Here is a 261,875-nt window from a genome sequence, read left to right as displayed (position 1 = left end):
TTCACATCGAATCTGCTGTAAGTGGAAGCTTTTAATATGGAATGTATGAATGCGAAAACGGAGCGATGGTCATCTGAACCCAGATGCATCCAATAAATCTATGCGAGTGTTTAAATGTTACGGTTCTATTTACATTCCATGCATTGTTTCTGATCGGTTAAACAACCGAGGTGTCGCCGAGCCTTGACGTGTTTACATACCATGTCACTGTGGATCGGAATATCTGTCTTGATATATGAGCGTGTTTCCGACTGCTCACGAAAAGTGTCGAAGTTCGACGATCGGTATTGTCTACGGAGGTCAATGTGAACACCACATAAAAGGATAGTTTCAATATTTCCTTATATTGTCTTAAAAAACGAAATCGCGGAACTTGAGTCTCGCTGTCAGTCCAATTTCATTATGATGATAATATGTCACTAATGACCCGTAATTAACCCCTGTGGACTGACCTCGCTCTTGATGAACCTTCAGGCTATATGGTGTCAAATTAACTACAAACTATAAGGTTATAAAAGCACTGTAAAGGCTTCAGATTGACAATATATTTACCATCAAACGAGTTCCCGAGTTGAAAGGACGAACGTTGAAAGCCAAAGCCGGAAAAGGTATTACACAAGGAAGTCCGGTTCTAATGTCATGTAACAAGGTGCGGTCATTCTTTGTGTCCTTTCCAGATGAAAATAAAAGTAAATATATCTGAGGGTGAATGCTAAAAAGAGTACTGATTTAAATTTGAACATGAATCAAGTTGTATTTGTACAATTACATGTTCATGTGGAAACAGTACAATTAAATAATAATAGTAAAATAGATGTTATGGTATTTTGAATTTTATATAAAAATATCTAGTGGTGGGCGATGAATGTAATTTAGCTACCTGAAGTTGCTGGTATAAATCTGGGTGAAGATTGATTGTTCCCTTGCATAACACTAGTTTCTTATTATGCTTCTAAGTCGCGCTTTTATCAGGATACATGTAATATGTTGCACGTCATAGAAGTCCATTTGGTTGACTTAAGACTGTTTCCATGAATATGGTCCATTATGTATGACAAAATCGATCATGTCAACCATCAAACAACAGACGCTTTATCGACAAACTAATCTTGTAATACCTCGTTAGGAGAACAGTTTTCTCTTCAGTTTGCGATATGGCGGGAACCCGGCGAATGTCGTAGGCACAGATACCTGTTGGCAAAGAGTTTGAGGTGTTATATGCAATGACATGCTTGTAATTTGTCCATGTAGGTTGTTTGATGTGTCTTAAATTCATTGAGACCAATGTGTTTGTCTCAACTAAGCGTTTTGAAATGCTGAAAGCATATGTACCTTGTGGGTGACCCGTTGTTAGAACGAAGGTCAAGGCCATATATATATCTTGATCATTTACCAGTTTAGTATACGTCTTTGGTGCCTCCAACATAATCAGCCCTGCAAATTAATATACTGTTTAGCATGCGGCAGGCAGAGTATGCCATATCATGTTTCAGATTATATTGCGACATTCATTAGATGTCATTAATGCCAGATTGTAGTTGTGAATGTTGTTATTATTATTCAGTTTTGTTATTGTTATTATGCGTCGTCCGATCAAGGTTTTCGGTCAGTGCCAACTCTGTCTGTAAAGGAGGGTGTTGCAAACATACATTGTAAAGTTATCTTTTTACAAGTTCGTGAAATACTTTATGTAATTAGAAAGATAACAACAAACTCTTGAGTATCAAAGTTTTGAAAAACATTTAAAACAATTTTACTTCACAAAACTTGGTGCACCCCAACCAGATTGATGAGGATGCAAATCACTTGACTGTTTGACATCCTATCAGTAAGTTGAAACCAACACAAACAAGGGGAACATGTGCCACAATTGAGAAATAACCCCTCTACAGTTCGAGTGATATCCACCCGTGAAGATCTGGGTTAGAATTGATTTTCAGTAACCCATGCTTGTCGTAAAAGGCGGCTAATGGGATTGTGGGATCAGGCTCTCTGACCTGGTTGACTCATGTCATGGTATTCCAATTGCGTAGATCCATGTGCGGTTGATCACTGGATTGTCTGGTTCAAGACTCAATTATTTACAGGCAGCTGCCATATAGCTGGAATATTGCTGAATGCGGCGGTAAAACTAAACTCATTTTCTCACTCCCTCGAGAGATAATCAGTTTATAGTCAGCAGTTATACATACATTATGGAATGAAATGGAAACAATTTAATATATCCAACTGTTAATGATCCGCTAGAAATGAAACTTTTTTACTTTGAACAACCACCTCCATGGTTAGAACGGAAGGTCGCGGGTTCGATCCCCGGCCTCGTCATACGAAAAGACGTTTAAAATATGGTACTTGTTGTTCCCTGCCTTGTGCTCGGCATTAATGGGTACAACAAGGACTGGTCGGCTCGAGTCAGTATAATGTGTCTGAGAGGGGTATTCATGCTTAACTGCGGCATGGTATCTCAGTGGGCTAGCACTATACAACCAGCTTCAGTCTTCAGTACTGGGCTAAATACAAGCATGCACGTCATATGAGCGAAATATTCTTAAGTACGGCGTTTGACGCAACAATTTTGTTAATGACTCTCAAAATACTATCATACGAGTCAAGCTTGATGCAAGTTTTATAGATGGCCCTCACAATTCAGTTCAATAAAATCGATTTGATAAGCAAAAAATGATATTGTTTGATGATAGTTTAACTTTTACAGAGCTGTCAGATTGTTCCAGAGAACTCAGAGGAGACAGTAATCCTGGCTGTTTGAATTGAACAATGCTGTAGTTTCATTTGGTGGTGTGACATACACAGTTACATACTGAGAATGATAAACACAAAGAAATATTAAATTTTCATGACTCCCAAATATTGAAAATGACTCTCCAAAATAAATATTGTGAGTCACCATGACTCCCATTTTAAAAGTCTGTGTAAAACCCTGCTGACAGCAGTTATGATGGAAAGAATCTGATGATTCCAGCAGCTCAAGCAGTGCCTGAATCAACCCCTGATTCCGATTATGTTTTGAATAAAACTGAATAATAGTGGGGATAAAAATTTCACGTTTCTTTAAATTTTTATTTTTATACACAGATAAGAGGGTTTTTTTAACAAAACTAAATGCTGTACACCCATTGAAAATTTCAGTCTTGATACAAGTTAGGGCAGGGTAGATATGTCTCTGATAAGGTAATTGCACATGGTTAATTGACTGACTGACTGAGTTTAGTTTTAAGCCGCTTTTAGCAATATTCCAGCAATATCACGGCGGGGGACACCAGAAATGGGCTTAACACATTGTGCCCATGTGGGGAATCGAACCCGGGTCTTCGCGTGACGAGCCAACGCTTTAACCACTAGGCTACCCCACAGCCCCAATTGACCTTACCATTGTCACATTACCGGTGTGATCATGGCAATTGTATTCCAATGCCAGTACATACTGAGTCAAAGTGTTGCTGCAGCATAATTTCCAAAAATAATTATAAATACAATATCACTTACTGTCAGTACTTATTATTAAATAATTTATACAATCTTTCAAAATCTTTCAACTTGAGCAATTGGGATGTGCAATGGCTGTTCCCCTGAACATCCATATCTAAACCAGCATGATAATTTTGTGAGATTGTATGTGTTTCACACACATCATTGAATATATGAAATATATCAGGTTATACAACATAAGATTTTATGATAAGAAAAAAAGACCTGACCTTATGTATTGTCCAAGTGAATTCATTCTTTATTTTATTACAATAAGTTGAGCGCAATATTATCAAATCAATAAGCATTAGTAATTTCTTCCATCAACAATATTTCTGATTTTTAATCTTTTTAGCCAGTCCTAGATCAGGTGCCATCTTGTTTACCATTACATGATTTCGAGCCCCTCCTTTTCAGGCAAGTTAAAATGATGCACTTGATCAGTCACATGACATTACAGACAGGAAATTAACAATCATCAGCCGGTACATCATCACTGCATATGATTATTTGGATGCCAAATTATCCCAGATTATGTTTGACTGAAATGAGTGAAAAGGGAAGTTTTGTGATAAATTGTATTACTAAGTGAGTATACCCGTGAAGATCTGGGTTAGAATTGGTCTTCAGTAACCCATGTTTGTCATAAGAGACGACTAACGGGAACGGTGGTCAGGCTCGCTGACTTGGTTGACACATGTCATCGTATCCCAATTGCTTAGAACGATGCTCTTGATGTTGATCACTAGATGGTCTGGTTCAGACACAATTATTTACAGACCGCCACCATATAGCTGGAATATTGCTGAGTGCGGCGTTAAACAACAAACGAACCAACCAACCAACTTAGTAAATAATTTACAACATAACTGGAGCAGCAAGTGGCGAATACTTGGATGTCTCCTGGGGCTTCAGGGGCTTCTCTTGACGAATCAGAGCAAGGAACTAATGTTGGATGTAACAAATTACAGGTTTCATCATACCCAGATAATTGCTCAATTTCTTCTCTTTTTATTTTGGGGCGGTGGGGTAGCCTAGTGGTTAAAGCGTTGGCTCGTCATGCCGAAGACCCGGGTTCTATTCCCCACATGGGCACAATGTGTAAAGCCCATTTCTGGTGTCCCCCGCCGTGATATTGCTGGAATATTGCTAAAAGCGGCGTAAAACTAAATTCAGTCAGTCAGTCTTTTTTATTTTATTACAATTAGCACCATTATTTGAATTCCCATTTGTGTACAAGCTTTTTGAAGTGAATTTAGTAGGAATACATACTGACATCAAAATGTTATATTTTATGAATAAGAACAGACTTGTCGAAGCTATTATGTTCATTCTGAAAGGAAGAAATTAACATTTTGTTTGCATTTACTGCATAATAAGCACAAATCACCAAACATTTACTAATTTATCAAATTGCAGTCAGATATTTGAATTCATTTGAACATGTCAAAAATTGATACACTGATGTAAGATTGTATGTAACAGTGATATGCGGCTTCATTTGCTGAACCAGTAACAAATACTTGAACCACGACTTGCACTCTGTATGTGATATATGTTCATTCTGTCATCCAGCTTCAACAGCTGGACCACGTAACAGGTTTATACATGTGTCAATACAAAATAAAAACTAGTTACAGTAGTAATACATAACTTACAGGGGCTGTCTCAAAAGTTTTGATGCAATTTTCACTAGACTTGTTTTTAGTTTGGACACTGACCACACCATCAAATGAGGAATCAAAATAAGTAATCAAAAATCATTTCAGTTATGGATTGCACAGTGAGTTTTGAAAATTTACTTAGAATTTTTCAAACAATGTTAAAAGACCTGTAGTTAAAACTGTAGGAATCAGCGAACATATTCAGATTTAATCTATATACGTGTATAATGTTTGAAAAAGGGTATTCAATGAGTGATGTACAAATGAAATGCAAATGAATCTGTGCAACTGTCATGTGCTCAGGCAGAACATTAGGAAACAACAGTGTTCAGAAATTCCATGCATGCTTTTGAGACAGCCCCTGACCTGTGATTATAAGGTGCTGTCAGCTGATGAAGCTCATGTATATTGGATATTCAATATCAACACAGCTTTACTCGTTTTCAGGATCTTCTATTATTTACAGTCAGACATAGAGTGTGATCTGTAGATTTGAAATAGCAGACAAAGTATACCAGGTTTGATGGTTTTACCTTGCATAAGCTGTGACAGTATAGGTGTAATGACTAAATTTGACAATTATTGATACCAATTTGTTGTCTTTGATACTTACATTTAAAGAAAACGGAAATGATAACATAATAGTAGTAAGTACTTTGTCTTTAACAACTCTGTTGTGCACTTTTATGTTTTATCATTTTGTGATGGCGTTGTCAACCTAGAGATTTGCAATCAAGAGATTGTTTGCTTTCTGTGGTATGTTTTAGTGCTAGGTTAAAATTTCTGAACGAAGGCAGTGAAGAAATAAAGCTGGATTGTTTTATATGTGAGTGAGTTTTGTTTTACGTGGTGACCTTATTTTCAAGTCACCACGACTCTTGACCACTTTTCCAACTCTTGTTAACACGATGTCTCATGAACTGTTGTACCCAATGTCTTCAAATTTGGTGACAGCCTACATTGGGGGATTACGCAGACACCGGTTGATTTTGGTGACCTTGACATTATGTTCAAGGTCACCCCACTACTTTGACCACTTTTCAAACTCTTGTTAACGCGATATCTCATGAACTATTTTGGTGGCGACCTTATTTTCAAGGTCACACTTTTCAAACTCTTGACAGCCTACACTGGAGGATTACGTAAAACCAGTCGATTTGGGTGACCTTGACCTTATTTTCAAGGTCACGACACTGACCACTTTTCAAACTCTTGTTAAGGCGATATCTCATAAACTGTTGTACCCAATGTCTTCCGAATTTGGTGACAGCCTACACTGGGGGATTACGGAGACAACTGTCGATATTGGTTACCTTGACATTATCTTCAAGGTCACCATGCCACTTTGACCACTTTTTAAACTCTTGTAAACGCAATATCTCATGAACTGTTGTACCCAATGTTTTCAAATTTGGTGACAGCCTACATTCCGGGATTACACAGACACCAGTCCATTTTAGTGACCTTGACCTCCTTTTCAAGGTCACCACACCACTTCGACCACTTTTCAAACTCTTGTTAACGCAGTGTGTCATAAAACATTGTACCCAATGTCTTCAATTAAGTTGACAGCCTACATTGGGTGATTATACAGACACCAGTCATTTCAGTCATCTTTTATTCACAAAAATATAAAAAGTAGTAAATATGTTATAAATATTTCTACCCGCGAAGGTCCGGGTTAGAATGAACCTTCAGTAAACATGCTTGTCGTAAGAGGGGACTAACGGGATCGGGGTGGTCAGGCTCGATGACTTGGTTGACATGTCATCGGTTCCCAATTGCGCAGATCGATGCTCATGCTGTTGATCACTGGATTGTCTGGTCCAGACTCGATTATCTACAGACCGCCGCCATAAAGCTGGAATATTGCTAAATGCAGCGTAAACTAAACTCACTCACTCACTATAAATATTTCATTCTTCTTTAGCGGCGGGGGACGTTGCCATATGAGTGGCAAACACATGTTACTTTTTACTTTTTTAGTAAGTTCACACATATGCAGATGAATATTGTGAACTGAAGAATTCAGAATCTTGTCGCAGGTTGAGACATTTGATCAGCAATGTCAAGGCCGTTCTGCTAGTAGCCTGAAAGACCATTTGTGTACCCAAGAAACTTTTAGTGTCGATCATTTATAGTTGCTCACTACATCAATCACTGGATTATTTACAAGAGTGCAGCATGCATTGGTAAACAAGCAATCAAATTTAAGGTTGAGGCTGAATAATTCAAAATGACATTGTCCTTATATGGTCGAAATAATACGGACGTAACAGTTAACTCCACAGTTATTGTGACCTGTTTGGGAGTCAAGGTCACTATTAATGACATTTGTAAGGGTATCATGTTTGCTTTTTTCACGAAAATGGCTTTCTCTGAGAATATAAGTATTATTTATGTTGTGGTTACATCAAATGAATATTCATTTATGATCTTATGTAGTAGTTATAGTAACACCTGACTTTCAGACATACCGTATTGGGCTCCTGTTTTCCTCACCACGTGTCATAAACCAGAAGTGCGCAGCAGGAGATGGTGTATCTGGTTTCATGTCCTGGTTTTTCACCTGAGTGAATGTGATGGCATTAGACTGAAAATCCCTGTCTGTATGTGTGTCTCTGTCTGTCTGTCTGTGTGTGTGCGCTGTGCGCGTGCAATCTCTTTTGGATATACACTGGCGAAGATACAGGTTAGAATTGGCCTTCAGCTTGTCATGTTTGTCGTGAGAGGCGACTGACGGGATCAGGTAGTCAGGTTCCCTGACTTGGTTGACACTTATCATCTTATCCCCATTGTGTAGATCGATGATCATTCTGTTGATCACTTCATTGTCTGGACGGCACTCAATTATTTACAAACCGCTGTCATATACCTGGAATACTACTGAGTGCAACATTAAACAACAAACAAAATCATTTGGAAATGGCTAAAACTATGGTCTTGTCAAAGAATTGCGATTGTTTTTGCAGGAATCAAGTTCGTTTTTCTGTGTCGGTGTGCCAACATTTCTCCACAATGCCTGGCAAAGCGAAGTTGGCGTGTCACCATGGTCCCACCAACACATTTACTGTGACCACACCTATTGGCAACATGGAACTGATCAGCTGCCCGAAGGGTTTGCATTTCCTCAATCAAGGGGACAGCATCAATGATGACAACTTTAAGCCAGACTTAAGGTAATTGTCTGTAGCCTGCCTGCTGTATTTTGCAGAGACACAGGAACAGTGCATGGATTTGTAAATTTGTTGAATATGGGAGGCCACTGTTAGGTTAGGATAGGTTTTGTAATGGGAGGCAGTTGGACATTCACTCAGTGTTTAAGTGCAGACATTTTTTAAAACATGTCTGCAAATCCACTGACTCGCACAAATTGAAATTTGAAAATTAGGGGTAATTTATGCCAGAAATGGGTATTTTATTCCAGAAATGAGTACTTTCTGAGAGAACTCATCACTTTCACTATATACTTAGATGAATTTTTAAAAATATTTTATTTAGAAATGTTGAAATTTTACCTGAGAATTCCCTTGGCTGGAAGGTGCAGTGGCCGAATGGGTAAGATCAGACTTTGTGTGCTGGCAATTAGGTGCCTGACTCTGAGACTGTGAGTTGGAATCCCAAATGGGACTCAACCTGATAAAAGCATTAGAACCAGTACTTTACTGAGAAAGTGTAATCCCAAATATAGCATGTTAAATCTGACCCCTTTCTAAAATGGCATTGTGTATTTATGTTGTATGAGATGCACTCCAGGGAGCTATATCAAACACACAGTGCTTTGCACAAGCAGACAGGACTGGCAGGTCACAGTGCTTTGCATGCTGTAACCCTACAATAGGCAGTGGTTATCAGCATGGTGAACCCTAAACTACATGGTGAACTACCTGTTTCTGTTTGAGGAATAAGGATTTATCTAATGTCTTGATCCTTGATACTCTAGTCTGAAGTCAGATTTTTATTGGTACATGTTTGTACATTCGAGGAGTGCGTATCTGTAGAACCTGATGCAGACATTAACCCTTTCAGCAGCACTAACCCGTCTCTTCCTCTGTGTAGTGTGAAGGTGGAGGTGAAATCCCAGCTGTACCAGGACAACGGCTACACCTACAAGCCAGCCCTGGTCTGTGTCGATTGGTTGACAGCTTACTTTAATCAGGCTAACCTGGAGAAAGACCCAGTCATGCCAACAATATGTCCATCAGTTGTCAAAGAGGGTAAGGATTTAGGGGCAGGTGTAAGCTGCTGCTGTTCCCTGTGTGGCTTTGCATCCCTTAGACAGGAACCTAGGATCATCTCCCCTACTTGGTTTGGCAGCACCAGACCAGTGTTATTGTAAATGTCTGAGACCTACATCACTTGGGGCTTTAATCTTGCATTAAGCTGACATGCTGTAATGTAACTGTACAAAGTGCTGTTAAACTGATCTCATAACAGTATTGCTGTCTGATCATCTCGATCAACCCGTGCAGATCCGATTAAAATTGGTCTTCAGCAACCCATGCTTGTCGTAAGAGGCGACTAACAGGATTGGGTGGTCAGGCTTGTCAACTTGGTTGACACACATCATCGTATCCCAATTGTGTAGATAGATGATCATGCTGTTGACTGTCTGGTCCAGACTCCATTATTTACAGACCTCCGCCATATAGCTGGAATATTGCTGAGTGCAGCTTTAAACAACAAGCCAACCAACCAACCAATTATTGAGTGATTTTTAATGGCTTATAGTCAAAGGTTGTATGAAGCAAGTTGACAAGACAACCATGTGCTCAGGAATCTAATTATGCTAAGGCATGTCATCATTATGCCTACCAAGGTAAACTCACAGACTGCAACAAATCATCATACTTATTCAAAGGTGATGGAGGGACATACTGTTCACCATGTGATGGCATACTGAAATGTACTGAAGAGGAACACTTTTTATGGATAGACAACTTCTTTATTGCAAAAGATGTGACGTTTCAGTGTATAGTCTGTTTGGCTCAAAAGCGGACTGATGAATTGCAATCTAACTCGAAAACTTATAAACATAAAATACTCAATGAAACACAGGAGTGCAGAGAAAGGGACATCAACTCTGAGAGGTGTTTGAAAGGATATGTCCTGAAAATAAAGTTGTTAATGAATCAATACTATTTTGTCGAGACACAGGTTAATGAATCAATATCTTTGTCGGCACTTGTGCACGTGCTTCTATAACACCTGGCTGTCCCTTTCTCTGCACTCCTCCCTCGTAACAAATAGTGAACTGTGTCAATATTTTAATGATAGTTTGTTAAACAACTTTTTTAATTTTAGGACATAAATTCTGCAAACAAATCACAGAGTTGGTCTGATGTTTTGATTATGATCAGCGTTTCATTGAGTATTATATGTTTATTAGTTTTTGAGTTAGATTGCAATTCATCGGTCCGCTTTTGAGCCAAACGCACTATAGATGCTAACACCATTAGCAAGCACGTTATTACAGGGATGGCAACAGGAAAATCTATTTTCAGCAAAGAACTTAGTATTGTGCCATCGAATGGGGCTTCAGGGTTTCTCAACGGATTTAGATGATTCACAGAATTGATCAATTTGAAATAAAATCTGCAGATCAGCAGAAAATTGCCATCTCTGTTATTATCACTTGCTTGATAATGGTGTTAGCATCTACACCGAAATGTTGCATCTGTTGCAATAAAGAAGTAGTCTATCCATAAGAAATGTTCCTCTTCATCATGCCAGCTTCTAAATTCCACTTAAAGAAGAACTGAAATGTGTTGTCAAAATTCTTGCAGGGTCATTTACAGCTCGAGTTTGGAAAACTCTGCCGGAGCAAGTTGGATTTGGACAGACCATATCATACGGAGAACTCGCCAAGCTTTGTGAAAGCCCTAGAGCTAGCCGAGCAGTTGGTATGGCAATGGCTACAAATGTCATTCAGCTGATAATGCCATGTCATCGTGTCATCAACAGCAATGGGCAGCTGGGAAATTATGCATGGGGCAAGAAAAACTCAGTGAAAGACTGGCTACTGCGATACGAAGGGGCCATACATTGACAGTATGACCGACATGTTGGCATTTGGTCCAGTGCGTTGTGGCCATAGATGAGTTGCCTGGATATCACATCATATATTGTAACCATTAAGGTGATTCGCTATATTATGTTTTGGCTGCTATTCTGCAAAGTCCCTCATTCCAAGTTATGTTTGTGTGCCAATTAGGTGTAGTGTCTTCGTGGTATTTCTGTAATGATTGTATGAATAGGAGAGATGTGACAGTAAATTGCATAACATTTAGTACAGGATAGTACAATATGATACTATTATGTTGTTCATTTTTGTTTTAGGTGAAAAAAATAAACACAAATGGAAATGTACATTTTTTAAAGCATCTATTTTATTTAAAGTGAGGCCCATAATCCAACTGCAGTATTTGCATTGCAATCTGCAGCACTTTTATTTTTACATACCACATCTGGCAATCAGCTACTTAGATCTTGCCACGGGATATCTTCATGTATGCTCTGTCTAGAAGGAAATGTTAATTCAACAGTTTCAAGTGAATTTACTTTTGAAATGATAGCTTGTCAGGAACAAGTGCTTGGGCAAGCCTTTTCAGGATATTCTGATTAACATGTACAAACTTTCCTAACACCTTAACAGTCAAATTCAATTACAGTGTATTATTAATCTATTTTCTATCATAAATATCCTGGGTTTATTCACCTCTAAGCTTTATAAGTGACATCACCATCTCCAATCTGTTACTGTTAATTTTACACAGAATTGCCTTTTGATTGGACAGCTATTTTTAGCATTGTATGTTGAGCTTGGGGCAGCTGTCCCAGGTATTTACCATAACAGAATGAATGTATAAATCACTGGATAATCAAGTGTGGCTGGAAGATCAGAAGTGCCTGCCTATATTTGAGATAGAATTTTTTCATATTTCCTGCTGTGAGCAGTTGTGTGAAAGCATTACCTTCCTTGTGAACAGATTAAAGTGCTAAAATGTGTTTTTGTCTCTTAAGCTAAAGGGGATGGTATAAGTGCTTGTGATGTAGTCAGGATTTATGACTATTCATCTTATCTTGTATTTTATGTTTAATTAGTATCTTTTGTAAACCAGTGAAGCTGTCCTCCAGTAGTTGGGCAGTATTTCACTTTTGTTACATGTTTACTTATTTTGTCAAGTCTTTTGAATCAAGATACACCTTGTTTGCAACAATTACAATGTGGTGATTCTTGATCACAAGTCCCTAGTATGCCATGCTTGTAGGGGTGGTGGGGTAGCCTAATGGTTAAAGTGTCCGTTCATCACGCTGAAGACGCAGGTTCGATTCCCCCACATGGGTACAATGTGTGAAGCCCATTCTGGTGTCCCCTGCCGTGATATTGCTAAACTATTGCTAAAAGCAGCATAAAACCGTACTGACTGAGTCCATGCTTGGAGTGTGACTTGTGTTACGGTGTCATTGACAATTGATTGTTGTCTGGGTCAGTTTTCAGGTCACAGATGGAATATCACATAGCAACACTCCTCAGATAAAATATGTAATTCACACAGAGTCCTGGTATTATGATTAAGGGGAGACAAGTCATACATACCATGAACAAAACTGCAAGAAAATAAAGAATCAAGATTATAGACATTAAGAAGAATATATGTGATATATATATATAAACATAAGAGGAAACTGAATTCTCTCCATGTTACAAATATTGTATGTCACCCTTACCTGTTTTGATTTCAAAGTTGAATATCAACCGGAGCATTACAGGAGAGGTAAAACCTTTCACTTTATTCTAGACATGTCTGTGAAATAAACAGATCCAACACTCTTCAATTTATAATGTTTTATTTTGCAACAGTAACTGTAAAAGATTTAACAGCTTTAAAACAGCCACATGGTTCTTTCTATAAAGGAGAGATACTTTGTGGTGCTGGTGGTTTTCAACTTCTCAAGGTATGGCATGAAAACCAATCAAAGGAACACTGAAACTACTATGAACATTTTGCCAGTGCTTAACTTTCTCAAGCAAATGTTAATGAATGAATAGCTGGATTGCAAAAGATAATAGAAACAAAGATTTGAAATACACAATGCCATTTTAGAAAGTGGTCAAATGTAACATGTAATATTTGGGATTACGCTTTCTCAGTAAAGTATAGATTCTAGTACTTTTTTGGGTTGAGTCCCATCCGGAATTCGAACCCACACCCTGAGAGTCGGGCACCTAATCGCCAGCACACAAAGTCAGACGCCTAGACCGCTCAGCCACCAGGGCTTCAACAAAAATGGAAATCGGGACAACTGGTAGTCTAGACTGCAGACTTTGTGTACCCTTCTGATAAGCGTTAATTGGCACGGCTCCAACGGCCAAAAAGCTATGAAATACACAATGCCATTTTAGAAAGTGGTCAAATGTAACATATGTTATATTTGGGATTACACTTTCTCAGTACTGTGGGAGCCGTGCCAATCAACCCCCAAAATGTACTAGAATCTATACTTTACTGAGAAAGTGAAATCCCAAATATAACATATGTAACAAAGATTTCATCAGTAATCACATTCTGCACAATATTCTAGTCATAAGCAATGGTGTTTTAACCCCCCAAAAAGTAAAAAGGGAATTTTGAGTACTAGATTCTTTTATACAGTAATGTTTTCTTTCATTTAAAAATGAAACTGTATGCAAACCAACAAGAGGGTACATTCAAAACCTCTAAATTTACAACAGCAGGTTATCTTATAATTATCCAATGTCAAGCAACACTGTACAGAAATGCAGGTAACCAGAGCAAGGAACGTTTGCTCTTTACACTTACCTCATCATACAAAGTTCAATCAAATGGCCTACTGGAATGTACCTGTGTCCACATCTTGACTATTGTGAGCCGTGAGTTTAACGTGATGAAGGATATAACCGACTGGATGCCATTATACCATCACACTAACAGCTAACCTAGCATGAAAGAGATAACAAAATACACTTACCTCGAGAAAATGTCCATACAGAGGCTATATATCTGATCTCTCACAAGACTTCTGTTTTAATTTGCAAGATTAACATGGATGTGGAAGATGCCATAGGGACCAAAAGTTAACTGATCGATGAGCAGAATTTGGAAATCCATATATTCAATCTGCCTGTAATACTGGAATAGCTTACTGGAATACAGATTAGCCAGTATCGCAAAAACAGAAGTACATGAAACAAATAATTCTCCAATTATAGAAAAGTACCCACTGATTATATGTACATCTTGCAATAACCAACAGGTTTTGGTATTCGGGTCCTGATGTTCAACAGATAACAAAAATCAACTTTGGGAATGGTTATAATTTTGCTGATCCACATATCATCATACCCCACCTGCCCTACATGCAGCATTGTTCACGCTCCCCACAAATAATACATGACTGATCCCTAAATCCTAAATAGTGTTCAAACTTTTTACCCTTCTATTTGGAAAACCATATAACAGTAATTCTTATTCAGGCCCCCATAGTTTCAGCAACTGCCCCTCTTTTGCTATCTTTTTCTTTTCCTGCTCAGGGATGGCAATTTTCTGCTGATCCGCAGATTTCCACCAATTATATTTCAAATTGACCAATTCTGTGAATCATCTAAATCTGTTGAGAAACCCTGAACCTCCCCATTCGATGACACAATGTTAAGTTTTCAGTTGAAAGTAGATTTTCCTGTTGCCATCCCTCCCTGCCTGCCCCACCCCCCTTCCATTACCTCATCCTAACAGACACACACAACATACCCAGAGTGCCACCCCATGAAATAAATTACCAGTGCCTCTTGGTTTTGTATACTAAAAAGACAAACCTGGGGCCCAATCCACAAAACCTTTGTAGCACCGTGCCATTCGTAAGCCTATGATAAAGTTTAGAGTTACGATGGGTCGTAACGCCATGAACGCTTTTTGGATCGGGACCCTGATGGTCTGTGATCAATTAAATGGCAATAAATTGATTCAGGTGTGTCTAACTTTGAGCAATCTGCCAATATACCAATGTTGGTACATACCAATTCCATCAACTCACTGTATACACATGCAGATTAATAGTTTTAGTATGAGTCATTGAAGAAACTGCACAGATAGAAAATTTTGACTGAACCAACTAGAGTCTGTAAATGTTATAGTTTAAACATGTTAGTAATTGCATTAATCTAATTTCACGGGGTGAACATCAGTAATAAATGTACATGTGACTAGATGAACTCTCATGGCTAACATAGTCAAAGGGTAAAATAAACTGTCTAAAGCGTTTAAATATGATAAAACATTGAAATTTCAAGTTTAACTTTAAAGAAAACAAAGTATTCTTTGGCTACCAACAGATACTGGTTTTGAAACATTCCATATGGAGTTTGCCACATACACGGTTTGAAAAGGTTAATTAATCTACCAAGTGACACTGCAGCGACTATGCTCGTGACAAGCTTTGTATGCCTGGGACACTGATCAGGAATTCTACCATTTTGTGTGGCCTAGTGCTGAACCATGTGATAAAGGTTTGAGTTTCAATTTCGTAATACCGGTATAGGGAATTTATATGATCTGTCCTAAACAATGGCAAACTATACTACTCAAAGTCTCCCAAGGATCAAGTTTTGGTGATATAAAAAATATCATCCAAAAAAGACCGATTGAAATATTTGGGTAATGGGTAACCCCTTAAGAACCCCAATTTCATGAATAACACAGAGGCATACAGCCATTCGCACAGAATCATTGCACATCAATTTCAGAGAGCACATGTAGTACTGAGGATTGCAACAACTGGATCACCCTCTCATGATGCCCAGTTCTTCTGGCAACTGGGCGGTGGAGGTAGCCTAGTGGTTAAAGCGTTCGCTCATCACACCGAAGACCCAGGTTCGATTCCCCACATGGGTACAATGTGTGAAGCCCATTTCTGGTGTCCCCTGCCATGATATTGATGGAATGTTGCTAAAAGTGGCGTAAAACCATAGTCAGTCAGTCAATCAATCAGCCTTCTGGCAACAGTACAGGAACTCTGCAATGCTCTTACTGAAGAGTGGAACAATGTTCCATTTTACCACAGAAACTCCATGGTACCAAGCTTTCATCCATCACATATGTAGTGCTAAGAGTGTTTTTCTTTTGGCAATGACCTTGTTTTCATGATTTCTTAGTGTTTTAGTTTTGGTCAGATACTTCCATTTTAACGGTTGATCAGAGAGTATTGGCCACATGTTCTTGGTTCGCGTTATGTGCCAAATGACAACCGACTTATGACTTTCTACAATATTGCTCTTTCAACAGCTGCAAACAATTTGACTTATTATCTTTCAAAGTGTCAATCCTTAGCAAACATTGAGTAGTATATGTTGGCGAGACCAATGACAACACTAAAATGTCTGTACACCTCACCAAAATCACAGTTAAGTCATAACTATTTACAAGTACAAAAGGCTGAAATAAACCTCATTCTTCATAAATTGCACCTACTGTACATGTTAACAATTGCACACAGGTAAGACATATAAAATGAAACTTAAGTAAAGTGCCCAAATGACACCACCTTAAAGGGATGTTTCCTACATAATGATAAAACGTGTCATCTAATCTATGCTAAAACTTAAGAAATCTTTAACAGAAAATTCTGTTCTTCGTGAGGATAGCATAAAGAAACGGCAAATTATCTCAACCTTTAGTGACAAGTTCCTTCAGCATGGTAAAATGAATCACAGACTAAGTCTCTTCAAACACCTATTTTCTTTTATACTACAAATAATCCACTGTAACCTCAGTTTTTCACCAAGTTCTGGGTACTCCAGAACTGACCTTGGGATCAGATCAGACTCAGAAGTAAAGATACATCTACTATGGTTGTTTTACCAGCATGGATGTATGAAAAATAACCAGATGGTAAAGACTGATGGATAAATATTACACGAAACTGCTAATTCAAAGCCTGTCTTGCAAAGTGATCATGGTATTGTAACCATTTATTGATTTTTGGACTATCTGGAAGATTTAAATGAGGTATTTAGGTATGTGTAAGCAGCGCTGTAGACAAAATCAGAAATCTGGAACTTGCATCAACAGTAGCATTATAATCATGATTGTTTCAAGTTACCTTTTGAGGTTATGTTAACTGTATGCATAATTCATGCATGTTTGTAATACTATGCAGACACTCAGGTTGAAAAATATTTCCCATTTCATTTTGAAATGCTGCAGCATAATAATATTACTGTAAATATGTGAATAGACACTTTATGTTTTAATAATGCAAATCCATAGTGAAAAGAAAAAAGCAAGACATGCAAATCATGAAAAGATATTTTGGCACATGCATCCACAAATAAATAAATGGTTTCACCCCTTAAATCAGACTTACAATCATAAACAACATGGTTTGAAAAAAGATGGTGTAGGGGGTGTTAGAGAGAAGCTTACAAACATACTCATTATAAAATTAGTAAAATTCCTCAATATTTGATGTTTTAGCACTTGGGTTAGTGCATGAGATTTTGGCAGAAGTAATATACATAAAATGCGTAGTTTTGTATATGCTTTCAGTACATTGTCACAATGTCCACTTCACTAGTTGTTCATCCTGGAGCAGGGAAACGGTTGTCTGGTGGTAGCATCAGATTCGAACAAAATACAACCTTGTTCTTGAGAAGACGCATTTCTGTCCAGAGTGTGGCATTCTGGAAATCAACTTGGACTGGACTCTCCAGGACTGAACTCAGTGCTGTTTGATACTACTGTGCTATTTCTTGCTGTTTTTTGTGTGCACTGCTATCACTTTACCTCGTTCTGGCTGAAAGAGGAAATAGCAAAATATTGCAAAACCAGGATTGATGAGATTCATATGAGAAGGCATAGTATACTCGTGAAGGGTATTAGATTCTTGCTTTAGCAAACCTGATACCTACTGTTGGGGTCCTTGGGGGCAGGTACTATAGGATTGTAACCAAGGTACCTTTGTGAATACAAAAATCCTCCCTAAGGACAATCAGTGTATAGATATGTACCCTGACAAGGAAACATAAAGTGTAGAAGTCAGGACGAGTCTATGTTCATAGTCATAGACTTCTACCCATTATATTGTCTTTGAGGTAACATTTCTATGTGTCTAGAGGTCAGGACAAGTCTATGGTCATAGTCCACTCATGAAGATCCAGGTTAGAATTGGTCTTCAGCAACCCATGCTTGTCGTAAGAGGCAACTAACTGGATTGGGTGGTCAGGCTGCTGACTTGGTTAACAAAAGTCATCGTAACATAACTGCATAGATTGATGCTCATGCAATTGATCACTGGATTGTCTGGTCTAGATTCTATTATTTACAGACTGCTGCCATATAGCTGGAATATTGCTGAATCCAGTGTTAAACAACAACCAAACAATATGTTCATAGTCAAGGCTTCTAGTAAGCCAAACTCTGATACATTCATCACTGTATAAGCAACTTCATGCTCTGGGTTTTACACGATGCACATATGTGCGTCCAGTACACACAAATGAAGAAAATGGAGAATGGATGCAGAAAAAATTTCAATGCGTCCAGAGGGAGTGTACAATATTATTCACCATACCCACAACACATCTGTGATTTTGCAAAGTTTTGGGTTTCTTTCAGAGCAGTTGCATGCATCATTTCATCTATCACTCCACATGTTCAATGATTAATTCCAGGCTCTAAAACAATTATCAAAACATACAGTTCTCTACACCGTTACTTCACAGGACCCTCATATTGCCTGCAAAGACCCTTAAATCTAATAACTAGGGGTCCCAAGGACCCCAATGTTTGTGAGTCAAAGTAAAACCCTGATGCTGCTGGTTATTATCCCTGAATCTTTCTTGATCAGCAAACTTGCAGAGGACAAGAATGGGTAATGTAACATTTTGATCAATTGATAAACCCATATGTCTGCTGCTGCAGTGAAAATACATTGCACAATATGCTTGTATGTATGTACATTTCATAAGACTAAACAGATTTTAAAATGGAATATACATTAGATTTTTCATACACAATTTTGTATTTAAGTGTCAGTAAAGTTGCTGGAAATGTATAATGTATGTACATTGTTTCTTCCAGCCCAAACAATGTCATATTGTCTGTTAACCTGGTACTCACAGGAAGTATTTTGAAAGCACATGTGAGATCTTCTGACACTATCATGACACCAGCTGCATTGTCAAACTCTCCACAGTAGTTGGGAGCACTGAACAGTGTCACAAGCTGCAATACAGTATAGCTTCATGTCAATTTAATGTCTATAAACATTTGAATGTCACTCTCAACAATACTGAAATTAGATCTGATTATCTGTATTTTAATATTCAAGTCTGAGTTCAATAATGGAACTGAGCTAACAAAACTTTTTTCACTATACCCATTCATGTCAAAATTGAAGTAAAGTTAATTCCCTTTGACCATCGTCACCACTAATCACTACTACTCAGTGTTAGAAATTTCATTACCAATATCACAAGTACTCAAATCAAATGAAGCCTTAAACCTGAAAGAGAACAATGACCCATATTTTTCTGGTAACTTACATTTTCTTATCTATATGAATCTAATTTACTTTTACCCCAATTAACCAGAAACAATGTCATAGTTATACACCAAGTTATGAAGGTCTCAACCATGAATACAAAAAGAAGGCAGGCCATTGAGAAATCTTCAAGTTTAAAACATTATGGGATTTATGACAGTACTGTGAACAGTAAAATATATATATGATGTATGCAGAGATGCCAACCCTAATTTAGCCCAATTAGTATTTTGGCCAAAAACTGATGCAAAAATTAGTATTAACTTTTCCAAAGAATTTTCATATTAAATAAAAAATGTAAATATATAGTCCAAGGCCTTGTTAAAACATTGTACTCACCTAAATCAGAAGCAAGTATCCACATATAGCTTGATACTGAATGAAATGTGGTTGAAATTTATTGTGTATGGTACATATGCTATTTGATAATTTAATTAAATGTATTATTTTTAAAAATCGTATATTTTTACTGCCATCGTAGTCGTGTATTTTTTGTTGTTTTTTTGTAACGAATACGATAAAATCGTATGGGTTGGCATCTCTGTATATGTAAAAGTAGTTACACCAGAGACATTCATACTCACCTTTCTCTTTTGGAAGAACTGATACCCATCCTCGACAACCTGAGAAACATAACATGAGAACAAACATTGCAGTGATTAAATACATCGTAAATTTGACAGTTAATCAAATCACTTCTCACCTAGTTGCCTTTACATCGATTTATATGATTTAAAGGATTTTTTCTATCTTGATAATCAAAAGAAATACTTTGTTGTGTAAGCAGCATTCAAGCTGTACAGCACAGGCCAGAGAAACCAGTGATTGATATCATCAGCAACATCAATGTATACTAGTGTAAAAATTATTGAGAGTATTTACACTAGGAGAGCTGCCACGTATCTAATGAATTAGGGGCTGTCTACAAAAAAATGTCTCTAGTCCTTCCTGAATTTCACCAGTCTCTGACTCGTGGACTAATGTAAAGTTTGAACCTTGGGTACAAATCTAACCAGCTGATCTATTGAGTTACCTCTTTATGACAAGCATAGGTTACTTGTGACCAATTCTAACCCAGAATTGTCTAATGGGGAATTTAAATGGCTGGAAAACAATGAATATTGTCAAACTAGCAAACTTACGTTAACTATCAAAACTGAGGGTTTTTATATATGTTTTACAAATATTGTGAATTCACACTAGTGATTTTCACGACAAAATTACTGATAACAGTAACTCTGGTATGAATTACTTCTCCCCAAGTTATAGGGTTCGAGTCAGTTAAGATCAACATAAGTTTATGAGTTTAGATGTAAACAAATAACGTCTGCTAAAGCTGACCTAGAAAAAATGCTTTTCCTTCTGAAAAAGATATTACTGCCAAACATTCTAAACCAATGTCAGAAAACACCTAAACAAGCACATAATACATCAGTAAACCTTTTTAAAGAATATCTGACGGCTCAGGGTACAGAGCAACACTAAAGGTACATCAGACCAGATACCCTCATGATACGGTTCCAACTTATATTATCCTGACTGATGTAAGAATGTCCATCTCTGATTGGTTCACATGACCTTGGACAAATTACCATGTATGCCCTTACACCGCCCATGCAGGGTACACATCTTTGCGAGGGAGAATAAATCATTTATATCCCACCCAAGCATGCATCCACAGCAGTCAGTGAACCGTGAACCAGTGGTTCGGATCGACTAGTCGGTACGATGTTAGTAAAAGATATGATTAAAGTTCAGTTTGTCTTAATGTTATCTTTACATATTGAAAGATTTAAACATTTGGTGAGATAAATTCGTTGTAGCATTATGATTCGGGGTATACAGGGATTTATGCCTGCCTCGTTAGGTTTTATCCACCTAGCCTCTGGCAACTACAACCTGAATAGGAAAATCTAACAAATGATGCTAACCAATTTTTTTCGATGATTGGTTGTTGGTATTGAACCAATCATCAATTGTGAGATTTCAACCAATTCCCAACACTACTTACCTGGTGAGCCCTGACAATGAGACTGCAGTCAAACTTTTTCAGAAAGTCCTTGACAACATCCCCTCCAAATGTGTACGACACACCTCTATCATTCTCTCCCCAGCCAGTGATGTCCTACAACATATATATTGGACTTGTAATGAAACAATGATTAACAAGTCTTCATTTCACCAGTAAAAACAAACCTGGTTATGTGGCAAGGAACATGTCACCTGTAATAAATACTAATAGCATGATGGCTATATATCGTCAATAGGGTAACACAGCATTTCAGTTTACACTGCTATACTTGACAGTGGTTTGGGTGTATTGGGCCATAATGGTATTTTTTTCATTTGATTTTTATTCCATGTATAATTGGTATTTAAAAACTTTTCTTTCAGATCTCTTAGATTTCCCATCCATCTTTTCTTGCCTTAGCAGCTTAATGTCTGAGATTATGTCAATGTCATGTTAGATCATAACTCACTATCCTCCCTTGTTTTGACTATCATCATATCACTTCAAACTTTAGAAAATATGTATGTATAACACTGCTAATATAAACAACAGATAGGTCTTTTAAATGAAATCTTTACTACTCAGGCCTTTGAGAATGTCCTGTTAAAACATTTCTATATTCAACTAAAAATGAAGTCAATATCAAAGCAACACAAATGTTCTTCTGAACTGAACATGTGTATTTATTTTTACATTCCATTTTACTGATGAAAATAACCTAAAAGATGATATTAAATTGTCTCAGTTAAGTTTGGTGGCTACTGAGAGCTATCTAAATGAGTCAAAGTTTTCAAACTTCAGGATGAGTAATACATGTAGATAAGAATAGTCATAATAAACAGACATTTATTTTTTACCTACAGACATAACACATAACCAGGGCTCCAGATAAGGGTCGTATCGACGTATGTACGGATAAAAATATGCACAATATGGTGGGAAATAATTTGGAAAATGTAGCAGATACGCACCACAGCAATGGTGTACGGTCTTAGAATCATTTACAGACGTATTTATCTGAAAAAGTATTGTTTTATTGTTCACTGACCTGTTTACACAAGAGTAGCAATGTTATGGTGCATATATGAAACGAAACACAAGATTACTGATACTCCATTAAATTCCATTCAGTACTTTAAATGTACCCTTAAGGTTTTCCAGTACTCCTACATTAAAAAAATAAGGAGTATGTACTCCTGATGTTGAAAAATTATCTGGAGCCCTGACCTAACAATGTCATCCAACACTATCACTTCACAACTCCCTCACCTCATCAGGGTCTGACCACAGCAGATCACAAACCAGACCATGATCTGGGACATCAATAGGACGCTCAATATCCTTGATCTGAAAGTAACAAAGAAAACTAGAATAGTGTTGATATGAAGGAAATCTATAAATATTGTGCCCAAAGGCCAACATGAATCAATTAAACAGTAAAATAACTCATTGACCATGTAGGGGAATATTCTAGAATCCCCATCCCTAACTTGACTTAAATTCATGCTAGGTGATGCAAACCCCTTCAATCATCCTCTGTATCTGTGTATGGAACTAATTACTAGAACTACTATAGGAGATGTAAGATTGCTGACAGAAGTCGTGCAATCAGGAAGCTGATCTGTGAATGTGATGTGCAGTTGAGGATAGTGTGCTGGTGGCAGTCTTTCTTCAGACTGATAAAATACTAGTATGCAGCTGCTACCAATAGGTTTGATTAGTACCATGACTTATTTGAATTTGATTGACCACGGTTATCAAACTGCAATATTATGTTTCTGAATAAATACAGCATATTTGACAATGTCACATTACAACATCTAAGTGGACTTTGATCTCTCATGCTGCAGTTGACCGGTAAAAGTCAAACATACAAGTGAAAAGCATCAACAATGATGTTATAGCAAAGTCTGTCCCTTGTCTAGCCAGGAATTTTGCAAATGTCATTGAATCCAGGACCTAAAAATACTAATTACACTATATACGCAAGATGACAACTTCATTATTCTATTATGCGACGGTTCCATATAGATCCTTATACCGTATAGATCAATTCTCATCAGATGACAATTCTATACATCATGAAACTCCCAGCTCCGCATTGATCTTGACCTAAGTTGACCATCATGTTCAGTAAATAATCTCTTTCGTGTTCATGGTCCAATGCTGAGTAGCCTGATTTAACATACATAAGTCGTTTCTCACTATGATCAAAGATTGCATAGTTGATATCCAAGATTTGTCTGTTTTAGGGTGAAGGGTGAAGATAGCATGTTATGTTAAGTTATTACATATATATATATATAGCAAAATATATGTTGCAATATCTGCTATTACCATACCTGGACCTAATCTGTTAAAAAACAACTTTGAATCAAGAACAATTCATCCTTCATCATAAGACCAGGACATTTTTGTTGGTCAAGTAAGCTCCCCTAAAAACAAGGTATGAAAAGAGTGAGAAAAATCTGAGGAAAATTATTGTTAGATCTAGGTAGCCAGTAGCACTCCCAAAAGGTTGATGCAGAGACTGTGCATATGTTTCTGAGCTGCCAGTTGTTCCCTGTACAATATCTCCAACCCCCATGACCACTACTGCCCATCAGAAATAGCAAATTCAGTTTATATACATGTACTCAAAACAGATACGACTCCTATATTTCCAGCAAATGGCATATAATACAATTACTACTTCCTTCTTGCAATCCATGCTTTCTGGTATAAGCCTTACACCTGTCCATTTGTTGCCATTCTATTGGTCGTCAGTCAAGGACTTACATTTACAAATATAAATACCCTCAAACCCTCTTAGGCAGTGTTCCATAAGCAAGAAATATTCAACAACAGCACTCAGTTGTTACAAAAACACCATGCTTATAATTATTGAAATTTTGAACACATACAGCTGCAACTAGAACAGCTTCCAATATATAGGAATACATCCATATTTCAAACTGGAGTGTTGTTTCCCTTCAGAGATTTAATGTCAAGATCACACCTGGATGAGATGAAAGAACTAGTGTTTGTCATGGAGGAAACGGCAGAATGGCTGTTACCTATAATTTCTGAGCGCTCATTATGTTCATAACTCCAACCTGCACCTACCTGTTGTAGATCAGAGAGATCAGGAGATAATCCTCCATGCATACAGAATATAGTGCTCTCCACAACAGCAGCTGAAACACAGACAAGTAACCTCAAGATGACACAAGATTAATGATTCCAAAACTAACTTGTCTAAGACATATCATTTTCAGAGATCATGTTTAATCCCAGGGCAATGGGGTAACCTAGTGGTTAGAGCTTTCACACCCAAAACCCAGGTTTCATTCCTCACATGAGTACAGCATGTTCCCTGATGTGATATTGCTGGAATATTGAAAAAACAGTGTAAAACTAAACTCATTCACATATATTATTCTCAGCTTGTTGACACCATGTGTCGGCTTCACCAATCGTAGATGTCTAAGAACTGCATCACCTTGAGCTTTCTTCCTACATTAGGGACCGTTCATAATTCATGGCTATCGGGGGTGAATCCCCCCGTGATGATGATTTTGAGGGGGGTCTCCCATTTGTTCTGGGGAGGTCATCAATTTTGTACACACGCATGGGGGGGTTGTACATTGTACATGCTTGTCCACAAAAAAATCACACCCACCCAACACCCCCCCCCCCCAAATAAATTATGAACAGTCCCTAAGTTCACATTCCATTACATCAAAGAAATGCTTTCCAAAATGGTATAAAACACAACTTACTCACTCAGGGATAGACTATATAGTTGGCTGATCATAACTTCAAGCCTGAAACCCAGACCTAGTCTTAAATAGTGTTTCGGGTTGATGAAGGGGAGGTAATATTTGGGGTATTTTTATTTCATATAATCTGTAGATAATATTTGTTAAAGGCTTAAGTCAGGTAAACTTAAAGTTTGGTACAGAAACAATCTACCCCTGGGATCACAGCCACACATTGAATGGTTGGTCAGTTGGTCAGCTATATGAGGGTCAGTAAATAATCGAATCTGGACCAGACAATTCAGTGATCAACAGATGATCATCAATCTACACAATTACGGTTACAATGACATGTGTCACCCAAGTCAGCGAGTCTGACCACCCGAACAACTTATTGCCTCTCATGACAAGCACTGGTTGCTGAAAACCACGTCGAAACTAGATCTTCATGGGTCCACACAGTGAATGGAACCTTGTCACCCACACTGAATGGAATTATGTCTCCATATTAATGACAGCAGCTGTTAATTGCTATACCAGCGCAGAAAGGTTCAGATACAAACTTGCTAGCACTTCAACCTAGCACTTTCTAACCTCAGATCACTAAAAGTAGAAAATGACTTTGAAGCAATGGGGAAAAAAATGTTGATAGCAATACATATTTACAGGAGGGAAATAAATCCCGCTCACAGTCATTAACAGATATATATCAATACATCAGTTTTAATAATATTTATCATGGGCGTCTGGACTAGCAAAAACTTCAAACAGAGTTTACCTGTAAATATAATGCTTTTATGAACCATTCTGAATCAATGAATTACTGTTTTGTTACTTGCAGAATTTCTGCTTCATTCTGTCATGTCATCATTGCTTTATTCTTTTGAAAAATATTAAATCAGGTATATACTGCTCATCATTATCAAAGACAATTACAGAGATAAGAGTGCATATGTGAGTAACTGTTGTGTAACGCTACAGTCAGCTCAGCAAAGTTCTAGCAATTTAGCATTGCACTGTGAACATTGAGTCTGAACAAGGCAAATCAGTGGTTGAATACACAAGCAGCGACCCAAGCCATTAGTGCATGATCACATGCAATCAGGCAAGTCACAGAGACTGACCACCTGGTCCAACTTGGACCAGTAATAGAGCTATTTTAACCTCACTCTTGAGCGGGGTTATGACAAATAAATTATCATGTTTATGAATCTAGCATTTTGTCAGAAATAGAACTACATGGTATTACTGGTATACTGATATACCACAAAACACTTTTCAAACATTATGTATTGTAACATTTTTTCTTTGAACGGGTATATTAGTTTAAAAAATATATGACGTCTTGTGAAAATATCTGTGGTTTTGACCTTCAAAGGCTTTCATTCACAACTGATGTTTTTCATTGTAATCAACTGACAAAACCGTATACTCTACATACTATACATTGTAAAAAATGAAAACAGAATGTGTAACTATCAAACTTAATTTTGAGATTGCTGTTATCAGAACCATAACATTGTTAGGGCCTTTGTATGTAGAATATAGGCTCTGTATGTAGAATCAGTGTCACTGTCACTTTAGCTCCCAACATATCACAACTGTTATTGCAATACAGGAACCAACATCGCGATTTTCAATATAATTTACTTGTCAATACACAGTCCTAGTCTGAACCAATCTGTTATTGCCCACTTGGACAACATACTCCATGACTAAGACTATTGTTTCTCATTTTCTCTTCTTCATTGTTTCTCTTTTTAACACAGAATATCAATAGGGGCCTAAAAAATATTTGTTGTGGTTTTGATTACCCGACCGACCCTTAAATTCTGGTGCCAACCCTAGTTTTTTTAAGAGGTATGAGTAAAATAAGTTTTCAGATACAAATGTTTTTCCCCGACATCGGTCTTTCTGAAAGAGAAAGTCGACATGATGGCCGCAAGCTTGACTGAATAAACAATTACACATTGAAAAATGTGTTATTAGTTTGTACTATACTTATCAAATAAAATGTAATTTATTTTTTTTAAATTCCTACCTACCTACCCTAAATTTTAAAGAGGTGTTTTATTTGGCCTAGTTGTAGCATGAAGATTAGTTTGTGTAAGCCAACACTAGTAAGACATAGATAGCATGAATTGTATCTTGGTTTAGCATTTAAGTGCAGATGTTAAACATGAAAGTCATGTTGTAAGTACATTTATGAAAGGCAAGCGCCCATTAAATTCATTCAATATATCCATGAACTACCTTGATAATCACAATATTTCTGAGTTGAAACCTTTTGAATTATCAGAAATCAAAAGTGTCAATTTCAAAGCACTATCCTATTTACTGTCTCGAGAAACAATTCTAGAATTATTTTAGTCATTTGTCATAATAAACAATGGTATATAATGCCTAGAAACTTTGGTGTTGCTCACTGCTGTTTCAGATGCATGTAAGTATCTTTCTTTCGAATTGTACATATTCAAATGTATGTTTACCCTAATGACATTTTCTTCTTGTTATTGTAGATACATACCCAGAAACACAACAACTGAGCAATCAATTCTCATCAGGTCTGTACATTTTGAAACTCCCACTTCCACATTGATTTTGCTCTAAGCTGACGATCATGTTTACCAAATCATCTGGTCTGTGTTCATGACATAAGGCTGAGAAGGATGATCAAAGATTTGGAATTTGATATCCAGATGTAGTTTGGTGGAGGATTCCCACACTGTGTCACTCAAGGAATGTTTCTCTGGAGACAGTAATGCATTGTGATCAATGTCCTTGTATGTTGTGCATTGTGTTGTTCCTTTGCTAGACAAATGCAGTTCAATAAACAACAGGTGAGGAAAATACACTTTAATTCTGTGAGTAGATCAAAGTGGTCCTCACCCCCCTCCAACAATGACACTGTTGACAGTCAATATGAATGCAACATGGTTTCAGTAATCTCAAAGTAATGTGAAACCCACTTAAGATTGACAAAACATAAGAAAACTTAGCAGGCTTTACATTTTCTGGCCAGAGATGAAATAAAACTTGTTTTTGGATCACTAGCTACTCAAAAAGGGAAGAACTTTTGTTCCTGAAAGTGTTCAAAAACAGAAGAAGCCTCCTTACACATTATTGTCTACTTGATATTAAGCGCATTTTATGAAAGAATAAAACATATCCCCCTACAGAAAGAAACCATATCAGGAGGGACTACAAGGGGAAGGATTGTCATAGAAAAGAGCAAAGCTACATATTCTATTATATTAGTGATTTCTTAATAACAGCCTCATTTGCAAACCTGTAGTGACTGGGAAGTTCCCAAGGGAGTTATGATACCTTAGCATAATATGTGGCAGTATGCAAATAAAACAGTGTAATGCACATAAATGCCCCTATAGCAGCTCTTGTATCAACATTATCTGTTCCCTTACAAAGGAAGCTTTCAGAACTTCATCCTGTACTCTGCAAGATCAATAGTCTTTACAAGCTCCACATGCAGGAAGCCAATATGTTTTATTCATTCATTATACAACATACTGCCAGAGGAAAAGGGCAGGCTTTTATACAAATTCTCATTTACCAAGCAAATTCTGTACTCTTAGAAATAAAGTATTTCTCAATTAAACAAAGTTACCCATAATAAGATAATGATACTGGTTTAGCAGTCCAAGTCATCCCTTTGTTATAAATCATGTGTTTTTTAATGTTTGATGCTTACAAATCTAGACTACCATATTTGCTTGTGTAGGATAACCATATGTGCTGCAATAAGTGCCTAGGGTGCTGAGAAAATCAACATTAATTTGGCCTGATTTCAGAGTGCTTATAACAACTAATGTTTGTTTCAAGGCACTTGTGTTATTGTAAATAATATTGAGTAGAAGTGATCTGCTTCCCAGTGCTTGTGAAGAAAACTTGCAATTATACTTACAAGTTGGTCAGTGGGAACATTAGCAGGGTGTCATAGTGGTATACATGAAATATATATTATTTTCTTTTTATACTTTCTAATGGGATCGAGTGGTCAGGATCACTGACTTCATCGACACATGTCACAGTATCCCAATTGCATAGATTGATGCTCATGATGTCAGTCTCTGGACTGTCTGGTCCAGACTTGATTATTTACAGACCGCCTCCATATAGCTGGGATATTGCTAAGTGTGGTGTTACACAACAAACAAAACTTTTCTTTTTCAATATTCAAATTTCTTTAAAATAACTTATTTAGAAGAATTGTTTCGACTTCATTCAGTTAAATATTGACTTATTGATTCAATATCTTGCTTCAGGTCTGTAAAGATGGACTTAGATTAGAACTTAATTAGAGACAAGCATTGTCACTAAGGTGACATAATCCCCCGCCGCAAATTATCAAATCAAACTTATAAAGTAATGAAAGTTTAAGATGAAGTTAAATGTCAACAAAAACATTATCTTGCTCTTTAGTTGTTCAAACACACACATATTTTCAAGACTGACTTTGACCTTGACATGAATGTCATAGTGTATGAAATATGCAAAACTAGTACTAAAGAAATTGCTTATGAAAAACATTCAAGGGAGGTCTTGAAAGTCTATGAAGAAAATCCAGTGAACCATTTTTAAAATAAACTAGGCACATATAGAAACTGTGCATACAAAAATTTAAAATCTAAATTTATCAAACCTGTGTAGACACATAAGGATTTAAACTCAGAGATGAGTGACACGTATCCAACATGCCTGCACGTGCCACGTTCCGTGAGGTTAGTGGGTTCGTCCTTGAGACGTGCAATACGTTGTTGCACGTGCATTCCGGGAAAGAGAAACAGAGCAAATGAATGCCACACAATACTGTCACTTTGGAAAGCTCAACCCTTGCCCTTGCGATCGTTAAAAAATTAAATGGCTATTGAAGCGCATAGCATGCCAAGGCTCACGTCTGCACAACGTCACGAGGCCATTGGGATGGTCCGTGGGGGAATGTCTCAACGACAAGTGGCTGCACATTTCCACTGCCACCGGAACACCATTTCTGCACTGGTGAGGGCGCTACCAGAACACAAATGACGCGCTCGATCGGCCCACGTTCTGGGCGTCCACGTGTAACAACGCCAAGACAGGACAGATGGATAACGGTGACCCATCTTCGCCACAGGTTTCAGACTGCAGTGATGACTGCCCGAACCATCCCAGGACTTCGCCGTATCCACCCCAACACAGTTCGACAACGTTTACGTCATCACGGGATCAGACCACGACGTCCTGCCATACAGCCTATCCTGACACAACGTCATCGACAAGCTCGCCAAATGTGGTGCCGAAATCATGTCCGCAGACCCTTGTTTTGGTGGAGAAATGTTGTTTTTACAGATGTGTCCAGGTTTAACATTTCCCATAGTGATGGACGTCAACGTGCCTATAGACGCGTGGGAGAATGTTATGCACAGGCCTGTGTCTTGGAGAGGAATCGCTTTGGTGGTGGGTTCCGTGATGATTTGGGGTGGAATAACAGCACGCCAAAGAACTCCTTTGGTGATTGTTCAGGGCAACTTAACTGGTGTGGGCTACAGGGATCAGATTCTTCGACCTGTGGCAATTCCTTTTCTGCAACGTCATGGCCCTGGGTTAACATTCCAACAGGACGATGCCCGCCCTCATACGGCAAGGGTTGCTATGGATTTCTTGCAACACCACAACGTTGAGTTACTGCCTTGGCCTGCAAATTCACCGGATCTCTCCCCGATAGAGCATGTTTGGGACGAGATGGATCGACGTCTACACCGTCTTCCTCATCCGCCAGATAACGTCCTTGACCTTGCAGCAGAACTTGAGAGAATCTGGCGTGACATCCCACAAGCCTTCCTTGCACGTTTGATAGGCTCTATGCGTCGTCGATGCACTGCTGTTCTCAATGCCGATGGTGGACATACCCGTTATTGAGCTTGTGACATGGTCGTTTGACCCCTGTCCCGTTTGTGGACTCGTGACATCATTGTGATTGACTTTTCAATTGAAATTCTCCCGACTTGTTATGGTCTCATGATCCCTCCATTAAAGTTTATATGTACCTTTGACATTGTTATCTTACTTATCAACTGGGATAATATTTTGACAATGCACAGTTTCTTTATGTGGCTAGTATATCTTGCTGACAATTCAGGTTAACATTCTGAAATCTTCATAGTGTCGTCATGACCCTAAAAATTATGTGAAGGTCACCAAAATTTATTGGGCCCTGGGCCTTCCCTAGATGAAGCTTGGTGTCAAATATGAAGAAAGTCCACAGAATATTTTTTGTGATATCTTGCTGACTATCTTAACAAGCAATTTAACATGCTGAAATCTTCAGTGTCTGTGACCTTGAAAATTAAGTGAAGGTCACCAAAATCAACTGGGCCCTGCGCCTTCCCTGGATGAAGCTTGGTGTCAAATATTAAGAAACTCCAGTGAATGGTTCTTGAGGTATCTCGCTGACAAGCATAACATGTATGTTAATATGCTGAAATCTTCAAAGTGTCTCTGTGACCTTGAAAATTAAGAGAAGGTCACCAAAATTGACTGGGCCCTGGGCTTTCCCTGGATAAAGCTTTGTGTTACATATGAAGAAAATTCAGTGAACGGTTCTTGAGATAGCTTAACATGCAGGTTAACATGCTGAAATCTTCAAAGTGTCGCCATGACCTTGAAAATTATGTGAAGGTCACCAAAATCAACTGGGCCCTGCGCCTTCCCTAAATACAGCTTGGTATTGAATATGAAGAAAATCCAGTTGAGATAGCTTAACATGCAGGTAAAACATGAAAGTCCCCTTGTGACCTTGAAATGAAGGTCAAGGTCACAGGTCAAGGTCCTTTCTTATAGTGTGATGAACCTAGGTACCAAATATGAAAAGAATCTAGTGAACAGTACTTAAGATATTCCAATTCGGACATACGGACGGACGGAGCCTAATACTATATCCCCTGCTTTGCGCTAAACGCGTTTAAGGTAAATGTAGCGCAAAGGATTCCTATTGCCCACAAATGAAGGGACTTGTTTATCTGGATTCAGTGACAGATGCCCCTTACAATCTGACTTCAACTTTGGTTGTTGATTTGACAAGGTAGGTAGCTACTACTCCACAATGCTGTGTATCAAACACTGCATTCATAAGAGAGCAAACATACAATCGTTGTTACATACAAATATAAGTTTATCAAAAACAATTAAAGGATGATAAATCCAATCCCATGAATAAAGCATCTGAAATTTTCACTGATACATATTTTACAGGTTTTCTCCACCTGAAAGAATCATTGATTTCACTGAAAATAGTTTTGAACTTAGGTTGATTTTCCTCCAGAAAAAATAATAAACAAGCCCAAAACGTAAGCAAGGCTCTCTAATGCCCCTGATTGTGACTCCAAACCTCAGCTGAACAACAATTAATAATGATTATTCTTGACAAAAATACAAGATCTGTATCAAACTTTACACTGCATCTTCCCTATAAACAACAAAGCCCTTGCTAAATCTGATAACAATCTGGTAATGAAGTAAATAATCATAAAGTTGGTTGAACAAATTTGATGTGAGACTTAAAAAAGCTATAAAAAAAGCTTACCTATAGGTAAACAGTTGAAGCAATCTGTGAAAGTTTTCCATAATTTAATGTTGTATCTTCTCTTGCATTCATCATAAAAACCATATATTCTGAAATAAATATCATAAATGAGACATACAAAACTGTTGTTCATTGTTCATAAACAGAAATTTGTGGAAATAGCAGATACTTGGTTTTATCATGACCTAACAAAGCTAGGGGTACTGGGAGACCCAATGTCCTAGGAACCCTCAATAATTGATTTCAAAGGTTCTAGCAGGAAATTAAAGTTTCGTGTAATGTAATGAAATGGTGTAGCATACTGTACTGTAAGATTTGATAATTACTTGAACTACACAACCTATTTAATTCCTGTCAAGAATTTGGCACAAGGAATACCATTGTGCAACTCAAAATCATATTTTACCATTGCAAGTTTATTGTTGTTCAAAATTTAGTGAGGTCCCAGGCTCCATGAATTTTGTTCGTAAGTATTTGAATCTAGGGGCCACTAATTCTTGAACTTTAAACATCAAGGTTATGAGAACGAACCCTTGATTGACTGCTTAATTAGAAAAAAATGTTCATAATTATGCTATTTATTATTACAATATAACACTGAAGTTAACAGATTATACAATTCAAGTGCAGGGATAGACTAATCTGACTTGAAGAAATCCAGGGGGACCTGCTGTTTTCTGGCAAACCTATTTATACCACATAAACCTCTAATCCAATATGAGCTGGGTATGAACTATGGTGGCTTCTACCGAAGGACATCTTGCTAAGAAATCTACCTGGAAAATAACTGTTCCCTAGCAACATTACAAAGTATAGTCTGTGCCAGAAAAAAACATGTTACTCTTAAATTGTTCTGTTATTATGTTTACAAGATCATGCTCCACTGTCATGAACACCAAAAGCTTTAATTGGGATAACATGTACAGATAAATGGTCTTGATATTTGAGAATCATGCTTAGCTTTGTTTTCAAACATTTTAAATGACAATTTATCATTTGTACAAAATCTAAATGTCTATATCTCTACTTAAATATATTGTTTTATTCTTAAAAAGTCTCATTAAAAATCACAATTGATGATACTCTTTTCCATGCATTACTGTATGAATAAATCTTTCATCACTTAATAATTCTTTGCAACTGGAAAAAAACAAAGTATTGTATTGATTTTACAAGCAATTATTCCAAGATGCTGTATTCAGTTTCATGATTAGGAATCGTGAAAACATACATGTCTAATGAAGTGGCAGTGTCACTACCACGAAACCAAGCAATAAAATCACCCAAATCACCACAACAGTGATCACATTACCATTAGCACCATTCATCAATACACAAATCAATACCAGCATTAATTGCCAATACACAACCAAACTGGAATAATCTGGCACCCAATAACACCACTTGAGTCAATACATAATCTGATGTGATGAAAGTCATTATAGAATGAGATAATCCTCTAATTCCGGGGTTTATAACCCTGTTATTCTTTGGCCAGACTGATCATTACACAGAGGTTTATGTCTTGTCATATTGAATAATCTTGCATTGAGAGCTAAACCTTGTAATATTGCCTGCTTGATAATTGAATGATTATCAGCAAGTCACACGACCCACCTGTCAAAACCACCTATGGTTTCTGGTATATGAAAGCTGCCAGAGATTAACTACATGTTCTGATATTTGATCATTCTGTGATGGCTATGGTCAATCAATAATCAATAATGGCACACACAGATCTTTCCCTGCAGTTAATAGGCTGAAAATGCCCCATAATTGTAGGTGAATAATTCCCCTCCTGTTTACACTGATATAAGGAACTGAGTTGATGATGCTTCCTAACATGATGTTCAGAACAATATTCATGTGTCTAACACTTATACTTAACATTCAGGGTTTAACAGGACAGATATGCGAGTCCAGTTTGGAAAGGAATATAATTAACAGAGGGGCACAAAAAATAAAACAAACAAGAAAATATAAAATCAATGTTATAAATTTGATCAGCAGTCTGAAAAGTCCCAGAATCATATGAATTCAAAGTTCATTTCATGGTGTACAGTAAACTCCCATCAGCACCCATGAAATTAAATATCTGCCCCCCGTTTAACAAAGTATAGGCATGTACAAACATTCTAGCTCTATAATTATTGCTTCTTAAAAGTGTACACGAATATTCTTTTACATGAAACATCATCATATCTTCAAGAGTGACATTTTTTACAACACTAATTATGCCTGATATGTCATAAGAAGGTTACGGAAGGTAATTAGTTAGATAAGATGCCACTTCAAAAGCAATATCAATATTCAGATAAGACTGCTGTAATTCGTTCATTGAAAAAACACTATTCCTGGGATCATTAACTCCATATGCAACAAAAGAAATAATTGTTTACATCTCATTCACATATTAACAGCTTATGTCAAATCCATTCATGCAGAATTGTCTGTGTGAAGGACAAATATGATCAAACCATTTTAAATATCATGAGCAGCCGTAATATGCCATTGCCTACAGAGAAATTCAGCTTCATAAATGCCATTGATGTACTATCACTAGATATATGTCAAGCATAACACAAGCTTCAGTGAAACACTTAAGGTTAGTTTTTATGACACCTGCACATAATCATAATGAGCAGCTTCAATGTTACACTTTCAGTGTGAGTCCTGAAGAATACATGATGACGTACCGATTGATTGATGCACATTCATGGTTCCCTCGTAGCAAAAAGAAGTTGTTTGGGTATTTGATCTTATATGCTAGTACCAAACATATAGTCTCAAGGGATCTTTTACCTCTGAAAATATAAAGAAAACAGTTTAATTATGCAAGTATTCCAGTTCTCAGCAGCACACATTGTTTATGCATACAAATCTCAAAGAATTGCCAAGACAATTGTATTTTTTAGGTCCATTAATAATGATCAGATTTTCATACTTGGTATTGTGTGTTGAAGCTGCTGCTTTGCTAAATGCAGTTACATGTAGGTACATGTGTTAGATCTACAAATGATTTCTCACAACAGTGCATGAATCATTAAGGACAGTCTACAAGGAGCGATAACACACAAATACGTTGAAGTGCAAGACACAAATGAAATAAACTGAAAAACTAGCATTTCTAAACAGTCTGATTAACACGGACACTTAAAATGCAACTGATGTAATTTACAGATTACAATATTTCAAAATGACAAAAGCTTTGTAACAGTTTTAATCAATAATGCCTTTGTCTTATAAACAATGTTTACTGCATCAACAAATCCTGTTTTATTTTCTGCTTTATCCACAATCTACTTCTGCTGACTCATCTGATGTACTTCAGGAAAACACATTGACCCTCTAAGTCAATGAATCAATCATGACTATTTTCAGACCAGTGCGACACAACCCTGGTTGAAATGATATCCTGGCAACTCCTAACTTCCCAAAGGTTTGATGGGTAATAATTCAAATGTTTCACGAACCTGTCTACATAATCACCAAGGAAAAGATAATTTGCATCTGGGGGAAATCCACATTTGTCAAAGTGTCGCAGCAGGTCCTCATATTGGCCATGTATATCTCCACATATATTGACAGGTGAATCCAGTTCCAGCAGCATGGGCTGTTCCAGGAATATTCCTCGGGACAGTTGGCATAATTGGCGAATTTGGGTTTCAGGAAGTTGAACCTACAATTAAACATTCAACGCTTGAAGCATATTGTTACATGCAGTAGAGTACAGCAAGTGAACAAATCTTTCATATTCAAAAACACATGTTAATTTTGACAGATTAGCAAAATATAAAGCAAAAGTATATAGGTGCTGTGAAATTTGATAACACTCTAGTGAATAATTGTACATGTACTTACAAAGGCAAGCACTACCATAACGCAAAACAGTCATGTGCCATCAAATATATTCACATTTTAAGATGAATGAAAAAGAGAACAAGATAATAAACTATCCAAATGATGAAGACTCAACTACTTTTGAGCAATATTAATAACCCAAGCTACATTTGCATTTCTTGTTCACTTGTTTTGTCTTAATCAGTATCACTGGTGAAAACAAGATGAAGCATATGCTCAACTGAAGCTCCAGTGTTATAAGATTAAACAAGTAGATGTAAAATATTAATCTCAATGTCTACCTGTTTCCCTGGAGAGTCTCTGACAGAGAGCAGCTGTTCAATGATAGAATCCACGTTTAGTTCCCTATTCATGATGGCTGACTTCAAGCTATGCTGTGACCAATCAGCCCGTTTTTAGTAATGTGCATGCCTGTGGGAATGAACAAAAGCAAGCGATCACACACGGGTTACACTAATATAATACCATAAACAACTTTCAATACAAAGCATTATACATTACCATGTAGTATAAGCAATATTATACATGGATAGATTTGCTGTAATACATAACCCCGACACTTACAGATGGTTAGGCTTTGTTAGCTTAACGGGTTACTGGGACATAGTAAGTTACACTAAGTCATACTGAGTGTCGCTACCACTCACCTATATATGCTAACATCCCATTCAGTGTATTCATTACTACTTATTGAATGCTATTTGTTCACAACTATATTTTATGGACTGAATGCGAACTAGAAGTTTTTATGTGGGTTCAATAAACTTCCCTTGGGGCTTTCTGCTTGTTCCTATTCTATTGATGTATGTATCCAATATCTGGTGAATTCAAACACAATTACTACCCTGACCATCCAGGCCTAGTAGGGCCTCCATCGATAACGGGGCAATTTTCAAGAGAGAGGCTAAAAACTGCGTACTGAGTATTGAAAGTGGCAGTAATTCAACTGCAGTGTATGTGTGGACAACAGTGCTGTGACAGGTGGACAAAAGCTGTGTTGACAATGTGCAACTGTGATATTCAGAAACCCAGCAACAACCACCACACTTGTCTCCATTAGTCCAACCATAATCTATACTAACAGGGTGTCAAAGTCTGTGTTGATGTTGGACTTCACATCATATGTTTCAGTCAATTGCAATCATAAATATAAACACCTATCCTATCAGGTCATATGTCTATCATAAACGGGGCAATGGAAAAAACAGTGAAGGTGTAAGTGAAATGTAACCATGACTTGACAACACTGATGATCCTTCAGTCAGTCTGGCTGGTGAAAAATACTTAGGATTAGTAGTTTTCTAAAAATACACATTGATTTTATTCTTACAGAACAACAAATCTTAAACTGATTGTGAAATCCAACTGGGCATAGTTCATGGTGTTGATCACTGAGGCAGGAAATTATGTTCTAAAAATGACATTTTATGTTTTACATTCCAAAATCTACACATATACTCTGTATGAAATTCAATAAGGTCATATTATTAATTAATCCCTGACAAATTATGTTTTATTCATACGTAAATAATATAACATATACATGCATCATTCAAGGTTTGGCCCTCCGTAAAATCACAACATTGAGTATTATAGAGTCAGTCTTTGAAATTATTTGGAGTTTTCATATCCCATTGTTTGTGCCTATGTAATTTGAGCTCCTAGAATTCTACCCTTTAAAATTAACAATGAAAAGGGCCTGTCAACTTCAACACTTAATTTCAAACAGTATAATCCATAAAGTACTATGTGCGTAACCCTTTATAAAAATCAAATGGTTAGGACACAAGGAAGGTTTGCAATGGGACCAATATCCTGACAATCATACTTCTCTTACCATATCCAGGGCTCCAGATAATTTTTCAATATCAGGAGTACGTACTCCTTATATTTTTTCAATATGGGAGTACTGGAAAAACTTAAGAGTGCATTTAGAGTACTGAATGGAAATTAGTAATCAGTATTCTTGTGTTTCATTTTGGTATATGCACCACAACATTGCTACTCTTGTGTAAACAGGTCAATAAACAATAAAACAATACCTTTTCATATACGTCTGTAAATGATTCGTACACCATTGTTGTGGTGCGAATCTGCTACGTTTTCAAAATTATTTCCTATCGTATCGTGCATATTTTTTTATCCGTACATACGTCGATACGGCCCTTATCTGGAGCCCTGCATATCATATCTAGATAACCTTTTACTCATTAGATTACTTTTGCTATTTTGAGTATATTGCAGACTCAATGACATAAATTTGGTCAAAATGGAGGTGGTCTGCAAATAACAATGAAAATTGGCCTGGAACAAATGCAATTATTTTACCATTATCATCCATGAAGACGGGTCTGTGTTGACAGGACAGTGGATATGAGATTCACCATTTACAGAGGGTAAAGCTGGGTTCTTATATTGTCTATGGACAAGCTACTGCTTTCAGTTTTTCATACTTAACATTTGATAATGGTCTTTATTTTCTACATCATAATTCAGTTTTTCTTTTTTTAAAAAGTCATCTGTTATTTTTCCCAATTCTGACTAAACAGCAACTGAGTGAGTGTGAATGAGTTCAGCTTTACGCCGCACTCAGCAATATTCCAGCTATATGGCGGCGGTCTGTAAATAATCAGGTCTGGACCAGACAATTCAGTGATCAACAGCATGAGCATCGATCTGCACAAATGGGAACTGATGACATGTGTCAACCAAGCCAGCGAGCCTGACCACCCGATCCCGTTAGTCGTCTCTTATGACAAGCATCGGTTACTGAAGGTACATTCTAACCCGGACATTCACATGTAAACAGCAACTGTGTTGTATTTTATCTATATATGCTATCCATATGAGGTTGGGTCAAAATTTATATGAACTTATCCCTTCAAACCAATAAAACAAATCTGTACACACACTGTTAGACATGAAAGCCTGCTAATGGTATTTTGTGTGCAAGCTACATAAGCCATTAACAGAACAGTGTTATTCCAAAAAGAGTTTTAACTTTACAGCATACTTCTGCTTCCAGCCTTTATTGCCATCATTATTAACATGATAAGACATAGGTGAGCTTCAAGTACAGGTTCTTTATGTTTTTGGTCTAGGATGTTATTGGTTTAAAGTTCACTTTGCCTTAAACACACCTTCTTTGTATTTTCATATATACAACAAAACACTCAGGAAATTAGTCCATTATCTTATTTGACATATGCCCTTTGGTATTGACCCTACTACAACCTTCAACAAAACTAATTTGATCAATTATGATTTATGCAGTCTGTGCCTAAAACATTTGAGTCTACTATTCCAAACTTGGACCTGAGTATATTTCTTAGAACATCTCAAGTTATAATATGGAGTCTTTTAAGCTGATCTTAACTAGACCGAACAGAATTTAATCAGACTAATGACTTGGGACGACTGATTAAAGTGGTTATGTTGTGGTTATGACAATAGATGTTGATTTCTAATACTGATCACATTTTTGTATAAATTGATATTGTGCGAACTTTGCAGCCAAGTAGTTATTTTTCAGGATTCTTAATCAACACAGGTCACAATAGTCATAACAAAACAATCAATTTACTGACCCAATTTGTGATCAAAAGACATCAAATACCAAACTACACATTCACCAAATTACATTACATATGGAAACAATATGACAGAGTACTGGCCATAAGTAGTAGATTCATGGTTGAAGTGCAAAGGTCAAAGCAGGACCCTAATTTAAAACATTGCAAAAAGCAGGCAATGACATAAGCTACTTGACTTTCAATCAGGTGAGCAAAAATCGGAATATTTCGGGGTTTCCAAATTCAAATAATTTCAAACACTGCCTAGACTAATGCTATATTTCGAACACTGGTTTCTGAGAAAAGTCCTTTTGACTTCTGCTAATGGCTGACATATAGTTGCTGCAGGGTTAAAGAATATTTACACCCATGTTTGTCAGCTTTAACATCACAAATCAAATCAATTAGTATTAGTTACTAAGCTTCAGCTGATCTATGTATGAGCGGATTGACCTGAGACTTTCAATTTATCAGTCCTCAGGTCATTCAGTAATGATAGTTGGGGTTCCATGGAATAAAAGTGTGTGTGTGTGTGCATGCGTGTGTGTGTGTGTGTGTGTGAACACTGCAGCCAATAACACAAGTATTTTTGGTACTGTATGGAGAGTTCCTAATTTGAATCACAACTAGGTAAAGGATCTGAACAGAAATATATGCTTACTGGGTACGGTACAATTTAAATATTTTCAGTCATTCCAATGTGCATGCCCTTTGGCAACCTATGAGACTCACAGTACATACCACTCACACATATACACATAGGCTGCAACATTTTGCATCTAGTATCACCCAGTTACTATAGTTCTGTGGTTATTGATGTGTGCTCCTATAGTATTTGAATCTAGGGAACCACGAATAATTTAACTTTAAACAATGGGATAATGAAAAAGTCTCAAAATGACCTTACCTTTCACACTTAATTAACGAACACTGATAGCCATGACAACATTTAACAAATTATCTGTCTGTGAAGTATTTCCAACTCGCTAATATCAAGGTTGAATGTCAGTAAATGGTGGTTGATGGTATGACTTATAATCCATGATGTTAAGTTGGGCTGGATAAAAAGATTGATAATTGGACATATTGTCAACAGGAGAAATTATTCACAATTATCAATATGAAAATTGAGTCATCAATAATATCATCCCAGGGATTGGGAAAGAGGGGCCATTTTGCACATTAGAATAAACAATGGCCTATTAAAATTTTGAAGTTTACAATTGATACAAGGGCAGTGGCCCATTCTAAATTCAGAAAATGGCTAATAATCCTGAAAATGGCCCATATTAAAGTTCTCTATCCCAATCCCTGCATCCATAAACTACTGTGATGAAATAAAGTTGTAATTTACATAATCAATACCCAAACTTACGTCTTTATTCATGGGTCACTTCCAAATTATATTCAAAATGATGTTTTTATTTGTTATTGATGCATAAATGTGTTACAACACAGCAGTGACGTGAAACATGCTAATTTCATTTGGTTACTTGTTCGATATTTATCGATAATCCATCAATATGATAGTTAATGATTGTTAATCTGTAAGATCTATATCGAAAGCAAGCCCCACTAGGATGCACAGACACATGATGATCTTGGTCAATCATGCATTGTAACCAGCTACTCCCCATTGTTTACAGGTCTTTCACCTGACCAGAGACATTGAGTAGAGTCAATTTACCATTAAATCTAAATGGGATGGCAAAACATTCAGTCAGGGTAATTACCACCTAGCTTAGATTTATTGACAAATGACACTTAAATGTCCATACGTTGTGTCTGTTCAGATGGCACGACAGTGTAAGAAACAGGTATGTTGCCACAAGAGTAACGTAAGGACTAAGGCTGTAACGATTCACTCGCATATTCGGTGAATCGAACCGTAGCCCTTCATGAATTCAATGTTTTACTTGAACCCTTGTGTACTTTTTGAAAGTGAGATATGCAGTAATGGAATACGTACTAGCCTTGCAGTAGCGCAAGTCATGTTAGTTTGCCAAGGCCACACATGGTACTGTCGATTATAACTATTACACACCAAATTTGAGTGTCATGAGATGACTGGTTACTGCTGTGACAAATCAAAACTGTCAACATGGGCGTTCCATATTGTACATCAATCACTTAACTACAATATTGTATTCGTGAATAATTATTCGTATTCGTTACCCAATATTCATGATACGTATCATATTCGCCACATAGTGTATTCGTTGCAGCCCTAGTAAGGACAAAGAGAAATTACATATTATGGATAAATAACATACTTGTGGTTAAGAGTCATATAATCAAAGAGATGTGGGTGGGTGGGTGGGTCTGTAGGAAGGCAGGTAGATTGCTGGGCTAGTATGAGACTCTTGTTTTGTTTCACAACCCCAAGAACTATGCTTGAGGACTACTTGAGGCGTTTGCTGATGCATATCGTTTTGGGCTCTTTTTGTATTTTTATTAAATGGGACATGGCTTGGTAAACTGGAAGTTCCAACAAGTTTGATTGATTCAAACACATCACTGCCTTCAAACTCAAATTATGTTATGTATAATTCTTTTTAATATCAATGCTGATATTGAGTTTTAACCAGGTACACGGAAAAAAATGTCATGACTCAGGATGTATTGGGACATTTGCTGAAATTACACAGAAGATTAGAGCATCAACCATGGCATAGTCTATCATAAGGGTTGGGCAGGTAATCATAATCACTATTATTTTAGGACTAATTTGGGAAGATTTTCAATTAGACGATCATAAGAACAGGAGACTAAATTAGGTGTCTGGGAACTCTTTGTATGATCTAGATTTGCTAATACATTTGAGAAAGATAAAATGAAAATTCAGAATAGCTGCGGCTTGCATCCAAAACTGCAAAAGATCTGACCAAATAAAAGACATTAATAAGCAAGTGAAAAGCTGAAAGTCAATATGCCAAAGATTCCCACTATACAATTATCCTCCTAATCACAGAATGTGTCTGGGAACTCTTTTTGGATGTTGTTAGCACCAGTGCGGTGTCCATGTTGTCGATATAATACTTGGTATTAATTTTGACAAGTCTAATTGATACAAATATTTGGGGGCAATATTACAAACACACACAAATAGACGAAGGAATGCGCTTAAAAATAACTAAAAAAAGAATATTTTTGTCATTTAATTAAATATGCAATATTTGCTTGCTCACTGTGTTCATCGATTTATCATACTGGCGCAAATGCACGTTGGACATCAAAATTCAAGATAAAAATATGCACAAGGTGACATGATAATTATTTTTGTGCTCGGTTTTGAGGGGTTATACGCATTGTCAGGTCAGATTCGCTTTAAAAAACAACATTTACCAAGTTAATATCACGCTAGACATAGAATAATCCAGATATTAACATAAATACTGTTAGTTAGCTGTGTCTCACGTAAAGTATGAAGTGACAACCCGATGACCTGTCAGTGCGAGAGTCAAGAGAAGAGGCGTCTGCTACGACAGTCAACTTGACGAGTTCAATCCACTTGATCTTGTCACATCCTGAGTTATCTAGAGATGGACAGGCATATCGTGGAGCATGTGTATCCCATAATAACATTACCTGCCACACACCAATCACAAAATGAAAGAAATTTCACAAACCATTGGTAAAACATGTCAATCGCACAAGAATCCACTCCTCCGATTCCGCGCCATGATGAGATTCTGACATTAGTCACGTGATGGTTGCCACTAGCAACTCTTTTCGCGTTCACCGCACCGACCTCTTTTCATCATTCCAACTCCCTAAATGACTCTCATTTTCATGTAATCGTGAATGGGACAGAGCCAAATAACGCCATTGATTTATCTAGCCCGTGCCAGTCCTAAGGACTTCCATTAAAAATACATGATCACATTTTCTTTGTATCGGATTAATTAAATACCCGCGCGCGACAGTATTATTCCACCCGCTGTGTGTCTCAAGTTGCAGACAGTTAGGTTTACGTTTCCGGATCAGCCGGTGTGGAACTTACTATTAGCATCAGTGTGTATGTTTGAACATTGGGTTTATGCAGAAGCAATGCTTGACATGTACAGTGACATCGTATTGCACACTGATTTAGTTATTTCAACGAAAGGGTGGTTATTTCATGTTTAGTCATTTAGAGCATGCCTACACAATACACTTGTTTCTGTTAAATACGTGGAATAAGTTCAGTTGAGTTAAACGTCATTTTTTCAGCCTGTCAAATAATAATCGAATGTCATTGATACATCAGACTTTTATTCATTCATTCATTCATTCATTCATTCATTCAAGTTTTATAAAAATGGAACTTATTTCTTACAATTATTCAGTCAGTTTTACGTTCATTCATAGATCTAAGCCAGGTTTTCATTCGTCCATCTAATCAGCTTATTCCTTATTACAATTTTCAGTATATGTTTTTGCCGAATCCGATATATGCTTAGTCAGGTATTCGTTCATTCATGCAGCTGGAGTATTCCTCCGCGCCACCTACACCTTATATATTACCCGTTCAGTCGAATTGTGGGTGTGTGGGGGCGTGCGCGTGTGTGTCCCTTTACACACATTTTATAGGATAATGATATTTGTTCTTTGGCAAACCAATCACAGAATAACGACAACTCGTGCTCAAAGATCAATATCGATTAACACTCCCTCTTTAAGTGCAAACGGTTTCAGGGAATATTGATCCAGGACATGTTTGTTTATTTCATGAGGAACGTTTTCTCAACATAAAATTCGATCATATGCGCGTAGAAACATTCAAAAGTGCACGTCTCTACTTTAATGGACGCACATCACCCACGAGTGTATTTTTTTATACAACTGAAGTATTTCATTAGTATTTTTCGGACCATTTTTTTGGTTTACCATAACATATAACTGAAAGTTTGTATATATTTTAACCAGTGTCGTAATTTGTCTTAACGTTGTAGGAGGCCTATCAATGAAATTCAGCAGATCGCTACCAAACTATGGAATATGTACTCACTTTAAACAAAAATTCCCTCACAAATTCCAAACAAGAAATCATTTCCATCAAGTATGCACGAACACTCGTTTTGTTGCCGTCTGCATGTGTTTGGTTCCACTGAAAATGTGGAATTTCCTTGTGTCTAGGTTTTGTCTACATAAGGGGGGAGGTAACTCTTGCCTCGACTCTCCCGACGCATCCGAAGTTACAAGAAGACCAGTGTGTGATTATCATTACACCATGACTACTAGGCTCAGTTGCAAGTTGTATTACTGCTGCTGAGAGATAAATATCACATAGGCTGATCCAGAGGAGGTGGTGTGTGTCTGTGTGTGTGTGTGTGTGTGTGTGTCCTGAAAGTATATTAAATGACATGTGCATGAGGCGTGCACCCACCCACCCCCACCCCTTTCTCAAAAAGCTGCATCCGCATTACCATCACTGTCTTTATTGGTATAATCTCTGCAGTTGTATTTTATTACCTCCAAATTTGTACTTCCGCCCTATTTTGTTCTGCCATAGTAGTGCCCTTGTGGTGATTTGTTTTGATTTTTTAACTTTAATTTTAGAATACAGTTGTTAAATGTCTTCGTTGTTTGTTGGTTTCACGACTAGTTCCTTTGCGGACTGATTCCCGGTTAACTTCTTAGTTCGAACTTTGGAATCAACAGGTACCAATACCCTTAAAACGAAGCACGGGATATTCGAAAGTAGCATGTGTTAACAGAAAATCAAGGTTCGAAACAGATGGTAAGACAACTGACGATTCCTCCTGGACTACCACTTTTAACACTGAATAGATGATAAGTCTGGGAAAAGTCGGCTTTGTGGACTTATGAAAAAATATATGAATGTCAAACAGTACCGAGTGATGGTAATGAGTGGATACAAAAGAGGAAGGACGAAGTGAAATATGACGGATGTCTTGTAAGGGTGCAAAAAGCCAAGAAAGACGACAGGTGAAGTTAAGTTGGTTGGTTGTTAAACGGCGGTCTGTAAATAATCGAGTCTGGACCAGCCAATCCAGTGATAAACAGCATGAGCATCGACCTACGCAAATGGGATACGATGACATACAGATCATGTGTGAACCACAGGGGCGTGTCACGCTTAGAAACAACGTTAGAAAGACATATAGGTATATAGACCCTACCCTAGTACTATAGAACTGTGAACCAAGTCAGCGAGCCTGACTACCCGATTCCCGTTAGTCGCCTGTTACGACAAGCACCGGTTGCTGGAGAACAATTCACGGGTCTGCGAAGTTAAGAATGAATGTTTGAGATTACATCTACTTTGTCAATAATGAGTCTAGTCCCCAGGCTTGGCCTTGAAAACATAATGAGAAGGAGTCATGTCTACTCTTCTTGCAACCCCTGGTGTGCTCCATAGGGGAAAGGTCATAAAATGGTGGCTGACCAAAGATGTTTTGTAGCTCGAGGTAATAGAATTTACAATACATGTGAGCGGGAGTCACTGTGTTCTAGTCTACGAGTCACGAACGTTGACTTCATGATAGACAAACCGTGGACCAGCGTAGCGGCACAGCTATTCCTGCCAGTATGTTGTCTCGGCAGTGGTAGACAGTGATTCTTCCATGGACAATTGGCAGAGAAGTCCCTGCAGTCATATTGACCCCACCCCGTATCAAAAGTGGCCAAGCCCCAAATCGGCCATGTCTGCCTTAAGTTGATGTCAGCATGGCGTTCGTTAGGACGCCTACAGACGCCTGTCCAGGAAGTCCACAGTCTGAAAACATTACAAGACACTATCAGCTATTCCCAAAGTTTCTACGCTCTAAACACAGTTTGCGTATACTAGAATGTGTACACTTGTTAATGGTAGTACAGCACGTGGTCGCCAAGAATGCAGATTAGATGCCTGTTGACGAATCATTAGAATCTTTTTTTTTGCAGAAACCTATTCCAAATTCTGCAAACTACAGACTGAGATACATTGAAGACATTGGCTGCCCCTCACTGTATTATATACCTGTTCGAAACTTTCCCATAAATAAAACGTTCGCTCGTCACACCGAAGACCCGGTTCGATTCCCCACATGGTTGCAATGTGTGAAGCCCATTGCTGGTTTCCCCTGCCGTGATATTGTTGGAATATTGCTAAAAGCGGTGTAAAAGTAAACTCACTCACCCATAGCCCGCGGGCTATTATATGTGACTGTAGATTCTGAAAGTAACATCAGCAATGATAATAGCTCAGAGTGATTTGGCGACCTTTCATCATTCTATCCCTGGCAGGCGTTTTTTAAGACTGATCTTTCCCCAGACGACCGAAAGTAAAATATATACTTGATGATCCCCTACATATTGTGAGGAGTATATACGGAGATATAAGCTGATAATGTCCACGTCAGTTCGATTAGCACTGATACACTACAATCGCGTCAGCTGTAATTGTTAATTGACGAATTGCAAATGACGTATAATTATCTCACGAAGAGACCTAGATGTATACGTCTATTTTCGATACTGTCCTCTATTATTTTTCCTTTGCTTATAGACCCGTTCCACGAACAGTAATTAATGTGAAATGCCCAATCGTTATTATGTGTTAACAAGACCAAATCAGTTTCCAGTTTTAAGAATCTCACGGCCAGTATTACGAGGAGACTGGGACTGTTTATTCAGAATGCTTTAATGTTAACATCCTGCTGAAACAAATCAACATAATTTAAAATGTATTTGATTCTACTATCCCTTAAGTTTTGAGTATAGACTCAACCGTCAAACAAGAAAATAAAATGTCCCAGCCTTGAGGTACGGATGGCTTCAAACAAAGTTTTTTTCTTGTTGATGTTCACTGTGATCATTACGAACAGTTTTCAAATTTGTTTGTGACCTTGAAATATTGGTAGATGTAATGTAATTCCCACCAATTCTTTGGTCAACATGTTATTGTTTTCAAACGCGAGTTGGACATATGAGTGGCTGTCCATGTTTACCGCTTACAACTGTAGATATCACGAATGTTGCTTACGTCAGCTACAAAATGGCGTCGGCATTTGCGAGAAGCGAAGGAAAACAGATTGTGAAACCATAAGTTGGTAAACTGTATTTTGTCCACGTGAAACGGTCATTAAAGATGGTTGTCTCTTTTACATACCGTTATGACGTTTCTGAGTTATTATTTCAATATTATGTAAACATGTTCGATTTACAGGTGACTTGGTGCAGTTTCATGCAGCCTTTTGCAATACTCCAGCTAGCAATATTACCCTTTGGAAAACCAAAATTGGGCTCCGCACATTATACCCACGTGAAGAATATACAAACCAGTCGTCCTAATGACGAGTGAACGTTATCAACCCGTGTATCCGGGTTAGAATTGGTCTTCAGCAAGCCATTCTTGCTGTAAATGGCAACTAACGGGATCGGGTGGTCGGGCTCTCAGACTTGGATGACACATGTCATCGTATCCCAATTGCGTAGTTCGATACTCAAGCTGTTGATCACTGGATTGTCTGGTCCAGACTCTATTATTTACAGACCGCCCCCATATAGCTGGAATACTGCTGAGTGCGGCGTTAAACAACAAACCAACCAACTTAAATACCATCTGGGTGCATTAATGTTTTGCGCCCCAATTTGTATACTGCTATAACATGACCCATAATCACGATGAATCTGCCCGATACAAACCAGATGATGATAACATGAGCGATATGCCGCAATGAAAGCACATAGCACAAGTGCAGTTATACATAAAAATCGTACATGTTAGTTTTGTACTCTTATTAATTGTACGCACCTGTAGGAAATCCGTGTTAGAATAGCCCAACACACAATGTGCAATGTTCAGTTTGGTTACGACGACGAAGATCGTTGCTCTTAATATCGATCACTAGATTATTAACAGGCGGTCGCTAACATAGTTGTGTGTAATATGTCATACATCAAACAATAACAACAGCATTAATTACAGTGAATGTATGTTATTGTTTATTACAACATAATATCACGACAAGGCTGGAAAAGTTTACTGGCTTGGTTCATTAACAGTATCAGTAGGGGCGGTGTGGTAGCCAAGTGGTTAAGGCGTTGGCTTGTCACGCTGAAGACTCTGGGTTGATTCACCACATGGACACAATGTGTGAAGCTCATTTCTGGTGCCCGCCGGGATATTGCTGAAATATTGGCGTAAAAAAACAACTCACTCACTAATCCACTGTATCAGTATAGGCGATTGTATGTGTTAATTCCTTTATTTATTTATTTATTTATTTATTTATTTATTTGTCCTTTTCGTTGCTAACCTCTATGCAGACCGCTTCGGTCTAGTGGGTAAAGGTCAGAGTTAGATCTGCGTTATAAGACGTTAAATATGGTACTTCTTGTTACCCTGCCTGTGGTGGATAAAAGACTGGTCGGCTTGGAATCAGTATATTGAGTGGGGTATCCATGTAAAACTGCTACACATCATCTCAGCGGCGAGCCGGATAATTACGCACACACCCACGTAGCTATATAGGAGGAAACCCATCTTCACCACTCCTTGAATTGACCTTTGTTAACCAAAGACATCAGCATGTGACGCTACTACACCAACCCAATCTGTTGTATTCTGTGAACGCCAGTAAGTCTGTAGTTTGTGTGATACTTGACTACAATCAATATGCATTTGGTTGATCTGAAACGTTATTGTGTCATGTGGAAGTATAATGAAATTCTATGCATCGGACATGCAAATGGCATCACATTGTTTATAGCCAGGTCATCCCATGCGGTCAATGAGTATTAGAGACCAACCAAATGCAATCCACATATTCATCTAAAATTTATCAGACCGAAAGCTGACGATAGTTACCGGAAATTACCGATCTCAACCTGCAACGTAATCTAGTTTCTTTGCACGGGTTTAAACGTAAGCTGTTTGGTGGTGATGCGGTATTACAAGGTCAAACAGGTTCTGTTACTTCGCATCTTCCATTAACATTGCATCTGGCCCAGAATCCCCTCAGTGACATTATCTTGGGTCGCATATACATTATATAATGTTATGGAAATGTCAGCGATCATGTCATTCATTACTATAATCACGAAGGACCCTGACGTTCAACAGGAGTGTCTATATATTGTTTACAATAGTCTGCCCTTGTGTTTTAGTCCATATAAATATATTGTAAAGCAAAACGGCTGGGGGCACCGTTTCATACTATGACAGGTACTTACCACTTTGCGCAGAGGTATTCCAGATGTATCGATGTGGCCAGTAAATAATTCAGTCGGGGTCAAACAAACCAGAGGGTGATGTTATGAACAACGTCCCACGCCGCTGGGTTACGGTGACATACAGTGAGCCGAGCAAATCACGACACGTCATTTGGAACAGTTCTATATCCCAATGTTGGTAGGTAATGGCTGTATTAAAGGTTAGAAATGATATGCCTTGGTGACTTTTTGTTGTAACGTATACTTTTCAGATCAGTACAATAAATGTGCAAATGTTGTGATTAATACCCTATAAACAAAAGGGTATGTCTATACTGTGTCGTGTCTATACTACATACTGTAAAATAGATGTCTAACATACAGATACATCTATGTCACAGTACAGATATTGTTCAACGTTACAATGCATCATGGCGTATAGAAAACAAGCTATTTTTAGTTAAAACAGCAAGCCTGTAATGTATAGTTTTAGATGTGTATTAAATGTCTTGATCTTTTACATTGATTTTAGTTCTAATGAATTTTTTAAACAGTGAAATGAAATAAAATCTACCTGGTGTCTCGACACACAAAATCTGCGATGTATCCTGACAAACAAAATCTGCCAGGTGTCCCGACACACATAATCTACCATGCAGGTGTCCCGACACACATAATCTACCATGTAGGTGTCCCGACACACATAATCAACCATGCAGGTGTCCCGACACACATAATCTACCATGCAGGTGTCCCGACACATATAATCTACCATGTAAGTGTTCCGACACACATAATCTACCATGCAGGTGTTCCGACACACATAATCTACCATGCAGGTGTCCCGACACACATAATCTACCATGCAGGTGTCCCGACAAACATAATCTACCATGCAGGTGTCCCGACACACATAATCTACCATGTAGGTGTCCCGACACACATAATCTACCATGCAGGTGTATCCGACACACATAATCTACCATGCAGGTGTTCCGACACACATAATCTACCATGCAGGTGTTCCGACACACATAATCTACCATGCAGGTGTCCCGACACACATAATCTACCATGCAGGTGTCCCGACACACATAATCTACCATGCAGGTGTTCCGACACACATAATCTACCATGCAGGTGTTCCGACACACATAATCTACCATGCAGGTGTTCCGACACACATAATCTACCATGTAGGTGTTCCGACACACATAATCTACCATGCAGGTAATAATCTACCATGCAGGTGTCCCGACACACATAATCTACCATGTAGGTGTCCCGACACACATAATCTACCATGCAGGTGTCCCGACACACATAATCTACCATGCAGGTGTCCCGACACACATAATCTACCATGCAGGTGTCCCGACACACATAATCTACCATGCAGGTGTATCCGACACACATAATCTACCATGTAGGTGTCCCGACACACATAATCTACCATGCAGGTGTCCCGACAAACATAATCTACCATGCAGGTGTCCCGACACATATAATCTACCATGTAGGTGTTCCGACACACATAATCAACCATGCAGGTGTTCCGACACACATAATCTACCATGCAGGTGTCCCGACACACATAATCTACCATGCATGTGTCACGACACACATAATCTACCAAGCAGGTGTCCCGACACATATAATCTACCATGCAGGTGTCCTAACACACACAAACTACCTGATGTTCCAAAATACAAAATCTACAAGACGTCGAGTCACACAACGCACAAAATCTACAAGGTGTGACAAAGCACACAATTTACCACGTGTAACAATGTGCAAAATCTGTCAGGTGTTACAACGCAAAAAATCTACCAGGTATCCCAATGTGCAAAGTCTACCAGGTGTCCTGACACACAAACGCCATCATCTGTTCTGACAAATCGATCAACCAGTGTACCATAACGTATTAAATGTACCAAATTGTATGACACACTAAATCAACCAGGTGACCCGACTGACTATACGTCACGGGCGTGGAGACAATTATTCTACCAGATATCATGATACACGTTCATAGTGCCCCTACCTCACAGTCGTTTCTCTCAACAAGGGTTGGGAATATTGGGGGCCTACTTTATCCCGGAATCCCCCAGTAGTGAGTCTTGCCATACCTGAATACCTTGCGGTTGGAGGCTCCGATCATATACCCATGCAAGCTGACTAAGCTGAATCCAAACACGTCATATGGCATCCATATCAACTTGAACTGAATCATCCAGATATATAGAGGGATTAATGTATCAATGGCAGAAATATGTCTCCAGCACCACACTTATCAGTGTTTTACAGTGAAACGTGCTTTAGCTCAGCCATGCAGCTTCCACGCTGTGTTGATAAAAGATTGGTCTCGGTCAATGTTGTATTAAACAGGATGCAGATTTGATATTGTGACACCGTATGTGCATAGTAACAGCTGTAACTTTCCCAGCTGGCGAGGGCGTGGTTCAACATGCAGGGTGAATACAGTTGCTACGGGCAGTATTGTTACTAATTATAATCACGGTGGTTTGCATGGCGACTGAATCTCCCGACTCAGCATAAATTCTTATATGCCGCTTCCTTGGTGTGTATTTTGATCAGGAGCAGACACATCACGGGTTAAACCATTCTTTCCGTTGTCATATGCAAACACTTCTTATAGGTTGTGCATATTTTAGTTGCAGTGAAGTGACTTAAAAGTTGTTGTCGTTGAGTTGCCGCTGTTGTCGTTACACGCTAACCACAGCCAGTGTAATCAATGCTGTTCAATGATCCATTATATATTTTTAACCACTATGTTGCTTTTTACGCCTATGGGAATCTTTTGGCAGATAATCGACTGATTATTATTTGGTTATTCATATTTAATAAATCTCCAAAGCAATAACAGTTTTCTCCAATTTCAATGCAAAATACCTTGTAAACTCATAGATGGAGCTGAGTAGACAAGGTTCACTTGATCAAAGACACGGTATCCAGGGTTAATTTGGCTGCCTGGAAAGGTGTGTTTTAACGAAAAACAAACGCATTTGTTTGGCCTCACATGAAGCGTAAATCACAACAAGAACTACTCTGATGTTCAAATATATGTAACGTTACCAGTCGGGAAAATCAATATTAGCATAACACACAATGTTGCTTTTATTTTTCCACTGAGAACTTATCAGCTGCATACTAGTTACAACAAAGGAAAGATTATCGGCTCTTCTTCATTTAGAGTGCTTTGATTGCTGTTCTTTAATCACTTATATACAATGAGATAATCGAAATCACTCAGTAGGTATGGGAGTTAATTCCATTAGTTTTCAATGATGTTGTGGATTGCCTGCCCATAGTAGTCTCTTTTAACAGGATGATTCCGTGGACTGACATCAATACCAGATGCACCTTCCCGGTATAAGAAGGGTACAGCGGCCATACACGATGAGATGAGGACACGTTAACAATAGTCTGCTATAGTCCCCATTAGTGGGTAGGTTCAATCCCTACATCAGCCAGGGGAGTAGCTACCATTATGAACAAAAGCCCGGGCTTACACATGATTGTTGGTAAAACGGATGGGCAATACTATCTAAATATAAACCTTTGCAACCTATCGGGCTTACACGAAAACATTGGCTTGCTACTCGCCTGTCAGCACAATAAGAGAATGACAAAATGGGAGGAGGGGGTTTCATTGCTTTGCTTTATAACGTCTCTGATTTGTGAGTGAGTGAGTTCATTTTTACGCAGCACTCAGCAATATTCCAGCTATATGGCGGCGGTCTGTAGATAATGGAGTCTGGACCAGACAATCCAGGGATCAACAGCATGAATTGGGATACGGTGACATCTCTGGTTTGTCTTTATGGTTATAACACTGAATAAATGACACGTGTTTACTCAGCTTCGTTTCACTCAGCATTCACCTGATGAAGGAGCAAGCATTAGCTCTGAAAAATAGAAAGACGCTGTTATCCATAAAAACGTGTCATGTATTCATGTTCGTCCACCTTCTAAATGCCTTTGGAATTGGTAATAGAACTGGTAACGTACGGGAACCTAATTCCTTTGTGGCAAAGCAAGGTCATGTGTAGTTACAGCTCTATGAGTGTTGTGCTATAGTGTAGTCATTACTCCATCCATGTCGCCTGACCTTTTATAAGACAAGTTCAGACAATTCAAACCGATGGTCGACAGCATAAACAAAGACTGACGCCATTGGGATACGTTGATACACAAACAGGAAGGTTACACATACCCGATTATCCAGTGTGTAATATCTCTATTCTGACCCAATGGACATATATACACGTGGAATAAAGTATCGCAACATCTAATAAACACCTCTTGAAAATTGCAATATAACAACATGAAAAACAATAACATGCTAGCAGGTAACAAGTGTGGAACATATGAAACACTTACACCCCTCATGTCATGAAAATACAGTTTCAATTATCATTCACTCTTGTTAGAAAACTGAGCTAAAACGCATACTTATCTTATACCACTCTTTGGCACCCCCTCAACTAACGTCAGCCAAAAGATGGCAAGTTATAGGTATGGTTAATGCCGGGTTGTCCATGAGACAAAATGCCAGGCAATTAGGTCACCAACCCTCAACAGTCAGTCGATTAGCGAGGAAATATCACCAAACAAACGATGTAAATGATATGCATCCTTCAGACAGACCACGAATGATACCAGCTGGTTAAGACGAAGTCCTACATAGACTTGTTCGGCTAGTTCCCTTTGCACCCAGTCCAATGTTAAAACGGCAAAGGCTTCCACATCAGCATCTGCGTCATAAAACTGTAAGAAATCGACTGAGAACAACTGGGTCCAGGAGACCTGTCCGTTGACCTTTGTTGACACGTACCCACGTGGATGCAAGATTACGGTGGCGCCGTGACCCGCATCGCATCGGTGGAACCTGGCTTCTTGGAGGAAGAGCCATTTTTCAGACGAGAGCTGGGTTTTGCTGTTTGTTACTGATGGAAAGACGCGTGAATGGCGACAGAGGAACATGACATATGCTCAAAGGAATCTGGAAGAGGTTCCATTCTGCCGAGGATCCTTGATGGTAGGAGGCTGTGTGTGTATGACTGCAAACCTGAGCTTGTCACAGAGAGATGAAATGTGGAAGGACAAAGATGCCAAGAGGAAATCTTGAGGAGGTATGTAGTACCTCATTTTGATAATTATCCCCCATTAACAAGGCCAATCTTTATGGATGAACTCAAGGCCACATCGCGCACGCGCAGTCATTGATTCCCTGCATCAAGACGTTACCACCTTTCCATGTCCAACCAGAAGCAGTGATTTAAACCCTGTCGAGCATGTTTGGGACATTCTGGGGCGTAAGGTTCGTCAGAGAGATCAACCAGTCCAGAATATTGATGAATTAGAGCAAACATTGCACCAAGAATGGATCAGGTTGCCCCAGCATTGGATTCAGCGTCTTGTGCATTCAATGACGACGGGGTTCTAAACATCGCCAGGTGGGCGGAGGTTACACAAGATACTGTTTCTTCTGTTTTTCAATCTAGAGACCGTATTTGTGGATCGGGTGTATGAATTAGGACTATGCATCGTGCTACCCATTTGGGCTGACCATACTTTTATTGACTCATTATGTTATCTTAATTTCAGATTTATTACAAACAGTATTACAGATATTCTTGGCTTTTGTTTTAACGTCTTTTTAGCATGTTGGCTTCAAAACATTTTCCTGTGAATACGCATGACGTATAAACTGTGATCAAATATAGGTCCTGTCATAACCTTAGGAGGTTGCGATACTTTCTTCCATCTGTATATATTCCATTAAGGCACCAAACCAAGGAATCTTAAACTTCTATTGACTTATGTTGATATATTTCATATCGGAAGAAGGCTCATATTCTATTTATCATCCAGAAAAGATCTTTCTTTTGGCTGGTTTAGTTCATAAACAATAATAATGAGCGCCTGAAGTGTAAAAAGTGCAGTTAATCAGCTTCAGTAAGAGATATTACCGATGTCATTTGATTCTGGCACAATGGTAACCAATGATGCCACAATGGTACAGAAAGCACCAGATGCACTTATATGGTTGATATTTCCAGAAGATATCCCTTGTTGTCACCCAACCAATGCTTCCAGCATAAGTCAGTTTTGGATCTATGTATCTATCTCTCTTATAGATGAATTTTGATAAGACTGCTGAGAGCCTCTGTCTTCATCTCTGCAACACTAGAACAGTGTAGGCATTGTAATCAAAAAGCCTAAATAAAGAAATCATGCCCCAGTTAGTGTGTTTTTATGGTTGATACTGAAATACAAAGAACCCTATGCCATACCAGTTACAATGGGTTTACACAGTGAGCACAGTGTATATGCAGAAATAGTCAGTGATCTTGCTAGACTGACTGACTGACTGAGTTTGGTTTTACGCCACTTTTAGCAATATTCCAGCAACATCACGGCGGGGGACACCAGAAATGGGCTTCACACATTGTACCCATGTGGGGATTCTAACCCGGATCTTCGGAGTGACGAGCCAACGCTTTAACCACTAGGCTACCCCACCACCCCTCTTGCTAGACTGATTCTATGGACCACATCTAAGGACTGTTAGCAGCCAATCCTCATTTTGGGTTGGATGAGCATGGGGTTCCGACTATCTATTCCAAACTTCAATTTCCATTAGAATAAACTGTTAGTACTCAACATGATGATGTTGTCATATCCCTAATCTGTATTTAATACATGTCCTTTTAATGCTAGTTGTCAATATTCAAACTTTATCATGATCCCGATCCTGAGGGGTGCAGGGTGTGCAACAACACCCCACCCACCCACCCCTTGAAAGTTTATTAAATGACCATTGACACTCTCGTGAAAGCAGATGAAAATGAACTGTGCACCCCCTCTTTCTCAAAAAGCTGTATCTGCCCTTGATGGCAGTATGTAAATAATCAAGTGAGGCCAAGAGTGAGTGAGTTTAGTTTTACGCCGCACTCAGCAATATCCCCGCTATATGGCGGCGGTCTGTAAATCATCGAGTCTGGACCAGACAATCCAGTGCTCAACAGCATGAGCATCGATCTGCGCAATTGGGAACCGATGACGATGACGTGGCGACCAAGCCAGCGAGCCTGACCACCCGATCCTGTTAGTCAAGAAAAACCAGCGGTTGATATGTGCCATGTTATCAAAGTTCATCAATCCAGTCACTGATAAAATGTGTAGTGACCCAACTCATGGGGTACGAATATACTATGACACAACCTCAACCAAATCACCCAACATGAGTACCACAATCCACATACATGTATCCATCTATCAAAGGGAGACAACTTTTGAATACAACAAATCTGTCTGATGTAGAGCAAAAGAAAATATTTCAAACACTGAATAATCCATGTGATTCGCACATTTATTTGATGTTAGTTGTCAAACTCTATAGTATTACCTCTCTTGACATCACTGTGTAAATATTCAAGTTTGGACCAATCAATCCTGTGACATACAGTCTGGTATGACATTAAGTACCCTCTTCAACCAGCCTGATTGACTGATATTATAAGGAGTGAATGTGAGTGAGTGAGTTTAGTTTAATTTTACGCCACACTCACCAATATTCCAGCTATACGGAGGCTGACTGTAAATAATCAAGTCTGGACCAGACAATCCAGTGATCAACAGCATGAGCATCGATCTATGCAATTGGGATATGATGGCGTGTGTCAACCAGATCCTGTTAGTTGCCTCTTACGACTAGCATGGGTTACTGAAGATCAAATTCTAACCCACATCTTCACGGATAGATATTATAAGGAAGACACCATGCCATCAGGCTGCTATAAAACACATTCAACCAAACCACAGTCTGAGCACCCAATCCTTCAGTCACCTTGTAAGGTAAGCATAGTTTGCTGGAGGCTTATTTGAACCAAGAATGGCTCAAAATATTCTTTAAAAAATCAATGGTGATGAAAGTACCCACTCCTCGCATAGTTTCTAAAGGTTGTAGAGACCATTCATATTTCAGTTTGGAAGTAACAACGAAGCACTGGTCAGATGATAAACAAGGGCAACATCATATTCAGTTTTCAATAACTTTACTAGCAGACATTCTATATACACACAGGCTGACACTGTTGTTGGAGTACCATCTCGGCTGATCACTGCGCACACACCACATAGTTCTAGTTGTATATTTTCTTATTTGGGTCCACATCAGATGTTCGCACAACTGGAAAATAAGGATCAACATAATAAGTGTACCTGTGCAGCCAGTTTTGTTTGGTTAAAAGATTAAGCCTAAAACTGTTGTGTCAAGCTCATAGATGATGCAATTATTGTGTGCAACTGAGACTTTGTTTCTCTGTAATCACCAGCTGCTACAACAATATCACAAACTTCAGCAGAAGTCATGCAGATTAGGAAAGACTTGAATTGAAATTCGGAAATTGAAACAAGGGGTGGACATTATTGGTATATTAGTCTGTGACTGAACTTCAGCATGGACACAATTCTACCTAAAATTAAGTTATGTTACTGGAATGTTCTGGTCACAAAAGAGTTTGGACTGACTAGGCATATCATATGGCTGTCTCTAACCAGGCTGGCCCCTGTTTAAGTCAATATCTCAGCATAATAGTGTTCTTGGGAAGTAACTAAGATGTTTCACCTGACATTAGTTATTATATTTTTGAAATTTGACAGCTCTGGAAAAGGTAACCAAGGGAGACAACTCTACATAGAGTCTAATCCAAGTGAAGCGCTTGAATTTTCACAAATTATTTTAGTGAGATGCTAAAATTTAAATAGCCAATTCATTTATAATATGCTACAGAAACTAATTTGCTCTTAAACACGAACACTGGTTCATTAGTCTGACAGCAGCAAAAAATCAAGAAGGAATGTTTTTTTACTCTGAAATCTAATTGGTTTACAGAAACCTGTGACAAGCTGATTGTGACCATTAGTGGTTCCACTACACTAAATCAGTATCACATGCTCCCTGCGTGTGACCCGTATGTAAACAAGTCAAGAGAGACAGAGACATGTGACAGCTGTGATTGGATGAAATAGTGTAAGATGTTTGTTTTTTAAAAGCACATCCAACCAGTAATTAAAACTGACCACAATTTTAAGTATTTAATGCTGTCATTTTTATCACCATCACTTATGCTTATTGTGTGTACAGATATTTTCCAGTAGGTGACATTTGGTGCGGAACTGGGGTTGATGTGTTCCGCTTCCTGTGCTCGCAAAACGAGCCGGACAAGTTGGCCAGATATTGTGTTTTTATGGTAGTTTAAAGGCCAGAGTGTACCCATGTGTACATGGAATGGCTGTTGATAGCCTGTCTATTTTTTAAAAAATTATAAGGTTACTATAGAAGTCTATGGGAAAACATTAGGTGGTGTGTAACCTAGTGTCCACTCCTTGTAACAAATTGACATGGTTAACATGAACAATTATGACAGTGGCTTAAAAGCTATCAAATCTTGACCACACATTCCATGATATATTATGAGCAATATTCACAACACACACCAATAGCCTGAACACATGTCCATATAGCTGCTTCTCCAGAAATAATGTGAAAACGTTGATGTCACATGGCCTTTAGGTTTCAGCTTTACCTGTATAAGTGTATCTATGTTGATGTGCAGACTCAGTATCTCTTAAATACATGGTGGCTCCAAGTCCAAATGAAGCTAGGCCTGTAAATAATAAGACATTAAAGAGGTAACGCTAGTCAATAAATATGTCCAATCATTAATAGGATACCGTACGTTACTGTAGATAAGCCAAACTTTGAAGACCAAAAGGATAGCAGCCTGTAGAGGGGGGGTCAGCTTATCTACAGGTAACACTTTCGTCAAACTTCCTTTCTGGTGACCAGTAAGATAACGACATCATATCATTTCGTTATGAACAAACAAGAGGTGGTCTGAGTTGGCCGCGATTAGGACCCCATCGTGTGTGTGTGTGTGTGTGTGTTGTGAGTTGTTTTTTATTTCCTATTACCGTATCATATTTTGCTGCACCATACTCCCAACACATGACCAATCACTAAATGATTACATTACATGTATATGTTTATATTAATAAAATTAAAAAAGAATAGAACCATCACTTGTTGATAAATTGTTTGACACCTCTACATGAAAATATAACAAAAAGGACTATTACCAGTCTTACATGTAGAAAGGGTTTCAAAAGGGAGAAATGCAGTATAAGCATTATACGTTACTTTACCGCATCTATGACCTGATATACGTACCAAATGCACACATGGCTATTGAACCAACCACTTCTGGAATTTCATGCCAGCCTCTTTTGATGAGAGATATGCCTAGTCAACAACACAAAAGACATACATGTACAAAATGTTTGACTGAGACTGCAAGTCTGAGACTGCAACTTTGTATGGCTTACACCACTGCACTGAGTCGGCTACCAAACTGGCACAATGACAATGTATCTCAAATAACTTCCATTTTACATTACTATTTATGAGTAATATTTCCATGTTGATGTCCATTTCTTATGTTTATCAAATCCGTTGATAATTTAAGCACAATAGATCAGTGTCACATGAGCCAAGGGTTGGCAAGTTGGCTATGGAAAACCTGACGCCTTGCCAAAATATGTGGATTTACATGGCTTACAAAAAGTAAGTTACCTAATGTTATAATTAAAGTTCAAATATTAATTGTACTCGACTGAAACAACACAGAAACCTATTTAGTTTTATTGTATTGGTTAATGACCAATAGAGTCGAAAATAAGACAACCAGTCAAAATCCTTTGGTAAATGAGCTCAGAGCATAATATTTCAAGGTGAAACTACAACTTTGTGATTGGACCCCTAGCCTAGGCCTTGATCTAAGGCGTTTGCAAAAGTGCCACTTATTATTATGGTGTGCATTTATGACAGTATGCTTGTTTCCATCTCTGTATGTTTGAACAAACTTCTTAAACATGGTTAAATCGTCACGATCGTATTAATAAGTTACCTTTCGTTGCACCCCGAGTGGCCATTTTGATGGTCATGCGCACTTCCACAGGAAATGGATCGTTCGGCTTTTAATCGGCTATTTTCGGCATAGTGACTGATACGGAAACTTTTTTGAGGATGTTCCGAATGCAAAACGGAAGTGTTAACAAAACATGGCGGCGCCCATGCATGATTTTAGTCAGCATGATCAGAAATCTAAGAAACCCTGTAGAACGTGCACAGACTTTACAACATGGATGAAAATACAAGGCAAAACGCCTAAAAAGGTTAGCATAGCGTGTAAAACGATACAATTGAGATGTGACAATGTAGGCTGTAGGCATGACTCGGTCATAAATTTCATCATGCAAATTGCAATTGTGACACCTGATGAAAGAGCAAGAATTACACCTCTGAAAAATAGAAAAGAAGTTATTATCCATAAAAAACGTATCATGTATTAATTGTGATAGCTGCCCTGAATTATTAATCATGATCATTTGTATATTCTTTGTGTATGTATTTTTATAAGACAGGCTCTCGGCAACATGAAACTGTGAACAGTTTATAGATGTAAGCCGTTTCAGCCTTACATTAGAATTGTTTACACTGTACATCACCACAAATCCTTTGGAGAATAGAACATTGGAATGACTTAACTGACATGTTTATATTCATGGAGAGAAGATGATCAACATCGGGCAGTCCCAGATTATAGCAGGAGAGCAACATCACCCATGTACCCGCACGAATACATCCACTGGTCTGTCATGCCACATCTGAATTAGCAGCTATTTGGGGTAGTTTTTGAGAAAGAAATGTATATTACCAGCTCCAGTTAACATGGTTAACAAATCCCAGTAAATTCAATTCAGAAGAATCGGTCACTGTCAGAAATGTGTTAAAGTCTAGTTAAACTTATAGAAACTCATCTTCCTGAGTCAAGTGCATTCACATTACTATATCATGGTCAAGTTCCAGTCTCAACATTGCAGGCCTTCTTTTCTGTGCAATAATGAGAGCACATATTGATAGTCCAATTAGACAATGTTTTAGAAAAAATGTTCTGATAACATGACGGCTGCCAAGGTAACAGTATCCCTGTACTTTCATATTGACTTGTCAGTACACAGAGCTGTGGGCTGTTTTGATTTGTTTTCATAGCACTGTGGAAGAGCAAATAGTTTGGGGTTTAGCGACTTGTCCATAACAAAATTGTTTGTAGGGTGCATCACAAAACTTTCGTTATATCAGTTACAAGTAGGTCTAAGAATGAAGAAATTTATTGATTTAGTGAATGTTAAGTCAACATGAATGTCAATCAGCATCATAAACTGTACTTCTGTCAATTTCATTCAAGTATATTTCAACAATATAAAAGTCTTGATTAACCTCAAGAGAGCATGCTGAAGCGGGGTATACTTGGTCACTAGCTATTTTCATCACATGGTCACAGTACCCCTAAGTCAAGACAACTAAACAGAATAGTATAATTACCCCGCAAATTTCTTCATTAATTAAGGTTATTTAGTGAAAGAACAATTTTTGGCGATCACCACATAATCCAACATATGTTATCAAACAAACATTTAACATGTGTCAAAGTGATGACAACTGAGGCCAGCCCTGATAAGTTGTTCATTGAACTATGCTTATACATGCAATGAAATTTGGAATTCAGCCAACAATTTTGTGCCAAATTTTACTTATCAGAGTGCCCTGTATATCATTTGATGATTCAGTTAGACATGTTTTTGTCTGATGGGAATGACAGAGACTTCATCAACAGCTGGTCCTTTTGTTCACTTTACCAAAGTACTCGATTCTGTAAATATACCCTCCAACAACTAGAATAGTATAATTACCCCAAAAAGGTTATTTAGTGAAAGAACTATTCTAAACATATGTTATAACACATGTTAAAGTGATGTAGACTATTAATTGAACTGCAGCCTTCACTTGTCAGCAGAGTGCCCTCTATCGTGAGTCCATCACAACATCAGCAGATCACAACATCAGCAGAAAGAGATGAAGGACTTCATGCATCTCTTCTCAAAGTACTATCCTTGTGACTACTGTGCAGAAGACCTCAGGCAAAAGTAAAAGACCTACCTAATATACAGAAAATCTCTTAGAATGTCCTTTGATAGGAAATATTTCAATACATGCCCATAAAAGATTTAGACTTTGAAGCTTGAGAAGGAGTTTTTAACTTTTATTGATTGTTGTTAAAAGACATGAAAATGAGATTCTGTGTATTATCCAAAACAGTTCTTTTAAAATAAACTGTTTTCAGTTTGTAATTAGTAATTAGCAGTGTCCTGAGTGTAAAAAGTAAACAGATTCAGTGGTAGAGAGACATGTGTATCAGGTGGTCAGTTCCATGTTTGATAGCATGTCATTTTACCCCAACATCATGGTTTGTTGTTCACATTATCAATCACTAGATCATGTGATCCAGATGCAAGTACACATATACATGTAGTAGTATATGTAGGTCACTATCCTAAAACCTTTATGTTGCAGAGTGCAGCATCAAACATGACAAATTTGTTTTCCTTCTTTTCTCAGCCTGAAGACAAACACTCCTGATACAAGCAACAGACATCAGTTTTCACAGTGGCTGTGTCGTCTTCATAATGATGTAAACCGCAAACTTGGGAAACCAGAATTTGATTGTAGACGTGTCGATGAGCGATGGAAAGATGGATGGAAAGATGGGTCATGTGGTTGACAAAGTACAGATCTAGGTTCTTCTAAAACAGTGTGTTTGAACTGTTGAGCGTGATTGTGGTCTGGGTCATTAATGAACCATCAGCTTAATACCTGTAGCAGGTAAAGTTACTATTGATTAGTAAGATGTGTATTCGGATACCAGCAAGATGTGACTTTGAATCGTAGGCAAGTCTATAATGGAAATAACAACTGTATCAGTTATCCTTATACAATTAGAAGCAGCTCCTTCAGGTTTAAAACGTCTGTTATGCTGAACATCTCTATTCACATCTTCACCGTCATTCATGTTTGGTATATACTTCTCAAAGTAGTAAAAGAACACCCATTGTTCATGTGGTCTTGCAACACAAATACTTCCAGTGTTTTATTAGCTTTCTCTGAGCAGAATAGGTGAAAACTAATGTGTTATTGTTTCAGTTATTACAGAGAACAGAGAACAGATGGTTGTTTTTTAACCTTAAACTTAATTTTTTTTTATGCTTCATTGATATTCTTCCTGTAAAGTTCTATTGATTAACTTCAAATAAGAATAACTTTTAAGTTCATATGTAGTGCCCTTCAATGATATGTTAAGCAGAAGTTTTAGTCGCTGTGATAGTCCCAATGTGATTGGATTACATTATATTCCATTTTTTGTGACAGTCATCTGTGCTGAATATGTTGCAAGGAATTCAAAATGTACTTTGTTTGTCATGTGTTAGCATGTAAATGCCTTTTTATATACACTTGTTACTGAAAACAGTAATAAAAATTGTGTCTATGTTTTTTAATTTGATTCCACAATGTAACATTTACCTGAAGCTAGTGATGGATGACACTGAAAACATAAATCTTTGCTCGTTCTAATAAAAAAGCATCGACCAGACCAGGAGGAAAAAAAATAATATAAAATGACCATGTCAAAGTAATATTCCTTCTAAATGCTAAAAGTATTTTACATTTGGGAATTTATGAAGTGTATATGGGCCAAAAAACAATCTAAAAGAAGTTTTCTTGTAAGTTTACATTTTTGGCCAATAAAAACATTAGGATTTTTCTTTTTGAGCGGAGAAAATTAAGGTTTTTTTCTTATTCTTGAAAATATACGACCGCTGGATCCGTAAAACAAGAAATAAAATTGGTCTGGCCTAGATATTTACCTGAGAAACCAACATGATCATGGCAATCATCTATTCAAAGCCATAGGCTTGGATTTTTGACATGGCCAAGGGACACAACTCTGCACAGTGAACTGCAGCATGGTAGGCTATTGGGTCATCCATGCTCCCTGTGGTCAGCTATTACTTCATTTTGTTTAAACTCTTCTAAAGGATACAGTCAATCTCTAGGTCCAGTGGATAGATGTCAGCCCAGAGAGCGGAAGGTTCACGGTTTGACAGGGTTGCCACAGATGACGAGAGTTCAAATTCCCTGACTTATCTCTGACCAGTTTGATTTTTCACTGATCAAAATTAGAAGAAAACAAATAAAATTTCAGCCTCCAACCACCCATACAGCCGACCTTTCCACCTATTTTACTTAAGACAAAGTAATCATATGTAATCAACCAAATACAGAGATCCATCTAACATCAAGATGACCTCTGGCAAACCCTGACATAAGAGTTTTGAATTATTTTTTTATTTCAATGTTTTTATTGTCAAAAAGTCACTGTTACAAGATTGAGGATCACCTCCTGGCTCCAGGAAAAGGGTGACTCACATTTGTACAGTATGAAATCTTACCGGTAGAAAGTTTGACATTTTCTAAAAAAAAACTCATTCACTCTCACATTCATGCTAATCCTGCTGTGAGTTTAAAATAAGCTGCTAGCTTTTCTCTGTGTCTGCTTTTCACTTATACTTTGGCTGAATTAATTGAAAAGTGGATGATAGAATGCAAACTTTGTGTAAACTTTATTGAGTTTATTTCTGCTTGAGAAACTAATTGTCTCAATAGAATATCTCTGTTCACACACTTTCTCAAAACGATCAATGTGTGGTTTTACCCCTTGACACCAACATTTATACACAAAGAATATAGCCATTGATAGTACGAGGTCAAAAACAGTATCTGTGACAGTATTTGAGTCACACCCAAATATAACAAGTTCAGCAGAGAGCTTCAGATTGAATATTTGGTCACATTTCTGTGTCAACCATCCATGGAACATATTCCAAAATATGTCTACAAATGGAAACTGCCAAAACAAGTAAATTAACGTTCATAATACCAATCTCTGAACAAAAACACATTTAATACAGACAAGGAACTCAAAATCATACAATCGTTGCCTCTGTGAAGTCTGAAAAGAACTAGTTTTCCCTGACCAAAGGCAATTTTCCCTGACTTTTTTCCAAAACTTCAATTTTCACTGTCTGGTAACAAACTTCCCTGATCTTGAAAAAATAATTTCTTCCCTGACCTGTGGCAACCCTGTTTGATCCCCTGGCCATTTCATACCCATAAATGGTACTTGTTACCCTGTCTGCAACTTAACGCCTCACCTTCCCCGGGCCGTGGGGTAGCCGTGTGGTTATGGCTCTCGCTCGTCACACCAAATACCTGGGTTTGATTCTCCACACGGGCACAATGTGTGAAGCCCATTTCTGGTGTCCCCCGCCATGATATTGCTGGAATGTTGTTAAAAGCCACATAAAACTAAACTCATTCACCTCACTCATTAAATAAATAAGTCATGTATGTTTGATGTATTTATTTTAAAAGTATTAAGTTACAAATTGAGCATTTTCAAGACTTAACAAAATAAAATCCATGTTGGAAGTGAACACAATTTGTACAAAATCATACATAGCTTGACCTGTACTTGAGAACCAGTTGTCCTCCATACATGGTTTTCTGACCAGCAAACATGGGGCAGGTTATGGGATGAAGCAGGCCAATGAAAACAGCTGTTACACATCAGCATCTTCACATGGCATTTGCACAGCACCCTTTGAATCATTATGTTTCCGATGACAAGTATGGTAGCCAAATGATTTCAGAAACTTTTGAAAAACAATCTTACTTGATATATGTACAGATGATTCATCACAACTGGTTTTTTAATACAGGGAATATCAACCAAGTCTTGTTAAATCGGTAGTTGCACAGCCTTTGGCGATAAATTACAAAATCCATTATTGGAATCGGTGCAAACCACATTCTAAACATGCTAAAATTCAAAGCAGTCTTAGTGCTAACTCTAACATACATAGACTTAAGATGGTCGTAGTGCTAAGGTTGCTTTGTGCAAGTGGGCCCAGATCTTTTACTCTGATTCCAACCTCTCTGCATATACAATTGTCAAACCCGGCAGGTCAGAACAGGTGTAAACTCTTATTATAATGAACAAATAAATGGCAGCTTTCTTAAAGAACTTTGCTTTATTTCATTATCTAAATTAAAATAGCAAAACCTCAGAACACAAACGTTCCCTTGACTGTAAACTGTTGAGTGAGTGGATTGCGCTCAGAAAAAGCAGTGCACATAAAACATTCACCTGTATAGCCCAGCCTAAAGATCTTCCCATTTGGAACTGTTCATTATATTTTTCAGGTATGTTTTGTATCACGTACATAGAACCTCATTGATTGACTGACTAGAATGTTGACCTGAAGAGACCTGTAGAGGGTTTCAAATCTTGACAGATTAAAGGTGTTGAATCAGAGTAAATGATCTGATTTCAATGAGATTTTAGCAACACTTGAATTCATATTACAACTATACAAAATAATAGGTTAGAAAGGTTATTAAAGAAATGATATAACACATGAGGCAGTTACTATGGATAATTAGTGATCAGTATTTGAGCAAGTTGAGAAATACTGTGCCTTATTTTGAGAAATTTGATTGCATACCTGACATTTATGAAACAAACTGCTTTTCCGTACATGTCCTACATGTACCGTAATGAGTTAGTATACTTATATTTATAAGATATACATGTATTGATCACCTTGTTCAAATCATCTAACTTAAAGGTACATTTGAATATCTTAATTAGGCCAGACCAATTTTATTTCTTGTTTTACGGATTCAGCCTGTCATATTTTTTCAAGAATAAGAAAAAAAAAAAAATTAATTTTCCCCGCTCAAAAAATAAAATCCTGATTGTTTTGTGGGTCAAAAATGTAAACTTACAAGAAAACTTCTTTTAGATTGTTTTTCCCCATATACACTTCATAAATTGCCAAAAGTAAAATACTTCGAGTATTTAGAAGGAATATTACTTTGACTGGTGATTTTATTTTTTTTTATTTTCCCTCCTGCATTTAGGTTTTCTGAGGACAAAAATCCGTAAAACAAGAAATAAAATTGGTCTGGCCTTATAGGTTTGCATGATTCCCACAGGTTTAAAAAAGACATGTAATTCAATTGTTTGCCTTGAAAAATCCTTAAATCTGTTTTGGTTTGAATAGGGCAAAATTGTAAACAATAGGTATATAATTTTCTTGGATTGAATATGACGAATTGTGTTTAAAGTTAAGTTTTTCCTACAGCTCTGTTTATGAATGGTTGAAAGTGATTCTGTTAATGTACTATGGTGAAAAACAGCCTGGAAATGACTTCAATGAGGTGTTGATTGGAACCCTGCATGAGACTGTATTGATGGAGTAGTTAGATACCCTGTGATAACCATGATAACCTGGTACGTTACAATAAACTGCCCTCCTGATAATCTACATCATGACTAGGTCATCGTACTTTGCTACTCGGGGTCGTTCCACAAAGCGATGCCAGGACCACAGTGATCATAACTCCCATGTTTAACATAGACTTCAGACAGCTGTAGCAGTAGGACTGCCTTATGGAACGACACCCAGCTCATCTATGTCTAAAATACTATAGAACATTGTTACTTAGAATGCATGAGACAGGCAGTTGAAATTATGAAATGTAATTAACAAATCTCCATATTTGAAGAAATACATCTTCCTTGTTTACCATGTTATGATATAATAATGATGGTGAAAGATTAATCTGTACAAGTATCACTAAAGTATAAACTGACACAGGACAGTTATTGTTGGATTAAGCTAACTAGGATGGACTGCATGTTGTTTGTAATGGAGTAGGTGAGGATTCAATAGTATTAAGCAGCATGTACTGACATGAATGTTCAAACCATTTAATTACAAGTTAAGTACATCATACCTTACATATATCAGTTTATTTACAGGATGGTCTGGCTTTTTGGTGGAGCTTGCAGATTTAACGTAACATTTTATGGTGGTTATTGTGTGTTTGCTGTTTGTGTAACACCCCAAAGAGCAATATTTGAGCAAATTACAGCGGTCTGTAAATACATGTAATCCAGCCTGGACCTGACTGTCTAGTGATTGACATCATGAGCATCGATCTACACAACTAGGATACTATCACATGTATCAACAAAGTCAGCGAGCTTGACCAGATGCTGCTGTTAGCTGCCTTTTACGACAAGCACGGGTTGCTGAAGACCAGTTCTAACCCAGATCTTCATGGGTGCATTTTACTGCAGGAAATCATTCACCAAGTTGACACTGGTGCAAAGAAGTCTAATAAATAGTACTTTGCTTCTGTAAATATTTTACCATAATGGATTTAACTTTGTATTTAGAAAACATTTCCATATGTTGGTGTGCTAATCTATTCATGAATAGATTAGTGCACTTACATTTTTCACTCATCATATTTAAACTTGAGAGACATTCTATTAATGACATCACACATCGCTATGTTAGCAATGAGATGGCATCACTGGACCATAATCAACACAGACCACATGTACTAAATTGGGCTTGGATTCTCTTCTTGTTTGATACTTAACAACCTGTCTTTGCTATTTTGAGTTTTAGTCTTATAATTCTCTGATTCATCTCTCTATATCCGCAACAGATAGGGTCAAATGCAAGTAAATTGATGGAATTGGGGATTGGGTTGAACTGAGCAATGTTAGCAGTTGTATCAGTTCATTGGTGATGTATGTAATGGTCTACCCTGAAATTGGTTTCTGGAACTGAACTCTTGAGTGTTGAAGGCTGCAGTAAGTTGTAAGTCTATGTGTAACAGTACCAGAAAAAACTGTAAGTGTGTAATGCACTGTAGGAATGTATGGGCCCATTTCCACAAACTTTCTCGGGATCATCTATATCTGAATGTCACCGTGCTGGGGAATGTTGTCAGACAGATGTGTGTTTTGGCATTTCTGGACAACAGAAAGGTGGGAAAGAGTTAGTAGTGGTAATGTGATAGACTTGGGAATTCATATTTAATAACTGGTCCAGATGACTAATGCTAATCTTATTTCAAGGTTCTCCAGAGTTTGTAGCTAGTCCTGTTTGGAAAAGACAAAACTGTTACCCATTTTTACATTGTCTGTCAAATGTACATTGTCAATTACATTCCAGTTGGAAGCATTTGGAACAGGATATGAATTTTTGCCCACAAATACTTGTCATTGAGGACTACCATCACTGGATGTGTCCTTAGTGTTTGTACTTTGGCTAGTGGACTAGCATGAATTTCCAGACTGTTTGCAACAGCTCAACTTGAAGGATATACTCAGTACAGCACACCTACCCATGTTGACATTGCAAAAATAATTTGAACACAGTGGCCACAAAAGTGGCCAAAAAACAACGTCAGACGTATGTCTGTACAGAGAAGGGGGAACTGTATCTTCCAGTATTAAACTGCGTAGTCATCCTCAAAGTTTCAGTGACCCTTGTACAGTCTATGAACTATGTGTACAATGAACCCCCAATGAGGACATATTACTGCCATGAGATCCCTTCTTGCTGTGGGTGTCCCCCCCTCTGCTAGCTGCCCCTCCCAGATCTACATCAGCTGAGTTACAGGCAAACTGTAGCACTACAGTTTGCCTGTGACTGAGTTATTTCCCCAGGTCGACTGTCTCCTGTTCCACATGCTCCACTGCCCCCCGGCGTACAAGTTGCGGACGTAGAGATCCCCGCCTTTGTCTGTCTGATATGTCAGTCTCACTCACATCCTGGATATCCTGAAAGAACCATAAGTGTAAGGAGGAATGTATGGTCTGTTGCCCTTTAGGGGAGAATTGCACACATTTCGAAATGGGTCTTCAATCATGACTGACCAAGACTCACAACAGCTACTTCCATTATTAAACTTAAAAGCGACAGTCACTCTCCTGTACCAAAGTGGCTAGTCTTACTTTGGAGACGAGATGAATGAATAGCCCTGACTCATTGTTGACCATCATTAGGTGATCACAGTAGACACCACTTCAACAAAGCATACTTCTTTGACATTACAGTGGCTATGATAAACAAACTAACAGTCTTCAGTTAACGGATCAGTGCAGATTCCTGGAGCATGTTCCACATCATTCTTAACCCAGAGGTTATTGTGACTCATATTTTAACAGGACAATTGTATAGCTTAGACTCCTTATTGAAACAAGGTCCAGGACTAGGAGCCACTATGATAATTACTCCAGATAGGTATTTTTTCTTGTGGTGGAACATTGAAGAGAATGTGTGTAAATGGAAGGCAATTAGACTTGTCAATCACTGCCATTGTCTAAAATATTTCTGTACAAAGGAGTTACACAGGTGAACCAGTCATGCATGGCACTGCAATTCACTTTACCATTTCATTCCTTGGGATCACCTGAAACCTATCATTGTGGGTTCAATTCCCAGTTATTACATTTTGGGGTTTTCAGCACGATGCCTGTGTGCTGTTGAGTTTCAACCATCTGAGATTTTCATCACTTCAGGTTTTTCACGCTTATTCAGCTGACATGCCATGATTCCACTGGCATACTGCTCAGAGTGGGGCTAGACCAATCACTCACTCAATCACTTCAACACAGAGAAGACTTACCATTTTTTCCACATCACAGAATGGGCTTGGTGGTTCAGTCTCTGGAGTTGGTAGGATTATTTTCTCTACAGGGGAAGATAAAATCAATTTAGTTCATATACCAAACATGTTTAAATACTATTTTTCAGACATTTACTTAATGGTGAGTGGTATTTTAGGTGAGTAAAGTAGGCAGTTGAGTATGCGCTTGTAAACCCATGCTGACAGCCAAGAATGATCCATGGTCAGAGATATGTTGACAGGTGGGTCACGCATTGCCACCATAGATCCTGGTTGAAGTAGGCCATCTGGATAAGTTATCCAGCACGATATAATGCATGTCTGTGTACATCTATGCATTCATTGGTCACCTACAAAGGTAGCTCTCACGATAATGTGGATATTGCAAGCTGTAACTTTAACTGAAACACTGGTGTCAACATATAAAAAGATAACTTTATCCTTAACACGAGCCATCATTCAAGATGTAAAAGGTGACTAACGGGATCGGGTGGCCAGGCTCGTTGACTTAGTTGACACATGTCATCGTATTCCAAATATCATGATGCTGATCACTGGATTGTCAGGTCAAGACTTGATTATTTAAAGGCCACCCCCATATAGCTGAAATATTGCCCAGTGCGGCTTTGAACAACCAACCATCATTCAAGAATTTCGAATGTCTGTGTGAAGCAGCACCCCTCATTATAGCTCGAGTAAGTATAGTATGGCCAGATCTGACTCATTGTCATTGGTTTTGTACATGACATGCAGCCGGGGTCACTTACTTTGTACATAAATCTTGGTGTGTGTGTGCGTGCATGCGTGTGTGCGTTTCATTCACATTGTACATGCTTCTCCATAAAAATCCCCATCACATCCCCTAGCCATAAACGGTTCCTTAATGAAACATGCCTGTATTTTACCAAGGATACAGCTGTACCATTGATAAAAATGGGCATATGGAAGTGCTAATAGGCACATAATATGGACATACATTGTATGAAAGAACTGAATGTAACATGATGTGATCCTGATCATGGTAATTAGCTGGTACAGCTGTATTAAAAAAAATTTTATTACTGTTTCTGCATTGCCTCATAGAAAAGGATATTAGATTCCTTCATTTTGGTAGAATTGACACTGACCTGCTTCATCATCCAACTCGGGACATGTGGTGGACACCTGACCAGTCTCTTGCACCCCTGACCATGGAAGGAAGTCAGAATTAACAGTGGAACATCATGCACATTTATACACAGAACATGCACGCAACGGAATTAAACACCTCCAGTCTGAAAGTTGGCACAAAATATTTCTTTTTAACTGTAAATTAATAATATTTTGACAAAAGAAACATACAGGCAACTGACACTGACAAAATATTTAGCAAACAGAAACAAAGTAAAAACTAACGAAAACACAATATTCCGTGTAATACTACCCACCACCATTTTCTCCTATCATGTGCAGACGCTCATAGCTGTCAATCGTTGCCCGGATGTTGTCGATGACGCTTTCACAGAGCCTCCTAATCTTCTTGGGATCCTCTGGGACCGGCGCCTTGCACGACCTCGTCACCACCGAGCTGTACTCCATCTCGTCCTGCTTGTGGCTGATCTCAAGGTCAATCTTGCTCTTCATCTCCTTGGCATCTCTGAGGACGGGCAGTAGCTTCCCCTTGAGTTCCTCGCCCAGCTGCCAAATGGTAGGAGCTGTCATTCTGCCAGTAAAGGATGTCAATGCACCTTATCGTTAACCTGAAAATGTGATGATTAAAGGTGTTTGTTTGGTTGGACATTCGTATGTTAAGATGTAAAGTCTATGGTGTCTAAGCCCGGAATCGATTTGGACGTTTCAGAATCATTCAACTGACACACGTGAATACCCGGAATATTCATCGTCCTCAAAACATATTTAACTTCTTTGAGTGGCATTTCAGAAGTTGGGAAGTAAAATATAGAACAAACTTTATGGATAACAACTTCTTTTATTCAAGCAGGAATGACAACGGTACATGAATATGTTTCGAAACGTCGCACTCGCGATTCGCGAATAAAAGACGTTGTTATCCATAAAGTTTGTTCTATATAAAACGTAAACATGCCACCCCAAAAGAAACTGAAGAACACTCGATTCATTCATATTGCTAAAGTTCACGTGTTAAGGCGTGAAAAATGACTTATAGTGGTATGAAAGAACCGGATGTTTTGACACACACCAAGAATGGACATATTCAGTCAAGATTTCAATCCCAGTTAAGATGTTCAATGCAAAGTCCACTGTCATGTGTTGGTTGCTGGTCCCGCTGAACAGTCGTAGTCAGTCACAGGCCTGGCGTTTCTTACGATCCACGTGTACGTCGATATAATAGTTGTAGCAGATACAACTGTTATAAAACTTAATAGTGCTGTCTCTTTCAAATGTTCCAACCAAGAACGTTGCATTCCTCATTCCATGAACCGAAACCGTTAGGAGTCCGGTTTCAAGGATTTCCACACTCCTAATGATGCTCGACTTAGGTGGTTATGTTCGATGACCTGGCTGTAATCTTACCATTCGTCACCACTCGTCCATTTCCGTAAATCGGGAGTCCGTAAATCCCAGATGAACACGAGATGGTCTCGTATGTTTGATTGATTGTTTTTTAGTTTAATGCCGCACTCAGTAGTTTTCCAGCTATACGGCGGCGGTCTATAAATAATTGAGTCTTGACCAGACAATCCAGTGATTACCAGCATGAGCATCGATCTACACAATTGGGATACACTGACATGTGTCAACCAAATCAGGTAGCCTGACCACCAAAACCCGTGAGTCGCCTCTTACGACAAACATGGACTGCTGAAGGCGTCGGCCAGCAGATCCCCAATTCCCAGTGTGTAGTGAACAATATTTATGTCCATGAATTTTTAAAAAAATAAATGTCGTAAAAAGCGTTCTTAGCGCTAGGAGATCATAACTCCCATAACACAGACTTGTGACAGTCCCATCGCTAAGGTAGCTTTGTGTACGTGACTTAATATGGTTTTACGCCGCCTTTTCCAGACATGGGCGTCACATAGAACCCATGTGGGAATTGAACCCGGGTCTTCGGCGTGACAAGCCAACGCTTTAACCACTAGGCTACCCCACCACCCCATGCTTTGTGTAAATTCACCCTGGTGCGCTTCTATTCACTAGATACTGTGTGTTTCTACACAGCCAACATACGACACGTGTCCAACGCTGAGCTTCCAGCGGCAGTGATATAATATGGCTATGGAGATCGAAGACGGATATAGGGCAACTACACATGTAAACACTTGAACTACAGCATGTTCCACTATAAAGAGCACTCCTGAATATAACCTACTAACACAGTTAGTTAAACCTTCTTAGTTTTACTACATGCGTTAACAAGATGATACTGATATAGTTCGAAATCCTACCTTCTCCGTAGAATGCCAGCGATATTTTATTCGTAATGCATACAAGACAAAGCTATCGGCCGCCTCAGGCTAGGGGATTCCCCTTTTCGATTTGTTGACGTGCAACTGTTGGCTCGAGTCTGTAAACAGGGTGCGCGTTACCCATAGAGTGTAGGAAAATAAACATGATGTTTGCTAATCCATATGCATACAGTAACTAAACTTTGACCTATGTATCCTGCAACGAAATCGTGATTGGCTAAGAATAGTTTCTTCTGCATATGATACTAAAAATAGATAGCAATGTGTACCAATGTTTTGTTTCTGGTTAAAGTTCAAGTCGATTGACGTCAGAGCTGACGTCAAAGGGTCTATTAATAGCATTCACTTTTCACATATCACAAAAGCTAATCTGAAGGAGATATAGTGCTCCCGGCGTAATCAGTGTGCCGTTGTATATAAATACACACATGAATAAACACGGTTTTGACACGACCCTTGACATGGTTGTATAGTGTTCACAGAAGGCTGCAAGGCTATCTGCTATAAGGGGCTGTTACTCCTCTTTCAATGGCTACTTGTTACAGTCATTCTCGATTATCAAACATATTATATCTGAGTTATGTCATGGTTAACATGCCGGGGGTTATCATACACTGGATAATCCAGTCTTACAGACAACATATTCTGACGTACATGTAGTTTTTGCAGCATGTAATTAACAATAAGTAATAATAATTGTTATCCACTGCGAGGGACAGAGAGGGAACTCTAATAGACACTAACTTGAATATAAATCAGGGTATATATCCTGTACGCGTAAACATCGTAATGGTTAAGAATCCATTTGAAGTACACATATATATTTTCATTCCTGAAGGTAATAACTTCAAGTGTAGGAGTACTTTTGAAACGTGCATTTTAGACATTTTAATTAACTGTCATCCTCGTCGTTAAATTTAGGAATGTGTAGAAATAGCAAATTGAGAGATATTTCGATCAAAGCAAATGTCTCGTCCAGGAAACATCCCATTACTGGTATGTCCCGCTTCACAGAATGCCTATAACTACCTCGAGGGATGAGTGAGTGAGTGAGTGTTGCTTTACGCAGCTTTTATTCCAGCAATATCAGGGCGGGGGACACCAGAAATGGGCTTCACACATTGTACCCATGTGGGGAATCGAACTCGTGTCTTCAGCGTGACAAGCGAACGCTTTAACCATTAGGCTACCCCACCGCCCCTCGTGGGATGTATTCGTACAGGTGGTATCATATACTATAAGTGAATCACTCTCATGGTGTCATTCAATACACAAGGGAATCAGGGATAAATTTACATCTATGTTGAATGAGTGGTTGGTTTTAACGCAGGGTTAAAATATTTGTGTTTTAAATAACGATTCTATATTTTAATGATTATTAACGGTATGTATACACCACTGTGTTTTGTAAACTGCGCACCTGATGAAGGAGTGAGTGAGCGAGTGTCGTTTTACGCCGTTTAGGCAATAATTCCAGCAATATCACGGCGGGGGACACCAGAAAATGGGCTTCACACATTCTACCCATGTCGGGAATCGAACCCGGGTCTTCAGCGTGTCGAGCGAACGCTTTAGCCACTAGGCCGCCCCCTCGCTACTTCCCCCCACCCCCACCCCGACGATGAAGGAGAAAGCATACACTCCGAAACGCCGTGTTATTCATAATAAAGAAGTTGACATCCATGGATCTTGCTTTTCTTATTGTATGCATCGTCGTATTCTATTCTGAATATGTGCTTCGACATTTTACGCCTCACATCATGCTAAAGTCTGTTTGCAGTGAAAACGTACCGATGAATTTCAATTTAAACAAAAATGTAAATCAAATAAAGTGAAATTAAGATTGCGAATCCTCATAAGTTTACCTTTAGGAGATAAAAATCATGTGTTGGCCAGTTTCCGGGTGTTATTGAGTATTTGAAGCACGGGAATTCATTTGGAACCGACGGCGTCAGCCGGAGGTTTCAAATGGAATATTCGAGGTTCCAAATGAATTCCCGTGCTTCTAATACTCAATAACACCCGGAAATTGGCCAACACATGATGTTTATCGACATTGTAAACACAAAAGTAAACCAAAAGGTCCACACACGTTTTTGTGTCTGCACTCATTGACATAGAGTACGGGTACAGCAGTGCAATGTCATCAACCGGCCGTTTCGGCTGTCTCCCAAGGTAGCATCTAGAATAAGCTGGTTCCCGGCTCCCTTTGCGCGCGCTAACGTTCGACAAAGCTAGATATGCGAGACGGGGCCCAGAGCATCTAGAACTGCTCATTTGTGACGTCATTCGGACTTTACGTCACAATATGATTTGAATGACGTCATCTCAGCTGACGACGTAACAATACAATGGTGTGAGCGATGTTTGTATGTATATGATACGCAGCGAATTTCCGGGAATCGAATACCATTTGATCACGTTTTTCAACCAATCAGATTAGAGAACACAGTGACTTTTGGTTTACAATGCCATTTGAACGTTTAAATCTGAGAATTTCATTCAACTTAGGATAAAAGTTGTTTAACAAACGATCATAGTTTCAAATTGTTATTATTGGTTTGTATTACACGGGGGTATGCACATTAAATGAAACACCGAGAACAAGAGAGTTGGTCCAAGTTAACGCTCATCACGTACCGCACGTGCATTTGTTTCACTTTTCCAACTACTGCGCTTACCCCTTTGTAATACAAACCCGTAATAGCGATTTGAAACTATGATCGTTTGTTAAACAACTTTTATCTTAAACTGAAAAAAAATTCTGAATTTTAAATGTTCAAATGGCAAGGTAAAATTATGAGGATTCGCAATTTTAATTTCACTTCTTTTGATTGACATTTTTGTTCAAAGTGAAATTCATCGGTACGTTTTCACTGCAAACAGACTATACCTTGACATGAATACTGTACAAGCGCGTGGAACAGAGATTCATGTGAGACCGGTTCACGGATGTAACTAAACATAAATCTGGTTGCTGGGCTGTTCCTAATTATCGGGACCACTATCGTCATGAAATGTGGACGCCGTCTTCAGTCGTAAAGTCATGCCTTTCTTACATTTGCGTAAATATTAAGATATTCGCAATACCAAGATCAATACATCGTAATAATGCTTACTGTGGTAACTATACCCCATTTTAACCCAACAGATTGGTGGAACACGTACATATGTCGTATATATCCTGAGTGAATACTAACGTTCATGCCGTTTCAACAATGTGGAGAATTTTCAGGTTGAGTGAGTGAGTGAGTTTAGTTTTACGCCACACTCAGCAATATTCCAGCTATATGGCAGCGGTCTGTAAATAATCGAGTCTGGACCAGAAAATCCAGTGATCAACAGCATGAGCATCGATCTGAACAATTGGGAACTGATGACATGTGTCAACCAAGCAAGCGAGCCTGACCACCCGATCTCGTTAGTCGCCTCTTACGACAAGCATAGTCGCCTTCTGTGACAAGCATGGGTTGCTGAAGACCTATTCTACCCCGGATCTTCACGGGTCATTTTCAGGTTGAAACTTGACAGAATAACTACAGTAACATGAAAGAACCCATTGTTCATTCTGAGTAGTAGATATTGTTACAACTGATTCTTACAACCAAGCCTGATATTAAACACAGGAAAAGGGGAACATTGAAGAACGATGCCTGTATAGTCAGATGGAAAGAAGAATTTTTGTTTCCGGTTGTTTTGTTAATAAGCTGAAGTACTAACAGCATTTCTGCTTCGCGGTCGATTATGACCAAGTGACAATATATTTTCTTACTGTACTACAGTATTAAAACGCAATTCCGATAAAACAGTGTATTTCATATAAAGCTCATAATTCGTTTTGATAACGAGCACGTGATAAATCATCAGTATATCAACGGAAAAGATCACATACAAGTTCACAAAGGAAACGAACAGAGTGTCATGGCACTATATGGCAATGGCGGGGGGTCCAATAATATCGGTAGTGAAAGCTGTGCTTCAACTGACGCTGCGGCTATCTGCTCACATTCTGGTATCAGCCCCACATGGCATAGGCGGATCCAGGAATTGTGGGGGGGGGAGGAGACATTAACTTTAATGTGGTCTTTAGTAGTCATTTTCAACAACAAAATGGGGCGAACCCCCGAAACAACACCCGCCCACCCGTCCTAGGGTAAAAATGTGTGAAGCCCATTTCTGGTGTCCCCCGCCATATCATTGCTGGAACATTGCTAAAAACGGCGTAAAAGTAAACTCACTAACTCTGGTATCAGCATTGTTACTTGCAGTCACGAGCTTCGCAAGTGCTGTAAACGGATGTTCCGGGCGTGACTGACGTCATGAATCACGACTTGACATGAGTGAGTTTAGTTTTACTCCGCTTCTAGCAATAACCCAGCAATAGCACGGCGGGGTACACGTGAAATGGGCTTTACACGTTGTACCTATGCAGGAATTATAACCCGGGTCTTCGGCGTGACGAGCGAACGCTTTAACCACTAGGCTACCCCACCGCCCCGTCACATTTCAACCCCAAGCACCCAGGGGATCAATGTTTCTGTCATTTCCTTCCATGACAGGGTTGATCACTGGATTGTTTGGTCCAGACTCGACCATTTACAGACCGCCGCCATATAGCTGGAATATTGCTGAGAACAGAAACCACATACCAACAAACAATCCATGACAAGGCTAGGCTCATCTCATGACAGGGCTAGGTTCATCTCATGACACGGCTAGGTTCATCTCATGACAGGGCTAGGCTCATCTCATGACACGGCTAGGTTCATCTCATGACACGGCTAGGTTCATCTCATGACAGGGCTAGGCTCATCTCATGACAGGGCTAGGTTCATCTCATGACAGGGCTAGGTTCATCTCATGACAGGGCTAGGTTCATCTCATGACACGGCTAGGTTCATCTCATGACATGATATTGCCGTAACAACACGATTCCCTTATAAAGCTGGCTGGTATATGAGGTAGGCGAGACGGATGTAAATTCTCGCTGTCGTTGCATCACATCATATCCTCTTGGGCTACTTTGCATTCCTTTCCCCTTTCTTGTTTTACATTAGTAGCCTACTAGTGCTGCGGCTACTATTGTTGTAAATTCCATATTAATATTACTTCAGCTGTTGTTTCTACTGCTTCTGTCCTGTATTGCCACTACTGCCAGGGGCGTAGCAACCATTATAAAAAAAGCCCGGGCTTACTCAAGATTGTTGCTAAAAGGGTGGGCAAGCCCTCAATACTGTCTAAATATGAAGCTTTCCAACCTGTCGGGCTTACACGAAACATTTGACTTGCTACGCGCCTGACTACTACTACCGATACTGATATATACTATTATTGTGGCTACTATACTACAGTACTTCTTTTATTACCTCTAGAAATGGTACCGATATTTCACACCTTTAATTATATTTAAAACATGCAACAAGCTTAAGAAATAATGCATTGAAAAATATTATATATCCAAATTGATGTAATACTGCATGTAACACCTGACTGTGTGAGTTACTGTATGTATTGTATACTCCGTATGTGGGCCGGAGGCCTAAAATTAAATAAACCTCCTCTACTATACTACTGTTGATGACCGCCTCCGTGGTGTAGTGGTGAGAGCGTCCGCCCGGAGAGCGGAAGCTCGTGGGTTCGATCCCCGACCGCGTCATACCAAAAGACGTTAAAATATGGTACTTGTTGGTCCCTGACTGGCGCTCGGCATTAATGGGTACAAGAAGAACTGGTCGGCTCGGAGTCAGTATAATGTGTCTGAGTGGGGTATTCATGCTTCACTGCGGCATGTTATCTCAGTGGGCTAGCACTATAAAACCAGCTTCAGTCTGGGCTAGTACAAGCAGCCGCACATACACATACACACGCATGCACGTCGTCCTATGAGCGAAATATTCTCAAGTACGACGTAAAACCCAATTTCACCTCACCTCACTACTGTTGATAGCTACTGTCGCCACTAACTACTACTACTACTACTACTGATGATAGCTACTGTCGCCACTAACACAACTACTCGTCTACTGCTACTACCACTCCAGAAAATTAACTTCGTCTACTAACAATGACCTTAAAATGATGAAGGCTGGAAAGATGTTTGAGTTCAATGTCAAAACGCAAACACACACGTCTAGGCCAATTGGAAGACTTGTAATAAGGTTTGCGTATTATTTTGGACATACTTCCGGTAATAAACCAACACACCGTGATATAACTGAAATAAAAAGCGGCACTAACGCCACTCACTCACTCACTTTGGCATGCTTAGATATAATGCACTCATTGGTATTTGACTGTTGACATTATTCACTTCCAAAAACAGGCCTCCCCTAAGTAGATACTCTATCACGAGCCATTCCAACTCCACCACCGACGCCAATCATCATCCATCCCCTAAACTGATACATCCGCTAAACTGTCCATGATATTACAAAGCTCGGTCACATTTGTTTAAAGTTCAAAGGATACTTGCAAAGTTCATACACATTCCATAAAAAGGGTTTGTGAAATTGAAAGCCTACTGCAGTAGAAGCTTCAAACGAGATCATATGTTTCTGTTTTTTTGTGAGTTCTTGAAGACAACTGAATACTGTGAGACTAAAGAAAGTTGTCTCCAGAAATTACATAATTTTATTGTCATTGGTAATCAAACAAAGAAACCTCCAGTTTCTGCATGCAACCTGCCGATGACTTGCCCTAACAAATGTACCTACTAATTTATTGGTACATGATACCGGAAACGATACAAATGTTACTACTACACTACACTGTAGTTCGCGAATATATCTCAGTTTATCTTAAACAACATCAGAACGGGTCTTTTTTAAGTGAATGAGTTGTGTTTTACACCGCCTCCAGCAATGGGGTCTTTGTTTAAAGAACATCGTGAAATAAATCCGGCTACAAAGTACAGTCTAAGTAAACTTAGGCTCAGTATTATTCGTTACACTATACTGTGAGCCTAAGTTTACTTAGACTGCCAAACAGTATCATTTAGTAATCTAAAATTTGGATTATAATCGTAGGCGCAGCGATCAACGTTAACTTTGCTTGTGCACGTGTTCACCTCACAGACAATATACGGACGAAATTCAGCATCCTCATCAACTTCCATATCAGTTCCTTCTTTGAACTACAACATCGTGATGTAACGGAAATACAGAAACAGCTCACTCACTCATAATTCTCACCACAACACTCCATTGTTGGGCAATAGATTGGTGTGCCGCAGGCCCGCACAATGAACCTGAGTAAGGTAGTAATAAATTTCACTGTCACTATCAAGCAACATGACGCCCTGTTGCATGACGGTGTTTCCGAACAATGGAACACTCTGTCCAATAACGATTGGGAGCTTTTAAACGACATTATTAAGGAGTTTAGTGTCACATTCGATATATCCAGCTGACCTAAATATAGTTCTCATGACCCACGTCGCAGATCTGGTTATGTCAGTGCCTGGTCGATTGACGTTTGGTTAATCGATAACGAAAGGAATAAATACAAACACGTTCGATCTCACCCGATACCATCACCACAAGTGACCTAAATATACCTGATATTGGAGTTGCAAAATCAAACGAAGATCCATCGAGTTCAACAGATATGTCTACACGCATCAGCGACTTTCAGGTCTAGTCTGACTTTATAATAGTCTGATCTCTCATTTCACATGGTGAGGTATGTCACGTCATTTGAAAACATGTCATTTATACACATTCTAATTTGACATATCTATTTCACATTTATGATAATGTCACAAATAAACAACTGATGACACTCACTGCTTATGGGCATGCAGGAACACTTGACTATATATTCCAACACTGTACTTCAGCGTAAGCTTGTTTCCGTATGAATCTTCACACGTGAAACCACAAAACTATTCAAGGTCAGAGGTCATGTAGTCACGTGGCTTCTCTCCTGACGCGTTGTGTCGCGAATGGGTGTGGTCACATCGGCTCGCAGGACTGATACACGTAAAATGGCAACGTCCGGACTGCAACGAGTCGATTATAATGACAATACAATCCAAATTTCACTTCATCGTGTATTACAAACTTTCGTCCATTTCGGGAGGATTGCATAAGGGTAGCACTCGCCTACCCAGAATTCCCTGCTGTCAGCAAAATAACATGTTATGATAAGTTATCATTGCCCCGGAGTAGGTTGCAGTAGGTTGGTTTTCAACCAGTCAGGACCGACCCGGAATTTTATGAATGAATGAAACTGTTGAGGCGTTATCACGAATTCATTGAGTGTTCAAAGGAAAGGGGAGTGTTCAAAGGAAAGAGGAAACACCGTACTCATGGCCCAGCACAAGGTTGTATGTTCATTCAGTACGAGAGGGATTTTCCTTATATTAAAGTGCGATGTTTTCATGGTGCATCCTCTGATTAGATTAGATCCCTAGCAACCCATTTCCTGTAACAGTTGTAAGACTGAATTGATCAGGAGGCCAGGCCTGTAATCTGGTTGACAGGAGATTATCCCAGCAAACACATAACATTTCCAAACATTTTCATTAGGTTTCAAAATAATGTTTTTATAAATACTTTCGTCAAAACGTTTCCGTAACGTTATAAATATGTTTCACAAGGATTTAAAATGTTTTTGAAATGTATTTTAAATGTTATTAAAAAACAGCATGCGGTAACATTGGTGAAACTATTTGACAACATATTATTGAAATGTTTTTAAAACGCTGAAGAGATGTTATGCAAGAACATATTTAATGAAATATTGTCATGTTTCAAATGATTGTGGACATACTTGCCAAATCATACAAATAAGGTTCAAATGTCTCAAAGCTACTGAAAATCTTACTGAAATATTTTCCAAATGTTATTAAAAAACATCATGTTGGGTGAAACTATTTCACAACATATTATTGAAATGTTTTCAAAACGCTGCAGAAATGTATGCAGACAGAGGTAATATTAACAAGCACTGGTTTATCAAATTGGATTATTTAAAGACTCCCACATACAGTATCCAATGTATCATGTCGTCATGCTGATAGTGATCTGAGGTAAAATGAAGATTTTATACACGAAGTAACCCACAGCACACATGTCCACATATATTTCATTTACGTCACATAGCTGTACATCTTCAAGAATATATACAAACATAAGACTTAGTACAGGAGGAATATAATACGACTCATATTTAGTTCTAAGAGACGATTATACACATACACTCACACATAAGCAAGAGAGTATATATATGCGCATTATTCTATCCATATATACATATATAATAACACTGAAGTTGAAGCACAACACACACAACGGATCATAGGCTCCATAGCATAGCTCCCACCCGGACATACATATTATGTGTTGTGACAAAATCCCTTCACCTTATTGAACATAGCCAAATGTTCACAAATGTGGACGAGGTATTCAGCGACACAACTGATATTGACTTGAATGAATTATGATTGATGTATATACAAGAATATATCACATTCCGGTAGATATACACAAGACCAACTGTATGTCAAACGAACCCAAATTAATAGTGGTTGTGGTATATTGTGAACCTCAGTAGTCACAGCCTTACCCTCTCGGAGTAAACCTGCTGTCGTCTCCGAGCAACCAAAGCCAAGGTCACTTGAGTCCCGTCATGCATTACGTCATAATTATAAACAGTTTAAAATTAATACTATTGCCAGTGTTCATAATACCTTATTTTGCCATTACGATAATAGAAAAATGTGGCTGGCCACCAGCTAGCTTGTAACACAATTTTAACTTAATCTATGGATAATAATCGACGTTTAACAACATGAAATGGTCAGTCCTCAATTCTCTTGGACACTCTATTCGTCGTGCTCCGTGTGTTCTGTGGGTACACTTTGTCGTGCATGTCCGTCTCGCAGGGTCAGTCTGTTGCTGCGGGCTGCTGCCGACATCCTCTCCACCAGCTGAAAGTCTGGGACTAGGGACATCTGAAACACCACAACGCTTGTTCTTATACCGGAAGTTATACGGCCTCTTTACCCATTCACCACCAATCGGCCCTTTCCGTAACCTCAAAGAAGATCTTCGGCTTGTCCCGGAATAACACGAGTTGGTCACGAATGGAATGCTCTCTACAAACGGTATAGCACAAGTAAGGGTGAGGCCTGACTGGCCTTCGGAAGTTGGGATTCTGTAATCTGCAGCATTTTGTTATTGGGTTTTTCATATATAGGACTAGTTATAGGCCAAGGGTCAACCATTTTAGCCCGAGTCTAGCTGAAAATTTGAGTGACCGAAGACGTATAACTAAAACGATATGCAAAACATCAATTTAAGGAATATTTTCTAAATATATGCCAATGAAAATAAAGACCTGTGTATATACATGTATATACACTACCAAGATTATACGTTCACAAATAGCAACAGTCAGGGATCAAGAAATAGCTAAAAGAGACGGGATCCACGCTCTAAGGATGTCTGATAACATCAGTCTGTCGCGTTGTTGTATACTTAGCCGCTCAAAACCCCAATACGCTCACGGGTGCTACTAAACTGGCGTTGTTATGTAAAATGATCCCCTAAATCCAGATGTGTATATTTTTACGTACGTTTTTATTGGATGATTTGGATGATTTCACAGATATCTCAGGGGACCAAGAACAATACATCGACTAGTCGACTAATACAATGTGTGAAAAACATTTCTGGTGTCCCCGCCGTGCTGGAATATTGCTAAAAGCGTCGTAAACCATGCACGCTCACTCGCCCACGCCGCATTTACGTAGTTCGAGTCAAGCTGGAACTCTACCATAATTATAGACCGCCTCCGTGGTGTAGTGGTTAGAGCGTCCGCCCGGAGAGCGTCCGCGGGTTCGATCCCCGACCGCGTCATACCCAAAAACGTTAAAATATGGTACTTGTTGGTCCCTGACTGGCGCTCGGCATTAATGGGTACAAGGACTGGTCAGCTCGGAGTCAGTACAATGTGTCTGAGTGGGGTATTCAAACTTCACTGCGGCATGGTATCTCAGTGGGCTAGCACTATAAGACCAGCTTCAGTCTGGGCTAGTACAAGCAGTCGTACATACACATACACACGCATGCACGTCGTCATATGAGCGAAATATTCTCAAGCACGACGTTAAACCCACTTTCACAAGCTCGACGTTACACCCACTTTCACCTCACCTCACCTCACCATAATTATAACGTTACGTCAGCAGTTGGAACAGTGCTAGAACTGTGTGAAGCTAAGAAGTTGATTCTCTTACCGGCGGGTTGTGGAGTTCGTGGTCCTGCTTCGGTGTGGTCAGGGCTTCTGCAACAGTATAATGAATGTTGCTACAACAATGAAGTCAGCTATATTTCTTCTCTTAAAGGAATGCGTTTTGCATTAATTTACGTTTAACGTTGTTTCCAGTGTGGGTGATATATTATCCCCGGCAGTCTCTATGTACAGCGCTATTTAGATAAAACATACACACATACATATATGCACGCAAGCACGCAAGCACGCACGCACGCACGCACACACACACACACGCACACACACATACATACATATACATACATACATACACACAGAAAAAAGAGGTTTTGCTCATTTAGCAACCACCGTTAACTGAAGTATTGTTGGAGCAGCTAACCCGCTTGTAGACTCTCGTAGTCTTCACATGACTTCACAACGTCGTCTATGGCGCACTTGAGCTCTTCACCTAACTCCCGTATGCGCATCACTATAGACCTATCTGGATCACGACCTTCACTGCCCACACTGCCGGAGTTGGGGCGTGAGTCAATGCCTTCGTCGACATCAGGTCCAAACCGTTTCCGGGTTTCTCTTTGGTCCTTGCGTAATTTCAGTTTGGAAGCTAGCTCCTTATTTGCGCAGCACTGGTCTAAAAACTTCTCCCAAACCTCTCTGTGTATGTCACCTGCGCCATTGTCGTCACTCGCAGCCATTATGGCCCAGTGCTGTCATCAGATTATCTGGGTTTACACCTGAATTGTAAATACAATGTACTTCCGTTAGAGTTTGTCCACATACCCAAGACAAGGTAATGCAGTGTGGAAATTGCCGAGACAATACTGCCAAAATATATGCTAGATTAATCTACGCACTGACAGAAGCTGGGCCAGGCATTTACTAGTTGCATAAGAGACTTACAATATATACTCATGGAAACGAAAAAGGGAACACATGAAAGTACAAGTGTTCCTTTATTTATTTCCAGAATTTCGCCTACAGTGCAATACAAGGTTTGTGAAGAAACCTGGAAAATAATAAAAGAACATTTGTACTTTCATGTGTTCCTTTATTCGTTTCCATGAGTATATCTTTTTTTATTAGTATTGGAAAAAGTTCTGTGTCTACTCTACAATATGGAATGTTCGGAACATCCAAGAATGACACGAGCTAGGAGCTAGTTTGGTTTCTATACATTTTATGTAGAAGCTTATTTAATTATTCGGGGGCTCAGAAAAGAGTTTGTTCAACACCTTCTACGTAAAAACGTCAGGTTGTACAGTTTCATCCAGTAGGTACTATGTAATCCCAAATTGTAGGGTAGGTAAGTGTCAAGGGTCATTCTTTGGTCCTACCTCTACAGGAAAATGCAGGCAAATGTTTGGGAGAATGTTCAACATTGTGTCGCATGTCCTTGTTTGTATCAAACATCATCATTATTAATATTATATAATTCTGTGAAGATAATGCAAACTTACATAACATTTAGTGACACTAGATATTTATGAGAAAAACATATTTGTTGGTTCTAAAAAGGAAATTCTGAAAACGACACTCATTTTAACCTTCCAATGAATAGTTTTCCAATGTAATTGCAATTGTAAAGGAAGATTTTAACAATATAATGCACCTAATTGCAAGCAAATCCAGCATTCTTTAAAGCTGTTAACAACTGATGTTTCTCACAGCCTGTTATGTCTCTGAAAGTATATTTAATGTGAATAAAACAATGACTGGTCCCTTGACTGGCCCATAACACATGTGATGGAACTCTACAGAGAAAACAAGTGAGTTTCTGTCTGTTTGCTGAGAATACATCCGTATGATTCAAGTATGTTATGTCTAATGGTATCATGGTGCTATCAATAATGTATAACAAAAACGACTGAGAGAGTTATTGAGTAAAATAAACCCCAACGTAGGCCGCCTGCTCTTCAAGGGAGACTACTCTCACTGACCCAATAAAAAGGGAGCATTAACTATTTTTCTGTCACTTGTCGGTTTTTCAAGCTATTTAAACAGTAGTCGTATTGCTAATACATTCTTAATGAGTGAGTGAGTGAGTTTTCTTTTTACGCCGCTTTTAGCAATATTCCATTAAAGGGCTTCACACATTGTGCCCATGTGGGGAATCGAACCGGGGTCTTTAGCGTGACGAGCGAACCCTTTAATCACTAGGCTACCCCACAGCCCCACATAGTTAATGATACTTTTGAAGTCATTTGTTTCAGGGCTGATGTGACCTCAGACAAAATGATCAGCACAGATGTAGAGTTCGTTGAGATTTTGGAACCCCCTGTAAGAGGGATAAAGTTTACTGACGTTTACAAATGCATTATTTGCCAAACATCATCAGAAAATGATTGTGATATACACACTTCAAGGACCTCCTGCATCTCAGAATAACAACTGTCCCCAGTCTACAGTGTTGACAGATCTCACTGATCTCATGGATTTAGTGTGTTGTTCGAACCACCGTTTCTTGATGGTGGGGGATTTCAACATACATGTCCATAAATCCCGTAACAAATTAGCTGAGCATTTTCGCAACATTCTCTCCATGGCAAATCAAGTCAAATCACCGACACACAGGAGTGGTCATACCCTGGACCTGATTATCACCAAAGTTGATGATGCTTCGGTCAAGTCAGTCGATGTTGTTGACCACGGGTTTTCTGACCCCATCAGTGTCTTCCGTTCTCTGATTCTGCGTAAGTCGGGTCCCTTACGGAAGTCGATCACTTACAGAAAGACTCGAGACACTGACGTGGACAAATTTGTGATCGATGTCAGGGAGAGTCTCATGAACAGCCCACTTCTTGAGCCTTAATCCGAGGGAACCACAAAGGACAAGGCCTTGGCCTACAATGAAGCACTCATGAAGTTCTGGACCATAATGCACCTCTAAGAAGATCCAATATCTTCATCAGGCCGAAATCTTTCTGGATGAACAATGACATCTTAAAGGCTAAACACGAACGTCGTCGTGCAGAAAAGACCTGGCGAACTACCAAGCTTGAAGTCCATGGGCAAATTTTCCAGCATAATAAGTTTACATTCTGATTCAAAAATCTTAACTGTCTCACATCAAAACCAGCATCAGCGATAACGAGCGGATCCCCAAGCAACCTTTCGCAATAGTGAAAAAGTTGACTGAGGTGAAGGATGAGGACCGCTATTTAAGTGAGTCTGAATCCCGGGAGCGTGCATTCAAAACCCTTCGTTGATTTCTTCACAGACAAGGTTTTACGGATAACAGCTGATATCACAAAACACAAGTCTTCTCAAGATCCTTTACTTCATGACAAGGTGTTAGAATTGACATCTTGAAAATGCAAACGGTGAGCATGCCGCACAACAGCATGTGCATGCGGTGCCAATGTACGACCTTGTTCTTGTTTCTGCATGGGTAACGATGAATGTCATAAACCACGTACAGTAGAGGGGTGATGGAAAGTCCAGCTACAGATGCTTTACACATAATACCACGTGAAATGGAATCCATGTCAAATACCCGCTAAATTGTTGTTCACTTTAACTGTGTATATCAATTCCTTATCGAATGTGACTCAGTTCCAAACATTCATAAAGGAATTGAACTCTGACCCAAAGTTCACTACTTACCCATAACATTTGGAGTGCTAATTTCAGAAGTTCAGATTGTGCATTGCCTATTGTTGTACTGTAAAATGAATGAACTAAACGTTCATAAAATAGGTTCTGAATGTCATATTGTAAAATGTCTATCATGGCCGACAGATACTGCGTCTTGACTGGACTTATATCAAGGAACTATTAAAACACTAATACACTAAAGCACGCTCACCAGTTGCATGTGTGACTTACGCATATCAAAGCAATAACTGGCCATAACGTGTATGTATCATACCGTTTTTATCTATCCCTCCACGTGTGTGTGTGTGTGTGTGTGTGTGTGTGTGTGTGTGTGTGTGTGTGTGTGTGTGTGTGTGTGTGTGTGTGTGTGTGTGTGTGTGTGTGTGTGTGTGTGTGTGTGTGAAATAAACGTAGTTTTTACAATGGGTACCTTTCATTTTACCCACCCTATAATTTGGGATAACATAATACCTAGAAATATTCACTAGGCTCTCCTGGATCAACCCAGTGATCAATAGCATGAGCATCGATCTACGCAACTGAAATACGATGACATGTGTCAACCAAGTCAGCAAGTCTGACCACCCGATCCCATTAGTCGCCTCTTACGACAAGCATGGGTTACTGAAGACCAGTTCTTCTCGTATATTTATAGAATGAACATAGTTTTCACAATGGGTACCTTTCATTTTACCCATCCCATAATGTTCACTTGGCTGTCCTTGATCAAGCTGTATAATCTAAATATATATATTTATAAGTTTGACAGAAGTAAACAATTCCTTTTTAATTGACAAAGAGCCCCGATGGGTTGGGAGATTCCGAACCTGAGAAAATATAGACTTGCTTCAATTAGAGCTTTAGCGCTCCAGAAAGGGCATAGCGGAAGGGAAAGTAACGCGGTTCGGGGACTGCAGCCTTTCATGTACGTGTAGTATGAACAAAACTATTATTATACCTGGCTTTGCTGACGTACTAGTATGTTAAAACTACTTCCTTGTCCTCGACCTATATACCCAGCTATCAGGGTTAATATGTGAGCATTTTTATCATCCTTATCTATAATTATATAATAGACATATACAGGAGTCATCTCTGACTTTACTATGATATTGAATAAAACTATTTTACCTAAAAAACCCACAGCTTCTTCTCCCCGATCGCCTTCCAACGTAACGTGACAAGCTCTAACACAATCATTTATCACTGTATACCTATGAGTACATTTTACTTCCTTGGTATAATACCCATTGAAATCGACCGACTACTTGGGAAGATAATATTCTTACAAGTATCAATGCGCGCCGATTAAGTCCGTCTCTCTAGCTCTCGTCTTCGTTCTTGACGTAAGTAAAGGGGCACTCTCCTACCCAGAGTTCCATGCGGCCAGCATACCTCTGCAACAGGCAACCGCCATTAGAAGACTGGTAACACTACGTTCAAGATATTGGTTATGTTTTTCATCTGTATCATTTTTGACGAATCCACATAAACAAATGTCGAAGAATAGTTTTCTTTCACTGAGAAAATATCCTGAAACATGATTAACCATTTCGATTTGCGTAGTTATCATTTGTTTATATTTGTTGTACGACTCGACGTGCTGTCGTCGAAGCCAATCGGAGAGGTAGCGAGCGATACAGTCATGAATATAAATTGTCATGTACCTCACTGTCGCAGTTGTAGAAGAATATCAATATTACTATGCAAAACAAATTTGTCAAATCTGTCGAAAGAGGAAAGTTTGCCAGAGACCATATCGGTATATGGTGACCGGTTATAAGTCATTTTTATAAAGAAAATAGTTAAGTTATCAGATTTAATATGGTGAGTGAAAATGAATTACTTGTCATTTGTAAATTGTATCGGTCAGTTGCTGAATGTGTCAACCACTGTTATGTAGGCACGGATGACTAAAAGGCGCAGGGTAATTTATTTTTGTTTATTTATATTTAAATACCAACGTAATTTTATGGAAACCCAAAACACAAGCCCAATCGTATATTAATGATTTTTGTTTGTTTGTTGTGTAACACCAAATTCCAGCTATATGGAGGAGGTCTGTAAATAATCGAGTCTGGACCAGGCAATCCAGTGACCTAACGGCAATGTGTTCAAAAGTTGGTAAAACTTACATACTTACTCGTTTCGATGAAAAGACCGGGGAAAGTATAAACAGCGGCAGGCAAACCGCTTATGTACCAAGAGTATACAAACAAACATACAACCTATATGGTGGCTTCACGAATATTCTATAAATACACACCACAAATGGAAATACCCTGGTTATCAAAAAGAACTTCCTCCTGCAGAGATCAGACAATGGCTGCTTGGTGTTTTTCCGTCACGTGGCATAGTCGGTAGATATAAGTAAATCAAAGACATGTCGTCAGGGGTTGTTGATCTGTGTCACGACTGTCGCTATGTAAGGTGAGTCTAACTTCACCATCTTTCTGTGTTATACCCCTGATTTTATATACGACCACACCGCAAGTGTGTGATTTCAAGTGATTAGGCTTGCTGATTGATGCAGTTGCCTTGTATGTACCGTCCTGCCGGTGGTCACAAATTCTTGTAAACAACAACAAGACAATACTATTATTGTTCAGTGAAACACGGGAAAACAAAGGGTTTTTGTCACTGGAATAACCACTACCATGTTTCCTCTAGTAAAGGGGGCTTCACTGGAATAACCACTACCATGTTTCCTCTAATAAAGGGGGCTTCACTGGAATAACCACTACCATGTTTCCTCTAGTAAATGGGGCTTCACTGGAATAACCACTACCATGTTTCCTCTAGTAAAGGGGGTCTTGTCAAAGGGGGTTCACTGGAATAACCACTACCATGTTTCCTCTAGTAAAGGGGGCTTGTCACTGGAATAACTACTACCATGTTTCCTCTAGTAAAGGGGCTTCACTGGAATAACCACTACCATGTTTCCTCTAGTAAAGGGGGCTTGTCTTCACTGGAATAACCACTACCATGTTTCCTCTAGTAAAGGGGCTTGGAATCACTGGAATAACTACTACCATGTTTCCTCTAGTAAAGGGGGGCTTCACTGGAATAACCACTACCATGTTTCCTCTAGTAAAGGGGGCTTGTCACTGGAATAACCACTACCATGTTTCTCTAGTAAAAGGGCTTCACTGGGGGCTTGTCACTGGAATAACCACCACTACCATGTTTCCTCTAGTAAAGGGGGCTTCACTGGAATAACCACTACCATGTTTCCTCTAGTAAAGGGGGCTTGTCACTGGAATAACCACTACCATGTTTCCTCTAGTAAAGGGGCTTGTCACTGGAATAACCACTACCATGTTTCCTCTAGTAAAGGGGGCTTCACTGGAATAACCACTACCATGTTTCCTCTAGTAAAGGGGGCTTCACTGGAATAACCACTACCATGTTTCCTCTAGTAAAGGGGTTTTTGTCACTGGAATAACCACTACCATGTTTCCTCTAGTAAAGGGGGCTTGTCACTGGAATAACCACTACCATGTTTCCTCTAGTAAAGGGGCTTGTCACTGGAATAACCACTACCATGTTTCCTCTAGTAAAGGGGCTTCACTGGAATAACCACTACCATGTTTCCTCTAGTAAAGGGGGCTTCACTGGAATAACCACTACCATGTTTCCTCTAGTAAAGGGGCTTGTCACTGGAATAACCACTACCATGTTTCCTCTAGTAAAGGGGCTTCACTGGAATAACCACTACCATGTTTCCTCTAGTAAAGGGGTTTTTGTCACTGGAATAACTACTACCATGTTTCCTCTAGTAAAGGGGCTTGTCACTGGAATAACCACTACCATGTTTCCTCTATTAAAGGGGGCTTGTCACTGGAATAACCACTACCATGTTTCCTCTAGTAAAGGGGTCTTGTCACTGGAATAACCACTACCATGTTTCCTCTAGTAAAGGGGGCTTGTCACTGGAATAACCACTACCATGTTTCCTCTAGTAAAGGGGGCTTGTCACTGGAATAACCACTACCATGTTTCCTCGATTAAAGGGGGCTTGTCACTGGAATAACCACTACCATGTTTCCTCTAGTAAAGGGGGCTTGTCACTGGAATAACCACTACCATGTTTCCTCGATAAAGGGGCTTGTCACTTAACCACTACCATGTTTCGCTCTAGTAAAGGGGGCTTGTCACTGGAATAACCACTACCATGTTTGCTCTCTAGTAAAGGGGCTTGTCACTGGAATAACCACTACCATGTTTGCTCTAGTAAAGGGGGCTTGTCACTGGAATAACCACTACCATGTTTCCTCTAGTAAAGGGGGCTTGTCACTGGAATAACCACTACCATGTTTGCTCTAGTAAAGGGGGCTTGTCACTGGAATAACCACTACCATGTTTCCTCTAGTAAAGGGGCTTCACTGGAATAGCCACTACCATGTTAACCTTGTCACTGGAATAACCATACCATGTTTGCTCCTAGTAAAGGGGCTTGTCACTGGAATAACCACTACCATGTTTCCTCGAATAAAGGGGCTTGTCACTGGAATAACCATGTGTTTGCTCTAGTAAAGGGGCTTGTCACTGGAATAACCACTACCATGTTTCCTCGAGTAAAGGGGGCTTGTCACTGGAATAACCACTACCATGTTTCCTCTAGTAAAGGGGTCTTGTCACTGGAATAACCACTACCATGTTTCCTCGAGTAAAGGGGGCTTGTCACTGGAATAACCACTACCATGTTTCCTCTAGTAAAGGGGTCTTGTCACTGGAATAACCACTACCATGTTTCCTCTAGTAAAGGGGGCTTGTCACTGGAATAACCACTACCATGTTTCCTGTAGTAAAAGGGGCTTGTCACTGGAATAACCACTACCATGTTTGCTCGATTAAAGGGGGCTTGTCACTGGAGTAACCACTACCATGTTTCCTCGAGTAAACGTTTAATGTTCAAGTGGGCTTGCTTAATAATGGGGTATCAGGAAACAATAACCACAGGGTGCCAATAACATCCGGGCCTCGATTAATGCCGGTTAGTTTTGACATACAGGATTTAGTTGAACACATCGTCTTCAAAAACAAAACTGATTTTTGGTTCGCAGACGTCTGGCTTGAATCATGTAAACATTGTGGGATTAGTTTCTGATTTAATTGTCACAAAAAGTCGCCAGTTCATATTCACATATGGATTTGAACAGCAAGTATTTATCCAAGTCGTCTGAATGAAGATTCTATTGCTTTTTTAGACTTTTCAAAGGCGTTCGACAGCATCCAATTTTAACGTCTGTGGCAAGTCCAAACATTGATTACACAACATTCTCGTTTCCTGCTGACTGGGTTCCGTCCTATTGCGCAACTTAGCACAATAACCAATCCAGAATTTTGAAACCAATTCATTCAACTGGATATATATACATATTAATCAGTATTATTTTATACATCTAAGCACTTGTATATTGCAACACTACGCTCCTTCTAATCCTTGTAAACACGTCGTGCAGCGTGTTCTGTCGTACAGCCTGATCTATGGTGGCTGATTAGGGCCATCGCTTTCTCGCCTTAAAATTCGGAGGCGAGAAAGCGATATCACGAGACGAGAAAGCGACAACACGAGACGAGAAAGCGATAGCACGAGACGAGAAAGCGATAACGCGAGACGAGAAAGCGATAACGCGAGACGAGAATGATATCGCTTTCTCGTCTCGTGATATCGCTTTCTTGCTTTCTCGCCTCCGAATTGTAAGGCGAGAAAGCGATGGCCCTAATCAGCCACCATACGGAAATCGTGGAAATCTCCAAACGAGGCTGGGCCGATAGAAAAGTTTGATTTTATATCAATCACATTGTGCGTTACAACAATACACTGAATAAGCGCAAACAACACATAAAAGGTGTAACCAGTGAGCCAGATGAATTGTGAATCATTATGCGACCTCATAAAACAGGAGCAGTCTGTGACGTCTTAGTAAGGTCATGCTGCCTACACCTCGCCATAAAATATGGAAATACGATGTTATTAAAGTTTCTAAGATGCCTAGCGGTTAGAACAATCGAAAAAAAAAAAATACATTATCAGACAATAAAGGTATAGTTTTTTGATGACCTAACAATTGAATGACGTTATCCCGGCACTGCGCCATTCTAGTGTGCCCCCTCGTAATCGAACCATTTTACATTACGTCACAATGTAAGCGACGTCACGATGCATGTCAGTTGTCAGCGATGACTTAACATAACATGGAACTCTGGGTAGGAGAGTGGAATGTCGCTTGACTACTCAACTTCCTCTGGATGTACTGATCTAAACTTACGCTGGTAGTAGAAATGCAACGTTCATATTGCCCCATATGGTTTACGTTAATGACAGATGTAATTAAAATAATTCAGACAAGATATTTAATCCGAACGTAAACCGTCATCAAACTGTTATCATTTGTTTTTTTCTGGTAACGTTCGTCTTAACGTAGGGGGCAGACACATCAATAGAACAGCGCGCCAGTGAGCCCTGTGCGAGGATTCTTAATTTAGGTCACCGACACCGTCGTTTGTTTCTGCCTTAAATTAATCGTAATTATCTTTAGAAAGTATTAAATTAGGCATCTTAGAAAAGAAATACAGTTCGCCCTACCACCATGTATAGAGTAATAAAACACACTTTCGCCCTGAACTATTATAACGTTAAAGCACTCGGACGCAAGCGTCCTCGTGCTTTAACTATAATAGTTCAGGGCAAAAGTGTGTTTTATTACACTATACATGGTGGTAGAGCGAAGTGTATTTCTTAAATACATGGTGGTAGAGCGAAGTGTATTTCTTAATTAAAATTCAACTTCATTTGTAAATACCATTTTCTTATGAAACAAGGAATTGGAATTCAGTGTAACCATAGTTGTTTGTAGTGTCTCTTTACACTTTCACACGAGAATATTCGTATCGGCTGAAAAGTAGGTCATTGTATGAGTTGGTTAATGAGACTCATGTTTCGGTTTCACAGACTCATTCAATATAGGACCCATTCTATCAGTTTTACGCGACATGTACTCCAAGTGTAAATCATGCATTCGTACTAAAAAAAGTCTCAGACTTTTTCTCATGTTCCATCGGCACCCGTCAAGGATGTATGGTGAGCCCGGTATTGTTCTCGTTAAGGGTCCTTCACACTTATTTCGAATTGACAGGAATCAAGGAGAATCAGCCAGAAATGTTTTTTTCCAAAATTCGAACGGGAGAGAATGTCAAAATAAACAATTTTTTTAAGCTTTGTAAGAATGTTGTTGGAATACTTAGAACGAACTTCGAACCCGTCTCGAATGATTCTTACTCATTCAAAATGTACTAGATCACGAATGCAGCTCGAATGAATCGGAATACAATAGGAATAATTAGAATGCCGTTAGAATAGACTAAGAATACTTAAAATGAATTTCGACTGCCGTACGAGTCCGGTTCGATTGCTGCGTGAATAGCACTCGAATTTCAGTTGGAACGTACCTCGAATGCTGTACGAATTTACATAGAATGCATTCAGAACCCTCTTGGAATGACCCCCAAATATGGATCGAATGTTAAAGAATTAAAAAAGAATGCAGCTCGAATATTTCAAATATCCTTCAAATGCACTTAGAATGTGACACGAATGTCCGAAATGCATCAAGAATGCTGCCGGAATGTTCCACGATGGTGTATAAAAACCTGTTGAATCTGGACTATTCATCAGTCACGGCCCAACTCCCATAGACTATGGGCCACCTGGACCATGTTGCGTTGCTCCAGATTGCTGTCTTCCAGCAAGCCCTGATTGAAAGAGATGTGGAGGAGACCAGGAGAAGGCCCAGGAGAAGACCCAGGAGATTCCAGACCAGACCATGGCTGACAGAGGAAAGGAGGAGGCTGTATGGACATTGCACAAGACTGATGGAGTAGTTCAGAGTTGAGGACACGCAGTCATTCTTCAACTACCTTAGGATGGAGCCTGCCATGTTTGATGGGTTGGTGCAGAAAGTGGGACCAAGAATACAGAAGCCGGATACATATATGAGAAAGTAGCTACCTCCAGTCTTGACACTATAGCCATCACATTGTGGTTCCTGACTTCAGGTGATAGGTACCCAAGCATCATGCCGTAGGAGCTTTAGATGGCAAACAGGTGGCCATAAGAGCGGCTCATTGTACCACAACTACAAGGGCTTCTTCTCTGTGGTCCTCATGTCCCTTGTGCCGGACGTGGACGTTGGTGCTTACGGAAGTATGTCTGATGCTCAGATGTTCAACGAGTGCGAGCTCAAGGATTGCCTTGAAGACGGGAGCATGGGATTTCCTGATCCGTTCCCCTCACCCCAAGATGACGAGCCATGCTTTATTCTGGGAGATGATGCCTTTGGAATAAGGGCTTTCTTGATGAAACCGTCTGGTCATAGGACTCTCCAGAGAGCCGAGAGAATCTACAACTACAGGATCAGCAGGGGTCGACGGGTACTGGAAAATGCATTTGGAATCATGGCTCAGATTTGTCAAATCCTCCTCACCACCATGCTGCCAAGGCCTTCCGTTGTGAAGGACATCACTGAATGCTGGGTCTGCCTGCACAACTTGATGAGGACTCGTTATCCTAATCTCCACAATGGTATGGTGGATGAGGAAGATGAGCAGCACAACGTGGTGCCAGAAGGCGGGAGACAACTTGCGCGGCTTGAAGATGTGAATGATATCTAAAGTTTCAGTGACAGGTGGCTACGTTTTTATGCGATTCGGCTGTTGTTTTCAGAAAAGGAGGAATACTTCGAAGTTACGAAAAGTGGTGTTACAATGGCCAGCTAAATAAATGGAGACTGTTTGAAGCTACAGATATCTTGGACCTTTCTTCTCACCTAAACTTTTATGGACTAAAACGTTACAAGCATTATCAAACCAAGCAGAAAAGACATGTCTTCTGATGTATAAACTACATACCAGAACCGGCGGTGTACCTGTCTCAACAGATAATAGTATGATATTGGTAAAAGTTCAAACTAAATATTTCAAGAGAATTTTGTATTTACAATCTTCAACCAGTAATGATGCCGTTAGAGGAGAGTGTGGAAGATATAGAATATAAATGCATCAAATACTGGTCTAAAAACTTACATATGGACAACGAAAGACTCCCTAAACAGGCTGACAAAAAAACTGGCTGATGTCTGCAGATCTTCATGGGTTACCAAGGTTAAAGATGTACTTTTCCAATATGGATTTTGATATGTATGGATGTGTCATAACGTCAGACATACAGATGCCTTGAAGAATGATGACAAGATTTTATGGACGTTTCGACAAAGATTCTAATGTCGTTGCCAAACACGTGTTTTCAAGCAAGACAACGACATTAGAATCTATGTCGAAATGTCGCCTTTCACAATAAAAGAAGTTTGTATATCCATAAAAATTGTCATCGTTCTTCATGAACTCAACTTCTAGAATGGCCATCAACATGTCATAGCACCAAATTCAAAAACAAGCATTCCGTCATTCACATTACATTGTTACAATTTATGATACAGATCAATTTCCCTTAAGTAGTTCAAAATGAGGTGCCCGCTCGGGAAGATGGATCTATCATATTTAACGCTGCATAATGTGAGTCCCCTCGTGGTTGAAAAGTCCACACAGGAAAGCAGTATATAATTGATCACAAAAGACACACATAGGAGGTCCATCGCCATCCCTTTTTGAGCAGACCGTCATGAATAAACCTCATCACGTCTTGACTGACAACCCAAATAGGTATAACCGATTGTTGGTTTCAGTTCGTGAGGTTTATTTCGTCCTATATGTCCCACCTTTTGTACCCGCAGGGCTACCTAAATGTACTTGGTACAAAGGGACATGTAATATGGCATAACACTGTCCCAGTGTGTACTGATTACAATTTTATATGTAATGTGACACAGTATATAACTAAAGTATGTACTGTTTACGAATATAAATTACAGTGCACTCTGTCTAATTCGGACCAGCTTGGGACCGACTAAAAAAGTCCGAATTATACAGTAGTCCGAAGTACACAGATTTTAATGGAGTTATCTCCCTTTGACGATCATACGATTGCGCATGAAACACATGTTACATGAATGCGTATAAAGACGAAACATTGACAAAGAACATGTACATTTGTTTATTACATACTGGCATATAAAAGCTTCAGTTTGTGAAGAAATCAGTCATCAAAGACTGTGAGTGACTTTTGTACTAGCACAAAAGTGTACATCGATTACGACTGTACAGTCATGCAGCATGGTTGTTATGAAGAGTTAAAGTATGTTCTAGTTACGGATTTACATGTACACGTATATCTTGAAACCCAAAACCAGAAGTACCCGTAAAGATCCGGGTTAAAATTGGTCTCCAGCAACCTATACTTCTTGTGAGAGGCGACTAACGGGATCGGGTGGCCAGACTCGTTGACTGGGTTGACACATGTCATCGTATCCCAGTTGCGTAGATCGAACCGCATGTTGTTAATCACTGGATTGTCCGGTCCAGACTATATTATTTACAGGCCGTCGCCCTATAGCTGGAATATTGCTGAGTGCGGCGTTAACCAACCAACCAATCAAAACCTGAAACGATACAAAGACGTGTTGCTATGACACCAAACCTCATATCTGAATTACATAATCACCCCTGATGATAACAAGATTTTTAGCGTAAACACGAAGTTCCGCATACATTAACATAAGACCGCACGTAGTGTTGATCGTAAGTCAGAACCATGCATAAAATCGGCCAATATCATATTCAGAACAATTTCAGAGAAATGCGATGGGACAAGACATTTCATTGATGACAATTAACGCAAACGAAGCTCACTGTCGTCTGTCTTCAAAGAGTCACGTGGGCTGTTATAGGATTCAAAATGTCACGTGGGTTTCCACAGCATTCGTACACGGTGACAAATGGGTTTTTTCTGACAGGACTGTGTGGAGATTACGACCAAGACATCCGCGATTCATTGACACATTTTGAGGAGAAGTTTGTAGAGACGATCTTGTCTAGGTGTCGCTTTTTAGACTATAAGAATAGATGTCATTGCAACATCTACGTGCTTGACTGTACTTGTCCCACAGTCGAGAATTTGTTTTAGCGGTCTCATGTTTAGTTTTCTCAATCCCATTGAGTGACAAGAAAACATATTTACATCATATTTATACGGATGCATGTACAATTTCTGCTTAGCATATTGCCTTGCAACATTCTAGTAGTCAATTTCACCTTTATGTCGAGCTGTTTTCCAGTCTTTCAGTATCTACATTTCACAACTTTAATCAAGTAGGCCTTTTCTAGGAAGCTTCGCAAGTGCCTCATACCTACTTGCTCAAAATGTGTATGATAATGATTACAACATACAAGATTTATTTAGCTTTTCAAAAAATGATTTCGAAATTTCAAAATTTCTTATGAATATGCATAGGGTTTGTCGCCTATATGTACTTCCTGATTCTGGTTTATGTTACGACAGTGTGAGTGAGTTTGGTATTTTATGAGATTCTGGTTTATGTTACGACACAGTGAGTGAGTGAGTTTGGTTTTACGCCGCTTTTGGCAATATTCCAGCAATATCACCAGAAATGGGCTTCACATATTTTACCCATAGGGAGAATCGAACACGGGTCTTCGGCGTGACGAACGAACCCTGTAACCACTAGGCTATCCCACCGCCCCTGTTGTCCCATAAAATAGGTTTAAATATATACGTCAGTGGTCTACAGGCTCCTAGTGCCTTTATCGAGTTCTTTTCGAGTTAATTATATACGTGAAAATGAGGTTTCACAATGAATATGATTGTTTGGTTATAAAGACCAGCTGTGTTTATTTTGACTCTGGATAGATGTGAATGAGTATACCTATTTGAGTATACCTATTTGAGTATACCTATTCGAGTATACCTATTTGACAGCGACATTATATTTAGGTTGTTGCTTTTGATCTGAAACAGTGACTAAAGTCTGACCCAGAGTTCTCCGACGTGGTTTAAAACGTGTTTTTTGTGTGTTTCAAACTCAAAAGAAAGTCTACGGGGTGTTGAATCCCAGATTGAATGAATGATGGGAGATAACTCTTAATCCCATGTGTGTCAACATATATAGGAGGTGAAGGAAGCGCTCGTAATATATGGTCAGTTTGGATCTGTTCATTTAACAAAGCATCACAATACTCGTTGAATAAGAAAAAGACGTTACGTTTTGGAAAAAATAAATCAACACAAAGTGCCTGATAGATCTGTAAAACAGGTTTGTGTGTACTATGCGTGTTCAAATATAAGCGTTGAAGCAGTATTTTAAAGGCTATAGCAGGTAAAAACAATTTACTGTAACAGTCTCTTCAGTTATGCCTTTCAGTTTCGGTAAGTATGTGTACAACCGTAGTATCATGCGCTCTATAAGATAAGCTCTGGTTTCTTGGTTCTCAAGTTTAAAAATCAGAACCGTTGCCCCTAATCATGCCCTCACCACACGTGGTACTTCTACCCCTACCCTACTCCTTCTGCCTTACATCGAAGCCTATCCCTACCATAACCCCCACCCCTACCCCTACATCATCCCACGCCCCTCTGTTCACCCCGAACCGCCCCAAACTCTATATTTTGGCTGGCTTCCTCTTCACTGCCGCCCGCTTTTCCTCCAGCTTCTTCAGTTTCTCTTCCCTCGCCTGAAGCTGGTACTCCGCCTTCATTTTCTTGATGAACTCGCGACGTTTCTTCTCGTCCTTGACAGCTTTGTGCTTTATTTCCCTGTCCAGTTGTTTCCTTTGTACTTGTTCCACCAACCTGAATAAAATCGTGGTAGTAATGTTCACTCAATGAGATTCATGCCTCATTTATGAATGATTTTGTCTTTTGTAGAAGAAATATATGTCTAATGCAGTTTATATATAAATACAATATGAGTCCAGATATTTCTTATTGCCAAATCTCCTTTATATCTACACAAGATCTTTCGCCGTTCAACGGCTCTTCACTGAAGTGTACAATGAATCATTCATTGCCGTTTAACGGCGAAAGATCTTGTGCAGATATAAAGGAGATTAGGCAAGAAGAAATATCTGGACTCATATTTTATATATTTATTGCTTATACACCTGCAGAAATCACGTGTGTGTGTGTGTGTGTGTGTGTGTGTTGTGTGTGTGTGTGTGTGTGTGTGTGTGTGTGTGTGTGTGTGTGTGTGTGTGTGTGTGTGTGTGTGTGTGTGTGTGTGTGTGTGTGTGTGTGTGTGAACATTTCTTCAGAAAATGGCCAAAGATGTGATTCTTTCTCTGACTGTGATTTGTTATTTTCTTGAAACATTATCTTTATAACAAGCAGTGACATATAATATCACAAAGAACCTACTTATCATATCTGAAGACATCCGCTATGATTTGTTTCTCTTCAGCGGTATAGTGCCCTCGGAATGGGATTTCCCTAGGACGATGGGGAGCTTTTCCACGGGGAACGACCCCCATCCCGGCGGGGACAAAGAAGGCCACTCCTCCGCTGGTCTGACGGTCGAGGACCAATCCCTCATCCTGCAGTTGTTGAAGAACCTCCGTCTCCTGACAGACGGGATGTGGACGGTGTCACCTGGCACTGGGCGTAGTCCAGCTGGAGAGGACAGTTGTTCTTGCTTGTCAGACCATTTTCAGCAAATTTCTGCTTCAAAGGTTTAACCTTGGTCTGTTTGCATCCCATTTTGGAAACATCCACATGCCAGTGACGTTTTGAGTCTAGTCCGAGTTTCTACCACAAGATTGGTAGAACAATAACACGGCGATCAGATACCCACTGGATGACACGCCACAATGAATGACGCCATGGATGACAATCTGCAAGATACAATGGATAGCACAGTTGATGACGCAAAGAATGACACAATATCTGAAATAACGGATGGTATACTAGACGATACAATGAATAACACAGGTGAAGACACAGAATGATGATGACGTAAAGAATGACACAATATCTGAAATAACGGATGGCATACTAGACGATACAATGAATAACACAGGTGAAGACACAGAATGATGATGACGTAAAGAATGACAATAATATCTGAAATATTGGATGGCATACTAGACGATACAATGAATAACACAGGTGAAGACACAGAATGATGATGACGTAAAGAATGACACAATATCTGAAATATTGGATGGCATACTAGACGATACAATGAATAACACAGGTGAAGACACAGAATGATGATGACGTAAAGAATGACACAATATCTGAAATATTGGATGGCATACTAGATGATAAAATGAATAACACAGGTGAAGACACAGATTGATGATGACGCAAAGAATGGCACAATATCTGAAATATTGGATGGCATACTAGACGATACAATGAATAACACAGGTGTAGACAAAGAATGATGATGACGTAAAGAATGACACAATAACTGAAATAATGGATGGCATACTAGACGATACAATGAATAACACAGGTGAAGACACAGAATGATGATGACGTAAAGAATGACACAATATCTGAAATAACGGATGGTATACTAGACGATACAATGAATAACACAGGTGAAGACACAGAATGATGATGACGCAAAGAATGACACAATATCTGAAATAACGGATGGCATACTAGACGATACAATGAATAACACAGGTGAAGACACAGAATGATGATGACGCAAAGAATGACACAATATCTGAAATATTGGATGGCATACTAGACGATACAATGAATAACACAGGTGTAGACACAGAATGATGATGACGCAAAGAATGACACAATATCTGAAATAATGGATGGCATACTAGACGATACAATGAATAATACAGGTGAAGACACAGAATGATGATGACGCAAAGAATGACACAATATCTGAAATAACGGATGGCATACTAGACGATACAATGAATAACACAGGTGAAGACACAGAATGATGATGACGCAAAGAATGACACAATATCTGAAATATTGGATGGCATACTAGACGATACAATGAATAACACAGGTGAAGACACAGAATGATGATGACGCAAAGAATGACACAATATCTGAAATAACGGATGGCATACTAGACGATACAATGAATAACACAGGTGAAGACACAGAATGATGATGACGCAAAGAATGACACAATATCTGAAATATTGGATGGCATACTAGACGATACAATGAATAACACAGGTGAAGACACAGAATGATGATGACGTAAAGAATGACACAATATCTGAAATAATGGATGGCATACTAGACGATACAATGAATAACACAGGTGAAGACACAGAATGATGATGACGCAAAGAATGACACAATATCTGAAATAATGGATGACATACTAGACGATACAATGAATAACACAGGTGAAGACACAGAATGATGATGATAACGCAAAGAATGACACAAGGAAATCACAATGAATAACACAGGTGAAGACACAGAATGATGATGACGCAAAGAATGACACAATATCTGAAATAATGGATGGCATACTAGACGATACAATGAATAACACAGGTGAAGACACAGAATGATGATGACGCAAAGAATGACACAATATCTGAAATAATGGATGGCATACTAGACGATACAATGAATAACACAGGTGAAGACACAGAATGATGATGACGCAAAAGAATGACACAATATCTGAAATATTGATGGCATACTAGACGATACAATGAATAACACAGGTGAAGACACAGAATGATGATGACGCAAAGAATGACACAATATCTGAAATAATGGATGGCATACTAGACGATACAATGAATAACACAGGTGAAGACACAGAATGATGATGACGCAAAGAATGACACAATATCTGAAATAATGGATGGCATACTAGACGATACAATGAATAACACAGGTGAAGACACAGAATGATGATGACGCAAAGAATGACACAATATCTGAAATAATGGATGGCATACTAGACGATACAATGAATAACACAGGTGAAGACACAGAATGATGATGACGCAAAGAATGACACAATATCTGAAATAACGGATGGCATACTAGACGATACAATGAATAACACAGGTGTAGACACAGAATGATGATGACGCAAAGAATGACACAATATCTGAAATAACGGATGGCATACTAGACGATACAATGAATAACACAGGTGAAGACACAGAATGATGATGACGCAAAGAATGACACAATATCTGAAATAATGGATGGCATACTAGACGATACAATGAATAACACAGGTGAAGACACAGAATGATGATGACGCAAAGAATGACACAATATCTGAAATAATGGATGGCATACTAGACGATACAATGAATAACACAGGTGAAGACACAGAATGATGATGACGCAAAGAATGACACAATATCTGAAATAACGGATGGCATACTAGACGATACAATGAATAACACAGGTGTAGACACAGAATGATGATGACGCAAAGAATGACACAATATCTGAAATAACGGATGACGTACTAGACGATACAATAAATAACACAGGTGTAGACACAGAATGATGATGACGTAAAGAATGACACAATATCTGAAATAACGGATGACATACTAGACGATACAATGAATAACACAGGTGAAGACACAGAATGATGATGACGCAAAGAATGACACAATATCTGAAATAACGGATGACATACTAGACGATACAATGAATAACACAGGTGAAGACACAGAATGATGATGACGCAAAAGAAAAAGAATGAAATAATGGATGGCATTAATCACACAATGAATAACACAGGTGAAGACACAGAATGATGATGACGTAAAGAATGACACAATATCTGAAATAACGGATGGCATACTAGACGATACAATGAATAACACAGGTGAAGACACAGAATGATGATGACGCAAAGAATGACACAATATCTGAAATAACGGATGACATACTAGACGATACAATGAATAACACAGGTGAAGACACAGAATGATGATGACGCAAAGAATGACACAATATCTGAAATAACGGATGGCATACTAGACGATACAATGAATAACACAGGTGTAGACACAGAATGATGATGACGCAAAGAATGACACAACATCTGAAATAACGGATGGCATACTAGACGATACAATGAATAACACAGGTGAAGAACACAGAATGATGATGACGCAAAGAATGACACAATATCTGAAATAATGGATGGCATACTAGACGATACAATGAATAACACAGGTGAAGAAACAGAATGATGATGACGCAAAGAATGACACAATATCTGAAATAATGGATGGCATACTAGACGATACAATGAATAACACAGGTGAAGACACAGAATGATGATGACGCAAAGAATGACACAATATCTGAAATAACGGATGGCATACTAGACGATACAATCAATAACACAGGTGTAGACACAGAATGATGATGACGCAAAGAATGACACAATATCTGAAATAACGGATGACATACTAGACGATACAATAAATAACACAGGTGAAGACACAGAATGATGATGACGCAAAGAATGACACAATATCTGAAATAACGGATGGCATACTAGACGATACAATGAATAACACAGGTGAAGACACAGAATGATGATGACGCAAAGAATGACACAATATCTGAAATAACGGATGACATACTAGACGATACAATGAATAACACAGGTGAAGACACAGAATGATGATGACGCAAAGAATGACACAATGGAAATCACAATGAATAACACAGGTGAAGACACAGAATGATGATGACGTAAAGAATGACACAATATCTGAAATAACGGATGGCATGCTAGACGATACAATGAATAACACAGGTGAAGACACAGAATGATGATGACGCAAAGAATGACACAATGGAAATCACAATGAATAACACAGGTGAAGACAGAATGATGATGACGCAAAGAATGATCTGAAATAATGGATGGCATAGACGATACAATGAATAACACAGGTGAAGACACAGAATGATGATGACGCAAAGAATGACACAATATCTGAAATAATGGATGGCATACTAGACGATACAATGAATAACACAGGTGAAGACACAGAATGATGATGACGCAAAGAATGACACAATGGAAATCACAATGAATAACACAGGTGAAGACTAAAGAATGACACAATATCTGAAATAATGGATGGCATGCTAGACGATACAATGAATAACACAGGTGAAGACACAGAATGATGATGACGCAAAGAATGACACAATATCTGAAATAATGGATGGCATACTAGACGATACAATGAATAACACAGGTGAAGACACAGAATGATGATGACGTAAAGAATGACACAATATCTGAAATAATGGATGACATACTAGACGATACAATGAATAACACAGGTGAAGACACAGAATGATGATGACGCAAAGAATGACACAATGGAAATCACAATGAATAACACAGTTGAATACACAAAGAATGGTACACTTCATGACAACAAATGTCACGATGGATGTGACCGTAGAAAATACAATGAATAACACAACCGAAGACCCAGAGGGTGTTTAACGGGATGATAATGAATGTCACGATTAATGAGACAATGGAAAATATAATGTATAACACAAATAGATGGAAACTTCAATGTATAACACAAGAGAATACGCAAAGGATGATAAACGGGATAGCAATGAATGTCACGATGGATGAGACAATGGAAAATACAATGTATAACACATATAGATGGAAACTACAATGTATAACACAAGAGAATACGCAGAGGATGATAAACGGGATAGCAATGTATGTAACGATGAATGAGACAATGGAAACTACAATGTATAACACAAATCAAGACACGGAGGATGATAAACGGGATAGCAATGAATGTCACGATGGATGAGACAATGGGAACTACAATGTATAACACAAATCAAGACACAGAGGATGTTAAACAGGATAGCAATGAATGTCACGATGGATGAGACAATGGGAACTACAATGTACAACACAAATCAAGACATGGAGGATGATAAACGGGATAGCAATGAATGTCACGATGTATGAGACAATGGGAACTACAATGTATAACACAAATCAAGACACAAAGGATGTTAAACGGGATAGCAATGAATGTCACGATGGATGAGACAATAGAAACTACAATGTATAACACAAATCAAGACACGGAGGATGTTAAACGGGATAGCAATGAATGTCACGATGGATGAGACAATGGGAACTACAATGTATAACACAAATCAAGACACAGGGGATGTTAAACAGGATAGCAATGAATGTCACGATGGATGAGACAATGGAAACTACAATGTATAACACAAATCAAGACACGGAGGATGATAAACAGGATAGCAATGAATGTCACGATGGATGAGACAATGGGAACTACAATGTATAACACAAATCAAGACACAGAGGGTGTTTAACGGGATGATAATGAAGGTCACGATGGATAAGACAATGGAAACTACAATGTATAACACAAATCAAGACACGGAGGATGATAAACAGGATAACAATGAATGTCACGATGGATGAGACAATGGGAACTACAATGTACAACACAAATCAAGACACAGAGGGTGTTTAACTGGATGATAATGAAGGTCACGATGGATAAGACAATAGAATCTACAATTAATAACACAAATCAAGACACAGAGGATGCTAAACGGGATAGCAATGAATGTCACGATGGATAAGACAATGGAAACTACAATGTATAACACAAATCAAGACACGGAGGATGATAAACGGGATAGCAATGAATGTCACGATGGATGAGACAATGGAAACTACAATGTACAACACAAATCAAGACACAAAGGATGTTACACAATATGACAATGAGTGTCATGGTGGTTGAGACAATGGACAAGAGAAATGAAGACGTAAAGGAGGATTCATTTGATGACACAAATGGTACTCCTGTTTCAGTTTGAGTGTCGATACCTGCTTCTATGTAGGAGTGAATTTCAATTTGTCGGGTTTTTTGTCAGTTCGAAATTTGCTCCAGTATGTTTTCATTGAGTTTTGACTTGGCTCCGCTCGCACGTACTACCCTGTACCTCATATTTCATCATATCTATTTTTTACCAAGCCGCCGTAGGGTTCGGACGTGTTTACTCGGAGCTCCCGATAGCCCTGTCCTGTTCCCGGTTATGCCCCACATATGGCGAACATGGCAATCCCATATGACAGACTCACTTAAATAACAACCCAGTGTATGGTTGCGGAGATCTATTTATGTGTGTTTACGGATATTCATGGATCATGGGCATACGGATGGCTTGAAAACTCTATAAAGCACGTCAACCAACAGGTAAATACCTATGTGCACTATCCTCTACTGATATCATAATGACTGAATGTTTCTCCCCCCAAACCTATTCTACACAGAATCCTGACAATGTTGATTATGATATTGTGAAACAGCTGGATGATATATTTGGGGAAAATGATAGGAAAACCTGCGAGGGAAAACTGCTTGGAGTCTACGATAACGACGATCAGGGACTCAATAATATAAGATTTTCTCTATATGATGTGGCTAAATCCGAATGTGAGGATTTTCCTGAAGGAATACTTATCAGGCGTGTGAAGCGAAGTGGCCAAACTAAAAGCGTAGCTGAGAAATATGCTTCTGATGCGTATGTGCTTTATAAGTTTATTAAAGGTGTAATTCCTGCCCATGTGATTCAAACTGATGTTCTGACCAGACAAAAATCTGTTCAAGATAAACCAGGACACGAACATGTTCATGAGAAGGACAAAGACCTCTTTGGGAATATGATGTCAAAACTGATGTTTATTCATGACGACATGAACAAAAAGTTTGAAATTGTGTGTAAACGTTTAGCAGAATTTGAGGACAGATACAATAATGATATGGTCAGACTCCTTGATGCATATGATGCAAGAGTCAGTGAAACAAAACACTATGAAGCTGAAAACCTAGCGTTGTTGTCCAAAGAAAAAGTGTTGAAAGCGGAAAACCTAAAACTTTGCAATCAACTTAAACAAAGTGAAGCAGAATTGAGAGACTCAAAGGACACTTTCATTACAATGCTAAACTCTATTGATAAGAGTGTGCGTGCAGTTGACGGAAAGATGGATTGCATAAACACAAGAAACAAGTTATTGTATTCGGACACTGTAAAGCTAGGTAATCAGTTGTCAGATGCTGACTTTGACGATATCCACAAAGTGCATGCTCAAGCCCCAAGCGCACCCACAGCAGCACAAGCCCATCGTATGCCAAGTTCACCACAGGTTATTGTTCGCAAGGATACACCAATCACTCCAACCGACAATGACGTAATCATCTGTGAACACTCTCACCCCTACGATGAGCGTGCTGATAATGAAACCCAGAGCAATACAAGGAAAGCCAGAACTGTGACATTCAACAATGAGTGGAAAAAGTCATTTAGTGGTGTTTCGAAGCATAGGAATAAACGTTTAGTGCTAAGTTATGTCAGGGCTGACAAGTCTTTGACATCATCAAAGACGCTATAGTGGATTACGCTAAAGACCGTGGCGTTGTGATATCTCATACCAGATTGATGAAGCATTGGGACAGTCCGCGTAACCCGACATACACCATACGAATTACAGTCACTAGAGACTCTGCTGACGTCATCATGGATGACGACTATTTCTGGCCTGAAAACGTGAACTGTCGGGAATGGGTTCCGAATAATACATGGTACGGCGATAATGGACATGAAGGTAACGGACAGTAATATATGTCTTGCAATTTATACATACTGATTCTTGTAATGTCATTATCTCGTGTCATTACATGGAATATTCGTGGTGTTACGAACTGTTTGTCGGAACTCAAGTATAAACTGGATAGCTGTGATATACTGTTCCTAAGTGAACACTGGCTGAATGACAATCAGAAACCAATTCTAACTGATCTTCATGACGACTTCCATGTGTGTGTCAAATGCCAGCAGAACCATTCTTCACCTAGAGGAGCTGGTGGAGTTGCATTGTTCATCAGGAAGCAAGATAGTTGTAGTGTCTCGGTATTAAATATACCGAACAGTGAACACATCATTGGTGTTAAGATGACTAAATGTGGCATTCCAGTGTACATAGTTGGTGTGCGACTTCCATCGTCTAATGTCATGGACACTGTCTACGCAGAAGAACTCCATAATGCTATGGATGTATACGATACCTGCTCATATCATGGACAAACTGTAATACTTGGTGATTTTAATACTGACCTTCGGACTCTCCCAGCATTAAACTCTCGAGCTAAGTGTTTGCAGAGAGCTTTGAAGGAACGTGACCTAATCTCGATTGTACCACTGGACAATCAAAATGCTTACACCTACACTAGTAAATGTAGACAGGTTAAAACTATGATCGATTATGTTTTTGTTAACACTGATTGTAGAAGTAGCATTGTTGGCTATGATATTGACTATTCCATCCCGTACTCTGTCTCAGATCACTACCCTATACTTATTTGTATGCATGTAACTGATGATGTACGTCAAGATCACTATGGGGGTGAAAAGTTAAACTGGCGAAAGGCCAACAGCATTGATCTGATGCTTTATCGCTATGAGACTGAAAATTATTTCAGAAATGTCAGTTTAGATATAGCTGATTACAACACACCAGAGGAGTATGTTGAAGCCTACCATAATTTCATCCTTGATTCATTACATGCTTCAGCCAATATCAGTATTCCTGCTTCAAAATTTCAATCCCATTTAAAACCCTACTGGAAGAGGGATAATTTAAAGCCATGCCATAACGATATGCGACACGCACGTAAAGAATGGGTCCATATGGGTAAGCCACGAAATAAGGACGATGTTCACTACGTAAAATATAAGCAGGCTAAGAGAATCTTTCGAAAAAAACATCGCCGATCAAAACGTAAACTTCAAGATGAAAAGTTCAGGGACATCTATGAAGCAGCCGAAGTTGATATTCAGGAATATACCAGGGTTACAAAAAAGTACAAACGCAATAAAGAACGAGTTAAAACCCTTGTGTACGAGAACGAGACCTGTGACGCTCCAGAAAGTATCTGTAACCTATTTGCTAAGTACTTTAGGGATCTCTCCCAGCCGTATGAAGATATCAATTTTGATCAAGATTTTACCTGTCTTGTTAATAGTGTTATTGAAGATCTTGTCACAAGACAAGACGTTGATGACTGTAATGACACCAGTATGAATCTTTTATGTCCATTTACTGGTGATGAACTATTGAAAACTGTAAAATCATTGAAGACGGGTAAATCCCCAGGCCCGGATCATATTGTAAATGAGCATGTTAAATTTAGTGGAAGATCACTCATCAACCACCTTCTTACGTTTTATAATGATATTGTTTCTTATGAATATGTTCCTAAGTTGTTTAGTGTGGGGAATATACTTCCAATCCACAAAGGCCATGGTAAAAGTAAGGATAACCCTTCTAATTACAGAGGCATCACACTTACTCCAGTTTTAGGTAAACTTTTTTGAAAGATTACTTTTGAATAGAATCGAAAGCTGGGCAACAGAAGTAAAGAATTTTCCTCACCCTTTTCAGTTTGGTTTTAGAAAAGGTGCTGGAGCAGAGACCGCATTATTTACGCTCCAAGAAACTATTGCTTACTACAATGAAAGAGAAACGCCAGTATACTGTGCATTTGTCGATAATGAAAAAGCATTCGACCGGGTTTGGCTTAATGGTCTTTTCCTAAAACTGCACAACTTTGGAATTAAAGGTAAAATGTGGAGACTTTTATACATACTTTCTTCATCAATGAAATCACGTATTAGCATTGGCGGACATATTTCGGATACCTTTGAAATACGTCAGGGTGTTGGGCAAGGACGGGTCCAATCGGCTTGGTTGTTTACACTGTACATTAACGATCTGTTAAATGCTGCTGATAATTCAGGAAGAGGCTTAAACCTGCCCTGGGCCACTACCCCTGGTATCCTACTTGCAGATGATACAACCCTATTAAGTTGTACACCCGATGGTCTTCAATGTTTATTGAATGTTATATCTGATTATGCAAAAACATGGCACCTTAGGTTTAATGCTAGTAAAAGTGCCTTCCTTCTGTTTGGTGATTATCATAAACACGAATGCCCAGAGCTATTTTTGGGTGATCATGTTATTAACCGCAAAACCGATGTCGTATATGCGGGCCTGTACATAAACACCGCTAAATCTACCCTTAATCGTACTGTTTTAATATGTGAAAAGCTTAGAAAGCTAGTCAATGTTAACCACAGTCATGGATTGTATTTTGGTGGTCTTCACCCTATGCATGCTGTACGCATATGGGAACGTATTGTACTACCCTGTGGTCTATTTGCCTGTAATATGTGGTGTAACATATCAACTAAAAGAATACGATATGCTTGAATGTGTGCAAAAGTACTTCTGTAAAAAGTACAAGGGTTCTCTAAACGCACGTGCTCGGTCATTGCCAGAGACTGTCTTGGACTTGTATCACTACGTGCGTATATTGATCAGAGAGCATTATTGTTCCTGGGAAGACTGCTTAACACTGATATTAGTTTCATTTTCAAACGAATTCTTCACTATAGATTAGCTCAACATGATTGTAAGGATAGTATGCAAAAATGCTGAAGTGTAAATCCTCTCCTTTACACCATATGTTATATCTTACCTGTAAATATGATCTTACTGAATATGTTGACATTTATCGTAACTCATCTGTATTTGTTACCAAAATCAATGGTCAAATCTTGTAAGAGATAAAGTCTCAAAATTTGAAGCAAATGTCGTTACCTCTGAGCTTAACTACAGAGTCAATCTCCACAGATACGCTCTCCTACGCAATCCAGCTGCTAGTAACAAACTTTGGTTAATAGCTCTTAATGATTCAGATTATTTCTATGACATATCCTACCTCATCCGTGTCGGCACTTTCGCTATACAATCTAAAGAATGCTTATGTGGCACATATGCCTATGACGTTGTAAAACATGTATTTCTCTTTTGTCCACAAACGGAATGTAACAGAGAGCGACTACTTAGCTCCCTCATTGATCTATTGGATGTTACAACCTTTGTAAGTGTTTGGAATGATGATGATGATGCACTGATTAGTTTTCTACTTGGAGGAGTGCCAAATGACAACATTAGAGATCTTGATACTGATCTATGGATTCAATGTATGAAAATCACGAGTAAAGCTGTTCATGAATGGAAACGGTTTTTCATCACATGTTACTAGATTTACACACACACACACACACACACACACACACACCCATATATACATATCTTTAAATGTTTTTGTATTGTATAACTTTCAAACACTTGTACCTTGTAAAATGTAATATCTGCTAAATCATGCATATGTATCTTCAATTTTGGAGGAAATAAAGACGATCTATCAATGTATAACACAAATCAAGACACAAAGGATGTTTAACGGGATAGCAATGAATGTCACGATGGATGAGACAATGGAAACTACAATGTATAACACAAATCAAGACACAAAGGATGTTTAACGGGATAGCAATGAATGTCACGATGGATGAGACAAGGGGAACTACATTGTATAACACAAATCAAGACAGAGGGTGTTTAACGGGATGATAATGAATGTCACGATGGATGAGACAATGGGAACTACAATGTATAACACAAATCAAGACACAGGGGATGTTAAACAGGATAGCAATGAATGTCACGATGGATGAGACAATGGAAACTACAATGTATAACACAAATCAAGACACGGAGGATGATAAACAGGATAGCAATGAATGTCACGATGGATGAGACAATGGGAACTACAATGTATAACACAAATCAAGACACAGAGGGTGTTTAACGGGATGATAATGAAGGTCACGATGGATAAGACAATGGAAACTACAATGTATAACACAAATCAAGACACGGAGGATGATAAACAGGAAAACAATGAATGTCACGATGGATGAGACAATGGGAACTACAATGTACAACACAAATCAAGACACAGAGGGTGTTTAACTGGATGATAATGAAGGTCACGATGGATAAGACAATAGAATCTACAATTAATAACACAAATCAAGACACAGAGGATGCTAAACGGGATAGCAATGAATGTCACGATGGATAAGACAATGGAAACTACAATGTATAACACAAATCAAGACACGGAGGATGATAAACGGGATAGCAATGAATGTCACGATGGATGAGACAATGGAAACTACAATGTACAACACAAATCAAGACACAAAGGATGTTACACAATATGACAATGAGTGTCATGGTGGTTGAGACAATGGACAAGAGAAATGAAGACGTAAAGGAGGATTCATTTGATGACACAAATGGTACTCCTGTTTCAGTTTGAGTGTCGATACCTGCTTCTATGTAGGAGTGAATTTCAATTTGTCGGGTTTTTTGTCAGTTCGAAATTTGCTCCAGTATGTTTTCATTGAGTTTTGACTTGGCTCCGCTCGCACGTACTACCCTGTACCTCATATTTCATCATATCTATTTTTTATGATTAATATTCAACTCACATTCTTTACACAGCCATCAGCGTTATAAACAGATCAGGATCGCTGCATGTTATAGCAACGAAATTGTGCTGCGTCACACCTGGTACAGTTTCTAACAATATGAAATATATATCATCCTACCCAATGGATTGCACTCAATTCCTCCTATCGGACTTGCTGTTTCACTTCTCGACAACAGGGCATTGTGATTTTCCGTGCTTGTTCAGATTGCAGGGATATGATATTATAAAAGCATACGTGCGTAAATGGAACAAACTGTTTATGCAGTGCGACGTGCATGACAACAAAGTGATATATACGTATCAACGACACGCTGTAGTGGTTTTACTGAATAGTGAGTAGATGCTATGATTAAACTTCCACGCTAGAAATTAAACCAGCAACGAAATGAAACTGGTGGCGCGTGGTACTCGTGTTGGTTTTTCATAGTGGTAGGCGTATACGAACACAGGTTTTCTTCCAGTAGTACGTTTATAAAACAGGAAACTGTGTCACTCAGCTGCTGTTATGGTGATACAACATGGCAAGAACAGTACAACGCTGGCAGACAGTACATTGCAGTGATGTTCTTGATGATGGTCGTACTCTGATTTACCAGGGGATGACGACTGACGCCATACTGCCATGATTTCGTGATGATCAAATTTATATTATCCCGCGCACAGGCTTGTCCTCGTTCACAGGGTGGCGTTTTTAACCCGTAGTGTTTCCGGATCCTTCGCCAGCAGCAGGAAGATACAGAAACTACTGTTCCCTATCTTTGTAACTCATTTTATGACATTTTCAAATTTAGATCACTTGGTAGTAATATTTTTATGATGTCGATCGAGTGGGGAACATGTGTTCAATGAATAAAGAAAGATAAAGCTGACCTGTGCTGTAAATGGGTGTACAAGGGAGAGAGTATTTTTGTATATCAATCAGGGCATAAAACTTTTATTTTATCACGTCAGAATTAAGGTTCGTGGGGTGGGGTGGGGGTGGACATTATGGACAGCCTTACATGCGGCAAAAGATCCCTTGGCCCCATACTGCAAGGGTCGCCCGGATTTAATTCTTGACTGAACTGAACGTAGTTGTTCTTCCATGGCTAGCTCGCCAACCACATCTACCCCATTGTACAGCTGACGATGTCGTAGAGGGGACGTGTCTGGGCGTGATTTGGAAGTCATGTTGGTCGTATTCACCACAGTGAAAGGTCTGGTATCTATTAACCAACTTATGATAGCAATACCTTCTTCGTTCCTCTGAAAGCCGTGATCAAACATAATTAAAACACAATTATCACTTATTCATGACATATAATATACATTGCTGATTAATGAACAAACAAATAAACAAAATTATAAGCGCACAATCGCAAATCAAAAGTGCAATATTTTGTGCTTGGGTTTACTTCGGAGAGGGGTTTAATAAGTTGAAAGAACTTGTCCCCGATCCTTTTCACATTGTGAATAAAATATGTTTAAACTAACTAAACTTCCCTCGAAACGAAGCACCCGGGATACCGAACCCAGTCAGAGCGGGTGGGCGTGCGCTTAAGTGTAACGAAGCCTTTCATTGGCTGGTTCATTTGCCGACACAGTCTTTGTGTGTGTATAGAGATGTTGGATTTTACATGCTCATTTTTTGTGTATAACATTTTGCAATCAACAGACACCATGACATGTCATGTGTACAAGTATCACACCTGCCTGTCTGTGTAATTACATATTGTGACAGAGACAGAACTGGGGTGCACGAGCCATAAATCAAAGCGTTTTGTTTATGTTGTATAGCCTGATAGGTGTTAAGTTCAGATTGCATGTGGTCAGTGATCGAAGTTGTGTATTGCATATTGTCATTAGCAGACAGGCAGGCAGACACATATATGGGTGTCAATAAAACAGACATTGAGTTTTGTCTGTGACAGAGGCATATCTATATGACAGTTAGAAATTCTGACAATGCTAAATAATGACGTTGCTTTTAAGTATCGAACTGAGAAAGTGACTCGGCAAGAAGAACGTGTGGTGAAATAGTCAAATGAAATTATATAAACAGTTAAATCAATAATCTCCTGTCATAACATTTAAAAAGCTTGCGCCTGTGAAATATCAACAAAACATTAGAAAAATAGCTCACATCAAAGCATGCTCCGAGTACTCACCGCCAGCGAAAGTTTTCCGAATCCGTCTTGAAATGTCGAACGCCTCACTGGTTGACACATATCTGTGTACATCCAGATCCTTAACAAGGTTCTTTTATGTAACGAGTAGATTATTTACTATTTGTTGTTTGTGTACACAACCAAGATTAGACTACTCCTGCTCACCTTATAATCCGGACATCCCGCTTCCAAGCTGCGCGAACCTAGTCACTGCGCATGCGCCATAAGCGTAGTGCAGCACAGCTGTTGAAACCACTTTTCACCCCAGCTGGGGTGAATTTAGTGAATCGTTTGAACTCCGATTTCGCGGGGATCGCGTTTCAACTTCATAAGTTTAATTTTCACTTTTGATCATTTGTTACTGTAAGTCCATAGGTATCCGAATCTGCAAAGTTTTGTTTTACGTTGCATGTGACCTTTAAATAGGGCATACAATAAACTACCTTTATAACGAACTAATAGATATATTGACAGCAGACTAACTGACCATGTTCGTCAAACTTAAACTTGCCAAGGGTCACATTGATAACGAGAATCGGACATAATCCGGGACCAGTACTCGAGAGTATGCAACGTGAAATACAAACAGCCGTAAAGACAGATAAATGTATTGCCCCTTTCGTCCTATTAGCTTTAAGGATACTGGGCCCCTATTCTCGAAAGGATCCCAGCCCTAGGATATCCTAGCTAGGATCTGTAGTTCAAGTTAGGACAAAGATAGGGTCGTTTTGAGAATGTGTCTTATCCTAACGGTAGGATGTCCTATCTCCTATCCTAACTAGTTAGGATCTGTCTTAGCTGGGACACTTTCGAGAATAGGCACCCTGGTACCGGATTGTGTCAGATGCTCGTTATCAGTGTGGCCCTCTACTAGTGAGTCACTTAGCGAGTGAGTGAGTATGGTTTTACGCCGCTTTTAGCAATATTTCAGCGATATTACGGCATGGGACACAAGAAATGAATTCACATATTGTACCCATGTGGGGAATCGAACCCGGGTCTTCGGCGTGACGAGCGAACACTTTAACCACTAGGCTACCCCACCGCCCCTATTGCAATCCTACCTGATGGTAAATAACTGAACCCTTTAATTATTTGTTCATGTACAGTTCTTTTCAGAAATAACTACATGTTATATGTTCCTTTTTCTTTACAGCCTAATGTGTCCATTTCTTTCATATGTAACTGAAAAGTCATTTGTTAATAATACACATGCATACAATGTGGTTATGCAAATAGCTTATTTAGAACAAAGCGGATCTATCAGTTATTTGGGGGATTCCCAAATTCCAGCTTTGTTTCACATCTCTCAACAAGTGAGGTACATGTATATGCTTTTGCCAGATTTCCATCATGGCCAGGTGTGTAAATGGCTTTTTTCTTCAACAATGTATCTACAGTAGTTGGCCATAAGTGAGTCATCATTAGTGAAATTCCCATAGACTTGCATGTTGATTAACTCTTGCAAGAATAATTTTCATAAATTTAGTTTCGGTCGAATTGCTTTCAATACTTATCTACCAGCTGGGAAATCATCTCAGCTACATACACATAATTTCCATTCAATTTTCCGATGATTATTAAGAAAACAACATATCTTAGACATAGCAATCAGCTTTAACACGGCTGTCTATGGGATAGATTAAACGTTGTACGTGTGTGCATATGGCGCTTAATCAGGTGTCATTCGACAAACTAATCAACGGAAAGATGAAAGAAAAGTATGCACACGTAGCTGAAGATGATGATTTCAAGATGTTTGCAAAATATCAAAATAAAATGACTTCTACTCAATTTATAAAAATTATTCTTGCAACAGTTAATTAACATCTAAGTCTATGGAAATTCCACTAATGATGAGTCACTTATGGCCAACTACTACGTAGGTCATATATCATCCGAGAACTAATATATCATACACAAGGTAAGGAGTTTTCACTGTGACATGAAATACTGTTTAAGATTATCCGTATATATATCTTCCTCTCCAACTAATCTTCCTCTTGCCTCTTCAGTTTCTCCTCCATCACCTAGAGCTGTAGCCTTGCTCCAAGACTGTACTGAATGCTTGGCCCTTTGTATTGCAATTCTATCCTTTAAAGAGGCAAGTCTTGATTAGAGGACAGTAAGGACGCCTGTCTGTTAGAAGGAGATTTATATTTTTAGAAATTATCATATAAACTATAAATTATTACCAAAAGACTTGTGTTTGTCTATGAGAGCTGATGCACCCCTTCGTTTTCTTGAAGAACAGTTTTTCTGGTCCTTGGCAGCCCTGTGCTTAATTCCTCTGACCTGGTGTGTACAATGGATGTGTTCTCCCGAGCTATATAGACAAAGAATCTCATTCATTAACACATATCTGAGGACACCCATACAGGCCACGCCAGGGATTCACGTAACACACTTGTCTTGAAAACCCGTAAAGATCCGAGTTACAATTCATCTTCAGTAAACCATGCTTGTCGTAAGTGGCGAAGAACGGGATTGCTGAACTGTTCAACAGATTGCGAGTGGTATTGTACATCGCAAAATATTCATTTATAACGCAATCAAATGCATTTAATACAACAGCATGACAGTTCCGATCAATAAAATGGCACAACGCCGAATAGACTCGTCCTAGGATACGAATCTGTATTTTTGCTAGCGTACGCCTCTGTATCGAAACGTTCCTGGGGTAGGCCTACACGTCTGCAGTACCCGTGCCGATAACGACCCCTTCAGCCCGACTTGTAGCTAGCACCAAGGGTACTCACTACACAGATGATATATTTCAGCAGTAAACCCAAAATGATATTTCTTTTACCAGATTGACCCATGATCCACCGCCTTCTGGGCACACCACTCACATAGAAATTAATGACATTTTGAATTTGAAATTCCGATTTGTATAACTCATTTGGTCAACATTTTTGTTTGGCATTCTAGAAGTTGAGAGGATGAAGAATGAGGACAATTTTTGTGTATATACAACTTCTTTATTTTGTATATAGGCGACGTTTCGATATCGATTCTAATGTCGTTGTCAAGTCGTTGTCGCCACTGGCTTGACAACGACATTAGAATCTATGTCGAAACATCGCCTATACAGAATAAAGAAGTTGTATATAGGTCTACATAAAATAGTCCTCGTTCTTCATTTGGTTAAGACTGAAAAATCATGAAAGCATCTTTTATAAATTTTGTGCGACATCTCATTATGGACCAGCCGATTGATTGACCCATTCTACCACGAGTCGAGGTGATTAAAGGGTCGAAGTGGTGTATTGGACAAAGGAACGCTATATCTGGAACCAGCACCCTCCATTCCCTCTTCCACCGACAAAGGGGCGCGACCCACGGCAAAAAGGCCCCCCGGTTGTCCGATTTGGTCGCCTCAGTTACGACCAGCAATGGCCGGGGTGCACATTCTACCCCACATTCTACCACTGGAGACAAATTCTTACATCATTTTAGTCAGTTTAATTTATTACAATGGATAATAAATTCCAAACTATATAGCCTCCTAGCCCGAAGCGTCTATAAATAATCACTGACAACGTGCATAAATTTCACTGAATCAAGCCGAAATATGCTCGACACAGCCGCCTCAGTGTGCGCGTGGTCAGCTGGCTGTGAAGTCTTCTACAACAGTATCAACGGTAGACAACTGCTGCGTGGAGTTAGAAAACTGCCTTTCCGACAATGTGGAAGGATGGCTTCGGAAAGATGGGTTTACCAGCAGGTTTGTCAGTCAGTGTATATAAGTCTGTTAGTGATATTGATAGATATACGTAGGCACTTGGATGCTAAATGACTGGGTGCATGAATTAACTTGACCAGACCACGTCCATTTTGCGAAGATAACGAACCCCGCAATAACCTGAACCAGAGACCATATACCGGTATATGGTCTCTGCCTGAACCAAAAGTGATCGTGACACTGATGGTTCTATTGCACCAGATTACGAAATAAGAGTTAAACATGTACATTGTCATTGACACGTGTTTGGCATCTGTAAATGTCCGAAAATGCCCCTTTCTTAAGGCTTCGTAACTATGGCAACATTGCATTGATACCTAGAACAACGCACAAGGCTTGTCTAACCACGTTAATTATCACATAAATATGATGTCAACTACTGTACAAGAATTACAATGCAAGAAATAGATACGTTACAGTTTTTCAAATACCATGCTAATGATCAGATCATTCTGAACAAATTGATAACAACAGTCTTTCAAATAGGATTTGTAAGTGTTTATTCTACTTAAATGTTGAAGTATACTTATTTCTGATTGGTCAGTTGGAAGTGACCAAAATGTGTCGCGGCTACTGTATAATACTATACTATTTAAAGGACGTACATGTATGTCAATATATTTCTTGCAGGAAGCACCCATGTCTTCTTTTGGTGTGTTAGTTTTGTCAAATTCAATTTTTGCTTGGTTAAATCCAGGGATAAAGAGTGAAGTCACCTGTCATCATGTCCCATTAAGTGTGTTTATGTTTGCAATTTGCAGGTGATTCATGAGAGAGATTCAGTTAGCTTGAATTACACCTGTCATCTTGTCCAAGTGTCTTTGATATCAGCAGGTAAACAGTAATCTGTAGTGAGAGAGGATACAATATGTCTGACTTACACCTGTCATCTTGTCCAAGTGTCTTTGATATCAGCAGGTAAACAGTTAACTGTAGTGAGTGATTTTAGTTTTACACCGCACTCGGCAATATTACAGTGAGTGAGTGAGTTTGGTTTTTCGCAGCTTTTAGCAATATCCCAGCAATATCACGGCTGGGGACACCAGAAAATGGGCTTTACACATTGTACCCATGTGGGCCAGGTTTTCGGTGTGTCGAGCAAACACTTTAACCACTAGGCTACCCCATCGCCCCTGGCAATATTCCAGCTATATGGCAGTGGTCTGTAAATAATCAAGTCTGGGCCAGACACTCCAGTGATCAGCAGCATGAGCATCGATCTGCGCAGTTGGGATACAATGACATGTGTCAACCAAGTCTGCAAGTTTAACCACCCAATCCCATGAGGCGCCTCTTACGACAAGCAGGGGTTATGGCAGATCAATTTTAACGGGTCGTTTTCTGTAGTGAGGAAGGGTACAGTATGTTTGACTAACAACTGTAATATTGTCCAAGTGTGTTTGTGTCTTTGTGAGCTGAAGTTAAATGTAACTTATCCAAATAGAGGGTATTGTCCATCACAAAACAGACACACTAGTCTAAACACATCATGTTTTCTTTCCATGTTAGCGTTAATATATTCTGTCCTAGTGTCAGTGAAGTGCTGCCTCTGTCGGTGTACTCCCAACTGTGACTGCAATGAATACACTATGAGGTGAATATGATACGTATCACGAATAAGCGATTACCAGTATATATATTTATTCACGAGTACCTTATGTGTAATATAAAGGGAGTTAAACTATAAAAAATAACTTGTAATGTTTGACAAGATACATCTCAGTGAAGTCAACAAGCAATACATCACAACAATGCTGTTATTTGCCTAATGTTTAATTTGACTGTAATGTAAGTGGCCTTGGCAAATTGACATGAGTACTGTATGGCTTGTACATCTTCCATTTTGCATATCTTACTTATATATGTAACAGATAAAATTCAAGTACAAACACCCTTTCTTAAAAATAAACATAATAAATATTCAGTTCTAGTGCACTGTTCACGAATGGCGTTGGACCCACTGACAAATCCTGTAGATTTCGTCCTGTGAATTTTCAATGGGTCAGACACCCTATTTTCCATCTCTAAGATTAATATTTTGGTGTTGATGAGAACATTCTGGTAATTTGTTGAGATCCCGGCTTGTCAGTACCGACTTAAGCTCCTGTAGTCAATGGCAACTCCAAATTTGTTTGTAAACAGTTGTATCTAAATGTCCTATGGATATATGTTATCTGTACTGACCCCACTAATATCTCTTAGCTTAATCCTGCTGGGAGACCTACCCATTATAGGATAAAATGATGGGATGATCTGGTATAGTTGACTAAAACCTGGCATCTTGTCCAAGTATCTTTGATAGCAGCAGGCAAACAGTTATCTGTAGTAAGGGAGGGGAGGAATCAGTATGTTTGACTGACTGACACCTGTCATCTTGTCCAGGTGTGCTTGATATCAGCAGGTAAATGGTTATCTGTAGTAAGGGAGGATACAGTATATTGACTGAGACCTTTCATCTTGTCCAAGTGTCTTTTGTATCAGCAGGTAAACAAATATCTAATCCTCTGGTCAAAGTGTGTTTGATATTCGGCAGGTAAACAGTGAGGTGAAGTGAGGAAGGATACATTTTGATTGACTCACACCTGTCATCTTGTCCAAGTGTCTTTTGTATCGGCAGGTAAACAAATATCTAATCCTCTGGTTCAAGTGTGTTTGATATTCGGCAGGTAAACAGTGAGGTGAAGTGAGGAAGGATACATTTTGATTGACTGACACCTGTAATGTTGTCCAAGTGTGCTTGATATCAGCAGGTAAACAGTTTTCTGAAGTGAGGGAGGATACAATATGTTTGATTGACACCTGTCATCTTGTCCAAGTGTCTTTGATATCAGCAGGTAAACAGTTATCTGAAGTGAGGGAGGATACAGTATGTTTGACTGACACCTGTCATCTTGTCCAAGTATCTTTGATATCAGCAGGTAAACAGTTATCTGAAGTGAGGGAGGATACAGTATGTTTGACTGACACCTATCATCTTGACCAAGTATCTTTGGGGCGGTGGGGTAGTCTAGTGGTTAAAGCGTTGGCTCGTCACGCCGAAGACCCGGGTTCGATTCCCCACATGGGCACAATGTGTTAAGCCCATTTCTGGTGTCCCCCGCCGTGATATTGCTGGAATATTGCTAAAAGCGGCGTAAAACTAATCTCAGTCAGTCAGTCAGTCCAAGTATCTTTGATATCAGCAGGTAAACAGTTTTCTGAAGTGAGGGAGGATACAGTATGTTTGATTGACACCTGTCATCTTGTCCAAGTATCTTTGATATCAGCAGGTAAACAGTTATCTGACGTGAGGGAGGATACAGTATATTTGACTGACACCTGTCATCTTGTCCAAGTGTCTTTGTTTTTGATATCTGCCTGTAAATTGAATTACCTTAATCTATCATGGTAGGATGTTGTGTATGTGATGTCACCTGAGATATGTTTTTCAGCAATAATGTTTTCGACTATTATTATTGATATATATCTAGAGTGTAGTTCTAACTCTTTGTTTACTGAAAAAAGAAACATCAGCGCTAATACTTCATCCATTGATATCAGGATATATCTATAACATAATATCACAGGTGAATAGATAATATAGTCATATCAGCGTTTTGTTTGCATTATTGATATGTCTGTACATATGATACACCAGTGATCCTTTCAAGCTGTAAATGTAATTATGATTAAAACACAAATAGATATTAACATCCCAATTTTATTAAGATGAAATGGCAGTTTGAGGACTTTATAGCCTTTATTTATTGACACCACAGTAGGTTTTTCAGCTATATGACAAATGTTATTACTTATCATTTAAGGGGCGGTGGGGTAGCCTAGTGGTTAAAGCGTTGACTCGTCGTGCCGAAGACCCGGGTTCGAATCCCCACATGGGTACAATGCGTGCAGCTCATTTCTTGTGTCCCCTGCCTTGATGTTGCTGGAATATTGCTAAAAGCACGTAAAACCAAACTCACTCACTCACTCACTTATCATTTAACATCAGAGAATTTTATTGTGATCACCAAATACATGAATATTAGTGCAGTGTGTACGTGATCATTGAGTTGTAAGTGTAATACACAAATATGACTCCTACGACTACATGTATGAGTGGTCAATATTTTGGGTGGCTAAGCAGACCAGATACCAGCGTATAAGTGTAGTAGTGGAGGAGTTGGCTGTACAAACCACTGAAAGTCAGACCTAATTACCACTAACAGGGACCTACAATACAGTGAGTGAGTGAGTGAGTAGGGTTTTGCATTACTTTTAACAATATTTTAGCAAAATCACTGTTAGGGACACCAGAAATGGGCTTCACACATTGTGGGGAATCGAACCCAGGTCTTCAGTATGACGAGTCAACACTTTAACCACTAGGCTACGCCACAGCCCCCTGAAATCCATGGCAGTTCAACTGACAGTCACAAGTTAGCATATATTTAGTGTTATTAGGATGTAAGCACCACTTGCAGGGGGAATTCAGCTGACATGGAACAAGTAAAACAAAAAATACCCTCATGATTTTTTATCTGATGTTATTTGAGAATATTAAGATCTTTTGTTTCCCAAGATTGTTCCTTGCTAAAAGGGTATCATGTTACAAGGGATATCTGCTCATTCTATCCACCACTGGTGTGTCTCTAACTGGTTTGCATGCCCCCTAAGATAGAGTTGGAATGTGGCAGAAGTAATAGTAACAAGGGTGAGGTCAGATGTGAAAAAACCATTAACGCTTAGTCTCTCAATAGACATAGTTTTGATTGTAACAAATAAACCAATTTAAATTGAAAAGGAGCCCCAGTGAGATTGGAGATTGAGAACCTGAGGAAATCTAGACTTCCCTTCATTTGGGGCATTAGCATTGCAGGAAGCGCAAGGCTGTAGGGAAAATAATGTAGTTCAGGGACTGAGACTACATTTTTCTTAATGTATTTTTGAATGTTTCATGTGGAAAGGTTCTTCAAAATATCGTTCTGTTTGATTAACTACTGAAGTCTTTGATAGGTCTATGCTTGTAAATTTGCCTGCCATTTGCACAGACCAATACACATACATATACTACATATCACAATATCCAATGCTACATATCACAATATCCAATGCTACATATCACAATATCCAATACTACATATCACAATATCCAATCCTACATATCACAATATCCAATACTACATATCACAATATCCAATACTACATATCACTACATATCACAATATCCAATACTACATATCACAATATCCAATACTACATATCACAATATCCAATGCTACATATCACAATACTACATATCACAATATCAATACTACATATCACAATATATCACTAATATCCAATACTACATATCACAATATCACTACATATCACAATATCCAATACTACATATCACAATAATATCCAATACTACATATCACAATATCCAAATATCCAATACTATATATACAATATACCACAATACTACATATCACAATGCTACATATCTACATATATCCAATGCTACATATCACAATATCCAATACTATATATCACAATACATATATCACAATATCCAATGCTACATATCACAATATCCAATACTACATATCATAATATCCACATACTACATGCAATATGCAATACATATCACAATATCCAATACTATATATCATAATATCCACTACATATCACAATATCCAATACTACATATCACAATATACTATATATCAATATCCATGCTACATACATATCACAATATATATATCACAATATCCAATGCTATTATATCACAATATCCAATGCTACATATCACAATATCCAATGCTACATATCACAATATCCAATACTACATATCACAATATCCAATACTACATATCACAATATCCAATACTACATATCACAATATCCAATACTACATATCACAATATCCAATACTACATATCACAATATCCAATACTACATATCACTACATATCACAATATCCAATACTACATATCACAATATCCAATACTACATATCACAATATCCAATACTACATATCACAATATCCAATACTACATATCACAATATCCAATGCTACATATCACAATATCCAATGCTACATATCACAATATCCAATACTACATATCACAATATCCAATGCTACATATCACAATATCCAATGCTACATATCACAATATCCAATACTACATATCACAATATCCAATGCTACATATCACAATATGCAATACTACATATCACAATATCCAATACTTCATATCACAATATCCAATACTACATATCACAATATCCATATATCACAATATCCAATACTACATATCACAATATCCAATGCTACATATCAATGCTAGCATATCATAATATCCAATGCTACATATCACAATATCCAATGCTACATATCACAATATCCAATACTACATATCACAATATCCAATCCTATACATATACTACATGTCACAATATCCAATACTACATATCACAATATCCAATACTACATATCACAATATCCAATACTACATATCAATATCACAATATCCAATACTACATATCACAATATCCAATACTACATATCACAATATCCAATGCTACATATCACAATATCCAATACTACATATCACAATATCCAATGCTACATATCACAATATCCAATGCTACATATCACAATATCCAATACTACATATCACAATATCCAATGCTACATATCACAATATCCAATACTACATATCACAATATGCAATACTACATATCACAATATGCAATACTACATATCACAATATGCAATACTACATATCACAATATCCAATACTACATATCACAATATCCAATACTACATATCACAATATCCAATACTACATATCACAATATCCAATACTACATATCACAATATCCAATACTACATATCACAATATCCAATCCTACATATCACAATATCCAATGCTACATATCACAATATCCAATGCTACATATCACAATATCCAATGCTACATATCACAATATCCAATACTACATATCACAATATCCAATCCTACATATCACAATATCCAATACTACATGTCACAATATCCAATACTACATATCACAATATCCAATACTACATATCACAATATCCAATACTACATATCACTACATATCACAATATCCAATACTACATATCACAATATCCAATACTACATATCACAATATCCAATGCTACATATCACAATATGCAATACTACATATCACAATATGCAATACTACATATCACAATATGCAATGCTACATATCACAATATCCAATACTACATATCACAATATCCAATACTACATATCACAATATCCAATACTACATATCACAATATGCAATACTACATATCACAATATGCAATACTACATATCACAATATCCAATACTACATATCACAATATCCAATACTACATATCACAATATCCAATACTACATATCACAATATCCAATACTACATATCACAATATCCAATCCTACATATCACAATATCCAATCCTACATATCACAATATCCAATACTACATATCACAATATCCAATACTACATATCACAATATCCAATACTACATATCACAATATCCAATACTACATATCACAATATCCAATACTACATATCACAATATCCAATGCTATATATCACAATATCCATGTATACATGAAACTGATGGAGAATATTTAAGTTGACTCGTCCTAATGAATAGAGCGATATGTTATTAACTGTTACTAATTCGATTTCAGGCTCACTGCACATGTTAGACACAGTGAAATATATAACAAATAATGAATAAATTGTAATGGCTCATTAGATTACATGCTGCCTGAGGGACAATTGTATTCAGGGGGTAATGACAGTCAACCGTGCATGACAGTGTATTTGTTTTTGACAGCCTTGTCAAATAGTGATATAATTAATGGCATAACTGCTCATATACACTAAAACCTGGCATCTTGTCCAAGTATCTTTGATAGCAGCAGGTAAACAGTTATCTGTAGTAAGGGAAGGGAGGAATCAGTATGTTTGACTGACACCTGTCATCTTGTCCAGGTGTGCTTGATATCAGCAGGTAAATGGTTATCTGTTGTAAGGGAGGATACAGTATTTTGACTGAGACCTTTCATCTTGTCCAAGTGTCTTTTGTATCGGCAGGTAAACAAATATCTAATCCTCTGGTCCAAGGGTCTTTGATATTCGGCAGGTAAACAGTGAGGTGAAGTGAGGAAGGATACATTTTGATTGACTCACACCTGTCATCTTGTCCAAGTGTGTTTGATATCAGCAGGTAAACAGTTATCTGAAGTGAGGGAGGATACAATATGTTTGACTGACACCTGTCATCTTGTCCAAGTGTGCTTGATATCAGCAGGTAAACAGTTATCTGAAGTGAGGGAGGATACAATATGTTTGATTGACACCTGTCATCTTGTGCAAGTGTGCTTGATATCAGCAGGTAAACAGTTATCTGAAGTGAGGGAGGAAACAGTATATTTGACTGACACCTGTCATCTTGTTCAAGTGTGCTTGATATGAGCAGGTAAACAGTTATCTGAAGTGAGGGAGGATACAGTATGTTTGACTGACACCTGTCATCTTGTCCAAGTGTCTTTGATATCAGCAGGTAAACAGTTATCTGAAGTGAGGAAGGATACGATATGATTAACTGACACCTGTCATCTTGTCCAAGTGTGCTTGATATGAGCAGGTAAACAGTTATCTGAAGTGAGGGAGGAAACAGTATGTTTGACTGACAGCTGTCATCTTGTCCAAGTATCTGCTCATATACACTGTAAAAATGGCTGGTTACAACGGTTAGAGTGAATGCATAATACACACATAATATTAGGGCTGTGTATTGGCAAATAAAGTGTATTGCAATATATTGAGATTCAGGTAGCCAGATTGCAATATGTATTGCGATATATTGGGAACTTGACAGTGAGTGACGCTAACTGTGCATGTCAATCCTATTTTCTACATTATAAGTCCCTAAACATATATGTTAATGGTTCTGATAACGGCAAACTCAAAATTAGGTTGCATAGTCAGGGATTCTATTTCCTCTTTTATACAACTTATAGTATTACACTATAGTCTGCTGTTTTGTCATTGAATAACGAAGGAAACCATTTGTTGTGAATGATAGTCTGTATAGATTTTAGTTTAAACCATAAAAATCATAAATCTTCATGTATGTTCTTTACCCAATATACCGGTTCTCAGAAAATATATTGCAATACGTATCGTTTGAAAAGCGTATTGCGACATACCGGTATACCGGTAATACCTTGCAGTCCTAGATAATATATTGGACCCTGTGGGAGCAAAATATCCTGGCTGCTGGGGAAACTAAATGCATGGCATGGTCAGGTTTGGTGATTGTCATTATAACCTAGACTTGCACCAGTCTCTAAGGTAATAATTAATAGTTTAAATGATAATTTCTACAAAATATAAATATTCCTCTAACAGACTGGCAAAACAGTCTGCTTATCTAGACTTGCCTCTCTGTAAGGACTGAATTGCTATACGTCCATGGGCTCAGCATTCAGCACAGCCTTAGAGCAAGGCTAGTCATAACCCAAGAACATGGATTATTGTGTGTGATATCTGTGACTGGATTGTCTGGTCTACACTTGATTTTTGACAGGCTACTGTCTGGACAGTTGACTAAGTTTATAACGAGCATGCTTACAATGAACTGACACACATAATGTACTGTTCCTTTTGTCCTGTCCACCTGCTGTGTATTTTAGTCAAAATGCATATAACGAACTTTGGTTATAATGAACTAAAGTTAGTGGTCCCTTTTAGCTTGTTATTACTGTAATTTACTGCAGTTAGGATATGGCTGAGTGTGGCATTAACAAACAAACAAATAATTCATTCATGTTCAATCTTTGTTTTGCTGTACTATATTTCTCACACAGTATTTTATTATAGTATTAGGCTCCGCCCGTCTGTACGTACGTACGTAATTGGATTATCTTAAGAACCGTTAACTGGATTCTTTTCATATTTGGTACCTAGGTTCATCACAGAAAAAGAAAGGTCCCAGTCAGGTTTGGTGACCTTCACCTTCATTTCAAGGTCACAAGGGGACTTTAACGTTTTACCTGCATGTTAAGCTATCTCAAGTACTGTTTACTGGATTTTCTTCATATTCAACACCAAGCTTTATCTAGAGAAGGCGCAGGGCCCAGTCGATTTTGGTGACCTTCACTTAATTTTCGAGGTCACGGCGACACTTTGAAGACTTCAGCATGTTAACCTGCATGTAAAGATTGTCAGCGAGATATCTCAAGTACAGTTCACTGGAATTTCGCCATAGACTTCCAAGACTTCTCTTGAATGTTTTTCAATAAGCAATTTCTTTATTACTATTTTTGCATATTTCATACACTAAGACATTCATGTCAAGGTCAAAGTGAGTTTGTGCGTTTGAACAACTACAGAGCTAGATATCAAGAGAGGTTGACTGGTCATGTTTTTGTTGACATTTAACTTCATCTTAAATTACAACCTTCACTTTCATTACTTTTTAAGTTTGATTTGATAATTTGCGGCGGGGGATTATGTCACCTTAGTGACAAATGCTTGTTGATTTTTGTTTGTTTGCCGTCTGCTGGCTTCATCTGCAGCTTGTATACAGCTCCAGCATTATGACAGTCTGGTATGAAATTTGTGTTGTGAACAGTTGATATCGGACTAAATTATTTGCCTGTCATTGATGGAGAGTTACCAAGGTAACATTTAAAAGAAACAGTTGATACTGGTCAAAACTCTGCTCTCAAATTCTGGGACACTAAGGACCAGTTGACCTTGTAATTGACTGTTTCTGATCTGGATTATCTTGTCACACATCTACTCACCCATCTGGTAGGCTGTTGTAGTCAGTCTATGTTTTACTGCGACTGAGTTAGCTGCATTAGGACTTGTGTAACAATACAGCTTGTTAAAAGAAACACATCCGTTTGGAAGGACTTTCGTTGAAAGTTTGTAAGGGGACTGTTAAATATTGATATGTTGAACCAACAATAATCTTGATACAGAGAATAGATTCCTGAAAACATTTCAGTAACTTTTGCCCGTTCAGAACATGACAGCAAGAGACATGATCTTACTATTTCAGATCCCTGGAGTAAACAGTCAGCCCAACGCTAATCCAGTTTGGATATATTCCTCTGTGCTTGTCTACCTGATCAGTGAAACTGTTGTTGCCAACAGTGAATACATGTAGTGACAGTGAATGTCAAGGTTTACAGAAGCTGACGGATCACTGCTGTTTGACATTTGACAAACCATCACTTGCATCAGATACCATGTATTACCATGACAGCCATCTTGAAACGTGAAACAATGTTGAGATTTTTTCTGTGTACAACTGTTGAGTAGTGTCAGTTAGAGTACAAGCTGTTTCCCACCAGCAACAAGTTGGTTCATCAAATGGCTTTCTGCAGGCAAACTTAGCTCACCTGCTCACTGGTTTGCTCTCAGTCAATATCTGCTCCTCATTTGAAGTTTGAGACGGTGGGGTAGCCTAGTGGTTAAAGCTGCCGCTCGTCTTGCTGAAGACCTGGGTTCAATTCCACACATGGGTACAATGTGTGAGGCCCATTTCTGGTGTCCCCCACCATGATTTTGCTGGAATATTGCTAAAAGTGGCTTAAGACTAAATTCACTCACTCACTCACTTTTGAAGTGTGTTTTGTTCATTGTTTAGTGCCAATCTGTAAATAATTGAGTCTGGACCAGACAGTCAAGTGATTGACATCATGAGCACTGATCTATGCAAATGGGATATGACATGCATCAACAAAGTCAGAGAGGCTGACCAACTAATCCCATCAGCTGCCTCTTACAACAAGCATGATTTGATGAAAAACAATTCTAAACCAGACTTTTGGAAGTGATGGTGGGGTGGGCTAGTGGTTAAAGTGCTTGCTTGTCACACCAAAGACCCTGGAACCATTCCCCACATGGGGGCAAAGTGTGAAGTCCATGTCTGGTGTCTCCAGATTTTGCTGGACTGACTGACTGAGTTTTCTCCTTCTACCACCAACACAAACCAGATAAAAGAACAAACAACAGTGTAAGTCCCCTGCGACACTTGCCAAGGCGTTTATTAAAACTGTACGCGGTACATCACATCACAGTGATGATTAACGCCTCACCGTCTTGTTCCACGCAAACATTCCTTCAAGCAGATTGACCTTCCTGCAAGGCAGTTTCTACGTTTGCACCCTAGAAGAAAAAAGTACGCATATTATCACTGTAGACATCAGATGCTACTGTAACATCTCCTCCACCTACAAGGTAGGTATGACAACACTGCAGCAGTGTTTCTCATTATCATCTCTTCTTGCAGCACCTTAAGTGTCACAAATCAATATGTTCAGTACTGGTGTCGCAGCCGAGAATGAACTTACCGCGCTATGACGTCACATTTATAGACATATCTGACAGCGCCCTCTAGACCATGCATTACCTCCCCTTTTATCTGGTTTGTCCCTAAAGAGAAATCAATTTCTATCTAATTCACCCAGCTCAAACGATAGAAATTTCATTAGTTTTACGCCGCTTTTAGCAATATTCCAGCAACATCACGGCGGGGAACACCAGAAATGGGCTTCACACATTGTACCCATGTGGGGATGCGAACCTGGGTCTTCGGCGTGACGAGCCAACGCTTTAACCATTAGGCTACCCCACCGCCAAGATTTTGCTGGAATATAGCTAAAACAGTGTAAAACAATTCTCAATCACTGATCACTGAGTTTTGCAGGATTGAAGTCCAAGTGAGCTTATGAAACTTAGCCTCTTCTCAAAATGCCCTGAACAAATATATTTTACAATTTCTTCTAAAAAAATAAATAAAGTATATATATAAGACAGGATTAAATGGTGTATGTAAAAATTAATTGCGTTAACATGTCCAGGGATATGTTTTCACTTTAAAAGGGGCGGTGGGGTAGCCTAGTGGTTAAAGCGTTCACTCATCATGCTGAAGACCTGGGCACGAATCCCCACATGGGTACAATGTTTGAAACCCATTTCGGGTGTCCCCCTGCCATGATATTGCTCGAATATTGCTAAAAGTGGTGTAAAACCATAGTCACAGTTTTACTTTCACTTTACAAAAATCAAAACTCAAAGTCTGCATGTATTATCATTTTGGTCCCTTCTACACAGATGCATTTTCTTTGAAAATAATGTGTAGTTATTGAAAAGAATCACATGGTGATTGTCGCAGGGTAAACAGTATTTCATATTGTTGTCTTTACTGTAATTTGAAGTTCTATATTTTGTGGGAAGGTGGGGTAGCCTAGTGGTTAAAGCATTCGCTCATCACGCCAAAGGATCGGGTTCTATTCCCCACATGGATAAAATGTGTGAAGCCCATTTCTGCTGACCCCCACCATGATATTGCGTGATATACCTAAAAGGGGCATAAAACCAAACTCATTCACTCACTCACTATATTTTGTGTATAAATGAAGGTAAGCTACAGTGCCCTATTGACCCCGAGGAAAGCGATATCAGTTAAGTAGCCACCCAGGCTGTGTTACCATGTGCTGACTCAGTTTTCATTTAATTTCAGGAATGCAACCATGACTAGATCATCGTAAACTTCAACGCTTGTGGTGCGTGCATCCCTTCAGTGTTGAGCATGGTGTTGTCAGTGGTAGACACAAGGGGTATGCGATTATCTGAAGCAACCTTATTCTTCAACCACCTATGCAGCATCATGACTAGGTACATAAAAGAATATCACATCTTCTTTAAGCAACCTGATGCTTAAACCACCCGTGGAAAAGTTTCTGAGGAGCCAATACTTTGCATGAACGTGTATAAAACCACAAAGATCAGAAGTTCCACACCAGTTAACTTCTGAATTGATCAACACGTGTTCCGATAGAATTGGAAAATTGTTTGCATTGAGCCACAGCCAGTGTTAATCATCCATCCTAACTGCTGCAGTCAGTAGACGTTTGGTCAGCAGCCATGATCAGGGATGTGAATGGAGGATACTGGGGGCTGGCCATCATCTTGTCAGCCTTCATGATCCAGTTTCTAGCGTTCGGCACAGGTCTGTCGATTGGCCTATACAATATCGAGTTACTTGCTATCACAGGTGATGACGCCTTCTCAGTGTCGTTAGTGGCAGCCATAAACACTGGCTGCTTCCTCGGTTCAGGTAAGTGTTCCACAACTTCACCAATACAACCTGGCCACCATACTACATACTCACTCACACATGTAGTTTCATACTCACTCACACATGTAGTTTCATACTCGCTCACACATGTAGTTTCATACTCGCGCACACATGTAGTTTCATACTCGCTCACACATGTAGTTTCATACTCACTCACACATGTAGTTTCATACTCACACATGTAGTTTCATACTCACTCACACATGTAGTTTCATACTCACTCACACATGTAGTTTCATACTCACACATGTAGTTTCATACTCACACATGTAGTTTCATACTCACTCACTTGTAGTTTCATACTCGCTCACACATGTAGTTTCATACTCACTCACACATGTAGTTTCATACTTGCTCACACATGTAGTTTCATATTCACACATAGATGTAGTTTCACACTCACTCACACATGTAGTTTCACACTCACTCACATGTAGTTTCATACTCACTCACACATGTAGTTTCATATTCACACACACACACATGTAGTTTCATACTCATTCACACATGTAGTTTCATACTCGCTCACACATGTAGTTTCATACTCACACACACATGTAGTTTCATACTCACACACACTTGTAGTTTCATACTCATACACACATGTAGTTTCATACTAGCAAAACACATGTAGTTTCATACTCACACACACATGTAGTTTCATGCTCACATCACACATGTAGTTTCATACTCACAAACACATGTAGTTTCATACTCATTCACACATGTAGTTTCACATACTGTAGCTCACACATGTAGTTTCACTACTCACACACACATGTAGTTTCATATACACACACACACATGTAGTTTCATACTCATACACACATGTAGTTTCATACTCGCAAACACATGTAGTTTCATACTCACACACACATGTAGTTTCATACTCACACACACATGTAGTTTCATACTCATACACACATGTAGTTTCATACTCGCAAACACATGTAGTTTCATATTCACTCACATATTCACTCACATGTAGTTTCATACTCACACACATGTAGTTCCATACTCACTCACACATGTAGTTTCATACTCACACACATGTAGTTTCATACTCACACACACATGTAGCTTCCTACTCACTCACACATGTAGTTTCCTACTCACTCACACATGTAGTTTCATACTCATACACACATGTAGTTTCATACTCACATACACATGTAGTTTCATACTCACTCACACATGTAGAAACCCTTTGTGTTGGTATGCAATGAGTCATGATCACTCATTGCTTTTATATGCTATAGTTTGGCATGAAATGCATGTGGACCCGTCTTTTTGTAAATATCTCTTCATCCAATGGCCCAATCGATCTCAAACTGTGCAAGTGGATGTTGTGTCAGACAACCTAATCACATTGTAAATCACCGATTTTATGCATTTGTATTAAAGAATCTGTCTATGTAACTGTCAACAAAATAAACAGCAGAACGCAGACAGCTTGCAGAGGGAGGGAGCCAATGACCTGTAACAGCAGCAGTGTTGGGTCATAAAGGTAAATGCACATGCAGTTCATGATAGTTACCTGTGCAGTGCACAGTGATAGACCGCTTTGGATCATTCACATTGACTACTTCTAGTTGTCATCATGAAAGCTTATTCAGATGATGCTAAACATTTAATTAGAAATGTGTTGAATTTTTAAAAAGAGAGCAAACATAGCAAAACCGATTTATAAGGTGTCGGATTACATGAAACGTACATAGCTGACCTACATTGATTGAACGTTGACCTTTATGTCATGCCAAACTATAGGTGAAACCCTTTCTGTATATGCAGTGAGTCATGATGACTCATTACTTTCATATGTTAGGTGAAACCCTTTGTGTTGGTATGCAGTGATGAGTCATGCTAGGTGAAACCCTTTCTGTTGGTATGCAGTGAGTCATGATGACTCATTACTTACATATGCTAGGTGAAACCCTTTGTGTTGGTATGCAGTGAGTTATGATGCAGTGTCATGATGACTCATTACTTTCATATGTTAGGTGAAACCCTTTGTGTTGGTATGCAGTGAGTCATGATGACTAATTACTTTCATATGCTAGGTGAAACCCTTTGTGTTGGTATGCAGTGAGTCATAATGACTCATTACTTTCATATGCTAGATGAAACCCATTGTGTTGGTATGCAGTGAGTCATGATGACTCATTACTTTCATATGCTAGGTGAAACCCTTTGTGTTGGTATGCAGTGAGTCATGATGGGCCATTACTTTCAAGGGCTTGGTGAAACCCTGTCCCATGTATTCTCATGTATTTATGTTGCTTTGTGAAATATAATGTTTTTTCTACAGGTCCACTTGCCAGTTTGTTGATGAACTATTTGAGTCATCGAACCATTGTATTGATCGGTGCTGGCCTGAGTTCCGCCAGCATACTCTGTGTGCCCTTCCTGCCAAAGCATAGGCTACATGTACGCTCTGTGGGGAGTGGGTGCAGGTGTGTATAAGATATAGACTACATGTACGCTCTGTGGGGAGTGGGTGCAGGTGTGTATGAGATATAGACTACATGTACACTCTGTGGGGAGTGGGTGCAGGTGTGTATGAGATATAGACTACATGTACACTCTGTGGGGAGTGGGTGCAGGTGTGTATGAGATATGGACTACATGTACACTCTGTGGGGAGTGGGTGCAGGTGTGTATGAGATATAGACTACATGTACGCTCTGTGGGGAGTGGGTGCAGGTGTGTATGAGATATGGACTACATGTACACACTGTGGGGGTGGGTGGGTGCAGGTGAGTGTGGATGAGATATAGACTACATGTGGGTGCCTGTGTATGAGATATATGGACTACATGTATGCAGGTGTGTATGGATAGTGGGACAGGTGTGTATGAGATATAGACTACCTGTACAGCTCTGTGGGGAGTGGGTGCAGGTGTGTATGAGATATAGACTACATGTACACTCTGTGGGGAGTGGGTGCAGGTGTGTATGAGATATGGACTACATGTATGCTCTGTGTACTCTCTGGGGAGTGGGTGCAGGTGTGTATGAGATATGGACTACATGTAAACTCTGTGGGGAGTGGGTGCAGGTGTGTATGAGATATAGACTACATGTACACTCTGTGGGGAGTGGGTGCAGGTGTGTATGAGATATGGACTACATGTATGCTCTGTGGGGAGTGGGTGCAGGTGTGTATGAGATATGGACTACATGTACACTCTGTGGGGAGTGGGTGCAGGTGTGTATGAGATATGGACTACATGTATGCTCTGTGGGGAGTGGGTGCAGGTGTGTATGAGATATAGACTACCTGTACCCTCTGTGGGGAGTGGGTGCAGGTGTGTATGAGATATGGACTACATGTACACTCTGTGGGGAGTGGGTGCAGGTGTGTATGAGATATAGACTACATGTACGCTCTGTGGGGAGTGGGTGCAGGTGTGTATGAGATATAGACTACATGTACACTCTGTGGGGAGTGGGTGCAGGTGTGTATGAGATATGGACTACATGTACACTCTGTGGGGAGTGGGTGCAGGTGTGTATGAGATATAGACTACATGTACACTCTGTGGGGAGTGGGTGCAGGTGTGTATGAGATATAGACTACCTGTACATGCCTCTGTGGGGAGTGGGTGCAGGTGTGTATGAGATATAGACTACATGTACACTCTGTGGGGAGTGGGTGCAGGTGTGTATGAGATATAGACTACATGTACACTCTGTGGGGAATGGGTGCAGGTGTGTATGAGATATGGACTACAGGTGTACAATTTGAGGGACTACATGTACACCCCAGAGGGGTGCAGGTGTGTATGAGATATAGACTACATGTATGCTCTGTGGGGAGTGTGCAGGTGCATTTGAGGTGTATGAGATGCAGGTGTTATGGATATGGACTACATGTATGCTCTGTGGGTGAGTGCTGTCTGACTGTTAGAACACCTGTATACCAGTCCATGGTGCAGGATATGGACTACATGTACATCCTCTGTGTGGGAGTGGGTGCAGGTGTGTATAGCGGCAGAGTTCAGATATGGACTACATTTATGCTCAGGCGATATTGTTTGTGTGCAGGCAGGTGTATGCATGGATATGCTGACTACCTGTGTATATGGACTGTTGTACTCTTTTCTGTCTGGGAGTGGGTGTGTGTATGAGATATAGACTACCTGTACACTCTGTGGGGAGTGGGTGCAGGTGTGTATGAGATATTGACTACATGTACACTCTGTGGGGAGTGAGTGCAGGTGTGTATGAGACATAGACTACATGTACGCTCTGTGGAAAGCTGGGTTTAGATATTTGAGATATAGACTACATGTACGCTCTGTGGAGAGTTGGGTTTAAATGTTTATCAGATAAAGACGACATATTCTCTCCTTGTTGAGTGTAGTTTGACATTTGTTGTCTTGTCAAAGTTTTTTGCCGATATATGTGTCAGCACACTGGATATGAAATGCTGTCTGTTTCAGGTGTGGGGTTTTGCTTCGTGTATGTCCCATCTCACGTGATGAGCGGGCTGTACTATCACAAGCACACCAGTCTCGCCACCGGGGTCGCTACAGCAGGTTCTGGGCTCGGGATGACAGTTTTCCCCATAATAGTTGGCTACCTTATTGAAGTCTATACATGGCGCGGGTCGCTGATTATAGTGGCAGGTTTGATGTTAAATCTGTTCGTATTCGGCCTCCTCTTACGTCCCTTGCCTAGACCTAAGAAGAAGATAGAAGATGAAACTATGTTAGAAAATACAGAAGAAAAAAGTAATCATGATAATGAAACAAAAGAAAAAAGATTCCGACATTTTTTTGGTTTTTGTGTTTTTGAATTCGATGTGTTTTTTGTCAGTAATATAATGTGGAATATGGGTCTAAATATGGTGGTGACATTTGGACCAGATTTCATTCTAACATCACTAGGCATTACAAGTATAGAAGCTGCTTATATGCTGACTGTTTTAGGTCTTTGTACTTTCTTAGGTTCTCTTGTGACAGGTTTCATCGGTAACTTCCGTTGGATGAACAGGATTTTCTTGTATGTACTGGTATGTTTACTGGCAGGCATTGGAGTTATTTGCTTCCCAGTAGCTAAGACGTATGGTACCATGGTGATGCTTCATGGTGTTGTTGGACTTGGGTTTGGGGGCATCCTGGGCCTGCTTCTTATCTTGACGTCTGACCTGCTGGGCCCCGAGAATCTGGGTGATGGCGTTGGCTACCTCATGCTGTCCAATGGTGTGGGATGTTTTGCTGGACCTCCAATCGCAGGTAACTAACCCGTGAAGGTCCGTGTTAGTATTGGTCTTCAGTAATCCATGCTTGTCGTAAGAGGCAAATAACGTGATTGGGTGGTCAGGCTCGCTGACTTGGTTGACACATGTCATTGTATCCCAATTGCGTATATTGATGCTCGTGCTGTTGATACCTGGATTGTCTGGTCCAGACTCGATTATTTACAGACCGCCGCCATATAGCTGGAATAGTGCTGAGTGTTAAACTAAACTCGCTTACCCATATTTGTGCTGATTAGATTCTCCGATCTGGTAATGGAGACCAGCAACTTTAGGCTTCCCTGCAATACTGAGTTGAAATGCTGTGGATATAACTGCAATAAGTTGAGGTTATTTTGTCACTTCAACACAACATTTACATTTTATGTTTACATACAAAGAGTACAGAATCATGGCGTTTTGCCGTATATAGTGGTATTTGGCAAGGTTAGCAGGGTTTCCATGCCAACACAGTGTTGAAGTTTAAAAGAACATCCCCTATGTGAGTTATTACTAATCCTATAAATATGTTACATGTCATTGAGAAGTTAGGTCTATCTAATGGACTGATGCTAATAGATATGTTAACACACAGTGCACAGTGGCTGTAATGTTCTGTGTTTCAGGGGGCTGTGGGGTAGCCTAGTGGTTAAAGCGTTCGCTTCTCATGCTGAAGACCCGGGTTCTTTTCCCCATCTGGATACAATGTGTGAAGCCCATTTCTGGTGTCCCCTGCCGTGATATTGCTGGAATATTGCTAAAAGCGGTGTGAAACTAAACTCACTCACTCACTCTGTGTTTCAGGCCTGTTGAAGGACAGCTTTGGTATCTATGACTTGGCACTGTACACAGCTGGGGCACTGGTCTTAGCCAGCGGTGTCATAATGCTGCTAGTGCCTCTCAAGACCAAACTGACGGGATCAGCCATCTACAGCAAGGACACAGAAGAAGAGGTTGCTCAGGGGAGTTAAGGCTGTACATTGATGGAGGCATAGATCTGTACATTGATGGAGGCATAGATCTGTACATTGATGGAGGCAGAGATCTGTACATGTAGGTGGCATACATCTGTACATTGATGGAGGCAGAGATCTGTACATTGATGAAGACATAGATCTGTACATTGATGAAAACATATATCTGTACATTGATGGAGGCATAGATCTGTACATTGATGAAGACATAGATCTGTACATTGATGAAGACATATATCTGTACATTGATGGAGGCATAGATCTGTATATTGATGAAGACATAGATCTGTACATTGATGAAGACATATATTTTTACATTGATGGAGGCATAGATCTGTATATTGATGAAGACATAGATCTGTACATGTAGGTGGCATACATCTGTACATTATTTTTTATTCAGTCACTGTATTACACAATAGGCTTGAACAAATATTTCAACATAACCCCCAGCATCCTAACGTCGCTTTATTATGAAGCATCGAACAGCAAATGGGACCTCGAGGAGTTCATGGATCAGATACCAATGTACCATAGCTCTGTATATTGATGGAGGCATAGATCTGTACATTGATGGAGGCATAGATCTGTACATTGATGGAGGCATAGATCTGTACATTGATGGAGGCATAGATCTGTACATTGATGGAGGCATAGATCGGTACATTGATGGAGGCATAGATCTGTACATTGATGGAGGCATAGATCTGTACATTGATGGAGGCATAGATCTGTACATTGATGGAGGCATAGATCTGTACATTGATGGAGGCATAGATCTGTACATTGATGGAGGCATAGATCTGTACATTGATGGAGGCATAGATCTGTACATTGATGGAGGCATAGATCTGTACATTGATGGAGGCATAGATCTGTACATTGATGGAGGCATAGATCTGTACATTGATGTACATACATTGATGGAGGCAGGCAGATCTGTACATTGATGGAGGCATATCTGTACATTGATGGAGGCATAGATCTGTACATTGATGGAGGCATAGATCTGTATATTGATGGAGGCATAGATCTGTACATTGATGATAGGTATATTGATGGAGGCATAGATCTGTACATTGATGGCCATAGATCTGTACATTGAGCCATATATCTGTACATTGATGGAGGCATAGATCTGTAGGCATTGATGGATGGTGCATAGATCTGTACATTGATTGAGGCATAGATCTGTACATTGATGGAAGGTGATCCATAGATCTGTACATGGAGGCAGAGCACTTGGCATAGATCATTGTGGTGCCAAGATCTGTACATTGATGGTGCCATAGATCTGTACATTGATGGAGGCATAGATCTGTACATTGATGGAGGCATGATGGAGGCATAGATCTGTACATTGATGGAGGCATATATCTGTATATTGATGGTGGCATATATCTGTACATTGATTGATGGCATAGATCTGTACATTGATGGAGGCATAGATCTGTACATTGATGGTGGCATACATCTGTACATTGATGGAGGCATATATCTGTACATTGATGGAGGCATATATCTGTACATTGATTGAGGCATAGATCTGTACATTGATGGAGGCATAGATCTGTACATTGATGAGGCATAGATCTGTATATTGATGGAGGCATCAATATGTATATTGATGGTGGCATAGATATGTACATTTAGAATTCTGGCAGGGGTATGGCAGCAAGGTTATATAGATGTTCTGTTTGAGAAATATTTTAAGTAATTTTTTAGTATCTGTTTTGGGATTTCATGAAGATGAAAAGAAATATGCTTTAGATGAAAGCAGAATCAAAGAAAGGTATCATTTGTGTGCATTGCATGCTTGGTTTTCATAACCAGTGTTAACCACGCTATTTTTCATAATGTTGTGTTTTCATTTAAGGTTTATGTATATTTGACATATTTGTGTTTTACAGTTATGGTTGTCTTTTGTAACTGTTAATATTTTGAATGTTTACATTTTACAGTTATGGTTGTCTTTTGACAAACTAATTGGTCCTCTCCGATAGCACACTTTTCTTATCTTTCACCTTTACATAGTCGTTACATAATCCTGTATCTCATTGATCTCCAAGGACAGATATGGTTATGTTGGTGATGTTAATGTTACGCCTCACCTGTTTATGTGTAGCTTTTGGGCAGGCTTGAGAAAAACTGAACATGACATTATGAAACTGTATCAGGGCTTTGCAGACCATTGTGATGTCATCAGTTACCATGACATCAGTTACCATGACATCAAATGACATCACAAATATCTACCTCTGAAGCTTATTAGCTATATTTTTTTCTCATAAAACACTTGTTATTACTTTTTCTAAGATGCTTTCCTAAAAGATCAAAGGCTTGACTGTATCAGACAAGGACTTGTCATCTTGTCAGTATGAAACTCAGCACTGAAATCATTGCATTTGACCTATAAATTTACCATGACATTTGGCATAATAATGACATATGATGGGTGCTGACAGTTTTGTGTACTTTATATTCACCAATGGGAAAAGGGATTGACATTTCATGAATGAAACAAAGGCTGAGCCATAATGAATATTCCTCATAAGACCTTTCGGGGCTGTGGGGTAGCCTAGTGGTTAAAGTGTTGGCTCGTCACGCCGAAGACCCGGGTTCGATTCCCCACATGGGCACAATGTGTGAAGCCCATTTCTGGTGTCCCCCGTCGTGATATTGCTGGAATATTGCTAAAAGCGGCGTAAAACTAAACTCAGTCAGTCAGTCATAAGACTAAGTTTGTTTATAAATGAGGCCTAAAATTCCAGACAGTTTTCAGCTTCCATGTCCATACTGCTACTAATGAATATAACAGCAACAAAAGTTTAATACGGCAAGATAATGAATTTTGTTGTTGTTAGATAGAATTTTACACATATTATTTGCCATTTTTGGCTTCTACAGTAAGAAAGTCTATGTGGGGTATTTTCATTTTGTCTTGTTGTAAAGAGAGTCAGCCCCTGTTGCTTTATTTCCTGTACAGGTATAGAATTTCTCTTGAGATTCCGAGATTCCAGGATTGTTCTCAACACCTGCTTATAAGGCTTGATGAAAATCAGATGCACAGGCTCTGGGACATGGTTATTTTGCACAGGTCTGAATAGGTGAGGTGAGGTGAAATGGGGTTTACATCGTACTTAAGAATATTTCGCTCATATGATGACGTGCATGCGTGTGTGAGTGAGTGAGTGAGTGAGTTTAGTTTCACACCACACTCAGCAATATTCCAGCTATATGGCGGCGGTCTGTAAATACTGGAGTCTAGACCAGACAATCCAGTGATCAACAGCATGACCATCGATCTGCGCAATTGGAACCGATGACACATGTCAACCAAGTCAGCGAGCCTGACCACCCGATCCCGTTAGTTGCCTCTTACGACAAGCATGGGTTACTGAAGGCACATTCTCACCCGGACCTTCACATGTTTGCATGCGTGTGTATGTGTATGTGCGGCTGCTTGTACTAGCCCAGACTTAAGCTGGTTTTATAGTGCCAGCCCACTGAGATACCATGCCGCAGTTAAGCATGAATACCCCACTCAGACACATTATACTGACTCCGAGCCGACCAGTGGGCACTTTAACCACTACACCACGGAGGAGGCCTACAGGTCTGAATAGTCCAACAGCGTTCATGTTATCGTTCATCGTACCTCTGTGGTGTGCATCATTGCTCATGTTTTCATCGTACCTCTGTGGTGTGCATCGTTGCTCATGTTTTCATCGTACCTCTGTGGTGTGCATTGTTTCTCATGTTTTCATCGTACCTCTGTGGTGCGCATCGTTGCTCATGTTTTCATCGTACTTCTGTGGTGCGCATCGTTGCTCATGTTTTCATCGTACGTCTGGTGTGCATCGTTGCTCATGTTTTCTGTCAATTATTTTCATCTGTGTATTTGTAACTATTACATTTTCAGACATTTCATGTCAGTTTGAATATATCACCTGAATATTTATGTATATTGGAAATATTTTACAATTTATTTCTGTATAACAAGCTACTATGTTTGTCATATTCTGGGTGAGCTACTAGGTGCCTGGCTTTTCCCAGCCAAAGTCGGATACCGGTACTTCTTGTCTACACAATTTCAATAGAAACCAACTTAGTAAGGTTCATGTTTAACTCATACTAGCAGGGATGGCAACAGGAAAATAAAAATATCGTGGATGTCAGCTTCTTCTTTATTGTATACACAACGTTTCTGGGCTATTCCTGGCCCCTTAGTCATTTCACGGGCAAGGAATAGCCCAGAAACATTGTGTATACAATAAAGAAGAAGTTGACATCCATAATATTTTGTCTTCTACTTGAATATCAACTTCTATATGCATTTCAAGAACCTCAACAGGAAAATCTGGCCCCGATATCTCGACACAACTTTAAGTTTTTACTCAAATTTCAAACTGAGTTTGACAATTTGAAACAGCTGAATTTTTAACTCAACTGCATTTTTGAAATAAAAATGCCCAAAAAACTTAAGTAATGTATCCACCAAACTCGAATTGTCTACTATGTTTGAGTTTAATATCGATTTCAGTTTTTCTGGGAAATGCAGTTTTCTGTGTTTTCTCAAATTTGAGTAAGAACTCTAACTTAAGTCAAAACTCAGACTTTGGGGCAAAACGAGAAATTGGGGCCTGTTTTCAGCTGAAAACTTGATATTGTCATCGAATAGGGGATTCAGGTTTTTTTGATGATTCATAGAATTGATCAATTTGAAATAAAATTGGCAGAAATTTATGGATCAGCAGAAACTTGCCATCCTTGTACTTGTGAAGGAATATGTCTCCTACAGACAAAGACAAAGATTGTTATCCAGCTGGACATGGCAGTGTTTTTAACACAGAGCTGAGTGTCAAATATATGGTTGATATTTGAATCATTTCATATCATCTATGAAGGTTTTAACAGTCCATAACTTCAGTATTAAGTGTTGGGATCTCAAACAAATGGCTGTATGAAATATCCTAGGAGTGTTTTATGTAAATGATGTGAGGTCTTGTGATACTTGCTAGCCTGCCGCTTGACTTAAGGTGGGAGAATATCCATAGGATGTTACACAGGTACTGTAAGTGGTACATCATAGAGGAAATCTCTTGGTATATCTGAGGATATTAAACATTTAATTCAAATAATAGGGACATAACTCAATAGCCGATCTGTGAAGGTCTGGTTTGGAATTGTTCTTCAATAAACCGTGCATGTAGTAAGAGGCGATTAATGGGATCGGGTAGTCAGATTCGCTTGATGCATGTGTTTTTGTCTCAGTTGAGTAGATCACTGTGAATGTCAATCAGTGGATTGTCTGGCCCAGATTTGATAATTTAACCCGTTGTATAGCTGGAAAACTGCCAAGTGTGATGTTGAACAACAAACAAAACTAACTCAAAACTGTCTTACATGTATTGAGATGAATATTGAATAACGAGTATCGATTTTGTGAACGTTTACAATATCGGAACCTCAAAACGGTGAAGGCTTGTTTAATCACATTCCCCTCAAACTGTTGCATCGAGAACGTTTCATCCTTTCGAACTCACTTAAAAACCTAGCTTTTCTCCGGAGTCTATCTAGTCTAGATTTGTTTGAGCGCTGTTGAACAGCTTGAAGTTGGAAAGCAGGCGCTTTGAAATGCATTATTGTTATTACAGGGATGGCAACAGGAAAATCTATTTTCATCTGAAAAATTAATATTGTGTCATCATGATGAATTTGAAATAAAATCAGCAGAAATCTGTGGATCACCCTGTTATTATTATTAAAACTGTATCTCGATGTATCCCTGTTATATTTAGGATTACACTTTTCAGCGAAGTACAGACTTTAGTACATTTTGGTGTTGAGTCCAATGCAGGGAACTGCCAATTTTCACTTGTCAAATTATGTGATCTCGACAAGCAGTTGTCCCACTTCTAGTTCTTAAGTGGGTTAGATCGCTGATTTTGTGTGCTGGCAATTAGGTCCTGGCTTTGAGAGTGTGGGTTCAAATCCTGGATTGGACTCAACCCAAATGTACTAGAATCTGCATTTAACAGAGAAAGTATAATCCCAAATATAACGTATGTTTGTTTTTGTGTTGTTCATTCAGGGATTTGCTGCCGATTCTATCCATTATAGCTGTAACAATGGCACGTTATTTTTCAGGCCAATCAGAAGCTCTGTCTCCATTTGTAGGGGAATCTGTGGCTTCATTAGAGGTAATGCTTTGTCTGGGCATCAACGTTATGTACTATTTTTTTATAAGAAAAGTAGACGCGTTGTTACCAGTAAAAGTATATATGATTTATATATAAATTCTTATCATTGAGACTTCTGAAGGGTGTATTGATGTTCATTTGCTCAAAAGTTTATGAAACATTCAGAAGGTTCATGACAAATGCTTATTATAGTTTTAAATAAACAAGAGTCATCAGAAGATGACAAATCCCCCCCGCCCCCATAAATTTGAAAGAACAAATCAACTGACAACTTGATCCAAATTGTTTCCATGGAAATCATGAAAAATAGAAATGCCCAAAATCTGCAAATAGCAAAAGACAATACTTCAAGATCTGTTTGATATATCTGTGAAGTCTTGCAGAAAGATATTGAACGGTTTCCGAGTTGTGCTCCGGAAACGAAGCTCACCCCTCTCTTCTGAGACTATGTCCGAAACGTTTCCATGGAAACGAAGGAAAATAAAAATGACAAAAATCTGTAAATAGCAAAAGGCACCACTTTGGGATCTGCCTCATATATCTGCCAAGTTTTGCAGAAAGATATTAAGAAGTTTTTGAGTTGTGCTCCGGAAAGGAAGCCCACCCATCCCTATAATTTCCATGGAAACCGGGAAAAATAAATATGACAAAAATCTGTAAATAGCAAGGGCACCACTTCAAGATCTCTCTCATATATCTGCCAAGTTCTGTTGAAAGATATTGAATGCTTTTTGAGTTGTGCTCCGGAAATGAAGCCCACCCCTCCCACTTTGGCATCTGCCTCACATATCTGTCAAGTTTTGCTGAAAGATATTAAGAAGTTTTCGAGTTGTGCTCCGGAAACGAAGCCCAACCCCCCTTTAAGACTAAGTCCAAAACGTTTCCATGGAAACCGAGAAAAATAAAAATACCAAAATCTGTAAATAGCAAAAAGCACCACCTTAGGTTCTGTTTGATACATCTACCAATTTTTGTTGAAAAATATTGAACGGTTTTTGAGATATGCTCCGGAAACAAAATGATTACATGCCAGGGGGGATAATAAATAAATAAACCAAAACAGCAATACAATGTACGAGTGCTTAGGTGGTATTAAGGAATTGACACTGGAATCAAACAGGAATAGAGTTATCATTCTTGTTTAAAGTAGTTCAGATGTTCATGCGCCAGTATGAAATCCTTCCAGAGGGGCATGAGTCGCTATTCAGCTGGTCTAACATGAGTTGGTCACGAATGGTAACAGAATAGGCCCGCAGTGCACCTCCCAGACGTGGTCACCAGTACCCCATGCAGCGTCTCTGAGTTGTGATTCTAGGGCACATTAGGTCTGCAGAGTACCAAATATGGATTCAAGGGCAGAGAAATGTTCATCTCCCTGCAGACGTTCCTTGGCAGAACAGATTACCAGTACGGCATGCATATCTCCCTGCAGGGATTTCTTAGCAAAACAGATTACCAGTATGCCATGCACGTCTCCTTGCAGGGATTCCTTGGCAGAACAGATTACCAGTACCCCATGCACGTCTCCTTGCAGGGATTCCTTGTTAGAACAGATTACCAGTACCCCATGCACATCTCCTTGCAGGGATTCCTTGTTAGAACAGATTACCAGTACCCCATGCAGGTCTGCCTGCAGGGATTCCTTGTTAGAACAGATTACCAGTATTCCTTGTTAGAACATTGCACGCACATCTCCTTGCAGGGACCCTTGTTAGAACAGATTACCAGTACCCCATGCACGTCTCCTTGCAGGGATTCCTTTTGGCAGAACAGGACCGCCTCCGTGGTGTAGTGGTTAGAGACCGCCTCCGTGGTGCCCGAGAGATTACCGGAAGGAAGGTCTGCAGGGGTTCGATCCCGACGCGTCATACCAAAAGACGTTAAAGATGGTACTTGTTGGTCCCTGCCTGGCGCTCGGCATTAATGGGTACAACAAGGACTGGTCGGCTCGGAGCCAGTATAATGTGTCTGAGTGGGGTACTCATGCTTCACTGCGGCATGGTATCTCAGTGAGCTAGCACTATAAAAAACAGCTTAAGTCTGGGCTAGTACAAGCAGCCGCAATATCCCCATAATGGCAAAATACTTATGATTATGCATACACACGCATGCACGTCATCATATGAGCGAAATATTCTCAAGCACGCCGTTAAACCCAATTTCACCTGACCTCACCTCACCTTGGCAGAACAGATTACCAGTACCCCATGTAGGTCTGCCTGCAGGGATTCCTTGTTAGAACAGATTACCAGTACCCCATGCACGTCTCCTTGCAGGGATTCCTTGGCAGAACAGATTACCAGTACGCCATACCTGTTATCCCCCGCAACGCATATTGCTGGGGGGTATTAAAATGGACTCCGTCCGTGCACATTTGTCTTTTCCTGATCAGAACTCTAAAACCGTTCAATATTTCTTCACCAAACTTGGCACATAGATAGATCTGGTGGTGTACTGGTGCCTTTTGGAATTCTGAATAAAATATTTTTGGCATTTCCATGGCAACATGTTTGACAGACTGAAATTGGTGATAGTGCTCCTTTCTGGAGCAGAAATTTAAAAACCTTTCAATACTCTCCTTCCACAACTCGTAAACATAATCATGAAGAGTATTTTGCCACTGCGGGGGATATTGATGACTTTGTCTTCTTGTCAACATTCCATGTCTCTTTAGTAATAGTATTAGTACTAGTCCAATTCCGCTTATTGCCTGCTCACTGGGCTATGTACATTACTATCCCCGGTCATAGGACACTTATGTTGGACGCAATGAACTTAACATTCAAATTGCCAGCACATCCTCATGGGTACCCATTTTACAGCTGGGTGAACTGAGATAATGTTGATGTCCAAGGATACGCGTTCGGCATTAATGGGTACAAGGACTGGTCGGCTTGGAGTCAGTATAATGTGTCTGAGTGGGGTATTCATGCTTCACTGGTATCTCAGTGGGCTAGCACTATAAAACCAGCTTAAGTCTGGGCTAGTACAAGCAGCCGCACATACACATACACACGCATGCACGTCGTCATATGAGCGAAATATTCTCAAGCACGACGTAAAACCCAATTTCACCTCACCTCACCATTCTAGGTTTCGATAGACTATCATCAATTGACAAGTCACACATTTTCAATAGTTATTTTATTTAAGATTTTTTTGTGTATCAGCCAAGCATACATCATAGTATTCAATGCCAAGCAATCTTATCAAATCCATCTGGAAACTGGTACATAACATCATATATCACTGAGATTAAATCAACTGCTGACTGGCTCAATAGAAACACTTAATAAAAGAATTTTGATCCCTTGAAAACAGCATACTCAAAAGAGTACCTGCTCATTCAAACCACCACTGCTGTGGTGGCAATCAGCTATGATACATAATTTGTTCCCATTGGTATGCACGTTTATTAATTTCATTACAACTACACTTTTACAAATTTTCTATGTTTGGCCTAATTATATCCTAAACAACAAAGGCAGCAGAGGCGTGTTTCACTGAAAAAATCTGGTGTCAAATGATTGCGTAGAATGTACAAAAATATTCATCTAAAATCTGTTCTCTGTTAGTGAACAATTAAACATAGAAAAGTTATTTACACATTATTCAAGCACTGCACAAGACTAACCATAGCCAGATCTCCCACCTGTTTAACCAGCTGACACCCCATGTTAATGAAATTACCATTCTTACATTAGTCATCTTATATTGACACTGAGGGTGCACAACAAATGCTTAGCAACTATTTAATCTACATCTAAAAAACAGTATGTGTTCTTTCACAGAGGTAAGTTCACATCAAACTGGGGATTGCAACTGATACAGAGCAACCCCGATACCATATCAATAAAATATCCTCGTCAACATAAAGTGGATGTTTTAGATACAAGTACCTCTGTTCTTCAATTTTGAAGTTTATATCAAATACTGATGTTTTTGCAAATGGTTGTAACAACTATCATTGCTCTATTGTCTATTTCATGATATATATTTTGAGGTGGCTAGCTGTCCCTTAGGATAGTTCAGTCAAGATTATGGCTTGTATCAATTTGTCATATAAAGACTGCATGGAAATGTACAAACAGTGATATGATAAATAGCATTGTACCAAAACAAAACAGCTAAACAAAGACTGCATCCCTAAATATAAAGTGAAATTCAATAGTTGCAAGCAAAGCCCATATGAAATTCAAAAAGTGTTTTCCATCAGAACAAAAAGTTCACTATTTCAAACAGTCACATGGACAATAACTCTCTTGGGGCAAAATACACAATCTGATTCATTTCAAGCACATAAATGGTTCTCTATATCTCGGGCAAGAGGCACTGCCACAGACACCACGCTCACGTAAGCAGAAGCCTGTGTCTTCATTCTAGGGGTAAACATCAAGTAAGTACACTGCTTTATCACTATTCCATGAAAAATTGTCGCAGTAAAGACAACAAAAACCCACTGTCAGCAACCTGGAATCTTTTCATGGAAATATACAATGGTACAACAAAGGTCAAAATGACACAGTAAACTTCGTTACAAACTGTAACTGAACAAATCATTCATAAGTTTTAAACCATGATGATTCACTGACACATACCACTGAAATATTGGTAATTTGTTTGGAAATTTGACAAGAATATTGTTGAATTATTCATCAGTCCCAACAGACGATTCAGTAAGCAACAGAAGAAAAGTAGACTTATTGCTGTGCTATTGATGGAAACTACACTAGAGTGCCAACAGGTCACATACGTTCCTGGATGTCTGAACAATGCCTTGACAAGGTCTATTTGATATCTCTCAAATGCCACCATATCCGTAACAGAAACCCATAACAATAAATTTCTCCATACTATAGTACAATTCTGATTAAAGTCTGAAATTAACAATCATTACCACATCTCATCGAAAATAAGCCCACGTTTGCATGTGCCGTCTCCAAAAAGTAAACATTCAAACCTACTTAAACATTATCTCATTGGTTTTTTCCATTCTAAAACAAATTCTCTGTTGATCTCTTCGAACGTACAGACAGAAAATAACAGCATCATAACATAAGCATAATGGACAATTTAAAAGATTAACTTGATTATTAAAGCAGTATATGATGGTAATGTCATGTTATATCAAGTAGAGATACAATAGTTAATATAATGCATAATATGGACAACTATTGGAATGGCTGGTGGCTTAGTAACCAGCACAGTTAGGATATATATATATTCATATATACTATGCATGGGATACGAGTCAGCTCAGGTTTCAGACTGATTCTGCTCTGATTCATCGTCATCTTCTTCCTCGGCTGCCTGAGTCTTGATTGATTGAATAACCTGGCGGGCTGTCGTCGTGCTTCGAGAGGAAGGCCTGAAACATGAGTGTTCTGCAGTTAAGACTTTTGAAGGATGGTAGAGTGTGAAAAATGTCATACAGGAGAGTACAGAGATATAGTTGACTATATGGGTGACATGCACATTGCATGGTTCACTTGTCCACAATAAGACTCGTATAGAATACCTCGATATGGATATGTACATTCATGCATTAATTTTAAGTGAATTCACTTTTTCAAACTTTCAGAAAAAATAAATATAAAATGTAAAAGAAAGAAATTAAAAAATTTAATATAAATTGTATATTTATATAGTTATCCTATCTTACGACTTGCACCCCTCTCTCTCGCTTCGACTTTTAGTGGAACGGCTAAACTTTTTTCCATTGGCCTCCTTGTCCATTCGCCCGTGCACTCCATGCTGCTCTCCTTAATTAGCTTCCTAGTTCCTAATGAAGCTTGCAGCATGCTCCACTAATTGCCCACGTGACTACCTTGAATGATCATTCTCATCTTGGAGCCAACGTTGTAATCTGAGTAGTGGGGAGGCCGGGCATCCATTGTGTGACATAGGATAAGTATATAAATATACTATTTATATTAAAATTTTCAAATTTGTAAACTTATCCTATCTCACGACTTTCACTTATCCCATGGTTGGACGGCGGGCCGCAGATTACCCTTCTGTCTGGACAGTGCGAACAGCCGTAGATAGCGATGTACAAGGGAGGCCTGTTAGGCATGCACGCAACTCCTATGCTTGCAGTGGGTTCTCCGGAACCCCTTGGCTTACTAAGCACGACGACTCCTAGGGAGATGGGTGCTCCCGAGCGATGTGGTGTTCGGCCGCAACCTTGTACAAGACAAGGGACGCAACTCGGCAAGTAGGCCTCGCCTTGCCGCGATTTACAAGGTACCCCCGTAATTAAAGTCTTGTGACTAGAATCGGGCCAGCCCCTGCTTCGAGAAGGCCCCCAAGACACCGACTGAGGCGGGTGAAAGAGAAACACAACTTGGCATCTCCACGTTTTAACGTTCAGTTCCGGGCAGCATCAAATTGACCCTCACTCCTTTGCCTAAGCTTAGTCAAAGGATGTGACCTGCAACTTCGGAGGCAGAACGCAACAAAATCCACTGGAATTCGAGGTGTCACACTTCACTGACGTAATTGCTCTGTGGAGTAGAGGTCAGTAAGCGTGAATGTCGAACACCTCTGCATCGTCATACTCATTGTGCCTCAGGGCCGTAGGGCCAAGCTAGGTGGCCGTAATCCGATGCCTTGGTATGGTGGCCAAGTGAAGTAGTTCTTAAACCCATATAATGAGAACAAAAGGTTGAGATCCAGTTCAACTTTTATTCAGTATATACAAGGAAGCTGTAAAGTGAACGCGGAACCGTCCCTCATCTGCGTTGTTGGGCCGATGTAAGCTGCTGAGCCAGTACAAGAGGTCCAAACTGGTGTAGTCCCTGGACATCCTTGACAGACAGGTCTTGCAGGTAATGTAAAGGGAAGACTGTTTCAGAACGCCAGAAGCAACCTTCCATGATAGCAGTCAAGGAGCAGTTGCTATGGAGGGCCATCGTCGAGGCTAGTGCACAAGCTTCATGAGGATTTGAAGCGGCTGGAAGAGGCAACCCTGCAAAGGTGTAGGCTCGCAGGATCGTGGCTCGCATCCAGAAGGCCAATGTGGTCCGGGAAATCAGTTCTTGAAGCGGTCCACAAGGTTATGAAGAGGCGCTTTCCTAACAGGGCAGAGTGTCAAATCTTCATTATCATCAGGCCCAAGAATGGTGGACAACGGGGGAATGGTAAACATCCGGTCCGGTTGCCCTTGCAGTTTTTTCGCAATGAAGTCCCAGCGGAGACCCAGGAAAGCCTTGCCATGCTTCTTCCGCTCGAACCGCATCCGATTGACATCAAGTGCATGCAGTTCAGATATACGAGCAGTGGTAGCCAAAGCTACCAGGAAGAATGTCCTTGTCTTCTAAAGGTTCATAGTCTGTAGAAATCATATGACTCGGGAACAGTGGAAATCTTCGTGCCCGTGGTGGTAGCCAAAACCGAGTTGATGGCGGCTAAGTAGGTAGCTAACGTAGTACCCTTGAGTTTCTTAGTAGTGCGGAGATGCTGGAGAAACTCAGCAACGACCTGAGCAGAGGTGGAAGCGGGAGATGGAATTCCCCTAACCTTGCAATAGTCTTCAAACTTCTTCCACTTGTTATCGTACAAGGAACGGGTCGAAGTACGATGCGCTGAAGTGATAGCTGTGGCCATGAGATGTGGATCTGTACTGTGATCCCGATTGGTCAATGGCTCTGTAAGGTGATCTGGATCGTATAGGTGACCTGGGTCGATAAGATGATCTGGATTTGTAAAGTGATCTGGATCGATTCGATGCACTAACTGGAACCTGTGATCGTGCTCTGGATCGAACAAGTGATCTGGTTTGCAGTTGCGATCTGGCTTGATTTGGTGATCTGGATTGGTCCGGTAATCTACATTGATGTTGTGATCTGGATCGGTCCGGTGATCTGATTCGAAGTTGAGATCTGGATCCGTTTGGTGATCTGGATCGGTTAGGTGATCTGGATTGATCAGGTGATGTGGATTGTGACTGTGATCTGGATCGGCACAGTGATCTAGATCGGATTTGTTATGGTGATCTGGATTGTGAAGGTGATTTAGATCGTTGTGGTGATCTGGATTTGGGATTAGGTGACGAAACCCGAAGTGTTGATGCATGATGAACGTCCCCCAGCGACATTGTTGTAGCCAGCTCCGTCTAGTTCAATGAACTGTGGGGGAACAGTTGGCTGGTTGAACACGGTTGGCCAGGCTCCAAACAAACTGAGACGGTCGAGGGGATATGTACCGATGATCTGGAAGATGATAGTGTCGATCTAAGGTCCCCTGGTAGTGTAGATGGGACAGGCAATGATGGATTATCGATCACAACCACCCGCGAGTGATCTGATGCTATGGAAGGAGGTGACTGATGCGCACGTAATAGGTGCCGAACGTCCTCAGGTAAGTAAGAATCTGATGAAGCGTCCATAAAATCCTCTTGAACCACAGACGTCACTCTCTTGCGTGAAGGTACGATTTTCTGACGCTGTAACTTGATACGCTTGGTGGGAGTGGGATCAGATTCTGTTGATTTCCTGTCCCTATCGGCGATTCTTTGGGAGCAAACACGGAGGTAGGCCTAAAAATCCTCACCTTTTAGTGAATTACACTTGCCACATCATTTCTTCCAGGTACATTGTCCAATACAGTAACTGCAAGAGTGAGAGTCGAAGGACGAATAATTCGTCTTGCACTGAGCACAAACTTTCCTTTTCCTTGACTGATTATCTGTTTTCCCCATGATGTTAGGGTGAAATAATGTCCCTAATATACAGCACGTCCACACAGTCGTGCGACAAGAAAGAGACTGATCATTCAAGGTAGTCATGTGGGCAATTAGTGGAGCATGCTGCAAGCTTCATTCGGAACTAGGAAGCTAATTAAGGAGAGCAGTATGGAGTGCACGGGCGAATGGACAAGGAGGCCTATGGAAAAATGTTTACAGTCGTTCCACTAAAAGTCGAAGCAAGAGAGAGAGGTGCAAGTCGTGAGATAGGATAAGTTTAAAAATATAAGCTTAGATAAAAAATTTTTTTTTTGAAAAGCTGCATCATTGTTTTGCAGAAAGGACTGTGATAAAAACATTTTAAAAAACCTGCAGAAAGAGCACTAATGCTGCTGTGGTGTAATGAAGGCTTGTATTGTTACATGTACTGAAGAACTGAAAGACTTGAAGATTTTAAGAGTGCTTCCTCAGTTTGACTTAACAGACTAATGCCTGTCATGTCAGTCATTTGTACACAAGACTAAACCTGTTGTGTTTATTGCACAACTCTCTTTCATCCTTACATCCAGATGGGAATCTATCCAGCAGTGCTCCTGCCAAACTGAACAACAAACACAAAACGGTACCCACAAAACACATCTAGACAGCTAGATCAAAGGGTGACCTCCAATAAGCTGAAGTCTCCCACAGTGCCATTCCTACCAATACACTCCTACATTCAATACCCAATGGACTAAGAAAAAATCTATTTACTTCTTCATAGGCTGAGTCAACTTAAGTAATGATGTTTTAAGTGTAATGTTTACATCACAAAATCATCTTTAGAATCAGAGTCTAAAGAGATGCTACAATCACATTCATTTGTTTTCGTTCAAGTGAACCAGAATGCTTCGTGACTTGCTACATCTGCTCATGCAGGTGACAATCAGCATTCATGGTATGTGTAGGACGTAATAGGTAGATGATATACGATATATAACACTCGTACAGCCATCGAGAACCAGAATGCATCTGCAGTTTCTACATGTAGACATGCAGTAGGCAATGTTTAATACACGTTCATAGTAAACCTTCAACTGTTGTCACATGTCATCTAGCATGCTACACAACACAAAAAATCACACCACACATTTATGACATCACAAAAACTTTACACAAAAACACAGTTACTGATTTCTTACTGTTCGACCTATAAATATTTTCCGATGTACACTCAGGTTAGTACATTATTCTTACACTTCAGCCTGTACAACTACACAAAATAGTTAAACAGCCATGCGTAGATGTTATTTGTGACCAAGCAGTGAGGACAGCTGTTGGAACGATGTATATGTCTATGCTTTCATGACAATATTCTACTTGTAAGCTTTAACAAGACAGTCAAAAACAGTATGCTACGGCATGCCTGGAAACAGATTGTGATCAGCTCGGAGCTGCCTGTGGAAGATGGTTCAAGTCTGTATAGTAGAAGAAACAGATGAAGCTGCCAACTTACAACCTAATCTTGCTGCATTTCACTTTGTCTGACAACAGAGAGTGGTACTTCATAATAACACTTCAACAAAAATGTGCACAACTTTCCCAATGTTGATGAAATGAAATAAAATGAGGACAAATTTGGACTGCATGCGCCTTCTACAATACATTAACATAAGTTCACCAGTATTTCTGAATTGAATTAACTAATCTACTTTGCGAAATTATCACTTCAAACATGCTGTCATTGTTTTATCGATTCCAGAGTTATCAAAGCAAAGCATGTCAACTGTAGCGGATGTTAACATGGAAAACAGGTATGGGACAAGATGTCGTGAAATGGATGCGTTCAATTGGAGATGAGGTAGAAGGAAATACCCAGATCACAACAGATCATTCAAGCCTATTCTCGCTGTTTTCATAATCATCTTACAACACTGAAGCCAAAAAATGAAACCAATGACTTATAATAATATGCAATCCAGGCGATCATTGCAAATGGAAGAGCTTGAGGCCAAGGGATGGCGGAACATGCGAATACCTTTCACTTCTTCTTGGCATCGCAAACACATTTTAGACTGCATGGAAGACAATGACGGATATATGAGGTTATCATGGGATAAGAATGACAAGATTTGTACTGCACTTAGATGTATACAGAAATACATATAATATCGAATACATGAAGGAAAGACGGTACGTTACCTAATGTCTCCTGAAAGGTGACGTATTATTGTAGAATACCATTGAAGCAAAGCATGAATGATTTTGCAAAGAACGTCAAACAGTTTTAGACAGCAGATCTTTCAGCCAAATCAGAAAATGACTTAGGTTTTTAGCTGAATACAGAATTGCTAAATGCAATCATTCCAATCGGAGTATAAAGAAATGCCACACCACTGTCAACTCTTGTAGAGAAGCTATATACTGCAGTGCAACATTTGGACTTCTTGCATGACCATGACAGCACAATTAAGCTGCTATTATGATAGGACTGGTTAAAAATCAGATAACATACCCTCACATTTTGCTAAATGAAAGATGAGATGTCATAAATACAAAAGACACTAAATAATGAAAGTGTTTCGATTCATGCAATAACATGATGGCGATGAAAACAAAGTTTAATGATTGACTTGTCACAAAAAAAATCCACCTGAACAAACCTACTTAACATCTCATGCAGAAACGTACATATATTTGACAACCAACAATAACATTTCTAAAGGTTAACTGCAACTTCTAGAGATACATTTACTATATCATCAATGCTATGCCTCAACAGCTGCTGAAACAGGGAATGCCACATACCTGAATTTTCTTAACTGTGAGATTTCTCGAGATGCCACTTCGTTTTGTTCCATCTGCTCATCGATATCTCTCTGTAGTTTACGTTTCTGAGAGTTGAGACGTGCTACCTCCTCTTCTGTTTCATCTAACTGGCGTTTCAATGCCTTCACTCGGTTGTTCACCTTGTCAAGCTGCAGATGAGAAGACAAACACTTCAACGTGTTGCCAGGAAACTGTACTAGGCAATGACAACTGAGATGAATTTTGACACCATCTGGCAAGGGTATGTTTGATTATGAAGGGGCAGGGTAAAATAGTGTCAGTGTGACAATACAAAAAAGCATACTTTATCACCTGATAATATACTGTCGGTGCATCGATGTAAGATATATTTGACAGTGTCGCTAAGAAATATTACTATATCAAGAAATTATAAAAATATATGTATTCATCACTTCTGTAAGGGTTAATTTTAACTTCTGGACATCTTGCCGGCAATAGGTTAATAAGGTCCATAAATTCAGCCTGCACCACCCTGCGACCAACCCAACTGACCTGTTCCTTATATTGGTCAGCATGTCTCCTCTCGTCTTCAGCCTGCAACACTAACTCCTTCAGCTTCTTCTCCAATTTCCGACCTGATCTCGCCAATGTTGCACGTTCCCTGGAACACAGAAACATGACACACTTGTAGAATAATAAAAAGACTGTAACCAACTGTCAACCTTACTGGTTATAGAGAGTGAATTTGGATTTATGCTGCTTTTAGGAATATTCCAACAATATCGCAGCGAGGGACACCAGAAATGGGCTTCACACATTGTACCCATGTGGGGAATTGGCATGATGAGCGAACCCTATAACCACTAGGCTACCACACTGCCCCTTTCCTTACTGGTTAGAAGTGCTGCTCGTATCACAGTACTAGTGAGCATGTTGATTTTGTGCTTGTTGAAAGTGAAAAGTCTCTCATACTGCAGATATTCACTTACTTATTAGAGGACAAAACAGTACAGTGTTGATGCAATTTGGCATTGCACTGGTATCAACAACAACCCAATAAATCCTTTTAACTCACTTGGCTTCGATTTCGATCTGCTCCTCTAGATTGACTATCTTGCTCTCAAGGGCAGCAATAGTAGCCTTGGTTCTAGACCGGTTCTGTCCCTCCAGTTCTGCTAACTTGTCTCTCATGTCCTTGTTATTCCTCTCTAGGGCAGACTTCTGGTTCTCTAATTTTAGGGAAAGTGTCTTCTCAGATGACAAATCGGCACTCATCTGCTCCATCTGAACAACAGAGTAGGAAATTCAAACCTTGGTCTCCATGTTGAAGGGCTATGTAAGCGTTTGGTCCCAGCAACCATCAATATGACAACACATAATCAAGTCAGCAAACACTGACTGTTACAAATGATTTTACAACCAGCATATGCTGGGGACTTTTTCTAACAAGAAATCCCGGTAACATCTGTGTACATACCTGCATAGTTGCCTTCCTGGCCTTATCTGTCATTATCTCTGCATTGCCATGTTCATCCTCCAGCTCGTCCTCCAACTCGCTGATACGAGCCTCCAGGCGACGCTTCTCATCAAGGAATGCATTCCTGGAATATACGTAAAAGCTCATTTCCCAGTTCAAATTGTTAATCTTGAACAGTTACAGAGATTTAAGAAATAAGTACATGTATTAATTTGACTCAATGATATGCTTGTCTGTGCTGCCAAATGTGCAGGACGAAAGTACGTTAAAACAAATTAGCATTCATTTCGCACAATTCTAAAAGTGTGTGTCAACAGAGTTTTAACTTAAAACATTATAACTTCGGTACATCTAAAGCTAGAATGACATGAATCCCATGAGCTTGTGAATGAAACACAAATTTACCAACCACTTTTCAATCAAAGATCTATGTCAGTCAGTCAAATCTATCACAACAAACTCTCAAACTCACTTTCCACTTGCTAGTGTTGTGAGTTCATCTGCGAGTTCATCACGCTCTCCCTCCGCGTTCCTCCTTGCCCTTTCAGCCATGGATAACTCCTCCTGCACCTTCAGCAGCTCTGCCTCAAGGTTCTTGATCTTCCTCTCATTGTCCTTAAAGCTGTTTGCCATCTCTTCCCGGGATATCCGCAACTCATCCAGCTCACGCAGATACTCCTTCGACTGAGACTGGGCCCGCTTGTATTGCTTCACAGCATCATCCTTCACCTTGTTGGACATCTCTAACTGACCTTCAAGGTCTTTCAGGTCACCCATCAGCTTGTTGCGAGCACTTGTGGCAAGCGATCTCTGTTTGCGTTCATCTTCCAATTCGGCTTCCATTTCTCGCAACTGTAATATGCAAAAATACCCTATACACTCACCTTAACACAGAACTTACTCCTTTTATTTAATATCTACATAAACTTATCCATCACTGATTAGAAACTGAACCTGAAATAAGCCAAAACATGTGAGCAAGGCTCACTAATACTCAACTGTGACTGCAAACTTCAGCTGAATAACAGTTAATAAAGATTATTCTTGGCAACAATACAATATCCGTGTCAAACTGTGCACTGCACCTCTCCTATAAACAAAGAAGCCATTACCCAAATCTGGAAACAATCCATTTAATGATTGGAAAGTCATTGGTTTAACAAATCTGAAATGGCACTTCCAAGTGCATGAGATGTAATTTGGGATAATTCCAGATAAATTGTTCACCTTTCTCACAGTTACACTTCCAAAATATATCCTACTTTCCATCTGTGTTGGTATCTAATGCAAACTTTAAGCAAGACAAGAGTATTAACCACTGGATTATATACTATGCCAAAACATACCTGCTTAAGAATAGACTTCTTGGCGTCATCCACCAGGTCATCCCGACCCTGCATGTCGCGGTCATACTGAGCTCTGAGGGCCTGCATGTTGACCTCGAGTCGGAGTTTGGCATCCTCTGAGAGCTGCAGCTCATCTTCCAGCTCCTCAATCTGAGTCTTCTGTTCATCCACCTGTTGCTCCAGCTGCCGCCGGGCCTTCTCCAGGTCATGCACCTGACATCAAACATGAATTGTCATTCAGAGTTTCTGGTAAATCATTGCTTGCCATGTTAAATGTTGCAAAAAAACTTACAAGACCAATACTGTCGATATTTGTCACTTGGATTATATCCATATTCATGATTGTCATGCCTACAGAGCTAGGACCCATATAGAGGATCATTGCATCCATACATCACAAATGATAACTTATTCATTTGAATTACAACTTCATACATCTGTTAAACCCCAATATTATTTTAGTGGTCACTACTAATGTGCCCTCAATATCCTAATTTCTTAAAAGCAAATACTATTGAAAGGCTTTAAGTTATCTCTTGCTATGAAACTTCAAAACATTAGCCAATTTAAGGGAAATAACATAAAAAAAATGTTTCCTAACACCACTACTATTGGCTGTTCATGCAAAGAGAGTGCCTGCTTTTCTGCTTACAGAACTCTGAAGATCCTAACAAAGTCTCTCTGAGATGCTCATCTACTTACATTTTTGCCAACATCATCCTTGGAGGACATGAGATCGTCAAGCTCCCTGGCCTGTTGTTGCTTCTGCCTCTCGGAAGACTCTAGCCTCTCTCTCAATTCTTCTAGGTCCCGGTTCAGGTTCAAGATCCTTGTCTCCTTATCCCGACTCTCGGGCTCAATGCCGTCACGTTCAGCTGCAAGTCTGTGGATGCAAACAATTACAAGGAGTTCAGAGACATGCATAATTTGCCCACCATATGATATTTTTTATCATGAAGATGGACTGGGCATCAGGAAGAAACACTCCTTGACAGTTTCTCATCCTGATAGCTTTACAAATCATTACTGTATATCCATGTAGACTGTAAACTTTACAGTAAGTACACTGAAGTCATTAGTACTGTCAGCAGGGCCAGGGAGTAGGTAGCACCTGATAAGAATGCAAAGCCAGTTCCACAACCATGACCAACTCATTACCAACAAATTGTAACTAAATTCTGAATAAGGAACTGTCAAACCATACTGAAAGACGCCAACTATCTGACAATCCATTCCATCTTCAACTAGCTCTTACAAACATGGTTCAATTGGGAGGGAGCTAATCAGGCCAGAGGGCTGAAAGCCATACTGAAAGACGTCAACTCTCTGACAACCATTCCGTCTTCAACTAGCTCTTACAAACATGGTTCAATTGGGAGGGAGCTAATCAGGCCAGAGGGCTGACAGCCATACTGAAAGACGTCAACTCTCTGACAACCCATTCCGTCTTCAACTATTTCTTACAAACATGGTTCAATTGGGAGGGAGCTAATCAGGCCAGAGGGCTGAAAGCACAACCCACCTTTCTGAGATAGCCTTCTCTTCATTCAGCATCTGGTCAAACTTGAGCTGTTTCTTCTCCATCTGACTGGTAGTGGACCTCTGACTGTCACGCTCTATTGTCAGGTCCTCCACCTAATCAAAGTATATTGTGTAATGCATTGATCAAAAACCTACAACTGCTTTCATCTACATGTGAGTGAGTTGGGTTTTACGCCACTTTTAGAAATATTCCAGCAATATCACGGCGGGGGACACCAGAAATGGGCTTCACACATTGTGTCCATGTGGGGAATCGAACCCAGGGTGAGAGAACGCTTTAACCACTAGGCATAGCATTTGGGGGTTACAAAGATTTGGATCTTTGGATCTGGGACACCATGGAAATAACGTGACTAGCCATGTGGCATGTTTTTACAGCAGCAATAGCAATGGCATGAGAGCTGTTAATTCTGCAGCCAGAAATCTTTCAGCTGTATCATGTCAGCCTCTAGATACTGAAGTCTGGACCAGATAATCAAGTGATAATCAAAAATCGTGGACACAGTTACATTCAATCAACCAAAACAAGTGACTATACACACTAGACATTTGTAAGTTTAGCCTACCTCAGCTTGCAGCTTCTTGCGGGACTTGTCCAGCCTCTCATTCTGTGTGCGAGCCTCCTCAAGTTGAGCCTGTAGAGCATCCATGTCACGGGCAGCCTTCTTCCTCACCTCCTCCAAGGCCTCAGCATTAGCAGTATCATTTTCAAACTTCTTCTTCATGTCAACCATCTGCATTCACAGAGTGATGTCCATTAATCATACAGTTTGCCAATCAACAAAGCAACTTCCTTCTATCCAGGACTTCCATGACGTGAAATTCTCAGCTGTCTCAACCATTCATAGTGGGAATAAAGCCTATCAGTATATAGTTTGTGAATTCAGAACAATACATCCCGAAATCACAATCTTATCGAAGCTGGTATAAGAATTCCTACAGTCAAAATATATCCTTATAAACCAATAAATAAGTACTCTCACAGATACAATCATTATCCAAGCTGACCATGATGGTTAGTTCAACCAAAATCAATATAAAAGTCAAGACTCCACTTGCCTTGTTATTAGCTTCTCCCAATTGCCTCTCCAGATTCTTCTTAGATTCCTCCTCCTCCTCAAGTCTGTCTGCAAGCTGGCCGATCTCATCATTAGCCTGACGTAATTTGGATTGGGCAGACAGTTTTTGACGAGTCTCCTCTTGCATTAGATCCTGAATTACAAACAAATTTTCAGATCAGGCAAATAACAAAAGCACATTTGCATCAAAGCTAGAAACTGTATGAAAAGTAGGAAGAGATAGGAATTATGTTAGTTAAGCAATACACCTGCTCTCTTACCCTATGAAACATATTGGTCTTCATGGGTGTTTTTATTCATGTCAACCTATTCAACATCTGTAGCAGAAGATACTTTTCCAATACAATAAGAGAGATTCAGGCAATAGTGCAGTACTTAATACTCCCAAGGGGCTGTACTGTCAATTTGTTGTGTATGGCACACTATAAAATGTTCATATCACATGGAAACGGTCAGTCATACACTGAACCTGGGCAGGCACTGCAGTGATTAATATTATAACAATGCATGTCCTCGGAGTACGATGACACAAGATCAGTCAAATCACTTAGCCTGACCACCCAACCCATTTGGATGTCCCTTCCAACCTTTACATGTTGATGGACAAATTCTACCCTTGGTTTCACATCCCATCCCCTGAGCCATACCTGAGAATCAGCCAACTGGGCATCCAGACTGGACACCTTGGAGCTCAGCTGCATAGCCTTGGTCTCCGCCTGCTCCAGCTGCTGGCCGGTGGTGTCTAGTTCTGTGGCCAGCTTCGTCACCTTCTCGATAGTCTCGCCTCGGCCCTGGTCCAGCTCCTGCAGCTTAATGGAGGTCTCTTGCAGCTGCTGCTCAGCCTGCTTCCTCTTCCGCTCAGACTCCTGCTTGGCCATCTGGACCTGCTTCAGGTCATTAGCAAGGTCCTGGTTCTCGGCTTCCAGAGTCGTCTTGCTCTTCTCCATCACATTCTTGCCCTGAAATCCATCAGAAATCAATCAGTCACCATTGTTGGCTTCTTCATATAAATTTTAGCTTCAAAGTCTGTGGAAGCTTTCCAACAAAGCAACACTAGACCGTGAACTGAAAAGTATTGCATTAAACAACATCTTAATTTGGTTTAATTTTTGGCATACATTGTTACTAGTAAACATATTGATCAACTGCAGGTTTACTAGAAATACTTTTTCTCTCTCTCGGATTATTACTCTGCACATGCGGCCAACAAGCTCACTTCTGTTTAAAAGACTAGGTAGTGTGATGACAGTCAAAATGCAGGATTACAGTATGCTATAGAGCTGGCATTATTTGCTGGAATTTCAAGTTTTAACATGGGTTGTTGTGATTGAGTGTTCACCTTCCTGACTGTCTCGATCTCTTCGCTGAGGTTCTCCATCTGCTGTTGGTACTTATGCCTCATGTCCTGGATGCCCTCCTCATGCTGACGCTGAGTTAAGTCCAACAACTTTTTCAGGTCCTTGATTTCAGTCTCACGCTTGTTCCTTAAGTCCACAGCAGCTGCTGTGCTGTCCAACTCGGCCTCAAACTCTGTCTTCAGAGCCTCCAGTTCCTACAGGTAAATAGTATACGGCATTAGTGGACAAGAGCTGTTTCTACAATACTATCAGTTAGGATAGGAAAGAGTCCTTTGCGGAGATTTACGCTATATAATGCTATCCATTATTATTATCTAACGAACCACTACAAGTAACTTTAGATTCAACAATGAAACGCTGAAGAAAATGTCACCTAAATAGTCAATTACATATTGTGGAAAGTGAAATTTCTTTCACAGGCTTATGGGTAAGGTGCTGAGACACCCAGGTTCGTAATCTGATATTCAATGCACCTAATATGACCACTTAGGTGATGCTTCATATCAGTGGGAAAGCTTTGCCCAATGAATTGCAAAGTGTACATTATTTCCACATAGTGAAGGATCATTATAATATCTGCCATGAAAACTTTGACCTTGTAACCCCGGGCCCCTTTTCACAAAGCTCTCGTAAGGCTAAGATCTCGTAACTTTCCTCGTAACATTCCTACCTCCTATACTGTAACATTGACTTACGATAGTCGTAGCGCTACGAGAGCTTTGTGAAACGGGACCCAGGACAGGCATGTAAAAGTGAGGTGTGGAACAAGCTCAGTGCACTAGTTTTCACCAACCTCATTAAGGTCCCTCTTCTGTTTCTCTGCCTTATTTCTGCTCTCCTTCTCAGAGTCCAGGTCCTCCTGCAGTTCCTGAACCTGGTTCAGATATTCTCTGATCTGCTTGTTCATGTTCGACCTTGTTATGGACTCCTCATCAGTTCTGGAACATGAACCACATAATATACACCCATCAACTCTGCCATGATCACTGATGTAAGTGAATCTTTGCATCTATGCAAGCCTTCATGTTTATTAATTCTATATGACCTCCCCATCACTAATATATTCATTAAATCTCAAAGTTGCCTTGCTTTAAAATACCATTACACAGTCCCAAGACCAAGTCTTTCACTTAACAAAATATCTTAGATATGGTCCCCACAACCATTAAATTTCTCAAAGTGTTTCTTACTTCTGAAGGGCCTGCTGCACCTCCTCCTCACGTCTGCTGAGCTGGGTCTGCAAATCCTCAACCTGCTGCCTTTTCTCATTCAGCTGGTCACGCAGGTCATTCAGCTCGGACTCAAGCCTTCGTCTGATCTTCTCCAGCTCCTGGCGAGCCTGCTGCTCCTTGCGGAGCCTTTCCTCCAGATCTGCAATGATGGCCTCATACTTGTTCTTCAGCTTGCCCAGCTGCTTCGCCTTCTCCTCCTCTTCCACCATCTGTGATTGAACGTCATTCATACGCTCTTCCATCTGTTTGCGTTCCTTCAACAGTTTCTGATTCATGTCCTCAGCTACTGCCATGTCCTCCTCTATCTTCTTCACCTTGGAATCATTTGTCACCTTCTCCAACTGCAGTTTCTGCCGAGCCTGTTCCTCTTCCTCCAGCCTGTAACATGGATCACTGACTACAAGCACAGCACATTAAAGAAGGTCTTCTTATTCACAAGCCAGATTTTGTTATTGCTTGGGTTACACTTTGCTTGAAAGTGTTTTAAACTATTTTGAAATTTATCAGGTGTCTTTTCTATAAATTAAGGTGATTTTGAAATATACCACACCTGGCCTTTCATGATAATGATAGGAATACACAGGTTGGAAAGGGATAGTACATACTGTTCTTCCAGATCCTGTATCGTCTGGTTGTATTTCTTTTTCTCATCCACGAGAGCATTGCATCGATCTTCCTCCTCTTCAATACGCAGCTCCATATCATGCAAGACATCCTCCAGTTCTTGTTTCCGAGCAGCAAGCCGAGCTCGTGCCTAGACAGCAAACAGATACTCCATGAACCATTGCACATGTCGTTGTACGCAGACACGGTTACAATGTTTAGTTATTTTGAGACATAGAACTTTGAGAATGTAAATGGCACAAGGCTGATTATCCTGATTATTAATTATTACAAGATGTTTGAGGACCTAATCTGACAAAAATGGTTTCAAAACCTCCTGTGAGTGATGTAATCAAAAGCACTTTGTTGAGCATTCACCTCTTCAGCCTCTTGACAAATGGCACTCTCAGCCTCTAGCTGTTCAGCCAGGATGTTCTTCTCCTCAATGATCTGTGCATAGCGACGCTCGACCTCATCATAATCCTGCTTCTGTTTATCAAAACTGTCCTTGACCTTCTTCAGCTCCTCCTCCACCACCTTCTGTTTCTCTTCCTGCCCTGTCACCTGCAGCAGCGGCTTCACCTGGAAGGGGACAAACAATACAGGAATCTGCCTACCAGTACATTAAATACATTCTTCACAGCTTATCTTCCTCGGAGGGAAAAAAATGACCCGTTACATGCGATACACAGAAAATCAAAAGAGCTCTGTTTCTGATGAGTGAGAATAGTTTTCCACTGTTTATAGCTGCATTCCAGCAATATAACAGCAAGGACACCAGGCACTGGCTTCACACATGGTACCATTGTGGGGAATAGACAAACACTTTAACCATTAGTCTGGATGATGATGTCTGTTAGCTTGAGGCAAGATGATCTCAAAGCAAACACAGCACCATCATATTCTTTTGTTTTTGACAGAGATAATAATTTTGAAACAAACTCTACCAAAATGTTCTTAAATACAAAGTTACTGATAGTTTGTGTTACAAAGTTGCACTTTAAGTGCTAGACATCTAAAATGTTTTCAGTCTAGGTGAAAATATACTGCTGACCGAAATATTATGTCTTCAAGCCATGAAGCATTGTTATTGAGTCTTAATAGTACCGATGTAATGGTTAACTGAAACTATGGAATGGTATTATAGCTTCAAAAAGCAAAATAGCTTAAAAAGACAAGTAGGCGGCAACAGGGCGTGTATATTTACCTTAGTGAAAAGTCTCCACCACTGCCAGTTCCTCAGCTTGAGGTAGGCAGCACAGTTTCTCTGAATCACACGGATAGCATTGATCTGCTGCAGACGTCTCATGTGGTTTCTGGACAACAAAAACAACAAATTAAACTAGCAGTTTAGCAAAATGAACCACAATGGGTCTATCAATTTTCAGACTCACAGTAATAAAACATGTGGTGGCATGCAGTCATTACTTTATTGATTGACACATATCTTCTTCAAACCGGACAGATAAATGGTCTCCACATGACCTACCTTCTGGCCAAAAGTCCCCTGGCCAGTGCCTGGAACTGGATAATGATGTCTGTGAGCTTGAGGTCTCTCTCCTCCTCCAGGTGAGCCAACACTCCAGCACGGAAGAAGATCTTACTCTGACCGACACGGAACAAGTTCCCATCCAACTCCAAGGCACTGATCTGTTAAGTAAAAACATGTTGATGTGCACTTTAAAGATTTAACAAGAAGACAAAGTCATCAATATCCCCCGCAATGGCAAAATACTCTTCATGAATGTCTACGAGTTATGATGTCAAATGTTTTGGCGTGTACATAGCTAAGTGGAAGGAATGTACTGAAAGGTTTCAAAGTTCTGCTCCAGAAAGGAGCACTACCACCAATTCAGATGAAGCCAAACTTGTTGCCATGGAAACGCTAAAAAACCATTTTATTCAGAAATCCAAAACTAGCAAAAGGCACCAGTTCACCACTAGACCTACCTATGTATGAAATTTTGTGATGAAACAGTGAACAGTTTTTAAGTTCTGCTCCTGAAAAGAGCACTACCACCAATTTCAGTCAAAGTGAAACTTGTTGCCATGGAAACGCCAAAAATATTTTATTCAGAAATCCAAAACTACCAAAAGGCACCAGTTCACCACAAGACCTACCTATGTATGAAATTTGGTGATGAAACAGTGAACAGTTTCTAAGCTCTGCTCCGGAAATGAGTACTACCACCAATTTAAGTCTAAGTGAAATCTGTTGCCATGGAAACGCCAAAAACACTTTATTCAGAAATCCAAAACTACCGAAAGGCACCAGTTCACCACCAGATCTATCTACGTGCCAAGTTTGGTGAAGAAATAGTGAATGGTTTTAAAGTTCTGCTCCGGAAAAGAGCACTAACACCAATTTCAGGCTAAGTCAAACTTGTTGCCATGGAAACGCAAAAAAATGTCATGAATGTCTACGAGTTATGAATGTCTATGTGCCAAGTTTGGTGATGAAACATTGAACGGTTTTAGAGTTCTGCTCCGGAAAAGAGTACTACCACTAATTTGAGTCTAAGTCAAACTTGTTGCCATGGAAACGCAAAAAATATTTTATTCAGAAATCCCAAACTACCAAAAGGCATCAGTAAACCATCAGATCTATCTATGTGCCAAGTTTGGTGAAGAAATATTGAACAGTTTTAGAGTTATGCTTCGGAAAAGTCAAATGTGCACGGACGGACGGACGGAGTCCATTTTAATACCCCCATTTTAATTAAGGTCATCTGTAGTATGAATCAAAGATACAAACACACAAAGCGAGTCATTTCTTGGAGGGGGGATGGTTCTGACAAGCAATTCCATTTATGTTAAAGTGTCAATATTCTTCATAATAATGACTGAATGATTCACTCTGAAGCATACTTCAGTTATAATTCCATGAAACCATCTTCAATTCTCTCTCTAATCTTTGTTCTCTCTCTTATTAAACTGAAATCACTCATACACATCTACTTATTTATTCTCTCCTTACAAAGGAACAATGGGCGATGCACATTCATATCTTAAACCAAAATTAACAGAACTAATACACATACTTACCATTTTCTCCACAGCCTTTTTGCCATCCATGAATCCTCGTGGGATGGCATTGGGTGTGAGGATCTCATATCGCTGTCGGAACTCCTGGAACAGGATTCTGTTGGGGAAACCTTGACGACAGATTCGGATGCCCTCCAAGACACCATTACATCTCAGCTGCTCCAGCACAAGGGGAGAGTCTATCTTTCCAGCCTGGAGTTGGAAAACAAAAGCATGAGTCTTTGTAACTGGGCACTGTCGAGGATACATATTAACCAGAAACCTTTTCTAGCCCAAATAGTGGTGGCATATGACCCCCCCAAATATCTGAAAATCATTAGTTCATAGAATACCTTACATCAGAAATACTGACTCGCCTAGATGCATGAAAGTTGTTAAGTCCAACAAAGCCCTAGTTAACAAGTGTGAGAGTTAACGGTCACTTTGACAGTATCATGTACTTCATGGCTGCCAGGTGTATATTATAAGCTGTTCACCAGCCACGAGGGGGCATGGGTTGATGTACCCTTGATGTTTGTTTATGTTCCCTGAGCCCAAAGTATATTACACCTGGCATGGCTGCCAGGTGTATATGAGCAAATATGACGTGCCTTATGACCAAACAACATAAAAATAACAGTGTGATCATTCCAAACTTCCATCGTGTCTTAAGAAAAAGCATCTCAGCCCATTAACTCATCTCGTCTTCCACAACACACATATTTATCCTGATTACACCTGCATCTATTTACCTTCTTTTCATGATTGGGAATGATACATCTGACAAAGTTGGGGTTGGTGTTTCTCAGGGTGGCCATGAGCTTGGCTAGCTGCTCCTTGTACAGTTGACCCACGGTACGGAACATGCCCTTGCGTGTCCGAGACCCAAACATGGTGTCCACAGCAGCCGCTGCTCCCATCCCAACAATCTCAGCTGAAACACGGAGGTCGTCACCATTATACAAACTCTTCCCTAAGTGACAGCTGTCCATATAATTGAGTAGGACCCTGGCAAACCCACAAGGAAATTACACAGGATCCTTGTTACACAAAGTTACCATAATTTTAAGATGAACACAGAGGCATTTTTTTTACAACAGTCAAAATGCTGAGATTGCTTGAAGGAACAGGGACGCTATCTACAAAGTATTCAAAGTATTACATCATCCATACGTCAATGATAAAGCATAGTTACGATAGGTCATAACATTACAAAGGCTTTAGAGACTTTGTGGATTGGGACCCTGGATGAAGATCTCCATTTCAGTCTGCTCTCTCAACCATCACGAGTGACTGAAGCATATCTAAACCATCAAGGTGTGACGTGAAAGAAAAACGTCTACTTTAAATTCTTTTTAAGTAGCATAAAATGCTAAAAATGAGTGAGTATAGTTTTATGCCGCACTCAGCAATATTCCAGCTATATGGCAGCAGTCTGTAAATAGTCGAGTCTGGACCAGACAATCCAGTGATCAACATCATGAGCACTGATCAACATAATTGGGAAGCTCGATGACATGTGTCAACCATGTCAGAGTGCTTGACCACCCGGTCCCATTAGTTACCTCTTACGACAATATATATGCTCATAGAGCCACTTAAAGCCATACCATCTTTCCAGATTGATGTTACAAAGTTATCAGAGGAAGCCTGCATCAATGACACCACATTTTCATTGAGGGGATCCATGTTCTTCAAAAGCCAGTTGGCAGCCTGGTAGTCAACCTGTAAACAAGGGAACAGTGTTCAGTCTGTCATTCAAAATCTTTACTTTACATTATAAAAATTGAATTTCGCAAATAAAGTGGTCACGAATCAAATGCATTGGGATTTTGAGACTGCAACAGGCTTATCCCCTTTCAGATCTACAAGCCAGGGCCCCGTTTCACAAAGCTCTGGCCCAAGATCGTGAACCTTTCAAGCATGGTAGAATTTGCTAACAGTAACACTGAAGTGAATGCTGGAGAAAAGATACTCTAGATCTTGAGGTCTATGAGCTTTGTGAAACGGGCCCCATCTATACATTTACTGCTCAGAATGCTCAAAAATATTTATCATATTTTCACTTTGTATGAAAGTTGTTTCACTCTGCAGTCAGAGATACTCAAGCTACGTCAGCAGTGTGAACAACATTCAGGGTATTACCTATCTTGGTATAATGATGTGCAAGTCATGGAACCTTACTACCAGATCCCAATACAAGTAACAGTTGTCAGACAATACCAGGACTGACTGACAGTTTGGTTTTACGCCGCTTTTAGCAATATTCCAGCTACATCACGGCAAGGGAACAGCAGAAATGAGCTTCACACATTGTACCCATGTGGGGATTCGAACCCGGGTCTTCGGCGTGATGAGCCAACGCTTTAACCACTAGGCTACCCCACCGCTCCGACAATACCAGGAGCATGGATACAAACTGTCAGATGACAGGTAACACATAGTACTGAAAGAGTTCCCCAGTCTGTTTACTTAGTCTGCCGGCACAGTCAGATGACAGGTAACACATAGCAATGAAGAGACCCCCAAGTCTATTAACTTGCCATGCCTCTAGAGTCATAGTCTTGTAGCATTGAAGACTTCCCTGGGCTATATACTTACTCTGCCAGCATAGTGAACAAGGGAGAAGTCAGCATCTGCTCTGAAGTCAGGTTTGTGGAACTTCGGGTGACCAGTGTGCTGGGCAGTCAGTTTCTCAACAAACGTCTTGTCTGTGGCCTTCGGGAACCAACACTCTTCATCCAAAAAGAGCCAGGATACCCATCGGCTGTGAACAAATAACACAAGTACGTTAGCTGATGGGTGAAAATGAGTATGCTAAATCAGACCTCAACCAGAATCTTTGTGAAGTTTTGAGTGAAAAGATCACTCTATATTACTGTTACACACAGGAATTCACATCCATGCATTTATGTCCTCTTTTATATAATATCACATTATTTTTGCCACAGGTCATAAACTATGCTTCATATGAGGACTACTTGACATGATGGATAAGCTAACCTTCTCCAGAAGGTCAATAGTGGGCTGCAGATCAAGACCAAAGTCAATGAACTTCCACTCAATGCCTTCTCTCTGGTACTCTTCCTGCTCCAGGATGAACATGGTGTGGTTGAACAACTGCTGCAGTTTCTCATTGGTGTAGTTGATGCACAGTTGTTCAAAGGAGTTCATCTGAAACACACAAAATGTTTGCTAGGCACATCCAGTTTCAGATCAAATAATTCCTGCAGTATATAAAAATTGTGTCCAAACTTTATCGAAAGTGGAGTTTGTTGATGTTTCCATGGATTCTCTGATGTAGGAAATTGTTTCAGGTTCATTGTCAAGATCTTTATTTGACATATCCATCAGTTCACACTGAGTTGTCTCCCTTTTATCATTTACATGAGACTACACAACTATACATTCTGATAAACATATTTACTGATTAAAGTAAGTGGTGTCCAAACCAAACCTGAATATTTCAAACCCACAACCCATGAAAGCAAAAGTGACTTAATCTTTAATCAAAAATATTGTTGGAGAATAATATTTTCTCATTAAAAATCTCCATTTGAAATTAAGTTCTGTTGCCATATTAATCCTGAAACCATCTGTCTGCAGCTGATGACTGCCAAAACTCACAACGTTTCATGCAACAGCTTGACACTGAAGTTGGCAGATTTTGAATCAAAATGAAAAAGCATAGCTGGGACCATAAAGTGGGAAAATTGGGCCCCAAAAGCTAGGCCATTCTTGCTAAAACTCTACGAGTCTAAGAAAGGTGACCGGAAACTCATCCAATCCATTGCGGACACTGATCTTACAATACAGTCAAACCAAATGATAAATCTCAACATCTGAAACAAAAGCATGCATTACAACATAAACATAGAAAGTGTTGTTCTAATCAGTTTGAAGTAACGTAAATTACAATGAGTGTAAAGCATAAGAGAAGAAAGTGAAAGTCAGAAATAGGTAAACTAACCCTCCCAGTTGATCAATTCATCTACTGCTACAGAAACTGACTGACTTGTAATGAGAACTCCTTATGATGAGAGTTAAATTCGAAAATATCATGCACTAATTATTCTTTAAATATTTACAAAGGAATCTCACTTAACTATTGCCAATCAATGACACATGAAATCTGTAAAATCCTAATAACATATTGAAACTGTTTCCTCCAATTTCAAACATTACAAGACAATATTCTCCTACTTGTGCTTGTGCTTCATGAAGTGTGAGTTCCACAGACATGCACACTTTATGGTAATTAATCAACTTTCACACCTGTTAGCAAAGACGTTCAAAATGTATAAATATTTTCAATGTAAGAAAAACAAATACAGTGTGCTGTATGTTAAGAGACGCCAACCTCCATATAATAGAGTGTTTCACTCAAACCAATAGCTTAACAATACAATAGCAAGGGCACCATGTGCCACAAACTGATCCTTTAGTGACTCAACAAGGCTCTTATGACTTCTCCACAGCCTTTCACATGTTCCTATTGTTTATTAAATATTTGATGATGTTTTAGCCAGTACTGGGAAGTAGGTGTGTCAGTTCTGTTTCATGTAGGCGAGCCCACAAAGATGCAGGTCTTTGAAGATTACCAATTCGATGAGTATGGTTTTACACTGCTTTTAGCAATATTTCAGCAATATCACGGTGGGGGGCACCAGAAAAGGGCTTCACATATTGTAATCATGTTGGGAATCGAACCCGGGTCTTCAGCGTGATGAATGGACACCCTTTGATGAGCCCAACAAGCCTGGGCATGGAGCTGGCAAGTCTTAGCCATTTTCATATCCACTATCACAGGTTTCCGATCTGCTTATTGGACACAATTTCTCAGAGTTATCAGTTGCACCTAAACAACTCCAGTACCCCATTTGGGTGATGAGAAAGACATCAACAGGGCTACATATCCCATGGAACAGGAAAAACTAGGGTTTTGTATGAGATGGCCTGATTACCTTTTACTAAAACTTCCAATCTGAAAGAGCCTGGAGCCCATTCAGGATTCCCTGATGGGATTTATCCCTATATTTAGAGTCCTTTCAAAGTTGGCGTCTCAGGTAAGTTTGCACAGTCAATGGTCATACCATGCATGATCATAGCAAACCTGGGAGCAACAACTGTTAGAGCCACACCAACAATTTAATCATTAATGGGACGGGTGAAACAAACACATTAAGGAGGAACACTATCAATAGGCTGAGATAACTTATTTCATTCTGTTGTTTTGAACATTTCCAGAATTGACCTCAAACCCCGAAATGAACAACAGAACTAAAAAAAAATGAAGGTTCAATTATATAAAAATATATATATACAAGAATGGAAAAAACTAAGGGAGAATGAACAAGAAAATATAACATTAACATTCTCAGCTACAAGTTGGGAACAACACGTGCATGCCGTTTGCTAAACTTAAATCTCATAATGTTTGAAATAAGACAACAAATAACATTGTGAAATCTATTGGCAATTCTCATGCTTTTGAATGAAATAAGTGGTAATCGGACACTGCTGGACTACATCAGCCAGACAAGGGCACTTGCGAGCAAGTAGTTTACCTTTTCGGTGGACTGAAGGAGTTAAAATATGGAGAAAAATAAATAAATATGGAAAAGCAGAGAATGATCATTTGATGAGAAGTATTAAGAAGAAATTGGGTAAAATGGGAACATATCCAAGGGGTAAAAAGAAGAGCAATAGCAATGAAGGGTTTCAAAAACAATGCTTCTTCACACGGATTGGATTTCAACAAGGATGCAAGTTTTACCGATCCTGCTGCGACCGTAAAGTACATGGTATTTTTTTCGTCGTATACGTCTTCCTGACACTATGGCAAACAATGAAGTGATGGCAGTGACTTAACGTATATAACTGGGAAAATGATGTTGTTCTTAATTGATGACGGAATGCTGAGACAAAACTAAAGATGAGAAGCAGCAAATTGACAACAAACCAGGCACGATGAAAGGGGGCGATAAGAAGTAGCCAGGGACAAATAAGCCATGTTCCTTACTCAGGGATTTATCTAGGCTGCTTAATAAATATCTTTGGCACACAAACAGGGGGAAATGGCAATGTTGATTTTTACAGTTTCTTGACTAATTGGCAGTTAAATATTGCATTCAATAAAATTTTGTTAAATGAAGCATCGAAGTCTCGTCCTCTTTGTTTGTGTTACCAGTGAAATACAAAGCTCATCTGTTGTAACTATACAAGTATATTTCCCATTTCAATTTTTTGCCTGCCATTTGCTGTAGGCTTGGGTCCGGTATCATTCTCTAAGTTAGTCTAGATAAATCCCTGTTAATCAAATATAATTTTTACAAACCTGGAGAGGTTATGAATTCTTTGAAGAAAAGTCCTCCTTGGGGTACATATAAGCATTAAAATGTCCATTTTAAAAGCCTCGACAGTTGTAACAATATTTCAATAAAATATTTTACCAAACAAAAACTTCGTTATGTGTGGTGAGACCACCCTACAGGGCCCGTGAGGGGCCCCTACAGCCAAGAGCAGGTAACTCTGGCTGTGTACCTCGTACCTCACTTTTCATGCTGAGCGTGTCAGACAGATGATGGGGGAGGTGGGCGGCCCGTACCCAAGGAGGACTTTTCTTCAAAGAATTCATAACCTCTCAGGTTTGTAAAATTCTTTTTCAGAAGAAGTCCTCCTTGGGGTACATATAAGCATAAGACAGACTCCCAACGATGTTGAGTCGGGAGTGGTATTCTGTCTGCCTAACATACCCCCTAGTTCAGTCGAAGGCACAGCCGAAGCAGCGACAGAGAGAAAGTACACTCACCTAGTCACCTGACGCTGATGTCAATCAGCGTAACAAAGCGGGGAAAAGGAGCCTAGCCGATAGGCTATTGGTGGAATTTATAAAGCGGACCATAAGTCCACCCCAACCATCAAAATGGGAGGAAAGTATGGGGCGAGTCAATATATATCCCTCAGCAACCCAAACCAGCGGCGTGGTGCAGGGATGAACACAGTGACTGTAGCGAGTGATAATCGCTACATACAGTAAAAACCACCACCAATGTGATACCACCACCGATAAAAATTGAGGAATTTATTAACACCTACACCATGAGAAAAGCAAGCGTGATTTCTAAGGCTCATTCGGCTAGAGAATCGCGACACTGCTACTGGTGAGAACTGTCTGGCCAAACCGAACGCGGCTCCCGTGAGTGTTTGTCCAGCTGATAGTGGCGGATGAGCGTGCTCGATTCGGCTCCAGATAGCCGCTGAGCAGATCTCCTCAATGGGCAGTGCGGTATGCTTTGATGTAAGCCACTGCCCTAATAGAATGAGCCTTTAAACCCTGAGGGATGGTTAATCCTTTGTAAGAGTAACTTTCGAACAAATGGCAGAGACAAGCCACCTAGATATGGTCTGCTTGTTGGCGGAAGACCAAGCCTTTGCCACCGCCATAACAACAGAACAGCTGCTTATCTTTCCTGATAGCAGCCGTTAGTTGATATAAACCTTGAGAGTCTTACGGACATCTAAGGCGTGAGCGCGCCCGAAGAGAGGTACGGACGATGGAGGCTGAGTGAAAGCTGGCAGTTCGATAGAGCGCCGTTATATGAAAGCCTGCGACCTTAGGGCCGGTAGGAGTCTGGCAAGCGAATACTGACTCTGTCTTTGTGAAAGACAGTCAGAGCAGGATCGCTGACATCGCATGGATATCACCTACCGCCTGCCAGGCGTTACGCCACAAGAAAGGCAGCCTTCCAACTTAACAGCTGGAGTGAAAGAGGCGACAGATCGTGAAAGAGAGGACGGACATCAATCAAGAGCGATTGACAAGTCCCGCGGGGACTAATCCGCCCGGACAGTCGGACGGATTCTGTCCACGCCTGCTAAAAGCTGTACGAGAGGTGCTGCCCCAAAGAGAGCACCGTCGGCAGGGATATGGAAGGCAGAGATTGCCGTGGAGTAGCCCGGATAGTAGGCGGCTAAACCGGCTTCTAACGAGACTGCAAGAACTCCAGTACTTCAATTACAGTTGAAGAAAGGGATCAAGAATCCCTCTGCCGACACACCAGCAGCGCATAACAGGCCCATCTATCCTCATACTGAGCGTTTTGCCGAATCCCTCCAGCGAAGCCAGAATTGTGTCTGCAACTGGTGCAGGAATTCGCTTCAGCGTGGAGGCGATTCGGACAGAAGCCAGGCCACCCACTGAATCCTGGGATTGGTGCGGCGCTCCGTTCTGGGATAGTAAGTCGGTCGAAGGGTAATAGTACAGGAGGCTGAGCCAGAAACCTGAGTAGTACGGAAACCAGCTTTGAGCCGACCAAAGGGGTGCAAGAGGCACAAGAAGTCGAGCTGGTTGGGTGGCAAGCTGCAAGAGGACTTTGGGAATCAGGGGTAGTGGCGGGGAGCCCACAGAACCCTGTCCGTCCAATCGAGCTGGAAGCGTCTTGGGCGATGGCTCACCGGATCCGGTATCCGAGAGCAAAACACCGGAATCTGGTTCGTCCCCAGATGCAAACAGATCCACCTGGAGCGACCGAACAACTGGGAGATAGCCCGAATATCCCCGATGGAGCATCCACTTTCGTGTGGGGCCAGGATCTGACGAGAGAGTGCATCTGCTCGAGCGTTGTCGCCCTGGGAGATAAACAGGCATTACCGGTATGTCGAACTGGTGGCACCAGAGCAGAAACTGCCATGCCTCCTGCAGAAGAGGCGGAAACCGTGCAGCCCTGCTTCAGGATGTAGGTCATTGCCGTCTGGTTGTCCATCTCGAGGGCGGACCACCGCGGCCTTGAACCTGCTCGAAGTCGTTTGAACACCAACCTGACTGCTCTCAATTCTAGCACATTGATGTGCAGTTGCGCCTCGCTCTGTGACCACAGGCCTGAGACCGACAGAGCCCAGCCGCCCCACCCTGTGGCGTCCGTCTGAATTGAGAGATCTGGCGATGGGATGTCCAAAGGGAGCCCTTGGATAAATTCCCTGCCAGTGTCCACCACCGTAAATGAGGAATTAGCCACCCTGGAGTGTGGAGAATCAGCTTCGTAACCCTGGGTGTGGACCCACATTGAGCTAGAGCCTGCTGAATGGGTGCATCCTCAACAGCTTCGCCAAGCGATGTCCACCGTTGCGCCATGTTGCCTAACAACTGGAGCCAAGTCGAGCTGAGGCCCTGGGGAACTTCGAAATTGTAACACAACTCTCTGGACTTTGGTGGCGGTCGGAGACAGGGAGACTATCCCTGGCGCTGTCTCGAATCTGCGCTCCCAAGAACACCAGATCCTGGGTGGGAACCAGTTCTGATTTCTTGAGGTTGATAATCCAGCCCAACTTGGTGAGAATACTCATCACAGCAAGTGTCGCCTTCGACTCAAGTGAGTGGCAAGCGCCGCGAAGGAGCCAATCGTCTAGATGCGGGTGACAGCACCTGCCCTGTGACCTGGCTACCTGAGCTGGAATTAGCATGAGTTTGGTGAACACCCTTGGCTGTGGAAATGCGAAGGGAGTACCCGAAACTGATAGCACCTCCCGTCGAAGGAAAACCTTAGGTATTTCGGAACTTCGGGAGTGCATAGGGACATGGAAGTCTGCAGCGTCTTTGAGGTCGATTGGCGTGAGCCAATCTCCCTTCTCCACAGGCGAAATCACCCGAGCGCAGTGTTTCCATCTTGAAGGGCCGGTACCTCTAACATGTCGTTCAGACCTTTGAGGTTTAGAATAGGTCTGAACCCTCCGTCCTTTTTGGTGACAAGGAAATAAGTTGAGTAAAACCCAGCATTTCTTGTCCCACAGGAACCACCTCTATGGCTGCCTTGTCCAGCAGCGACTGGACCTCGACGCGAGCACTTCCGCCTTCTCTAGGGCAGCCCGGCACTGGAGTGCAGCGGATCCCGGAGAAGGGGGTGGGTCTCGCTTCCACTGTGGCATGTGGCCTTCCCTGAGTGTGGACAGGACCCAGGGATTGGACGTGACTTTTTCCCATTCCGACAGGAAGAGGGAAAGTCGACCACCCACAGGGATATGTGGCAGGAGACATTGAATACCTGACTTTGGCAGTACTCCGACTGCTTGGTCTGGTACCAACAAGGGCTCGGAGGAATTATAGCTGGGAAGCGGGGCTGACTTCCCCTTCCTCTGAAAAGGCTGGTGGGGCGCCGTGGCTTGCCCTTGCCCCTGCCTCTGCCCTTACCCCTCAGCGACTGCAAGGGCTGAGCCCATTTAACAGATTCCCGCCGGCGGCAGAAGGATATCGCGGAGAGACAACCGGGGGCCTTGGCGAGGCGTGTGAGGCTGTTCCAGCAAGGGCTTAGAGTCCTTGAAGGTTGAGACAGCCTCAGCGGCCTCCCGGACTACTGTAGCTGCCCGGGGAACAGGGTAGAACCCATCGGAATGGCAGCGCCAGCAGCAGAGCCTGTTGCGTGGCAGGCGAATACCTGCGCCCGCGAGGAAAGCCACAGGCGGCGGAGGCCCATCACCGCCCGACATCATTTGGCAAGCCGGCGACCTGATAGAATCGTGGCGCCAGATGTGACTGTACCTCCGTTAATTGCTTAGCCAAGGTGGAGGGAGGCGAATCTTCCTCCACCCACCCACATCCAGTAGTTGCCTCTGCAACCCGAGATGTAAGCGGAATGGATCGTCACTTTGAGGCATTGAACGCGTGCGGTATTGCTCTTCAAAGGATCGATAGGCGGTTAAAAAGCTGTAGCGTTAGTTAAGTGAGCGGCGGAAGCGGCGACCTTGCAGCTGAAGCCATAGAATTACCAGCGAACCCCCAGAGGCGGCGGATGCGTAAACACTGTCGTCAACCACTGGGGGATTGTAGAGGCAAGCCTCCCCATGAGGTACCCGGCGGTCAAGTTCTGGCAAATCGAACCTGGACCTGGTACCACAGAGGAGGGTTGATTACTTCAGACAAGACTGAGGGTAATATCGCGGCCTTGTGTCCCCACCTTGGTGGGAGCAAAAGCCTCCCTGGGGCCGAAACTCCCTGAGGGTCGAGATGCGCCAGTACTGACCACTACCTGGGGCAGGACAGAAGCAATGCGGCTCCCGTACCTGCCTCAGGGGCGCAGCCGAAACCAAAGGCGTACCCAACTCCTCCCGACCCTCATCCTCCTCCATAGCCTCCTCGAATCGATCCTCAATGAGTGAGGTCTCTGTTTCCAGAGAGCTCTGAGGGATCATCGAGGGTCTACAGAGAGGGACAAAGGCTCGAGCAGAGCGGGTTGCCCGGCACACCCGACCCAAGACTTCGAGACTGAGTCGGCGGTGCGTGATGAGGAAGAGCCCGTGCTGGGATTCCTCAATGGTAGACAAAATGATCCAGACACCCGAATGGCCCGGCCAAGCCCGGCATAGCCGGTGGGACCAATTCTTGAAGTAAGCGGCAACTACAGGGACTGCCAAACTACTAACTACTGGACCAGACCCGAGCCAAGGCTCGGGCCGGTATCAGATTACTACAGCGGAGGGTGGCCAGCAAGCGAGGCGAGGCTTCGGGCCGGCGCACCCCGACAGAAACCCCCACACCAGAGCCTAAGCTGAGGTTGGGAGCACTGCCCGCCATAGACCCGACACACACACCCGTACCTGGTCGGACACCAATCTCCTGTCGGAGGCCAGCCATCGCGTCAGCCACGAGAGTGTGGACCGAATCCATCTGCTTCTGCAATATATCAGAAAGTAAATCAATTGTTAGCTGGTTAGAAACAGGGACAGGAGGGGGGGAAGGTGCCTGTGATGTTGAGGGGATGGCAGGTGAAGGAGCCGGAGGCCCCGTACCCTTCGCCCGTTTAGGAGCATCCCCCGAAAGAGAGGAAGCCGAAGCCTTCTTTTTCTTTGTTTTTTTATCTTTGTCTTTAGGCGGCTCCTGACCCCAAATGTCCCCCCCCGCCTGAAGTAAGGACGTGTAGAACATGTAATCAGCACGTCTGGACTTGATGGTGCGGGGGGAGAAAGCCTGACACATAGAACAACCTTGTTGCGTCATGGGCTTCCTCCGCTAAACAGCGTAAGCAAACCAGGTGGCGATCCTGAGGCGACAAACTGCGCTACAGGTGACACACCCTTGGGCTGCAAAAACAGAACCAGCTATGATAATAGCAAGGACTGTCACGATATACATAATATAATATGCACACAACAAAACAGAACAAAATACAAGCGCCGGGCGATATTTTAACTGTTACAGCAAAGCTATTAAATACTAGCGTAAAGCCATAATGGCGAAGCGTAATTGCGTACATAGGTGACAAAGAGCAACATGTGTGGCGTGCGTGCGGCGTCCGCGAAAACACTCAAGCAAAACTTACCTAAAGCCTGAAAAAGGAATTTAGGCAAAGTATAATCTACAAAATGAAATATCAGCCCTTTCACAACCCGACTACAAGGCTTTTTCTAAAGCCAGGAGAAGGAAAGCAAGCGGGACCCAGCGGTCCGCCATCTTGCCTGCGTGGCTGGAGACAGCGAACACGCCCGGTAAAGTTACAACAAATCATGAATGAAAAAAGTCATACAAAGATTCCAGCTAAGCCCGGCGAAAAAAGGAACCATACATACAGGATTTGACTCTATCTCACTCATCCGGCTCTCTTATTAAGTAGCTTCTTGGACCATGCAAGCGACCTACGACCCGGCGACAGCATGAAAAGTGAGTCACGAGGTACACAGCCAGAGTTACCTGCTCTTGGCTGTAGGGGGCCCTCACGGGGCCCTGTAGGAGAATGGTCTCACCACACATAGCGAGTTTTGTTTGGTAAAATATTTTATTGAAATATTATTTACAACTGTCGTAGGCTTTTAAAATGGACATTTTAATGCTTATATGTACCCCAAGGAGGACTTCTTCTGAAAAGAGTAATGGTCCACAAATCTTTCTTAGTACATGGCATCATAAGATTAACTATAGTAATATGAAAGCATGGTCCTTCATTGCTTTTGGGACTATATGTGCATATATACAAATTATACTCTTTTTAAGAGATAGTTGTTATTTTTGTTGGGCTGAAGTACCAGTGTTATCAGGCAAGGTGGCTTGGTCAGAGTTCCTCTCTGCCTTGAACTGCATGTTGCCGAACAGAAGCACAGCAGATACCACTCGGAAAACAGCTGCAACAGAACGGATCAGAAACATTAGAAACTGACTTTGTCATACATTGGTAGACGTCTTACAATTGGCTTGACATGCTCTTACCATTGGCTTACCCATGTTTCTTGTAAATGTTGCTTCAACCGGATGCGGTCTTCATGTCAAAGCAGTAACGGCCCAATTCACACAAAGAGCATATTTGGGACAACTTTAGTTAAAGCATGTATTTTTTTTCTGTTCGTATTTTAAACTAAAATAATCAACATTAAAGTTAACAATGAGCTCAATGAACTCCTCGAATACATCACATAACTTACTTATTATATTACATTAAAACATCACAAGCACACAAATTCTGGAGGTGGCATTTAGAAACAGTGAAGAAAGAGTTGAATTAGGAATTTTATGTTCTTTATACTTTCACAAAGATGTTTGGTACAGATCAAGCAACTGGTTAGTAAATCAACCATTCCTTTATATCAATTCCACTTTCTCTGCCAGCCACCAGATCACAACCTGAAATCCACATTCATTTCTAAATCTGAGTGTTCTGTACAAGCCCACCTGACTGGTCCTCTGCGTTGATGCCCATAATGGTCATGGCTTCAACGGTGCTGCGGAACTCCAGGACGTCATCAATGCCGCCGACAGGCATGTGGCCATTAGTGAGGTATCTGTAGTTCCTGATGTCCTCCAGCAGAAACTCCTCTGTGGATACAATGAGCTTGAGTAAAAACATACAACCTTGTGTACAAGTTTCTGACCAATATAAGCAAGAATCCTCAGGTGACAAATTCCCCTGGCTTGACATAGTCAAGGGAACAAATCAGGTCCTACAAGAGTGATCTGCAAAACTCAATGGCAGTATTCCTGCCTGATCTGTCCATATACAAGAGCAGTTACTGACTTATCAAAACAATATCATGGAAATGGATTTAGTTTCAGATTCTGCTGAGCAGAGAGCTGTTATAAGGTAATGTCAAGCACTGACAAAATTAATTTGTTTTACTCGTGATTGTTCTGAATGTTTTGAACCCTTATGTATGAACACTATCGTGACAATTATGACAACTCAGCATAAGGCAGAACTGACTTGACAATTACTTCAGCAGGAAGTAAATATTTAAAATAAAAGGTATTTTTACATTTAAAACTCAAATGTTTTGTCATATTAAACCAAATACATGAAATAAACTTTAATTTCTAAAAAAGCTTTACTGTATCTAGCAAACAAAGATCTCCATATTTTAAGTGCATCTTGACCTACTTTGGCGGGAAGCTCAACACTGAGTTTAAGTCAACATGTCTACCCTCTGTCCTCATTATAAAGTTGTCCTAACTTAGACACTAGCACATAAACTGCTTAATCTAGTCAAAGTAATATTCAAATACATAATGAACCATGCTTACTGACTTCATTATGTTTCAATTAATTTGATTGTCTGCATGCTTAAATTATTGCCTTATAATGAGGCTATTTAGCATATCATCATCAGACAATGAACATCTACATACATACAAAACGTCAAGGAAACTGAAATTCAGAATCTATTGAATATATGTATTTAACCACTTTGAGGATCTAGTTTGGAATAAAGAAAAGGTGAGATAATATGCTGGAAATCCCTTGCACAAATTTAATGTAGGGAACTTAGTTCTTGGACCGGCTGCTAAGAACACCTTCAATGAAAGTTAGTCATCTCGGGCATATAAATGAGGACACACGCAACATGGTTTCAACAGAATATAGACAGCAGAGTGGACTGACAACTCAAAGGGATATTCGATGTCCTGTTTGAACCCAAGGTCCAACATAACTCTCTGAACAATGAAGGGCATGCACATATTGATCCATGCCTGTACATGATTCAGACACAACAGAAACTGCTTAGATCAATACATCTATCAACTTTACAGGACTTGTAGTATGGCAATGAAAATGCATAAAGTCTTGGCAAATAAAAATCTCAAGGTCTTAGAGATCTCCAGCTAAGCTGCAGATTGATATGAGTGGATAATGGTTAAGACACGCCTATGGAAACACTGACTTCAGAAACATAGGCCATAGAAAGAAACAATTACCTAGCTATCTGAATCACTGTGTCAGTGTAAAACAAAAACCAGACCAAACACATATTATTGTTTAACACTTATTTCACTCATAGTGGTACCCCAGTCTCAGGACAGGAATACAGGCTTTGTTGCATTTCATTCAAAATAACCATTGTACAGGTAAGAAATTAACAAGACGTACAATAATTACACCAATAATTACCATAACATCATTGACGGTGTCATGTGTCGACACCAGTCTCAACTACAGTTCATAAAGGGGAAATTACCCATAAGGCTAAAAGTACTGAAGTTGGCAGCTATTTTACAAACTGTGCTGGACTGGTGTTAAAATTGAGTTAAAGTTAAACGTCAGGTTGAGATAGTCAAGTTCAAGGTCACAAGATTTCACTGTAATAGACTGACCAGATGTGTACCATTTTCCATAAAACATCTCCAACTACTTACTCCTCTGTTGAGGCGTGGCTGCATTGAGGTACTGATAGAACATATGGAAGCTCCTCTCATTCTCAGCTTGTCGCACAGATCTCGACTTTTCCAGCAGGTCTTACATTGGTTAAGGTTTAACAATTGGAAAAATTGAGTCTATCAACTGTAAAAAGCCATGGTCGATGTTAGAAATCAAGGTCCATGGCCTCGTTCCACAAAGCAATCTTAGGATTGTCTCTGTCGTGAATACTTATGACCATCATAGCACTAATATGACATTGTGGAACAGGGTCCAGCGGTCCTAGAATTTTGTTCAATAGTATTATAATCTGGGGACCCATTAAATGTTGACAGGCAACTCAGTCAAATCCTGATGAGTCGAATCGCTGGGGACCAAGTAATAAATTCGACTTATCGATGTATTCGAGACATAGGTATGTCAATGAGGGTAGAAAAAAAGATGACCCAGTCCTAATTCCTCCACCTAAGCATTTGTTTATCTAATGATTTCCCTATCACTCATAGGGGCACCTTATCAGTTCCAGTCTGATTAGCACAGATAGTGATTTCCGTAAAATCACTAACTGCCTTTTGAACTCACCCGTCAATGGCGAAAGGTGTGAGCCGCGCTGGTTCGTTAATTGGATCAGTTTGCTACACCAATCAACTTCTCATTGACTGACTTCGGCTTATGTATACAAGATTGCTGTTGTTTGAATCTCATGGGACCAAATTTCCTTCTCGAGTCATCGTGTGTATTTATGAGACGAATTCGTGTAACCGGTATTCAAATGATGACAACTATAACAGGGAATGGTCGGGACCGACAGGTACTTCGAGTTATGCATAATATTCCAGACACCGGCATTCGACTCATCGGGATTTGACTGTATTTGGCTTTGGTTGGTTTGTTGTTTTATGCTGCACTCAGCAATATTCCAGCTATATGGCGGCAGTCTATGATTAATCAAGTCTGGACCAGACAATCAAGTGATCAACAGCATGCGCATCAATCTACTCAATTGGGATACCCCCCGATCCTGTTAGTCGCCTCTTAGGACAAGCATGGGTTACTGAAGACCAAATCTACCCCAGGTCTTCACAGGACATTAGGCTTTAGACTAAGATCCCTTGACTTTCAGCCTCAATTGCTGAACCAGTTGGCACATCCAGTTTGGACAGTCAGGTCCTTCCATTCCTTAGGATTTGGGGTTAGATGCCTTGTATCTAGCCACAAGGTTATGAACCCAGTACCCAAGTGTATGGTAGGACCCTGGTACCCCAGCTTGAACTTAAGGTCCACTATACCCAAGTTCACCTATAACATATTAATGGACTCTGGTATTCTGAACACAGCGCAACTCCATCAGCTTGTTCACATGAAAGGATACATGTTTCAATGTTGGCACCGGATATGTAACCAGATGAATCAAAGTTGATTCTGATGAATTTGCCCTGAAACAGGATCAAAGATGTCATTAAATATCTGCAGCTCTCACCTGTTTGATCACTCAAAGAGGAATTATAAAATCGTTTTTCTTGGAAATTTACAAAATATCATTTGTTTGGAGCTGACATCTTCTTAAATTTTTCAGAGGACTAATACCACCTTGTTGAAATATCCAAAGGGCTCTACAGTCACAAAGCTACATGATGACAGAAAAAGATATTGCTTGCTATGCTTTGGCAGTTTAGCATTTTTATATATAGAAAAGTACTTGCTCAAATGCCAATTTTGTGGCATGGGGAACATTTCTTACATTGATAACAGCAACAAACTTTTAAATATAATTAGTAATTACATTCTACACTGAACTTACAAATCGAGAAGAGTTGTCGTTCTTGATGGTCTTGGCATTGCCGAAAGCCTCAAGGATGGGGTTGGCCTGCAGCAGCTGGTTCTCCAGTTCCCCCTGTAACGATGCATACTAACATGTGATACAGGAAGGAGAAGGGGCACCTGTGATGGTGAGGTGAGGTGAGGTGAGGTGAGGTGAGGAATGGATGGGGCAGCCAATGTACACTACACAGTACTTACATGACATGTTGCATTTAGAATTTAAGTTTATTTAACATTTACCTTTCTTCAAATACGATCATTTTTCTCTTGGAATGAAGGTTGAGAAAAAGATTTTAAGGAATATGGGACCAATGCACCCAAATGAGAGGTCATTTTTTAAATTTATTTTAAAACTCAAAAGAGACCCCAGTAAATGCAATTTGGAGCAATGTTATTTACTGGACAGCTGGCTGCTCCTGGTACATACAATGGGAAATGTAGTGAATTGGTTACGGTGACAATGAGGTGGTCTAATAACTAAAACAATGAATGGAAATGGTTGCATATGATGGTGGAATGACGAACACACAGTAATCAGACAATGAGCAATGACAGCTATGTGAACTGATCAATTTATGATGCAATAATGTCACATGTACAAATATTTTGCAAAGGGTTAAATCATCACTGATAAAAAAAATTCAACTATGAAAAATGAACCATAGTGTTTCCAGATTAGTCATGTAGAATATACCTTGAAGAAAAACCATGAAATAAAATACTGTTTCTAAATACCACAGCTTAATGCACCTGACCATACTAATGCAATGGGACAACAATGAATTCACATGCATGAGATGAAGCAAGATGATACATGCAACAACTTCAAGACAATGACAAAGATGAAATAAACCAAGTAAAACAGGATGACAGACTCTGACATACTGGGCTGCATCAACACTGGAATCCATCTACTGTCAATCATATGGAATTGATGACAGAAGTAAATAATGTTTATTACTCATTGAATCAGGTTTTGAGTGACTTTTTTTTCATTTTCAGACTTGGATATCTCCACAGTCCATAATATTTCAATTTTCTAAAAAACAGCAAAAAACTTTCAATAAGCTCTATATGAAAGTTGGAACTAAACTTTTCTGGCCATAAGTAAAACTTTTGTAAAAAGTTAGTAAATGCATAACTAAAGTCATCTATGTTGTTACAGTATTAACACTAAAATAAACAAATGAAACATATCAGCTTGATGCTGTTCAGTGTCAGAGGTAACAACCAAAAAATGGTCGATGCATGTATGATACAATGAAAAGGTGGTATGAAATCTTGAACATGATTCAATCTCAAAAGAACAAATTCACGATATTCTAACTAATAAAATCATTCTTCTTTTCTTTGAAAGCAAAGCCTATTTAAGGGTAGATCTACTCTACTTCCATACAGGAGTAAACAATCAACAGAGCATTTACATAACATGACAACCTTAGGTCATTAACAAGATATTTCTGTAACTGCAAACAGTTTATTCTCTGAAAACACTCCAAAAGGGTGAAATGAGATAATATTAGGTTAGTCTTACATATTGAAATACACCATCGATTACATATACAACAGCACACTTTGCATATAATATGTTAAGTGCTGGAGTAAAATAGCAAACAAAATGTTTTTAAGAAGCATTAATTCAAAATCACAACAAGAAAATTAATTAAATTGTTTTTTTTTTTTCTTTTTATAATAAAAAAATCCATAAAAATGTTTGAACTGTAAATGGTTTTGATTCACAGAGACCTCAAAAAAAAAAATTACCTTAATTTTCAGTGAGGTGCAATCTACTTAAGAACTTATCTATGTAAACATTGCCAGTCGTAAGATACAGAAGCAAACACTGTACATAAGGAAAAACATAAGTCACACAAAAAGAGGTTTTAGGGATAAGTGCAAATCTCCAAGCTTAATCTTTTTAAAACTTAATGAACTAAAACACACACAGCTGGTCCTCTGGCAGTCCGTTACTTACACAGAACAAAGCCAAATGGGAGACCTTTAAATAATCAGGAAATAATCACAACATGGTAACTGGATCAAATTCTGCAAAATAATGTTTCTATTACATCTATCTGCGGCGAATCAATACCATGATGAGTAATACCTATAGCAACTAATGAGCCTCAGTCTAAGCTGCAATGATAACCCATGGAAAAAGAAACTCTCTCCATCATGGGGAGTATACTAACAATTCAAATCACAAAACACACTGGCTGAAAGATATATATCATCCATTAGCTGCCACAACTTCGGCCTCAAACCGTATAACATTCCCTTCAGACACAAGCCAAATGGGTGTAATATCTAAAATGATAATAACCACATACTATCAATCTCAATATTTGTGACAATTTCTTTTCAATTCATTTGAAGTGCTTTGCAAGATTTTAACAGCGTGAGAAATCTTTTAACATGATTTTCAATCACCATGAATTTTAAATCTTGATTTATGTTCATTCAGGGCCCAAATGATTGATGAATATTACAATTGAATAATGCATTTTCTCCTATCTTGCAGCCAGTGGCTTAAGCCCATGTGGAGAGAGTTGGGATATGCATCAACAGGAGGGTACTTACAAGGTTGAACTCTTTGTTCTAGGTGGCCCACAACAGAAAACAGAGTAACATGATCATCATCTGCTTATGTCATGCATCCTACCATGCTTGTCTACCTTCTACCACAACTAGATAAAGCAGAACTAGAACCAGTAAACGATTCTCTCATCTACATCTATCTTTACAACAATTACTGTTTGTGAGATACAAGTTACTTCTGCGCAGTGATCTAGCTATGTAGAGCAATGTTGATAGATGGGTACTTTAACGTAACTCAAAGGCAATTGTTGTTAAATGGCACAATATATATCCAGTTGGTTACAAAAACTGCACAACGTGCTTACATGAAATTTAATTTTTTTTGAGAACGATAAACTGTGAAAAGTGACAGGCGATTAATGGCAAAACCGCCAACATTGTGAGAAGTGTCAAAATTCAAAATGGCCGACTTGGCAACATGGAGGCATGTATTTGCATCAAGCAGGATTTCTAGCCAAAAGCTAGATTCACAAACAGATTGGAAGCTTTTAGAATCCCATGCCATTAAGAGCAAGAACTGGTCTCCATAGTGAAGACTTGCATAAACGTCAACATTCCGAAAGTCTTCCGGACCTTGAGGATGCACATTCGGTGGAAGGGTGACTGACAGGTTATTTCAATTAAACCATATTTATAACATTTCAGTTAACAGTTGGGGGGTAAAATGTAATTAAACATAAACTCAGACACAATATGTCTTTTTCGGAATGACATGAAACTCGAATGAATTCTAGACATCAGGTTCCCTTCCAGTATGAAATATTTACCAGAGACATTTGGATGGCATTCAACATCATATTCAGATTGTAAACATTTTTCTTATTAAAAGCTCATCCAAATTCTCATAATAGCATGCATTTAGGCAGTGTGCCAATGTAGTTAAAATTAGGTTGTTTAATTATCACAAATTCTCATGATTATGGTTTATCAACAGCATTCAGTGTTACTACTGAACTCTCAACATCAGCTTTGAGCAACATGCCTCATTAAATTGTCTGATTAAGTACATGCCTGACATCAATCAGTATTAGGTCACATGCCCTGTATATCATGCTCTCAGATTAATATGTTCTGGGGTATCCATGCTGTATCAGCAGCTGGGTACTGTCAGAATATTATTGTCAGTGTCAATTCATCACTCTGCATCTCAACACAAGTTACTGCTGACAGTTATTGTACTTCATTAAAAGTATTCCTTTAGACATGCATCCAAGGAAATAATGTTAACACTAATTACTGAAATAATATATTGAAGAACATCTATTTTTGTATGGGTGTAAACAATTCTTAGATTTCATTTTGTTTGTTTCTGAGTTTCTTTGTTGTTTAATGCCGCACTTGGCAATATTCCAGCTACATGGCAGCGGGCTGTAAATAATTATGTCTGGACCAGACAATCTTGTGATCAACAGCATGAGTATAGATCTACGCAACTGGGATACAATATTTGTCAACCATGTAAGGAGACCGGTCCCGTTAGTTCGCCTTACGACAAGCATGGGTTGCTGAAAACCAATTCTAACCAGGATCTTCACAGGTCGTCAGATTTTAGGTTGCTTCAAATTGACAACATGGAACAGCACCACCATATACCACAAGATAGGGTTCCAAATCAACAGACGTTTGTGGGTTCGAGATAAGTGATAACCAGTATAAGACTGGTGACATTTCCTTTAATATTACAATTTCACTGTTTGGTGTATGGCATTTCTGTAGCCGATTTAGGAAGTAGTAAAATTAAGAATAGATTTGTAACCATTTCAGGGGGTGTTACAACCAAACTAGTTAGTGGATATACAATATATTTTAATTTATCTTCTAATTATAACACAGTCCCATACCCAACATGTATACAGTCTGTACAATACGTCATGTCTGACACATACACGTTCCTGTCCATCTATCATAGAACACTTAATTATTCATAGGGACTTTCAGTTCAAAATCTGCTTTACAATCAAGATAAGATAATAAAATTCCCAATGTTCAGATCCATATTCACTTTACACTAATCCATGAGACATTTTCGAACAGGGACAATCCAAATGTTTTGTTTTTAAACTTACTCAAATATTGGAAAGTATAATTATTGGTTAAACATTTGACCTCTATGAAATAATATCTTAACCAAGATCGTAGAATCCTTTTTTGATCAAGCAAAGCATATAATAATTGTAGCAGAAAGATCCCTCTTGGCAGACAGCAACACATTATTCACAAAAGCTGAACCCTTTTCATGACAACTTGATCTGTTAGTCAAACCAATTCCTGTACATATCCTGTATACATACAAGACTTTGATTCTCCAAGCACCCCGAACACTACAGCTATCACTGTCCATGTTAAAGTATGACTTGAGAGTTCAGATATCCTAGTGCAACATAACTTGGAATGAGGCCTAAGCTATTACCAACAAATGATAACAGAGGGCCAACAAAGAATTGTCACAACTATTCACTGCTTCAACTTAAAACTCTTACATCAGACCACAAACATAAGGTATATGAATTAACAAGTAAACTATATATTCCAGTGCCTTTCTAAATTCAAACTTGCTACAAAGCTACTATGATTATTAAGGACCAACCATTTCGTGTACAAACAATGGCAACTAAAACATGCAATATAAGCAATACCCATGCAGACAACATGCAAAGAGTAACATAAAGGAAGGACAAGCCATCAATCCAATACCAGCGCTAAGGGGCGCCATTCTGCAGCCATGCATAAAGTCTTACCGGCACATGTAGGTTGGACACGGAGCTCCTTTGGGTGCGGTTAGATGCAGCAACATAGGCCAAATACTGGATCACTTTCTTTGTGTTTTCAGTTTTACCAGCTCCTGATTCACCACTGAAAGAGAGTGAGTGAGTGAGTTTAGTTTTACGCCGCTTTTAGCAATATTCCAGCCATATCAGGTGACATTGAAAGAGTACAATCTCAAGTTCACATCATATGACCCTCTCATCTAAATATATGAACTGTGTGTTCAAATGAACAAGAGTCATGTTCTGTTTGATTGCCATTTTAGAACTTGATGAATAATAAGAAAGGTAACATACTTTATGGATGACAACCTCTGTATTATATCATGATGCAATGTTTGAGTATTGGTTCTTATACCATTGTCAAGCAAGAAGCTATACTGAAACATCGCACCATTATATAATAAAGAAGTTGTCATCCATACAGTATCTTATCTTTCTTGAGAGTGATGTTGGAACCTGGTTCTTGGGGTTTGATTTTATCAAGAATGAGATATGATACCCGAGCTGGTATCTCAGACATGGATATGACAAATCAGAGGCTGATTGTGTGAATGTCAACTCAACATGAGCTCAAATAGAACTCAACATCTCACACACTTCTGTCGTGGCTTACGTATAGGATAAAGCATGACCCTCGGGCATAACAAAGAAGTAAGGATGTTTTCCCGAGGGAATGCCGAGGGTCATGCTTTATTCAACTTATAAACCGACCGAAGATATACTTTAGATATAATTTCAATATTTGGTATTTACTGCTGAAAGCAACTGGGATGAGACTGGCAGCCGACTCCTCGACTTGCACGCGCAATACACGTGCTCTGCACGCGCTACCCGTGCCCTGCATGTGCGCTGCCCGCACTACCCGTCTTGGGAGGAACACACTGTCCATGCCGACAAACAATCTCATTTTTCACAGCGATCCTTCGTAGTCTAGTGGATAAAACAGCCAAGCTTGTAAGCGAAGGGTTGCGGGTTCGATACCGGGTGTCGGCGCTACATGTTGGAAGTTTTCAATGAAGTCATATTTTACGATCACATTCAGTGAAGACAAAGTCGTATCAATCTTCAAAACAAGTAATAATTCAAAGTCAAGGGCTATTCCTCAGAAAATCCCCGGGCAGAGGGACGATATTGAAGTAATGCCCCCTAATCGACGGGGCATCGGGATATGACAAGAAATACTGCCTCGCTAGAACAATAGAGTGACGTCACTGGAGGTTTATAAGTGGTGTGTCTACTGGTTCTGTGCAGGCAAAGGTCACTGATGTCAATATAAGCAAGTTTGTGGCAGCAATATTCCAGGAGCTGCATGCAGGTCTGGATCAGGCAAACCCGTGACTAAATGCATGAGAAACATTTCACTCCATTCAGAGTCATGGTGTACTCAAGGAACATAATTTGAACAATGTTTCCCCCAAAAGTTCAAAAATTCAATCAAATATCTACAATATAATACCGGTAAGTCCTTGCTGATGCAAATAATTATCAACAATTAATTATCATAATAAAAGCACAAATAATTCAGACACTCATTTTCCTCATAAGCTACACATATCCTTGTAATTAAGTAATTCATCAAATGGTAATCTATTCCCTTAAAGGAAGCTGATCTCCCTGATTACAGGAATTATTTATGCACTGGTCACAGTGCATTTCCTTCAGAGACCTGTATATTTTCTTTAGTCTGAAACCCTGCTACAAAACATGACAAGAATCCAGGACAGGCATAGGCTTTCCCAGTGCTAACATACACCTTATCTTGGATTTCACTGATAAATTCTTATTTCTGGCAAAATTTCTTTCAAGCATTAGAAAGAAGATGGTGGAAACCACTGGCTGGTGCAGCTAAAAATATGGCTTTCATTTCCCTCCACTTATCTGTGTTAGATAACCTAAAATAGTTCTTCCACATTACTCAAAATATTTCCATACCCCTCTGTTTATAGCAGATACCATCTGGAATTAGAGGACTTCTGCTATTATATACATATATATTTGTTGAATACACAACACTAGGCCTGGATTCAAGTGTGTGGTTGAATGTTTATCAGAACAGCTCTACACCTCACATTAATCTTTGGGAAGATAACTCATGAAATGTCGGGACTATCACTGTAGTTGTGCTGCTATCGCTTTGATATAATTGACATTTGTTTCCTGTCAACAATAATCATCAAATTTACACAATCTAAGGCGTAACATATTTTTTTAATGTCTTTTCCAACCTTTTCTGATGTTTTATATGTATAACAGGTACACTAAACACCAAATTTCACGCATATATAAAGTATATATTTTAAAGGTTATTATCCCTATTTCAGTGCTTGAATCTACACCATCAAAGTCAGGCTCCATCCAACTTACGTGCAGAGAATAGACTGGTCCTCCCGATCTGAAAATCAATGAAATATATCATTAGATAGACATACATTAGAAGTCACTTATAAAATGCTCAAAAAAACTTTCAATATATCACAAACTTAATTGAACAAAATTTAATTAGCAAACCAAACTGAAATGTTGTTTGAATGGCTTCAGTGAGAACTTGGGCCAGATCTGTTTTGATTTTGAATGCAAGTACCGTTGAGGTATTATATATCACAATTGCATTGTTTATTGAAGCATGGCATTATTGGTTGTGGTCTGTTAGCTTGACTATTCACAGGTATCCCTTTACTGAGCTATGTGGGTGGTAACAGGCTAGGGCGATCAGTATCACCCTCTATACAGCAATATTTCATGGACTGAGAACATGTTGAAAGTCCAACAGGATTAATGGTAACCTTTGACACTTCAGTAAACTTGTTTCCCTTGGTCAAAAGAATATTGATTTTACTCCTAAAGGTGTGACTTCTTTGATGGGCATTTTATAAATTGAGGTGATGAATAATGATGATAATTTTATGGATATACTTCTATACTATATAACTTCTTTATTCTGTGAAAGGCGACGTTTCGACATAGATGTTAATGTCGTTGTCATCATCACTTGCTTGAGGACATTGTTATGCTATGTTAAAACGTCGCCTTTCACAGAATTAAGAAGTTGCATATATGTCCATAAAATTATCATCATTCTTCACCTAAAGTGTGGTCATAAAAACAATGATTCCAGTAGCATGTTTTTGTTTTATTCATTCTGAGTTTAGGTTTTGTTTATCTTCAATTATATTACATATTAACCACATAGGTGCTAAAATCACTTTCTTACAAGACATGACTGACACATGCTGCACAATCTGATAATGCATATCCTGTTATGCAGCCATATATCTGTTTACTCGGTGTCAACAGTCCTACTCTGCTGCTGTATAGAGGGTGGCCTGATCAAACAGGGTGTACTCACTCAACCCAGGACTGGGTGTGACGCTGACACTGTCACAAGTCTTAGCTGGATTTATCTCTCTCCTCTCCAGATATCCCGTCTCAGACCTCTATACTACAAACTGTCTTCACAACCCAGAACACCCTCAACAGTATAAAACCACTAGCAAACTCTCCCAACTCAAAACATAAATATGCTTCTGATTTCTATTAAGTTCTACATAATGAGGCTAATAATTCATCGTAATATGTGGGTGGGTGGGTGAGTGAGTGAAGTTTATGCCGCTTTTAGCAAGATTCCAGCAATATCACGGCTCATAAAATGTAATCCACAGGTGTGACAATGAACCTAAACCAAATACTACAGATTACCTTGTTATGCAATGATGGCTGCTATTTTCCATAATATTTCAATGACACAATCAATCTCTCATAAAGTTATTAAATTCAGATATATTTTATCATTCAAACTAAACCTTAACCATGATTATTTACAAGCACAGTAGTAGCTCTTTTATCCACGAACGTTATCAACAAAGGGTATCAGCACCACCATGGCTTGTTATAAACTCAAGCCCAGCCAGTCAAACTGTGCACATTTATCAGGTAGACAGTATCAATGGTAGCATTGTTTGACTGGCCACAAAGTCTTCCTTGTACAGCAGTGTGGTCCAGGACTGGGTCTACAAACCACTCCTCACAATCACAGCTGCCATTATATAGAGGAAATTACAAGCAACAGTCATACAAAAAGTTTAATCATATTTCCTGTTCATTCTAAAAACAGACAGTTACAGGAAACAGATCTTCCTGCATACAGCAGCCATATTGTACACCAAACTGTGGTAAACACGTGTTTAGTCTGCTAGTCCAAACTAGCATTTTTACATTATTTCCAGTAGACTTAGTCTTAGCATATGGATACCATAAGCTAATCTTATACCTATACCTGTCCACACAAACATTACATACTGCTATTACACTGGAGTACACATGAATAATTACCATGCTGCTTGTTCTGTATCGTCCATTCTATAACCCATGGATGACAAATGACTGTTCTGATTTATTAATTTCATCAACTTCTAGACCTAAGTTAACCTTTTATCAATGTCCAGAAGGTCACATGTACAACTGTTGTCTTTTGATTAATTGTCACAGTATTTCATATATATCAGACCAATAAGGTTACAAAAATACATTGTTTCCGGAGATTGCTTTTTCAAACTATCTGCATGGGAAGGGAGAGTATAGTTTCTTTCTTCTCAACTTCTTCAGCACATTAAATATTTAAAAAGGTGAACGTGATTCTAATGTTGGAATTCATTATGACATGCCTACCATGGAGGTTTTAAGCTCTGTGTGATCAATTACTTGATCACTGTATCTGAAAGCAATGACTGATCAGGTTTTAACTGATCCCCCAAACTAGTAAAACCAGTTATAACATGTTGTGTTTAATGTTCCAGTAGTACAGTCAATACCTGTCTGACAGTGATTCCTGAACACTATGAATGTTAGCATTGTTTGAATGGCCACAAAGGTTTCCAATAACTTATTTCTTTATGCTTGTATTTCCATATCCTAATTTCCCATTAAACAGTGGTAGGTAGTCAACTTACTTTACAAAATACAGTCCTAGGCTAAGTACTAAATATTATTTATCACTGCCCAAACAGGACAGGTCAGGAGTGAGTGAGTGAGTGAGTTTGGTTTTATGCCGCTTTTAGCAATATTCCAGCAATATCACGCCGAGGGAAACCAGAAATGAGCTTCAGACAATGTACCCATGTGGGGATTTGAACTTCGGGTCTTCGGCGTGACGAGTGAACGCTTTAACCACTAGGCTAGGCTACCCCACCGCCCCGGACAGGTCAGGATGGTTTGACCCATTACCATATACCCGGCATACGAGTGCTATAAACCAACCGTTGAGTTTTCACCTGGGCCGAGTCTGGAGTACAATTTGTACCCCCATATTTCACAAACTCCTCAAAATCATAAATCTTCCCTGTTGGGCAGCAGCACTTTAACTTACTATACTGCCAGTTTGAACAAAACAAACAGAGAAATCACCATTTTGAGAGCTCTGTAGCCAATCCTCAGCCCAACATGTAACACCTCATTGCTTGACTCTATTAAAAACAGTTCTCTGCAAACATGTCACATTTTTTCATGACCTTGAGAATTACCTAGCTACTGTTTGAAGGTCAAATGTCAAAGCAGAGTACAGAAAGCTGTCTACCTCTAAGGAAAGAAATATGAAACTTTATTTTTCAGTAAGAATATACATGAACACGGGGCATTCATTGGGTCTAAATAAGTAGTTTTATAAGTGATATGCTAACTGACAAACACAGAGTTACAAATGTTTGAACGTCCTTTCAATCTGCGTGACAGCTTAAGCAGGTGAGAACACACACACACACCATGAAGGAGGACCTGTCCTATGAACTACCACACAACTACTAGCTCATTCCTGACTAAACCAGCATTTACTGTTACACGGAAATCCAAACAGAAGTTGAGACTGAGGTTAGTAAAGTTAGGAAGAGTTTCAAACAAAAGGCAGTGCGAGGTTGGCTAACACGTTGTGTGGATGACTCACAACGTATTTCAGCTGGCTAGAGAATGAGATACAGCCAGCCTGACTGTGTGACTCACTACACATGCTGGTCCCTGGCACCTGGATCATCCACAAATTGTGTGTTTGGCATTATCAAATACAACATTCAATTAAAGATTGAAACTAATCCCTCCATTCTGACCAACTCACTGTGGGAAAAGGGTTCAAGAATAAGGATGTCAAGATGCCCAGGAAATGATAACAATGTAGGAAATCAGCAAACATGAAAACAAAACAAAATCTTTTCCTTGTAATGGTATCTACTGCCTTCAAAATTGTGATCCACAAATAAATATAGAAAAATAAATAATCATGGGATTGTGTAATATGACATGGTCATATTTTCAGTAAAATTAATAAATATATTGAAACAGTCTCAAAAGTTCTCCCTTCTATCAAATATTTTAACATCAATTTTACTGATTTTCAACCAATTGTAAATTGTATCCATGTTAGAATGTATATATTGTCATAACACGTAAAATTTCACATGACACAGACTAGACAACATATGATACAGCCAGACATCTGTCCACCTAAATACACTGCAAACATTTTTGGCATGCCATCAGTCACACTGGGGGACAATACGAGAGATATCTCCTTGCTGAATATATTACTGCTTATTCAGACAGAATGCGTGGTTGCTGCCAACTCAAGCTGAAACATTCTTGTTGAGAATATATTTTACAAAACAAACACATATTAAGGGCCAAAACAAGCAACATGTTTATTATAAGGAGCATATTGCTGTTTTTAAGTTATGATGGATACTTGTTACGACTCCAATATGACCTTGTCGTCACTAAAACCATTAACAAGATGGTAAGCACATGCTTTATAACCAAAAGAATTCTTGGGGGAATATGTGTGGTTAACATTATACAATGTAATTATCACAGAGCCGAAGTGCCCTTCCACAAATGGTGGTGCACAGTCAGTGGAGCTGTATTCAGTCTTGACATGACATGACAGGACATGACAGGACAGGACAGGCAGTATAAACAAAGATGAGCTTGTCAAAATGTGTGTCATTGTTATATAACCAGACCACAATACTCCAGCTGCATCAGTAAGTAAGTCTCGCTCAGATAAATCAGTGAAAGCATGAACAATGACGTTCTCATCTGGGTATGTAGTCTGTGAAATAAACATATCTTACAGAAAAAAGGGTTCATAAATAATAATCATAAAATATAATGAAAAGGAGCCCTGAAACTTTCTACATTTTCAGAAAACTGTGGTAATCTAGACTTGCCACATATTCTAAACTTGAATGGGCTCTCTTGGATATATTTGTTTCAAGGTCTGTCTGACCGACTACTGACTATGATGACTGATGATGACTGATCATAACCTGTAACCATCCAATCCTCACTTTAGTGAGCTCCTACAACAAGCTACTAGGATGAACATTCAGTTCAACAATTTCCATATGCATTTCCAATGAGATGTCAAATATGCATCCTCTTGGCCGGGTTTCCTTCAACAATGTGCTTATATGATAAAACGTTTGATGTAGTACAGGTCAATGGGCGCTGGTCCAAGTTCTGCACTAGTCGTCTTTTACATCAACTGAATCACTGGGATAGGATTTCCATTGAGGACTTGGCACATGTACAGCACTGGACTAAAAAATAGGTGTTCCTTATTGTAGTTAACCTGTACCAGATGTAACCCACATAACCAGCTTTGAAGCTGCCCCTTCCTGTAAACCAGCCCTGCACCTTCAAACCTGGATTCAGCTGTTTAACCTCAAATGTCATTGCAATGTTGTTGTAATATGGCTTGACATGAACCGAATGTCTGATGTCACATAACTAGGATTCACCTTGACATTGATATATTCTAGATCCCTCGTTTATGAGGAACATGTGAAAAACATTTAATGTGGCTACGATAAAGAAAACTACTCTGTCATCAACAAATTACACTTCTTTTGTTACAGATCTAAACAAACATTAAACATGCCTAAAATGATAAACCGGATACATTTCCCTGATAGCTTTAAGTAGTTTTACCAGAGAATGTATGCATGATATGGAATTCCAACAATTCATATTGTTGCCTTTCATGTAGACATCATCAGTTGGGCGTTTCTATTTCTATTTATAATGAAAACATTAAGAGATCAGTTTTCAATGAACACCCTCATTCTAAAGTCAAGTAACTTGTGCTAGATATGTCATGCACTGCAATATAACAAGTGAACAACAAATTACAGCAAAATTTTGTCTGGACTCTATTCTCATTGAACAAATAATCAACAGTGACAGAGTTGTCAGTGTGTTGTTTAGTGCAACGCTCAGCATTATGACAACATCCTGTGACTGCTTGAGTCAGGACCAGACAAGCTGGTGACTAATTCAGGCCTTCAGCACACAGTACCAATTAATCAGGTTTCACTTCGCCACTACTGCTGTTCCGATTAATTGAAATAATCGAAGTTTGGTCGCAGTGACCAAATGACCAAGCATTCGATCAAGTTTTCTCATAATCAAACACAAATGATTTTGTCACTACTGTTTTAGTGTTTGAAACACTTGACGATGGAACATATCTTAGAAGTTGTCAGGGCCTGGAAACATGTTTAATTCTTAGAAAATTCACTTCACTTCCTGAAAAGTCATGACTGCATATTTCTTGAAGACTCCAGGAAATCTATGTTCATGATATATTAGTCATCACTTTAAAGTAGCAAGTTGCATCATTTTACAACCAATTCCCAACACAAGTTAACACTCATATAATAACAGTGGTATGATTACGCTCTAAAATATCTCTGCAATACAAACCATCATTCAAATCATCAAATTAAAGAATTACTTAGTCAATTTTGAGATATCTTCAAAGACATGGGTTGAACTGAAAGATTTTTATCCTATGCAGGTATCTCAGATTGTTTGCTTGTTCTTCAATCTATCATTTTCTGAATTTAATCTGGTTTGTACAAATAGTGGAAGTAAATGACAATAAATCCAAGCCCCATCTCTCATGCCACAGAGTGGGCAGGTAATCCATTACACCCCACCATGTACATGTAGTCACGCACACTGGCTACACAGTGGGGAATAGACACGTCTCACAAACCACTCAACACTAGTATATTATATGTTCCCATTAAGCTAATCATTATGATGTGCTTGCTTCAGCCTTTAAGACGTCCACTGATATGTATCACTTCCTTCACTGGGTTTACTTCAACCAATACAGATAAACCCAAATTTATCTCACTTGTATATGTAAGTATTGGTGTGAACTTTTGGACTGCTATTTCAGGATGCAATAATTCAGAACCAATTTGTGATAGTGTTGCCATGCCTTGCTGGATAGTTGAAACATTTGTCCTTTTCAGCATCTGGGGGTGTAGAAGGGTAGACTTGTAGAGAGGTAGAGGGGTTGAGGTGTCAGGCAATACCTTTTTCTGAAGAGTAAGTACGGTTTTGCAATATTCCAGCAACATCACCGCGGGGACACCAGAAATAGGCTTCACGCATTGTACTCATGTGGGGAATCGAACCCTGGCCTTCAGCATGACAAACACTTTAACCACAAGGCTACCCCACCGCCCCTTTTCTGATTATGAAAAAGTAAAGAAAAGACTGTCAATGCATTCCAAAGCATACACCAAATTATTACTTGTCCAGGAATTTATTTTCATTATAAACATATTTTTTGAGAATATGTGACAGTGTTAACTTCCTGCATGACGCTCCTTATCTGACAATAGAAGTCTAATACATGACCTCCAGAGTGAGTCATGACTACATAAATGCTATATAAGGTATGATATTACTGAAATGAACCAGAGCATGTAAGCAGTCACATAACCTATACAAAACATATCACACAATGATCACACTCCCAATTGCTGAATGGAGTCCAACCCACCGCTACCCTAAAGCTTTCAAATCAACAGGATGTGTAGACTTCATCTTGAAGTTGTTTGCACGCTCTGACGAGCATGAATCATGAAATCAACCATTTAATATAAGTGCATGTCATCCAGGCCTTTACTGAAAGCTGTTACACCAACAACAGTGATATTTCATTTGAACCCAGGTGGCTAAACTTGTTTGTCTCCAAAGCATTTGTTGAGTAGTGAGCACTGCTGGCTAAAGTTTGCCAAGGAAGTAAGTAAATAATCTACAGAGTTATGTCATCAAGCAACATCTTACTCCTAAACTTTTAAAACTGTCCTCAGCGAACTTGGTTCTTTCTTCTTTTCATTTACTGAACAAAGTTTACCTCAGAGTTGAGGGTAGAGTCCTATGTTCTTATTACCCATAGCTTTCCTCATATTAAGCTTCCATGCCCCTTTTTTGTGAATATCATAATCAGTCAGGCCTCGATAACAAGTCCAGACATCTATTCATGGCCAACAAAGGAGCTTTTCAGCGGGATTCAAAGTTAACTTTTCAAAGAAGATGAATAGCATTCAACATTTATACACAAATGCACATCTTACTTGTTCATTTATGGGGACTGGGGAATGACTTTTAGGAGATATTAGAGTTTAACGATTACAACTATACAATAGGTTAAAGGCAAGGAATATATTTCTTCAAATTTTCAAAGGGAAGAACATATGCAGACTGAATGTATGCACAGACCAATGAAATATTAGAGTTTAACGATTACAACTATACAATAGGTTAAAGGCAAGGAATATATTTCTTCAAATTTTCAAAGGGAAGAATATATGCCGACTGAATGTATGCACAGACCAATGAAATGGTGTTACACGATGATATTCTCTACCATCAGACTAGGCTGAATGTATGCAATACATATGCAAATACACAATATATATGCCATATATATCAATGGTATGCTTAATGTTCAATGTCTAGCAGAGCTAGTGTGGTACTGACAGGCCAGGGGGCACTCAAAGTAGGTATTGAACAAAATCACTTTGTCCACAGTTCCACTTACTGCTTGTTCCTGTGAAGTAACTTAAAAGATCAAGGTTGTTTCTAAGTCAAGATCTGGGATGTATATCTACTGACCAAAACTCCACTAAGTCACTAATATATATCATTCCTCAGATGTGACTGAAGGTTCAGATGTGCAGGTAAATCATGGCGGATAATTTAACATTCAACCCCAATGATGTGGGCCTGTTCATACCTTCCGCCTAACCCTGGGTAAGGGTGAGTGAGTGAGTGAGTGAGTGAGTTTAGTTTTACGCCACACTCAGCAATATTCCAGCTATATGGCGGTGGTCTGTAAATAATCGAGACTGGACCAGACAATCCAGTGATCAGCTGTATGAGCATCGATCTGCGCAATTGGGAATTGGGAACCGATAAGAACCTGAGTAAGGGACGCAACTCTGGTCGACTGTTTCAACACCTCAAACCCCTCAACAACCCTTTGAAAATTCTGAGTGAAAAAAGGTCCTCATGGCCGTAACAGGCAACTAAAATTTAGATAAGCGGTCTTGCTAACATGTCTTGAATAACTGCATGTTATCGCTACCAGATTGCATGAATCAATGCTCATGCTTATTAGTTCATGGTTTGCCTGGTCCAGACTTATTATTCTCTTTATGACATTGCTGGAACATTGCTGCATGCAGCATTAACTCAATCCCTCACTTGGCCTGCCTTGACCTCAAGGCAGGTCTGAAGAAGTGACACATGTGTACTTCCTTGGCAGGGGGAAGGAAATGTGAACATGGGGTACCTAGTATAGGATAGTGAACTGTCAAGTGATGGTATGACTCAAAGGTCTGAAATGCTGGCTGTCACCAGCAGGGTTCCTCCTGTTGACACTGTGATAAGATATACAGTAGGACCAGTGTCACCACAGGAAGGATATCAGCTGAATAACACCACTTGAAACCATGGACCCAGAGTGATGACCTGAACAGTGGAGATTTATGGGAAAAGTGATCCTGCTGCCCTCATTTACCAACACTAAATCCACTTTGTCGTATTTCAGCATTGAATGGAAGCAGACATATAAATACAAACACAAATCTTACCATTTTCTGAGCCACAAAAGACCTTCCACAAGCATTTTAGTAAATTTTGAATTTGTTGGTAAATCTTCAAAATTAAACATGAAATTCTGCACCCAGGTCAATACTAATGACATGATTTTGACCCAGACAAATTTGGAGAGGGGTTGTTTCCTTTACTTCATTAAAGTTTTATCTGATCTGTTCCCAGGTTGAAACAGATCCAATTACATCTAATTATTCAGTGGAGGGTTGCGAAGGGATGGAGCCTGCATAAGCTGCCTCAACTTCCATGTATCCGTAGGCTGGCTATGTATCCGAGGAGAAGGAAGACAAACAAAAACAACTAATGGCTGTCAGCACTTGAGAAGGAGGAACAAAGTGCCCCAAGAACGTACACTCAGATAATAACCTTTTCTCCTTTTTTTCTAAAATGGCATATTTGCTTCAAACAGCAAGATCACTGTTTTTGACATCAATATATAAGTTATAACATTCTCAGGTGGTTTTTGTATGAAAGACAATGAAGTGTTTACTTTTGCAAGCTAAACAAAATAATGCTGTGATAAACACTTCTATTCATTGGATATACATCAAAATGTCAATGGCCCTTATACATTCTTGGAAAGAGTGATATTACCCCCGAAACACCCATATACTGCATATCAATTACAAACATGTATCCAGATACAACAAAATTCATTCCAGTGTCCACCATGTGGATAACATATGAAAACTGCATCCATTTCTGATCGGGAAACATTGATAATGTTACCAACCTGGTGCTGTTTATTTATCATATTTTTATATCTTTTTCATCTTCGAAATATGCAACAGCTTCAATCATTGTCTCCTTTGTTTGTTTTGATATGTCTACAAACCTCTGCAACATTTAAATGCACTTCATCTGGATAAGGCATATCCTCTAAATTCCCAAATTGTTCCATAAAGTCTGTATCCACTTAGAAATGTCATATTTATTTTATTTATTTATTCAGCCGATGATTGGGCAATTTTTTCAAGAGGTGCAAACATAAGCATCCCACATTGAAAAAGCAAAACACTCCAGCATGTTGATCCAGTGTTGTAGGAAGCCAAATGGGAGGGAATCTCTGACACACGCACCAGTGTGCAGTGCATGTTGTGGAGGCTGCAGGCGTCAAGGTGTGTGAGCTCGTTACCTGAGTTGCACACCTGGTGTACATGCCTGCAGAAGCATCTAGGACATGTTAATTGTTACTCCTCTGCATGCATGGCCAACAAGGCAGTATTTGTGTCATACCTTGGTGATGCATGAGTGCATTCTGGAAAGTCTGTAGAGGAAGACAGACGTTATCATGCAATATTTATGCTTTTCCATTTTAGATAGATTTTATGATGCAGTTGACATGCCTCAGTTATTTACAACAGTTGAAAGCTGAAGTAAACTATCCGTGTTTATCAGCTGTTATTATCACTATGGTGTCATGCTTTGACATGGAATCTACTGCAATCATATTTACAACAAAAAGAGAAAGATTGTTTGTAATAATCCTCCACAACTTTTCCAATATGTCAGAATACATTCAATTCAAGATCAAGATAATAAAAAATATATACATGTAATCACCTGACATACATTGATCTAGTAACCAATGAATAATAGGGATTCATTAAGCTGTTCAGTGCAGCAAATATACATAAATGTGACCACAATGTTGGTGAAAACTGAACAAGCACAAGTAAACAGGTGACTACCATGACTACTTAGTAACTAGATCTTTGATTTCATGTTTCATCTTTTGTCATTAGGATATTTGATACATAAGATAATAGTAAAAAGGAATATTAACTTAAATAAATAGTGAATTGAATACTTACTAAATAACCTTTTATCAACATGCCAAAGAAACAAATGCATGAAAACATGAGATTGTTTTGGCAACAAACTTGAGAAATAATAAATGTTATGAGGAAGGAGCTCTCAACCTCCTGTATCCTGTTAAACAAGGCTGATAGGGAGAACATTACACTCTACAGGCTAAAGCCCTACTGCAGTTGCCTGACTGCAGTTGGGCCCAGTTCCTCAAAGCGATCGTAGCGCTACAACAGTCGTAAGTCTATGTTAAAGTATGGGAGTTACGATCAACTTTGCGCTACGATCGCTTTGAGGAACGGGGCCCTGAACACACAGGTCTAGATGCAGTCAACTGCTTACATATGGATGTATGTTGTCACCAGCATTTGCTGCAACAGCTTGTGACATACATCAATATATAGAGACACAAACTGGATTGCTGTTGCACACAACATTGCTGTGAAAAGGTGTTGTTCACATAACAGGTCCTACAGGTACTGTGTACTGGGCTAAGGAGGATGAACAGCAGATAGACAGCGAGCGACTATGGTTTTATGCCGCTTTTATCAATATTCCAGCAATATCATGGCAGGGGACACTGGAAATGGGCTTCACACATTGCACCCTCGTGGGGAATTGAACCCAGGTCTTCCGCATGACAAGCGGATGCTTTAACCACTAGGCTATCCCATGGCCCCTGAACAGAAGAAATAGACAATATACAGGCACAATGCAACAGAAACCTCCTTTGCCAGAGTGACCACAACCTTCTCAGAAGTATTTGTCATTATTTGTGCAGCACTGGATGCAAATATCACATCATTTTGGTTATTTATTTTATCAGATCACCTATTTTATATCAGATCTGGATCCACTGGAAACAAAACGGTACTGACTATCTTCAGTGTAATTTGAGTAATATTATGTTGCATTAATGTTTATTGAGAAATGTTGTGAATAATGTTTATTGCTGCATCAGCAAATTTCATTGTAAGCCTGTCCAGCACTTACATACAGGTAATGTCAGGTAAAAATCATGAAAGTCAAGGGATACTGGCCATCAGTTTAATTTTAAAAATCAAAGACTCTAGGAGGCCCTTGACTTACACACTATTACAGTAAACCCCTCAAGCTGAAAGCTGACAAGGGGTATTGTCTAAACACATTTTGTCAGAACCAGTATTCCAAGGAAACACTCATGATTTGAAATTTGCACGAGTTCTTATAACCTGCACTAAAATTACATGTAATAAGCAGGCTGTTTCTTTCTTAAATGAGTGCCTGATGAGTTTAGCCAGGGTCTGCAGCTTCTCAAGCCTGTAGGCACTGATGGCAGCCTGTCAACTTTGTTTATTTCAAGATTACAGATTACTGCAAATACACTGAATGAAAACATTTGATTGGTGATGCAGGTTTTGACCACAATTGGAAAGTTTAATCCCACATTCAGTTGAAAAAAGGCATGTACCTAATCAAAGAACTTTAATGCAAGGACATGTTATCTGCATGGCAGGAGGGCCATCCTCATCAACTCAGGGTTGCTGCTGGAGATGGTCCTCTGTCCCAGCCTGTACAGTGAACACCGAGTGTGAAATGTCTGTCACTGGTCTACTATCAGTTGGGCAGCGTGGGGTCTCCAAGAACAGATCAAGTATGTGCCTTATCTAAAGTATGTGAAATAGTCTCCCCCTCTCAACATGCTCAACACTGTCTGAATGGGTTCTTTTTCTTGGAAGTCTTGTGGGGTTTAACATACAAAGGTCAGCCTCTAAACTACTGATGACATCAATATTCACAGATGTTTGTCTGATGCAGGATACAGGACAATCCTTGGGACCTTGCAGGATATATCAGCACAGAATAATTCTTCAAATTGAAAGCATTACCAGTAATCAAGAGCGATCTAGAGTGTTTTTGGTATTTGCTACTGTATCCAAATTCGAAAAAAGGACCTCTTGACTTTCGTTCTTAATATTAACACTGGAAGGGTTTTGTCCTTCCTGGACATTTTTATGGCCAATGAATGTCACGTTCAATTAGATCACATAAATCTGAATATGATTAAGGAAATACAAAGAAATTTGAACCCTTATCACCCTAATGTTAAAGTGTTTGTCAATAAGGAAACGTTACAAGTTCTTTCATGAAATTCACTAATCTCAGAATACCAGACTGACACCAATTTCTATACTGTATTATGATTTGTCTCAACAGTCTCAACCGTCCATACAGAGTATAGTACAATATGTATCGCCTTCCTCTACACACTTCATCTCACTTCCAAATATCCATCCACACACCGTACAATACTGCACAAACACTGTACAAAACATATCCCTCTTCTCTTCCACAGCAGCCTCCATACAGTATACTCTATGATTCTGTAACAATGCAAGCCTATCCAGGGCTGTATGGGCACACTATATATGATGTGGTGAAGTATGCTCACTATGTTGGTCTTAAATCTGGATCTGATTCCAGTGTCCACAGTGAGTGCTATACATCCTTGTTGACACAGTCCAGTCTATTATGAAGCCAAACTTGAGGACATGGGACACAGATCACTGTTTGCTTCTTGACAACAGTTACTACCTAAAGTCCACTAGTAGTGTTAATAAGACATGTTCTTTTCAGTAGTTTGGATGCAGTTTATTTTAGTTAAAAAAACTGTCAGTGTAAAACTGATCCTTCAAATTCTGGGAAATTCATAATCAGAACGGGTTCTACTGTGAGACTTATAAAGTTTGTATGAAGATGTAGAGAAATCCTGTCTTGTGGAATCAAAACGTTTATACATTCTAGAGAATTAAATGTAGAAAATAATATGCATGATATTCCATATTTTTATCACTTTCACATATGAACATTAGATTTGTCACTGGCTTCTAATATCACTTGATATTATATTTATGCATATCCTTTCCTTTGTGGGCAGAAGATGTTGCAAGACATCTAAATCGGCAAAACAACTTTACATCTTTGGTTATTGTTTGACTTAACAGACTGTGTCAACGTGTTGCTCATCTTATCAACCACAGGTTTTCCAAGCCATGAATGTGCTGGATGGGATGTAAAACATTCACTCACTTATTCTGCAACAATGTACGTGCCCAAATACACATGGCCCATATTTACCCCCATGCCTGACTCTGCAACAGGCTGAAGAGAACCATGTGACGCTTGATATATAACACTAACAGTCTGAGGATCTGCAGCTGGCCAATATAATATCTAAAAGGACTGCTCTTTAGATTTAAAAGCTGTTTTATTCAGCATTTCTCATTCCACAGGAGAGACAACTTCTGATGATTTTAGGTTTCTAAAACTCCTGACTTCAAAACAATATACTGTAAATCTGATTACTGGACTAAAAAATTATGGCCCTATCCAATTTTAACATTCCTAACACAAAAAGTGTCCTATTTTTATCATACATCAAATTCCAAAACAAAACCAAAACTTGAGATCCCTTACCAAATAAACCCAATTAAGTCCTGCAAACCAAATAGTTTCAACCAAATTGTTGTCCAACATCTGCAATACAGTCATGAATTATACGATGAGTGCCACTACTTTTTCCGAAATGTCAGAAGTTGAGCATAAGTTCACTGTGCTTACCAAGTGCTGTCATTAAGTACATTGTCCAAAGGCATGAAAAGCCAATCTTGCACTCTATCTGGGACCTTTAGTGAAGCACAATCCATCAATGATATATGATTCATAGAAGAACTTGCAAAATGATAAATATATGGGCAATATTGAAATAGACAACATGAATAGTAACTCATGACAAACAACCTTTAGTTTGTTTTACAACATGTTTTATGCTGTATAAGTTTGTAATTACTAACAGAAAACAATTAGTCCTGAAGCTTTCCTAGTCTTGGACAAAGTGGAATAGTGGTTGTGTCAATTTCAACACCAACCCCCCAACTCTCAAAATGTTTTTTAGCGAAATTCTTCACCAACTCTTAACTTTTTTGAATGGGAAGAATTTCAAACATTACCCAAATCACAAACACTGAGTGTTGCCATTGCGACCATTTGAATGGTGACTGCGAGTCCGACCCAGACCAATCTGCTGACCAATCATAACTGTCAGCGAGTCCAAGAGGGCCAACAGTTGTTGCTCAATATTGCCAGGCAGATCTAATCAATTGGCTGGGAAATTCACCACAAACAATACAATTATTTACAATTCTCTTTGAAAGAGAAACAATAGTTAAGGGAGCACTGGGGAAAGGTCAACTGAGTCACTGGTTGATGTGTACTCCCTCTTACCCACAACTCCCCCCTCCCTCCCCCTCCCAGTCACGTGGTCCCCCAGAATAGCAACAGTGGTTATGGTCGTGATATGCCTGCGTACTATTTGATGGGAGCAACATGAACCAGATCATGAGTTGTAACAAAAAATTGACTGGGAGCAATTCTGGGAACTCATGACTTGCATTATGAAATGTATGTCTGATCCTACCTTACAGATCACATACATCAATACATTTGTCTTTTAACAACTGGGATGTCATAAAGCACAACAGGTTTAAGGAACAGGACCTCCTTGTTTTTCAGAACATAACTTTTATGCCTAAAAGTAAACAAACAACTGGTTATATGCAGTGTTTTATAAAAATATTAATTAACAAGTGTTTTTTATATTTATTAAAAGTTTTTTGGCAACTATAAATCACCATTACAACACATGACAACTGTGATTTCTATTTTCTTTGATAACTCTCGTCTCTTGGCAAAAATAATATTGAAGTTCCCAAATTTATTTTGTTAATTCTGATATATTTTCCATTAAAAACACCAAATATATGTTTCAAGTAACATTTCCAACAAGAAAACCCCACACTGGTGACAGGCTTGTCATACTTCAAGATCAACTTCAACAGGATGGGGAAAGGCGTTATCTGACCCAGCATGAATGAAGCAAAACATCAAAAGAAATAATTCCTGACAGTTTAACTGTTTGTAAACATTGGCGATTCTGTCAATGTGATGACAAAATGGGTGCGTCTCTCAACTAATGAAACAATGAACTATCCTGGAGCTCTTTCCCCTACTGTGACCTAGATACAAGATGTCCTGGTGTCAGAGAGGGTACATTAGACACAATGTGAGGTCCAGTCTCATGACAAGGTTTGGATAACATCACACAGACACACCAACAAAGAGGGGTAAAATAAAGAATAATGTATAACAAAAGCATTTGTCAAATGCTGTCTCTTAATTTTTTAACACACGTTAGTCTGGAAACTGTTGGGGAAAAAAAAACAGAGATTGCAATTCATACATCTTTCCAATTATTTGGGTTTGTGAATCAACAAACTAATGTAAGACACCTCACACTAAAACTAATGCCACAAGAATGAGTGAGTTTAGTTTTACGCCACTTTTAGCAACATTCCAGCAATATCACGGCAGGGGACACCAGAAATGGGCTTCACAGATTGTATCCATGTGGGGAATCGAACCCAGGTCTTCGGCATGACGAGCAAACACTTTAACCACTAGGCTATCCCACCGCCCCTAATGCCACAAGAGATACACATCATATACAGGATGCCTTACATTATATGACATGTCTCCGACAAACGCAGATAAGAACAAATTCAGTAAACATGACATCAACATGCCACTCCTTCATCACTGATTAGATTGTCCGAAAGTATTACCACCATCATAACATATGAACAGTCCACACAATCCTGCCTGATTCATCAACATGTCATGCTGTAGAAATATTTTAAACCTTTACACCTATTGATAACCCGCAATCCTAGAATGTACTGAAGCAGATGATATGTGAAGTACACGTCTGTTGTAATTTATACAATCTAATTGTATATATAATGGCAGGCTTGAGCTTTGTCCTCAACAGTGTGTACTACTTTCCTGGAATGCCAGTGAAGCATGGACATAGATGTATTGATCACCGTGCACTTGATGTAACGTCCACAGTGCTATAGCACACAACCTACATGACATACTTCAGTGGTGCATCCTTCCTGTTATCAACCAATTACTGCTCTTGGTTGGCACTGAGCCATATGCAATATGCCGCACAGTACTACTAAAGCACCACATATGTTACTTACATGCACGTTTTTTTATGACATATGTTGTAATCATTCTTGTTTGGTTAACGCCTGTCGAGGTGGCGACACAAAAAAAGTTTTGTTTTATATGTGTGCACAGTATCTATATGCCCTTGAAGGAGAGTTGTGAATACCAGTTGCCTCTGACTACAGGTATTCAGCTGTATGCAGGTCACAGGAAAATGCAGGTCATAGGATTATGTCAGCAATTATTCCACTTTCCTGCGCTAAAGATTTAAAGTCTCGAACTTCCTTTCCTTGTTAAAAGCAATATCCTTGTTGAAAACATTCATATCCTTTCAAACAACATTCAGCATTACCTAGAAATATACCACTGTGAAACCAAGGAAACCAGGATCCAAAACTAACTGTCCTTAGCAAGCAATTCTGGCAAAATATTTGTTTGAAACTGGTCAGTGATATACAAGCCACCTGTATGAAACCTTTAAAGTGGGCGAGTAGTTTAGCTTTACGCAGCTTTTAGCAATATTCCAGCAATATCACGGCATTGGGACACCAGAAATGGGCTTTAAACATTATACCCATCTTTGGGAATCGAACACAGGTCTTCATTGTGACGAGCGAACGCTTTAACCACTAGGCTACTCCACTGCCCCAACTTCAGTAAAAGACAGAAAAGAGACAATGAATATTACTAATTGGCATGAAAGGGGACATTTGCAATTCCAAATTGGGAATATGTAATAACATTCACTGCAGACTTTGGGTTCAATATCATCCTCTCAGCATGCCTAGATCAACCCCAGGAAACACATTCTGTTTATCTTCTGTCTGTGGTTGTTGGAGCATATTTTTATCTCTGAAAGTACAACCAGTCTGTTATAGGAATATACAAGTAATGATGTTAATCTTCACAGCAATATGCACAGCCCCAGAAACCCGGACAACTTAATCCTGTGTTTATCATGGCAAGGCTCAAGGTGATCCTCCAGGCTTATCAGAAAACGGTGTCTAGGAGGTGCTTAAACAGATCTTGGAATGCGACAGTACCCTATCATCATAATCACTGGGAAACTGATCTCGTACACCTGGACCTAAAAATAACATACACCTTTCCAAAGAGCTCAGCCTTCACAAAAATATGCTATAAATAAAGCAATCCATAATAAACCATGAATAAATATGATATTCAAATGTTTTCTGACATGAAAATATTGTTGCAAGAATGCACAGAAAAGAAATCAAAGGATTAATACTTTCCACAGGTTTCAGCAGATTTCTACTCCATCGTTGGAATGTGTAGATGCTCTTGTGTTGTGGACCTTAATGCTGTACCTTTGTCTCAAGTAGCTTTATCACAACTGGTATCATCAACCAGACTTCCTGATATTGATTTTTATTTTTTCGAAACCATAATCCAAAAGAAGGTTGAAACTCTTTGGAATGAAAATAGAAAGATGACATACATGACACAACATCCTGGATGGCTACCTATTTTCATAAAAAGTAGGTGAGGTGAGGTGGAATGGGATTCAACATCACGGTTAACATTAAAATCATTGAGTGTACACATGTGTGCGCATTAGCTATCCCTGAATAATGCAGGTGCTAGCCACTGAGCCAAACCAATCCTTGTATTATGCCCTCAAGCAGCAGGCAGGGTAACAACATGTGAGTGAGAGAGTTTAGTTTTACGCCACACTCAGCAATATTCCAGCTATATGGTGACGGTCTGTAAATAATCGAGTCTGGACCAGACAATCCAGTGATCAACAGCAAGAGCATCGATCTGCGCAATTGGGAACCGATGACGTGTCAACCAAGCCAGCGAGCCTGACCACCTAATCCTGTTAGTCGCCTCTTACGACAAGCATGAGTTACTGAAGGCTCATTCTAACCCAGACCTTCACGGGTGTAACATCCCTGACGCATCTATGACGTAGTCAAACCTTCCACTAACTGGTCACTGTACAGAGCAAATAGAGATGGTCCATCCCATTTAAACAATGAAAATGTGGGACAGCTTATCTAAATGCTAGTGCGCTGGAATATTTCATGTAACCAACTACCTCTGATATAAATGACAAATTTGGGACACATTATTTATCACAGGTATGTGTTCCAAAAGTTGTTTCCAAATGTCATCACTGCAGATGTAACCCTCAACATTGCGATGACATAGTAACATAACAAACTCTTTTTTCAGTTACTATCCATAATTCAATTAACCACAATTAAAAATAATCAACATAAATATAACTGGGTAGAAACACTCATATACAAAATGCATACTCCAGTTATCGCTTGAGCGACTCAAAGGTACTTAACAGGAAAATCTCTCATCCATTACACACCACAGTACTTACTATCTGCATACAGTTAACAGGGTTCTTTCCCCAGCTCAACAAACAAGACCTCTTTTTTCATCTATAACATCAATGCATTACACGGTTTCAAAATAAGGAAAGTCTCCCTGTGACCTATTTCCGCTCTTGAATAAGCTCAACGTCAATACCTTTATCAATTCTATCTCAAAAGGCTGTGACCATTTGAAGGTTCATCCATGTAAACCTATCAAAATCATATCCAAAGACTGCTGATAAGGCAAAAATAGCTAATCACGAATTGGCTGAGAGGACCTCAATGGCAAGTTGACAATAGATTCACTCTCCATTTATTCATCAATAGATAAGCTACACCACTGGAATGTTGCCGCAGGTAATCTGCGGTAGAGTAAAGTCCACCTAAGCCTACTTAACCCCTTCGCCACCATTTCTTAAGGCTTACATTCAAGCTCAGCACACAGGTCACTCTAATAGGCTTTAACTCATGGTCAGGGTGAAAACTGTGTTTGTGTTTTGGAGGTTAGAATGTTAATGCACCAGAATGTTCCATTGTATCATTGTTGAGTTTAACAATATATATCCATAAGGTTTATATATTTGTATCTTATAAACTTTACAGTCCTCCAAAGTACATTCTTCAAAGTACACACACTGGTGGTGAAGCTGTGAGAGATTGTTAACTCTTAAATAGACAAATAAATGATTCGCAAGATAACCTGTCAATCAACAACTTGTCGTTACAGGGGTCAGAAGGTCAAGTTGTATCATCCAGAACACTGATCAACAAATATATATGATCTAAAAGATAACCTGTCACTTTTAGGTGAGGTGAAATGGGGTTTAACATTACTGGTGCCCTTGGACAGGTATTTCCATGTATGTGTGGGAGGTTGCTTGTACTAGCCCTGACAACACTGGTTTTATAGAGCTAGCACACTGATATACCATGCTGCAGTTTAACAAGGAAACCATGCTCCTATGTAATGAGTGAGTGAGTAAGTTTAGTTTTACGCTGCTTTTAGGAATATTTCAGCAATATCACGGTGGGGTGGGAGAGGGGTGTATGAGTGTGCGTGTGGAGGGGGGGAGAGAAGGAGAGACAGACAGAAAAGAGAGAGAGAGAGAGAGCATAAATGTTCTTCACACATTGTACCCATGTGTGGAATAATACCCAGGTCATTAGCATGACAAACAAACTTCCTGACTACTCCACCGCCACTATGCTGATCGATGCTCATGCTGTTGATCTCTGGACTGTCTGGTCAAAACTTGGTTATTTACAGACTGACACCATATAGCTGGAATATTGCTGAGTGTGGCGTAAAACTAAACTCACAATGCTGACAAGTCCTTTTTTCTCAACTGCATAAACCCAGGAAGGGCAATAACAAGTACCATTTTTCAACACCTTTGGTATGACGGTGCCAAGGACCGAACAACCGACCTTGCACTAACCAGGTAGACCATGGAGGCGGTACATGTATATAAACCTGAACAACTTGTCAAAACAGGAATTCAGAATGCAAACACAGATATAACAACCAACACCTAAAGCAAATTCACCTTATATGTGAGTCTAAGTGAATTTGTGAACACAAGATAAGTGTATGTGAAGCTGGAGTATGCTGTGCTCCTATTCTGGTGTAAGTTTTGCCAGGGAACATTAACATTTGAAGGACATGTCTGGGTCATTATTCACAACAAAGACAGTGCTTGTGGGTGTCTACAGGTGCTGGTGTTATGTGACAGGGCTGCCAAGGACAAAGCAAACATCACACACTAAAGAAGCATAAAATGAGGGTACTTAATAAACTAAAGTCCACTCAAATATAATGGTTCTTTCTTCAAAGGGTGCAGGGCTCACATTATATCCAGTTATGCATACAGATTATATTGATCTTTGGTGTTCAAACAGTTTTACATAATACCAACTTTGCTACATAGGTCATGTATATTGAACATTGTTGCAGGAGGAAAATGTTTAATCTTCAGTCATGTGAGCAGGATTGGAATGATTTATGTCAAAATTCACTGATAAGCATTTTGTTATACTGATCAAAGCTGTGTTATTCTATGTAAGTCAGATCTAATTTCCTCAACTGACAACAAACATTGACCGTTATAAACTAGCCATAAAGCGGCCAAAGCTCGAACCCTGCAAGCAAATGTCTCCAAAATAGCAACCCCCAAGGGAGCCTTGACAAAGGGTAACAATAAACACTAGACTCACAAAACAGGTTTTCTTCAAAACACTGCCTACCCTTGATGGGTCAGCTAGATTGAACAAGGCTAGCAGAACTAGGGACCAGGGAGATAAAAGCTGGGTATAGGGGCTAAATATTCACCACAGCAGGGACACATTTTATAATTCAGTACTACTTCATGAGGACACGTATAAATATGAACTGAAAACAAATTTCTGGTCACTGAATACTCAACACCTGCAAAACTCACACTACGATCTTTATGAGCTAAAATACAGTGTTTAAAATATTAGTGGGTCTTGTGGTATTCTCTGAGGTATTTGAATCTGAGGACCCTCAAAATGTGAAACTCTCTCAAAGTTGACAAACACATATATCGACATAAAAAAAATTAACATACTAATATTCTTTCAGGTGGGGATAGTTCTGTACAAACCAAACAAGTATTAATTATTTCGTGTAGTGTATCTTCGCCTAACGATCATGCTGCATATGGTGTCAAACCACAGCTAATGGTCATCAGTATCTGCTAGCCATGATGCCCATGAGCCCATGTTTTCATCCCACCCTGGTGAGAAAAGTGTTGTTTGTGTACCACACAGGTCCATGTTTACATACACAGGAGTGAGCAAGATGCTTGTGCATACTTGCTCTTTCTGGGTCTATGTTACATTGATGCTGATTGGTTTAAATACAAAGATCTGTCTGGTATTAAATTTAACTTAAAAGGTCCCTTAGCTTTAACAATGGTGCAGATCCTGACTCCAAACAGTTGTTGATGACCTAAATTTACAAACTGTATGCAAACACTCCAGTATTTTTAGCTGTAAATCCTGTGTCATCAATCAGGGTTAAGTTAGTTGCCTTTGACACCCCATTTTTACACGAGCTGTTACTGAAATTCTATCAGTTTACTAAGTAACGCCTCTTATAGTGTGCATTAAGCATTTTCCAGTCATATTGCCACTGGGTTCAAACTAAGCTCTTTCAGCATGACACGCTAATGCTTTAATCACTAGGCTATACCATCACTACATCATTGTGAAACCCTGGGGCAGGATATCACTATCAGCTACCCGAATAAAGAGAACACAACAAAATGTATTTTACTCCTGATATCCCATAACTAAAACACATTTTAACAGCAGACACTGACCATGACAGTCATAATAGACCTTGTACCATTTCATCACGCCTTCTACTGTTCAGTTAAATTAAACCTAAGTGATTTGATACAGAAGAAAATGGAGACATCTAACAGCAGATACAAACTGACAGGTGACTGCTTGTGTTACAATATTTCAGAGAGTCAGTACAACCCACAACTTATGACTGCATTATGTCTGATGTATGTCGTCAGTGACACTATACTGTCTGTCTCACGTGGTGTCTAAAGACGGCTGCATTGCTGGTTCTCCTGCTACATGCATTACATTAGTGTTTTTGCATTCCCAGTATCACAGCTATGCACAGTACATGGTGGTGTAATGATTTTCAAGGTATGCCCCTGGTTAGGTATCTTAAGGGTTGCATTTCTGTTTCTGGGTGTGGTTGGAAAATGTATGTACAGAACACTTGACATTTCTCTTCTTTGAGAACACTCGAACTGAGAGCTTGAAACTATTAAAATATGATATTACCGGGAAAAATCAAATACACATGTCAATGCAAAGTCCTCTTGGGTTTCTTTATAAGATATTTCAAGACATCTGATCATTTTCAAGGGTGGCCACATACTACATATTCCATTTCAACTGAAGTGACATCAGCATCTGAAATGCTTATACATGTAAAAGATATCAGCTAAAGGCAGTTTGTCTTCAAATTTAGCTATTGTCTCACCAGTTTCAAGTGTAAACGCATATCATATGTTTTAAAAAAAAACGCATGAAATTTAAGAGATCCATAAACTCAAGATACCACAGAAGCAAACCTCAAAAGGACCTTGTTTAATTTCAGACACTGTCAGTAAATATGATACGTCAAGTATTCAGCCCAAATAACAACTGTTTTAAATAGAAATGGCAATAACTTACATTTAGTTATGCTATGCTTATTAAATTGAATGTAAGCACAATTCCTTATACATCATTACATGACCAACATGAATTATGAACATCAAAACCCACACAATATTCCAAGTCCTAAAATGGTTTCCTCCTAATATTTACTGTAAGCTAGATTGAGGGTGCTATGAAGATGACAGGTTGTGGCCTCTGGAGTAAACTTGTGTGTCCAAAGGTGAAAGTGATGGATTGAGCCTCAATCGACAAACCTGATGGTTGTATTTTGTGTGGAAATGAACACACTGGCTGAGAGCCTTAACAAGATGGGTGATTAGTACCTGACAACAGGACACTGACCATCTCAAATCTGGATCAGGTAACATGTTGCTTAATGCACTGCAGGTATCTAGGAAACAACTGCCACTGCAACAAATTGGTCAAACACAATACATTTATAGTTTTCTGTGTGTCAACTGCACTTTTGGAATTTAACCCATGCCTTGTGAAAGAACACACACAGCTGGGCAACCTCACCATAAACAGAATAAACCAGCACTGGTGGCAGGTGTTGGTCTGTATACTTTAGTTATCCAGCAGGATAAAGCTTATTAATAATATAGCTGGGGGTCAATGGGTCCTGTTACAACACCAGGCTAAACAGTTAAATAGGGAAAGGGTCATCATAACCATAGCTCAAAACATAAGGCGTTTAACTCTGATTTATCACTTTCTAAAACTACAATCTTACAAATATATAACATCTGATGATGCAAATCTTCTTTCTTAAAGTTAAATAATGACTTACATCAGTAAGTACAATCCTAATTACAGGTTTAAAGAAGCAATTTAAGTCAGCAGCACTTTCAATTCACCCTTCACATCCACTCCAGTAAAGAGAGGTGAGGGTGATAATTAGTGGGAGGTAACCTATTCATGCAAGACAAAACCTGTCATACCACATGTACATAAATACCTCAACCATTCATGTTTTTCATTCAAAATCCAAACTCTTTCCAAGTAGAAGTAGATGCCAAGTCTACCCAAGTTTACTACTTGGCCCAAACAAGTGACCTGATAGCTGACAGCCAGCATATATCTACAGGGAGTCAGAAGCTGTGGAGATAGTGGACACTAGCCTCATTGTGAAGGAATGCTGGAGTACAGCACTTGATACACTCCTCCTCTCAGTCTCACACTGAAATTCCACACCAACACCCGCCTGTTCTGTATCTACAGATCAATTCTCACAGCCTTGTGATAGAGTTTTATGAGTAGTTTACAAACGTTACTGTATTCAAGTATACAAATCGATTGTTTGAACTTTGATTATGCAACTATAGATGCATTCATATATTTATGATAAAATTAACAACTAAAGCAATAGACACTGAAGTTTTCATCAGGAATTTTTCAAGGAATTTATCAGATCATTTGCATGATAGATATTCTGTTCAAGCCTATAGAGTAACTGTTTACTCGACCTATAGAGTATACCTTATCTATATTTGGGATATACCTTCTCATGTCAACCCAGCAATTTCTCATAAAGAGGACTAAAAGTGATGTTTATCAAGATGACCGATGACAAGGGATATCTGGAGGCATGATGACCAGGGTTTACCATGGACAATCAGATGTGTTCAGTCAAGCGTAACAGACACAAACCATATGACAGCTCCAACTGCTAAATATTCAAAGCGTCACTGAAGCTTGACGATCGACCGTGCTCAGCCAATGTCAAACCATAACAGGTGACAGTTATTTCTATTGGCTATTGTTGTGGCCTTACCTTGGAGCATACTCCTGTATGCTGTGTCAGCAATAGCAAAAACGTGAGGGGGCACTTCATGTCTCTTCTTCCCTTTGTACAATTCTATCACTTTGTCTGTATAGATTGGCAGTTTTTTATATGGATTCACAACCACACAAAAAAGTCCAGAGTATGTCTGCAATAACAAAATTACATTCAATCAGATTTCCCAAAGACAATATCTATTTTCTTTAAACATGTCAATAATACGAATTTTAAAAATGCAAACTAACAGGCATATAGTAACTCAATGACTGAATTCTTATCAATCATGTTTGCATGTATTAAAAATTAATTTGAATTTGAGTCATATCTTGGAGGCTAATTTATTCAAACCTTGTCTCAAAGGTTATTTTTGCAAAATTTACTTCTACAGAGAATTTTAATTTATATATTTGCTTGCATATTTGCAAGCTGCATAACTGAATGAACAGTATCAAATTAATAAACGACAACATTATTGCCATTGTTGGATTGGTCAGTGCCTCAATTCCCCTTTTTATCTCTTAAGGGACCTCCCCCTAGCCTCTACCCATGAGTCTTGACAAAGGATGCTTATTTCTTAACAGGAATGCAATCAATCCTGAGATAAGGTTGACAGTAACCAAGGAAAATGTGCCTGTGCCTTGGCCAGGCCCCCAGTAATGGCAAATGCTTGCAATACTCAATAAGGGGACCTCTCAATAGAGGGGTTTTCAATAACTGAGAAACAGACTGTTCTATTTTTAGATCTCAATGACTAATGACACCAAAGGATTATGTTTTCAAATAGTATGCCACTTCTGCTACTTTCATATCTGAAAAATATATAAAATGTTTGATATTTAAGAATGAAAGGATACTTTATGGATGACTCTGACAACAAATATTATCATATAATAAACAAGTCTTCCATAAATATCCTACCTTTTTCATTCCTCATAAACCTATACAAAGATTTTATGATATTGATATTTTTATTTAGCTTTGTAATTATTAAGGCAGTTAGGGAAAACATTATTAGTAGCTACAGACTTCACCTCCAGTAGAATTAATTCACTTATGCTGGTATATAACACATCAGTATATTATGACAACCATGCTTCCTTGAATCATTTACACAATACATTCATTCGTCTAAAATTTTCAGGTTAAGTATGCCAAGTTCCTGATAGCCACCTCTAGCGTTATCTGCATTTGCAGAGATGTGTAACTGCATGGTCATCTCAATCAGTATCCAACTATCAAGGTGTGATTCACTGATGGTGACCTCATCCAAACATGACATATGTATTATGGATCTCAACATAGATCTATGACATGACTTTAATCAAACATAACATGAAAACATGACATTCTGGGGGTTTTCTGGGATAATTATTATTTTTAAGCAGTACCTGAATACATAACTTGCATAGTAACATAAAATGTTTTGGAGACAACCTGCACAAGATCTCTTCAAAAACAGTCTGCATACTTCGCTTTTGAATAGGGAATGGGTTACTTGAAACATTAAATGCTAGGCTCTCATAGTCGTATGATTAAGGTGGTTTCATTAAAGTAACTTTAAAAGACACCATTAATTAATTACAGGTAACCTGAGAATTCAGAACTGATTGAAGTGATTATGCGTTATTCTGCATGTTGACTTTGTGTCAACTTGCATTGAATATATTACTTACATATATCAAGCCTGAGTAATACCTGTCCTTCAAATTGTGAAGTACAGATGCTTCATTAAGACACGTCAATTCGGCCATGTCTTCGACTTTATTAAATTTTGGTGGGTTCATTTTCTGAACATCATCTCTGTGGACGAGCGATTTTTTCCCAGTTTCTTCCACCACTACTTCGAACTGGTCTCCTTTTTCTGATTTTACAACGGCTGCTACAAATCCATGGGCCTCGTCGGGGATCCATACTAATTTTTTCGCTGACCACTCCGCTTGTAAAGATGGATCATTGACTATATTTCTGTCTATGGCCAGGTATCGCAACTCCTGCGCGCTTAATCCAGCAAACGAGTCCTCCGCCATTTTGGACACTGGTGGGAGAGTTCCGGCTAAGTATCAACACTGCAAACAACTCACGTACACGAACAACAAGCAACACCACAGTAAATACAAATCCCAAATGTGCACAGTTTCACAGAATTGTATGTCCTTCCTCCAAATCGCTGTTAATTTCAAACTGTCATTATGGCTCGGGACCCTCTCTCAGGTTCCGGTAGCACAATGTGCGCGACTTGGTACGAGTGCTGTGATTGGTCCTTCTTGACACGTGACAATATGGCACGCCCAACCGGGTGTCACACTTCACTTGAATGTGGCATGGATGATTTGAATTTTATCGCGATTATGTGTTCTAATGTTATATAAAATAGTTATTGATGACTCCCGTACCGTCTTAGTATGTGCTTCTCATTGGTAATATTTCTTGACACCAAACAAACACGCGGGTTTCTCAATGACGTCATAAAGTGATCTCATATTGAGGTGCAGTAAAGGTGTTTCCTGTTGGACTGGGCCGCAAGCATAATGAATGGAATTCCCCCTGTGAAGTGACGACATTTACCTCCATATATGGTCAAAATAGTAGACACTGCTCCTTGCACGAATTGTTCTCTGATTTTGTACCTTTTTCAAGCGATGATAATTATGAGACATAGGCACGTACCTTGAAGTTTAAGAAATGTGGGCGTGGCTTGCATATTATGTCATTTTTGTATTTATCTTATACAGAATGACTTGAAAAGAAACATTTTAAAGGATAGCTTTTGTTATTTCCATCCACAAACATGCAAAATATGTTGGTATACTCTAAATGATTCATATATAATTAGACCAACCTGATAATATCGCAATTTAAAAAAATAGTGAAGAAATATCAATATGTATGTACGATACTACATGTAATATGTATTTACGAAAAATTGAAACCCTTAACTAATGCGGATTTTTCTTATGTTGGGTTACATAACAGTTCTGTATATCTTTGATGTCCTTTATAAATATGAGAAGTCCTCAAAGAAGACCATAATCGCTTGAAGAATGCCAGTCAATTATCACAGGATGTGTGTATTGTAAAGAAGTAGCCCTCAGTGGTCATTATTTACATCGCTGCGAGCACTGTCCCATTTGACTGGTATTTGACTTATCTGAAGGTAATGTTGCGTCACTGGTACCGTGCTCCAGTTTAATTCACACACTCCCTTTGGCAATCACTCACGCCAATAATCAATCAACTTGTTCTTGTTAATGCATATGACCAGCGGCTTGTTGTCGTGTGAAGGAAGTTACATATATACAGGGTGTCCACACACAGAACTCCGTCTCTCTCTCTCTCTCTCTCTCTCTCTCTCTCTCTCATATATAAGCAAGTTAAACACTAAACTGTATTTTGGTTGGACGTTCGTTAATTGGAGCTGCTGACTTGTTTTGAGTGAAAAATGGAATAATGTTTCCAAACTTTTCATTGAAGACCCGAGTTCCTCCGTTATACTGAGGGTTTTCCAGCAAATAAATTGGTCTAACGTGCACCTGACCTTTCCAGTTACTTTGTATTGATGAAGATAACTGTATCAGCATATCTTAACATTTTTCAACAAAATCATCTCTCCGTTTGCTCGGGCATGCCAGCTGACCATGTAAATGGTATGATATACGAATTTCATACAAATCTACATTTCTCTTGTTTGAAGGATCGTTTAAATATCTGCTTACTTTCCTGTTATAAAATCTATTAACAGCTACCTATTCCTATCACCATGTACATCTATATTGTGTCCCATGCCCTATGAACTTAATGTTTATGTCAATAGTTACTAGACATTAACCCTTGTTTGACTGCCATAAATATTTGACAATGGCCACATATTTAACATGCTACATTTACGACGCGACGTCTAGTGAGGGTTCCGGAAACCAATACATGTCGCTAGTCACTCCTTACAGTATGTGTCTCGATACACCCCACCTAAAGGTGAAATTAGAATAGCGTTGCTTTACATCATAAACATTCCTGTTATTGTGTGGACGCTGTACAGTCATAGGAATACACTCCTCAGCTGTGCCCGAAGTTAAAATGATCGGCTTACTTGTCATCTCTTTGTCAACAATTATGTGATAATTGGTATGCTTGATTCAAAGGAAAATGTAAATAAATATACGTTTGAGACCTAAAATTAAAATTGTGATGTTATTGTTGACGCTTCAGTGGTCTTCAACATTCACTTTAGAGTTACCTCCCCTATATAACAGCCTGAACCAAAGGTTCCGTTGCGCGATCAAAGTGTTTCGTGTATTTATGGGCATATTACTTATGTGCCATCCATTTACGTGGTCAAAGTACTCCCAAAACACTCCCCCCAAAATGACAAACACAATATGCAAACCATTTGACATGTGACCTTTATGTTTTGAATGAGTATTGTTTTACGTCGCTATTGGGCCTATTCCAGAAATATCACGACAGGGGACTCAAGAAAAGGTGTCAGGCATCATACCAACGTTGGAAAACCTAACCCGGGTCTTCCAAGTGACGATCGAATGCTTTTACGACACGGCTACCCCACCGACACTGTTTTACCGTGGACTGATTTTATCAAGGCGTGATGCCTGTGGGTGATACTGATAGCTAGGGGCGATCTCCCCACCGCACCCAGATAGAAACGGCGGCAAGATTCGGCTGTCAGTAAATGTCAATTAGCGCGTATTCATGAACACTGTGGCAAGGTAGTTTTGATTCAGAAGGTTGGACATCAGTATGTATTGCCATGTGATGAAGCTGGTACTCTGTGTGGATATACATGTATATTTCTTTAGTTGTTGATACACGCCGCACTCAGCATTTCAATAATATTCCAGCTATATGGCGGATATGGGGATATATAATTATGTACCCTTATTTAGAATTACCAAACTCTATTTAGGATTCTAAGTTTTGTAGTGCCCATAAAACAGGTGTGTATTTCGAGATGTGTAAAGACTTCTCACATATGCGTAACTATGCTATATTGTCACTTAATAAAACATGTGTTTGCTGTGTGACACCCTCATCTCTCTCTCTCCCCTCTCTCTCTCTCTCTCTGTGTTTCTAAATGTAAACTAATTCTTTCAGGTAGTAGTTCGAGAAAATAGTTGTAGCCTAATACTTAGTAAGGTTTACATAAATCTTAAATTTAACGTACGGATATTCATCAAGGACATGCTATCATTCACTTTGGTCATTTTGAATGTGTTATTAATCATAACTCTAGTTGGCCAGTCATATCTGACATGCCTACATGTGAAATGCCAGTTGATGACCTTGCTGTGTCCGGTTACAGGAAATATTTGCCGTTCGAACAACACTCGACTGTTGTCAAATGGGGCTAGTTGTCAGAATGACACGGGTTGTGGTCAACAAGGGGACACCATATTACTTCATCCACGTTGGCAGGATAAATGGACTGCTTGGGAAATCTTGTCGTTGCGTCAAGCGGTTTGACAAGCTAAATGTATAGTTAAATACGAGTAACTAATGTAGACATTGCCAATATACATATATATAGATAGATAGGTGTGTGTGAGGTGTGTGTGTGTGTGTTTACCTTTGCATGCACTTTTAGATAAAGTCTCAAATTAAGAGGAATGGTGTCAGCCTGCAGTGAAATTTGTTTTGTTTAAAGTGTGAATTTCATTTTCAAAATAACTTGATTAAACCCTCACTGTACGATAAAATGTCCTTTTAGATCAACTGGCCACTGCTTCCAGGGTTTCCATCTGAAAAGATATTTGTAACAGATTATGAGTACTCTCATTCTTATTACATACCCGTAGTATATAAACTCGTGAAGATCCGGGTTAATATTGACCTTCGGCAACCCATGCTTGTAATTGGCTACACTAACGGAATCCGGTGGTCAGCCTCACTGACTTGGTTGGCACATATCATTGTATCCCAAATGCGTAGATCGATGCTCATGGTGTTGATCACTTGATTGTCTGGTCCAGGCTCGATTATTTACAGATCGCCGCGATATAGCTGGAATATTGCTGAGTGCGGCGTTAAACAACAAACCAACCAACCAACCAATCATATAACGGTTGCAAGTTAAAGAGAGACCATCTGAAAAGACAGGATTGTGAGTGATACGTTTGGTGCTCTTTTGTCGACATAAATTCCCGCTTAATATACCATGGTTTTGATTTCATCCTCCAAACTCTGCAGTTTTCGCCTTCAGTTTCAACTCAGGGAGTTGCGTCTCTTTTGTGTGCCGGGATCTGATGATCGCGGTTTCGAGTGCCAGATTCACCCTGCATATGATCCTTAGCTTGTCAGTTCCATATTCTCCTATTCGTTGGTTTCATCAAAGTTGTAAACGTCTAAAACTCGCGTCAATATTTGCGAGGTTGTCAATATTTACGCCTGAGAATAACCAGTCTCGGTTATATGACAATCAGAGAGGTTCCATCGGGCGTAACAGGTCAAATAGCGATGTAACGTATATGGATTCTTTCATTAAAACTCGGTGATGGTCTTGATGATCAGAATGCCCTGATCTACAGGAAACACCTGTCACTTAATTTGCATAAAAAGTAAGTGTTTGTAGCTTGACATTGCCTTACTCGATAAGTTATATTATAGAGGCTAATGTTAAACTACCAATCAAACAACGGCCTGGTACCCACGAGAGGGGAATGACCAAGTACTATGACCAATGAGAATTCTGACTTTATTGTATTGAAGACAATACTCAAGTGTGACAGCCTTGGGGACATCTACTCTAGACATTGTTTGAACATCCATCAAAGGTAAAGGGTTGACAGAAATGTCATGCACGTTGAACTATTTTGACTTTCATGAGCGGCCCCCTTTAACTGCTTGATTTAAGTTTGAAAGGCGTCACTACTGCACCGTATTCCGGTCGTTCTTATTTACAGGTGATGGAGAAACAGTCACCGACACAATGGTTGTAGTTCGCGAGGAATACGCGGGTCTACCTGGGACTGAGTGATAGGATTTTGGGCCTTTTGTTTCAGCAATATTCCATCAGTATCACAGCGGGGGACACACATAGTTGGCATAACACACTGCGGGGATTTGACCCTGTGCCCCCAGTGTGACGAGAGAACAGGTTATACCCTGTCGCCATGCACGGAAAGTACAGAGCCGTGCATTAAAGAGCTCCTCCTCAGATCCCAGAAAGTGGTAGTCCCTGCAAGGTTGATTGAAGTCGTTCAAACAGCACTCTACACCATCTGCTAAAGTGTATACTTTTCAGTGCAACAGTGATTGAGTTGGGTTTTAAGCAGCTTTTAACAATATTCCAGCAATAGCACGGCTTGGGACACCAGAGATGGGCTTCACACATTTTACCCATGTGGGGAATCGAACCCGGGTCGTAGGCGTGACGAGCGAATGCTTTAACCACTGGACTACCCCACCACTCCGCAACAGTGAATGTTTATGATTACGAGAACAATAACCATTTTATAAACCTCGTGTTACACTTACTGTACGTTGTTAGGAAACTCTTCCATTTAATACCGTGCATGAGAAACAAAATATCTAATAGATAGGCCTGGCACACGTCATCAGTCCATAAAAGTAGAAAATCATTGGCACTGCATGGAGGTTGTATTCATGTGTAATACATAAAGTATGACTCATACGGCAACAGGTGCACTAATCCTTATAATGTATGCCTAGTACCAGTTACGGTCTAATGCACTACGACATAATCGCCTAGGTTGTGTCAACGCTGTATTAAGGTATAACTGGACACGATCCGTCAACCTGACCCCTGTTCATTGCACATAAGATTAAATACACGAACATTCAGTAATAGCAATGTATTATAATTAAATATACATATGTACATTCAGCAGTAGAAGTTGCAATTTCGGTAAGGACTGGTAGACTGCCAGTATAATGTTAATCTGCAGCATAGTATACCTAGACTAACGCTTAGTCTCTGAATACATAATGGTATACTCTGTATACATAACTTTGATAATAACAAATAAACCCATTTAAATTGAACAGAAGCCCCAGTGAGATGGGGGAGATTCAGAACCTACGAAAATCTAGACTTGCTTCATTTAGGGCTTTAGCATGGCAGATAGGGCTAGGCAGAGGGACAATGATGTGGTTTAGCGACTGTGCTACTAACGCACGTACTAAACAGGTACGTCTATGTTAAGATATGAGGGTAACGATGTGCAACGGCACACAATACTGTACCATAAACAATGTACAGTGTAGAACAGAGGTCGTCTTGATCCAGATCGCTGTGACATTAAGAGTAAAGTGTACCTGTATTATTTACAATGTGTAGCACACACACTGGTGCATCGTTGCACGTATATCATTATTACTGTCAACGAGAACAAGCCGTGTCGTAGATATTTGCGAGTGAATTTCATTTAAAAACTCAGCAAAAAGAAAACAGGAAACGCAAAAAGTGGTTTTTAGATGTATACTATATGTGTTACTTAAACAATGAACAATTGTTACAATTTGGCAAAAGTCATTGTCACAGTATATATGTAGCTACATGGTCAGTCTGATCAACATACATGTCTTGTTGGTAACTAAAGGGACTACAACTATGTGTCAGCTTGATGTTGAAGAAATGGCCAAAGAGATGCAGGTCCTAGACGTTTACCACGTTAGCTGAAGAGTGAACCAGCACGAGAATGGTGCCCGAACATGACCAGTGTTAACCGGTTCGAACCCACAATCACATATTTCTGGCAGTCACGACCTGGCCGCCATCCGTGCCTCTTTTCACGTGTGAACCTTGCGGACATGTAATGTCATCACCAGTATGGTTGCCACCTGTATCCGGATGTTCTTGTTTTTTCATCTTCCTGACCTAAATTACTGTCACGCCAAACAGTATGTACGTACGGTATTTATAACCCCTCTAAACGGGTTATTTAACGTGTTTCGGGCACACTGCATAGTGGATGATCTCAGAACATGGACAATACAGGTGATTGTTAGTACATTATGTAAAAGATTATTTTGTTGCCAAATCGGGGACAATAGCATAAAGACTGTGGGCTATTCGTTACCTTTGTCACGTACAACATATTCTACTATTCCCACTATCTATCAATGCAATGTTTATTGACACAGCAAAAATACTAAACTATATATTTACACAGCATGCTAGTTACACACGAAATTGCGGTAATTGCGAACATGGCCGGTGGCCTAAATACAAAATAAATTTTCTGTTTCTCTGAAAATATTTGCACAGTGTCGACGTTCTCGTGGTTGTTATCGGAGACAAAAAGTGCTTATATCCCGATGTTTTTGAAGTTATATTTCCAGGTTAGACATAATGTGCCTCGATGATATTCTGTGGGAATAACCCTAATTCTTATCTAATAAGATAAAATCTTAAGTTGGGGACAACGATAAATATATACTTGCCATATACACCTTTCTTTAACAAATGGCCACTATACATAACAAGAAAAATGAGCTGAGGGACGATTTCAGAAGTACGAGGGCTGTCATTTGCAAATAATGTAAAGTGGCACAATAATGTGTTGTGATTTGAGTTGATGGTACAAAAGTTAAATCAGTTTCAAGAATTCGTTTAAAACTGTGAATATCGTAAAACAGTGTCAATTCTACATTTAACTGGTGTGTTTATTCGACTAGGATCGCGACAATCAAAATATTCTTTTACGCCACATTTAGAAGCGAGGGATATACGATGGAACCGTTTTCCCAAAATGCAAGCTGAGCTCCGCCTGTCCGATGTGACGTACCGCAGAATGACAACATCAGCATAACCATATATGGAACCCTTTCGTTGTCTGTGACGTCATGAAACTATGACGTCACGCCATTGTCGTTCCCACTTGATTGGAGTCTAACAATGTTTTAGAAGTGTCAACCCTATTTTTTTGTCTAAAATGGGATGCAAACAGACCAAGGTTAAGCCCTTCAAGCAGACATCTTCCGAGGAGGCTCTGAAGGGCAAGATCAACTGTCCTCACGAACTGTTCTACGCCAAGTGTCAGGTTACACGGCCCACACCCCGTCTATCGGAGAAGGAGATTCTCCAACAGTTACGAGATGAGGGCTTGGTCCCCGAACGTCAGTCCAGCGGAGGAGTTGCCTTCTCTGTCCCCGCCGTGGAGGGGGTTGTTCCCCGTCGCAAAGTTCCCCGACGTCTGGAGCAAATCCCAGTGAGATGCTTCTACACAGCTGAGAGGAGGAGACAGAAGGCTGATCTGTTCCGATTTGACAGGTGAAATCTTTAAGACAAGAATGTCAAAAAATGGATGATTAAACGTGCCTTTGCCTTCATCTCACAGTTTTATTAAGGATTGTGTTTTTGTGTTCAGGTTGGTGGAACAAGTTCAGAGGAAACAACTGGACAGAGAAATAAAACACAAAGCTGTCAAGGACGAGAAGAAACGTCGCGAGTTCATCAAGAAAATGAAGGCGGAGTACCAGCTTCAGGCGAGGGAGGAGAAACTGAAGAAGCTGGAGGAGAAGCGGGCGGCAGTGAAGAAGAATCCTGTCAGAAAAACAGACTAGAGGGAGCGAACAGTGTTAATGGTGGTTGTTTGGATGTTGAGAACTCTGGATGATGCAAATGCATGTATCAAGAACAATTCGCTGAACTGAAAACCAAACACGAAACCCCACCCCCACCCAAAAAAACAACGAAAAACAAAAAAAACATTCTCTTCCCACAGAGGTTACTTGTCATATCTTACGTAGGAAGATATGACAACAAAACTGTGGGAAAACAGTAAAAGCAATCAGGAACAAAATATAAGCTGCTGGCCAAGCGAAAGAGGAAGCTGTAGGACTCTTAAATCTAACATATAACTTTCATATTTATGAAGGTGGTAAAATCATATCCATCCTGGTTCCCGAGCCTCTCATTAGTTTATATAAACTAATGAGAGGCCCGGGAACCAGGATGAAATCATATCATGTATGTGAATAATAATGTGTCAATATTTAAAATATATTGTTGTACTTTTTGTACATAAAACAATGGTTTGTGTATTTCATATTTTGTTGATGTTATGAAGTGAATTGTTTTTGTAATAAAATTGTTTTCATAAAAAGAACAGGGGTATTGTTGTTAAATTCATTGTAATGAGCTGGTTGGAGAGTTGTGTGTGACAAGGTGATTATTTAAGGGTCACATTGTTATGGCAACACAGTATCAAGCCTTTAGCCCTCATCTCTCCAGTAGCCCGGGTCACAGATGACCCATTCGTCAAGAGAGTATCGGTTCGCTGTGCAGAGTTGTGCCCCGTTTAGCGTTCCAGAAACTACTGATCGTGGGTTTGAATCCCAGAATTCTCTGATTATCAGCACAATTTCCGTGTTTTTCATGTTTTTGTGTTCAGTTTGGTGGAAATTTGGAGAAGAAACGTCATCAAGTCGGGGAGGAGAAAAGAAGAAGCTGGAGGAAGAGCGGGCGACGAGGAAGAGGAAGTTGGCTGCATGGAAGGGGAGGGTCGCATGTTTGTGTTTCGGGTTGGGTAGGGAATGACGTTTAGTTATACGTGCGTGCGTGTATATGTACGGTGTGTATGGGTGCTTACGTGCGTATTCGTGTGAGTTGGGAATGCTGTGGAGGGGAAGGACAGAAGGCTGTGCCACAGTTGGTGGTATAGAGCTTTGATGAGAAGAATTATCCATGCTCCAGAGCCCTCACCAACACGTGTAATCCGTGTACAAACATTGTCGTGAAATAGGTTGTGACATCGAGGATGCGATCCCGTTACATGCAGCCCCAAAGATGTTTCAATGTAAATTAGGGGAAAGCCCGGCCTACTTATATCACACATTGGCAGAGGGCAGTCAAGGGGATGATTTTGTTATGTATATTTCTGTGCAGGCCCCTTCTACGTTAAGACCCCTGCGGGGTGGATGTGATACGGTCTCCCAGCATGACGTCATTTGTTTTCGCATTCCATGACGTCATGATTGTTTTGTAAATTACGTCATGATTGCTAAGCATGATTACAGTATAATGGGTAAATCCTAATGAATACTTTACAATAGCCACGGGACGGTGTGTCTCAGTAATGATAGGTCATACATTTGTAACGAATTTGCATTGACGAATCTGGTCACTTCGTATGCTATTGATGTGTCTGCCCCTCTACGTTAAAAATTGTCTACAATCGTTTAATTACTATATTTAAAAGATTGAAGTTTAGATCGTGTAAGCATTGTGAATGTAAACATGCGAACGTTACCGTGTCGCTGAAAACTTGTGAGTCGAATTGACACATTTTAAGTGCGTGTTTGATGTAAACATATTCTATTCACAAGGAAAATGACAGCTGATAATGTATTTTTTTTCGATTGTTCTAACAGCTAGTTTTAACAACTCGTTTAATTACTTAGGTAGCCCTGTCCAAAACTAAGGTAGCCCTGTCCAAAACACATTAACATGATCATATTTGTATAATATCACAATTGAAATGTGTACAAAAGACAGAGTAGATACAAAAAGGGTACACAGGGATGTGTAGCAGGGTTTTACATTTTTAAAAATCTTTTAGTCTGATTGATATATTTAATGGGCAGAGTGAACCAAAAGTACATTTTCGTTGTAGCTCTGATTGGCGCTTCCATATAATAATAACGAATTGTGAACTCCTGGGTAAGCATGTAACTGCGTGCGTATGTGTGTGCAAGATCGTCTACCCGTTGTAATGGATTGTTCTCATAATATTTTCCATTTGTATAAGACTTTTTCGTGAAAACTTGAATTTTTCTTAACTGTTTGGCACTGGGACATATGATGGAGGCAAAATATTTATCAATGTGTCATGACATTGGACTCTTTGTCGTTTTTATCTCTGAAACGGAAGATCCGCAGATTTCATTTTTGTTTCACTTATTATTTTTTCTTTCGGATTATCAATCAATCAATTTGTTTATTGTTTCAAGGCCAGTTGACCCATAATACAGTACATTAAATATACATGAATATATACACATGCGTATCAAAGGAGTTCTCCTCGAGTACGAAACACATTGTAAAGATATTTTACTAACATGAATTTATGATCATTGGATTTCGGATTATCCACTTACTTCTAGCGAATATCAAATGGGCGGTCCCTTATCTTATGTTTGGATCTATAGGTCATAGCCACGGCTTCACATTTCACTACATTCATGTGAAGGAAGACTAAGCCTTGGATTCACTCTCTTGAAGCAATCGATTGTTGCGTTTGTTATTTATGTGGTGAACGCAACAAAAGAATGGGTTATTTTACTTTCGAGTAGCCGCAAACGAACCTTATACAATTCGGTTACGATTATTTTTCAGTTTTCGGTTCCGTTTGTGTCATGGTGGACGACCCATTGTCCCAGTGGATAGTTACATCACTCCTGTGTCGGTCACAGCGGTCAGTCAGGCTTACCCCCGGGCCACATCACCTGCATGTGTCAGCCTATTAATCTGGTAGTCCGGTGTCAGGAGCCGTCAGATGGACTTAGTGGACAAGCTGTAACGTATACACAGGGGACATTCTAAACTGTAGGAACTTGACAGGGTCATTGTTCCCTAATACAGATCTTGTAACGAATATACAACCAAAATCACTTGCAAGACCCACACCTAGTTTGACAAACATAGATTTCCTTTTTTCTGTTTGTGAACGTGGAGAAATTATGATTAATTAACAGATGTGGTGTTGGATAAAATGATGGGGGGTAAGCTAGTTTTGGGAGGGGTTGAAGGGACGAGGTTAGTGTCGGGAGGGAAGGGTGGCGATCGGTGTGAGGTAGAAAGGTGAGGGGAAAGTGGCAAGGGTGAGCTTGGTGTAGGGAGGGAATTTAAGGGTGGAAAGTTGAAGGTTGGAACAGGGTGCGAAGGTGGAAAGGTTAAGGTTAGAGAGGGGAGGGAAGGATTGGCGAGGTTGGTGTCGGGAGGGAAGGGTGGCAAGGTGGAGGTTAGTGTCGGGATGGATGGATGGCAAGATTAAGGTCCGTGCGTATGTGTGTGTGTGTGGTGGTAGGAAAGGGTGAGTGAGCATGGTTTTACGCCGCTTTTAGCAATAAATATTCCAGCGATATCAATGCTGCATGCATGGGACACCAGTAATGGGCTTCACACATTGTACCCATGTGAGGAATCGAACCCGGGTCTTCGGCCTGACAAGCCAACGCTTTAACCATTAGGCCACCCCACTGCCCTGGTTGGAAAGGTGTGTGTGTGTGTGTGTGTGTGTGTGTCAGGTTGGTTATTTGGTAAAGAGTGGGTACATGTTAAGGTACAGACATAAGAGTTTTTGAGCTTGATTGATGTACAAGGGGGTAAGGGGGTGTTAGGTATCGTGGCTGGAGGCTCAAAGAATAGGTAAAAGAACATTTACGCGTTCTACTCAGAATACCTTCCGAATACATCCATATTCATGAAAATATACATAACAATAAGACGCCCGGCGAGCTTCAAAGTGTCAACCTCCGGGCGTTTGCTCAAAGAGTGCAAGTTATAGTCGATGTGCATTTATTGACATAAAGTACAGGTTCTGTTTGAACAGGACATGGAATTAAGGAGATAAAAATAAGTAGTCTCAATAACTTGCTCCAGCAAAATGTAGTCCCAGTAACACGGGTAGAATATACACTGAATATATACACTGATGTAGCAACGATCTTATGCAGTTATAAATTATGTATTGTCAGTTGTCGAACGCATTTTCCTCAAAACTTGATGCGGATGTTTGAGACCGATGTTGCATACAGGATAAGCACCTAATAGACCTATAGATCAATGTGTTACGTGGATAATTCGTATAGTCCATTCACAAAATTCGTCAAGTTATAAAGTCGTGGTTAGCGAGATTTCATTTCCTTTCATTGTTTATAGACGTGCGTGGTCTACAAAACACAGCTTGGGTAGCAGGGAGCCTGTACATGGAAAAATACTTCAAAGCAGAGACTGTTCTTACTGTAAACTAGATAATATTAACTGTATTCAAGATGAAATACGCGTCCTCTTTGATCGTAAATCATATAATGATGCTAGAAATAGGTTTATTACTCCATTTTTTGTATAACACTGCCAACAAACAAAACTTAATACACATACTTAACAGCATAAATAAAAATGTTATCATCAATGTTTGTAACTTTTTGAAATGTATACATAAAACTAGAGGTGCAACTATCAAAACATAAACCTGTCACTTTAATGTGCACTTATTTCAACTCTATAATTTATTTGTATTATGGGCCTTTGGCCTTTATACTGAATAAAATATCTGTCTGTCTGCCTGTCAATACATCAAAGCTTATCAGGACATCTTAAGATTTTATTAAAAACAACTTGCTTCTCACGCACAAATTCACTCCAATAACACAAATGTACTGCACACATCTGTGAACTATTTAAAACTTATATACAATTTTTCAGCGTAGCAAAGCACATGGTCTCTTAACTGTAAAATCTGCTCCAGGGTTTCGATATTTTTATAATACAGCATCGAAATTTTCTGATGTTTACCGGTGATGAAAGGAATACTTTGTTTCAATCTTGTTGATTTTTCTCAAAGAAGGAAATAAAGTTTTGCATTTTAAAATCTGCATCTATGAATATATATAATATCGCAATAAGTAAGGCGAGCACGTCCAAGAGTGACAATTATGCACAAAATCGGTATCGGTAACAGTATCAGGATGAATTGATCACCAGATCTTTCGCTTTTTAAAAGATATTTTATGAGCGCATTGATGTTCATTGACGAGTTGGTTTCACAGAAACTCACAGAAAGGTTTTACCCGTGAAGAGCTGGTTTAGAATTAGTCTTCAGTAACCCATGCTTGTCGTAAAAGGCGACTAATAGGATAGGGTGGTCAGGCTCATTGACTTGGTTGACACATATCATCGGTTCCCAATTGCGCAGATCGATGCTCATGCTGTTGATCACTGGATTGTCTGGTCAGACTCGATTATTTACAGACTGCCACCATATGGCTGGGATATTGCTGAGTGTGGCGTTAAAGGCATAATATCACACATTTTCGACAATATTTTGGCCTATATCATATATATATTGGGGCATATACACTAATTTTAGCTTCCTATTGATACAATAAAAGAATTATTATTCCTTACGACTTGCCTGAAATCGATAATTGAAACTTCGAGGCGAACAGCTTCCAAACAGAGAATACTTGCCATAATATTATACGGAATGTAAACAATTGCTCCGTACGTCGAAAACTGTCGCACGCGGTGTTGTCGGTGTTTGCCAAAGTGGTTTCAATCACAGGTTGTGCGCAGGATATTCGTAAAGAGCGCTTCAAGGGACATAACTCTATGGAGTTCGCTTGAAATAATGTTCTTCCGGTAGTGGGCGCGAGAGACGATTTAATGCAACGTTGCATTAATTCATTCGAACTTTTTAATTTAATATTGTAATCTAAATACGGAATATTTTTTGGAATATATTGTATGGTAGCTTTCCTGAGGACTGATAGTATTATTGAGAGAAATGCATTATTTAATTTTAGAGAAGTGTGGTGTGATATAGCGCCTTTAAACAACAAACACACCAGGCAACCACAAAAGGGTTTATTCATGATTGTCCGAAGATTCAAATTACCGCTATACCTTCAACCAAGACGTGTTATATAACCCATATGTAAATCCACTGCTGAAATTCACGAGGTTAAAATGGCACTATATATTTGTACTAATATAGAAATGCACATAAGTACACCAGGCACATCCTTGTTATGAATGATAATATAACCTAATGTTGAACCCAGACACAAGCCACGAGTCTTGGTGTTGTATGAATTTACATACCAGAGCCTAGATTTTCGAAGCTCTCTTAGCGCTAAGATAGTTAAGTTAGTGTTAATGAATGGCGCATACGACTATCTTAGCGCAAAGAGAGCTTCGAAAATCTAGGCCCGAGTGTCTTGTTAGCGTTTGTCATCGAGATGATGGTCACGGGTCAGGAGCGTCACATTAGCTTCAAGACAGCTGAACGGTTTTGGTAATTTGGGAACAGTATCCTCGGTTAAGTCGAAATGTACACATAGCAAATCACGCCAAAAGACTCAATGACTAACTTATTACTTTTCTTGCACTTCATCATTCGGCCAACCTCGTCCCTTTCCGTAACCGCGAAGTTATTTTCAGGGGAAATGGCCGAAGTGACGCAGAATGCCACTTTAAGTGCCAGCCGGAATGTCGGCACTGTTACCAAGGGATTCGGTGCAGATTGTGTCCATGCTGTCAGCAAACATACCTAGAATATAAAACGTCCAATAAGATCTCTGCATATTTATAAGACAGCTGACCCTCTAGTAACATTACGACCAAATCGAATAAATGTTCTCCGACGATACATAATGCATAACGGCCATGCAGCTCTATGTCAATACTCAGCAGTTCTCCGCCGACAGACACGCTATACAGGGGGAGGCATATGGATAATGAAATTACCCTGTCTCGACCTCAGGTACATTCATACAAATATTGAGAAGTTACATTTTTCCGGAGAAAAAAACTGGAACCATAAATTCCGGCCAAATAATGACCCGAATGGTCTGACTAGTTATTACTGGGACTAATCTCCCAAGAAGATTACTGAGCTAAAGCACGAGTGACGGCCCTTGTGACCAGCTGAAGACATCGACATTCCTGGAATTCCTTTGCAATACTTAAGTAAGAGATGTGTCACCTTGGCGGCGTAGGGGGCTTGTCAAAACGCAGACTGGTAGGAGTGAATGCGGTTCTTGTTAATACGCAAACCCATTCATAGGCTGAGAACTGCTGTTTATCCAGGCATAAGCTCATATGAGCTAATAAACTGAAGAATGGAGAAGGAGCCATCGATTCTGATTTGAGTCAGCTTCAGTCAGGTGAATATTTGACACTCTCCCCATTGCGAATCAGCAAGCGAGTCCAAGTGGGCCCGCCAATAACGTAAGAACAATTAAACGCAATCCGAAGGAAATTTTATCAAGCGCCGTCACTGAACAATGACGTTTCCATACTATATGACCAATTTAGTTAATTTCGGACCAAAATAGTTAGATACATTGAATGGAATCTCCGTATGTCTCTTCAAAATGTCTTTCGTGAGACATTCACCCCATGTTTCCCTCCTAAAAAGTACAGTGCCAAAACGTGAACCTTATTATTTTTACTCCCAGTTGACTTCTGTGTTGTCATTCAGCATGAGAAAAGATTCTTGCCGTCCTGCGTCATCCCGCAGGTTGTGTAACTGGCACTTATGTTACAAGCATCAACATGTATACCAGCTCTTTAAACGTTCCATAATAAACACAGAGTAACACACTTACGTTTGTAAGAAATAGGATTGTTATGTCAATATCACCTTGCACTTGATTAAAAACGACGTTGTCTACATTGGAGACGCTGTTTACGTCACTGGGCGCAGCTGGTAAAGAGCTTACTCTCATCACATGGGCATGAAGCACATACTTCTGTCGCTCAGCGCTGATGCGACACAACTTGTTACAGGTGCCATAAAAACACCGTTCAGACAGAAAATGATCATAGAAGGCTGCCAAGACATTGATTATAATCCTTCCAGAGGTATTTTTTTCACAAGAATATATATCACTAAATACAGTGTTGAATGGTTGGTTGTTGGGTATGCAAGAACGCATCTCGCAAAGACCAATTACCAATGGCATGTTTTTGCATACTATGCGTAATTGCTTCATAACTGTCGTTTATTGTCTTACATACCCAAAATAACAATCTCCTAAGAGGCATAACTATCTTACCGTCATGGGATATGTCTGGCCAGCTTGCAGTGACAGGCGTTGCATTTTCACCATATCTTATTCAGTTTAATTATGTATTGACCGAGTTCATAAATCATAAGGCAGAACAATTATTAACTTCACATCATATTTATTTGTAATATTTTTATGCAAAATTCAATACAGGCTTCTTGATGACATCAAACTATTTCTATATATGAGCCTGCTTACTCCACAAGTAGTGTGATGACAATTTATACATTTGTACAGACAGCCCACCCTGCAGCTTGGATGTTATCAGCTGCAGATTCTGTAGATTTCGATTACTGTACTGTAATGTTACAGACAAGCACATACATGTATGTAGAAGCAACACATGACACTTGCTTTAGAACAACAAGCAAGCTTATCTGCACTCTATAATGATGGCAAACTCCTTTTGATGAACATCCAGTCAGCTTCATCAAATCGCATTCAGGAACTTCATACCATGCTGTTCATATCAATTTAATGCTAAAACTAATCTCATACTTTTAGTTCAGTTGTTAAAGGCTTGTATCACAAATTAAGACCTCTATTGTACAAAATAAAAATCTTCACATTTCCTAGAAATATAGGACTAAAAATCTTATTCTTAACAATTCAACCCTTTGCTATCAATCATAGCAACAGTTACTGAGAGATGGGCATATTTCTTCCAAATACATTATCATTAGCCATGTGTCACAAAACGTTTCTGAAGAAAGGAATAAAAATTCCACATTCTTACTTTCTATCAAATATGAAACAACAATTCATTCCAAATTGATTTATCACTAACAATGAAGTCATTCAACACAACTTAGTGCTTAACTTCTAAGTCAAAAGGCATGCAAAAGGCATGTAAAATGAATGGAACAAATTAATTCAAACTATCAACATAAATGCTTTCACTTTTAAGGAAATTTAGGACTGCAATAGTTTCTTCAAGGTAATCAGGAAATATTTATTAGATTTAAAACTGTTGTGTTGGTGGATTATGACAGAATTTCTATCATTACATTTTCAAGATGTTTCATTACTTCATTTGAAACAAACATACAGTGTGAAATCATTCCATGAGTGAAGTTTCAAGGTACCAAAATATATCTACTTTGACACAATACAGGACAACTTCAGTATTCAGCATGTTGGTATGACACACCTATTTCATCAATGTCGCATACAGTTTATGTGCCAGCTTCCATTGCATAGTCAATGACTGGTTGCACCTTCACAGACAGATAGACAAACTCTTACCAAGCAGATTGCATCACAGAAATTCAATGAAATGAAATACTCCAAAACAACGCAATATTTTCAAGATGATAACCATCATCAACATGTTTGATTATTCAACAAGCTTGATTATGAAAGTGATATGATTTCTTTATTATGTTAGCTACTAAGAAAATACCTCCTGGGGTTTATCTTGGTCTTCGTATTTGACCGTCCTGGGAACTCATGGTAAAATATTTTCCGCAGATGGTGGAACGCTGGCCATTAAACTGGTGTTACCAGTTACTACTACTGAAGCAACAACAAATAAAATATGAAGTGAAATGATTTCAGCTGTTAACAGATAGGGATGAATTGTATACATCAGACTTAATGACTGGTGTTTATTTTTCTAAATGCTGCACTTAAGGCTTAGAGTCTGAGCGATGATCAGCTGGTTAAACAAGGACTATATGTTGTCAGAAGAGAAATATCAGACAAGATTTGTATGCTATAATATAGGAAGTTTCAATCATTCCAGCATCCAAACTCTTTGCTTCCAAATGTACTCACAATAAATAATATTTATTTGTATTCTTGACTTTTATGGCTATATCCCATACCACACAATATTTTGCATCCAGTAAAACCCTTTAAGCATCAAAAGCAAATACAATGAACATCTCAGCAAAAGTTTGTCTCTCTGTCTGCAATACACATCTCATCAGTCATGTTGCCAGTTGAATCTTCCACAACCCGAATATGTGACGTCAATGAGAAGTGGTAGGACACTGTCTCCATCTGTCCTCGCCAGTGGACTGGACATACTGATTACATCTCAGCAGTATTCAGACTGGGATCTACTGCTACACTGTAACAGCATGTTTAAACCTACAACAGGTGAAAGACATGATATGAAGGACCCACAAATAGTGGAAACGCAAAAGTTTAGAGGCATAGTATTTATTAGTTAACAACATAAATAGTGGAAAGGCAACGATCCCCACATGGTAGAATCAGAATAAGCCAAATATATTTTAAGTGAAATCTTCAGCCATCAAATAAGGGACGTGTGACTTGTTACGAGGCTTGCACAATGTAAGAAAACACTGGAGTTAAATATTTTTGTTCTTATCATTGAAAACAAACACTTATGTTTTTCTGTAAATCAGTTACTGAGATACAAGATAATCTTTTTTTTGCAATGGCCAGAGTTAAGTTAAACTTTGTCATCGAAGGTCCTAATTCAAAATAAGAACATAACTGTCAAAGCAATGAAACAAACCAATTACAAACAAAGTTAGCTGCCTGTCTAACAGTAAAATCTTAAAATAGAGTGCTGCACGAAAATAAACTCATGGTCATCAGGCCCTTTTTTTTAATTACGTGGTTTATGGATCCGCAGACCAGAAGTGTGAAAAAAGTTGAAAAAATAAATAAATTGTTTTTACATATTTTTTTGCCATTATATACCGTCGGCCTGATAAAAAAAAAAAAAAGTGAGAAAAAAAGAAAAGAAAAGAAAATTATATATTTCAAACATTCACTGAAACTATTTTATATTTTACAAAAGAAAATCATGCAAATCGTCAGAACTCATAACACGAGTGCACCCATTGCTGCACTAATCAAGGGAAGTAACTCATGTTACATCCAGTGACCTTTGGTGGCATGGATGAGTATTTTCAAGTTCATCTGGGAACTACTTCATTTGTCAAGCCAGAACAAGGCCAGACAGTTGGAGACATAGTCCAATCTGTTCTAGATGAAACAGAAGTTGACTTGTGTATAAACAAAGTATCAGCTGCCATAAGCTGCGCAGGACTCAAGTGCAAATAACATCTCCATATTCCCTTTTTTTTTTCCTCCTCCCTACCGACCTAATTATTTTTTTAAAATCCATAGACAAAGTAATTAAAAAAAAAAGGCCTCATGCAAATTATTTATTCAGTTTGTAATAACTTATAATTCAACAAAAACTTTTACTGCCTCATATGTCCAGTTACCTTGTGTCATGACTTGGCACACGGTTGTTCAATCTTTATTCTTTTCTCCTAAAAAGACAAAGCATAAATTAATACACCAGTTGTACTTTTGTGCTTGTACTGAATTTTTGGTGCAGACTGCAAAATCAAATGTCTAATTCTCTAATTACACTACATGTTATAATATCTTTGAGTAGCATTTCAGTAGCTGTCCTATCAATGAAGACAAGTGTGGACTAATGGACTAATTCTTCTGTAGAATGTGGCATTTTCATACACAAGTGCATGAAAACCAACTGTTACAAAATGCTTATGAGGGTATCAGCATCTATACCCACACATTGTGTTGGAGTGAGAGAAAGAGTGAGCTTGGTTTACACTACTTATATACAGCACTCCAATTCTATAATTTCAAGTCAGCTTAATGTGTGAGGAAAGCTGGTGCAGGTCTCCAATGTTACCACTACGGTAATAGGGATGAGACGGGTATGTTGCTTACAAACATCATCACAAATTGCTGTGCTCGACTGGGCCACACATGCCCTCCATTAAACTGGACGAACAAGGAAGCTCAAATCCTTAAGTCAACTCAGTCTTTACTCTTAACATGTTGTAGGTATTATATTTGCTGGTTGTTTTCAGCTACGGATGATTTACTAAATAACTACCAACTACAAACTGATACCTTATGTTTGGGACACAGTAGAGAAAATCTGTTTTCATCAAGGAAGCATCCTGCAAAGAAAAGGTTTCAACATATCAGAACATATGACTCGCATGACTCAATGAGAGTACTGTTGACCACATTGGGTCTATTCTTATTCAGTTGACACTGTTTCAGGTAGCTATTCCAAAAGAAATTACACTTATTTCGTATCAATCAAGTGACAATTAATTTTACTATCTTATGTGTGCCTGTGATTTAACAAAGCACTCAAGCAACATTCCAGTTGTATGATGGCAGCCTGTAAATACACAATTCTTGACCAGACAAACTAGTGATTTATCTTATCGGCATTGATCCATTCCATGGGATAAGGTGACACACAAGTCAACCAAACACAAACCTGATGACCCCACCCTTTTTCAACAAGCATGGGTTGCTTGGTACCAATTCCAACACTGACTGAAATGGGGTTTTTTTACATTCATTTCATACTGACCTTGAGATGTTTGATTAAATTGTATTTTTTTTTTTTAATTTTATAATGAAGGATAACAGATGCCATATGATTTCAAAAAGATCTACATCAGTTCTCCAAGCATATTAAAAATCCCAGTTTTCCAAATGTGTATGAAAGGTGTAATGCCAAGACTTTGGAGTAATATTTATACAGGGATGCTTTTTTCAAGAGTGCCAGAGGGCATTCCTAGGAAGGTTAGGTGTGACTTATGTGTGCCAACAACTTTCACATAATAATTAAATATATGACTTGAACTTCTGTGTGGTCATCATAGTCATGTGTTCAAGTTCCATGTATGTCTTATTACTTGTGAAAAAGGCTTCAGACAACAGAAATCATAAGGTATTTACATCAAAGTAAAGGGAATTTCTACAATGTTCTCTGTCAGTAATTGTGTACTCAAGGCACCTGGGTCTTACTTTAACCATGTCATTATGAATGTACCCTTGCCATTGACACTTAAGTACAAGGGATCTTGAAACGTAAAAGCTCTTGCATCCAGTCTAAGTAAACTTAGGCTCAGTATTATTCGTTACACTGCTATACTGAGTCTAACAAAACCTTGCTATACTGAGTCTAACAAAACCTTGTGGAAGGTCGCGTCAGGTAACCTTTGAGAGACCTATGACCGTCCAATCAAACGCGAGACAGCCAAACGGATTTAACCAATCAGACAACGGCTACAATAAAGGGTTTGGCGGGACTTATAAAATGGATTTTCTCTTCCCCGGTCGCCAACACTGATCTCACAAAAAATGAAAACCTGCATAGAACACAGATATATGACCTGCAGAATATACGCTTTTGGGTGTCTGTTGACATGGCTATCATTAGCTAATATTTCCGAAAGCTGACATCCTTGAATACTGACAAAACGCTATTTTCAGTGACTGTTTACTCACTCTTGTGGAGTGCTCCATGTGCATCACTCTGAAGCGATTGTACGGAAAATAGCATTCGGAATCGTTCGGGGTACAAAACCTTTTCGAGGTAAAAGTTCAAAAGGTATGTGCGAATGTCAACTTTCGCAATTTGGTAAGCTGTGTTCTGATTGGTTGCCACAGTAAATGGAAACAAATGATAGAAGAAATTAAAACCAAATTACAAAACAAACAAAAAAAACCTTAAAGATGATAGTGGTTTTTGAGGGACGAAGCACCAACATTTCACCTGAAGAGGTAACCCAAAACTGACAATGATACCAGTAATCCTGAACACCAGCCTCTGTGGTGTAGTGGTTAGAGCATCCGCCCAGAGATCCCTGTCACGGGTTCAATCCCCGGCCGCGTCATACCAAAAAGATGTTTAAATATGGTACTTCTTGGTCCTTGCCTGGCGTTTGGCATTAATGGATACAAGCACTGGTCAGCTCGGAGTCAGTATAATGTGTCTGTGTGGGGTATTAATGCTTAAGTGCGGCATGGTATCTCATGGTATATATATGGTAAGCTAGCACTATAAAACCAGCTTAAGTCTGGGCTAAAGCAGCCACACATACACACGCATGCACGTCGTCATATGAGCGAAATATTCACCCCATTTCACCTCACCTCACCAACCTCAATCTCAGATTCATCATGAGAGAAAATATATAAAGTTTTATGACAAATACTGTTTGAAAAAATTAAGCACATTCTTATCAGTCTATGACCTTTGAAAAACGTGAAAAGAATTCTGGTGGACCAAATAGGTGAGCGAGTGAGTTTAGTTTTACGCTGCACTCAGCAATATTCCAGCTATCAGAGGTACAGATAAGCTGCGTATCTGCGTAAATTACGCAAATATTTATGTGAAAACTCAATTCCTATTGAGTCTTTTACGTACAAGTACGCTTGAATGTTTTGAAAATACTCAATAAATGTGATCTTACATGCGTACACACAAAATGTCAAATCTTAGCTTGCATACAGGTGGATAGATAAAATAACTGCAGGATATTGACAGGTTCTATTTCAGGACATGAACTTGACAACTTGCAATCTTTCTTATCGTTTCTCATATTACAAATCAAATATAAATAACAAACACTAACATTTAAACTTTATTATATTTGTAAAATTAATGGACAATGGCAAAATACCCAATTGAGCTTGAGTGAGGGGAGTGCAATTTATTTATTTACATAAAGGAAAATTTGGATACCCTACTGAGATGAACACAAGCGAGTACATAACTCATTGACCCAAAATGTTATCTGTAACTCTGAGCTATATATATAGGCAGCGGTCTGTAAATAATCGATTCTGGATCTGACAATCCAGTGATCAAAAGCATGAACATTGATCTACGCAATTGGGATACGATGACATGTGTCAACTGAGTCAGCGGGCCTGACCACCAGATCCCGTTTATTCGCCTCTTGCGACAAGCATGGGTTACTGTAGATCAATTCTAACCCGGATATTCACAGGTCTGGACCAAATGGAAGAGGCCTATGCAAGAATAAGCAGTCATGTCAGTAATATTTGTGTTGTCTGGTAAATATGATTCAATGATTCTAATCTTTTGGATTTGTGTATAATTTTATCAGGTAATTAAATACAAAACACATTTTCAATGGTTTTCCTTTTCTATTAGGGTCTAAGTAGGAGAGAAAGACTAAGAGTTCTCATTTGAATATGTCCTCACTCATTGCTGTTGAAGATTATGCTGATGTTGATGTTTTAACTGTTAAATGCGTGTAATCTAAATGTTTTCAAACAACCTAGACGGGAGTGTAACTTAGAAATACCTCAACAAACGATAGATCATGAACAGATAATACAGGGTTCTCCACTTGAGCATAAACAAATACGTCATTTCCTTTGAACTGATGAATCTTGTTGCAGTACAATGAAATAATTAGTACAATTCATAAAACATTTCACATCAATGATGAGGTTCAAGATACTTTCTGAACGTAGTACTGTGCAACACAAAGATAACAAACACTACCCCTCTCTATTTTCTAGTACAAAGAACCTAAGGTTACCTCTCTCTGTGGCACATAAAAAGTGGTATTTCTGACTGCAGCCTTTGTTTAAACATCCAACCATAGCACCATTTTCTTTGCAGCATGAGCACACCTATGACAACAAAAAGATATGACAATAACAGAGCTGCAAAGATAATGTCAATACATGATTACTTAATTCAGAGGAAAATAGACATGAATGTATGTAGACAAAGGTTTGTGGATAGAAACACATTCACCTAGAGCTTAGGTTCATTACAATAAATTTGACCCGATGACCCAATCACACTTGAAATTGGTACTGGTTCTTAATAATAATGACTGTTTTTAACTTATTTTTTCTTTTGGAATGGGATACATTTGGCACATAATGTTATTTGTAAACCGGCGGGAGAAACAATACAATAAAAAATAAAATCCTTCTCCTGATAATGTCAGGTGGAACAAACCAGGAATACATTTTCATGAGTAATGATATTCTGTGAGTGAAGAATGTTTGTGTTACAAAAAACAAAAACAGCACAGCCCTGCCAAATACATTATTGAAAAGAAGATAACGGAAATAGCATGGCCATAAGAATCATTTTGACAATGGGCAATATTACAACACTGTCAGGAAAAGGGGCAATAATCTACAGATTACCTCCCTTTGACCAAAACAAAAATGGCAGCATAATTGGAATGATTGCACCTTACACTTCATGGCAAATCTGTTGAAAGTTTTGTTGCTCAATAATTTATAAGAAGTCACTGTGCACTGTCAGACCCTTCTGCAACTGTTATAGTGTAAAGATGTAATAAAATATATGAACAAAAAGTCTCTGAATGTATAATGAATGTGACAATTCTCAATGTCTTGAATAATCATTAAGACATACTAAGCAACTATTGATGTTCTTATTTGTACATTGCAAAGATCCAGATGAATATGAGTAACTTTAAATCAACACAATAAAATGGATAAAATGTTTCTAAATAAAGCATTCTCATCCAAATACCGGTATGTGTTTTGTGTGCTTGAAGAAAACTTATTCCTAAAATGAAAGCTTTCCTATATCTCTTCTGGGTGTATTTGAGTCTTTTATCCATGACATGAAAGGAGGCCAAATTTAAATTATCCACATTTACATTTCCCAAGTTATCAAACACAACTTATCAAACAATACAAAAAGGTAGACAAACATTACATACGGAGGATCCTGCCACTTTTACAGCTTCTTCTAATCCATATATTTTGGATCCAATGAGAAACACCCCATCCGTCCACATAACACAATCTTCATGCACCCACACTTCCTTAGGTTTAGGAAGTGGTGGTTCCGATACACTCATCCCTGAGCTAGACCGTCTTTCGTTGGATGTCCTTCTCCGACTGCGTCTGCTATTCCCACCAGCTTCACTTGTTTGTGTGGACTCTGGGGTCTTCTTCTTTAACAGTTCCTCCTTCTTGCTCTCTTCTTCTGATTTGAGCAGAGCAAGATGACTCTCGATGTAATAAGGCCCAAATAGATCCCCCAGGATCTTGTAGCTGCTATGTTTCCCACAGAGAGCACACACCCATATTGTGTCACTTGTAAGTTTCTGAGATGGCAACATAATTGATTTTTCAGTTGGAAGATTTGAGATCTGGAGAGAACGCGCTGATGACACTGGGCCCTTACTGGTTTTCTTTTTGCCTAACTTTGAGTCTAAGTCATCAGTTGGTATATCATTGAATACTTTCACACTTGCTGGGTGAGATCGGGGTCCCTCAACTCTAATAAATGGTCCAGATGAAAATATACCGTCACTTTTCTTCTTTTTCTTCATAGCCTCAAGAGTTTTATTGAACTTCATCATTTTGAAAGAATCTTCTTCAGGATTGGGTTTGTTCTTTTTCTTCTTCTTTCCTGATGATCTTTCTTTTTCTTTTACCTTGGCTTTATTTTTGCTCCCAACTGGCCTTCCCCTCTTTTTCTTGTCAGAATTTGGGCTTGTGTCCACAGTTTCAGCTACATTGGAATTATCCTTTCTGTCCACATCTCGCACTCATTTGATTCTAATCCAACAGAATCATCATAATCCATTGCTTCAGCCTTTATTCCCCCAGTGCTAGATTTGACATCAAGCACAGATAAGGATTTATCCTCTATATCAGAATCATCGGATAAAAGAACAATTTCCATTGGAGAATCCTCTTCATTGATATGAAAAGTCAGCTCTTTCTTCACCTGAGGAGATTTTGATTCTTGGCTTTGTATCACTCCATTTGTAGAATTGTCTGCACTTACACTATTGTCTCTAGACTTCTTACCTTTCTCTGAATTTGTACTATGCTTCTTCTTCTTTGCAGATGAAGTAGTTTTAGGTGTCTGTGGCATTTGTACTGCAGAAATATCCATATCATTAGACACATTTGATTTAGGTTTGGTTTTGTCACTAGTTTTTGCACTATCTGCTGATTGCGTAGATAGTTTTTTCTCTTCATTGCACTTATTTTTAGTCTCTTTAGTTTTGGTACTACCTGTAACCTTTGATGATGAGCCATTATCTTGAAAACTGTTTGCCATATTTGTCTTTGTTTCTTTCAAATCTGTATTCTTAGTTACAGAATTGATTTTCTGGCTCACATTAGGCTGTTTGGGCGATTTTGAAGGCAATTTATCTGTTCTTTTGTCTGATGACACATCAGAGTTATCTTGCTCAGAATTGACTGGACTGGAATTGCTTGTGGTTGAACCAGGACAGTCTTCATTCTTTATACCATCCAATTCCTCACCAAAATCTGAGAAATGTTCATCTGATTTTAAGAAAGAACTCCTACTCTGCCTGGAGTATGTATTGCCAGAGTCTTTTCTTACTCTAAGAGTTTCCACTTCTTCCATGCCATCAACTGAGTCACTGTGTTTTTCCATGTCAACATTATTCACAGAATTTACAATTCTTGACTTTTTCTGACCTTCACATTTGTCATTACTGTTGCTGATACCTCTCTTTTTACCCTTTTTTTCATCCACAGAATTAACTGTGGATACTTCTCCAATTTTGTTGCTTTCTTTTTCGTCAGATGTCTTTAGGGTTGCTTCTTTAGTCCGATGATTTTCAGCCTTTGTATTCATTACATTGTTAACTTTTCCTGTAATAGATGTAGAATTCATTCTAATTGATGTTGCAGAAGTAGTATCAGAGTGGTCAACGTCTCCATTGACCAACTTTGGTTCAATTATGGTTGGTTCACAGTTGTCTTGTTTACATTTCTTGATAATATCACAATATAAATTTTTCTCTTCAGGGCTTGAAACATCTTTCTTAACGGACTCCAGGTTTGATTTCATACTGCTTGGACTATCAACAGGAGCTTCTATCAAAGGGGACAGTGCATCCTTTGACATTTTCTTGTATTCCTGGTTATCACAGTTGTGGACAGGAGATCTTTTTTCTTGTACAAAGCTCACAGATGGACCAGGATTAGTACAAGAGTCATGATTGAACTTTTCATTGATTTCAGATGTTGGTTCTATATTATCTTTCACAGATGGCATTGATTCATTCTGGTTTTTCACACTGGAGTGTTTTTCTTCAGAATGATCACCAACTTCATTGCAGTGCTTACCGTCTGTGCATGGAGGACTTTGGCTGGAGTTAGCACGGTCTGTGCTGTTGCTAATTGAACACTCTGCAGTGCTGCCGCAGGCCTCCCCGTTCGGCTGCTCTGCAGAGTCATCACAGTTTTTTGAACCCTCATTACTTTGTGGGGAGGGTAAACAAGCATCATTCACAACACTCTTAGGATCAACCACTTGTGTTTCTGGAAGCATCACTAGTTTCTGTAGTGACTGAAGGGGGGTTAGATGGACCTACACCAGTGCGTGGACCTGGATCTGGAGATGACATATCACTTATATATGGACTAGGCGAGGTAGAACTAGAAATGTTTTGGTAACTCTGTGATTGAGGTGGGCTACTGATATGAGCTTTGGAAGATGGAGTGTATGGAGAACCAACATGACTGGATGGAGAATTCAGTGGGTTTGGAGAGAAATGCTGCTGATGCTGACCTGGAGATGTCATGTTTCCACTACTACACGACCTGCCAGTCGGAGAACCTATTGGTTGTGACATGTTGACCGGAGGCATGTGACCTGGTGATCTCATGGACTGGGCAGTGCCCATTGGAGAAGTCATTTGTTGCATGTCACAAGGGGAGCGTAGTCCTACATTATGATATCCAGGAGGTGGTGTTGGTATCGGAGACCGTATGCCAGAAGTTGGACTATGCATGGATCCAGGACTTGGTAAACTCTGGTTACTTTGATGAGAAACTGGACTATGCATCAACATTGGACTGATAGGTGATGTTCTCGACTGCTGCTGTTGGTGAGGTGAAGGAGATGGATATCCCATGTGTCTGTTCATATTGCCACCCATTGGTGACTGGTTGGGACTTCCTGACTGCATATTGTAATGTGGTGATCTTGGAACATGGTAAGGAGCAGACCTACTCTTCTGAATAGGCACCTGAACAGTTTGCTGTTGAGGATAGTTTGAAGCAATATGCAATATACTGTCCGCCACCTGCTGTGGGCTCTGAGTTGTTGATGAATGTCTTGCATGATGATGCATTGGTGAAGGGTGTGGTGTATTCTGATAGTAGTTGTTGCCAGACATCTGACTTTGAGATGACTGTTGCTGTGGAGGGACTCCAGGCATATTGTACTGGCCAGGGTAAGGGTTTGATGGGTTGGGAAATTGTTGTTGCTGCTGCTGCTGCTGTTGCTGTTGTTGCTGCTGCTGTTGTTGTTGTTGTTGTTGTTGCCGCTGTTGTTGTTGTTGCCCCATATAGTGCTGTTGTCCAGGGTACATGCTGCCACCACCATGATTCATCATCTGTTGTTGTTGCTGTTGAGGTTGTACATGTTGTTGTTGTGCTTGGTGTTGCTGCATCATCATCTGAGCCTGACTTTGACTTGCATAACCAGCCATATGGTGTTGGTAGCTGGTCATACTTTGACCCATGTTTCCCTAAAATGAATAAGGTAGAATAGTATTATACCTTACAGAATATACAAGGTGGCAAAGCTTCATGATAACATCAAATAGTCAGGCAACTATTCATGCATGAATACTGAATGTAATGATTCTTTTCACCAACATTTTAACTGAAACCATTAACTTCATTTTCAGACACTTGCATGTTAATGCTTTACAGAATCTGTCTAATACAATAATTTCAGACATGTCATGAAAGAGTGTGTATCATAATATGTTCACCATACTGTATGTATATGTATAATACTTTTTTCTGAGCAACACTGATCAAATTCTAGTCTTGAAGAAAACTGTAGGTGATCTTTGTTTGCAAAGATAACTGTTTACAAGTTCCTATATATTAACAACCTATTACTTGACTACCACTGAAAAATTAACTTCATGTGACAAAACTAACTGTCACAAACAGTCACGAGATCTGTCATGAATTGTTTCCATCTTATCTTACAAGTAACATTAAGAAATATAACCAAGAAATCAAGAGAAAGTAAACCATAATAACCAGTTGCCAATACATGACATTGCTAATCAAATCATTCAAGCAAAAAATGACAGTTATTACAATTTGTCAACTTTATGACATGCTCCAATTTATGAAGTTTGTATGCTATTTTCCTCAACTTAACACAAGCCAGACAAACGTGGAGAGTATCAAAGAAATGCATTTGGATAACATGTCAGTGTGTAGTTAATAACCATAAAACAAACCATGTTATTTTCCTCATATCGTCCTGGGTAGTTCATTGCTGGAATTCTTCCACCACTTCCTTGGCCACCTGGGCCAAAACCACTATACTCATCAGGGTAGTGGTTCATAGTGCCTGAAAACAAAAATTAACAGTCAGTACAAACAAAACCTAAATCTGAATCAACAAGAAAACTAATTTGCCACAGAATCATGGAATACTGTTCAGTAGTAATATCCCCATAAATGTTACATTTTTCAAATATGACTAGTAATTCGTTCTGGGGGATGGAGTCATTGATACTGATGGTGGCTGGGTTAGGTGGTTTCTTTATGCATCCTCCAAAGTAATTACATGATGCAGTTTGATGGTTATGATCGAAAGTGCCTAAAATATATACAAATTTGGTGGTTAGCATAGCGCTTACCTCTTTGGTAATTAGCATTCATAGCAACAGATCTTAGGGCTGAACTGGCTGAATTGATAGATGGGTCAAAGTTAGCACTTTCAGATAGCCCTGGACCCTTGTTGTTTCCAGCTGGAAAAACAACACAAACAGAAGCTAATTTGTGTAACTTTGATTCCCAATAGAAAAAAAATCCTTTAAGTGAATGGTTCCCATTTTTAACACTTTGATTATCATACAATTAATCATTTAAGAATTCAAATAGAAAGTAATTAACTCCATATGTCATGGAAGAGTTATCAACATCACATACTAACAATCTCCAAGTCATTTTATGAATGTCAACTCTTGAGATCTCTGAATATCATGTTCAAGTATCATCGTATGTTTCGTACTTATAGTCTTCATCCTACCACTGTACATACACACCAATGGTATAGTTTCTTATCCGAATTTCTGAATAAACCTGTATCTAATTCATTATCTAATGACTATGTTTTGGCATAAAAACTGGCAAATATTTCAAGAATACTGACCAATCTTGTAGTACATGAGAAATTTCAAAGAATATCCTTGACCTCTGCTTGTTAACCATCTTCTCATTTATAAGCACACTAAGGTTATCACAATATAAGGAAATAAGGATGAAGTAACTTAAACACTGCAATCCATATATCACGCTCATTTTACAGGACATGGACTGATACATCCTCATATGTTCTAATTTCAGAGTCACTGAAACTCAATTTGCATGTAAAAAAGATGTTTGATAATGCATCCCTTGGAGTAACAACACAATTGTGAGAGTATTCTCTTCAGGATATACACCTGGCACTATTCCAGATTCTTTTATAACCTCTTCTTACTCCATTCTCCACTTGTACAAATAATCAACTAAATTTTGAGATATCACCATGATCACTACTAATAACAATTGCACATGTACTTGAACAGCTCTCAAAGCATGTTCCTTGAGTTTACAACAATCACATCACTGGTCAACCGATAACTGTACATTCATTTTGCATTCTCATCTCTCTGGGGAGTACCTAAACCAACCTGTATATTAAAGAATCAATTTCACCAATATTGAACAAACATAACTGACAACTGTGCATTCAAATGTCTTCAATGTCCATACATTATTTTCACAATTTCAGTCATTTGGTATTATCACTTTCACTCTCATGTCTCTGATAACACAACCAATCTGTAATCGCAAGAATAATGCTTAGATGCGCCCCACAAATAAAGGATGCAAAAATGATGACATTTGAAATAAAATCTGATGGTATTCTCATACTAATTCCCAGTTTGAATTATTTATGATGAAATGATACATGGCATTGTCAAAGTATTCATAAAAGGAAACATGTATCTGATATGACCATAAACAGAATACGTTTGTAACTTCGAAAAGTTAACAAAAGAAGCCTCTTAAAACAGACTTTATTCTGATTGGAATTCAACACACACATTCTGGAGTTGCGGCTAAAATCCATGTTCTGGTTTCAATATCTACCCTAGGTGTAAACTATTTACTTAGTCATGTCATGTAGTGAAGCATTCATTGCTTGGTTAAGTGGTATAACAATCTGAATTTTCATACATGTTAAGTAAAGACTGACATGAAACTTATTCTGACTTCAGATTTACCCCAAAAAGAAAGTATATGTTCTTAAACTGTACAAGGATGTTCATTAGATCTCAATTATGACATTTTTCCTTGCTTGATATAAGTTTCTATATTGTTACCTCCCAGGAAATATCTTTTGGGGAAAAAATAAACTCTGGAGATAATCAATAAAAGCAACTGCAAGGGTTGTCTATAACAATCTTTCACAGAAATGTCCATTTTCATGATTAGAATGTAACACATGTTACTGATGGGCAGAGTTTAATCATGGGAAAACATGTGGGATTCCACTCAGGATTCAGGTGGAGTTAGTGTATGTCGAACACTGCTCAGCTATCATAGTACCTTCCAATAGGCTGCACCCAAGGGTAGAAATATATTGAAGACATAAAGGAAACTATTATTATCAAATGTGGATGGTAACCTGTAAGTAAATACCAGAGACTCAAAACATTATCTGGAGCCCTGCTGAACGACAAAACATATAAGAGAAACATACACCACTGAGCCTGAGAACCCAATCTGTTCAGCTGCCTCTTCATCGACAGAAATTTGAACAAATTCTAAAGTCCTTGACACACTGCCCAACAGTTAAGGTATAAGGACTTGTAGAAATTTGCCATTTCTAAGAGTTTTGCTAGATGTTCTCACCAAAAGGACAAGTGGTCTAACTTCGTAAACTCTTTTCTGCAGTGATGAGTCCTCAATATAAATACTATGTGTAACATACATTTATGGATGTGACAGATATGACTTTTATTAGCATTACAATTTGTAAACACGTTTAACATAAATAGAACTCAATAGCCCACACAATGTAAACAAAGGGCACCATTGAAAGAAGCCTGATCAGTATGTTAATTATGCCAAGATATGTATGCTAAAACATTCAAAATGAATCTGCTATATATGTGCAATTACAGAAAAAGTTTCCTTGTTGGACTATGTAAAAAAGTGCCGAAATGGAAATTCCATCTTGCTTTATCAACTGCAGGATTATGAGCATAAGTAGCAGGTTCTTTATTGTAGTAGATCATAGTATATGCTATATTATATATAGCTTTGAGTACGATGTGTGTGACATCTGGCATAGCTGAGAAACATGTCAACAACACATGTCATGGAATCATTATAGACTGTGTCAGCAATTACTCATAATACTGGCACTGTTAATACACACTATTACAGATGCAGCATATATATTCAAAATATTTAGTCTTATATCAATCTGAGGCTACTGAAGTCTTTCTTGATTCGTTTTAAATACAGCATTTGTCTTGAGTTTGAATTTGATGATTGACAGATATATCTATGTGCGGTACATTGAAATTCATTATAATATGTAACAATTACCCTTTGGTTCTTAACATGAAATCAGATATATTCAAAGTACAATTCCATAAAGGTATCGTTCACATAGAACAACACGCATTGTTTTTATTTATGATATATCCACCAACTTGTCTACACTCTTTCAAATTTCTAATACGAAATAGGATCTAGATCTCACCTAAAAGTGTTTGTCTCAGAACATAGACATTCTCTAAGATCTTTTCACAATGTTCTTGAGCTACACCCATAGCCTGTAGTTGTGGCAACTGCAGTTGGCATACCTACAACACCAGAAATAGTTGTGAAAATCGAGAGGTAAACGAAAGACGCATTGGAATAAATGCGAACGCGGTAGCCATATTGGAAAAACCCGCGTACAAACACTCACTGATTGAAGAGTTTTAAATCCATAGGCTTCAAACGTTTCAGCATACTGTTTGCACATAAATGTTTCGAGCCATCTCTCGACAGGTCCAGGCATCTTCTGGAACAATTAAATTTATTGTATGACTAAATTAATCTCCTGAAAAAGCGAAGCCATCTTTCAGAAACCTTAGCATAATGGCCGCGAATCACGTGATCACAGCTCGCGAGGTCATGCGGATCGTGCAAAATAGATCAAAATAGACCATGCAGCAGACAAACAGGCTTTGAGAAATAATGACCCTCAACCATATCTACGAAACATTTAATCACCGCATGAGGATTTTAGACAAATATTTTCAGAAATAAATATGTTTAGTTTATGAATGAGGTATAATTTATGTGAAAGTGCCTCCGGGAGCGATTGTAGAGACGAGACGCATGAACATTTTCTTGACTGGTTTGTGAGAATGGGGGATCCGATATGAGACAATGATGTACCTGGATAGGGCGTCATGGTGTAAATGAGTCATATTGTCTGACATGGCTGTTTTAATTTACAGTCGATATGAAAAAATGGTTAAGTTTTCAAAGTATAACTATCTATAATATCCTCTTTCCTGAAAAAGAGAGAGATTGAAGTGGCGTATATGCAGATGACCATATATAAGGCTATAAATCTACTTTATCTATGTATGCATTGCATGTATTAGAAGATGCAAGCTTCATATAAGGAAACTGTTTCTTTTGAAAAATTTCATACATAAAAGTTTTCCGAACCGTCACAGTGTGACTATTAATTCGTACTATTTTTGCTGGTGTGATACTCTGTACGAGGCATATCAGTTAGTATTCATGAAATAATTAGTGTTTTTGTTGATTTGTTTGTTTAACGCTGCACTCAGTAATAGTCCACTACGGTCTGTAAATAATGAAAGTGTAGACCAGAAAGTGGCTGAGGTTGTAGACTATGCCCCACTCTGACATGTACCATGATTCGCAATCAACCCACCTATGTACCCAGCCTGGCATCCCAATCCATTTAGTGGCTCAACCAACAAGCCTAGGTCACTGGGTAGACTAACACCTAGTAGTCTCTGTTAACGAACATAGTCTCTGAATATATATATAATTTTTTATAGAAACAAACAAGTTTCTTTAAATTGAAAAGGAGACCCAGTGAGATGGGAGAGTCCTACATCTGACGAAATCTAGACTTGCTTCATTTAGGGCTTCAGCATTGCAGAAAGGGCGGGTCAGAAGGGAATATAATGCGGTTCAAGGACTGTGAGACGAACTAGGGTACGTATATTCCAACAGGGGTTTCCCATGGGTGTCGTAGTTCGTAATTATGAGAAACGTTGGTGAGATGCAGAATCTTCTTTGAAAGAGGTCATGCAGTAGCTGCCTCAAACATACCTTATTACGTCATCATGATGATATGAGATGGAGACTGCCCTAAATGCTGTAAGGGTCGGCTGAACGTGGGAACGGATTGTCATGATGTGTGTGATCTCCTGGTTATTCTGGGGTGGTGGGGTAGCCAAGTGGTTTAAGCGTTCGCTCGTCGTGCCGGTGTGCCAGGTTCGATTCTCAACATGGGTTCAATTTGTGTACCCGTGTGTAGTGTCAATCACCCTGATATAGCTTAAACGACGTAAATCCATACTTACGACCTGATGGTTATTCCCATTCGTCTCGGCTTAGCCTCGACTACGGAAAACCTTACATAGGCCGGCGTATTGCAGCTGGAATATTGCTGACCCTGGAGCCAAACAACATTCAGTTGGGCATTAATGCCTAAAACATGGGCACCTTATACCTTTGGTACGTCAAGTTAGATTTAGAACCCAGAGAAGACAGAAACAGCTGAATAATATGCAATGGTCAAGGTAAATAAGAAATCTTTTAGCGGCATATAGTATAAGGCAACATGCATGTTAAAAGGGATACAGTTAGATCAATGTCAAAACATCACAGTGGTGTACACCGATGTCATGGAACAATGCAATACGACACCTACTTTCAGGACGACCCAATCAACCAGTTAGGTGACATAATCAATTGAAATGAATGTTTTCCATTACATGTTACCTGACTATATGATAGAGAGCACATTGCTACATCATTGTCTACCCCACATCTATCGAATTTAGTGAGAAATAAATCTCCTTTTGGATACCGTCAACAGAGTGAAATAAAACCATTCACGACACGAGATAGGTATTTTTCATATTTAATAAGGAATTATTTTTCGTCTTATTTATTTAATTCATATTCGATGGAAAACTGCCAAAATACGGAAACGTTTGCGAAATTCTCCGACCCTACAAGTTATTGCTACCCACAAAACACATGATGTCATCTGACAAAAAATGATACAGTGACGTCATTGTAATAGTCAATGTTGATTTATGGGTAACATTACTGTTTTAACTGGGGTTGGGCATGTGTCCATTGAGACGTATACAAGAGAGGTTTTGTTGTTTTGAATCATCTATATTTATTGCAGTATTACATGTTAATGACATAGTGATCTGTGAAAGATATGCCCCTAGGACTGTTCATTCATATATTATGTGTCTGCAGTAACACAATGGTGGCGTCAATAAATGATTTGATTGTTATTCAATCAATCAATCTTTATTTACAGTACTGAAGAGGCCGTAGGCGAATAGTACATTTAACATACAGTAGCAGAGGGTGCAGTATAAATGAATATATAGTAAATAATAGTGTTATTCATACAATGTATTTGTCTAAAAACTTTAACCTGCCGAAGACTTGAAATTAAATCCATTGCCAAATCACGTTTTTGGTCGTAGTCGAATTTTCATATGCTGAGGCAAAAAACATTAATAAATAGTGTCATCCACTGCCAATGCCAAGTATATATACAACCATTCTGTTTATTGACGTAGTATTTGC

At 39.3% G+C, this 261,875-nt stretch overlaps 9 protein-coding genes and 1 long non-coding RNA gene across 23 annotated transcripts; 4 read left to right on the top strand and 6 right to left on the bottom strand.

Annotated features, from left to right (window-relative positions):
• Positions 1-1,139: 1,139 nt before the first annotated feature.
• On the top strand, positions 1,140-12,157 carry LOC124263804 (methylated-DNA--protein-cysteine methyltransferase-like). 3 transcript variants are annotated; one of them, XM_046698526.1, is made up of 4 exons: positions 1,140-1,211; positions 8,123-8,329; positions 9,210-9,367; positions 10,937-12,157. In XM_046698526.1, exons 2-4 carry the CDS (start codon positions 8,169-8,171, stop codon positions 11,197-11,199), a joined length of 582 nt encoding a protein of 193 aa, XP_046554482.1. In that variant the 5' UTR covers positions 1,140-1,211; positions 8,123-8,168; the 3' UTR covers positions 11,200-12,157. The 3 variants fall into 3 exon arrangements, with proteins under 3 accessions (XP_046554482.1, XP_046554481.1, XP_046554480.1); XM_046698525.1 differs by having other exon boundaries at positions 1,145-1,247; XM_046698524.1 differs by lacking the exon at positions 1,140-1,211 and adding an exon at positions 1,380-1,463.
• Positions 12,158-17,557: 5,400 nt separating this feature from the next.
• Positions 17,558-53,047, bottom strand: LOC124263803 (serine/threonine-protein phosphatase PP1-like). Of its 5 annotated transcripts, XM_046698522.1 has the most exons (12): positions 44,105-44,172; positions 43,893-44,011; positions 37,185-37,314; positions 36,516-36,721; positions 35,739-35,846; positions 33,043-33,131; positions 24,829-24,899; positions 22,993-23,070; positions 21,724-21,837; positions 20,297-20,335; positions 19,289-19,393; positions 17,558-17,963 (listed from the first exon to the last, which is right to left on the bottom strand). In XM_046698522.1, the coding sequence occupies exons 3-12, from the start codon at positions 37,254-37,256 to the stop codon at positions 17,913-17,915; spliced, it is 933 nt and encodes a 310-aa protein (XP_046554478.1). In that variant the 5' UTR covers positions 37,257-37,314; positions 43,893-44,011; positions 44,105-44,172; the 3' UTR covers positions 17,558-17,912. The 5 variants fall into 5 exon arrangements, with proteins under 5 accessions (XP_046554478.1, XP_046554476.1, XP_046554479.1 ...); XM_046698520.1 differs by lacking the exons at positions 43,893-44,011; positions 44,105-44,172 and adding an exon at positions 52,745-53,047; XM_046698523.1 differs by lacking the exons at positions 43,893-44,011; positions 44,105-44,172 and adding an exon at positions 45,466-45,592.
• An 8,682-nt stretch (positions 53,048-61,729) lies between these two features.
• LOC124263888 (FAD-linked sulfhydryl oxidase ALR-like) lies at positions 61,730-65,099 on the top strand. Its single transcript, XM_046698615.1, has 3 exons — positions 61,730-61,893; positions 63,581-63,692; positions 64,165-65,099. The coding sequence occupies exons 1-3, from the start codon at positions 61,767-61,769 to the stop codon at positions 64,325-64,327; spliced, it is 402 nt and encodes a 133-aa protein (XP_046554571.1). The 5' UTR covers positions 61,730-61,766; the 3' UTR covers positions 64,328-65,099.
• A 5,331-nt stretch (positions 65,100-70,430) lies between these two features.
• On the bottom strand, positions 70,431-92,679 carry LOC124263806. 8 transcript variants are annotated; one of them, XM_046698528.1, is made up of 9 exons: positions 92,558-92,679; positions 91,712-91,819; positions 87,208-87,562; positions 86,833-86,879; positions 83,375-85,545; positions 73,587-73,898; positions 73,287-73,343; positions 72,160-72,224; positions 70,431-71,311 (listed from the first exon to the last, which is right to left on the bottom strand). In XM_046698528.1, the coding sequence occupies exons 6-9, from the start codon at positions 73,858-73,860 to the stop codon at positions 71,186-71,188; spliced, it is 522 nt and encodes a 173-aa protein (XP_046554484.1). In that variant the 5' UTR covers positions 73,861-73,898; positions 83,375-85,545; positions 86,833-86,879; positions 87,208-87,562; positions 91,712-91,819; positions 92,558-92,679; the 3' UTR covers positions 70,431-71,185. The 8 variants fall into 8 exon arrangements, with proteins under 8 accessions (XP_046554484.1, XP_046554483.1, XP_046554485.1 ...); XM_046698527.1 differs by having other exon boundaries at positions 92,566-92,678; XM_046698529.1 differs by having other exon boundaries at positions 92,562-92,658.
• Positions 92,680-102,238: 9,559 nt separating this feature from the next.
• LOC124263851 lies at positions 102,239-117,093 on the bottom strand. Its single transcript, XR_006894973.1, has 4 exons — positions 116,956-117,093; positions 103,753-104,277; positions 102,308-103,188; positions 102,239-102,265 (listed from the first exon to the last, which is right to left on the bottom strand). It is a non-coding gene; the product is annotated as an uncharacterized LOC124263851 (long non-coding RNA).
• Positions 117,094-122,650: 5,557 nt separating this feature from the next.
• LOC124263887 (monocarboxylate transporter 12-like) lies at positions 122,651-143,630 on the top strand. Its single transcript, XM_046698614.1, has 7 exons — positions 122,651-122,711; positions 136,286-136,882; positions 139,212-139,356; positions 139,730-139,842; positions 140,279-140,311; positions 141,349-142,143; positions 142,950-143,630. Exons 2-7 carry the CDS (start codon positions 136,690-136,692, stop codon positions 143,114-143,116), a joined length of 1,446 nt encoding a protein of 481 aa, XP_046554570.1. The 5' UTR covers positions 122,651-122,711; positions 136,286-136,689; the 3' UTR covers positions 143,117-143,630.
• On the bottom strand, positions 143,432-146,906 carry LOC124263886 (uncharacterized protein YBL113C-like). The gene is made up of 5 exons (XM_046698613.1): positions 146,892-146,906; positions 144,552-144,689; positions 144,111-144,257; positions 143,665-144,018; positions 143,432-143,506 (listed from the first exon to the last, which is right to left on the bottom strand). The coding sequence occupies exons 1-5, from the start codon at positions 146,904-146,906 to the stop codon at positions 143,432-143,434; spliced, it is 729 nt and encodes a 242-aa protein (XP_046554569.1).
• A 5,543-nt stretch (positions 146,907-152,449) lies between these two features.
• LOC124263885 (myosin-10-like) lies at positions 152,450-225,655 on the bottom strand. Its single transcript, XM_046698612.1, is given in 39 exon segments — positions 152,450-154,690; positions 160,796-160,965; positions 161,330-161,438; positions 161,853-162,061; positions 162,255-162,378; positions 162,727-163,106; positions 163,601-163,813; positions 164,303-164,483; positions 165,123-165,235; positions 165,709-165,876; positions 166,202-166,354; positions 166,869-167,180; positions 167,561-167,773; positions 168,373-168,517; positions 168,770-169,189; positions 169,417-169,565; positions 169,793-169,996; positions 170,622-170,730; positions 170,904-171,064; positions 172,460-172,651; positions 173,191-173,372; positions 174,049-174,163; positions 175,040-175,183; positions 175,185-175,205; positions 175,442-175,633; positions 180,329-180,432; positions 181,092-181,232; positions 183,388-183,610; positions 183,867-184,397; positions 185,442-185,545; positions 186,090-186,233; positions 188,046-188,144; positions 189,419-189,482; positions 189,848-189,940; positions 192,448-192,465; positions 195,204-195,318; positions 197,598-197,625; positions 223,392-223,548; positions 225,074-225,655. Coding segments are annotated over 39 exon segments (6,666 nt in total). The 5' UTR covers positions 225,428-225,655; the 3' UTR covers positions 152,450-154,578.
• A 7,599-nt stretch (positions 225,656-233,254) lies between these two features.
• Positions 233,255-234,044, top strand: LOC124263879. Its single transcript, XM_046698606.1, has 2 exons — positions 233,255-233,646; positions 233,744-234,044. The coding sequence occupies exons 1-2, from the start codon at positions 233,309-233,311 to the stop codon at positions 233,937-233,939; spliced, it is 534 nt and encodes a 177-aa protein (XP_046554562.1). The 5' UTR covers positions 233,255-233,308; the 3' UTR covers positions 233,940-234,044.
• An 8,228-nt stretch (positions 234,045-242,272) lies between these two features.
• Positions 242,273-259,155, bottom strand: LOC124263779 (putative mediator of RNA polymerase II transcription subunit 26). Its single transcript, XM_046698485.1, is given in 11 exon segments — positions 242,273-244,265; positions 245,381-245,428; positions 246,045-246,094; positions 249,515-249,608; positions 250,688-251,488; positions 251,491-253,321; positions 253,323-254,497; positions 255,233-255,345; positions 255,638-255,748; positions 258,763-258,865; positions 258,973-259,155. Coding segments are annotated over 10 exon segments (4,413 nt in total). The 5' UTR covers positions 259,066-259,155; the 3' UTR covers positions 242,273-244,265; positions 245,381-245,386.
• Between the last annotated feature and the right edge of the window lie 2,720 nt (positions 259,156-261,875).

This window comes from Haliotis rubra, unplaced genomic scaffold (genome assembly GCF_003918875.1).
Source record: "Haliotis rubra isolate DU_JTF1 unplaced genomic scaffold, ASM391887v1 Scf9, whole genome shotgun sequence".
NCBI lineage: Eukaryota > Metazoa > Mollusca > Gastropoda > Lepetellida > Haliotidae > Haliotis > Haliotis rubra.
The sequence above is the reverse complement of the archived record's forward strand: the minus strand, read 5'-3'. Positions and strand labels throughout refer to the sequence as shown.

Bases quoted from the DNA above. Each gene is read 5' to 3' on its own strand.
- LOC124263804 (XM_046698524.1), top strand. The intron at 8,330-9,209 runs GTAATTGTCTGT...TCCTCTGTGTAG, and splicing joins AACTTTAAGCCAGACTTAAG to TGTGAAGGTGGAGGTGAAAT. The intron at 9,368-10,936 runs GTAAGGATTTAG...AAATTCTTGCAG, and splicing joins TCCATCAGTTGTCAAAGAGG to GGTCATTTACAGCTCGAGTT.
- LOC124263803 (XM_046698520.1), bottom strand. From the start codon at position 37,256: ATGAATAGGGAACTAAACGTGGATTCTATCATTGAACAGCTGCTCTCT. The intron at 36,722-37,184 runs GTAGACATTGAG...GTTTAATTGTAG, and splicing joins GAGACTCTCCAGGGAAACAG to GTTCAACTTCCTGAAACCCA. The intron at 19,394-20,296 runs GTGAGTATGAAT...ACTGTATTGCAG, and splicing joins AGTTCTTCCAAAAGAGAAAG to CTTGTGACACTGTTCAGTGC.
- LOC124263888 (XM_046698615.1), top strand. From the start codon at position 61,767: ATGGCGGCGCCCATGCATGATTTTAGTCAGCATGATCAGAAATCTAAG. The intron at 61,894-63,580 runs GTAAAACGATAC...CTCTATCGTGAG, and splicing joins TAAAAAGGTTAGCATAGCGT to TCCATCACAACATCAGCAGA. The intron at 63,693-64,164 runs GTAAAAGACCTA...TTCTTTTCTCAG, and splicing joins GCAGAAGACCTCAGGCAAAA to CCTGAAGACAAACACTCCTG.
- LOC124263806 (XM_046698528.1), bottom strand. From the start codon at position 73,860: ATGACAGCTCCTACCATTTGGCAGCTGGGCGAGGAACTCAAGGGGAAG. The intron at 72,225-73,286 runs GTCAGTGTCAAT...CTTCCCCTGTAG, and splicing joins CGAGTTGGATGATGAAGCAG to AGAAAATAATCCTACCAACT. The intron at 71,312-72,159 runs GTAAGTCTTCTC...TGGTTCTTTCAG, and splicing joins TCTGTGATGTGGAAAAAATG to GATATCCAGGATGTGAGTGA.
- LOC124263887 (XM_046698614.1), top strand. From the start codon at position 136,690: ATGATCAGGGATGTGAATGGAGGATACTGGGGGCTGGCCATCATCTTG. The intron at 140,312-141,348 runs GTGTGTATGAGA...TGTCTGTTTCAG, and splicing joins TCTGTGGGGAGTGGGTGCAG to GTGTGGGGTTTTGCTTCGTG. The intron at 142,144-142,949 runs GTAACTAACCCG...TCTGTGTTTCAG, and splicing joins TGCTGGACCTCCAATCGCAG to GCCTGTTGAAGGACAGCTTT.
- LOC124263886 (XM_046698613.1), bottom strand. The intron at 144,019-144,110 runs GTACAGATCTAT...ATCAATGTACAG, and splicing joins AGATCTATGCCTCCATCAAT to ATCTATGCCTCCATCAATGT. The intron at 143,507-143,664 runs ATACAGAGCTAT...ATAAAAAATAAT, and splicing joins AGATCTATGCCTCCATCAAT to GTACAGATGTATGCCACCTA.
- LOC124263879 (XM_046698606.1), top strand. From the start codon at position 233,309: ATGGGATGCAAACAGACCAAGGTTAAGCCCTTCAAGCAGACATCTTCC. The intron at 233,647-233,743 runs GTGAAATCTTTA...TTTTGTGTTCAG, and splicing joins GATCTGTTCCGATTTGACAG to GTTGGTGGAACAAGTTCAGA.